Source organism: Pseudonaja textilis, chromosome 3, assembly GCF_049901715.1.
Source record: "Pseudonaja textilis isolate UNSWEBS1 chromosome 3, rPseTex1.2, whole genome shotgun sequence".
NCBI lineage: Eukaryota > Metazoa > Chordata > Lepidosauria > Squamata > Elapidae > Pseudonaja > Pseudonaja textilis.
The window spans coordinates 127,990,005-128,215,794 of record NC_141992.1 but is presented as its reverse complement, the minus strand read 5'-3'; the positions used below and the strand labels follow the sequence as shown (position 1 = coordinate 128,215,794).

The 225,790-nt window shown below is 38.8% G+C and overlaps 1 protein-coding gene across 1 annotated transcript; it reads right to left on the bottom strand.

The window, feature by feature from the left end:
• Nucleotides 1-22,588: 22,588 nt before the first annotated feature.
• On the bottom strand, nucleotides 22,589-200,399 carry LOC113436449 (cadherin-6). Its single transcript, XM_026700884.2, has 12 exons — nucleotides 199,847-200,399; nucleotides 103,676-104,041; nucleotides 57,784-58,078; nucleotides 55,313-55,432; nucleotides 54,112-54,279; nucleotides 51,423-51,610; nucleotides 44,953-45,206; nucleotides 35,210-35,346; nucleotides 30,900-31,021; nucleotides 28,524-28,641; nucleotides 27,838-28,089; nucleotides 22,589-24,549 (listed from the first exon to the last, which is right to left on the bottom strand). The coding sequence occupies exons 2-12, from the start codon at nucleotides 103,901-103,903 to the stop codon at nucleotides 24,059-24,061; spliced, it is 2,373 nt and encodes a 790-aa protein (XP_026556669.1). The 5' UTR covers nucleotides 103,904-104,041; nucleotides 199,847-200,399; the 3' UTR covers nucleotides 22,589-24,058.
• Nucleotides 200,400-225,790: the final 25,391 nt, after the last annotated feature.

Genomic DNA, 225,790 nt, shown 5'->3' with positions numbered 1-225,790 from the left:
GTGGCTGCTCAAATGGTCAGAAACAGACTCCATGAGGGTGGTATGAGGGCCTGATGTCCACAGGTGGGGGTTGTGCTTACAGCCCAACACCGTGCAGGACGTTTGGCATTTGCCAGAGAACACCAAGATTGGCAAATTTGCCTGGAGACGGCGTAGAGAACGTTCTGCTGCCTGCAACATCCTCCAGCATGACCAGTTTGGCAGTGGGTCACTAATAGTGTGGGGTGGCATTTCTTTAGGGGGCAGCACAGCCCTCCATGTGCTCGCCAGAGGTAGCCTGACTTCCATTAAGTACCGAGATGAGATCCTCAGACTCCTTCTGAGACCATATGCTGGGGCGGTTGGCCCTGGGTTCCTCCTAATGCACGACAATGCTAGACCTCATGTGGCTGGAGTGTGTCAGCAGTTCCTGCAAGACGAAGGCATTAAAGCTATGGACTGGCCCGCCCGTTCCCCAGACCTGAATCTAATTCAGCAAATCTGGGACATCATGTCTCGCTCCATCCACCAACGCCATGTTGCACCACAGACTGTCCAGGAGTTGGGGGATGCTTTAGTCCAGGTGTGGGAGAAGATCCCTCAGGAGACCATCCACCACCTCATCATGAGCATGCCCAGGCATTGTAGGGAAGTCAAACAGACACGTGGAGGCCACACACACTACTGAGCCTCATTTTGACTTGTTTTAAGGACATTACATCAAAGTTGGATCAGCCTGTAGTGTTTTTTCCACGTTAATTTTGAGTATAACTCCAAATCCAGACCTCCATGGGTTGATAAATTTGATTTCCATTGATAATTTTTGTGTGATTTTGTTGTCGGCACATTCAAGTATGTAATAAACAAAGTATTTAATAAGAATATTTCATTCATTCAGATCTGGGATGTCTTATTTTTGTGTTCCTTTTATTTTTTTGAGCAGTGTATTTTGGATGTTTCCTCCTTCCTCAGAATTACAGGTGCTTTAGTTGTTTATTGAAACCAAGATCACCCAAGCTTGATGAATCGTCTTGTCCTTACTACATTGATCCTCCCCCTCTGGTCTGGCAGGAAGGGCATAATGTAGACCCCTTTGACTAAAGTATTTTGATTGGTGGGATCTAGGAGGAGAGCCATCTCTGCCATTGACCTCATCCTGTGGAACATCCTATCTCTGGAAGTGAGGTTGGCCTCTACTCTTTTGACCTTCTGGAACAGTGTTAAGACTTGGTTCAGCCATCTAGTTGGGGATCCAAGAGGGATGAACAGCCAAAGGGCTGGCTGGTTCCTTCTGGAAGCTCTTTCAGACTTTCCATATTGTTTTTATGGTCTCTTTTATTATAAATCACCTAGAGTTACTGATACAGTGAGATGGGTGGTGTATAAACTTGGTCAATTAATAAAGTCAATGCTAAGGACAGGTAAATGTGTCCTGAAAAGTAATTTGTAGAATTAATAGTGTGCTTTATCCTATAATGAAAAAGGAAGGAAGGAAGGAAGGAAGGAAGGAAGGAAGGAAGGAAGGAAGGAAGGAAGGAAGGAAGGAAGGAAGGAAGGAAGGAAGGAAAGAAAGAAAGAAAGAAAGAAAGAAAGAAAGAAAGAAAGAAAGAAAGAAAGAAAGAAAGAAAGAAAGAAAGAAAGAAAGAAAGAAAGAAAGAAAGAAAGACAAACCCTGGTGCCTTGAGTCCCAGTTAGAAAAGTAAATATATTCTCCCAGGCAGCTTTCATTGATTATGTCAGCCATAATTGTAACTCAACTTGTCATAACAAAGTTTGTACGGGAATATAAACTAGCAAAAAAAAAAAAGCCACTTCGAATTCACTGGATATTAAACATGCTAATGTTATTCAATATCCAATTACAGAGTTTCTGGAAAGACAATTAAAATTCTGAAAGATAAGGAGTCTCAGTGACTTCATTGGACAGGTCAGCCAAAACTGCCGTATCAGCCATCTGTTCTTGGGGGTGATAAAGATTTTCAATTGCTTTCATAAACTTTTAAACTTTGTCATAATTAGTGCAGAAGAGGGGAGATGGAGTGGTTTACTTTAGTCCTTGAAGAGCTGGGCCAGACCTTTGCTAGAGAATGTTTCATTTGGTGGTATTCTTGGCCCGTTGAGATGCGTTTGGGTTAGGAAGAAAACCACTAAAATAAAACAATGTGCTTTTAAAGATCAAATGTGGGTATTAATTATAGCCTGAAGAAATGGATTAAAATGTTCCACTTCCAGGTTAGGAAATGACTTATGATAGTTTCATTGGGCAGCCACCTTAAATGACAGGGTGTGTGGAGTTTCAAAAGTGTGCTTTACTTCATCAGAGCTTTGTGATCTCCTGTGAAAGTGAAGCAGAGTATCTCTTCTAAGAGTCAAGAGGCAATCCAGCTTCAATCACCTGATTATGGGATGAGAGCAGAGAATAGAATAGAATAGAATAGAATAGAATAGAATAGAATAGAATAGAATAGAATAGAATAGAATAGAATTCTTTATCCAAGAATTCTTTATCCAAGTGTGGTTGGACACACAAGGAATTTGTCTTGATGCATATGCTCTCAGTATACATAAAAGAAAAGATACATTCGTCAAGAATCATAAGAAACAACACTTAGTGATAGTCATAAGCAATCAAATCATACTAAGAAACAGTCAATATAAATCGTAAGGATACAAGCAACAAAGTTACAGTCATCAAGTCTCTCCAACTTGAAACAAGTTGAGGGGAGATGCTGCATTGTGGTAAGTAACTACCTTGCACAAAGCAAAATAATCTAAATAAAACAGCCTGGTCCACAGCAGCCAAATAAAAAATTTCTCCATCCAATCTTCTCTCTGCTGTACTTTATGTGATAAGTGCTGGTCCCAAATAATTTTCTACCAGAGACCAATCCTCTGCACCATTGCACTTTCTAAGTACTACTTGACACGTTTACTTCTTGTATTTTTTTCAATGTAGTTGCCTTGTCTGTTGTTATGGTAAGTGATGTTTTAGAATTTAAGAAAATGTTATATATTGAATTGGTTTATATCCTGGGAGTTTTAAGCAACCTATCTGGGTTTTCTGCAAACTTTATCTCCCCTCCACCCCAGCCCAACTACAAAAATAGTTGAAATGAGAGAGAGACTCTTTGGTACTAAGTTACTTTAATGGAATACTTGCACCTGAAAGGTAATTCATGTTACACCAATTCTGGATTCAGTTCAACATTAAAGATGACTCCTGGACTTTCAGGCAGTTCCCCAAAGGAGACTGGTGGCTCACAAGGTTAGGACACTGGGCTGATGATTATCAGGCTTGCATTGTACCCTATGACTATCACTAAGTGTTGTACCTTATGATTCTTGATGAATGTATCTTTTATTTTATGTATACTGAGAGTATTTGCACCAAGTCAAACTCCTTGTGTGTCGAACCACACTTGGCCAATAAAGAATTCTATTCTATTCTATTCTATTCTATTCTATTCTATTCTATTCTATTAAACTGTCTCACTTAGCAGCATAAATTTTGGGCTCAATTGTTGCCATAAAGTCGAGGATTACCTGTAATGATTGCAGACAGAAACCAACATGAACATTTCTCATCATCATTATTGATCCTCTATCTTCTTATATCATTCCATGAGATCTTTGTTTTCTATAGAAGAGAGGGGATGCCCATACCCCCAAAACCTTTTTTTTTTAATAACCATCAAGGTACTCCAGGATCATCTCACTGAAATTTACTGGCTAATCACAAAAGCATGGCGATATGATATCTTCTTAGTATCCAGTGGAAAAGCAGTTAAAAGAGTATTCAGCCCTTGGGATAATTTAGCCCAAGAAAACAGTAGGGGGTGGATTTTCTTCCCTTTGTCTTGATGTATGATATTCCTATTCAGACAATGTGTACAGTTCAAGCTGACCAGAATTTATGTTGATGAGTAAATGCTGCTGTTCCCTTCCTCTATGCATTAGGAATACTGTATTAACAATGTCCTTTAAGTTTCCTTTTAAAATTATTCATCTGTTACCCAGTTGCAACTTTTAGTTGACGTTGTTTGGTCCAAAACATCAATATAACAAGAGAGTTTGGGAAGGCAAGCAAAGTTCCAGCCAGACATTTAAAAGAAAGTTTTGTCTCTTGGGTCAATCTTGTCCTTTTGTGATTGGTTGGATATTTTATTTAATGATACTGACCTTTGTAGTGAATGTTGGCTTCCGATAAAAGCTAAAATTGTTGACCTGCTGGGACTCGCTGCTTGGGAACTGTTTGACTGGTTTTTTGTTTTTTTTTACTTGTTCAGATGTGTAAATATATGTCGTTGTTGACCCAATTGCCTTTTATCTCACTTTCCAACCTGTCCTATATTTTGCGATTGATAAGGTGGGCTTGAACCAAACTAGCTTTACAATATATTTTTTAATATGTCTTATTAAATTTCTACAAAAAATAAAATATTAAAGAAAGGAAAAAAGTACGAGAAGGGGCAAAGGGGAAAAAAAACAGAAATAGAAGAAGGGTGATTTTCAACTTTCTTCAATACAGTTATAATGCATTTTATCTAAAATTAAATAATAGTATTTCTATAATCATAAACATTTCCAATAGTCAAATCCTGAATCCTAAAATTAATGGAACTTTTTTTTTGTTTCTAGCAAAAAGTCCAGAAGTACTGTCCATGTAGAAACAAACCAAGAGAAAGTCTTTGCTTTAATCAAGATAGTTGATTTCACCAAGTTAGCCACTACCATTAATTTCATTTTCAGTGGTAAATTTTTGTATGAACATTCTTAAAACCTAATGTCTTGCTTTTGTGTGCTGATAAGGGCAGGTAGCATTTTCTTCCCATTGACATGGAAGTTCATTGCAACTACTTTACTCCTACCCTTTGGACTTGAAAAAGCCAAGAAAAGTTGCTAAAATCTTATTTGCACCAGCTTTATATTGAGCTGATTGCCTTGACAAGCTGTAGTTTGTAGTTTCTATAGACTAATCTACTACTACTAATCTAATGAGAAAATGGGACTGTTGTGGAGGAATGACCTAATAGGACTGTGAAGGTGCATAGGCACATTAATTGGAAAAAAAAATAGCAGTTTCCTTTAAAAAAATCAGTTTAAATGTTTATTTATTAAAATTAGAACAATTAATCAGTGGAACAACTTGCCTCTGGAACTTGTGAATGCTCCAACCCTGGAAGTTTTTAAGAAGAGATTGGACATTTGTCTGAAATGGTATAGGATTTTGTGCTTGAGCAGGGGATTGGACTAGAAGACCCCCCCAAATCCCTTCTAACTCTGTTATTCTGTTATTTTAAATAAATAAATAAAATTTATTTATTTAAATTTTCTGCCCATCTTGCCACAAGGCAATTCAGGGACAGGGGGGAGGCTTACAATATTAAAAACAGTTAAACCATTCAAATAAATATTTCTAATGACAATAAATATATAAATGCAAAAAAAAGTCAACCAAATTATTTACGAAATGATTGTACCTCCAATGGACTGACTAAATGTTGTCTTACAGAATAACCTCTTAAATCTTGCCATCCTATAAGAGATTTCTATGGGCTGATGTTTCATGCCCCTACATTCTGTACCATATTTTGTCCATAAATATGTAAATGATGATGCAAATAATTGGTACTTATTTATAGAAGGAGCAATACCATTTCTCTTCTGCTCCAAGGGCAACCCTCCCCCCCACTGCTTTTAGACCATCTATAAAATCTATACATTGCTATCACCAATGGCATAGCATTAAGCCCAGCTAGAGGAATCTATCACTGATATTTGTATATGATGCTATGGTTTAGAGTGTCAGCAACCTGTGGCTCTGGAGCTGTGTGCAGCTCTTTGGGCCCTTTGCTGTTGCTCCCTGTTGGGTGATCCACCCCTGGCTGGCCCTGCCCATCACCCTCCCCTCCCAGTCACTCCTTGCCTGGCCTGAGAAGGTAAAACATAAAAACCAGAAACGAGAGGGAGGGAGAGAGAGAGGGAGAGAGACCCATTTCCCACAGAAAACACCAGGAGCTATAAAACCTGGGAAGGCATGGCAGGGGGGTCATGTGACAGGGTGGGAATGATGTTGAGTTGGCCACTCCCACCCAGGTTTTGTGGCTCCTGGTGTTTTCTGTGGTAAACTGGTCCAAATGGCTCTTTGAGTATTTAATGTTGCAGACCCCTTTAGACAGTTTCCCTTAATATCCAATAAGAAAGACTGTCAGGGTGGCACTGGAGAGATTCATTCTTTAATTATGGCACTTTAAAAAAATCTAAATAGGTCATAAATCCCAAGAAAATGGGAGTTTGTTTAGTAGGGCTCTGTGCCATTTAGTTTAAAGTCACCTTCCAGAACTACTGGAGTTAGCCAAGATTGGTAAAATTCTGGCTGAGATAGCTTAATAAACTATGGATGTATATGTCTGTCTTAGATAAATGCTGGGGAAATTTGTCTTAAATTCAGAATTCAGAAACTCTAAAGAATCATGAGGACTGTTGGAAAAAGTTGAATAAGTGTTTAAAGTGACATTCTCTCAGTAAGCCTAACATTCCATACTTTATCATCTTCCAATGTCCCTTACATGAAAAAGAAGTAGAAACAAACAAGAACACTTGAATTTTATGGGACTATTTATTCCATCATTCTTATTGGCATCTAACTAATGAGCCTGCATTGTTGATATTTATGTAGTGGTTTCTTTTGAATGTTCCAGTATTCTAATTATTCTTCTGTATTTAGAATACTGCATTCTGTTGTATTTAGCCTAGATTTTTCCTTCCCTACCTTCATAGCTTCTTTTTATGTCTTATTCACAAAAAGTTCAATTTTGTTAATTAAATTCTTTCTTTTCTCATGTTACCTTGAAACATTTTTTGAACTATGATCTCATCCCTTTTGGCTGTTTTCTTTTTCCTATTACAAAATTTGTGTGTGTGTGTGTGTGTGTGTGTGTGTGTGTGTGTGTGTGTGTGTAGTGATACATTATTTCTATCCATGCATATTATTTGCAGGAACATTCATCCTAGAACTATTATGGACACTTTCTACAATCATTTTGACACAGCTGTATAGCTATTTCAAACGAATAGCATTTATCCTATTCATCCTTATTCATTTTCCCTATGACACATAATAGGTACATACACATAATTTTGAATTCAGTAAGAACCTAGGAGTAGCTTTATTGAATATCAGTGATGAGAAGCAATAAATCTGTTGTTTGCTAGCTAGAGAGTTACTAGATGGACAATAGAAACTAGGAAGAATAAGACTAGATAATATAGTACATTGGTAAGAGTTGAGTATTTCTTCTATCTTATCAAGCATTAAGGAGAGTTCTTATTATATTTTAGAAGCAGATGCATAATAGTAAAAGTTTGGGGCATTATGTGGCAATTCATTTCACTTCTAAAGGATGAAATGAAAATAGGATAGTGGTTGTATTTAGAAAGCCCTGTATTAAAGAACGGCATTACCATGACATTTGGGTGAGGCATCAAAATTCCTTGGTAAGGAACCTGGCAAATTCCAAAAGGATGCATGTATGGGTTCTAAATGCTACCTCCTTGCTATTGTAACTGTATTGTTGTTGGTAGTTGCCAAGTCTGTCTGACCCATTGAGACCCCATAGACAATGTTCCTCCAGGCCTTCCTGTCCTCTACCATTCCCTGGAATCCATTTAAGCTCACACTGACTGCTTCAGTGATTCCATCCAACTCATTCTCTGTCATCCCCTTCTTATTTTGCCCACAATCGTTCCCAGCATTAGGCTCTTCTCCATTGAGTCCTTCCTTCTCATTAGGTGGCCAAAGTATTTGACTTTCATCTTCAGCATCTGGCCTTCTAAAGAGCAGTCGGGGTTGATCTCCTCTAGGACTGACCTGTTTGATCACTTTGCAATCCAAGCACCATGGTTCAAAGGCCTCAATTCTTTGGTGCTCAGCCTTCCTTATGGTCCAACTTTCATAGCCATACATTGCAACTGTGAAAACCATAGCCTTGATTATATGCACTTTTGTTGGCAGGGTGATGTCTCTGCTTTTTAGTATGCTGCCTAGATTTGTCATAGCTTTCCTCCCAGGAGCAAGCTTCTTTTAATTTCTTGGCTGTAGTCCCCATCTGCAGTGACCTTGGAGCCCAGGAAAATAAAATCTTTCACTACTTCCATTTCTTCCCTATCTATTTGCCAGGAATTGAGAGGGCCGGATGCCACGATCTTAGTTTTTTAAAATGTTGAATTTAAAGCCAACTTTTGCACTCTCCTACTTCACACGCATTAAGAGGTTCTTTAGTTCCTCTTCACAGCCCTGGATAAGATTTTTTTTCCAGTTTCCAACCTTTCCTTTTTAGGGAAAGCATTTAAGAACATAGCTTTAGTTGACCTTGAGGGAAACAAATCATCTGGACTATTGGGAGAAATATCCATTTGTTCAGTTCCAAGCCAGGAGAAAGACACTGGAAATATGGAGGCTGATTGGAAAGATAGTTTAATGATGAAGCAGAACCACATGGCTTTGAGGTCCTGGACAGCTGACCAAATAGAGTTGAGAGTGAGGGGTATTTATACATTCTCTTGGGCTTTGCACTTGAATTTCCTGTTCCTGTGCAAGAACGTGTGTTCTATTGGCTGTTGTAAGGGGTCATACCTGGCTCTGTAGATTGTCTGAGCTCTCAGGTTTGGTTGAAGTTTGGATTCTGATGCAATGTCCTTAGGAGATTGTGCAATGTAGTGAGGTCTACTGCTAGTGAGTTAATCCTATTATGTCCTGGAGGATCATGTCTTAATCCCATCATCCTGGAGCTGAGGGTCTTTTGTTTTATAGGTAGGATGGCCTTGTCTTTCTTAATGGGCAAAAAATATCTGCTGTTAAGAAAGGTGATGGGGTCTTTCTGTCTCCCAAGAGCATGTTTCTTTATTCCTCCTTTAGGGAAATATAATATTCTGCCTTTTGAATATTGCTCAAAATATTTCATTCATCTAGGAGAGGGGACTCTTCCCTCAGGACCTTTTCCATTTTTTGTTTGTTTAAAGGCAATGAGTTTTCAACTACATAAGATTCTTTTTAGTTTTTCCTCACCTATTAATTTACCTTCTCTAGGAATACATCCTTATTAGTTTTTATTTTTATTAACTCAGATAATCCCAAACAACAATGTGTTATTTTCTATCTTCTTCTCACTTGTCCTTCCAAGCAGAATCTCCCAGTTTTCATTTTGGCATGACAAGTGTACGTTGATATATTAGACAGTCACACCAGAGGAACAGTATTATCGGGAATCCCTAAAGATTATTGCTGAATTGGGATTGGCAACAGGGAGGGGATATAAGCAGTGAGTTGTCAGGATCAAAAGAGCATGTAAGATGCCTGGAGTGATGTGTCTACTGAATTTATGATAGACATAATGCTTCAAAATTGTGGTCTAGCTTTCAAATATTTTCCTTCCCACTGTAGGGAGGAGCAAAATAGTTACAAGCACTTTACTATCCTAGACAGAAAATACACATATCAGTTACAAAGAAACGGGTCTCTGTCCCCTCATAATACTCCATCTTTTCTGAAATCTTTGCCCTCATCTGACAAAAAGAACTACTCTATAAGTGTTGTGGCCTGCCAGCGGCCAGCAGAGCTCGTGGCAGACTCAGACAGTGAGGAGGTTGGAGAAGAACATAGGCCAGTCCTGGAGTCTGGGGAAGGCTCTGATGAGTGTTCTGCATTGGAGGCAGAGATAGGGCCAGGGCCGCCTGTAGTTATCAGCCACCTTTGGAGTTAGAGATCAGTGGGGCAGAAGAACAATTGGAGCCTGTTCCCATTGTGCGCATGCACAGAGCTGCCAGGAGAAGGGAATAGTTAAGGAACAAGTGTCAACTCGGACGTAAAGGCTCAGGTGGACGGTGAATGGCCCCTCCCATAGGGAATAAAGAGAAACGAAAGGGGAGTGGTGTTTGCAGGAGACAATTGGTTCAATTCATTAGGCTGAAGATCTGTTCCTGACTTCTTGCCAAGTAACTGCTGCTAGAGCGTGGCGTTTGGAAGGTATCAGTTTGGCAACTCTCCAAGCCTGATGAAAGTCTGTAGTTGTGAAATCTCATGAAAGACTGTTTGCCAGGACTTTGCTGGAGAGGAATTCCCTTTAACCTAAATAAAAGGTTTTATCAGGACAAGAAGTCTGCTTCATGATCTTGGGAAGCCTAGGTCAGAAAAATAGGTGCTTGAGAGGCATGGATGATTTCCCCCTGCTAGTTCCGGTTCTCTCAACCAACATGCCAGAATCAAGAATGAGTCAGAGTGAATTATGTGGCTAGTAGTTTTCCCATAAACTTAATGAATACGCAGAGATTGCAAAGACATTCCAACCTGAAACTTTTCCATCACATTAGAGGTTCATTTCTCCTCCCTCCTCCCCAGTTGCTACTGTTCAGTTTGTATCATTTGCCAAGTCACTTTCGGAACTTTGGCAACAATTCAAAAAATGATAAACCCATGAAACTACAGACATTTCTTTTTTTTTTTTTAAAAAAAAGTGATGTCTGTGATTATAAAAGAGTACAGTCATTGATTTGCTTCTGAGAGTTCTTTTGGCTATATAAATCTCATCATAAATCTGTAACGATCTAACTCTACAAGGCCATCGTTTTGATTACTTTTATTTCCATCTCCCTTTCTCAGAAAAAAAGTGCAGAAAAGTAGGATTTTAGCCGGAATGGTCCTCTTAGCAGCTTGAAAGTGCGGATTTATTTATTTATTTTTAAATATGCACAAGGTTGAAAAATGCAGGCAAACAGATATCGTTGCACTGGTTGATCTTCATTACACTGCACGTGTAATAATACAAAGAGCATGTAAAAATGATTTGAATGGAAGGAGTGATAAAGATTCTTGCTGGCGAAGGAGAAAAAGTATTTATCGTCTCTTGACAATTCGGGATAGGAAATTTGGGAGACAACGTAAATATGACTTCAGCAACCATACTTCCTTCTTCAATGGGAGGAATTGTTTTGTTTGTTTCTTTTAATAAAACAAGTCTGTTCTACTCATGCAGGGTGGGCCTACTTTGGGTGCCATCAGAGAACTCTGTCTGTCAGGATCCCGAACAACTTTCTCAAAGTGCTTGCCCTTTGAAACATCTTACCCTTTTAAGGCAATGGTCCCCAACCTCTCCAGTTCTGTGGACCAATGGTAGGGCAGCAGGGGAAGGGATGGTTTCACATGCACATGCCCCATTTGGGCAAATGCAGCTTTACACGTTTGCCTGTGAAGTCCAGTTCCCAACCATTGGGAACAAAACAACCACTTCATAAATGCATGGCACAACACAGGAGAACAAACCCATCAGGACAAGATTCAGCAGTCCATCTGCATTTAAAAGACACAGGCTACTCTTTTGAAGACAGCAAAGTCCAAATTGCTGGGTTTCCTCCTTCTCTTTCCTCTGGGGCTTGTTCCAACCAGTGTTAACAAGAAGGGAGATATTCAGCCGATGATTCCTACTTTATAGGGGAGGGGGGTGTCTCAGGGCTCTATATTCTTTTCTCTCCTATTTAATACCTACATGAGGCTGCTGAGTGAGGTGTGATGAAATTTCACCAATATGCAGATGATACCCGGTTTTATATCTCTACCCACAGCCCCTTGAGTCATTTAATAGATGTCCTATCCCAATGTCCAGAAGCTGTTGGGGTTTTAATGAGGTGAAATGGGCTGTGGTTCAACCCTAGCAAAACTGAGTGGTGCTGAGTATTTGTATTGTCTGAAGACATGTTTATTCCATCTTTGGTTCTGATGGGGTAGCACTGCCCCATACAACTTGGTGCACAATCTGACTCATGGCTCCTACTTGAAGAGCACGTAGCAGTCTTGGCAAGGAAAAGCTTATGTGTACTTTCAGGAGGTGTGTCAGTTGCACCCTTTCCTGGATTGGGAGGTTCTGCTCATTGTCACCCATGCTCTCTCATTTGGATTACTGTAAATGACTGCTACATGGGCTGCCCTTGAAGAGCTTTCAGAAGTTTCAACTGATGCAGAATACAATGGCACAAGTAGCAAATGGTATCATACACTTGGCACATGTAATACCTCTGTAACCCGAGCAACTTTGACTACTGGTGCATTTCTGGATGCAATTCAAGGTGCTGGTTGTCACTTTTAAAGCCTTTCATGGCTTGGAACTGGGTTACTTGAGGGATTGACTGTCTTGGTCCAACTGTATCCAATTTTGTCCAGCATGCTGCAAATCCCATCAGCTAGTGGGAAGCTGAAGTCAAAGAAAAGCAGAAGAAGAGAAGGACTTCTGTGCTTTGGTCCCTGCCTTGACTGCAGGGTAGGGGTACAATCTTCAAAGATTAGAATGGCTCTGTTGATCTTAAGTTTAAAAACTTGACTGTGTGCCCAAACCTGGACCTCCAAATATTTTAAGAGTGTAGTTTCATGGCTTTACTGTTAACTGTTTACTTAACTTGACTGTTCTATGTATATTTAGTTTTGGATTGTTTTATTGGTTTTAAATGTTTTATTGTTTTAGAACTATAAACTGCCCAGGGTCACTTGGTTGAGATGGATGGCCATAGATATTAAATAAATAAATATGTATAGTTCGAGGTCAGGCTGGAACATAGGCATAAATCTTCCTGCCCAAGATGCACTAAGTATCTTTTTTAGAAATATGAAACTATTGACCTAATATTTACTTTACCAATAGAGACACTGAGTCAAGCTTGGTCTGCTCTTCTGTCTCATTAGCATCACCACTCTAGACAAAGTTGAGTGCTGCACTTTTTTTTTAGTAGCTGAAAGATACACCATTAGAAATATTGCCTGGACTCTGAGCATTGGAGACATGACACTATTCAGTTGATATTAGGGAGGTTGGAATTTTTTCTGCACTTATTTTTGTATGTAAGGAGTTGAAAGGAACTTTTAAGAAGGAAATGGATAAGCCTAATGGAGTATTTGTTTTCTGTTTAAAGTAGAAAATTGCACCAATGATTTTTCTATGATTTGCTATATCATTTCAGCCATGCTATCTTGGAGAGGATCTGAGTTAATAGAGAGGAATGTATGTTGTCCTAAGATCACTCATTTTTGCTCTACTTTTTTTTAAAAAAATCTATATACCACTAAAACTCTCCTGTCTGCATCATTGGACAGCAAATTGCATCATAATTTTCAGAATTTGGGACCCATTATTCCACTCTAATTGAAATTTCAAGAAAATAAGACCTTCCAGCCTATTCCAAATTCATTGAGACAGTGGGAGAGGCAATCCAATTCATTTGGAGAATAGCAAGGTGTGAAAGTTAAGTAACATCAATTTCATTACATTACTTGTCTTTCTAGTGGCCTGTATTTAGAAACACATCAGCATATCTAGGATTATGTTTCATATTTTAATATTTGTGGATCATTTTATCTGTATTTCATATTTTTCAAGTTATCTTTTCTTAATATTTTTTGTAAAGACCAAAGTCTTTACAAAATATTAATAATATTCTTTTTTTTGTAAAGACCAAAGTCGTCCAGTGAACTTCTACATCTGAGGATGATCTCAGACATAGAATTTCAGAGCTCTGGTTGAGCATCTTAACTAGTACATCACACTGGGGGGAAGAGGAAAAAAAAATTCAGGACTCCATTTTGTTTATGAAATTTACTTCTGAAATGCAAGGCCATCTTTCAGAAAGGAATCTTCTGAGTTAGATAGTAACGATGACAGGAAAGAAAGTCTGTAGAATTGCAAGGGCATTGTAAGGGCATTTTTGTAATTTACAGGTTTCAAAATTGAGCTCTACCTAGTGTTGAAAAAAAATGTCACTGTGAATTCCATTACAAACTAAATCCTGCATCCACTGCTGAGAATTTTGTGCACTGTGAAAGTCATGTGGATTTTAGTAGCTGAGATCTGTCCGTCTTAAAGCAAAATATTTCTCTATGTTAAGTATGTTCCCATCCTGTCTTCTACCTCAGGTGATTTAAAACAACTGCATTGGAAGAATAGCCTTTCAATCTTGTCAAATGGTGCCTTCCCCCTCTTAATATATACTCAGGTCCATTCATTTAATTAAAAGAAATCAATATAAAAAGGGGGAATTTTAAGGATTTGAAAATCACTAATCACAGCAAACACTTTCCAAATTAATGTACCTCCCTGCTCCAAACATTATATGGTTAAAGTACGTGCAGCATTTATTGTAAGGCATGAAAACCAAGGTGATGTGTGTGGAGAGAGAGAAAGGTTTTTTCTTTCAGAATAAGTACAATGGAATTGGACCATAAGAGTTGATCATAAGGAAGGCTGAGCACTGAAGAATTGATGCTTTTGAATTGCTAGCGCTGGAGAAGACTCTTAGGAGTTTCTTGGACTGCAAGGTCAAATCAGTCAACCCTAAAAGGAATCAACCGTGACTATTCTTTGGAACCATAGATACTAAAGTTGAAACTCAAAAACTTTAGCCACCTAAAAAGGACTCATTAGAAGAGGCTCTGATGTTGGGAAAGAGGGAAGGCAAAGGGATGAGATAGTGATCAACACAATGAACATGAATTTGGGCAAACTCTGGGAGACAGTGGAGGACTGGGGGGGCGTTGTGCTCAGAGGTGGGCTTCAAAAGTTTTAGCAAAGAGTTATCTGCCTGTTGCTGTGTAACCATGGCCATGGTAGGCATGGTCTAGTCGGCCTCCTGCACCATGGTGGGGGTGGGTGTTTTTGCCCTCCCTGGGCTCTGGAGGCTTTCCTCAAGCTCCAGGAGGGTGAAAATGGCCTCCCCAGGCTCTCGAGGCTCTCTGGAAGCCGGAAACGGGCCCTTTTATAGCCTTCGTGGGAGGCCCATTTTCACCTTCCCCGAGCCTCCGCACGCTTCCCTGCACTTCCCTGCATCCCAAACTGGTCACGTGGGGACTCCGAGGGTGGGGTGGGGCAAGGTAGGAGGAGCCAGCCAGGAGTGGGATTTGGGGGTTCTCTGAATTGCACAGAATCTTAGCTAGGGGCAGGGGTGGGATTCTACTGGTTCTGCCCAGCTGTATAGAACTGGTAGCTCTGAAGAACAGCAGACACCGAACCAGTTCTGTGTTTGCTGCTGTTTGGCCCACCCACCTACCTGGGCTCTTACGTGTCCTTTATTTCCTGCTTTTTCAACCGCAGCTGCTCTGCGCGGCACAGCTGAGGTTGAAAAAGCAGGAAAATAGAGGCTTTTCCAACCACTGTGCACCCTCATGCAGCGCTGCTCAGCTGTCCTGTCTGGGCAGCTCAGCAGGTCATAAATTGCACTTGCGCACAAAGCAAAGCAACAGAACTGGTAGTTATACCAGTCGGATCCCATCCCTGGCTTGGGGCTCTCCTGAACCCGTGTAAACCCCCAGCAGTCCACCCCTGTTCTATGGTCCATGGGGTTGTGAAGAGTTGGACATGACCTAGAGACCAAAAACAACAACAAACCATGGAATATAATTTTTGAAGAGTTGTCTTCTGCACCAGTTGTCTGGTAAGAGTGAAAGTAGCAACAACATGGTCGTTTTTAAATTTTTTATTTTATTTAAAATGTCTTTACCTGAATGCCTAATACTATACAGTTTTAATAAACACTAAATTAATAGACTTTAGAAAACTAAAAGCTTATCGAAAGTGTTATCTGGATGTATTTACATAAACAGTGCAGTCTTGTAGAGAAAGGCCAAAAAAAACAAAAAAAGAAGGCAAACAAATGTTTTCAGACAAAACCTGGCGTTCTGCAGGTCCCTTTCCTCTCTTCTGGACTTGTACAAGGGTTCAGGTCACATTTCACATTTGAATCATTCTGAGTCCCCCCAAATTCTCTCTCCCAACCCCCACCCCTCTCTTTCTGATTATGGACATACACTATGCAAAAAGGAACCTAGGGAGAGAAAGATGGCATGGCTGCACAATATTGTTTGATCGGCAGTATTAGGACTTTTTTTTTCTCCTTTTGGAAACCCCCTTTGCCTATCTTTACCAAAACTATCACATCTAGAAGACAGGAAAGTAAAACCTTGATTTTACAAACTGGGAGGAAAGAGTGTTGGCAATGCAAGATTTACAAATACATAACATAAATGTAAATTTTCTGTGATGTATATACAATTATGTTCTTTATGTAAAATAAGCAAATTCCAGTTTTGTCCATAATATCAAAGTCTGTGCAATGAAGAGGTCTGCAAAATTGAGGTTTTTTTGTGCATCCTTTGCACCTGGTGTAAATGGCCCACATTTTCCATCCTCCTGTTCCAAATAAAACTCAAGACCACTTTTCTGCTTTGCTTCCCAAACTTAGAATTCAAAATGGCCTTACTTCTGGGCCTTTATGGTAGCTTGAGGTGGAGAAAATGGAAGTTGAAAGCCTTCACTGTCATGTGGGTAACTCTCTACATATCTGCAGCTGAATTGCTGTAAGGTTCAATCAGTTTTAAAAATGGACGACTTTATCCTGTATACAGTATACCTATTATTAAAAAGCAGGTCATTAGTACGTTTCCCTCAAAGTTGCTGCTCTATCACTCTTCCCCTCCCTGTGTTTGTCTGAATGTCAGAGGAACTCCCTGGGACTCAGTTTGCTTGCTTTAAAGGGACTTTCTCATATGCAAGAAATCTTGAGAACTCTAGTGCTGGAAAGGGTTGATGTGTTGAAGAGAGTCTCAACAGTAGCTATTTAAACTGCTAATACAGGAAATGTAAGAAATCAATGACATAAAAATAATAACTTGCTTCATTCACTTCTAATAATTATGCCAACCATAGCATTTTCTCTTTAGAAAGCCTTCAAGCTCTTAAAGACATCAAATAAAATATGGTTTCAGTCAGCACTCCTCAATTCATTTGCACACAAATCTCGTAATAGCTACTTGACTTTTTCTGTATCATTACTAGCTATATTACATTGATATGTGACTATTCACTTATAAATAGGGACATTCTGAGATTCTGGCCAGTTCTTCAGTTAAGAAAAGGTGGTAATCGATGTAAAAAATAATAATCAAAATACTTTAACAAACTCTGCCTTTATCCATCTCCTATGATGATGCAGAACCTCACAAGTATGCTATATAGGATCAGTATTAATGTTTATCCCATTAAATGGAAAACATATAGATGTTATATTCCTTTTTGAATGTTCCCTTGATTTTGGATACATGTGTATTTATAATCAATAGGCAATGTCTAGTCTCAAATAGACTAGAAAGACTAGGCAAATAGACTATGTTGGAAAGCAAATGGTCCATTCCTGAGTATGTTGATTTAGAAAAAAGATTCATTGATTGAACCTAATAATAATGGGCCCATATCTTTGTGCTATTAAAAGATAAGATTTTGCCCAGTTCATTTTGAGTAAGTTAGACAAGGAGGAAACCCAGGTATTAAAAGTAGATTATTCTGAAAGTACTAATGGGATTGTAATTCATTTGTTCATAACTGTTACCAGCTCAGATCCTGTTCATGGGTTCTTGGAAGGTATTCAGTGGGATACATTGGCAGGTATTTATGGAATGAAGCCATAGTCAGAAGATGTTAAAAGGAACAATTGAGCATCAAAGGACATGCAAAGGGTTGTCCTGTTAGTCCTGTTGTATTCAATAGGAATTGTGGCTACAGGAGCATTTATAGGTTTTCAGCCAGCCTTAATACTGTTACGTTTTCATACTGGATTATCTAGTCACATTTCTATTATTCCAACATCAGATAATATACTTTTTTTTTTACTTTTTTACTTTGTTGTTGCTCCATTCCGGCACTCAGAATTCATGGAATTTTGCTTTGAACTGCATTTTCTGTTGCCTGAAGAGAAAATCTAAAGGTCTTAGTCATATATCAAAAAAGTATGAACCAATGCCAAGACGGGGCCTATTATTGGAAAAATTCATGTTCGTAAATTGCACGAATAAGAAACTTCAGGTGATTAATGCATAATGCGTCAGCTTCCAGAGAAGACCATAATTCATTTTTTTATTCAGTTTGGCATCTTAATTTTGTTAAATAGTTTATATAATATTTATGCACAAGCTGTGGGTGGCTTACTGTCATTTTATTGACAAGGCGAAACATTTCATCAATAAAACGCAAACTTCTGGCTCAAATGACTGGTACTTAGTGTCAGTAATTCCGGGAGGTGGTGAAAGAGCCCTCTAGTTAAGCCATCAGATGTCACAGAATTAGTGTCAGTAATCCCAGCTAAATTAACCTGAGCCATCAAAAAGGAAATTTGCTGTATCAGGAGAAATGTGCAATCATCGTCTTCATAGCATAAACTCAGCATCCTAAACTGTTAAGACACATTTGGCAAAAGTGGGTTTAAGGAACACCCTTTTCTATGGCCAACATGTGGCGTTACAGTGAACGCTGTTCTTTACATACCTCTAATTTCTACCAATTTAACACTGCTTTTAGGTGGGTTGACAAATGGTTAGTCTCAAGCTTTACATTTCAGAAACTGCATATCATACAAAGAACCTTATCAAACGCAGGCTATTATTATATATTACTAATACTATCGTTATATTAAGCTGATCAAACCTAGCACTTTTTGTCACAACTGATCAACTGCATGCATTTGGCACACAAGTTTGGTGAGCAATTATTCTCTTGCATTGTTACTTTTCAGCAACCAGTATTAAAGTAGGATGCTATGATTCAGCAATAAAGAATATTAGTAGGCATTGATAGTCTGCTCTTTGATGAACCTGTTCAGTGTCCTTTGAAAACTCTCCAATTGCTTGCAACAAATTTCAGAGTTTAACAAGAGCCTATGACATCCACCTCTGTCTCTTGTCATCTCTCCCCTCCCCATGTTTGGTCCATTGTTTTGTATGAATGAGCAAAGGAGACATGAAGACAACACATTACATGACATAAAGCAAACTCTATCTCTTATGCTCTTGCATATAACATTGTATTGCTAATATGAAAGGGTAGAGTTTTCATTGTGACATTTTATAAACATATTTGACCCTTTTTAATGCCATTGTGATTAAGAGCAGACAATTACAGATGGCTAATGTTCTGCTGCATTTAGTTTCAATGAATTATCTTGAAGTTTAACCATAGGCAAGAGGGAAAACATTCTCCCTATACATTATGTATGCCATGCATTATTTTATATACCCATAACATCTGTCTTCCTACCCTCCTCAATTTCAAGCTAAACAGCTTGAAATTTGTGTAGTCTTTTTACACAAGGGAATTACTTCAGCCTCCTCATAATTTTAATTGACCTTTTTGTAACTTTGCTAGCTCTGTGTTAGCCTACTATAAAATGCAGAATTCCTCACATACTGGTTTGGCACTTACCTCCTTACTTCTGTTGTGACCAGGACTATATTCAATGCCCACATTTGTTCCTTCATAAATTTGTTTAAGTGAATTATTATATTGGTAGTTCTATGTTCAATTCTCTTCCTAATAATGCTAAGTACAAAAGAATTTACCACTTTTTTTGGCACATCTGTACAGCTGATATTTTCATTGAACTGTCCATCTTGACTCCAAGATGTAGTCAGGAATCTTCTTGAAGACTGAGCACATTCCTCACCATGAGTTATCACCATAAAGTGATTGCTTTAATTTTGATTTGTAGCACCAGCAATAGTTCCTCAGGTTATAAACCGTGGATTATAAACCATGATGCCTAGATTCATTCATTACACTAAATAAAAAAATAAACCACATTTTGCATTACCATGCAATGCAGACTCATTTTAGGTATAACTAAATAATATAGCTAAATAACTATGGCTTAGTTTTAAAAAATACCTCAAAATGTCTACATATACATTAAATTTCACTCTGTCTGATTGCTCTTTATTGCTCCTTCTTTATCAAACTAATCTGGATCAACTCCAAATGTATATCTTTTACTTCAGATCAGCTCACACACACTTAATATTAATAACCTAGTTCCATAAAACGAATCAATCCATTTGTAGCATAAGATAAATTATTTGAAAATTACTGTCAGGCGATTATGTCTAAAATGTCACTCTTTTGTTAAAATGTCACTAAACTTTCTATTTGGTTATTTGCAGCACAGTATTCTGTAGACTTGATCTCCTTAAAATAACATATGTCAAGAGATGTACAAAACCTGAAACATTTAACTGATTACTTTGGGACCTGATACACTCTTTGATTTAATTTTCTTACTTGCATCAGGATCAGAAACACATTGGTCTTATTTTGTTCTACTTTTTTTAAAAATGAAAACAGGTGAAGAATGATTTCATTACCTAATAGTGTATGGTAGCATTCCCCAACTTAACTCTTCATTGGGTTACCCACAACTCCCATCCTATCTCGGTAAGCATAGTTTAACAGTAACAGCACCACATATCTGGAAGACATCAGGTTGGGAAATATAATTGGGCATATACATGCCTCTATCCTACTGATTTCTTTTTTGCCAAAACAGACCTAGCAGGTTTTTTTTTAAAAAAAATAGTAAACCATAACGTCCAAAAACAAAGCAAATTTCTACATAGCTACTTTTACCACCTCAGAATCTTTTCCATGCTGCCCTATAAATACTATATTCTCATTGCTATGCCACTCTGTGTTTACCGGCTGCCCAAGTCCAGAACATGGCTGCCCATATAAGCAACAGAAGGGTAAGTATGTAGCTAGTGTCCCATATCTGCTTGTAGGGTTTTTTTTCTTTTTTCTTTTGCAACAACAAGAACAAAAATACACCCTAGTCACTGTTTAGTATAATGGCCAATTTTGCTTCTCAATTCAATGCACTCTCAAGAGGGAAAGAGCACAGTGCCATACAAACTTATTTTGGCAGGAAAGGACAGACTGGAAGATTTGGGAGATAGGTACCAATTTGAAACCTCCCATCTCAAATGTCTTGTGGGAGTTCTTAAGAATTGTTCTCTAGGTTTCTTCTGAGTCTCAGCTGAGCTGAAAATTATTGACTCAGCTGTAGAAGCTTGATTAAGTTGTGAGCCTACCCAAAAGGCAAGTGCTATGTGTTGGAGGGACCTGAAGATGCCAATCTATGTCAAAATGGAACAATCAGCTGTGTGTGTGTGTGTGTGTGTGTGTGTGTTTGTGTGTGTGTAGATACAGCAGACTTGCTCTGGAAATGCTGATAAATCCTACTTTTTCAGTCATATTTTATATTCAAATCTTATTAAAGAAAAGCAAAAATTACTAGATGGGGGGGAACTAAATTCAATATTTTTTTAAAGACCTTTAAAAAAGACACACCAATAAATTGGTTTCTTAAATATGTACCTAAAATTGGACATGTTTAAAAGAGAGATTCTGGCAATCAAATGACAAATAATTGGGTTCATAGCTTAAAACAGTGGTTCTCAACCTTTTCTTCACCACGGACACCCTCTAAATATCTTTTGTGACCATGGATCATGGCCACGGACCACCAAGACTCAACTGACATTTTAAATCATACCATTTCTTCAAGCTTTTGTGGATATCGTGTGATGACATTGTGCCCACCCACCCCGGGTTCACGGACCATGGTTGAGAACCACTAGCTTAAAGTTTTAGTAACAATTAGGCTACAAAGCAATACTGTTGGAATTCTCTAATGAATCCGTGGGGCTTAGGTATGAGTAGATATGCCTAGGATTACAATATTGGGTTCTTCTGATAGCAGCTTAGTATTTTTTTAACACAGCATAATAGATGGGTCTGATTCAGTGTCCCTTTGACCTTCTATGTAAACCCTTAGCAATTTTTAAAAAACTTTTCCAGCCCACTGGACCTTCTGTTAATTATAATACCGATAAGCTGCTTTATATATCAGACAAAGGAATTCAGGAACACCTAAATGTAATTTTGTACATGTGTATGTGCACACACATGCGCGCACACACGCAAACAATATAAATATTGCAATAGTAATTACAGAAGAGGAAATCCTACAATTAAAAGAAGCTACATCATTTTCATAGGCTTGGATCTACGATACGTAAAAATGAAAAAATAATAATAACAATACAAACATTCACTTTAAAATGCAGCCATTAAATAAATCAGAGAGCTCATAAGGAACTCCTATTAGACCTCTTTTTGGTGCTGATTGTGAGGCAGAGGAGTGGGTCAAGGAGCCATTCAAGCCAAGGTAGCTCAAAGCTGTCCCTGCTCTTTTCAACATGCTCATTGCAACTGAGTTTCAGAGAGTGGAGGTAGCACTTCAACCTTGCTTTGTGTCTTGTTCCTGTTTTGCATTTCATTGCCTTAAAACAAAACCTTGACTCTTTGTAACATCTGCCCATGTTTCATATTTTAATCCTATACGGGGCCATCTTTGATGCACCTCATGGCTAATGCAAATTCTTGTTAATTGGTGTGGCTGAAATCCTTCGCTCCAGAATGACTTAGCAGCATGAACCAGTGTTGAACTGAATTATTATTGCAAGGTGAGGTCATATCGAATGCAATTTGTTGCTGCTTGCTTAGCCAGGCACTACTGTAGTACTAGTTCCTTATTTCTGCCATGTCTTTTCCTTGCTGCACAATATAGCACCTGCTGCCAGCTTAATCCTAGGCACTAGTACCAGAGTATTTTGTTAAGAAGGAGGAGGTAGAAATAACAGCAATCCACCAGCTGAGCAAGTGGGGAGTGATAAAGAGAACATAACATCCTTTGTTTTGCTGGTATGAGTTGTTATTGAGCAATAATTAATATGAATTGACTCACAAAATACACATTAGGAACCCTCTTTATATATTATAGATTGGATCCAGACTCAGTCCTGCTTAAAATAGAGTGACTAAAATCAGTCGGAATTAATTTAGATCTTTCTAACTTGAAATTCATTGATTTCAATTATTCTATTATTATTATTAAATTGGTTTACTTGAAATCCATACATGTATTTTCAGAAATACTCTGCTTTCTTGATACACGTTCTTACAATCTCTATACATTACCTTACCTAATAGACTACTTTCCAGGAATAGAATATCTCTTGAAGTACGTTACTGTAGCCCACATACTGAATTGGCTAGGACCAATTACCAGGCACATATATACACAAAACATATTTATCTTTTCTTCTAACTTATGATTGTCCATTATTATTATGTTCTGATAGTTTGAGGAAAGTGACCAATTCAAAATGAACCCTAGCATTCAAAAGACCATTGAATTACTTTAAAAGTATCTTACAGGTAGCTGTCACTTAATGACGGTAACTGGAATCAACAAGCCCATCGTTAAGTGATATGGTTGTAAAGCCAATCACCACAATGACCAGGCCAACTTAACAGTGGCAGTTCCAGCACTTCCAGTTGCTGTTGTTGAATGAATCCCGCATGGTTGTTAAGCCAGATGTTATGTGATTGTGACTTGCAAATTACTGTATAGCTGGCTTACTTATTGATTTTGCTTGTGGGAAGCCAGAGTGAAGGTTGTAAATGATGATCACGTGATTATGGCATGCTGCAAGAGTTGTAAATGCAGGTGGGTTGCAATCAAGTGCCCAAATTACCATCAAGTGATCATGGGATTGCTGTCATGGCACAACTTCAAGGCTTGGCCATAAATGCCCTTGTTTGGTGCCATCATAACTTCAAATGCCACTGAAAAAGTGATTGTTAAGTGAGAACTGCCTGTAGCTCCCTTGTAACTTTTAAAAAACCTACACTCATTTCCTATAATCTATGATAAGCCATACCATTTCCTTAAAATAGGGTGTTCTATATATAATTTACATACAAATGTGTCTCAGGTAAATCATTAAAATATAGGTTATTTGGTGACCTATAACATTAAGGTAATCCCATTTACAAAATTAGCAGAAACATATTAAAACTAGTATTCCATTTCTGTTTGGGGAGGGGGGGTTTCTCCCTCAATTGCTTTGCCGTTTGGCCGTTGAACTGCCTAAATAAAAACGCGCTTGAAAAAAAAAATAACAAAGGTTTGGTGGCGTTTCTTCCTCTCTTGGAAGCTGAAATTACAGTGGGGAATGACATTAGATCCACAAAGACTGCAGTCAAGAATCAATTTGAACCAATAGGTTTAGAGAAACTTTTCCAAGAATGGTTGATATATAGAAAGAAGTAGCGACATCACACATTTCACTGCTGTTTCTTGAAAAAAGGAAAAGGCAACATTATTAGGAGTCTTTATCACTCTCTTCACCACCATACATATCAGCCAACTTCCTAAAACGAGGTCCCCAGTCACTGAGGTAATCATAGTCCTGGTCCCCATCTGTAGTCACCGACTCTAAAGAGCTAAGAGAGTCAGCCACTGAGCCACTGCCTTCATATGCATATGTAGCTAATGAGTCATAAGGGGGTGCAGTTGGATCTGTATCATTCTCCTTTAACCTTTGGCTAATAAAATCTCTGACATCAGTGTTGTCTCGTACCACTGGAGTCCGGCGTGGCATGAACAGCGTTTCTGGCACAATGTCTCGGCGCAATTTATTGTCCTCTATGGCTTCAGGATTCCGTAGCGTGCCAATATCAAAGGCTTGGGTGTCCTCCTCTCCACCACCTTCGTCATTGTAACTGACAATGTTATCTCGGATGTCCTCTTTAGAGATGATCAAAGGCTCTTTCTTCCTTTGCCGTCTCAGAGCCGCAAACAGCACTACGGTAACTGGTAAGAAAAGAAAGAAAGAAATTGAGCAAAGTCGGCTGAGTTGAGAGAGACATTAATTCTCCAGCTAATTAAAACAAAAAGCAAGCTGCCATGAAATTTGTATTCTTTGGAACAATTGTTTTGTTTTCTTTTGCAAGAAGATCTGCAAAACAGTACAATCCATAACCTCATTCTCCCTTTGGAGCGCATCATTTTAGGAGTCGCTAAGTACAGGAAAAAAATTGGTGAAAAGCTAAAACGTAAATGAATTTCAGTTTGTTTTCATGTTGCAACAATGCAATCCTTTTAAAGTCCCAGTGATTATTTTGAGGAGAGACAAAAGAAAAAGAAAATTCAGTTACACCAAACGTTGATGATGAACTGCTGAAATTATTTGAATTTTGTCCTCTAAGGATTTTTTTAAAAGTGAGATATACAGTATCAATATGATACAAGAAAAAAGGTATTGTAACACTTCAAAAATGTCCTTTAAAACATTTATTGAAGGTATATTATAATTCTTTATTTAATCTATGCTATTTAAAAATAGGCAATTCCGAGTAATTTTTTTCAGTTGCCTCTGGTGCTATATTTGCTTTTTGACACTTAAAAAATTTGGGAGCCCAGATTTGGCTCTTAAATGGCCAAATGCCAAAATCTAAGTATGAAAAATTAGGAACTGTTATTTATAACTGGTGGTTTCAAATAGTAGCCCCCAACCTTTTGGGCACCACGGACTGGCTCCATGGAGAAAAGTACCAGAGGGGGCATGATTTCACAGGCTGCCTGCATCCTACAGATGGGGCTCGGCTTGTTCGTATGGCCTAGTTTCTAGCATGCTGTGGCCCAGTGTTGGTCCATGGACTGGGAGTTGAGGACCCCTGGTTTAAAATGCGGACTTACCTCCAACCATTTCTGGAATTTTAATGTTTGGATGTGAGTGCTGGTATAAATAAATCTTCAAACACACAACTACCAACATTTTCAATGATATTCTTAATAAGGTCTTTCCCACCTTAGTTTAAACTTAGTTTCTTTTATTTTAAAGAATAACTAATCCAAATAATTTATTTTGGAATATTTATTAGATAATTCTCACTATACTCCAAATTCAAAGATGATTGGCATAACATTAAAATAGACACTTAGCTATATTCTCAAGCTTATTGCCCCATTCTTTTCTCAACTTCACTGAAATGCTTGACTGTGGAAATAAAAATACTAGTTTTCTTATTGATAGAAATAATGAAATTATAATGACTTTCCAGTCTTCTTACAAAAATATTCAAGTTGTTAATGGAGCTACTCCATGATTTTCAGACGACCCTCAAGGAAGACAACTCTACTGAGTCTCTTAGCTTAGAAGAGTCTTCAAATTATAAATTAAGAAAAATAGAGTCTTACACAAATGAGACTGCTTATCCATCCAATCTAGAACTATTTTTTTTGGCCAGCAGAACTTCTCAGGAATACTTTTCCCCCTCTTAAATGCAGATTACCTGGACAAACTCTATGGTGTTGAACACAAATAAGGTATCCCTAAAATAACTGTTCGGAAATCGGAAGGCATGGAAAGGATCGTGCAAAAATTGCATAGCCTCAACAACTATCACTGGAGTTTATCTCATCCTTTGATCAATATATTTATCTCTGTGCCATATAAATTCTGTCTCAGTCCAAATAGTCATTTGTGCAATATATCATCTAATGCTTTACCAACCGGTGTAAAAATACAGAGCTAATTTGCATTTCTAAATTTATTTTTAGTCTGGTACTCTAATATCTCTAGAAATGAGATTTCATTCAAAGAAATAAATATGCAAATTGAATTTGTGCAAATTACTAAGTAATTCAGCTCAAAATATAATTGTGTTCTCACTCTCAAGCTATTTTTTCCATTTTAATGTGAACTTGTAGAATAGGTCTTCTTAATGGTAAAAAAAACATGTTAAAAGTGAAGCTGAGTTGTTGTTTCTCTTCTGGCTCTTCAGCAATTCTTAGCATTAAACCTAGGTCTACTAAGATTGAAAATAAAATATATAACCAAAAGCAAATAAACGATTAAATCATCTGCTTTTGTTACTTTTACAAAATAGAATTTGTAGTTTAATTATTTTGCTGTTTTTGGTTAACTACCTGGCATTAATATTGTATTGCAGATCAAAGGAGATTGCAGATCAAAGGAGAAGAAAAAGATGATATCAGCTATTAATTGAATTCCACTGCAGGCTATAGAACTGCAATCCCAATAATTATTATTTTAAACCCCATCCTGACAGCATAATGTATTGATTCCTAGATTATAGAGTTATAGGGAGAAAATCAAGAAACCATCAAGGAGATATCCCCTTCCCCAAAATTGGCAAGACAAGCTTTTATATCCAAACAGGGGGAAAACCTCACACTCATCCTCACAAATGAAGTTATCTAGTTGGATAATGAAATGTCTACAAGCAGGCAACTAAGCTCAGAGACCATTTACAGTTCAACCCCGAGCTACAGATATTCTCATTTATTGGTGAATTTTTTTGCAAACACTTTAGAATTCCAGTTGATGAACCTTTCCCATCTGCCTCTACCAAACATGTCCTGACAACATTTTGTTGTTGTTGTTATGATCACCTGCTATAACTTTAAGCAGAGGTAAAGAAAGATCAGAAATAAGATACAGCAATAATTATCAGAGTATAGTTTTCTTGCTATGTTGGTTAGCATTTCAACCCAGCAATACCTCTATCAAGCTGGGGAATGATGGGAATAATAATGACCTGATTGGAAGTAGGAGGATATTTCTGGCAGCTGCATTTAAGAAATTAGTATGCCCACAGCTTCTTAGTGGGTGAACTTTAAATTGTATGTATTTGAATTGATCCACGTGAGTTCCTCCATAATTATAACCGCAGAACATGGTTAGGATTAATAATTCTGAACTGTTTATGGAGGATACATAGTTGAGTTTGTTGATTAGATAGCAAACCCACTGAAACTAACGAGTTAGCAAAAGAAATATGGGATATTTGATTGATGTGTAGAAAAAGGAAAGATGGCATGACAATGGAGATAATTGAAACTGAAATGGTGTTTTTCGCTTCACCACAATCAATGTATTGGGTATCACTATTGACGAATAGTCAGAAGACCCAGAAAGTAAAAATGTATCACGGGCTAATTCTATCTATACTAAAAGATGACTCTACTAAAAACACTTCATAGTTATATCCTTCCGTAATATGCTTCATTTGTTCCTTAGCACAATGTTCTCCATCCTACTCCCCATAACCCTTGAGTTCATGCAAAGTTCTTTACCTAACAATATAATTATACAAAGGAGAATTGCGATCAATGCGCCTGTGCTAAGGCCAGTTGGGTGGATCAGTGCTTCAGCATTACAGGACAGCATTTTGCCTCTTTTGTCACAGGCACACACTCGAATTGTCACCGTCTCTGTGCTACTCTGAACTGGATACTCATTGTCTGAGATTATCACTGGTAGGAGGTACATATTCATTTCATGACGGTTATATCTCATTTTCTTTGTGAAGATTCCAGCTGTGTTATCTGAAAAGAAAGGAAGAATGTAAAAAAGTGGCAAGGGCTGTGTTCTTTCTGACTGTCAAAAGCCAAATAAGAAAGAATAGAATAGAATAGAATAGAATAGAATAGAATAGAATAGAATAGAATAGAATAGAATAGAATAGAATAGAATTCTTTATTAGCCAAGTGTGGTTGGACACACAAGGAATTTGTCGGTGCAAATATTCTCATCATACATAAAAGAAAAGATACATTTGTCAAGAATCATAAGGTACAACACTTAGTGATAGTCAAAGGGTAAAATAAGCAATCAAATCATAGTAGTCAATATAAATTGTAAGGATACAAGCGACAAAGTTACAGTCATACAGTCACAAGTGGGAGGGGATGGGTGATAAGAAGTGATGAGAAGATTAACAGTAATAGTAATAGTGTGCAATAAAAAACCCAAAGGATACCTTTGTTGTCCTGAAGGGTGAAATTGGAGCTACTGGCTACTTCTGGGGCCAAAGTGAATGAGAATTTGTGCCCACCAAAAGCATCATCTTTGTCAACTGCACTTAGAGTCTGGATGAGCTAGAAAAGTGAAAATATTGTTATTTTATCTTTACCTATGGCACCCAGACCAATATCTACACCTTGTCCTTATTCATCAGTAATAATAAATAGGATGAAAGCAATCAATTAATAACAACAAACAAGATAACAAATAGTGATTGATAAGGATGGTTTTTTTTAAAATGTATATTAATCTTTCCTCCAAATAGAACACTTTCCCCCTGAAAACTGCTTTGAGAAGAAAAAAGGGCATTCACTTTGCTTTTATATTGGTAATGTAGTTAAAGAGGGATTTATTAATCTCCCAACATGCTTGCATGTTTCAGGCATCATGGAAGGTCAGAGATTAACGTATCCGTCTCTGTCAGATGATTTTGTTACCTACTCTGGTATGTCTCTTTTTCTTCCACTCAGTCATGGCCCGATGCTCAGAGACTACCTGGACTAGTTCCTTAATTTTCTTAGCAAGGTTTTTTTCAGAAGTGGTTTGCCATTGTCTGCGCCTTAGGGCTGAGAGAGAGGGACTGGCTCAAGATCACCTGCCTTGAGGTGGTCCTAAGGCCAGAATAAAATGGTTTCCAGTTTCTAGCTTTATGTCTTAAGCACTGTGCAAATCTGGCTCTTGTTATATGTCCATTTCTCTGAAAATATTATGCATGTGGACTTATGTATGTGTGTACACATACACACATATACAAACACCACATCTGTTGTGGTTAGCTGGCAGCAGGTGCAGACAGTTGAGGAGAGCGAGAACTCAGATGAGGGACCAGGACCATTAGGGAGTGGACTGCGCCTTCAGGGGGCTGGCAGCAGTGATGAGGAGGTTCCCGAGGAGCCTGTGCCAAGTGCTGCTCACAGGAAAGAGCAGCTGCAGCAGCACAGGCAACTCGGAAGTAAGGCTGCAAGGTAATGGCCCCTCCTTCAAGAAGATAAAAGCCAGCTGTGAATCGGACGTTCTTTGCAGAAAGCAAAGACGTTTTGAAACTCGAGCCTCATGGACATTGCAATATCTTAGTTGGTATTTGAAGACTCTTATATTGTAAAATATTTCTAGATAACCTTATCTGTTATTCTTGGCAGCCTCACACAGTTTTGGCGAGGCTCGTGCTTATCAAAGTTAATTAATTTGCAGCAGCCTTTTAACTGGGGATTCATAAGAATCATTAAAAGGTTTCTGTTCCCTTTGGTTCGTGTTTGTTTTATTGGAAAAGGGTTTGGGTCAGAACAAGATCATAAGAGTAGGATTGAGGAAAAACAATCCCTCCAATCTCGTTGCAAAAATGAAGGGACTTGCAGATTTTCCATAAACTGAACACTTATGGGGGAGTGGAAATCCATAGTTACATCAATCATGATTGGAGCCCTGAGGGCAATACCTAAAGGATTCCTTCGATATTTGGAAATATTGAATTCATCAGACCTGAACATCCTTATATTACATACAAAAATACCTTGCTAAGAACTGTCTATAGATAGTCCTCAACTTACAACGGTTCATTTAGTGACCATTCAAAGTTACAACAGCAATGAAAAAAGTGACTTATGACCGTTTTTCATACTTACGACTTTTGCAGCATCCTCATGATCATGTGATCAAAATTTCAGATGATTAGCAACTGGTTCATACTTATGACCATTGCTATGTCCCAAGGTCATGTGATCCCTTCCTTATCCCTTTCTGACAAGCAAAGTCAATGGGGAAGCCAGATTCACTTAACAACTGGGTTACTAACTTATCAACTGCAGTGATTCACTTAACAACTGGCAAGACCGGTCATAAGATAGGGGAAAACTCACTTAACAAATCTCTCACTTAACAACAGAAATTTTGGACTCAATTGTAGTCATAAGTTGAGCAGCACCTGTATATCCTTGGTTAGGACTTGAATTATTCTGTTTTTGCCAGTCTCTGTTAATGAATCAAATAGAAGATTACACACAAAATAATACTAACTGGTTGTTTGGATTGCTGAATAACCAGAGTTTGGATCCGGTGATATTTGCTTCATTAAGGTTGCAGATCCTGTGTATATTACTCACCACTGGTTTATCAAAAGGAACAGAATTTTCTGTCAAAAGGAACTGAAGAAGGGCAGAATGGCAGATAGTGAAACGAAGTGTAGAAAGATCCATCTAAACCATGCAAAAATGCCAGTTACAGTTTGGGCCAAGAAGCGATGAGCTGATTTCATTTACCATTGCCAACAGTTCCTTGCAACACAAAAGGCACAAATGTCAGATATTTATTTCCTTCAAAACACAAAAATGCTAACCTGCTCGGCTTTTGCATTTTCACAGACGAAGGTCTCATAAAACATGACAAACTCTGGGGCGTTGTCATTCACATCCAGGACTTTTATAAATACCGGGACTTGGCTGCTTTCTTTTGGGTTGTCTGTAAGAACACAAAGGGAAGGTATTTTAACAGGATGACTTGTTTGTGGGGTTTTTTGTTTGTTTGTTTGTTTGCTTGCTTTTTCAGGGAGCAAGCCATTCATGAGGTGAATTCAAGCAATGAGTGATAACATTCTTTTGCTGAGAGTAGCAGAAATACCGAGGCCTGACAATTTATTGTCTGAGGAATAACAGAAGCAGGATACTATCTTCCCCTCATCCAGTGGTGTGATTCAACTGGTGTAACAACCAGTTCGCATGTGCATGCGCACTTCATGTGTGAGAGTGCCAAATGCGCACTGCAGGCATGCGCTCCATGTTTTAACAAGCCTCTAATACTTACCTTCAACTGCAGCCTCTATGAATAAAACAGCTGAGGTGCGGCAGACTGCTCTGCCGCGCAAATCAGCTGTACTCTAAACAAAGGAAATAAAGCACAGGAAAGACCAGGGGTGAGCGGGCAGGCCCACATGCTCGTCACAGGTTCAGAGCCAGCTGATCATCGGAACAAGGGGTTCGCCCAAACTGGTACAAACCGGGAGAATCCCACCTCATCTGTATTATTTCTATTGCTACTACTACAAATGAAAACAGAAAAAGAAAGAAAAAAAATGCAATATGAAAGATGAGCCTTTCTTGTAATTCTTGAGATTCTACTATCTGCAGATATGTGGATGATTAATATAACCAGATTAGGTGGGGAATGTGAGTCAGTGATTACCAAGGGTTCAAGGAAAGGGAGCAAGTGGGGGAGGATTTACTATTAGAATTTTCATTTTGATTTGAGTAAAATTGAAAGAGAAACTTTACCTGCTTTTATGCTTCTTATCTGTGCTAACATAAACAGAGATCTGACATGCTGTTGCTTGCAACTCTTTTTCCAAGGATGAACTTCAAAGGAAGCATTGATATACTATTCACTTTGTAGTGGGAAGGTTAATCTTTTCTCTTCATCATAGGCAATCTGAAATGCTTTGGTCCACTTTACTATAATGAAATTTTAGCTTTTCATTTCCATATCAGTTTTCTTTATTTTTAGTCTCGGCCTTAGAACCTATCTATATCTTAACAGAAGTCCTGTTGGGAATGAGTCCTGGAAGTCACAGTGCTTTTTAAAGGCAAATTTCCTAACTTTAGCTCCATTTTTCCATTCACCTTACCAATAGCAATAGCACTGTGACTTATATACTGCTTCATAGTGCTTTACAGTCCTCTCTAAATGTTTACAGAGTCAGCATATTGCCCCCAAACATTTTACCAACCTCAGAAGGTTGGAAGGCTGAGCCAACCTTGAGTTGGTCAGGATCAAACTCCGTGGGGACAGTTAGCCAGCAATACTGCATTCTAACCACTGTACCACCACAGTTCTTGCCCCAATTCCCATTTTTAATAGATAAATTTGAATATGACACTCTGGCACTCTGTAGACATTTTCTATTACAATTCCTATTAATTTCACCTAAAATGTAGAAATACTTATTGTGTGGAGCTCAACTATCATATTGGTTTAATTTAAGTGCTTTATCATGAACTTATAAATAATAATGATCATATTTTACATTTTTCAGTCAGTAGTGCTCCTCAAAGAAAAACACATAAGGAAGAACAGGCAGTTGGGAAGGAAAAAGGGAATTTGTGGAGGAAAGAAATATGCTGGAATTTACTTCTTGCTGCCCCTATTAATTATTACAGTGGGTCTTATTACTATTGCTATGTATATTGTTGTTATCTGTAAGTGATGAGTATCTTTTATGTCTAGTTACCTTTAATAGGCATACCATATCCGAGCCATAATATCTGGGGAGAAGGGCAACAGTAGCAAATTAAGAGATAAAGACATCTCTGTTTACTGTCATCTCATCATCCTCTAGAATTTTGTAGCCCTGATATAGGAGCTTTATATTATATAGGAAAAAGAAGATGGTTGAATTTACTTCAGTGCCACATTTATCTTCAGTTTTTCTGATCTCATGAACCATGGAAATGTATAATTGTGCAGTGAAGAATATGTTACTTTTTAATGTACCACAAGACTCTGCTTTTCATCAAATGAAAATATCTTCATAAATGACTTAGACGAGGGAATAGAAGGGGAATTCATCAAATTTGCAGATAACACTAAGCTAGCAGGAATAGCCAACACCCCAGAAGACAGGTGCAGGATTCAAAAGGGCAGACTTGAAAAATGGACCCAATTCAACAACATAAAATTTAATGTGGAGAAAAGGAAGATTTTACATCTAGGCAGGAAAAACCAATGGTACACATATAAATTAGGCGAAACCTAGCTCAAGACAGTAACTGTGAGAGGGACCTTGGCATCCTAGTGGATGATATTTAAATATGAGCCAGCAGTGTGCAGCAGCAGCCAAAAAAGCTAATACAATGCTTGCTTGTATGAACAGAGGTATAGAATCAAAATCATGTAATATATTAGCACCACTTTATAAGTCCTTAGTAAATCCACACCAGTGATGGGATTCAAATTTTTGAATCAACCGGTTCTGTCGGCGTGGCTTGGTTAGTGGGCATGGCTTGGTGGTCATGTAACTGGATAGACATGGTTTTGGTGGTCATGTTATTGGCTGGGCGTGGCAAACTCAATATCACTGTGGGGATGCTGCAACAGTCGTAAGTGTGAAAAATGGTCATAAGTCACTTTTTTTCAATGCCATTGTAACTTTGAATGGTCATTCCACACAAGCAAAGTACCAGCAAAGGAGGGAAAAATAACTACAGAGACATTCCTGAGACAGGAAGTCTAGTCCTGCCAAGAATGTAATAAGGATTAACAGAGAGGCAGTTTCTGCAAGCAACACCAGAATATTTCCTTCCAGACTTCCTTACAGGATTAGGCCAATAATTTCCTCTAACAACCAGTTCTCCAAACTGCTTAGAATGTTAACAACTGGTTCTAGCGAATAGGTGCGAACTGGTAGAATCCCACCCCTGGTGCACACCTGGAATACTGCATCCAGGTTTGGTCACCACATTACAAAAAAGATGTTGAGACTTTGGAAAAAGTACAAAGAAGAGCAAAGAAGATAATTAAGAGCCCGAGACAAAAACATCTGAAGAATAGTTGCAGAAATTGGGTAAGGCCAGGCCAGAGAAAAGAAGGACTGGGGGGGACATGATAGCAGTATTCCAGTAATTGAGGGTCTACCACAAAGAAGAGGGGGTCATTTTCCAAAGCACCAGAAGGCAAGACAAGATACAATGGATGGAAACTAATCAAAGAGAGAAGCAACCTGGAATTAAGGAGAAACTTCCTAACAGTAAGGACAATTAGCCAGTGGAACAGCTTGCCTCCAGAAGTTGTGGGCGCTTCATCATAGGAGGTTTCTAAGAAAAGACTGGACCCATCTGAAATGGTACAGGGTCTCCTACTTGACCAAGGGGTTGGACTAGAACACCGTCCAAAGTCCCTTCCAGTTCTATTCAGATTGATTGATTGAATCTCCATTATCATGAAAGATCACTCCTTCCTCCATCACCTCCGCTTGGACAAAACTGGACATAGTGAAGGATGATACATGGGGCTGACATTTTCAAAGGCGACAAAACATGCCTTTTGCTTTCACTGCAATCTCATTGCCCTGAGGCTTGTTCTTGAAGCATATCTACTTGAAAATCAGTCTCATCAATAACAACTTTTGCACAAATGGATTTAAGAGTGATGAGCTGGTTTTTAGTTCTCCTAATTAATTCTGATCCTAATTAAATTAATAGGCTTTCTGCAGAAGTAAGTGGCTTTTAAACTTAATTCTTTCATTTTGGTCAATGCTATAGGACCGAAATTCCCAGGAATGAAAAACAGACTGGATTTTCATTCTCCTCCCTGACATTATATATCTGTATCTTTCTAATCTAGATAACTGTTGGTTTTTTTTTTTTTGCAAATCAGCAATTGCTGACGGATAGTCAATAACCAGAAGAATTTTTCTGGCTTGTTTGATATGAAAAGAGGGACCTCTTCATTTTCTTTCTGTTCAAGCATTCAGTTGCCTCTTCATAAACTATAGCCAAGGGAAAGATGAAGAAAAATACAGAAACTCTTTTAGGTTTATGTCTTTAAATAATGGCAAGTAACCAAAGCATATACAGTAGACCTTTCAGCCCTGCTTGGCTAGAACGCTGCACTTGTTGAGCAATGATGTGTGTGTGAGTGTGCTTACAGACAACTTACTGATTTCAGCAGCTATTACTGTAATATTATGCCACAATAACATTTCTCGGTCGAGAGGTTTGGAAGTAAATATCGATCCATTTCCAGAATCAATGTTGAATATTCTGTCCATATCAGTATGCCGATCCACAGAATATCTACAAATAGAAAGACAGATAAGAAATGAGAAGCATTTCTATTTCACAATTCTTTTCAATTCCAGTTGCTTTCTAAACCTTGGTAGGGAAAAACCAGTAAACCTGATCTATTTTTCAGCTTAATCCTGTATCCAAAATCTCATTCTAATTCCTGTTCTGTTGGCTTTTGGAAAATGTATTGGAACGTAACAATTTAGTCTGTTTATACACTGTTTGGTCTCTAGTGATCAATAAGCTAAAAAGTGCAGACTTATGTTACTAGAGCTGCATTCCATTGTAACAGACTTTTTTTTAAAAAAAGCACATACAATTGAAGCTCATGTCATTGAATACAAAGTTAATCTTCCCACACTTATCACGTGATCAAGTATAACACAGACATACCAAAAATGCCTTGGGCTGAAGCACCTGCATGACACTACAGTTTCAGAAATGGGGAGGGATCCTTTTTCATATGTATGTATGTATGTATGTATGTATGTATGTATGTATATGGTATTCAGCTTTGTTCGGGTATTTTCCCATGTCATTATAGTTGTGCTTTTAAAGTTGTAGCAACGTTTTGGATTCTGCCAAATATAATGATGTCGGAAAATACCCGAACAAAGCTGAATACCATACATATAAATACCTGTGAAAACTTAAGAAAACATATATATATACATATATATATTTGCCCATACATTTATGATTGGATTGAAATGTAACCTTTCCCCTCAAAAATTAGTTGCCTGACGTTACAAAAAAAAAAGCAGAAATGAAGGATAACTACTAATTCCTGGCTTGTAAAGTCTTTTCTCTACTCCTAGGTCCAAGGTAACTTGAAAGGCAAGTCCATGATGTTGTTCCTTTGAAAACTCTCTAATTGTTAGGAATTACAAGATCGTACAGTGATTTTACATAGCTATAGCAATAACAATTACAATAAATTAAAAGTAACAATCCAACCGTTTTGAATTTCATTAGGATGCTATTGCAGAAGGAGTGTGGGCGTAACAGGTGGTGAATTTGTAATACAAATGTGCCAGACACTGCAGTAATGGGAAAATGTGAGGCTGTGTCATGTTTCAGGAGCCCTTATTTCATATGTTATTCCAGAAATTCATAGTGATTAAGTGGCAGATGACGGTTATTCAGGAAGGACTTGCTGGCTTGCAGGCACTACAAATTTATAAGCTATCATTCAGCCCACTAACACATTCATTCATTCATTCATTCATTCATTCATTCATTCATTCATTCATTCATTCATATGACCAAAACATGTTCAAATAGAGCTCCTTTTAAATTAGAATTTTAAAGCATTTTCAACAATCACAACAGAGGCTGGTTCCATTCTTTAAGGGAAACAATGAAGCCTTTAGAAAGCTTAAAGTGATAAATATCATGAGATTTTTTTTAAGATTAAGGGAAAGGAGCATCAGGGTTCATTCATTCATTCATTCTTTCATTCATTCATTCATTCATTCATTCATTCATTGATGTATGCCATAGTGTACGAACTAAGCCTCAAGGACCGGAATAGCCAATGCCATTCTCAACCAACCTTCAAACCCACTACAAACCAGCCCTCAAACCTACCTTGCACCAGATTAAAAGCAGTACAGGTAGTCTTCAACTTACAACAGTTCATTCAGTGACAATTTGAAGTTACAATGGCACTGAAAAAAAATGACTTACAACCATTTTTCACACTTATGACCATTGCCACATCAGCATGATCACATGATCAAAATTTTTTTACTTGGCAACTAACTCATATTTATGATGGTTGCTGTGTCCCAGGGGTCATGTGATCTGCTTTTGCGACCTTATGACAAGCAAAATCAATGGGGAAGACAGATTAACCATCTTGTTACTAACTTAACATTTGCAGCAATTCACTTAACAACTGTGGCAAGGAACCAGGGGACAAATCTCGCTTAGCAAACATCTCATTTAACAACAGAAATTTTGGGCTCAATTGTGGCCATAAGTTGAGGGCCACCTGTATTTTATGACTGTCAGCATAAGTAGTGCTTGCTGTGCTTCATTTGCCTTTTCAGCTGCAATAGCAATAACACTTAGACTTATATACTGCTTTACGGTGCTTTATAGCCCTCTCTAACTGGTTTACAGAGTCCGCATATTGCCCCTAACAATCTGGGTCCTTATTTTACTGACCTTGGAAGGATGGGAGGCTTAGTCAACCTTGAACCTGGTGAGATTTGAACTGCCAAATTGCAGGCAGCTGACAGGCAGCAGAAGTAGGCCTGTAGTACTGCATTCTAACCACTGCGCCACCGTGGCTCATAGCCTGTCTCCTGAGATTCAGAGAGGTTTTACCCTGGTAGCTTTTGGGAAGGAAGTCCTAGCTTTTCTCTCGGGTTCTGGGGTCAGGATGTGCATTATGTATATATCAATTTTTTACGATTTGTTATGGGAAAATTTTGGCTGCAGCCCTGACTGCATTGCATTCTATTGTATTTTTTTCATTTCCCCTGTTTTTAATATTTTATGCATGCTCAGCGTCACTAGATTGATGTGGGTGGCTTTATAAAGCCATCTGCAGCTGAGTCACTACTAGTCTCACCTTCTTTCACACAGTTGAACTTATACTATGGCAGCCCTGTCAAAGAGCTGTTTCTCTGTTGAATAGAGATTTTAATAATCATTACTGTGACAAGACCGGCTCCAAAAGAAGAGAAGTGGGTGGGAATAGCTTAGCGGTGTAATATTTTAATCAACTTATTAAGAGTCATGTTGTAGGTACTTGAAAATTAAGTGCAGAAAAAGTTTGATAATATGTAGTCCTTGGTGCTCTCTGAGCTTGGTTGTCTGCTTGCAGATGTTTGATTAGTAGTAGCAATAGCACTTAGATTTATATACTGCTTCATAGTGCTTTACAGGCCTTTCTGAGTGGTTTACAGAGTCAGCCTATTTCCTCCAGCAATCTGGGTTCTCATTTTACCAAGCTTGGAAGGATGGAAGGCTGAGATAACCTTAAGTCCCACCAGGCTTGAACTCCAGGCTGTGGGCAGAATTAGTCTGCAATACTGCATCCTAACCACTATGCCACCAGAGCTCTTCATTATCCAACTAGGTGACAACATCAGTGCTATTGAGTATGGGTTTTGCTCCTGTTTATATGGCTTACCTTGCCCATGTTGGTATGCATGTTGTTTTCTCTTGGTAGTTCTTTAATTGGGGCATTGTTTTCTGCTTGATTGTTTGTTTAGCTTGTAATTGTCTCCAATTGGTATTTGTCTGTTTTGAATGGTGCATATATGTGAATTAACCCTATGTGTCTATTGATAGAAATAGCAATAGCGCTTAGACTTATATAGCACTTCACAGTGCTTTACAGCCCTCTCTAAGTGGTTTACAGAGTCAGCATATTGCTCCCAACCATCTGTCCTCATTTTACTGACCTTGGAAGACTGGAAGGCTGGTGAGATTCGAACTGCCAAATTGCAGTCAGTTGGCAATCATCAGAAGTAGCCCGCAGTACTGCATTCTAACCACTGCACCATAAAGTTAGGTTGATTGATTTGTCTGAATGCCAAGCTTCCACGAATCCCCTAGCATTTTGGAATTATCTTGGTCTAGGCTGCTCACATCACAGGATGCTCACAGGTACAAAACAATTGCTAAAAGTTGCAGAAAAAGTGCTCACATGTGGGGAAAATTAAGAAAAAAACCCACCAGAACATATTCTTTCCAGCACCTACATCCAGATACCGAAGGATTAAGAATCAAGCAGAAAATAATACCATAAACAAGAAATTATCAAGGGGAAAACCATGCCCTCATGTCACCAGTAGGACAAACAGGGAGCTCAACCATATACCATTTGTCTGAAATGGTATATGATCAAGCAGGAGATTGGTCCCTTCCAACTCTATTATTCTATGTTCTATTTTACTCACACTGATGTTTCAGATAATGAAACATCTGCAAGCAAACTCAAAGAGCATCAAGGATACCACAATTCAAACCTGAGTAAACTACTGTATGTTCTCTTTTATTGGAAATTTGATAAGTACTATAGGGCATCTTTTTTTTATCTAGCAATAAAGACTACATGGCAATGGAGGATTTTTCTATTAATGGGTGAAAGACTGATTCTTTAATAAGTTCATAGCTAAGGGAAACTTCTTTCTGCTATGATTCCACTGATGATCTTTCCCATGCCTTGTATTTAATTGAAAAAAAAATTGGGATGTAATTTCTAATTAAACAATTAACATAACAAATGGATAAGCCCTTAATGGTGACCCTAAAGAAGCAGTCAGAACATAGGATCTACCTCTCAGTAAAGTTAGGCAGGAAAAATAAAAGCAGAAAGCTTATCTCTCATCTTGTCTAGGAACTAATTAATAATAAGAAAGGTCCTACCTTAGTTTTCCCCTATACTTCCCTTTCTTTTATATTAATGATGATGACTAAAATAAACCATCACGAGGCACAGAATTTAAAGATTTAGAATTACTATAGAAAAACAGCCGTTTGAGAAAATATTGATTTTGGTTTTTGTTTTTTATATTAGGAGATGGAAAAAAGAAGAAAAGCAGATTTACAATAATTCTATATATATTCCAATTATATTGTATATTTTGATCTGGAGCAGCGGTCCCAAATCTTTTGGGCACCAGGGAACAGTTCCATGGAGAGAGATTTTTCCATGGACCGCAAGGGATGTGGCTTCATGTGCTGCTTGCATCCTGCAGATGGGATTTCATTCATTTGCATAACCTGGTTTCTGGCATGTTGTGGCCCAGTGCTGATTGATGGAATGGGGGTTGGGGACCCCTGATGTAGAGGATACATTTAATCCTTTATTCTGTCTTAATTTCATCCTGTTTAAAGAATCCTAGGTCTGTTTTGGTCAAAGACTGCTAATTTGTTGAGCTTCTGGTGACTATGACTGAAAAAATCATAGCCTATTAAGAATTAAGTTAACAACTTCAAACTTGTCCATGTCAGCTTTGGAAGCCATACTAAGATTTGATGCTTCCATGTTGCCACAAGCCTGAGAAAGTGGGAGGGGGGATTCAACTGAGTAGCTCTAAATAGACAAAATGAAATTCTTTTGTTAGTTCAAGGTCATTGAGTAAGGCGTAGGATGAAATTAGGATCTTACGTTTGGATGGATCATGATTGGGTGATGTGATGTGATGATGGCCATGAGGGGATGGATTTGTAGTTTGGGAAATTGTAGGAAGCCTGGAAACTTTCAGATTCAGGATTCCACAGATATGCCAGTTCTATCCTAATAAGGGTACTTTTGAGATACGTTTGTTTCGGAGTTCTGATTGGAATGGAGGGTTGCTGGAACGCTGACAGTCTGTACATTTTATAAATTACTATGTGGGTCTGTCAGACTGTAGAATTTTATTCTTTTTAAATCCTGGGAAATGGTTAAATTGGAAGCTATAATTTGCAATGGCTCAAAGCTTTGCTGTACTTGAAGTGCACAGACAAGACAAATGATCAGGGATTGTTGAGACAGCATCTGGTCAGTAAATTTCAGGAACAGCCATTAATTTATTTGATGATTATCATCTTCTTATCCTTGTTTCAGTGTTTCAATTACATTTTTTTCACAATGTTGGAGAGACATTTTTGATCACATCTGAAGGGCTAAATTTCACTTGAGCTGGTTCTTATCTTCACGTTTTTATTCTGCTTGAGATTTCCTTTCAGGCATTGATTCCATTGTAAAGGATTGTAACATCTCTTCTGTTCACAGCTCATTCGGAGCTCTGACTGGTTTAATGTTAGCTTTGATTTTGACCAAAAATATGTGGAACAATATTTTTCCTGTGATCTGTCTGACTCCCCCACTATTCATTTTTTATTTTATTTTTTTGGAAAACAGAGACTAGTAATGAAAGTGACTCTTCTGCTATGGTACAGAAGTTGTGGCTACTTTTTAATGTATCATGGTTTGGGTTCACTTATACTTTATGAGGTAAATGTTCTTAAAATGTTTTTTCCCTCCTTTTCAAGACTCCTTTTTGAGTCTTACTGAATCAAGCAGCATCTCAGCTGTAGCTAGCAAGCAGATAAAAAAGTAGACTGAAGTGGACTGAAGCCTGAATCATACCTTTGTTCCATCAATTGTTATTGTATTACGTGTATTGTACTAAGTCCATGCTTAGCAACCACAACTGAGACTGGCAACCAGGGGTGGGATTCAAAAATCCCAGCAACTGGTTTGCTGCACGGTTGCTGGGTGGGCGTGGCCATGGTGGGCGTGGCCTACCAGAACTTCCGGGAGGGCCATTTTTTTACCTTCCCCAGGGTCTGGAGGCTTCCCTTGAGCCTCTGGGAGGGTGAAAACTACCTCCCCCAGGGTCCAGAGGCCCCCTGGAAGCTGGAAACAGGCCCACTTCCGGACTTCCAGAACTTCCAGGAGAGCTGTTTTTTGCCTTCTCCAGGATCCGGAGGCTTTCCTCAGGTCTCTGGGAAGGCAAAAATGGCCTGCCCCAGGGTCAGAGGCATTCCGGAGGGGCAGGGTGGGATGGGAAGGGCCAGCTGGTCAGTTCAACTACTAGTTTGGCAAGCCAGATGTAGTTTTAACATCCAGGTCGCTCAAACCGGTCTGAACCTCTAACTGGTCTGATAGAATCCTACCCCTGCTGGCAACTGTGGTCTCTAAATGGAAAGTCACACAACGATAGACTTATGTCATCACCTTTCCTTCACTCCTTAAGGAAACATCAGGAAATTGTGACATAGAATTTTACAGGTAGTCCTTGTCATACAACAGTTCATTTTGTGACTGTTCAAAGTTACAACAACACTGAAAAAAGGGACTTAGGACCATTTTTCATACTTCTGTCCATCCCAATGGTCACGTGATTTACATTTGGACACTTGACAACTGATTCACATTTATGACCGTTGTAGTGTCCTGGGCTCACATGATCATCTCTTGCGACCTTATGACAAGCAAAATCAATGGGGAAGCCAGATTCACTTCACAACTGTGTTACTAATTTAACAATTGCCCCGATTCGCTTAAACAAATGTGGCTAGAAAAGTCATAAAATGGGGCAAAACTCACTTAACAACTGTCTCACTTAACAATATAAATTCTGGACTCCATTGTGGCTTTAAGTCAGGGACTTCCTGTACTTCCACGATCTCCCTTAATTCTGCTTGTTGCAAGCTGGTTATGATTGGGATGGCACAACGTTTGTAAAACTATATGTATTGGCCACACACATCTGTTTTTTTAACACTCTCATAACCCTGGACAGCCACTAAATGAGGCAGTTGGAAAGCAAGGCTTATCTGTATGTCCGTTTGTAATTGTATTGGCCTGTTTATTCAAGCTCAGACTGCTGCACCGTGACTGTGTTCTATGAGCCCCTTGATAAACGAAGTAAAATGTTGTTTTTCCTTCACGTCGATGCTCCTTGAGCCAAAGGACGAGAGCCTCACTGCAACTATGACTAGAAACTGTCACTTCTAATAGCACATCATTCTATTTATGCCTAAAAAAAAAAAAATCAGCAACCAAGTAGATGGGGGAGATGGCACTAAAATGCTATTCTATTGACAAACATACATGCCACTCAAATCTGTTCCTGCCAAAGGCAGGTTTTAACAAATCTGGTTCCTTGGAGATCTTCTCTTAATTGCTTTCTTAAATACAGCATCCTCGTGTTTAATGTGACTTGCAAGTTGAATAGATTTCTGGGTTGACAAGACATGTATTTGAGTGGCGTTTCCCCCCTTTTTTTTTTCTTCCTTCTCACTAAGCATTTTCATAATGCCATTATGAAACATTCTTTAATGGGAGATCAAAAGACTTTAAAACTGACAGTGCTCCCTGATTAGGTTTTTCTTTTTAAAGCTACAGTTAAGAAGGGGAAAAATTGAGGGTTTTCAATGTAACACCCAGTGTCTGAAGGTTTTATTCCTAATTGTCAAAGGAAAGTGACAAATAAGTGACAAGTACTTCATATAATGGTCTAATTGCGTCCTCCCTCAAGCTGAGAGGAAAAGTTAGAGCTAGCATTTACACTTGAAATAGGGTATGCACTGGTGGGGGGAGATGGAAGTACTGTTAGCGCAGAGCAGCTGTTATAGATCTTGGAAGGTACAAAAGAATATTGTACAAAAAGGTCCTTTTAGATCACATTTTATCACATGCATGAAACTTGCATGGAAGCACAACGCACTTCCTTCATCTCTCTTCTAGCATTTTTTTTCTTTGTTTGTCCCTAACTTCATTTATTTTGTCTATTTGTGTGTGTGTGTGTGTGTGTGTGTGTGTGTGTGTGTGTGTGTGTGTATATGAACACTATACAGAAGCCTGATGATGGCAGATGAGATTCTGCCGAAATGTTGCTACAACTTTAAAAGCACAACTACAATGACCTGGGAAAATACCCGAACAAAGCTGAATACCATATATATATATATATATCTCCCTCCATTTTCATCCTTCTCTTTTTAATAACCTACGTGGCACCTCGCTTTTCATTTTTTTTAAATTCCAATTGTTGCCCACAGCCGAGAGTTTCTTTCGTTATGCAATGTCTTAAAATCATTCACAGAATTTTATTGGGGAGAGGGAAATCCAAACATCACATTCCTTCATGATTTTCCCATGATTTTCCTCCACCCATCATTCCCCACTCCAGTTTTTTGAACAAAAGGATAACTACACTAGTCATCTCCAACTAAGTAGCCTCATAGACATTGGACTATAATTTCCATCTTTCTCAGCCACCATGGACAATGTTGTGTATGTGCATAGTGAAGGGAAATATACAGGTAGTTCTCAACTTACAACAATTCATTTTCTAACAGTTCAAAGTTCCAATGGCACTGAAAAAAGTGACAGGACCATTTTTCACACTTATGGCCATTGCAATATCCCCATGGTCACATGATCAAAATTCAGGCAACTGTCTCATATTTATGTTGCAGTGTCCCAGGCTCATATGATCCCCTTTTGTGACTTTCTTACAAGCTAAGTCAATCTGGGGAAGCCAGATTCACTTAACAACTATGTTACTAACTTAACATCTGCAGTGATTCACTTAACAACTGTGCCAAGAAAGGTCATAAAATGGGTTTTAACAAATGTCTCACTTTGCAACCAAAATTTTGGGCTCAATTGTGGTCGTAAATCAAGGACTACCTGTATTTAATTTCTTGTTTGCTTCCCAAGATGGTAAGTCACAGAAAAGAAGTTTGGAATGAAGGAAAGAAGGATGAGGAAAGAAGGATGAGGGAAGAAGGAAGGAAGGAAGGAAGGAAGGAAGGAAGGAAGGAAGGAAGGAAGGAAGGAAGGAAGGAAGGAAAGGAAGGAAGGAAGGAAAAAAGGAAGGGAGGGAAGGGTGGACGGAACTTCCACTTTTACAGCCCTTTACAATACTGTAGAGTGATTTTAGTGTTTTGTCTCGCTTGATATTCCTGCATATATTGAAAGGGGTAGGGGGAATCCAGTTCACTTTTTGTATGTCCATTAAGTCATTTTACCAGAGTACCTGTGTACATTGGCACATGCTTTCTGGTCCCCCTTTACTACAATTAAATGTTCTCATCATGGTTGTATACCGCTGCCTTCTCAATTAACCCTTGCCAGCTGGTCTGTATGCTTACTTGATGGGGTTCTTTGCACTGTCAGGATCCCGGGCAGTAACAGCTCCTATGACGGTATTTATTGAGACATCTTCCTTTACTTCTAATATATAAGCTGGTCTGCTGAAGATTGGAGGTTCATCTACATCCTCTACTTGAATTCTGACAGTAGTAATGTCCTTGAAAGGTCCCAGATAGAGGAATCTGGGATCCACATGAGGATTGCTAGCTTCCACTTTCAGAGTAAACTGTCTCCGCTTTTCAAAATCCAAAGCCTAAGAAGAGAAACATATATGTATATACAGAGAGATTAAGAAAAAAATTGAGAAAGCATCCAGAAATACCTGTCAATTAGAGAAACATTGAGTTGCAATGAATGAGCTTAGGCTGAATAATTTAAACTTAAGTCTAATTCAGTCTAATTCAGAAAGAACATCCCTTGAATTCAATGGAAAACATAAATGTTTGTTTTGACTATAGTCAAAGCAGACTTTAATGACCATTCCCTAATAACCATCTCTTTGTCATTATAAATGGATGTGCAGTCAAAAGGCTCGATTTGGAAATAAAGAGATGTCTAAAGCTAATCAGACTTTAAAATATCTTACTTTTGTAATCACTAGCAAGCTGTATAAAGGTGTAACTGAACACCTGATGGGCCATGCTACACGGCTGATTATTTCCATTCTATTCAGTATTTCATGAATCGTGCAAGAATATGCAAACATCTACAGTACATCTGTAATCCTACCCCCTCTCTGAAAACTCTGATTTAAGATAGAGATGTTCCTCATCTCTGACTTGTCCCACTCTAGATAAAGCAAAAGTATTTAATTATTAAAACATCTCCATTTGGAATAAAGAAACTATCTTTACCGTATTAAGATTTTGAAACAAAAAAAAATGGCAATTAACTCATGACAACTATAATCCAGGGGTGGGATTCTACCATTTCGCACCTATTCTGTAGAACTGGTTGTTAACATTCTAAGCAGTTCGGAGAACTGGTTGTTAGAAGAAATTACTGGCCTAATCCTGTAAGGAAGGCAGGAAGGAAACATTCTGGTGTTCCTTACAGAAACTGCCTCTCCATTAACCCTTATTACATTCTTGGCAGGACTAGACTTCCTGCCTCAGGAACTTCTCTGGAGTTTTTTTCCCTCCTTTGCTGGTACTTTGCTTGTGTGGAGAGACCATTCAAAGTTACAATGGCACTGAAAAAAGTGACTTATGGCCGTTTTTCACACTTACGACTGTTGCAGCATCCCCACAGTCATGAGAGGCCAGGTGAAGAGATGCATGCCTCGATGTGAGTGATATTGAGTTGGCCACACCCAGCCAATAACATGACCACCAAGCCACATTCACCCAGTTACATAACCACCAAGCCATGCCCACCAACTAAGCCACACCCACAGAACCAGTTGTTAAAAAATTTGAATCCCACTCCTGCTATAATCCTATCTGTGGCAAAGATTTTCAGCATCCAGAATCTGGTACTAAACATTGCTTGCATATAATGCAAAATGATGAGAGGTTCAGCCTCTTATTGGAAGCACAAACACCATTTCACTTTTAGCAAGGTTTAATGGCATCAGCCTTGTTTAAGTCAACAGAATGATGTTGACACACTTAATTTGACCTTAAGTAGGTCAAGAGTGTATGCTGGCAGGAGTTCAAATTCACACTTTCCCATCTTTTCTGAAAGGAACATTCCCAAATAGGTTTGCAAAACTCTTTATCAGCTTCCTTGTCATAACAGAATATTTCCCGCACAAATGAGAAAACATAGCATTCTTTTAGCATTCCCTTTTCTTTTCCTTAAAAACACATGCCCCCAAATAGTACACCGAGAATGCAACTGAGTGCAATATGTGCAGTCAAAAGCAATCAAGTGTAATATTCAGCAAATTGGTGCAGCAGAAATGCTATCAGCAAGCAAAATGATAACCATCATGTGATTGCTTACTAACAAGCACTGATGGTGAATTAATGTTTCTAGAAGGAGCTGAAGGAATTTGCCTTAATGGCTTTTGCTGTCCACAAGATTATTGTGCATCAGCCTTAATGGCATCTACTAGGTTTGTGGATGACCCGTATGCTTAGTAGTAGAAAATCGTTATAGTACCATCAATGAAAAGCACTATTTTGAGTTTTATACTTGGACTATAGAAGAGAATCAAAGTAGAAAACCAGGAACCAAAGAGGTTGCTATGTAAGTTTCAACATATTTGGTAAACTGATGTGTTATAGGCAAATTTTTTAATGATTCAAAGTCTTTATGTTTCTCATTAGTGAACTTTATCTACTCAGTGATACTGATAAAGGATAATACTTGAAGCTCAGAGTTGAAATGAGGGGTCATTGGTGCTCTTTGAGCTTGGTTGTTTTCTTGCAGACATTTCATTACTCAAACTAGGTAACGTCATCAGTACACTGATGATGTTACCTAATTTGGGTAATGAAACATCTGTGAGAAAACAACCAAGCTCAGAATGTGCAGTGAGGATGTAAATAAAGGATGCACAAATTATTTCGATGAACAAACAAACAATACACTTGCCTGTTCAATGTCCTATTGCTTCTGGAAGTGGAAATATTTGTGTGACTAGGTGTAATTACACAAACTCTTATTTTCAGAAGATAATATGTACACCTTATGTCTTCTCATGGGAATGGTATTTTGCCAGCTTGTTTAATTATGCTAAGCATTCAGATAAGGTACATAAACCTTTTATTTTTTTTACTCTTTTAGTAATCCTTATAGTAAGGATTAGTTATAGGAAGACACCATTATTTGTCCTAAACACTGCTTGTTCAGTTTGTTATCCTGGTCAACTTGCTTATTTGAAGGCTGAAAGGCTACTTTTAAATACGCTTGTGTGTTTGGGCTACAGTTTGGAAAAGGTTGGTAAAAAATAATGCTAACAAATCACCTTGTGACTCTGAATCTCTCCTTATCAGGCAACAACACTTGAGAGCCTTTTTCTATCAGCCAAAAACAGGAGCGTTTTTCAGTCTTTAGCCTTAGATCTCTGACGTGCCCATGCACATGGAAACTTTGGAAATATTTATTATTTATTTGTTAAATTTATTGGCCTCTCATCTCACCCTGGGGCTACTTAACAGTTTACAATAGTTAAAGTGGAAAAGAGAAATGCTTTTAAAAAATGTAAACATAACAAAAGCAAGGCAATGAAAGAATAAAAATCAACAATGAAAGTACAATAATATGACTTAAAAGGTAGGTGGAAGGAATGGGACGTACATAAGTATCCATTGCTCAGTTCTTACCTTCATATGTTCAGGTAAACATCAGCTATTTTTTTATCTTTGTTAAAGAAGGGTTAGGATTGGATTAAGGTTAGGAAAGAAAGATAAGGCTGCTGAAATAGTTATTTAATTAAAGCTACCTATCTCCATGGCAAGCAAATGTATTGAATTACGTATCCTCGGTGTGCTACTTTGTGCAATATGCAATATCAGCTGGCACCAATAACTTATGTTGCCATTGGCATTAGGACAGTCTACTGTAGTAACAAATTTAATAAATAAATAAATATATACCTTCTACATGGGGCTAGTTCTGATGTTTACTAGAAAACTGAAATTGGTGCAGAACACAGCTATCGTCAGGCATACAATGGATATAATGAAGTAGCTGCTTGATTGACTTTCACTGACTGACTACTACTCAGTTTCTGGGTTCTATTCAAAGTATTGGAATTATATACCTACAGTACATAGCTTCACTCATTGGTATGTAGAGCTTTCTCAGTCTCCGTATGATGATCCAGTTTGGAGATGTCCCTGGTATATGGATGGGAGTCCAAGACAGTGTTTCTTGGTGGGGACATTCAATTTGGGTGGAGAAGTCAGATTTCCAGCAACCTCTGTGAAAGACTTTGGTCTTAAAGCAATGAAGACAAGACTATTTCCCAGGCATTTAAGGACTGACATCCAGGTTTGAGGGGTATCTACGTGACTACATGGCTTTATTATATTGGTTTTATCAAAATAACATTTTTACTGTGTTTTGGTTTTGTATTTTATTAGTTTACTGTTGTTTCATTATTGTAAGCTGCTGTGAGCCCCGAGATTCAATGGCTTACAAATCTAATAAATAAATGGCACATGTGTCTTCTTGGCACATCTTGAATAACAGGGCCATCAACTTTGTACCGAATGAAGGCAAATATACATGTCCAGGGATAACATTGCAGGATCCAATCACAAGAAAAAAACTGACCCAGACTGGATCCTGCAACATTTTGTACCATTTAAAAACAATTGGATATACTTTTGGATTTGGCTCTACTTTCATTCCAGGGTAATTAAATGCTTCCCCCCTCCCATATGATTGAAATCATTAACCATAATTCACAGTCCTCACAGGGCCTCTGCCATACAAGCAACCATATTCCATATTTAGCTTTCACAAGAACAGTTATTACAGATGAAGCACAAATGGAAGTCTTATGATAGGTTTAGAAATCCAGGGCTGAAGATTTCAAGGCTAGAATGGATTCTGAAGAGTCTCCATTGGGTACATTTAACAGATGATAGGGCAGCCTGGAAATATATTAGCCAAATTAATTTTGTTGGATCTCCTGGGCCTTGTAGTCAGCTGACACAATAAAGGTGCTCTGAAAAATATGTCAGAGAAATTCTGTGGCCATACCTTTAGCAGGAAGGGATTACAGAATCCTTAAAAAAAACAGGTAGGAAGGCAGGCAGGACATGACTTATTATCTATTAACTTTTTTATTTGTTTATTTATGTTACAATTTTTATAGCTCACTCCAATCAAAAGACTTTAGACAAGTCACAACAGAGTAAAACATATATAAAAAGCTAAATCAATTAGAATAGACCAGCTCGCCCAGGACAGATGCCAGTAATATTCAATTAGGATTGAAAGCTTGCTGAAATTATAAATATAATACTAATGTGGTCTTTCTAGTCAACTCTAAGGACATAATATAATTTTATTCTGTATCATATTGTACAATGTCAAAGGGTTTGGTGATTGTTCAAAAGGACATAAAAGGTGTAATTAGCTTTAAATGATAATGAAATAAGAACAAGTCACCCATAAAAAATACTTGAGTATTCAGATGCAAATCATGGTTTTGTCATTAAGCCATCTCAAGGTTCCTTTTTTTTCTTTGGTGGCATTCTGCTCTTCAACTTTATAACTCAAGTTTTTAATTTACCTTTGGTATTCTCATATGGATTTCTAGATTTGGTGCATAACTGGAAGGGATCTAATTAGTTTATAGTGAAAATTTTAAGGTATACCACCCTTATGAGAAATGCCAGTATAAGACTGGAAGCAAATCTATGATCCGTTAAATGAAATGCTTGAAATGATAGTTCAGCTTTCATTTTTCTACTACTGCTTCCTTGTTATATTTATTTATTGCTTTCAGGGTTTAGTTTTTTCCTCTCTTTTTAAAATCAGTATGTGAATCTGGGATATGGGGAAAAATACTGTATTTCTTTCCTGAGGTTTTGAGTAACTACAGCCTAAAGAAGGTTTTGCTCTCTTTTATGTAGAGATTAATAGAGCTAAATTTACAAAATAAGAGAGCTGTAGCTGGCAAGTCTTGTTCTTCTTTATCCTTAAATAACTTTTAAATTATGGAACAGATAAAGCTCTGTATTAGCACACATCAACTGTTTAAATACAGGAGGGTATTTTATGTTCACTTATTTTTAATGTGCTGCACTCTGAATTGTTAATTGATTGATTCAACAAGATTCTGTTTAATGGATGACTTTATCCTTCTGGAATTAGAACTGTCACCAAAGATCTTTTATATATTAAGGATTTTACCCAGAAGACACATTAAAAATGAGGATATCTTTCTGGATAAGCCGTACAGTCCTCTTACTGCCATTGTCGCTAAATCCCTCTTATCTTTAATATACTTTATTTTGCCTCTTTAATTTTATTTGTGTGCAAATTGCAAATCTGTTTGTGTGTGTATTTATATTTGGCCTACGTGTATTTGGTTTTATCAAGTTTGAATTTTTTTCCACTTGTATCTATTCCCCAAGAACCTGTTTTTTTCTGCAACATTCCCATGAAGTTAGGATATATTGGAAATTAGTTAAGCATGACTTTGTGTTTGAAACAAATGCAAAATGGCAGAAATGATGAGGATGAATATAAAGAACAATGAGAATGAATATAAATGAATGTTAAGATATTCCTTGCACACCCCTGAGGTGTAGAATTTTGAAACTACCCACATCCCAGAGTCCATGCCAAGGTATTCAAAACATGCACAAGGACTGCACTATAAAACTTAAAAATCCTCCCCCCCCCATATCTTGCATGAGACTATACAACTGTAGGGATCCTATCTATATTATTTATTTGGTTTCTGAATCCAATAGATTTTTTTTTGTTTAATAACATCTTTAAAATTTAATTTTGCATGTCATAATAAAAGCTGGAATCAAGCATCTTAGAATACACACACCTTTTTTACAATAACAATGCCTTCTTGCGTTTCCTTGTCTGTTGTAATCCCAAACATTTCCGAGCCATCCCCTTCAAGAACACTATATTCCATCTCAGCATTTGGACCCACATCTGCATCATTAGCCTTTATCCGTCCAATTGGTGAATTAAGGGGTACAGATTCCACGATTTTGAATTGATAGGCACCTAAAGACAGTTAACATTATTTCAGCATTTTTCAACAATCCCTTTAAATGTTCTTGCTACACCTGTTTGCTGCCTGTATACACATTGATACACATTGATAGTTACAACTAGATTGCTGCTCCTTTAAAAATAGTGAAGCTTAGGTTACATAAAAATTTTTGTGGTGCCTCCTTTGGGCCTGGTGCCCTAAGCACGTGCTTAGTCTGCTTAATGGTTAATACACCACTGTATATACTGCTTCACAGTGCTTTACAGCCCACTCTAAGCAGTTTACAGTGTCAGCATATTGGCCCCAATAGTCTGGTTCTATACCTATTTAGGAGGGTTGGGGATCAAAACTGGGATCATCTGCATGCAAATCATGTGATCTAAGACAAAAGAGTCCTCTCCCTCACCAATATCTCTTTGCCAAGCAAGCTCCATGATTAGTTATGCAAACAGAAAGATGCACAAACATTAAAATGTAGGGTTTATATAAATAAAACTGGCTTAAGAATTCTTTAATTGCAGTAGCATGATGCATGACAATGATCAAACTGGTGACTATGATACACGGTACTTTACTCTGAGCAACTTAGTGACAGCTGCAGAGTAAAGAGACAGCTCTTGCTTTTGAATAGTGCTGCCACTCAACAGCACTACTTGTGGTAGGAAATGGTACTACATCTACTAATTTAGCATGAGTGACATAAAGAACAAATCCGAATCTGGCTCAATTTATTCTTTCAGTCTGAGGAGGTTATGTTCCTTACACTTAAAGGGAACTATTTTAAATTCTTTTATTTTTTTACAAGCTTGCCAGACAGGCAAGTATTCAGAAACCATTAGATGACCAAATGTTCTAGGATAGAGAAGTGTGCATAGTCCAACATAGGCGAGTGCTATATCTATAGCAGGGGTGTTAAATTCAATTTCATTGAGGAGGCCGAGGGTGGTGGTGGCCAAGGTGGACATGGCCAGCTCGACGGCACTCATATTGGGGGCACCTGTAGTGGCCTGGGCAGGGCTGGGAAGATCCTCCTGCAGCCCTGCCAGCAAAAATGGAGCTCATTTCGTTGCCAGAAAAAATGGAGCAAAAATGGAGTTTTGCCAATGAAAATGGAGCTCAGAGGCCTGTGTGCAGCCCTCCTGTGTTCCATTTTCACTGGCAGAGTTACCACAGGCTGGTCCTTTGTTGTTTCCATGGTGGCCCCATGGGCTAGATCTAAGCATCCCATGGGCTGGATCCGGCTCACGGGCCTTGAGTTTGACACTCCTGATCTATAGCTATTATCTTTTCTTTAAAGCTGATTTCATCCTGTGCCAAACTGTTGTGTTTTCTTTGCTTCATTCTTAGCACAACAGAAGAAGCCATTTTTACCCAAAGAAGAAACTAGAAACATTTATGATATCAAATAAAAACATGCAATACATTTCAGTAATCCAAAACTTAGCACCACCAAAGATTGCCTTCTGATGTGCAGCTCTGCAAATGTCCCACAGATACTTTGTTGGGGGCTGTTTTGTTATTGTGCTATCTGTATTGTTGTTTTACAGTATCTGCAAAGCTTGGGGCATCATCAGAGCATTTCACATTATAAAGAGCACATGTCAACAGGAATTGCCTGTTCTCTGTACCCACAGGCTGATATTTGCCCTATATTATGAATATTTCTTCAGCAGGAAAAGAAAAAAGAAAAATAATTCATTTCTCATACTTTTCTCTCCTTAATTCTTTTTCCTTGTAGAAAAAAGAACTTGACAATGCCTACTTGGGTAGTTGTGCTTTGCAATGCATGGAGAATTCCTTGCCTCTGGAAAGCAAATATGTCAGGCAAAAGGATTCTAATTCTAATTTTCACAATGTTTGGCAAAAATAAGAGCCCCAAAATGCATCATATGTAGGTGATTTAAGTAGTGAAAGGGGGAGAGAAAAATAAATGATCTAGACATAGATTAACAATTGGACTAATTTTCCCTATTATATTTGAATTGGTTCCTAAGTGATTTCTTTTCAACACCAGAATAGCTGAAAAGAAAACTCTTATAAGTAATTGCCAGTAGTTAAGATGTGAACTAATCTGTGCCTTGAATAACAAGAAAAATAGAAAGTTTTTTTTTTAAAAAAGAAAACAGAAATAAACCAAAAAATAGAGGAAAAAAGTAGGGAACAGCTTTCCCACAATGCAAAAAGGGAATAAAATTCTACATTAGGGTAGCTAGTTACTTAACATTTTAACAATATGTTGGCAATCCTAAGGCCTAAATTTCCTTTTTACTAAAATATGTGAATACAAAGAAGATAAATACATTATGAAATAAGAGTTTTGGCTGGTTTTTTGGGTGCTTGCAGAGATCTGTAAACTAATGTTGACAGTAAATTGTAAAAAGTCATTCCTTTTCCCTCAGCTAGGTCTATTGACTTTTCCATGTCTCTACTTGAACATAAAGTTCCTATCATTTTATTGCCAAAATGTTCTATGGATGTAACTAAATAAGAAAAAAAAATATTTTTCCCATACTCTGGGGGAAGTGGGGTGGATTGTCATTGACATCAGTCAGTGTGATGTTCACCGTGGTGGTTCCTGATAATCCACCCATCTGGCCTCCCATATCCTTGGCTTGGATGACTACTTGGTACTGCTCCCGGTTTTCTCGATCCATGTTCAGCAAAGCTGTTTTGATGATACCTAGGAATGAAAAAAAAAAGATTTTTTAAAAATATGTTATTCTAAGTAATACTTCAGTCGTCAGAATGCAGTGTCTCTAAGATGAGATAGATAAATAGTTAGATAGAGATACAGAGATAGAAATTAGAGATGGTTTGGAAGAGATGGAGATGGCGAAAAAGATAATGCAATACCTCTCCTTCATGCCTCTCAGTATGAGTCCAGTTGTGAATTGCTGGAGTAGTAGCTATGTTTAATCTTATGATGACAGAATGTACTGCATACCAAATATGTCCATAAATTATTTCAGTAATTTCTATATTTAATGCTTTGATGACCCTTCTCTTTAATGGGGTAACTCACATATTTCAAAATAAAAAAATATTCTAAAATGGATTTTAGTAGTGCGCCCTCTCTCTCTCTCTCCCTCCCTCCCTCCGTCTCTCTCTCTCTCTCTTCCATATGAGCTAATGTGCTGCAATATTGATCTAGAACCAGGCAAACCCAGTCCGATATCCTTCTGAAATGATGGAAAAGCATTAGGTGATTTTCAGTCACTGTCACAATCTAGCTGACAAGGTTGTGTTAGGGAAAAATTGGAAGAAGGAATGCCACATAGCGACTGAATGTGTGTTTGTTATCAAAGCTGAAGTAGGCTGCAAACTAAATAGGAGGAGAAATTCAGTAAGTCTAGTTCCATTTTTTAAAAGACTTTCGATTAGCAAGATCTTTTTCCTGCATATAATTCCTTTTCTTTTCTCCCACATTCAAAGTCAAATGACTGTGCTAAGCACAGCTTTAATAGGAGTATCTACATACCCAATATTTGCTAAATGGATTTGCATTCAGGCTAAGTTCTGCTTATTAGGTTAAGATATTCTGATTAAAAAATGTATCATGCTTATAGATGTATTGCTCTGTTGGAACTCTCAAAGCCTGCATCAAGTCAAATGGATTTCTTTGAAGAGTTTGCCTAATGACATCCTAGCTTGACTTAACAAGTCATTTTAAATTATGGAGGTTATCAGAGTATGACAGATTAAAGTCCTCTGACCTGACTCAGACTCAACAGAAAAATATGGCTGCCCTTGAAGAATACTGTAGACAACTCGAGCGCTGTTCCCATATGTAGGGTCATCGGCATCCGTTGCAGTGACTTGCATGACAAATGTACCTGTGACAATGAAATGCAGAGTTATAAAATGGTGTATTAAAGGATGCCATTTCAATGGCTGTCAAGAGTTAACAGAATTTGGGTTTGAGAATAGATTTTATGAGGACAAGTCAGATACCGCAAATTTTGAAGGTCTGCCCTTGGAGCACTGCCTCGACTAATTTTATGAAAATTATCTGTAAATATAAGCATGCCCATCCTGCTTTGAAAAATGGCATTGTTCCAATGTTTTGTGAATGGCTCAAAGGAATCAAACTGCACGTGATGGCATTGTGTCATTCGTTTTTCAGTTCATTGACATTTCTTTTACAAATAGCAGTTATCAAGTTGAAAAGGAGATTTAACCCGTATGAGGGAAGGGGCTTTCTGTGTTCTTTAATGGAATCAGTTCACGCTTGTGCCTGCTGTTTGAAATAAAAGGAAATCCTTATTGTCCTGTTGGAAACAATGAAAGAAGGGCAATTCCGACAAGCCACAGAAGGAGAAAGGAAATTTCTGCTTATTGTGGTTCTTTCTCTCGCTCCGTCTCCTCCCCATTTGGCTGTTCTTGAAAGATCAAACAATTTAAAGAAGAGGCAAGCAAATGGCTAAATTCAGACCGACAAAAATGTATTTTTTTCTGATATGAAAAAATTTCTTCTGGGGAAAGAGCAAAAAGAGAGCGTGCTAAAGAACATATAGTACAGACAAGCACAGAGAACCAGATCCCAAGTAACTGATAGTATTTTGGCTAAATTAAAAAGCAAAACAGATTGGTTGAGGGTCCCCAAGGAAATCCAGATCTGTAGGCAAAATTTGAAGATCAAAACACAATGCTAGAAAAGGTGGCAAAAAACTTTTTTGGCTCGATATTAAGAAAACTGCATGGTGGTATCTATACAAATCAGCACAAACCTGGCTTGATTTGAAACTGATTTTATAAATACTCCAAAATTATTTATTTATATGGTAAACACACACTAATTCTTTCTAAAGCGGACACTCTTTTCTGGCCTGGCTGGATTTTTTCTTCCTGTCTGGGAACTATAAAGTGCATACTGTGATGAATGCTTAAAAATGAATGAAAAAATGTATTAACTTATTCCATTTATATTCCATCTGTCACACTATCCAGAGTGATCCTGAATACTCTTGGAAGCGTAACACCTATCTCTATTTCATTAAAGCAAGCTAAGTTTTTTCAGACACCTTTATGAAGCAGTTCAAATTAATGCAACTTGTATCCAATCCAAACATACTGGATAAACATAAAAAGGACAATGGAAAAAATATTGAAGAGACAGATATTAATTAAATCTGAAGCTTTTTTTGGGTATGATGAACAAATCAATTGAAAAACAATTTGGGGTGTTATTCCTTCACATGGTGACAGCTACAAGGATTGTACTTGCCACACATTGGAAAGAAAAAGAGATGCCGACTATTGAAGAATGGATTTTGAAATTGACTGAATTACAATGTGACCAATTCTATGGACACATCCATATCGTTTTTCTGGTAGCAGTATGGAAGTGGTTTGCATGGCCTGCTACTGGATGTATTGTTTTAAATTTCCTAGTGTAGCTTACAGTCCTGCAATTTCCTTGTGGTCTTTCATCCAACTATTAAACCATGTTCACACCTGCTTAGTTTTCTAAGATCAACCCAAGTCAGCAAAGTGTTCTCTACCTGCTGGGCTGATAGAAGATAGATAGATCCTAATGCTGGTGCATGGGAATATTACAATAAAATAGCTGCATAAACTTAGATGACACATGAAAATCATTTCATGAACTTAATCAGATGCTAATACACAATACATTGCGTATTGCTAATACGCAATACAATCTCACTTCCAAATACCAAATCCTTGTCAATTTTCAGAAAGTGTACCGAGTTGACATCTATCAGAACCTAGAAACTACTGTAATATTCACAGAAGGGCATATGTGAAAACAGTTGCTGTATACATGGCAATAAATACATATTTATTACAATTTAGCCCAATCTGAAAGTTAACTATTAGAGGACCTGGTTATAAGGGTGCTTTTGAATTGTTCTCCTTCTTTCTTTTATGCCCATGCATAATCTAATCTTATGAAGACACCATCTTATCAAATGGATGCTACAATGATACCAGATGCTTATCTGCATCTACAAACCACTTTTCTCTGTCATCTTTCTTCCAACATAAATGACTTAATGCAGATCTTCTGTCTTTATCCCCCGCACCCTACTGCAGAACAGAAAAACACACAGCTGGACATATTAAGTACTCATTGCTTTTGATTTTAGTAATCCCAATTTTAGAACTGCCATTTGACTAGCTCGTGAAAACTAATCCCACCATGGTTGAGTGATCTGACACCTACCTACATCAGACATTTCTGGGACGCTGGCATTGTAAATGTCCTTTGTAAACAGGGGCTCATTGTCATTGATATCATGGATCTTAATGATAAATTCTGATTCTGGTTCCACGGGTCTCCCAGTCTTTTTGTTGATAGCCTGAGCACGAAGAATGTAAACAGGCTTCTCTTCTCTATCAAGTCTTCTCGTGGCCTGAATATCTCCAGTGTTTTCATTGATGATGAACAGGTCCCCTGCTCCATCTCCAGAAAGGATGTACTTGAGTGAACCATCTCCTTTATCCTGGTCAGAATGAAGCTGTGAGAGAAACAAGAATTTTAAACAAAAGCGTATCTGGAAAGATTCTTCCAAAGCTTCACCTCTGTCAACCAAGATTTATGGTCATACAAAATTTTGGCTAGAGTGAGTCAGGGAGATTATTTATTACATTGTACATTTCACTCCTCTCCAGAATATTTCTATAATGAGTGATTTCCATCCATTCTAGTCTTATCAACACAATTTTTTTTTCTAAAAAAGGAGAGGGATTATTGTAAGACAGTTTAGACACTGTGAAGAGTTTGGATGGTGATAGCTCTTGCTAAAGTTTAATTTTACTACATAGCATCCATTCCAATGGGCAATTCTGTACTGGGGTGCCAAGAAACTTAATTTCTTTCACTATCCAAGTATGTGGACCGCAAAATATGGCTTTTCATTTCATATATAGGCTTGTCAAAGTGCCAATAACATCAATAGGTAATGAAAACGATTATGACTATAACAATATATTTCTGGAGAAAATCAATCTATGTGGTCGCTAAGAGTCGACATCAACTTGATGGCTCATAATCAATCAATCATCATCATAATATATTCATGAATATAATAATGGCTGGGACTAAAGCAGCCATTAAAGAACAATTCGTGTGTGTCAGTACTTTTGAGTCAGTATTGAATCCTGGCAGCTGCCAGGACAGGTTTGTGCAGTTTTCTTGGCAAGATTGCAGAAGTACTTTGCTCTGGGCTGCTTAGCTATGGTTGAGAGAGAGGGCTTGACCCAAGGTCACCTGACTGGCTAAGTTCCTAAACTGGGACTAGAATTCATGATGTCCTGATTTCTAGCTTAATGCCTTAACCACTAGACCAAATCAACTCAAAGAGCAAATTAACCCAGAAATTTATTTGTTAGGATCGTAAGGAAAATCTTCTTTCAAAAATGGTATCGGCACTGACATAAAAGTGATGTTCCCTGTTATTGGCATTTTATTTAGAATCCCAAATTGGAATGATTTCTTTCTAGTATAAATACCAGCTTTAGATTAGATGTTTTCTCCAGACTTTCTTCAGGAAAAAAAAATAAAATTCAATTGTCTCTTTTTGCTTGCTGTGAGCCCAATAATTGTCCTCTCCTAAGATGCTGCTATTTGTATTAAGGGGAAAAATTCCCTTGAAATCAAGCATGCTAAATATAAAGATATGCTAAATGTGTAAATTTAAATCTGATTTTAAATTTTGTGTGCTTACCTCAGTGCATTTACTCCTAGAGCAAATACATAATCTTGAATGCTAGTAGTAAACAGATATTTTTAATCATTTTATATATGAATTTAAATAGCCTTATAAAGTAGTTATTTTATAGAAACAAATATAAGAAAATTATTCCATATCTCATCTAGAGCGGTAACAAGAAATTACAGAAGATACCTGTTTTTTTCTGATATACAATTTTAAGGATATCAGATTAAACCAAAGGTTTAGCTCTGATTTCCCCATACTTTACAAAATGAAAAACTGCTCAAGAAAATAGCAAAAAAACAAACAAACCCCATATTCTACATGTAAGAAGGAAAGGTGAACCCACGATTATTATAATAAGGCAAAGGTAAATGCCTGAGATACAACACAGATAGGTAGCCTACTTATGTTGGAATAAATAAAACAAAAGATTTTTTGAAAAGACATTTATGTTTAGAACTGATAAACTCCAGGCTGAGTTATTATATAAAATATGGGATATTGAGAGAGGCCATTTTGCAACTGTGAAGCCTGTCTCTGCTGAGACTGAGATGGAACAAGTAGTATTTTTTTTAGTCAACATAATTATGGAAAATAACAATAACAATAACAAAATTTGTGCACAAGGAAAATGTGTTTGTATTGGAAGTTTTGAGTTATATATATTTATCTGTTACTCATATATTCAAGAGCCCTGGTGGTGCAATGGTTAGAATGCAGTACTGCAGGCTACTTCTACTAATTGCTGTCTGCCTGCAATTTGGCAGTTCGAATCTCACCAGGCTCAAGCTTGACTCAACCTTCCATCCTTCTGAGGTGGGTAAAATGAGGGGCAAGATTGTTGGGGGCAATATGCTGACTCTGTAAACCACTTAGAGAGGGCTGTAAAGTACTATTAAAGTGGTATATAAGTGCCGTTGCTATTGCTATCTTCAAAGTATGATAGCTTATGTACTTGCATCAGACTTTGGGGATAAGGATGGAATTTGCATCATGACATCATCACACATATGTTGGCATTTTTTGGATCATTGTAGCTTTCTGAGGATGCTTCTGTCATAATTATTAAATTACTCTATTTATAGCATTATTATAAATATGTCCATAATATACTCTTTTACATGTAAAAATCCGTGGAGTCAATTAAAATCCACACACCATTCTGATGAATTATGTATTTTACATTGTGCAGAGCTCATTTGGCAGAGTTGTAAAGCCATCATATTCATTGCAATCATCCAGAATAATTGTTATACATTTTTTTGCAATTAAAATTGAAAGCATAAAAGAGAGATCTTTCACTTGAAGCAAGGAGAGAAAGTTAAAATTCTAGCCAGCTGTGAAATAAATCTGCTCCTAACGACTCTCTCTGCTTTTTGTAAAATAAAATGGAATATGCATGTCACCTTCATGTTCTGTAGAAAATAATCCACTTTAAATATAAAGAATATGTGATAAAACTAAACACAAAGATTTGGATTAATGTATCAAGCATAGCTTAAATTGCACATATCTTTTCCCACAATCACCCGTCCCCTGGAAAAAGAAGCTTGTGAGTCCAGAAAAAATAGTTTCTTTAAGGTGCTCTTGAGAGGTACTATGCTCATGAATCAGTTTAGAGTATTCAATCTGGTACCCTGCAAAACTCTAGTAAATATGATAACAATGTAGTATTTAAATCCCAGGTCAGCCTTCCCATACTCCTGCATTCTCAGCTTAGGATGATGCAAGTTGCTCTCCATTGTTGCTTGAGAGCATCAGGTGAAGGAAAAACTGAGATGCATTTTCAGTTTGAACCTAAAGTAAGCTTATTCATTTAATCAATTTATATATCAACTGATATACCATGTACGAATTATATTAATTTTGACTACCACTTGCAACTCTGGCTAATATACAGTAATGTAAAGAATACAAGTTATAATGACATCAGGGAAGAAGAATTAAGGAATAACTATGGGATGGAAACAATACTATTGCATAACCAACACATGCCCCAAGCAAATCCCAGGGCTTTTGAAAGAACTAGGACTTCAGAGTTTTCCTAATGGTCAGCAGTGTCTAGACTGGGTAAATTTTGGAGGATTTGATACCATTCTAGAGAGAAGGAATAGTCCCAGATAAGAGTGACACATGGTGGGAACAGGGGCATGCTGATTGCTCCCAGTTCTTTCCGAACAGGTGCAGACCAGAACGGCAATCCCAAAAGCATGAGAAACTCTAAAACCACGAAGTCCCAACAGTACTTTTTCAAAAGCCAACTGGACTTCATTTTCCTTGAAGATGTTTTGCTTCTCATCCAAGAAGCTTCTTCAGATCTGACTGAATGGTTGGGGAATGGAAGGATTTATATTCCTTGCAGTCATCTGGTCATTAGCACCCTTTCTGAGAGTCGCTGAGGGAAGTTTATGTGTGCCCTCAAGGTCACCTGAATAGTGCAAATGGGTGTGGAAGCTTCTTGGAACTGCTGAAAGGAAAAAGAAAGTCCAGTTGCCTTTTGAAAATGATCATCCTTCGGGATAATCATGACCTGGGTGACTGAGAGTCTCCACTAGAAATCCTTGATTTTTCAGTTTTACATTACCAGGTGAACAATATATGTAGAACAGAGTACCAGAAGAAAAATGTCATTCGCAAAGATATTGTAGTTGTTCCCTATCACTTGTCCTTGCTCTAATCCAGATGTGTCATCCCATGGGCTGGATATGTCACTTGTAGGCCACGCTCACCCCAGCTCCATAAAGGCAAAAAACATCGCAATACGTCATGATCTGGTCCGTGACGCAGTCAAATTTGATACCCGTGCAGTCTAGTCTTATGCTTCACACAGACTATTAGTTGTTACTGCTGTTCATGCAGAGACTTTAACTCTTTTCATTAATGGATGGGATGCTGCTTTAGTTATGTGACGCATTAGCATATTAGCATAAAGCATTTCTAGAAAACACACACACACACACACACACACACAACAAATAAAAGCAGTATTCTAAAACAAAATACTCAGCTCCTATTGCAAGATTTCTTGGGGTTTCACGAAATGGTATAGCCACTTTTCAAATTAAGCCAATATCAATTGAGAGTCATACTGGATGCTTAAAAAAATTTAAATAAATAAGTGTAGTCTGTTTGGTCATTTAAGACATTTGTAATGGCAACTTCTTCTAAGGTATTTCCAATTAAAGCTTTTATTGTACAATCACCTTGCCTCTTTTATTAATTTTTTTAGAAGGGGAATGTTGGTGTCCAGAATAATTATCTTCCACTTGTGACCTTCTGCATTTTCCCATTGCTTTTTCTATCTTTTTTTCTAAGTTCAGGAAATTCACTAAGGAGAAAACAAAACATTTGCATAAAAGCTTTGGATCGGTCATGTTAGGAATGTTTTATTTCAATAACCCATGGAAGAAAGGCAACAAGATCTAATATTGAGTTCTCATGTTGGGCACAGCTAGATGTTCAGGTTAAACTTCTTGGCTCTAGTTCATGAACAAACTGCCTTCCTTAATACATGCAGGAGCGTGGAGGTGAATATAGATGAACACTTAGAACAGGTGGCCTGGCCACCTGTCAAGGCGGCAGGTTGCAGAAGTGGAGTCAGACAGGCTATTTCTGAACCTGGGTGTCGTGTTCTTTTGAAAGAATGGAAAAATAACCATGATGATAGGTCATAGACATGGAGGAAAGTCTCAAGGTGAAATGGATGGGTAGGAATTGATAATGCGTGAACATCATCCTTGGCTAATAAGGGAAGGGAACTCTTGTAAGTGGCTGGATCTGGCAGTATCCAGATGTAGCTCATGGAATAGGAAAAATGGACTCCTACCCCTCACCCATTTGAAGCAATGGCAACAGGAAAAAGAATGGTCATATGAACTACCGTGTGGACAGAAGCAACAAAAACTTGTAACACAATCATTAGTGTCATCTGGCAGAAGCTGGATCTCCAAGTTTAAATTGTTTTTCAATGCAGTACAGGTTTACCTCTCTTATTCAAAATAGCAGTAAACCTGTACATAAGGGAGCATGCAGGAAACTGGACAAACACTTTAGAATGAGCAATGGCACCAGTGGAAGCCAGATGTTCAGTCTTTCTTGTAAGGCAAACAAAATGATCATGGAGGGCAATGCCCAGTGACTGGAGGAAAAAGGGCATGTCCAGCTCAAGTGGCCAATAGGAATGGGAATATCCCTCAACTCCTGACCATGTCTATCTACAACCACATCTTTGATGAAGCATGCCAGATGGTATGTCCATGGTGGTAATTATATTGGGGGAAAAGAGAAAATGTTCCTGAAACACCCCATTTTAACTTGCTTCGGGGGAAGAGATGACATCATCTGAAGGATAAAGGATCAAAAAATAGTTACTGGGTTATGTTCTTGCCATGATTAAGAGTAAATTTCTGTAAGAACAGAACGTGAGATTTCCACTTCTCATATTAATATAATCTGGCATTAGCATTCTATACAATAAGCTGCTCAAAATAAGATGTGGCCTTGCAAACAGGCTTCCTCTATCAATCTGTCTAGCTGCCTACCAATCAAATGACTCTCAATGGATTGCATAGAATATAAGACAAAATTAAACATCCACAGTTTGAATAAAACAACGAGAGGCTATTCAAAAGTCATAAACAAAGGCTACAAAAATTGGAGAAACAAATAAAAAAACCTAGTCACATGTAAGGGTAAGAGAAATTTAACAATTTCAAAAAAAAAAAAAAAAAGCAGGGAGGTGGGCTAGCCTGATCTCTTGCTATAGTACCTGAGGTGGTATTCAGCCAGTTCTGATAGGTTCTAGAGAACTGGTAGCCGAAATTTTGAGTAGTTTGGAGAACTGGCAAATACTACCTCTGACTGGCCCCGCCTCCATCTATTCTCTGCCTCCCGCTGATTGGCTGGGTCTTCTTTGGTTGCTCTGCACAGGAGTTGGAAAGCAAGTTAGTGGGGTGGGGAGGGAATGGGGATCTTGCAATAACCTTCCCCCAGGAGTGGGACAGAATGGGGACTTTACAGTATCCTTCCTCTGGAGTTGGGTGGGAATGGAGATTTTGGAGTATCCTTCCCCTGCCATGCCCACCAAGCCACACCCACAAAACTGATAGTAAAAGTTTTTGAATCCCACCACTGTATAGTACTTCTAATTAAAAAAAGTTTTCAGTTTATGTTTAAAACAGTTACAATAATGAATAAAAACCTACATTGAGAGATTTTATTAACTGTAGAACAAAAATGAAAAGGAAGTCATATATGTTGAACAGCCGCATTAACACATCATTAAAAGACTTTGTAAAATGAACGCATGTTTTTTCCTAATGCCAAAAATTAGTCTTTTCAAACTCCACCTTGCTAGGGAATCTCAGTGGGAGGCTATTATTGAAAAGGTGCTGTTGGGTAGTCACTTCTCACTTCTGAGCATAAGACGGCATAGAATTTTTTTAGAAACTGAAGATTCTGAACCATTATGAAAGTCAGTTCAGTGCCTTACAGTAATCTAAAGAGGAAGCTGTTAGCTTATGGGTTACCATAAAGAGAATATCTGAGAATATCAAGATCAAGTGAAGTGTTAATACCACTTTATAGTGCCTTGGTATGGCCACACTTGGAATACTGCATCCAGTTTTGGTCGCCATGATGTAAAAAAAGATGTTGAAACTCTGGAAAGAGTGCAGAGAAGAGCAACAAAGATGATTAGGGGACTGGAGGCTAAAACATATGAAGAACAGTTGCTGGAATTGGGTATGTCTAGTCTAATGAAAAGAAGGACACGGGGTGACATGATAGCAGCATTTCAATATCTTAGGGATTGCCAAAAAGAAGAGAAAGTCAAGCTATTCTCCAAAGCACCCAAAGGCAAGACAAGAAGCAATGGATGAAAATTAATCAAGGAGAGAAGCAATCTAGAACTAAAAAGAAATTTTCTGACAGTTAGAACAATTAATAAGTGGAACAACTTGCCTCCAGAAATTTTGAATGCTCCACACTGGAAGATTTTAAGAAGAGATTGGACAACCATTTGCATAAAATGGTATTCCTGCCTGAGCAGAGGGTTGGACTTGAAGACCTCTAAGGTCCCTTCCAACTATTCTATTCTATTCTATTCTATTCTATTCTATTCTATTCTATTCCTACTCCATTCCATTCCATTCTCGAGTCGTAACCCAACATATTGTGAGGTGGTGGAAGATGCTACGTTCTATAGAAGATCCTTTTGCCACTACAGACAAAAATGGACATCAAAGTTATCCAAACTTTAAATTTTGGAGGAAATTTAACACCATTCAGAACAAGCTGGATTTAAAATGGAGATACAACCCATCTATCATTAGCACTTCTATCTTCTCTGGAATGAGCTTCAGGGTTTTGATCCTCATCCAGCTCATTACAGCAGCCAAGTTGAACAATTCTGAGGCCTCTCTCTCTCTCTCTCTTTCTTTCTCTCTCTCTTTCTTTCTCTCTCTCTCTCTCTCTCTCTCTGCCCAAATGAACTAATTGTTTCCTACAAAACCCCCACTCCCCTTTCGTTCCTCTTTATTCCCTATGGGAGGGACCATTCACCATCCACCTGTGCCCTTACTCCCAAGTCGACCCTTATTCCTTAACTGTTCCCTTCTCCTGGCAGCTCTGTGCATGTGTACACTGGGAACAGGCTCCAGCTGTTCTTCTGTCCCGCTGATCTCCAACTCTGAAGGCAGCTGATAACTGTTAGATGGCCCTGGCCCCATCTCTGCGTCTGATGCAGAGAAGCTTCCCTAGACATCAGGACTGGCTCATGTTCCTCCCCAGCCTCCTCACTGTCTGAATCTGCTGCCAGCTCTGCTGGCTGCTGGCGGGCCACAACATTAACAACCAGGTTACTAATTTATCAACTGCAGTGATTCACTTAACAACTGTGGCAAGAAAGCTCATAAAATGGAGCAAAACTCGCTTAACAAATTCTCACTTAACAACAAAAAAGTTGGGCTCTATTGTGCTCATAATTCTAGGACTACCTGTATTACTCACCATGGCTTTTAAAGTTATACAAACTCAGAGAGTTATCGATGAGCCCTCTGTGAAGTAGATTATTCTGTTCACAGGTGATGTTTAAATTGATCTTGTTATTTCATTTCCCATGTCTGTTAACTAAATGAGAAGGCTATACTGACTAGAAGAGCAATTCAGCTGGCTGTGCTCACAAGGAGCAGATAAAGATCCAGTTCTATTGGCAGCTATTCCCAAACACACCATTGCAATCTATAATCCCTTTGTATCATCTTAGCACTTAAGTACTGCTAAAATAAAAGAAATGCATTACAAAAAAAGGCAAAAGAGGATACAAATTGCAGAGGTGTGTTTATATGCCTTTATGTAAATTTAGAAGTAATTGCCATAATTTAAACAGAATATAATTAATCTTACTGTAGGAGGTAGTGGCAGCTTGAAATACCTGCTCAGTGGTATATGCAATGCTGTGAACCATGTGCAGATCTGTACATTGGGGAAACAAAACAACCACTTCATAAATGCGTGACACAACATAGGAGAACAAAACCATCAGGACAAGATTCAGCAGTCCATCTGCATTTAAAAGCAAAGTCCACTTTTTGGACAGAGAGGACCGCCGGTTTGAAAGAGGGGTCAAAATTGAACAGCCCCCTCTCAACAGAAGGGTTGGCATATGACATCATCTATCTCCGGTCTACAACAGCAGTTCCAAGAAGGCTCCACACCCATTTGCACTACTCGGGACACACTGAGGACATAGATATACCTCCAAGTGGTCTCAATGACTTTCTAAAATAATGCAAATGACCAGCTGCCTACAAAAAGTATCCTTCCATTTCCTACCATCCAATCAGAGCAGAAGAAGCTTCTTGGATGAGAAGCGAGAAGTCTTCAAAGAAAAACAAGAAAATCTAGTTGCTTCTTGAAAAAAAAGCAACTTTGGAACATTTAAACAGAGGATACCCTCAAACACAAATTGAAACTAAAGAGGCTGGTGAGCATCAAAGGAATCTCCAAACCCTGATGAGGCAGAGGAAGCAATGTATTATTTGTAAGAACTATCAAATATGTTAACAATCTTGACTATCTGTTAAGGTGGCTTCTGTAAAAAATTGCAACCCCCCACCCTTCCACCAAAATACTGACTATATTGAATCAAAATCTTGACACATTTTATATTTTTTCAAATGTAAGTGGGATGGAGAGGGCAAATTTATGCTCATTGATGACTGATGGCTTGAAAATGATAAAACTCAGGAGTTTGCACAGCAGGAAAGCATTTTAGAATTGTCGCAAACCCATATGTGATCTGTCATGGTTTACAGCTTATTTATACTAAGGATGTTTTCCTGCTTCTGTGATGATCAGATTTATGATTTGCTGATACCAACAACATGCAGAACAAAGTATTTCAAACACTGAATAGGAGCTAGGTGATTTGCTGTCAAGCTAAAATATTGGTTTGCACATGGCAGATGCTGACTTCATTTACATTGTTACTTCACCAAAATGCTCATTTTAAATCTAAGATTTCTGTGGCACCAAACAATTTGTTGTGTACAAAGGAAAGAGTTCAACTAGGTATATCATATCAAGACTGAACAATATTGAATAAATGAAACTGTTGGCTTACACCTAGTTTTTCTTTCATGTTAAAATATCCTTTTTACTTTTAAAAATGTTTTTTCCCCTACAGATAAAACAAAAAACATTAGAGTTTTGTTTTCCTGCTGCTTATTTTATTAAAACATCTAGGAACACTGATCCCAGTGTGCTTGTAAAGATTGCAAAAATTGTTCCATCAACATATAGACTGTATTACATTTAAAATCTTGGCACATTCTAGTTTTCTTTCAAATGTTAATGGGATGGTGCCTACAGTGAAAAAACAAACAAACAAGCGTGATTGATTTGTCTGATACTGACAATTGGTATGTACTTAATTTCGGGAGTGGGATTCAATTTTTTTAACAAACAGTTCTGTGGGAGTGTCTTAGTTGGTGGGTGTGGCTTGGTGGTCATGTTATTGCCTGGGTGTGGCCAACTCAATATCACTCACATCGAGGCATCCATCTCCTTGCCTGGCCTCTCATGATTGTGGGGATGCTGCAACAGTCGTAAGTGTGAGAAACGGTCACAAGTCACTTTTTTCAATGCCATTGTAACTTTGAATGGTCTCTCCACACAAGCAAAGTACCAGCAAAGGAAGAGAAAAAAAAACTCCAGAGAAGTTCCTGAGACAGGAAGACTAGTCCTGCCAAGAATGTAATAAGGGTAAACAGAGAGGCAGTTTCTGTAAGCAACACCAGAATGTTTCCTTCCTGCCTTCCTTGCAGGATTAGGGCAGTAATTTCTTCTAACAACCAGTTCTCTGAACTGTTCAGAATGTTAACAACTGGTTCTAGCAAATAGGTGTGAACTGGTAGAATCCCACCCCTGCTTAATTTGATGGTAACTCAAAAATTACAGTTGAGTATCCACAACTTCATGTATAACTGAGTTCTCAGTTGGTTACTCTTTATTATTTCAGCATAAGATGACTGTTCAGCTTGCTTCAGATGTTTGTCCCAAACATTTCTTGTCAAATTAGGTTTGAGAAGATCCAACTTTGTGCACAAAGTAAATCCCAAGAATAACATTACTGCAGTTTGAGTTGTGTTGTGTGTACTACATTGCAATAATTGGATTCAGTATGATGTTTTCATTGTTCACAAAGCATTCTTAAAACATTTTATCCAATCTACTCATAGCTGGATGATTAGGTTCTGTTATTATATGCATGATTCTGTACTTTTTCAGAAAGTTCCAAAACTTTTCCCCTTCAGATTGCGATACCTTGCCACTCACAGGTAGTTGTGGAACATCTGTGCTTCCAAAGAGCTCTTTCAAACAATAATATGTGTGGCTATACCGGAAAACACCTCTTGTCATTTTGTATAGATTTCCACCACAACTAAACAGATTGTGCTCATAACAAGCCTGTTGACAATTCTGTGTAGCAAACCACTTTACCTCCAAAGATGCAAAACACATTTGCCAGCAAAACATCAGACAATTCATTCTTCAAACCACGGTCACTAAATCCCTGAGCCCAACATTTTCTGTCAGATACTGGCCATGAAAGGCTACATCAGAATATTAATCTTACAAAATCTGAAGTAGTGCAGGTTTTTTGGGGCATTTGGGGACCTGCTAGCAACCTGAGAAACTTTGCAAACTGCTCACTACCATCACTGTTCTGAGGTTCGTCTCCTTCAATACTTGAGCTTTCAGGTAGGAATAGTGAGATGTTTCTCAGCCTCCACTTGGTACAACTGTTGTTAACTCTCAGTTTATCATAGCTTTGATAAAACTCCATAAACTTTTTGCAGTCTATTCCAACTGTTCCAGGATTGTTACATAGATTTTAGACAGATCTCTCTGAAATTTCTTGGTTGTAATGGAAAACCCTCAATCTTTGCGAGAGAAACATGTCAAAAAAAAAAATCCATCTGATGTGGATTTTCCAGATCATTTACCCTGTACAGGTAAATAAGGCAATTTGTGTGATTGGATGTCATTTTAAATTCTAGTCTGTATGTGTGCCTCCCTATGGGCAAGTTATATTCAAACCATTGCTATAAACATAATCTCTTGTTCGGGGGACTGAGAATTATCAGCTGAGGCTGATGAACAGTGATGAGAGTAAACTCCCTTCTGTACAAGTAGTTAACATATTTGACTTTCCAAACCAAATTTCCCTGCCTACTTGTGCATTATTCTTGGTATCAGTTATTAAGCCTTATGTAAAAGCTATGTAGCATTTATTCCCATCTTCCATGACAGGTGGCATAACCACACTGACACCAAATGGCTGTCAGAAGCCCCCTCCCCCAGAAGAATGAAATATTTTGAGGAATATTTAAAAGGCAGGATATTATATTTTTCCCCAAAGGGAGAAATGGAGAAACATGCTCTTAAGGGAGACAGAAACCAGCCTCAGTCTCCAAGCAAAAACTGAGGAGGCCAGCTTTTAGAAATGCAGATTTGATAAGCTATTCAAAAAGACTGGCTCAACAAGGAACTTCAGATAAGCAAAACAATAAGCAACACAATTAAGCCAAAAGTTGGCAAAATGAGCTCAGACCTAGGATTTGCATTTCCTCTTTTGCCTATAGAGCCAGCTATGACCCCTACTTAACCTCTACATGAACCCCATAGGAATCCAGAAGGTATAAAGACCCACCCACTCTAAACTCCATTTTATCAGCTGCCTCAGAACCACAAACCCTGGTGGCTTGTTCACCAAAAAATGGACCTTCTTTCCAATCAGCCTCCAGTCTCCATTTTGTTTCCAGTATCTTTCTCCCAGACTGGAACTGAACCAGATGGATTTCCTTCCAACATGGCTTTATAAGCCTGCTTCTCTGGTAAATACAGGTTATATGAATAATGCTGCAGTGGTCGACATTAGGAAAGATAAAAGGAAACGACAGGGAGTGGGACAAGGATTTTCTGATTCACTAGGTGGGGAAGGGGAAAGGTAATTTATTAGTCTGTATTCTTTGCAATGTAAAAGAAGACCCCCCCCCCATAGTGGTTACATCTATCAAATGGATACCACGTTATGACCTGGATTGGTCCATTTTATCTAATGAGTAGACCTCCAAACATCCCTCATTTGAATAAGTCCATCATCTTGCCAGGGAAGACTAACAGAAATAATAGTGATTCTGTGGGACAGGGGTCCCCAACCCTGGTCTATGAACTGGCACCGATCCATGGCATGCCAGCAACTGGGCCACACAAACAAGGAAAACCCCATCCGTAAGATGCAGGCATCATGCAAAACCATGTTCACTCTGGTTCGCAGAAAAAACTTTCTCCACACAACCAGTCGCTGTGCCCAAAGGTTGGGGGCCGCTGCTGTGGGACACCCAAGGTGGAGGAGTACATACTAAGGGGTAAGGACAGGCACATATTTCAGGATCCCAGATGTTGCACAACAGTCCTGTTTTATGTTTAAAAACACCAAATTGTTCAGCTTTTAACTAAAAAAAATCATCCAGTATTTTTAGTTCTTAAACTGCCCATGTTGTTATCCTACAATATACATCACACACAGCGATTTAGCTCATTTTTTTGTGGTCTGAGATGAATTAAACTCATTATTTGGACAACACTAAGACTTGAATATTTATAGGCCTAATACCAGGGGTGGGATACGACAGGGTTAACTACCAGTTCGGGATTTACGAGCTTTCCTGCCCGCTGTGAGCCCCATGCCTGTTAATCGTCATTAGTACACTGTGTGCCTAGAAGCAGCCTTTGAAACAGCCCTCTTGCTTTTTTAACTGCAGTTGTGCCTTGTTCGGTAGCTGAAGTTGAAAAATCAGGAAATAAAGGTCAGGTAAGAGCCCAGGTGGGCGGATGGGCAAAAACATCAGCAGACATAGAACCGGTTCTATGTCTGCTGCTCTTCAGAGCTACTGGTTCTACAGAGGTGGACAGAACCAGTAGAAGCCCACCCCTGCCTAATACCAATCAGGAAGGAATATTTTTCTTCAAAGATACATGCAAATTTACATTAAAGGGACTTGACCCCAGTTGAGAAAAGACTTAAATCAATTTCCAACCATTTGAAAGGTATTAACCTTGAGGGACTAAACATATAGTTACAAGTTATTGATTCAGAAATGCACCAATTGCTTTCTGTCTCTCCTTAACCTTATCTAAATATGCTGCTCCTAGTGTGGAAGATTGCTACCATTGATCTCTTGAACAGAAGGAATCACAGTGGACACAAGAAGCTTGAGGATATCTAACATTGCTTTGCACTGCATTGCAGAAATTCATATCCAATACCTTATTACGTATTGCATAGGGTATTTCTAAATCTGATAAACAATTTTGTACTATTTTTTTAAATGGAGATAAACAAAACATAAAATCGTATTCCCAAACATAACTATTTACAGTAGCTAAGTGTTAACTAAAATTTCTTTTAAAAACAGAGTGAAAAACTGCAGCAATAATTAAAATGCTGCATTCAAACTCTCTCTGTGTTATGCACAATGTACTATGAATATTTGTATCATATTGTTTAGAGCAGGCATGTCTAACCATTTGGTTTGCCTGGGCTATACTGAATGAAGAGGAATTTGTCTTGGGCTTCATATAAAATACATAAAGTAGTTAATGTATATAAATAACAAATTTCCTTTATTTTTTAATATTTTTATTACAATCTTGTGGAGTCTTGTGTTACTAGCGGTGCAGGGCCCCATGGTTTGGACACGCCTGGTTTAGAGACTCTATTGAATACTCTGTATTATAGGACTAGTACATGAAATATTAGAACATGGGTTCAGTGGAGATATTAGATTAGCAGGCCATAGTTGCATAAGTTACTTGTTATTTAATTTGAGTTTAATTGCGGTTATGGGAGCTGGGATTGATAATAACTTGCATATAAAGGTTTTAACAGAAGAGTCAAAAGGAATGAACCAGATTGATAAAAATAGGAGGAGCTCTTGAATCCTTTATCAATATGGACTAAGCAGCATAGGTGTAACCATGAACTATCTATCTATCTATCTATCTATCTATCTATCTATCTATCTATCTATCTATCTATCTATCTATCTATATCTATATCTATATCTATATCTATATCTATATCTATATCTATATCTATATCTATATCTATCTATCTATCTATCTATCGTCTATCTCACATGGTGATTATCTGAATAAGCCCCTGCAGTTTTCTTGGCAAAATTTCAGAAGTGGTTTGCCATTGCCTCCTTCCTAGAGAGAAAGTTACTGGTCCAAGGTCACCCATCTGGCTTTGTGCCTAAGGTGGGGTTGGAATTTATGGTCTCACAGCCTCCCACTTTTTAGCCTGATGCTTTAACTGCTACAACAATCTGGGTCTTCTTTTTCTTATATATACTTATGCCATATTCCTAAAGCATATTTCTTAAAGAGATTAAGCTCCACTGAATTCAATGGGATAATTTATCTGTTAGTTGTATATCTTAATACTGCACCTTGTTTTAGAAAAAAAATAGAACATGATTTTGCATACAGATATTTTTTTAATAACAGATAGGTGGCTATTATGTAGTGTGAGAAATGTAGGAATGTAAATAGGATTATAGATAGAATTAAATTGAATCTTAAAAGCCTATGTGGTTTGGGCTGTGCTGCATTGATTTTTGTGATTCTGATAGGAGAAACAGGGCTGTTTCCGAAATGAACCAGAGACAACTGCAAAAGAGGAAGGCATTTTGCCTGCAAAAAGTAATAGAGAATTTTTTCCCCTTTGTAAAATACCAGAGGAAAGGAGAAATGAAGTAATATAAAAGAATAAAGTCAAATGACCGACTACATCACGGAATGAATATTTTCATTTTCACCTGAAAATGCTGACCAGGGGTTCTCTTATCACAATGATTGGGAAGGGAAGGATGTTTATCTGTAGCAAAGATTGAAATACTGAATTAAACTGCTCTCTGCTTGTAGCTACTGCATACCCATAGGAGAAAGTTTGCATACACAGGTATCTGTGGGGAGCCATTTGGTAAAATAAGTATTAAGGCACAAGTTCTGCTTGTTTTATACCTATATCGGATATTGCAAAGCAAGTGTGAAAAAATGGAGCTTCTGTTTGATGCAATTTTTGTCATTTTGGCATCATAATGGTTAACAATGCCGAAGTTAGAATAGCCAGTTTGGTTAAGAAAAATAAGCAGTGTGCTGTTTATTTTTGAAGATATCCAAGAATATCAACCTTGCCCAACCACCTTTCATTTTTCATAAATCTAAACATCTGAAATAAAAGTTCACATGATAATGATTTTCTTTTACGTTATAGCCTGAAACCAAGTTAATAAACCGAGAACATGTTCACTGTATGCCCTTACTTGACTTCTCATAATATAAATACAGATCCTTGCCATCTGAAGTTCACATACTAATTTTCAAAGTAATGCTTTAGCACCCAGCTTGAATTTGAAAACATGATACCAACAATAAGAAAAATATCTGAGAAATTTCTGTTTCCCACAAGTCTCTGAGGGTGTAATGAGAAAGGAGAAAATACTTCAGTAAATGCACTTCAGTAATCAATAAGGAATGTACAAATCTCAATACAACATTTAAAGATTCCTCAAGATATGATTGAGGTAGAGATTGTATAAGTAGGAGATATGATACTGATTAATAAAAGTATGCATATTGGAAAATGATCATGGAGATGTTTTTCCTTTCTTATGTACTACAAGAACCCCAAACCATTAAATGAAACTGAGATGGTAGCAGATTAAGGCCATGTTAAAAATATTATTTTCATGCTGCACAGTTCATCAAAATATGTGAAGAGAATGATTTCCAGGAAAGAAATGGTTTGGTTTTTTTGTTTGACAAAATAATGAATTTTGCTTTATTACTTGCGGTTATTAATTATTAAAGTACTAATTGAAAATAATAAAGGATTATGATCAATGTATTTTATATAGTCATTTTTACAACGTTGCTGATTTTGTATCTTATAAAATGGCATCCATTTAGCTCTGCTATATTTTAGAATGCATGTTTTTCACATAAATGTACACAGCAAAAGAAGCTGTGGTAAATGGATTTAGTAACGGATAAATAAGTAAGCAACTATAAGTAATATAAATCTGATAGGAAAATGTGTGTGTGTGTGTGTGTGTGTGTGTGTGTGTAGGTCTAGGTGTGTTCAGGTCTTTTCCTGTGTAAGATTAAGAGTATCTTGGCGACGTTTCAGCGAGGTCCCACTCACCATCCTCAGGCTGGTGCTTTCGGCTTCGTGCTAGTGCAAGCAGTGTGTGATCGGAGCTGCTGTCTCTCTATAAATACTGGTGGTGGGGGCTGGTGTGCTGGGCTGGTTGGCTGCGCTGCTGCCTCTTGACTGGTTGATGTTGGTATAATGGGCTGTGTGATGGCCTTGTGAGTGTTGTTGTGGAGGTATCCTGGATCTTGTGCTGTAATCTCCTGGGTTGTTTGTTTTGTATGATCTTTTTTCCATTAGCCTCTCGTGTTTTAATGGCTTGGGTAATGGGTTGTGTGATGGGCTTGCCAGTTCTTTTGTTGTGGTATGCTGGGTCCTGTGTTGTAATCTCCTGGGTCGTTTGTGTTTTGATCTCTTTTCCATTAGCCTGTGTGCGTTGCAACAACTTGGGTAATGGGTTGTGTGATGACCTTGTGAAATTTATTGCTGTGGTATCCTTGGTCTTGTGCTGTGATTTTCTGGGTCATTTGCTGTGCTGCAACTTCTTGAATTCTTGTGGTATAATTTCCTGAGTTTTCTGATGTGATATCCTGAGCGGGTGGCTGTGATGTAGCATTCTGGGTTTTAGTCTGGCTTTGAGTTTGGGGTCGCGAGAAGTTGCAACACAGCAAAATGTCAGAATTTTTGTGTGATTTTGTTGTCAGCACATTCAACTATGTAATGAACAAAACGTTGGAAACGTCACCAGGATACTCTTAATCTTACACGGGAAAAGACCTGAACACACCTAGACCTGACACACAGATGAATCCAATACACAACCCTGATGATGGCAGATGAGATTCTGCCGAAATGTTGCTACAACTTTAAAAGCACAACTATAATGACTATATATATATATACTGTATATACACTGCTCAAAAAAATAAAGGGAACACTTAAACAACACAATGTAACTCCAAGTCAATCACACTTCTATGAAATCAAACTGTCCACTTAGGTAGCAACACTGATTGACAATCAATTTCACATGCTGTTGTGCAAATGGAATAGACAACAGGTGGAAAGCATAAGCAGTTAACAAGACATGCCCAATAAAGGAGTGGTTCTGCAGGTGGTGACCACAGACCACTTCTCAGTTCCTATGCTTTCTGGCTGATGGTTTGGTCACTTTTGAATGCTGGCGGTGCTTTCACTCTAGTGGTAGCATGAGACAGAGTCTTCAACCCACACAAGTGGCTCAGGTAGTGCAGCTCATCCAGGATGGCACATCAATGCGAGCTGTGGCAAGAAGGTTTGCTGTGTCTGTCATCGTAGTGTCCAGAGCATGGAGGCACTACCAGGAGACAGGCCAGTACACCAGGAGACGTGGAGGAGGCCATAGGAGGGCAACAACCCAGCATCAGGACCACTACCTCCGCCTCTGTGCAAGGAGGGACAGGAGGAGCACTGCCAGAACAAAATGCAAAATGACTTCCAGCGGGCTGCAAATGTGCATGTGGCTGCTCAAACGGTCAGAAACAGACTCCATGAGGGTGGTATGAGGACCTGACGTCCACAGGTGGGGGTTGTGCTTAAAGCCCAACACTGTGCAGGACGTTTGGCATGTGCCAGAGAACACAAAGATTGGCAAATTTGCCACTGGCACCCTGTGCTCTTCACAGATGAAAGCAGGTTCACATGGAGCATATGTGACAGATGTGACAGGGTCTGGAGATGCCGTGGAGAACATTCTGCTGCCTGCAACATCCTCCAGCACGACCGGTTTGGCAATGGGTCAGTAATGGTGTGGGGTGGCATTTCTTTAGGGGGCAGCACAGCCCTCCATGTGCTCCATGTGCTAATGGCAGTCATTAGGTACTGAGATGAGATCCTCAGACCCCTTGTGAGAACATATGCTGGTGCGGTTGGCCCTGGGTTCCTCCTAATGCTAGACCTCATATGGCTGGAGTGTGTCAGCAGTTCCTGAAAGACGAAGGCATTGATGCTATGGACTGGCCTGCCCGTTCCCCAGACCTGAATCCAATTGAGCACATTTGGGACATCATGTCTCGCTCCATCCACCAATACCATGTTGCACCAGACTGCCCAGGAGTTGGGGGATGCTTTAGTCCAGGTGTGGGAGGAGATCCCTCAGGAGACCATCCACCACCTCATCAGGAGCATGCCCAGGCATTGTAGGGAGATCATACAGGCACGTGGAGGCCACACACACTACTGAGCCTCATTTTTGTTATATCTGGGAGGACGGTTCAAGAACGGAGGCAAGACTCAGATAGTAACTAAAGCTCTTTATTTGTGACTTCAGATCTGAGCAACTAATCCCAGCTGCAGCAGCCCCTTATATAGGGCTGGCTGCGGCTAGGCAGCCAATGAAGGCGATTTTAGTTTGCCGCTCTTGGCAGGGTCAATCGCGGCAGCCCATTTACTGGCCAATCGCATCAGTCTATGGCGACCAATCACGATCGGCTTTCAGCGGGCCAATCAGATTTGCAGGCTACAAGCCTGCTAGTCTGGAACACCCCTCCCCTCTCAGTTCCGTTTAAGGGGTGGAGTAATATAGTCTCACAGGTAAGCAGGTCTTCGCACCTGTCTGCCTGACTTATGCAGTTCCACTTGACCCTGTTCAAACCTGGGTTCAGATTAGCTGCTTGCTGGATCAAACAGGAACAGTGAACCGGTGTCATGGTTAGGGCTCTCCTCTGGTGCCCCCGGAGTGATGGAGTCCTCAGCCTCACTGTTACTGTCATGACTCCCGGGGCTCGCTGAACCTGCCTGGTTGCTGCTTCCTGGCGAAGCGTTCGACTGTCCAGTCTCAGTTGCAGCTGGTGAGTGTTGCCAACCATGGTGCAGTGATCTCGGTGTTAGCTCGGAATAAACAGGTGTTGGTTCTAATTCTGAGTTCACTGCTTCCCCTCCCCCCCAGTGTCAAAGTTAGGGTCAGGGTTGGAAGATGTGGTTAGTCTGGAGCGCAGTTGGTCAATATGGCATTTCCATGGTCTGCCATCAGTGGTGAGTAGACGGTAGGAGTGGGGGCCCATAACTTGAGTTACCTGGGCAGGAATCCAAAGGGGATCCCCAGAAAATTTTTTTGCGAAAACAAGGTCTCCTATCTTGAAAACACGGTGCTTGCTGCTGGAACCCAGGGGCTTTTCTGGGGTGTAGGCAGGGTGCAAACGATCTAGAGGCGATCTGAGTTTCCTGGCCATCAGGAGCTCAGCTGGGCTCTTGTTGGTCGTGCTGTTTGGTGTGATGTGTTGTAGGAGCAGCATTCTAGTGACTTTGTCGTGGATGTTGCCTTGATCCATTTTCTGTAGGGTTTTTTTCGTAAACTGAACCATTCGTTCAGCCCGGCCATTCGCTGCAGGATGAGCCAGCGATGTGAATGCGTGTCGGATGCCCCGTTCCGCTAAATACTGTTCAAAAGCTAAGGCAGTAAATTGGGGCCCATTGTCAGAGAGCAGGACATCTGGTAACCCGTGTGTGGCGAAGAGTCTGTTCAGTTTTTTAATGACCGCCTCAGTAGTGGTTGCTTTCATTTTATTGACCTCAAGCCAGTTTGAGTAGGCATCAACAGTTATTAAGAAGGTGTGGCCTCTCGTAGGTCCCGCAAAGTCAATATGAATGCGACACCAAGGACCCCTGGGTGTTTCTCATTCTGTTGGTGGGGCTTTAGGTGGAGCTGAGTGGTTTTCCTGGCATTTGTTACAAGAGGCGACCCAGGTTTCGATTTGTTTGTCTATACCTGGCCACCAGGCGTAACTTCTTGCCAGCTCTTTCATACGCACGATGCCCGGGTGTCCATCATGTAGCATTTGCAAGACCCTTTTTTGTAACTTAGTTGGTACAGCAACTCGGTCTCCCCACAAAATGCACCCTTTCCGTTTGTCTGTTTTTAAACAGCTTAAACATTTCCTTAGTGTCATAATCTGGCTATCCCCTCTCCACCCAGCCAGGAACTCGTGCCAAACAAGAGTCTCTTTTGGTTTCAAAAGCGATGTCTTGAGCCGTTAGTGGAGGCGATGGCATTGTCTCTATTTGCAGTACCAGGAGTGTGGGAGCTGGGTCTTCCTGTGGCTCAGGTAGCGGTGAGCGGCTCAAGGCATCTGCGTGGGGAATAGATTTCCCTGTGTGGTACTTTAATTGATAGTCGTAGACAGCAAGAAATTCTGACCATCGCGTCATTCTGGGGGAGAGAATGTGTGGAGTAGGTTTGTCGTCGGCCAGAATCCCAAGTAGTGGCTTATGATCCGTTATAATAAAAAATGGTCTCCCATAAACATATTTATGAAATCTTTTAATTGCAGAGACAATAGCAAGGGCTTCCTTATCTAAATGGCTATAGTTTCTTTCTGTTTTCGATAGAGTTCTTGAAAAAAATGCAATTGGTGCTTCTGAGCCGTTTGGTAGGATGTGGCTCAGAATGGCCCCTACCCCAAATGGTGAGGCATCACAAGTGGCAGTCAAGGGTAGTGTCTCATTATACTGAATTAGTACTGCATTTGAGGTGAGGAGGTCTTTTACTTGCTGGAAGGCGTGTTCCTCCCGACGTCCCCAAATCCAGGATGCCCTTTTATCGAATAGTCTATGAAGGGGCTCAGCAACAGTTGCCTTCTGGCGTTGGAAGATGTTATAAAAGTTAATAAATCCCAGGAAGGCTTGGAGGTCGGTTTTGTTTTTGGGTCTTGGGGCGTTTTTGATAGCTGCCAATTTTTTTTTTCTGTGGGGTGGATTCCTTGCTTGTCAAGGAGGTAGCCAAGAAACTCCACCCTTTCTGTGCAAAGCTGGCACTTTTCCTTCTTAACCTTGAGGCCAGCATTTTTGAACCTCTGTAGGACTGTTCTGAGACGTTTTTCTAATTGTTTTTTTGTGGGTGCTGCTATTAATACGTCATCAAAATAGGGCACGACCCCTTTTATCCCTTGTAATAGTCTCTCCATCAGGCTTTGAAAGATGCCTGGGGCTACGCTTACACCAAACTGGAGCCTGTTGCATTTGAATGCACCACGATGTGTGACTATAGTTTGGGCTTCTGCAGTCTCGGGATCAACTGGTAGCTGTTGATATGCTTGGGCCAGGTCTAATTTTGCGAATATTTTGCCACCCCCAAGTGAATGCAGGAGATGTTGCACAACTGGCACTGGGTAGGCGCTCTGCTGTAGCGCGTGATTGAGGGTGGCCTTGTAGTCACCGCAGAATCTTATGGACCCGTCAGGTTTTATGGGGGTGACAATTGGTGTCTCCCATCGGGCGTGGTCAATAGGTTCTAACACGCCTTGCGCAATTAATTTGTCTAGTTGCTCGTCAATTTTGGATTTAAGACCAAAGGGAACTCGGTGTGGCTTTAGGCGAATGGGTGCTATGTTGGGGCGAAGATTAAATGAAATAGGGGACCCCTTGTACTTGCCTAGGCTTTTGTTGAACACTTCTCGGAAGTCATGGACGAGAGCTGCCTCCCAGTCATTGTCTTCAGTATGATGGATGCCAGCCATTCCGATTCCTAATGGCGCGAACCACTGAAGACCCAATAGACTTGGCCGGTCTCGGTCTACGACGGTGAGTGGTAGAATTGCCTTATGTCCCTTGAACGAGACCTGCACATGGCGGGTACCTGCGACTGGAATCCGGTTGCCTTGATAGTCTTTCAGTATAAGTCTCTGACTGCTGATGTCTTGGCGTCAGATGTTGGGGATTAGCTGCTTGAGTGTTCTCCAGGATACCATGGATAGTGATGACCCAGAGTCGACTTCCATGTTGCACGGTTTGTTTTCAATTGTGACCTCTACTCGGATCTTTTTAGCGTCAAGTGATGAAGCGTGGCCGATGGTGATGGTTTGATGAGCCTCCTCTCGTCTGGGGGTGTCGTTAAACCTTCGGGGTCTGCTGTACTGATTCCACTGGTTGCTAGGGCGGTCCCTCTGCGTGGAGGCATTGCCATCGTTTCTCTTTGGGCTGCTCCCTCTCCGTCTGGGGCTGGAATTTCTCTTGTTTCTGCATACCTTCGCGATGTGTCCCCATTTCTGGCAAAAATGGCATATGGCATCTAAGAATCTGCATTCGGATCGGGGATGGTTTCCCCCACATCCGGCACATTGGTAGTTGGCTTTGCGACCCCACTGGTCCCGTTGCTCACGTTCTGACCGGAGCCTGTGGACTTCTTCTTCCTCACTGTCTGAGGATGACTCAACGTCTTCGTGATGGGTGGTTGATGTGTACTTGTCTGAAGGTTTCCCAGCATCGTTGGTGGGTTGGCGGTTGGTCCCGCTGGTTCGACGCATTCGTGCTGCTGATTTACGAGTGGCTTCGGCTGCTGTGGCGTCTGCTATGGCATCTGCAAGCGAGATGTCTCCCTTGGCCATGATCTTGCTCTGGACGGTGGGGTCTCTGAGGCCAAGGACGATGCGATCTCTCATGGCTTCTTCAAGGTTGGCGAAGCCACACAAACCACCCAGGTTCCTCAGGTCTGCCACAAAATCCCCAACGCTCTCACCTTCACGTTGGTCCCTCTGGTAGAACTCATGCCTGCGAATGAGAGTTGGCACGGCTGGGGCGTAATGGTTGCACAGGATGGGAGCAAGGGTGTCCCAATCCATGGTTTGAACTTCAGCTGGCTTGGCTAAGGCTTTAGCCATCTTAAAAATGGCTGGTCCACAATGGGTTAGAAAAGCCTGCTAGTCCGGAACAATTTTGACTTGTTTTAAGGACATTACATCAAAGTTGGATCAGCTTGTAGTGTTTTTTTTCACTTTAATTTTGAGTGTAACTCCAAATCCAGACATCCATGGGTTGCTAAATTTGATTTCCATTGATAATTGTTGTCAGCACATTCAACTATGTAATGAACAAAGTATTTAATAAGAATATTTCATTCATTCAGATAGAGGATATCTTATTTTTGTGTTCCCTTTATTTTTTGGAGCAGTGTGTATGTATGTATGTATGTATGTATGTATGTATGTATGTATATATATATATATATATATATATATATATATATATATATATATATATATGTGTGTGTGTGTGTGTGTGTGTGTGTGTGTGTGTGTGTGTACTGTATATGTATATATATACTGTATATGTATGTATGTATGTATGTATATATATATGTTATGACTCCCCTTCAAAATTCAAACGAACAAAACAGAAAGCAGCCGTTTCACAATTAAATCAAACGGAAAGAAGTCTTACAAGATAACGGCTGGCAGAAACCACAGCATAAATCTTTACTCTGTCCGGCAAACCAGTCCTGGCAATAAATCCTCAGCCTCAGAGCTCTTTGCTGTAACGTCCTCACTCAAATAGTTATTTTGTTCCTGGCGAAATGTACCAGCCCAGCTGTGTCCTTTTATACTCATTAAGGCAACATGCTAATTTACTGACTTGCTCTTCTCATTCGCTCCAGCTGATTTTGCCTTTTCAACCGTCTTCTATTTTTTACATTTAACCACAAATTTTCCAAGTTCTCATCTCCACTAGAAGACTCTCTCAAAACTTCCCTGTCAGCCATTCCCAGCTGTTGATCAGATAAGGAACCAGAGGAGGTCAAAGGTCCTGACAATTCTAATACATCAGGTCTGTCGTCCTTTGTCACGTCCATCTCCTCATCCTGGTTATCAGTCCAATCAGTAAGCCAGGCTGGCTCATATCGTTCTGCCATGACCTCTTCACCTGAACTCATATCAATCACAGGAGCTGAATCCAAGCCCGGAGCCACAACATACATACATACATACATACATACATACATACATACATACATATATATATATATATATGTATGTGTATGTATGTATATATATATATATATATGTTTTCTGAGGTTCATGGGTATTTATATGTAGATCTTTGGTTGTTCGGGTTTTCTCCGCGTAAGATTTGAAGTATCTAGGCAGCGTTTCGATGAAGTCTCATTCATCATCTTCAGGCTTCTGTCTCCAGCTCTGTGCTTCTCAGAGTAATGGAGATTGCAGCTGCTTCCTCCTTTTAACTGCCAGTGGGGTGGAACTTGATTGGGTGGGGCTTGGCTGTGTTCTGATTGGGTGGGGGTGTTCTCATTGGTAGGGGTTTGGCTGTGTTCTGATTGGTTGGGGGTTAGCCGTGTTCTGATTGGTTGGAGGCATGTTCTGATTGGTTGGAGGCGTGTTCTGTAATGAACACATCTGACTACCAAACCAAGCTAACCAACCTACTCCAAGACCCCACATACAAACCCCTAAAGACAGACCCACCACCTACCTAGAAAAAACTACCAAATCCAAAATAAAAGCCTCCCCATCAGTGAAAAAATCCAGCAAGGAATCATACCCAGAGAAAAATCATCCAGATGCCCCAAGCTTTATGGTCTCCCCAAAATACACAAAGAAGGAACCCCACTCAGACCAATAGTCAGCTCCATAGGCTCACCTCTACAAAACCTGGCCAAATTTCTTGCCAAACAACTACAACCCTATGCAGAATCCATCAACTCACACGTAAGAAACTCATTCCAGTTCATCGAGATCATAAAGAAACAAAACTTACAACCTAGCGACCTACTAGTAGCTTCGATGTCACATCCCTCTTCACCCAAGTGCCAATAAAAGAAGCCTTGACAGCCATCCAAAACAAATACAACCCCCAAGCACATCCTAGATCTAACCAACCACTGCCTATCCAATACTTACTTCACCTACAATGGACAAAAATACAAACAAATAGAAGGAGCACCTATGGGATCACCCCTCTCACCTGTCATCGCAAACCTCTACATGGAACACTTTGAAACACAAGCTCTGAAAAATACGACCACAAACCCAAACTCTGGCTCAGATACGTAGATGACACCTTCATAATCTGGCCACACGGGAAAGAAAAACTGAACAACTTCCTCACATACCTCAACAGTCTACACCCCAAAATACAATTCACCATGGAAACAGAAGCCAACAATCAACTTCCCTTCCTAGATGTCTTGGTATACAAAGATCCGATGGCTCCCTAGGACACACCATCTACCAGAAGAAAACACATACTAACCGCTATCTACATGCACTCTCACACCACCACCCAGCACAGATCAATTCCGTAGCCAAGACACTCATCTCCAGAACAAAATGCTTAGCCGATGAACAACACCAAAAAACCGAACTACACACTCTCACCAACGTACTCACAGCCAATGGATTCCAAAGAAAGAAGATTACCCACCTAATCCAAAAAGAAGCCCCAACCAAAATCCAAGACAGAGAACAAGAAAACGGAAAAGCCCTCCTCCCATATATAAAAGGCACTACAGACAAAATTAGCAAGATCCTCCAAAAACACAACATCAAAACAGCATTCTGCACAAAACAAAAAATATCCACCATCCTAAGAAACCCCAAAGACAAAATCGAATTAGAAAACCAAGGAGTATCGAAATCCCCTGCACAGCCTGCCCTAACACATACATTGGACAAACTAACAGAAGAATAAGCGCACGCATTGAAGAACATAAGAACTCAATCAAAAAAGAAGAAAGCGACCTCTTCCCTGGTCCAACACCTCAAAGCCACAGGACATGAAATTGATTTTAAAAATACCAGAACTATCGCCAAAACCGAACACTTCAACAGCAGAATAATCAGAGAAGCCATAGAGATAGAAAAACGCCCACACAGCATGAACAAGCGAGATGACACCTCCCGCCTTCAGCCATTTGGAAACCCGCCCTCATGAACAGGCGAGTACCTAACATGAAGAAGGACACTGGACCCACACCCATGAGAGCCACACAAGATGCCACCACCACACTTCCATGTAGAAAACAGACTCCCACCCATTCAGAAAATGAGAAGCGACCATGGACCAGAAGCTGCACTGCAGCTGCATCACTACTACCACTTCAAACCCCTCTGAGCCATACATGAAGCAAACCAACACCCACTATGAAGATGCAGCAGGACCACGAACTAGAAGCCAAACAGCAAGATCACAACTCTCCAGCTCAAATCCCCAGCAACTAAAACTAACCTGAGCACAACCAAGCCCCTCCTGAACAGAACACGCCTCCAACCAATCAGAACACAGCTAACCCCCAACCAATCAGAACACAGCCAAACCCCCTACCAATGAGAACACCCCCACCCAATCAGAACACAGCCAAGCCCCACCCAATCAAGTTCCACCCCACTGGCAGTTAAAGGAGGAAGCAGCTGCAATCTCCATTACTCTGAAAGCACAGAGCTGGAGACAGAAGCCTGAAGATGATGAATGAGACTTCATCAAGCGTTGCCTAGATACTTCAAATCTTACGCGGGAAAACCGAACAACCAAAGATCTACATATATATATATATATATATATATATATATATATATATATATATATATATATATATATATATATATATATATACACATACACATATACATATACACATATACATACATATATATACATATACATATACATATACACATACACATACACATACACATATACACATACACACATACACACACATATATATATATATATATACACACACACACACATATATATATATATACATATACATATATAGTCAAGTGTAATTTAAGTTATACAGATGTTGAAAAACATTTCAACACCAAATAGAATAAGACTTTCTCTAGAAACCTAGAAAGTATTACCAATTTTCTTTAAGATTGTCCAAGTTTTAACCAGATGTTATTTTTTAAATGCACAGATGGGAAAAGTCTACATACACTCAACTAGCTTTCACCTATGTTACTTTCTTCTGCAGGGAATGGGGAACAATTCTACTTCAAAAAAGCCAGCCCCCGATAGTGTTAAAGGAAAATTAGCTAATCTGTTCATCCAGCTATTGGGCATGGCAGTCAAAATCTGGGAAAAATCAAATGCAAGAATCAAAATCAGAAAGATTAGTTTACTAGTTTGATGGATGTTTAAATTAAGAGTGTGCAGCTTTCATCTTGTTTTTGTTTTGGAGGGGTTGAGTGGGATGGGCTTTGAGTTTTCTTGGCTGATACTGGTTGAAAGTAGGATAAAGGCAAAGGCCTAGCCAACAGCAACCACATTTGAGTCTAGTCATTTGGAGAACAAGATAGCTCTAGTAAAACTAGTTGCTCTATAGATTCTCTGTTATTTTATAGAATGACACCCAGATTGCGCAAATGAATAATGCTTACTTGAGATCTTGGGACTGAAGAGCAACTGGCTCTTGAACTGATATTGGTTGAGACTTAACTCCTCAGAATCCTTTTCCTTTTGGCTTCCTTCAAGCTCCCTAACCTGGATTTATGATGGTCAACCTTAACTACTTTAAGAAATATACGCTTCAACTCCAAGAATCCCCAAGCCAGCATTAGGGCACAAGTGGTGTTCATTCTGGTCTAGTCCTTAGAAAGTATTTTACTGAGGGAACAAGCTGGGCATTTCCTTTCTCCTGGTACATTAGTGGCAGAGGGGATTTCAGTGGAGCTTTCCCCATAAAACGTAAGGAAGGTTGTTATATCTGGGAGGACGGTTCAAGAATGGAGGCAAGACTCAGATAGTAACTAAAGCTCTTTATTTGTGACTTCAGATCTGAGCAACTAACCCCAGCCGCAGCAGCCCCTTATATAGGGCTGGCTGCGGCTAGGCAGCCAATGAAGGCGATTTGAGTTTGCTGCTCTTGGCAGGGCCAATCGCGGCAGCCCGTTTACTGGCCAATCGCATCAGTCTATGGCGACCAATCACAATCGGCTTTCAGCAGGCCAATCAGATTTGCAGGCTTACGAGCCTGCTAGTCCGGAACAAAGGTAATGCAGGATTGAAGAAGAAGAAGAAGGGTTTGGTGACTTATCATGGAAATCAGCAATAGCCTAAGCCAACCACACCTTGTCTTTGCCTGCATTCACTACAAGAATGAAACAGTGGTACAATGCTGTAGTATAATAATTATATAATAAGTAGACAGCCAGTGGAAATGTGTTCAAAACACAACTGAAGAAGAAAGAAAATATCTTCTATTCCTTAGAGGAACTCCACTTTTATTCACTCTAAGATTTTTCAGCTACGCTGAAAACAGATGGTACAAAAAGGTCCTCTGGAATAAAATTAGCAACTCTCTTTGAGCTTCTCAGTTAAGTGCTTTAAGTAAAGGGGAAACTCTATAAATCTACTATTCCCTGTATTTCCAAAAGGAAATGTTCCCACTTCTCTTGACTCAATAGCAAAATGTTATCATCCTCTGACTATTCATTTAAAAAATGGCTATCACACTCATGTGAACAATGGTATCCAGAAGAGTGGGCCATTAATAACAAAAGGAAAATACATCTTTGGTTTATGGCCAATATAAATTGAGATAAGTAGCAAAATTTTAAATCTGATGTTCTAAGGGTTATGATATAGAGGCTTGTGCAGGTAGAATACTGTAGAGATAATATTATCCTTGAAGGATAAAGAGTGAATAAAGAAGCAGGAACACTCTTTATAGGGGGAAAAAGGTATGCCGATTTCAATACATTGTCTACAGCCCTTATATTTTTCTTAACACAGATTTTAACTAATGAGGAAGAACATCCTAATGTAGAAAATTGGGAGTTAAACCAGGCATTGGTTGATTATCGTTTTTAAGAGAAAGATTTTAGAATCACAGCTTTCCTTTGGAGTCAATGAGGAGGAAGAGCGATGTGGCATATAGTGCTCTTGAAGTATATCCAGTTTCATTTTTGCCTTGAGAGTCAGTTTGGGTAAGTAGTACAGTACTTCATTCTTGTAGTTTGGAATAATATACATATAACCCAGTGATGGGATTCAATTTATTTTTACTACTGATTCTGTGGGAGTGGCTTGGTGGGCGTGGCAGGGGAAGGATACTGTAAAATCTCCAGTCAGAGGTGGTATTTGCCGATTCTCCAAATTACTCAAAATTTCCTCTACTAGGTTCTCTAGAACTGGTCAGAACCTGCTGAATACCACCTCTGATATAACCTCAAAGATATACACACCTGTATTTGGCGGTATGTATGGTAGGGAATATGCACTCTACGCGCAGAAACTACTTCTCCCTAAAGATCTTGTCAGTACAATGTGATTTGGAGGGGAGCGGGATTCTAACAGTGTGTGTGTGTGTGTGTGTGTGTGTGTGTGTGTGTGTATGAATTCATGTTTTACCGTGTCTATTGGCTGGAGTTCCTTTATGATTTCAGCAGTAGCCTTGGCTTTCCATTCTGTTTGTGCAGAAAGTCCTCAACTTTCAACCACAATTGAACCCAACATTTCTGTTGCTGAGATATTTTGCCCCATTTTACAATCTTTTTTGCCACAGTTGCTAAGTGAATCATTGCAGTTGTTAAAGTCAGTGACATGGTTATTTAGTGAATCTAGCTTCTTGTCAGAAGGTCACCAAAAGGGAATCACGCGACTCTGAGACACTGCAACCATCATAACTATGAAGCCAGTTGCCAAGCAACTGAATTTTGGTCACGTGACCATGAGGAGGCTGCAATAGTCACAAGTGTTAAAAATGGTCATAGGTCACTGTTTTCAGTGCCATTGTAACTTCAGGTGGTTACTAAATGAACTGTTGTAAGTTGAAACTACTTGTACTCAGGGGTGGGATTCTACCAGTTCTCACCTATTCGCTAGAACCGATTGTTAACATTCTAAGCAGTTTGGAGAACCAGTTGTTAGAAGAAACTACTGGCCTAATCCTGTAAGGAAGGCAGGAAGGAAACATTCTGGTGTTGCTTACAGAAACTGCCTCTCCGTTAACCCTTATTACATTCTTGGCAGGACTAGACTTCCTGTCTCAGGAACTTCTCTGGAGTTTTTTCCCCCTCCTTTGCTGGTACTTTGCTTGTGTGGAGTGACCATTCAAAGTTACAATGGCACTGAAAAAAAGTGACTTATGACCATTTTTCACACTTACGACTGTTGCAGCATCCCCACAGTCATGAGAGGTCAGGAGAGGAGATGCGTGCCTCAATAATATTGAGTTGGTCACACCCAGCTAAAAACATGACCACCAAGCCATGTCCACCCAATTACATGACCACCAAGCGACGCCCACCAACTAAGCCACGCCCACAGAACCGGTTGTTAAAATATTTGAATCTCACCCCTGCTTGTACTCCGTACTATGGATGAGATGTTTATAGGCATGGTATAAGGCCCAGGTGTACGGGAAGACTGGCATATCAAATTATTCATATATTTAGATATTTTACCATTTTTACACTCTTTATTTTGTTATGTAATGGAGGCAATGGATTATTTGCTACCCATATTGTATATAGAGCAGGTTGGTAGCTTCATAGTCAAATTATCCATGACGCAAAGGACAGGAACCAGGAAATATGTTTTTTCTACGTTTTCCCGGATTTATATTTTTCCTGTCATGTAAAGATGACTCCCTCCCTGATGGAAATAAGGAAGCCATAACCCTCTTTTACTAAGCATCTGAATCTTAAGGACTTTGTATTGTTGGATGGATCAATGTTTGGTTTTATGAGGATTTCACATGAATAAGCTTCTAGATTCTTATGACTGAGGAGTATATTTGTTTATTTAGTGTATGGCATATCATACGTGGACTAGCAATATATATGAACATTTCTCCTAGATTAATAAAATATAAATGTTAAAAAGTTCTATGTTCAAATACTAATGTCTAGGCCTAGGCCGTCTAACCATTGAAGCTCAGCATCGTTTATATCAGGGATAGGGAACTATGGCCCGTTTATGACTTGTGGACTTCAACTCCCAAAATTCTGGGAATCAAAGTCGACAACTCATAAAGGGGCCATAATTCCCAATCTTTGGTTTATATGAAAAAAATAGGATATTGCACGGGTATATACCCTCAGTTTACAGGGAGAAAGACATTTGTAAATTAAACACATATTGATTTGAAATGTGCAAATTAAATATACACATTTAATTTGCATTTAATATATATTTAAATGCCTATGTATGCATACACATATTAATGATGTACTTGTAGGACAATTGGTATCTTCATATAATGATACACTTGTAGATTGATACGTATAATGATACACTTGTAGTAATATTTATAAGGGCCTTCTCCATGGAGGCTCCGTCTCTCTGGAACATCATTCCCTCAGAGATTAGAATGGCCCCCCACTCTAGCTCTCTTCCGAAAGGCACTGAAGACCTGGTTTTGCCAGTGGGCCTGGGGAACCCGGAGAGAGATGGAGCCCATCAGGTGGCTAGTGTGATCTGCTGTCATCAGGGAGGGGGATGGGAGTTGGTTTTTAATGTTCTGGTGTTTTTTTGTTTTTTTTTGTTTTTCCCAAATTTTGTTCTATTGTACTTTACTAATTTATTTGATTCTTTTTGTTAGTTTTCATTGTTTTTATTTTTATTTTTTGTTTTAAATATGGTTTTACATTGTGTAAGCCACCTCGAGTCACCATGAGCGAATAGGTGGCAATATCAATAACTAACTAACTAACTAACTAACTAACTAACTAACTAACTAAATAAATAAATAAATAAAGATAGATAGATGATAGATAGATGATAGATAGATAGATAGATAGATAGATAGATAGATAGATAGATAGATAGATAGATAGATAGATAGACAGACAGATAGACAGACAGACAGACTTGTAGAAAAATTGGCATATTCATATAATCTCCATCAGATTATATACAAGAGTAGATAATCAAGTATATAGTAAAATGAATAAAACAAAGATTTTTCTTTCTAAGACTTTTGCATAAAACTCAGTCACTTTACTTTTTTCAACTCGATGAAAGTTCTTTTCATTAGCTGCCTATTTTACAGATTTAAATAGCTAGTTATCTGTTCCAATTTAATGTGTTTTCTTCAGAGAGACTCTGGGGAAGAAAAAGAATCCATTATTTTACTTGCTTAGAAAACAATCTTAGTCATATTGGGTCATGAAGAAAGTATTCAAAATCCATAGTTGAGCGATGTCTTTGTGAAGATCAATGAAAATGTCCCCCCAAAAAGCCAGCATAAGCCTTTACATTTTTAAAAACTCTGAACTGTACATTTAAAATAAAATTGGAAGGGTGGGAAAAGTTATAATAAGAGTTTCAGCCACAAGACCAGAAATAAGACCACACATGGAATACTGCATCCAGTTTTGCTTGCCACGATATAAAAAAGATGTTGAGATTCTAGAAAGAGGGGAGAGCAACAGAAATTATTAGGGAACTGGACGCTAAAACATGTGAAGAGTTGCAGAAATTGTCTAGTTTAATGAAAAGAAGGAGTAGGGGTGACATGATAGCTATGTCCCAATGTTTGACGGGCTGCCATAAAGAAGAGGGAGTCAAGCTATTCTCCAAAGCATCAGCAGGTAAGACAAGAAGCAATAGATGGAAACTAATCAAGGAGAGAAGGAACCTAGAACTAAGGAGAAACTTCCTAACAGTGAGAACAATTAACCAGTGGAACGACTTGCCTCCAGACGTTGTGGTGCTCAAACACTGAAGGTTTTTAAGAAGAAATTGGACAACCATTTGTCTGAAATAGTATAGGGGGTTAGACTAGAAGACCTCCAAAGTCCCTCTCAAACCCTGATATTCTGTATTCTATTCTGTAAGTTCAAATTCATTGGGAAGAAGTCTTTATGGAATGAATGCATAATTAGAATTAAGTATTGTCAATATCAGATTACACCTACGAACAGAAGAAAGAAAATGACCACTGTACTCCACAGCTTTGAAAAACCAAAGGCTGTAAAATATCCAAAGTATCATACTATTATATTACCTGGTGACCAATATCTGCTGTTGATTTTTATCTCTGTCAGAAATATTAATTTATTGGCACACCATATTTCATATATTTCCAATCTAGGACAAAAAAAAAATACCTGAAGTTTGGAGTAGGGCCACATAAGAAGAAAAAGATTTTCTTAGAAGTGGCACAAAGATATTATCTTGGATATTATGTCAAGAAGATTGTTGCTTGTAAGATGGACTTATGTTCTGCCTTCTATGTATTCCAAAACAAATCATTCCAAATTCAATAGCAATATGAACTTCCTTGTCCTATTTCTGTCCACCGATGACCATGCAAGTTTTAGCCGGTTCATTTTCAGACTGGATGGATGAGTATGAAGAAGGGATTGCTCTTCTACTTCATCATCAAGATTATTTATTGACATGAAGAAGATCATTCACTTGTATCTAATGAGAAGTTGGTCACCATAGAATGTTTCCCTACAGAGAGTGGGCCTAATGCTTTCTACGTTACACAAGCTGCTGTAGTGAACATTTGAATTCAGGAGGAGAAGGTAAAAATACTGTACGCTAAAAAAAAAAAATCCACAAATGTTTTACCAGAAGCAAATGAATAAAACATCTCTTTCTTTCAGCAGCAGGTTACAGCTTCTTACTAGATGATGGATGCACTTGAAAGAAAATCTCATCTTTTTCTTATTGACAAAGGTGACCCAGTGGAAGCTGAGCATTCAGTGCTGGCCACTCTGTAGACATATACATTACTCATATACTGAGAATAAGGGAGGAGGAGGTGTGCTGAAAACAAAAAAGAAGGACGCCAGAGCCTAAGCCCTAAGCAATACTCTTATTACCTTTCAGATCCAAAATGAGAAATTCGGTCTGCTCTGCAGATATGCATGCACAACACATAGATATGCTGTATTGCTAAGACTGCAACAGATAGACATTATCATAGGTTTTATGCAGTGAACTATCTGCCACAGGAAGCTGCAGACTGTTAATTTTTAAAGCGGGTGAGCTAATAAACATGCCGCGAAGGATGAAATGGTAAAATTGTGGAGTGAATATTGCATTTTGTTCTAATACTGCCCCACGAGAAATATCCTCTGCATGATGCTAATTTGATTATTAGAGACAAGGTTTAATGAAGTCTCCTCCCTGATGGCAGGGCAATGAAAAATCAAATAGAGTTCGAATCCTGAAATGATAAGTGTCTTGAAGCTCCACGACTCTGCTCACCCTTAATGTGGGGCTATCCGGAGGAGATGAAATTAAGCACATACCTTAGGTGTTCTCTGAGAAAATAACTAAAGTTTATTCTCAGTCTGAATTTCATTACGTAAGCATAGGGCTGCAGAGAGCCTCTTAAATCAGTAAATCACAATCGCCAAGGGTTCCAACATTTTAGAGTTACTGCTACCATTTGCCCAATGAGGCTTATAAGACACAAAGAGTGCACAGAGTATGACACTGCAGTGTAAACTTTGCAAGCCAAGTTGGTGAAACGTTCGTGCACTTGGGCTCAGAGGACAACTTTGGAGTTTATAATAATGTGCATTACACAGAGGAGAGCAAATGGTTTGCAGAGCAAGCTTTAGAAAGACCATCTAAAAAGCACTGTACAACAAATGGAGTGGTGCAGAATGTTCCTATCGTATGTGCTTTTTTCTAAAGTAGCGTATCCCAATCTCCACCTGTACAACCGACAATTCATTATTCTTTGGCTCATAGCATGCTCACTTCTCCTTTTCTTCCTTCATTTTTGCACTTCTAGAAATCTTGAGGTTCCTACAGTCAAAGATGTCCTTAAATGAGCTTGCATTGATGTACTTAAGTTTTCTTAGAGCTGTGCATGGTACAGTCTTTCAGGATTAAATTTGCTGTATTGAAATGGAGGGTTACAAATTCAAGGTCTGTGACATGGAGGGAATAGGGCAGGAACAATAAAGACCTTATGCTTCTCCCTACTCTTTCCTGGCATTGCTGAGATAAGTCGGTCACCACCAGTATCCATATGTTCAGCAACTGGAGCAGCCCAAGCAGGGAAATGACTGGTTTTCTGCATCATCCTCCATAACAGAATAACAGAGTTGGAAGGGACTCTTGCTCAAGCATTTCAGACAAATGGTTGTTTTGGAGGTTAAAAATCTCCAGTGTTGGAGCACTCACAACTTCTGGAGACAAGTTGTTCCACTGATTAATTGTTCTAACTGTCAGGAAATTTCTCTTTAGTCCTAGGTTGGTTCTCTCCTTGCTTAATTTCCATCCATTGCTTCAGGTGCTTTGGAGAATAGACTGACGGTATTCAAATTATTCAGGTTATTCAAGGTATCGTTCATTGCCGAGAATCTTCTAGAGCAGGGGTGTCCAACCTTTCACCTTCCCTGGGCCACATTAGAAGATGAAAATTTGGTTTGGGCCGCACATAAAATAAAATAACAGTAACGATACCTGATCATCCCAAAAAACCATAGAAAACATAGTTAACATATTAAATTTATTTGGAAATAAAGTTAGTAAGATGTTTTTATTATTTATTATTAATTATTTATTAAAAATTATTTATTTTTTATCACGGTTTTTTTAATCACAGTTTTTTTTAATCACAGTTTATTTTCCGGCCAAATTTTGCGGGGGGGGGGGAGAAAGCTCGCCTGCCTCACGCCTTCCTCTCCTCCTGCAAATAGCCTGGCTGGATGAGGCAGGACTGGAAGGCAGAAGCAGCAGCAGCAGCGGCGGGGCAGAAGCAGCGGCGGGGAAAGCTTCTGCCCCGCCGCCGCCGCCGCCGCTTCTGCCCCTGCCGCCGCTGCTGCTTCTGCCCCGCCGCCGCTTCTTCCCCGCCACCGCTGCTGCTTCTGCCCCGCCGCCGCTGCTTCTGCCACCGCCGCTTCTTCCCCCGCCACCGCTGCTGCTTCTGCTGCCGCCATTTCTGCCCCTGCCACCACCACCCCGCCACCGCCGCTTCTTCCCCGCCGCCGCTTCTGCCCCGCTGCGGGGGCAGCGGCGGCGGGGGCAGAAGCAGCGGCGGGGCAGAAGCAGCAGTGGTGGTGGAGAAGAAGCGGTGGCGGCGGGGGCAGAAGCAGTGGGGGTGGCGGCGGGAGAAGAAGCGGCGGCGGCGGGGGCAGCAGCAGCGGTGGGGCAGAAGCAGCAGCAGTGGCAGGGCAGAAGCGGTGGGGGTGGCGGCGGGGCAGAAGTGGCGGGGTGGTGGCGGGGGCAGAAGCGGCGGGGTGGCGGCGGGGACAGAAGCGGCGGCGGCGGGGGCAGCAGCGGCGGCGGGGGCAGAAGCAGCGGCAGGGGCAGAAGCAGCGGCGGTGGCAGGGGCAGAAGCGGCGGCGGTAACAGCAGGAGGTGGCGCTCTGACGGCGCCCGTCTTTTCTCTTGCTGCTTGGCTCACCTCGCCCCGCCTCGCGCCTGCCTCTCCTCCTCCTTCTCGCTGGCTGTGGCACGATGGTTGGGGTGGGCATTGGGCCGCATTACGAGGTGACCTGGGCCGCATGCGGCCCGTGGGCCGCGGGTTGGACAAGCCTGCTCTAGATCTCCCTCAGTCCTGCACAGCATACACAAAGCCACCAGCAATAAGTTTCCTCAACAATTTAACAGAATAACAGAGTTGGAAGGGAGCTTGGGGGTCTTCTAGTCCAATATGTTGCTTAGGCAGGAAACCCTGTGCCATTTCAGACAAATGGTTGTCCAATCTCTTCTTAAAAACTTCCAGTGTTGGAGCATCTACAACTTCTGGAGGCAAGTTGTTCTACTGGTTGGTTGTTCTGTCAAGAAATTTCTCAGTAGTTTTAAGTTGGTTCTCTCCTTGATTAATTTCCATCTAACCTCTTTCAGGTATCCATATCTAATATTCACCTTGTCTTGGCACCACAGGCCCTCTGTCTTTCTCCCTCTCTATGAGATCAAATAATATCTTCTTTAACATCTAATAGAATGCTCAATCGTGTTATATGTGTAGCATCCTTTAGAATACCTGAAACTCAAAACTCATCTGTGGAATGAATTTTAGAGAGAAGGGCTTAGAAGAAAATTTGTATTTTTTTTTCTGTGCTTCTGCAATTGAGTTGGGATTGACAAAACGTACATAGGTAGGAATCTATTAATTGATCGCTAGCTATCTTCGGCATCACAATAGAAAGTCAGACTAACTTTGCTTCATGGCTGGACATATACTAATGACTCACTTTCCAGTCACAGTTTCAGGTTAGAATTCTTGAGTTGTAGCAATTTAGATAGATTTAGATAGATGCTTGGGCAGGTCAACAATAGTGTTGGGGCTCAGGGAGTACACACTGGTAACTGGCTCTGCTTCCTACAGTACCATTTTGCCTTTGCCTTTGTGTTTATTTATTTAGTTCTGCAATTTATATGCAGCTCAGTTCCAGTAAGGCTCCAAAGAGCTAACAATAATACAGAAGTAAAAGAGAAAAAATTAAAAGGAGAAAAGCAAACAAAAAACAATCGAATCCATGGACACACCAAGGCCAACAATGCTAACAGCAACTGTTGCCTCCTGTTGAAAAGAGACTTCTAAAACTTCCCAAAGCATTCTTGAACATTTCCTGAAGAGCAACATAGTTGGCGCTGATCTGATCTTTCATTCAGCACCATTCCAAAGAAGAGAGACCACTAGAGAAAATAATATGTCCTTTTTTTTATGAAAAGAGTGGTCCATTAAAACTAGTATTCAAAAGGTGCTTTTCCTACTAGATCATATTGGACAGGCAGAAATGTCTGGGATAAGACACTCTAGAACAGGCTTGTCCAACCCACGGCCCACGGGCCGCATGCGGCCCAGGTCGCCTCGTAATGCGGCCCAATGCCCACCCCAACCATCGTGCCACAGCCAGCGAGAAGGAGGAGGAGAGGCAGGCGCGAGGTGGGGCGAGGTGAGCCAAGCAGCAAGAGAAAAGACGGGCGCCGTCAGAGCGCCACCTCCTGCTGTTACCGCCACCGCTTCTGCCCCTGCCACCGCTGCTGCTTCTGCCCCTGCCGCCGCTGCTGCCCCTGCTGCCACCCCTGCCGCTTCTGCCCCACTGCCACCCCCGCCGCTTCTGCCCCCGCCGCCCCCCACCGCTTCTGCCCTGCCACTGCTGCTGCTTCTGCCCCCACCGCTGCTGCTGCCCCGCCGCTTCTTCTCCGCCACCACTCCCGCTGCTTCTGCCCCGCCGCCACCGCTTCTTCTCCCACCACCGCTGCTGCTTCTGCCCCGCCGCTGCTTCTGCCCCCACCGCTGCTTCTGCCCCCCGCCGCCGCTGTCCCCGCAGCGGGGGCAGAAGCGGCGGCGGTGGCGGGGGAAGAAGCGGCGGTGGCGGCGGGGGTGGTGGCGGTGGCAGAAATGGCGGCAGCAGAAGCAGCAGCAGTGGCAGGGGAAGAAGCGGCGGCGGCAGAAGCCGCGGCGGCGGGGGTGGTGGTGGGGGCAGAAACGGCGGCGGCAGAAGCAGCAGTGGTGGCGGGGGAAGAAGCAGCGGCGGCAGAAGCAGCGGTGGCGGGGCAGAAGCAGCAGTGGTGGCGGGGAAGAAGCGGCGGCGGCAGAAGCAGCGGTGGCGGGGGCAGAAGCAGCAGCGGTGGCGGGGGAAGAAGCGGCGGCAGGGGCAGAAGCAGCAGCGGCGGCAGGGGCAGAAGCGGTGGCGGGGGCGGGGGCAGAAGCTTTCCCCCGCCGCTGCTTCTGCCCCCGCCGCTGCTGCTGCTGCTTCTGCCTTCCAGTCCTGCCTCATCCAGCTGGGCTATTTGCAGGAGAAGAGGAAGGCGTGAGGCAGGCGAGCTTTCTCCCCCCCTCCCCCCCGCAAAATTTGGCCGGAAAATAAACTGTGATAAAAAAAACTGTGATTAAAAAAACCGTGATAAAAAATAAATAATTTTTAATAAATAATTAATAATAAATAATAAAAACATCTCACTAACTATATTTCCAAATAAATTTAATATGTTAACTATGTTTTCTATGGTTTTTTGGGATGATCAGGTATCGTTATTGTTATTTTATTTTATGTGCGGCCCAAACCAAATTTTCATCTTCTAATGTGGCCCAGGGAAGGTGAAAGGTTGGACACCCCTGATCTAGAGGGTCTCCAAATATCCCTGAGATAAAAAAAAATTCCTGGTGGTGTAGGAGATGTTAAAACTGGACTTTCCTGAGTGACCAAGGAGGATATTGTGTTCATCAAATAGCATTCAAATAGAACTGGCCAGTGCAGCTGACCCTCAGGTCACATGGAGAGCTGACAAAGGAGAGTAAAGGTAGTAGTATTATAACATGGTAGTCCTGCAGCACAGATATTGAAGATAAAGTGGTGCAGCAGAGGCAAAAGGGCTGGTGGTGATCACTGACCAGATAATGCTGCTGGCAGTATGTTCTGTCAAGAAATTTCTCAGTAGTTTTAAGTTGGTTCTCTCCTTGATTAATTTCCATCTAACCTCTTCCAGGTGTCCATATCTAATATTCACCTTGTCTTGATTCTGTCATCTGAGAATAACTTGACTGATTCTGTCATCTGAGAATAAGAATGTTGTAAGAATGAACTTGTAAGATTTTGGAGGTTGAGCCCAAGGATTTATCTGCAGTTAGAATTAGAGATAAGCTTATTGCCATCCTCATTCCCGCCCCCTTACTCTTGAGGGACAACATCTGCTTTCCTTGCACTGATTTGTTCCTGGAGTGTTTTATTAACTTAACATAGATCAATAGTAAATATCATATCGCTTATATGCTTTCCTTCACTACTTCAAAAGAGCTTACCAAGGCTCAAAACGTGAACAAAGAATAAATAGCAGCTAATGTGGATTTGATTTTGTTAAATGTGATTTATTAGAAAATTGAATCTGGCCCTTTTTAGAATCACATATTTCACACATTTCATTACCTCTGCCAAATGCAAAGTTTCCTGGTGCAGCCTTTTGCATTTTTGTTGGTGTTTAATTTAAAACTTGGAATTCAACCAGCCTTGTCTATGCTGGCAGGAGGCTTCAGATGAATTCTTGACAGAAGAAAATGAAGAGAGATGGTGTAATGAGATGCTTGTTACTGAATGATGGTTGGTTTAATGAACTCTTCTAGGCTGCCTAAAGGGTTCCAAAGAAACAGATCAATATTAAGGAGTTATGTATATTTGAAGAAATGAGGTTTGATCCATTTTCCAACTTCTGTTTTTATGTTCCTCTTCTACGTCTGAGGCTCTGTGTTTGATTTTGTGAATACAAAATCAAATGTTTAGTTTCTTTATGAAATCTTTTCCCCTATCTTCATATCCACAAACATTGTAGCTACCTATGATTTTGTGACATTGTTATGGATTGATGGTACAGTGAATTTTTTATTCATGTCAGTAACCTGAGGATGGAAAAGCAGAGAAATCAAGTGGGTGTATCTATTTGGGGGAGAGCTGGGGAGAAGGCTAGGGGAAAAAAAGAGATGCACAGAATATCAAAATTTTAAAAATAAGGGTTCTATGATTTTTCTCTTTGCTAGCCATGAATGCCAAAAACAAAAAACCAGCCAGCCACCCAGCCTGACAAGCAAAATTTATGGCTGGCTATGAATTGGATAGCAAGTGAAGAGATTGGTATTTTCACCTGGGAGAGAGTTAGAAAGTACTTAGCTTTAATGAGTACTAAGCTTTAATGAGTGAAAAGACTTCACAGAAAAATGTGTCTGAGTGTTAAAGATTCAAGGGAGAAGACCAGGGGTGTGATTTAACCAGTGTAACAATCGGTTTGGTGAGTGTGTGCCAAACACACACTTCTCATGCGTGCAGAGGGTTTGCTACTGACCTTCTCCTGAAATCCTGCACTCTCCTTTTGTGTTAAACAGCAGATGTGCAGCAATCCGCTGTGTCATGCGAAGCAGCTGAACTTGAAAACCAGGAAATAAAGGTTAGAATAGAGTGGGGCAGGTAGGCCCAGCAACTGATCATTGGAGCTAACCAGTTTGCTCACAGATGATCCTTAGAGCTACCGGTTCAGGCCAACCGGGCCGAACCGGTAGAATATCACCCTTGGAGAAGACCCTTTCCCAAGTATATCAATCTGTTGTTTGGAATGAGGGGACTTGATAAAGCTGCAGGGAGACGCAAGGCTTATTGGAAGAAGTCAAGCCAGCACTTCTGTCTTTATGGTTATAGCCTGCATTTCCTTCTTTTAGAAAGATTCGTTCTGAACCAAGCGTTGGATTCAAATTGGCTTTCCCAACAGGAACAGAATGCAATGAAATTTTCAATTCTGACAGGGCTTTAAAAATCCTATTATCATACCTACAACAGCAAAGTAGCATTCCTGGAATCCTTGCAGCATCTGTTTCCTGACCTGGTCTCCTTCAAAGCGTTTTCAGCTGTGACTCACTCAACGAGTGTGAGACCCAATGGTGGTATTCAGCTGGTTTGCACCAGATCGGGCAAAGCAGTAGCAAGAATTTGGTGTGGGTCGTCGAACCAGTAGTAAGTTCTGGCTGGCCGCGCTCCCCACCCAGTCATCCTCCCGCCCGACGCTCGCTCACCCCGCCTGTCTGCCTGACATTTGCCGAAGGTATTTCTTTCTTTTTTTCTCTCCTGATAATCAGCTGTAGATAAGATCAGCTGTGCCGGGATTCCCCTTGCTGAGGCCCAGGAAGGCAAAAAATGGAGGGAGGAGCTCAATTTTTTGCCCTCCAGAGCCCCAGAAGAGCTTTAGGGGAGCAAAAACACCCCCCAGAGGCTCCTCTGTGGCTAAGAAGCTCCTAAAAATGGGTAGGGGCTGCAAAAAAGCCACACCCACCCAGTCACATGATCACACCCACCTAGCCACACCCACAGAACTGGTAGTAAAAGTTTTTGAATCCCACCACTGGTGAGACCCCCAGCAACAATGGATTGTAGGTTCAGAATTCCAAAGAGCTAAGGTGCCTCACACAAACAGCACTGGGAAGCAGTAAGACACCTCCCTCCTCTTATTTTCTTTCCTTCTGCAAATTCCTGGGAGGTCTGTCTGCCATCAAATATCTACCACCTCCCCCTGATCTACAATTTGTTTTTACATGTGGAAAAGTTTCTCATTTTCTTCTTCCTTTGAATTTTTGCCACTAAATACTAAGGAGGGTAAGCTTCTCTTCTTTCTACTTCAGAGGTATCAAGCTTGTGGCCCATGAGCCACATGCATCACGCACTGGCCATCTCCACCCCAGTTTAGTGCAGTGGGGGGAAAGTCATGGTACATCATGTGATGATAACATGATGCCACGAGTTTGACACTCCTGTTCTATTTCTTTCATATTTGGAATTTATTATTTTAAAACACTCTTTAGTTAGAAGATTTCAATTGCATATTCATTCCCACATAACACATCAGTCCAGCAGGGGCTACAGTAATCTCATCTGGGCATTAACTAAGAGATCTTACAAAGGCTGAGAACTGTTTCTAACTTAAAGGAAACTTTTCAGATAACCTCTTAGATTAAAAGTAGCTGTAATCATAAACAGTGTAAGCTCCTTGCACATTTAGCTATTCAGTAAAATACACATTTGTATGGACTTTACTCTAGAACACGGGGTGCTTACATTTAATCTTCATATTTCATGCATTTCCCATTCATGCCTCATGGCTAACTGTTCAATTACCAAGACATGTATTGCTCAGGCACCCAAAAACACATAAAAGGCCAACTGTGAAGGGCCGATGGCCATGGCATTAATAACACTTACATAACTTGTATCTGTTTCTAGCTTTACACTTATGCCATTTCCTTGCTTTGCTTCTCAACCCAGTCTTGGATTTTATTATCCATATTTTAATTAACAAGGTTTCCTTGTAATTTTATGAGTATAATTAAGCCTTTTGAATTGCAATCATCTTGGAAACAAAATGATGAAGTGTTTTAAGATCTTTGTCCAAAGGGACACATTAGATAAAAATGATCATTTTTAATTATTATTAAGGTTTTGATGGACATGTTAGCATTGCAGGACCACCTTCTGATTCTTTTTTGGGAGACAAAGGAGGATCCTATCTAGACCATAATGCCCATTTTAAAAAAACCTGTACATTTTGGTAAAGGAAGCAATGCTTCTCTTGAGGTTCTGTCACAAACTTGCTGAAGCAGTTAGCTCTTATTATATAATGAGCTCCCAAACAAGCAGGAAAATTATGATTTATCAAATTAACTAGCCCCAAATTGGAGAAGCCACATGATATGGGATTTTTCCCACCTGCCTTCTGTATTGCAATATTGTGATGCAAAACATGATCCCAACAATGAAAAGCCTTCTAACAATGTCTTGAGAAATATTCTGACTTTTGCCTCCAAGACATTTTCATTCATTCTCGCTAAAGGGACACATAAATCCAGAAACCTCTGCTTGCGATCTTTGTTATTTTTCACGTAATAAATGAAAAATATGGAGACAACAAGCTAATACAGTTGTCTTTCGATAGAAACATTTCTGATTATTCACCATAAAAAAAACCCATCGTGAACCCAGTTAACAAGAGTAATAATAGTCAGTGTCTGGGTTAATTATTTCAGAACAAAATAATTCATACAACATAATCAAAAACAGATACTTCCTACAGGTGGCTTGCTTGGAGTTAATGCATACTTCTACAAAGGGGTCTAGGACAACTTATCACAGCCAACTTCCTACAGCCAACTTACCATGGCCAAGACATCGTGGGACAACACACTGCAAGACAACTTGCAGGTGTACAACTCACCATGAGACAAGAGTTACACTAATGTTGAAGAAATGGTGGAATAGAATAATTAAAGAAAGGATGCAAAAGAAAGGACAAAATGACAAAAATGACACCTGAATGGCAAAAATTAAAATATTCTTTAAAATGATTTTAAATTATTAAATTGAATTCTTGAATTCTTTTGCAGCGAGTTGTCCCGTGGTGACTTGTCTATGGTGAGTGGGCTGCAGCAAGTTGTCCCATTCTGTCTATAAAGTACCAGGCAGAAGATACTGGAGAGATGCCCATTTTAAACTAGGAAAATTTGGTAAGTAACATCCATACCCAACTTTCCTAAGTTCCTCAAGATTTCATCAGAATTTGAAAATTAACAAACAGGATCAAAAAGCAACTCTGAAATTGAAGTCAAGAAAGTTCAACCAAAAATTAATGTTACCAGATATGATAGTCAGATCCCAAAACTTGCCAATATATACAAACTTCATATTTTCTAGGACTGTTTCCTCACCAGTGGCCTTTAGTATGTTCAGGGCATTACCCAGCCATCACTGAAGCAATATGAAATCATAGGCATGTAGAATCAGTTGTAATAACCCCAAAATGAAAAACAAAACAAAACCAATCATCATCACATCACCCTAAAGCAAACTATCTCTTTTTATGTTTGCATGCTGGTATTAGATACAAGCATGTAAACTATATGGTTTTCTTTGTGACATTTTGACACATATGGTCAAGTGAATGAAATTTGTTATTTTACTTTTCTTTTAACTCAATGATACTTGGATGTCTCTAGAAAATACATCAGTAATGGGGGAAAAATTAAGCTTCCAACAACTTTTCCCCAGATTTACAAGTAGTTAATTTAACAATCAATGGTGGCAACCTTACATGCATTTCTGATTCACCTATGTGTAAAAGAAAGAATATTTACATGTATCTTCATGAAGGAAGAAGTTCTACTAAGATAAATTTTAATAGGTCCTTAAATATTAAGTTAATATCCTTCTGTTGAAATTAAAAGGACCAGTTTTAATTTCCTATGCTGGAACTCAGCAATGTATAATTTCTGAAATGTTTTTTAACAATCAAATTGCAGATTTTATTCTAAACGTATGGTTGTTTATGTAAATATCACGATTTCTTCCATCTTTTTCAAGGTGTTAGCTAAGCTCTTGAATAATCCCCATAGTACTCTCAGAAGAAGTATCTCTACCCCAAGAGACATTGATTAAAGACAGCTGATGTGATGGCATAATATCCCATGCTACTTTCCCTGTTAGGAAAGAAATAAAGTATCCTACCTTGCCGACGTACTGATAATCAGAGCCTGTGTATTCCTCCAGAAGAAAGAACTGATTCCACATCCAGCTTCTTTTGGAACGACTAAGCTCCTTTCTGCTGTTTTGAGATAAATCCAAAACATTTGGGTTTTCTGGAAAACCAGTAGTTTTTTTGGACAATGGTATAGAATAACTTTGGTGAAGAGGACCAAACCAAAACAGGAAGCAGAAGCAATGATAAGTTCTCATGATGGCAGGGCAAAATGATGCTGAAGGGATGATTTTCTCCCAACCTCAAATGCAAGCTAGTTCTCTATGCTGAGGCCAATCACATTCCTTCTTTGTTCCTTAATGTGTTTTTTCGTTTCTTTAAGTCTCGGAGGAACTCTGAAAGAAAAAGAAATAACAATTTATCAAGCATTTAGAGAAGGCTATTTAGCACTCAGTGCAACAGCAGATATGATGAAAAGGTAGATGCCATTGCTACAAAGAGAAAATTATATGGCTCTTAGTTGAAGATTGCCATTTACAGAAAGTGAATGCAACATCTCTGTTGAGTAGGAGAATAATTGTGTAATTTATTTTGTTTGCTGTTCTACTTATTTGAAATATATTATTTTTGGCAATATGATTATGTCTTTTACATGGTTTGTGATAATCCTATTTATTTTAACAAAGAAAAAAGTTGGTTTTCAGTTGGTGCTAATTGAGAGCCATATGGCATAAGTGAAGACTTCCTCCAGATATGTAAACCATGCACTGTATCATTTGTACATTTCTTGATTATCCGTAGATAATGAGGTGGAGCATGGTCTAATCAGTGTACCCTAGGGAACTATGTGCCTATTTGTATTAATGAATAGTACTGGAAAAAATAATTTAGAACACTGGGTATTCTGGTGGTTCATTTTTAATTCTAGTATTTGTCCTGAAGATTTTTTTTAAAAAAAGATTGATTCATCTCCCCATCCTTTGAATGATTGAGCAGTCTGTTTTTAGGAAAGGAATTCCATTTTTTGGTGTTATATATTTGAAATTCCATTTTTTGGTGTTATATATTTGTTCTTATGTCTTGGTAAATCATGTTTTGTTTTATCTGTCACATTCAGTTCATACTAGCAGAAGGTAATAATAGGACATAGAATGTGAGGATCAAACTATCTCTTATATTGAAGGACACTGAATAAATGTACTGTAAAATAAGAGTGTAATAATACTACTTTCATTTAGAAAAGCCCTACTACATATTGCTATGTTTGAGGAGGAAAGAAATGGCATGGAGCAGTCCCAGGATAAATGAATCCAACCTTTCATATGATTTGTTGAAACAAGTGAAACTAGTAAACACAAGGACTTGAAAATGGGACATGTTAGTAAATTGTACTAGACAGAAGAAGACTGGAATAACAGCACTCTTTAGCAACCTTCCTCAGACAACTTAACATCAGTAAATCTCAGCTTTCCAGACACTTAAAACGTTATTCAGCAATTACTCTCAACGTTATTCAACTACATTAACATTGTTATGGATGGATTACAAAAACAAAGTGAGAGAAAGGACAGCGTATGAAATTTTAAAGAAGAAAGAAAAGAAAATTGAAAAGGAATAAAAGCACCTAGGTCATATATTCATGGATTCAAATGAATGGAAGCCATGTTTCATTGCCACAGACAAGAAGGAAGACTCAGAGACAACAGATGGTTTACCATTTGCGGAAGAAATAAGGCAAGCTTTTACATAAGGTCTGTGCTTCAAAGTCTTAAGAATAAGACTTTTCCTTCTGCCTTTCTAAGTTAACAGATGTTTGGTCCCTTTCTTTATGGTTGTGGGAAGTAGTTCAACTGTGTTGACATAATGCCTCTCCATTGCTGCCTTGCCAGATTCTGTTCTAGCACACCTCCTTTTCTATTTTCTCCTTTTCATCTCTGAACTGGCTGTTATTAAGTGCTTTTCACTCTCCCTGCTTCAGGAGATAAGTCGCTTCTCTTCCATTTCCATTTATTCTTGGTAATACCTTCATCTTTTTATGTCTGTCCACCTAACTGAAGATAGCAAGGGGGAGGGATTTCCATTTCTTCTTTGGTTCAAACTGGTAAAAATCTCCCCAGTTTCACCCCTGCTCTGTCATGACAACAGATAGTAGAAAGGAAACTATTTTCAATTCTTCTACTTTGTCACACCCAATTTAAAATTCTTCCTTTCATAATCTCTGGGTGGAATAATATTTACCTCTCATTAATCATACAACTATATTCCCCCTCAAATAACATTTACTGCCCTTCCATATCAGAACTGGTAGCAGATTATATGTCTCATTGCATAGTTGGTTAGTGGCAGCTTGGTCTTATGCAGGCATTACAAATTGAACTGCCAAAGAGATATGGTGTGTAAATGTTATCTTTTACCTTCCAAAACTATTCAGTAACAAGAAGTCTGTAGGAGAGGACCATGCTGAGTCTGAGGGAGGAGTCAAGAGTGTCATAAGTCATGGGTCCCTGTGTGCCCACAAGTGTTCTAAGCTCAGCCCAATTGAATGTCTTTTTATTCCCGCTCATTTCCCTTGATTGTTAATAGGTCAGATTTTTGTAGACAGCTTAAGCTTGCAATAAATCTTTATGCCAATTTGAACTGCTCGAATTTCCTGATTTCCCTGATGCTTAACAAAGCCCTTTCAATGAATCATATATTTTAGCTTGGCCCTGCCAGGCTAAGATCCAAAACTATGTCCGACTTCAGTTTCTTCCTCTTCTCTCCACCAGTGGGAACGATGATCTGCAGAAAGTACCTTATAATGCTATATTATTGACACGTAGAAAAGAGTAAAAAAAAGTTATTTAAAAGTGATATTGTACTGTTGTACAATACCATGAAAAATTATGCCAAAGAAAAACATGTTGGTTCATTTTCTCATCAGTTGTAACACTGCCTTTTCCAAAAAAGAATAACTTACATATCTCCAAAGAAACCACAATCTTTAATGTCTGAAATAATATCACTTTTCCATTTGTCAGAAAAATTCATCTGACAACCACCCATGTCTCATACAATAATCATTTCTTCAAAGACAGAGTTAAAAGTTTTGAAGAATAAGTTAGCATCACAAAAAAACCTTGAACATTTAAGGATTTCACCATGAACCACTTAAGTCTTAATACTAAAATTCTATTGCAAAAAAGATATTAATGGTTCCAAAGTCAATAAACTCACATTGTTTTTCCTTGCCCAACAAGGAAAACCTTTCAAATACATTATTTGGGAAGGAGAATTCTATTTTCTTGCAGCAATAAGTCAGATAGCCAGCAAAGGTATGAAACTGAGACAGAAGGAGATAATGCTACCTATTTCTCTTCTGCAGCTTTTGTGGTCCATTAGACAGCATTACAACTGATGCCTCTGAAGAATTCTGGAAGTTTTATTATCTGAAATTTTAATTTTTATCAGTACAGAATAAAGGACTGGCAATCGTGTTTCCCCCCCACTACTAAAATATTTCGGGGCACTGAATCCATTTCAAATATCATTTGGGTATCTATGGATAAATGTGTCACAGAGAACTGGTTTGAAGCCTATTGCTTCTCAGTGGCTAAGATACTGAGTTTGTCGATCAGAAAGATCAGCAGTTCAGTGGTTCGAATCCCTAGCACCGCATAATGGAGTGAGCTCCCGTTACTTGTCCTAGCTTCTGCCAACCTAGCAGTTTGAAAGCATGGAAAAATGCAAGTAGAAAAATAGGGATCACTTTGGTGGGAAGGTAACAGCATTCCGTGAACCTTCGGCATTTAGTGATGTTGGCCATATGACCATGGAGACGTCTTCAGATGGCTTTGTAATAGAGATGAGCCGGAAACGACTAGCATGTATGTGCGAAGGGAACCTTTACCTTTACCTTTACAGTCCTATTGGAAAAATAATTCACTTTCAAATAGAGATGAATAGTTACAGAAATTTTAATAATGAAAATGAAAGCAAATCCCTTATATTTGAGATATTATTTAGAGATGATTTTGATCCTTGAAGGCCTTAAAGATCTGGGACCCCAAATATGGGATGTGTTTCCTGGCTGTGGTGACATCTACTGTATGTTGGCTTTTTTTCCCACAGCTGCCATAGATATTTAATTCTGTAGTAATTGTAACTGTTTTTAATTGTTTTATGGTTGTTCACTGCCCAGAGTCACTTGTTAGCCCTTGAATAATGGATGGAAACTGAACAAGGAGAGATTTAACCTGGAAATAAGGAGAAACTTTCTGACAGTGAGAACAATCAAGCAATGGAACAGCTTGACCTCAGAAGTTGTGGGAGTACCATCACTTGAGACTTTCAAGAAGAGATTTGACTGCCATTTGTCAGAAATGGTGTAGGGTCTCCTGCTTGGGGGGGGGGGGAGTTGGACTAGATGACCTACAAGGTCTCTTCCAACTCTGATTATCTGTTATCTGACTTACAACACTTCATTTAGTCATCATCTAAAAAGTTACAACAGCACTGAAAAAACTGAGTTATAACTATTTTTCTCACACATGATTGTTGCAGCATCCGCATGGTCACATGATAAAAAGTCAGACTCGTGACAACTGACTCATATTTATGATGGTTGCAGTATCCTGGGGTCATGCGAGCATCTTGTGCGACTTTATGATAAGCAAAGTCACGGGGAAACCAGATTCCCTAACAATCGTGTTACTAAGTTAACAATAGCAGTTGATTCACTTAACAACTGTTATAAGAAAGGCCATAAAATGGAGCTAAAATCACTTAACAAATGTCTCACTTAGTAACAGAAAGGTTGGGCTCCATTATGGTCGTAAGTCAAGGACTACCTGTAAATAAATATTAATGGAATAGGAATAAACCAGAGGTAAAACTGAGATTAAAAAACTGCTAATGATCATGTAACTCTGAACCAGTTAATGGAACAATATTCAAAAGAACCTGGTCTTGGTCTTGGCCTTGGTCCTGTCCTTTTCTTTCTTTCTTTCTTTCTTTCTTTCTTTCTTTCTTTCTTTCTTTCTTTCTTTCTTTCTTTCTTTCTTTCTTTCTTTCTTTCTCCCTCTCTCCCTCCCTTCCCTGCCTCCCTTCTCCCTTCCTCAGAACAAATGAACAATTTTTAAATGAGTGTGTGCGCGCACGCACATGCATGAGTGTGGATTATTTTTCCAAATGTCAAACAAATAAGGCCCCAAATTTATCAAATATCCTTTGAACATTAACTCACTCTATCCCAGGAAAGTGCTATTTATCAATCAACTCACAGGAGTCAATGTGCATATGTGGCTGGGAAAACAAGTAAGCTTCTATTAAATTGGTAGAATTAAATGGCATAAGGGCAATGGGAGGAGGGCAGCACTGATGCCCGCAACAGCCTTCTGATTTATTTATTCACTTATTTTCAGAATGAACCTCCGCTTTCTTATGAGAGGGTTTTTGATAAGATTCTTTTCATACTTGCATGGTGGAGTTATTTAAACCCAAACAAGGCAACTTTATAGGACGTAGGGAACTCTTTTATGTTGTTTGAAGGCTTGATTGTAGGCTGGATGAACGCATGTTCCCCATCTGGGGCTGGGAAAGAGGAATTCCACAGGTGAATTAATTAGGGCAGCCATGGGTTGAAGTCCTGGCGAGCTGCCAGCAAACAGCAGGCTTGTCATCCCGCTTGCTCTGAGAACTGAGGGAAAATGACTGATGATGAGTTTTGTTTTCGCTCCAGGTGCCGGGGAAGGAAAAGTTTCTGTAGGCATGTATGGAGCTGAGCATCTGAACCCACTTATTATTCTGTCATTAGTTCAAGCTGGATGGCATGGGGAGAGGGGAGTGGAGCTCACCCTGTCTCAGGCATCTCCATCTTTTCTTTTCTTTCCATTACCCCAATAGATGAAGCCAGCAGTGAGCCATTATTCTTTCAGTCAAGCTGGAAAGAGCCAAGGAAGATGGAGAGGCAGGCCATTTAAAGAAACAGCCCTCCAAATGTCAATTGCCAAGGAGCAATGGCTCCTCTGAGGGGACTTTTCTGCACTTCAGATTGGTCGTTTTTCACTGCTTTGATATTGTGGAAGAGGTTTTTAGAGCAGTCCTGGATGAAATATGGTTTTCGAGGAAGATATCACAGCTGTTAAATGTGATGTTTTAATGTCTCCCTGGCTAGAATATGCCACGGATATCCATTGCAGCGAGTTAATCGTGAAAGATTTTACTTAACTTATTTTCGCACGAAATCTTTTTCTGACAAAAATCCAGGGCCTTCACATACCTGAGCATCCTTACAAATCAGGATTTACATATCAAATGAAACATAGTGTCTTTTCTCTTCCTTTATTCGGCATCATGTGGCTATATAATTCAGCTCAGGGAAATAATAAAAAGGAATGAATCTGCAATTCTGAGCCATTTGACCAGATTGGATCTCTAGCAAAAGAGAAAAATGGAGGAATTTGTACATGCGATGAACAAAATATTCTGCATGGAAAATAAGGAAAAAAGTAATAGGATACCAAATGTTTGGAAGGTTTCTGATAGATTTAGCTTGTTTTCATACCAGCAGAGTGTATTTCCAAAATTCTATTTTTTGAAGAGCAATTAGTGAAAGTAGTTACTGAGGTCTTCTCCTTGGCTATTGTTCTTTTTCTATAGTCTGTCAATAATTAATTAAATTTGTACAGCACTCGACTCCCAATGATTCTGGTTAGCTCACAAGTAAAGCTGTTTGTACAAAAACAATAAAACATGAATAAAGAATAAAAGATAGCGAAGGTGACAGAAACCAGACTGGAATGGACAAAAGTAACAGATACCCCCAAGCCATAGGGGGCTTCAATGAACCTCACCAAGACTTTAGGGCCCTTCAAAGTACCAGAAGGATGTGGGCCATCCAGATCTCAGGGGGCAACCTCATCCCAAAGGGCAGGCACTATAACAGAGAAAATGCATTTCTGGAGGCCCCAATAGATACTATTTTCAAATGAAGGCAATCTGGACTATGAGTGACAAGCAGTGTCCTAAGGGCCTAGTGAGACATAGCTCATTTAGTAATTTAAATTTACTTATCTGTCTGTCTGTTGGTTTATCATCTATCTATCTATCTATCTATCTATCTATCTATCTATCTATCTATCTATCTATCTATCTATCTATCTATCCATCCATCCATCCATCCATTATTTTATTCTAAATTATGCAGCTGTCAATTTATTTAATTATATTTATTCACATAAAATGATATCTTTAAATTGTGTGTGTGTGTGTGTGTGTGTGTGTGTGTGTGTGTTTTCTTACCTAACTTTTAATTTGCTATCTTCATAACATAAATCCTTTTCTGACAGGAATGTCAATAGTTTAGCTATAAGCACAAATTTAGTCAAATTGTTAGGGGGAAAATGGACTTCATATTTGAGACAGTTTTTTTCTCTTTCAAACTTGACATCAATTAAACTGTTTTCTAAATCTAATATCTATAAATAATTTCTCTCAAAAACCTTTAAATCCAGGAAGCAAAATAAAGCAAAATAAATTCATTCTGCTCTTTAAGTGATTTTGTTTTCATTATTTGCACTTTGGAATTACAGATACTTCTGAAATGTTTCGGTGGAAACTGACAGCATTCTTTAGTGAAATAAAACTAAATAATTGTCTTCATGGATAATATGGTGATATATGAATTCCATTAATGAAAAAGAATGGCAAGATCCCAAACTTTGTGCAGAATTAGATTAATGAATTTGGACTCCTACCATCAGCATTACATAAAGCAATGACGAACATTATGAGCTTCGAAGCTAAGATAAGTACATGCAAGAAAACCTAACCTGCATACAATAATTCAGCTCAAAACTTCCTATCTTATTTTTGGGAATTGAAGCTTGTCTTTACATCTCCAACGTGCCAAGCTATATTCCATTATACCAATCAATCTAGTAATTAATGATATCAGTATTCATTAATTCAGAAGTGCTTACTAAGCTTAATACTTATTTAAGCCCAGCTTTTTATTAAAAATAAGACAGTTTGAAGCACTCAAAAGAGTATTTAGGTAGTATGTGACATTTCAAATATTTTACAAAGGGAGTATACTTTTTTTCTGGTTTCCCATGGTCCATATTAACATATATTCTCACTTTCCTCAAGCAAAAGATAAGGCACAGAGCAGCAAGTTCGAAAAGAAAGAGAATATTGTATAGTACTGTATAGTAAAAGTATGGCTCTCTACTGCAAGTTGTAGTATATACTTACCAATGAGAAGAAATACCAGAACACTCCAACTCTAGAGAAGAGCCTTGTCCCACTTCAGATCCCAAATTAAGTGAGATAATATATACTTCTATAACTGGATCAACTAAATCTGAAAACTTTCTGTAAACCAAGATACCAAGTTTACATCAAATTTAATAGGGCATCACAGTCTCTGACTACTGTACCCAAATACTATTTCAGTTCTTGGAGTAATTAAAGAAATCAGTGATACTTTCAGAACTAACACAATAATCAACTGGACAAGAAGTATTCAAAAGCCCCAGTTAATCTCCCAAGAAGCTTTTATATAGTCTCAGAAGTCTTATTTCTTGTTAAAAGGCTGATGCTCAAGCCATTGTTTGCGTTGATCAAGTTGTATGAAAATCTTCAAATAAGTGATTGCTAAACTCAGCTCTCAGGTGTTCAGTAGGGTAGATTTATTGCTTCAATCAACAAGAAAAAAGAAGTATGCATGTTGAATTTTAAAAAGATAATCAAGTTTTTATCCAACCCTTTGAACTGTATATCCTCTGAGGTTTTCTTGGTAACTAGCTTCTCTTGCACCTAGTTGCCTCGGTTAAAAACAGGCACACCTGAAAGAAGGAATTCTAAAAAGATGTAAATACCTATGAGCTACAGAGTTGCTACAGAGAGATAGGTTTTTCATAAATTCATGTGTCAGCAGAGATATGCAAACTGGAGATGACCCCATAGAGATTTATAGTAGTGCCATGTGAGGTTGGGGGATTTACTTCACAGTTCTAAGTCCTTTTAAATTCCTTACAAGAAAGTCCTGGTCTAAAATCAATACAGATCAATACATTACAGTCATCCTGTCTCATTGTTATTTATTTATTTGTGTATATTTATTTGATAGGGCTCATATTCTACTCCAGTTCAAAGGACTTTGAGTGAGAAGGACACTGCGATGCATGAGGGGCTGATGATGCAACAGTGGTAGTTTCCACTTGTCCTGGCATCCAACATCAAAAATAAGACCTAACATCTGAATAGCTACAGAACTGTGTCTTCAATTGCCTGTAGAACACTGTGACAATCTCCATTGCTCTGAATTTATGGGTCCAAGATATAGGGAATTCATTTACTTCTAATTTCAAGCAATATACTTTTGCATCAATTTTACTTATTTTTAGTTATTTGTGCATTTGCTTTAGAAATAAAAATAGCTTAAGTTAAGAGTATATGGATGTGTGTGTGTGTGTGTGTGTGTGTGTGTGTGTGTGTGTGAACAGTGTGAAGGGCACATTTATTTGGGACAATATGATAGCCTGCAGTGGCTTATAAGCAGGCATCTCAATTCAGACAAGATTTTCTTCAACCAGCTTAAACTGGCATCAGCACAAGATAGGAGCAACTTAATGTTGCAATGCAGATATGCCCATAATTTAAATATATAAATACACAACTATATAATTCTCATATGTATTAATCTTTCTTTATAAGATCTATTCCTTACCTCCCTTCAAAGGTTCAAAGTTATTCAATGAGCCCAAATGGATACCACAGAGATCCTAACAAATTAATGGGGCCATTGTATGTTGGGGTCAGGTATTAACAAAAATGGAAGACCAGTCATAAAAGAAAAAAACCCATCCCTGCACATACACAAACACATTCAGATAGAGAAGGAAAAAACATCTATCACTATCACTATAACAGTTCCTAATTTGTCCCTGTTTGGTTGCTTCACTCAGCTTGCCAACACTGAATAACATTTGGGGTGAGTTATTGTGCAGGGTACACTCAATAAATATTGCAGTTGAATTGATTGAATTGCCTGGGAGCACTTAATATAGTTAAAATAGAAAATGAAGAACATAGCATGAGCTTGAAGGATATAAACCTGATACAGAGAAAGAATGAACAAGAAACTTCCAGTTCTGTTTACTTAAATATGAAGATACAGCGCTTTAAAGGATAGCTTGAATAATGCTTATGTTTCCATTCCTGATGATACATAGCACTGCAGAGCCATTCATAATGAACTTGATTTAAAACAGCAAATAAGCAGCTCTGAGGCAGCTTTCAAATTATGTTTCTTACAAGCATTACCCTGAAAACTTTCTTTCATTTTCTGCATTATAAATTAGATTCTAAACTACTTTTCCTCGTCATCCTCTTCTCCATGGATCACCCCTTTCTAAATTATAGCCATGTATAAAGAAAATGCTATTTCCAGAAAGGAAGAAAAAGAAAAGAAAAAGAAAAAAGGCCAATTGGATCTTCAATCATATTGAATATTTGGATCAAGAAATAACTTAATTATACATACATACTTACATATATGTATGTAAAGATGGATTATCAAATGGAATATATGTATGTATGCATGTATTTATTGCACAAATTTATATGGCTGCCCATCTCTCTCTCTCACACACACAAAATGATTCTGCATGGCATATAAAAAGCTATAAAACAACACATACAAAAGAATGATGGTTCAGGTAACCATTCAAAAGACTGCATACCATCTGTGGGCTCTCATAATGAATCACTCCCTCTTGATCCATCAACAGCCAGAAAACTGGAAGAAGCAATTTCAATAAATGAACTTTGGATAACCATTCAACTGTACTGTGTTTCTCATCTACATATTTGGGTGTTTATTTTTTTAAAAAAAGAAAAGTTGTTCTTGTATGGTCATAAATACACCAACTGACTGCTTCTAGAACTTGCTGGATATATATATATATATATATATTTCAAAACTAGAGCAGGTCACTTCTTGCCTCCAGCCTTGGAATTATTTGAGGGGAAGATTTTAGTGCACATTCTTTATGGTTCAGAGCTTTGAGAAAAATAGAAGATTTGGAAGCTTTTTAAAACAAATATTAAAACAAGAGTAAGCATCTGATGCCCTCTAGATGTTTTACACTTGAACACCCACCAGCTTCTGGTGGCATGATCTCTGCAAGCAAGGACTGTGGCAGCAAAATATCCAGAAAGTCTTGGTTTTAAAGATTAATTCTGGCACTTTCTTGTAGGACATAATTCTCTTTTACTTGAGATTTACCATTAATTTTTATTAGAGTAAATAAAGCCATTTTCTCTCATTTGAAAACTTAAATATACCTTGATCAAACTTAGATGCCATTGGATCAACATTTTTTGTTTTGTTTTAAATCTAGGTATAAGGGTAGTTAGGTCATTTGTTTTTCTGAAAAGAACCAGTCCATTTTTTTTAACCAAATTGTTAATTTTGGGGGTTTTGGTTTTTGTTTTGGTTTTTGCAAATTCTTTAACTGGACCTGAAGATCAGCATCAAACATTGATTATATTCACATGAAGTCTGTAAAGATTTGAAAATTATTTAACAAACAGGATTTAGTGAATGCAACTGTGTTTTTAAATATGAGGTTAATCTTCCATTATAACTTCAGTTATCATGAGTTAAACCCAGCATTTGTGAAATTACATATATAGACAATACTGTTGTATTAGGAAATATGTTACAGAAAATATTAGATACTTCAATCAATTTTCCAACTCAAGAATAAGCTCATCCGTTTCCATGCTCTGTCTTGCACCATGTGAATGATGAAAGATTGTAGAATTGTAATTCAAAATATCTAAAGAGCACCTGGATAGCTTCTTTGGATCTTAGACATTTCACATATCCAATAATACTAATGACTGAACAATTTTAAATTCTTAAGAAACATGTGTGTAGAGAACTACATTGCATACCTTAAATCCGTTTTAATTAGACAGTTACTGCAGAGAAACTAATTGGTTTAGGATTTTCAGACTGTGAGGAAAGGCTCTAGCTACAGGTACTCTATTTATTGTACATGTTGAAATAATTGCTAATTCATACTTTTCAGTCTTGCACCAAAAGCACTTACAAAATGTTACTTTATAAAAGATATGAATATGTGAACAGACCAGAATAACAGAGTTGGAAGGGAACTTGTAAGTTATCTAATTCAACCACTTGCCCAAGTAGGAGACCCTAAACTATTTCTGACAGATAGCAATCCAGTCTCTTCTTGAAAGCTTTCAGTGATGAACAACTTTCGAAGGCAAGCTATTCCATTGGTTGATTGTTCTCACTGTCAGAAAATTTCTCCTTATTTCTAGGTTGAATCTCTCTTTGATCAGTATCCATCCATTATTCCTTGCCTGGCCTTCAAGGCTGGACCCCCTCGTCTCTGTGACAGTCTCAAATACTGGAATACTGCTATTATGTCTCCCCTGGTCCTTCTCTTCACTAAACTAGCCATGCCCAGTTCCTGCAACCGTTCTTCATTTGTTTTAGCCTCCAGTCCCCTAATCATCTGTTGTTCTTCTCCGCACTCTTTCTTGAGTCTCAACATCTTTTTTATAATGTGATGACCAAAATTGGGTGCTGTATTCTAGGTGTAGTCTTTCTAAGGCTTTATACAGTAAAATTTAAATACAGAGAGAACTCTTCATTCCAAAGATAACAGATAATCAGAGTTGGAAGGGACCTTGTAGGTCACCTAGTCCAACCCCCCGCCCAAAAGGGAGACCCTACACCATTTCTGACAAATTGGAGTCCAATCTCTTCTTGACAGTCTCTAGTGATGGCACTTCCACAACTTCTAAGGACAAGGTGTTCCATTGGTTGATTGTTCTCAATGTCAGAAAGTTTCTCCTTATTTCCAGGTTAAATCTCTCCTTGTTCAGTTTCCATCATTATTCCTTGTCTGGCATATAGGCGCTTTAGAAAATAGCTTGACCCCTTCCTCTCTGTGGCAGCCCCTCAAATATTGGAAGACTGCTATAATGTCTCCCCTGGTCCTTTTCTTGTGGTATTAGTATCTCACGTGATCTTGACTGGATCCCACTGTTAGTACAATTTAGGATTGCATTGGCTTTTTAGCTGGCTGCTGCACATTGTTGGCTCATATTTACTTGGTTGTCCACTAAGAGCCAAGATCCCTTTCACAGTTACTGCTATTAAGCTTGGTTTCTCCCAATCTATATGTGTATTTTTGGTTTTTCTTGCCTAAATGTAAGACTTCACTTTTCTCTATGTTGAATTTCATTTTGTTAATTAGGGCCCAGTCTTCAAGTCTGTCAAGGTCCATTTGGATCTTGAGCCTATCAATTAGGGGGTTGGCTATTCCTGCCAGGTTAGTATCATCTGCAAATTCGATAAATTCCCCAGAGTCAAAAATTGGGCATGACTCACTTAACAACTGGCTTGCTTAATAACAGAAATTCTATTTCCAATTGTGGTCGTAAAACAAAGATTACTTGTAGCCCAAACAATACTCCATTTTTCTTCAGGGGGTTAACTATTAACAAGTCTCAGATTCATATAAAGGTAGCAAAGAACTATCTCAAACCTTAACTTTCTGGAATGATCGCCTGTCCTACAGGACAGCAGTCCCCAAGCTTTCTGGCTTTGTGGACCGGGGGTGGGATGGAAGGGATAGTTCTGTGCAATCAGTGGGCAGGCACGCTCATGTATACAACTCCATTTGCATAAGCAGGAGGACACACATCTGCTACTCGTACAAATGGAGCTTTGCATCTCAGATTCCCTTTCTTGGAAGGGCATTAATGGATTTTTATTTTCACCCCTCCCTATATTTATGTGTTTGGTTTTCTAGTTGTTAAGCTATTTCTTGTATTGCTTTAATAATTTCACCACCATACTTAGGAAATTTAAACAGCTGTGACTTTTAGGAGCTGCCATCTAATTTCTCTAGAAAGCACCAGCTCAGGAAAGGCTACTTTGTGTAATTGTTGGAAAAGCAAGATTTGAGAATTTTCTCTCTAGTAAAAAAGTTGAAGCCTATTACTTCCCCCATCTCCTTCTCTAGTTTTAGATATCAACGTCAGCAAGTACACTCAAGATGAGAAGGTAGAAATGTAAAACATCTTATGAATGATACAGGGGGCAAAAAATCTACAAAATGCATTTTTTAAAGATTTGTTTTCTTCACACACTTTCAATTCTACCCTGTAGTAACTGAAGAAAATGACTGCCACATATCCAAGGGTGCTGAACCCATATTCTCCAAAGTGTGAGTAAGATAATGTGGTGTGAACTCTGGATGAAGCTAAGAGGTCAAGTACCTCATACTAAGGCAGTGAAGAAGATTCCTATCCTTAATTTAGGTGTCAGTGAAATAAAGCAGTGTAAATGGCAGAATATAAGAGGTTATTGCTGGAGTGAATTCTTTGCATATGAATCACTTCCTTCCCATGATTCCTAGTCAAATTCAAATATTTCCAAAGCCCCATAAATATGTCATTTAAATGAACTATTTGAAAATACCGAAAATGAGCATGGCAGTCAGCAATCAGAGAATTCCAATTTATAAATCACATTTTCACTTATTGTGCTGGTAATGACTGTTTTATCCCTGAAAATGCAGCAATCATTCAAACGGAATATGGGTAGTTGCCGAAAGCAGGACTAGAAGAGAAGTATAATTAGGGGTATTTTATTCCTGTTTTGTACGGGATATTGACTTTTAAAATATGTGCCCCGCACTTTGATTCCTAGAGGGCTTGAAACAATGGGCCTATTTGCTTGTTCTGTTCAGGATGATGTAGACTCTTGATTATTATTGAACTTTCTCCTCTCGTAGTTTAGCACACATTGAAATCCACATTATGTTCTTAAACTCCCATACATTATACTTCTAAGAATGTTTGCTGTTGTTGTTCAGTCACTAATCATGTCTGATTGTTTTATGACCCCATCAGTGGTGGGATTCAAATTTTTTTTTACTACCGGTTCTGTGGGCGTGACTTGGTGGGTGTGGCTTGGTGGGCATGGTAGGGGAAGGATACTGTAAAATCTCCATTCCCTCCCCACCCCACTAACTTGCTTTCCAGCTCCATTTTCCTCTGCAGGGCAACAAAAGAAGATCCAGCCAATCAACTGGGACTTGGGAGGCAGAGAATAGATGGGGGCAGGGCCAGTCAGAGGTGGTATTTGCCGGTTTTCCAAACTACTCAACATTTCTGCTACCAGTTCTCCAGAACTGATCAGAACCTGCTGAATACCACCTCTGGACCCCATGGAGTATTGCATGCCAGGCACCTAATCCTCTAATATCTCCCAGAGTTGCCCAAATCCATGTTCATTGTGCTGATGATACTGTCTAACCATCTATCTCATTCTTTGCTGTCTTCTCCTTTTGCCCAGTCTTTCCCAAATTCAGTGTCTTTTCCAATGAGTCATCTCTTCTCATTTGGTGGGCCCAAGCAGTTGAGATTCAAACTTCAGTATGTGTCCTTTCAAAGAACAATCAGGTTCAATTTCCTTTAGAATTAAAGTTGTAAGAACTACAAAATTCACATTTTGTTCAATATTAGACATGAACTTCTTTTTTAACACCCCAATCAGGGTCAGCTCTACATGTTCTGGGGAGTCTTAAACTTTCCTGCCTGCTTACTTTGTTTCAGAAACCATCCACAACTAATCAACACTCAAAATAAAAAAAGCCCTCCATTACTAGAAAATACAATATTATTTCTTCTTTTTATGTTGTTTGCATGCACTGGCTACCAGGAGGAAGGAAACCTCTCCAATATGTGTGTCCTGTGCCATCTTTTATTTCACTAGTGTACTATCTGAAGAACATCATTTTCAAAATTTTACTCCCCACTAGATTTTCTCTCTCTCTCTCTCTCTCTCCCTCTTCTTCTCCCTCTCTCTCTCTCTCTCTCTCTCTCTCCCCTACTTCAACCATCTTGACTTTTTTGCTCCACTCTTCTACAGAGTTGCACTTTTATATTAAGAAAAATCTTGAAGCTTACTTAATACCACTTTTTACTAGTCTAACATTTCAGGGGCTTTAGGATTTACTGAATAAGCTAATATTCCCCAGGAATAACTCAAGAGCTACAGTAAGCTCAAAAGATTGAGTCTAATATCATGCTTAAGAACTTCAAATCCACTTAAATATAGAGATGTTATTATCAAATGTGTGGAGATTTGTGACTGCAGCTAGCATATAATTTACTAGTTTTGTTTGGAGTGTGGGATGACAATCAGATAGATAACTGACATATGCATTTTCCCCCTTTTAACAGTAGGATGCATAAGGAGGTGGAAGGCCTCAAAAAGGAGTTGTCAATGTTATTTATTGTTCCAGATCTCATCTTTATTCATTCTGCTTCTTTACAATGCTATTACTGGGGTTTCTTTTCTAAAAATGGCATGTGACATTTGAAGAGAATATCTCTTTTGTTCAATGGAAAACAGTACAAGTTACAGTCTACTATATGTAGCCCAGGTAATCTGGAAGGTACTACAAGATATGTGCAAACTATCTTTTATGCCCAGGACTCATGAAGTGAGATATATTGGAACAAACATGTACTGCTCATGTGCTATCTCATCCATTGGAGCCTTTGATTTCCAGGAACAAAAAATATAAAGCTTTTGGCCATTAAAAAGAAGTCCATCTCTGCTTTTGAGATTCAAATGTATTAATTAAGTATTATTCAGAAGAGGGAAGCTACTGGGATAGCAATTGTGACCACACATTGGGTGTCGAGGGATCCAGGGAACTTTGGAATTTTATGATAATGGAATGGTTTATGGAAATGGTCTTGGGACATGGGTGGAAGAACTGCAAGTTATAGAAAGGTCAGACAAGTGACAGCTGTGTCCCCAGAAGAAATGTGGACATGGCAAATGTTTCAGAATAGATTTTTTTATTGGCCAAGTGTGATTGGCCACACAAGGAATTTGTCTCCGGTGTATAAGCTCTCAGTGTACATACAAACAATGAAGTTATAGGTCATAGATCATAAAGCATAAGATGTGATCATAGCATAAGATACAAACAAACAAGTGATGAATCATACGATACCAATAGGAGAAGAAGGAAGGAAGATGAGAAGGATAATACTACATGGCTCTACTACATGGGTAAATATCTTTAGGCATAAGACTGTGTTGTGGGAGTTAGGAGTTTAGCAGAGTGATGGCATGCGGGAAAAATACTATCTTTATGTCTAATTGTTTTGGCATACAACTCCCTGTAGCAGCATCCTGAGGGGAGAATTTGAAACAGTTTGTGTCCAGGATGTGAGAGAATGTGAGAAGAGATCCTCCCTAGTTTTTTGGACTGAAAAGGTGAGGGAGGAAACATGTATTTCACTTGAAAGATTGGTGTCAGCCTCACATGGCAACCCAGACAAGAAGCACCCCAAGAAGTATTAACTCTGATTTTACTATAAGGTTACACTGACAGAATCATACAAGTCTAAAAGTGGATCTTTCCCCCTCTCACTTTTGCAGTCCAAGAAACGAGGATAGGTCCCTTCTGAGGTGTTTGCTAGGCCTCCATTCCCTCTGGGGACTCAGTTATCACTTGTCCACCTTTGTCTAATCTGTGGCTCTTACTCCTGTTCGCTCAAATTCATTCCTGCATCACAGGATATTAGGAGTCATACAAAATGGGTAAAAACAGTCCTTAGGTAATTCTGGGTTTCCAGCTATACAGGTAGTCCTCGGTTTACGACAGTAATCAAGCCCCACATTTCTCTTGATAAGTGAGATGTTTGCCAAGTGAATTTTGCCCAGTTTCACGGCCTTCCTTGCCACATTGGTTAAGTGAATCACTCTTCAGTTATTAATGTGGTAACAGGATTGTTAAGGGAATCACTCTTCCCCATTGACTTTGCCTGTCAGAAGGACACAAAAGGGGATCAATTGATCCCGGGATACCACAATTGTCATAAATATGAGTCAGTTGCTAAGCCTCTGAATTTTGATCACATGACCATGGAAATGCCTCAACGGTCATAAGTGTGATAAATGGTCATAAATCCCTTTTTTCCCCAACGCCGTTGTAATCTTGAACAGTCACTAAATGAACTGTTGTAAGCTGAGGACCAGCTGTAGCGTGGTAAGAGCTAAATTTCAAGTACCACATCTCTCCTTATTACCACGGCATTGTCAGCCACAATTTAATATTGCCACTACTTTCCTTGTGGTAAAACCTTTTGAACCTTTTTCCTCCTGCCTGTTTTGGCTCTATTTTTGGGGGGGAGGAGAAAGGGGGAGGGCATAAAGCTGACAGTGGAATGGAAAAGGCAACCCCCTCTACTCTACCAAAATAAATTGCAATAGACGATAACTCCTTCTCCTCCCTCCTTAAACTAGCTTTTAAGCCTTTAATTTATAGGATTGATCTTTTGTTTCTTCCACCAAACCTCATTAAAGTATAATGAGAAAATCTTTAGCAGAAAGGTTGGAGCAAATATGCTGCTGCCAGCATATTACTCTTTGCAATTGCTATTCCCCTCCTCCCCCTGCCATACTTTTGATGATAGTTGTTTTCTGGCATGGGATTGATTTTATATAAGTTTCCAGAGGGTTTCTTTTTTTGTATTTCTGTAATTAGATTCAAGCTATATATGCAAATTTTTCAAACCCAATGGCACATGAAACTCAATGCAGGAACTACAGTGTGGGAAGAAATATACCTTATATCATATAACAAGGTAGTCACAGTTGCAGAACTATTTGGTCGAAGGAAAAGTAACTGATCAAGTCATCTTTTGGAAGGCTCAACAGAGAATGATTTTGTTTGGAACTGTGACAGGAAAAATACTGACTTCTCTATTTCGGACCTAAGACTCGGCCTACAGCCTATTCTTACCACATTTTATAAAAAGGTTGGCCACATTTTTTTTTCCCACTCAGGAGCCACACTCTATTAGGTGAAGCCCTAGGTTCATGATGGCAAACCTATGGCATGCTTGCCACAGGTGGCACGCACAGCCATTTGTGCGGGCATGCGAGCCCTGGGCAAACTTACTCAGTGCACGTGCATGTGCCTCACAACTGATTTTCGGCCCCTTTGAGGCCTTTTTTGCAGGCCGAAAAAATTTCGTCACTTCCTTTATTTCCGGAAATACTGGAACGGGCCCATTTTTCAGCCTGCAAAGGCTGCAGAGGCTTCCCTCAAGCCTCTGGGAGGCTGAAAAAGGCCTCAAACGTGCCAAAAATCAACTGGGAGGCGCAGTGCAGGTAAGGTGGTAGAGGGAGAGCAGGGAATTGCACGCGCATGCTCAGGGGCGTGCAGGGGCAGTGAGCATTGCATTCTGGGTGCTTGTATGTGAGCGCACGCACGCAAGCACACACACACAGTTTTTCGCACAGGAGTCCAAAAAGCTTAGCCATCACTGCCCTAGGTGATGTGACAATATCATTCTGTTTCTTTGCCCAAGATTTTTAAAGGCAACATAACTGTATGTATATAGGTAATCTTCGACTTACAGAAGTTCATTTAGTGACTGTTCAAACTGACAACAGAACTGAGAAAACTTATGACTGTTTTTCAGTTATGACCTTTGCAGCATCCCCATGATCAAAATTCAGATGCTTGGCAACTGGTTCATGCTTACAACCGTTGCTGTGTCCCAAGGTCATGGGATCAGCTTTTGCAACCTTCTGACAAGCAAAGTGCATGGGGAAGCCAGATTCATTTTACAACCCGTGTTACTAGCTTACCACCTGCAGTGATTCATTTAACAACTGTAGCAAGGAAGGTCATAAAATGGGGGCAAAACTTACTTAATAAATGTCTCACTCAACAACAGAAATTTTGAGCTCAGTTGTGGACATAATTTGAGGACTACCTGTATAGTATCTTGCTTTTCTTCTACAAACTCAAAGTGATGATGTTCATGGAGTTCTTTTGTAGAACTATCAAATCAGGGCTGTGAAAATCCAAATGTGAATGTGGGACAAGAGGGGAAATGTAATATTTTTATAACTCTTTGCTGCCATTTAGTGCTCATCTATATTTTTATAGCTCAGATCTCATTTTATCCCTATGAAATAGCTTGAGCTAAGGACGAGACTGCCCCAAAGTCATCCAACAGTCCATGACCACTTAGGCTTTTCAATCTGAGGCACCCTGCTCTCTGACACCTTAACTGCAGTTTTTATTGCCTTAATGCTCTACATTGTTAAGTATGCTGAATTTATAACTTTTTCATTAAACAAAAGAAATTGCAATGATTTTTGGAGACTGAATCAGTTGTGTGCAGTAGTAAATCAGCTTATCAACTCAAGTTTCTCAAAGCACAGCAGTGATGAAGGGGCACCAGAAAGTCCCTTCAAGGGTGCATCAAGGATTGAACCCTATAGATAGCACAGCCTAAGTCAGAGGTCTCCAATTTGGCAACTTTAAGACTTGTGAACTTCAATTCCCAGAATTCTCCAGCCAGCATGGCTGGCTGAGAAACTCTGGAGTTGAAGTCCACAAGTCTTAAAGTTGCCAAGTTTGTGGACCCCTGGCCTAAGTGATTCTACCCCCAGAGAATAACAGACGATAGCACTGCCAAGAATTGTGATAATAATGATAAATATTAATGGCAGTATTTATTGGTTTGTTTTCTTGTTTATTTATCTGTCACCTATCTTGTATCCAATGACACTTATGCTGGATACAAGTAAGTAAGTAAATAAATAATGTTCTCGGCTAGATTAAGCAATCACACTGTGACAATTTGTAACTGGATAGGACTGAAATTCAACTAAGAAAGCAGATAGAAAGCTGGGCTGTGTGCAATCACGTTCAAGTTTCAGGAAGAAAACAGAGAAGATGACATCTCACTTGGTAGCCAATGTGAAGCACCAATAGTGTCAACATGGGTAATATTAAATTTGAGACTTCAAAGATCCAGAGCCAGAGGTTGCCAAAGTCCAATCCAGAGGCAGCCATAAGAAACAAGCAGAAAGTGTGAAAGGCAACTATACAATGGCATGGAAGGAAAGAAGCAAGGAAAAAAGGATGAGACAAGCTAACATGAGTTGTAAATCCTAGAATCTGAGACAGAGCAAGGATATATCAAAATAGGTACCAGGTGGGAGAATTGTTTCCAAAGGTCAGCAAAGTACCATGTTTCTCCTAAAATAAGACCGGCTCTTATATTAATTTTTGCTCCTAAAGACTCATTAGGGCTTATTTTCCAGTTAGGTCTTATTTTGGGGGACATGCAGTTCCAAATGTGTCCATCTGGCTGACAATCTTAACTGGGGTTTATTTGTAGGGTAGGGCTTATATTATGAGCATCCTGAAAAATCATATTAGGCCTTACTTTCCAATTGGGTCTTATTTTCAGAGAAACAGGGTAAGTAAATATGGGACTGACTTAATTCTGTGTGCTGTCATTCTTGCTTGCCATGTAGCTGAGAATGTTGCCTTTGTTTTGTCCTTCAAAGTTCCTGCTGCCTCCTGGGCTAGGCCAGTCCACCTACGATCTTTCATTATCTAAGTGTACTCCAGCTGCTTATTACTGCTTCTGGTGAGAAAGCACTTGCTGGCTATTGAGGCTGACCACTGGTTAGATCAGGCCCTTCTTCCTTTGACAAAGAAAGAGACCATTTCAGGTATTAGGAATGAGGTGGAACTAACTGCCATCAGATTATTTCTCTTTTCATTCTTGAAAATATGCTATGATTAACCAAACCTGTACATAATTCCAGATACTTTTATCATTGTTCTCCTAAACCAATAAATTTTAAAAATTCACATTCTGAAGGAAATGTCTTTAATATCCATTCCACTGAAACAATCTGTCTTATTTCTAAACATGAAATATTGTGGGTTCCAAAATCCAGATGACCAGTAGATGGCAGTAAAACATTAGCATCTTCAATAATATTCTGCTGCCATCTGCTGGTCATTTGGTGTTCACATATCTCGGGTTTAAAATTACTTATTTGCCTTTTAAATGTGTACATAAAGTACACATTTTTACAGAAATGAGCTTAATTCACCACTGGGACATATATTTGTGGGCTTGATTTCAAGGTTCAGACTTGACAATTGTATATAAACTTTCACATTGTACCTCTTCCCCAGATCCATAAAAAGACACAAAATCTAACAGGATCTGAAACAAAGGAGAGTAACAGACTATTTCACAATTTGTCAATATTGGTTCTTAGTAAACTTAACTTGCCTCCAATTTTAGAAGCATATCCTGAAAGATTTAGGTGAATTTTCTAGAAAATGGAATCTCATTTGCTTTCCCAGTTGGCTCTTCTGGTTGTAGCTGTCAGCATTTCAGAAGATAATTTGAAAGTGATTACCTATTCTCCGAAATGGCTTTCTGACATTATTCTATGTAGAGAGTTATTTAAATTATGTTTTAAAACTTAAAATTATCAATTTATTTTGTTTTAATTCTAAATGTCTCTATTATTAATTAATGTGAGCAGCTCTTAAGATCATGGATAGAAAAATCGAGTTAAACCTGCAGAAAAGAGAAAGGATGAAGAGATACTCACCCATATATCTGTTTTTGCACCATTAATACACACATTTCTTATCTCTTAAGAAGGAAAAAAAGTCAAAAAAATCAAACTAGATATTTTGGTTTGGTGTGAATGTGCTCACTTACTTTCTTATTATCAGTATGTTATATTCAGGGGTGGGCTGCTGGGAGTTTGCAAACGTTCGAGTGATCCTCTAGCTAAGAGTTTGCACAGTTCAGAAAATCCCCAAATCCCACTCCTGGCTGGTCCCACCCACACCACACTTTCCCTCCCAGGAGTTCCCACATGGCCTGTTTTGGATACAGGTAACTGCAGGCTGCATGCATAGGCTTGGGGAGGGAAAAAAAACAGACCTCCCAGAAGTTTAGGAAGAGTAGAAATGAACCCGTTTCTGGCTTCCAGAGAGCCTCCGGAGCCCAGGGAGGCCATTTTCTCGCTCCCGGAGGCTGGAGCAGAGTCCCTGGAGCACGGGGAGGGCAAAAAACCCCACCACGGTGCAGGAGGCCACTAGGCCACCCCCACCATGATCACGCCCACACAGCAACTGGGCAGAGAACCCATTTCTAAAATTTTTGAAGCCTGGTTACGTCTGACCATCTTCTTGCTGCACAAATGTATGGGGTAAAACAGAATAGTTCCCCCAACACTTAAGGTATTATAGCAAAACATAGGGTGATGATGCTAGAGGATGGTTGGATTAGAGACTCAAGGTCTATCTTGGTAAATAAGAGATGGGGGATACTTGACAAGATAATTCTATTCAGCATTTATGATTTAAACCTTTGAAGGGATAGAGCTGCCTTCTGCCCTTTCAATATACACGTGGAAGAGGAGGGCTACATGAGAGATGAAATGCATAATGTTTTTATGCTGTGAAATTCAATCTATATATGATAGATGTTAGCAATAGCTTGCTTTGAGCCCTTGGGGCCAAGGCAGGCTATAAATCTAAATAAACACCCGTTGCTTGCTTCATTTTATTGTACCCAAACACAGCACAACTGGATAAATCAGACTTTCTGAATGAAAAAAGAGGTCACCACTTAGCTAGAAACCAACACAAGCTGTCTGAAGAAAGTCCCAAACTAATTTTGGTAACTCCATTTAAAGGGATCCAAAAGTATTTAATTTGTCATTAAGAATTTCATCAGCCAGATACTTTGAAAAGCCATTGTGTTATATAGATAGACTAGCTGATAACCCAGCATTGCCTGGGTATTTATCCCAAACCTATATTAGACAGGATAATCCTGTATTCGGGACTCACACTGTTGTACTGTCTCTGAAGCTCTAGATGTAGTAGCTCTATCTCTCTTATCCCTTAGTTGGGCCTCACGCTATTGTACTGTCTCTTGCACAGCATCACAAGTCTTCTATTCCTCTCCTCAGGAGTTTCTTGTCTAGGCTGGTGTTTCATTTTTGTAGCGTTTGATTGCACTTGGCCAATCGTCTGATGTTTCCTTGAGTGCTGAGAGGGACCCTCCCTTGTGGAGTACTGTGAAGCCGTTACCATGGTAAGTCCACCGTGCTATACAGCAGAAGCCATTTTAAGGCACATCCCTCCCAAGGGGTGTTAGGGGTGTCTTACCCCCCACAGTATTTTTTTCCAGATAGTAAGTCATCTGTCTACCACGTTTGGTTGAAATTGCTCAAGGAATTCCACAGTTATGCTGGAACATACACACACACACACACAACAATGTATGTATGTATGTATGTATGTATGTATGTATGTATATGTTTGATTTCTGATGTAATTTCCTTTGTTATACACATTATTGTTTATTTATTTATATCTCACCTTTATTATTTTTATAAATAACTCAAGGTAGTGAATTTCTCCTTCTTCTTCCTACTTTCTCCACAACAACAACCCTTTGAGGTGGGTTGGGCTGAGAGAGAGAGAATGAGGACCACAAAGTCATCCAATCAGCTTTCATGCCTAAGGCAGGAGTAGAACTCGCAGTCTTCCAGTTTCTAGCCTAGTGCCTTAACCACTATACCAAACTGGGTTCTCAGATTAATAGTATACCCTCTCTATATTATTTCTGCAATTTTTACCACTTCAGCTAAAGGAATGCTAGGACATTTTGAAATGAAGGGAGGCATGTCAAAAGGTTAACTAAGAGTTTTTTACACGAAGCAGAACGGAGAACTGGACAACTTATTTTCATATATAAGATAGTCTAGCCTAGTGCAATTTCCCCATTGGCTGCCAACTCCCCCCCAGCCAGCCCTACCTCATTGAGAGCCATCCATGTTTCCCCCTTATCCTCTCCCTCCCTCCCTCCCTCCCTCCCTCCGGAAATCAATTAAACTATAACTTGCGTGAAGTTGGTTTGGGGAATGAAATATGTCTCACGGTTCAATTAATTTGAGCAGAACTATATCAGTATCTGAACTAAGATTTAGTCAGAAAACAAACAAGTTTATCTGAGGTCATATAATCAGCTGCAACAGGATGCATAAACTTATAATAATTAAAACAATAGAGGTGACATGGTATTTTGTAGTCACCAAAAACTTATTAATAGGGGGAATATTTCAAATGGAACAAAACTCCAAAATTAATTAGCATTAAAATTAGGTCTACCCACTGAAAGACAGATATGCTAGCTGGAAAGTGGTTCTTAAATTATTTGGTTTGCATAAACGACTCTTCCCAGCATGATTGTAAAATGTTTTGAAATATCTTTGAAATGTCTTCCCCAAGATATGAGCCAGAAGAAATCCAGCATCATCGCTTCCTTTTGCAGGAACAGGAAAGAAATAAAACAATGCTGGGAGCTGTGGTTGCCAAGCAAGACTCATTGTAAACATGACACAGGAGCAGGGACTGTGAGACAATAGAAACTAGTGTCACTGCTACACGTTTTAGGTGTGCAAGATGAATATCTGCAGAAACTCCTGGGGTAAGAAGTGATATGAGGAAAACAATTGCACTTCATAAAACAAAGGAATGTATTTTTAGAACTGGAAATCGCTGTGACCAAATTAGACTGCCAATATTGTAGACTCAAATATTGTACTATTTGGACATATACTCAAATAAACAAAGGTCATTATGATCTAATAACCTGAAATATTTGCATTCTACCAGCAATATAATTCTTACAAGTCTTATTTCCTAAAAGAAGAAACTAGCCCTCCATCCTTCTGAGCAGGATGAGTATCTGAGCAGCAAGACCAATCCTGAAAGAAAAATAATTCTGTTTATTTAGCCTTTCCTCTCCAAAATAAACAAAAATAGAATAGCCTCTTACAGGTCAAGAATATACTCATATATTACATGCCCAGATATTAGCAACATAATACACAAACTGAAAAGTAAAACCAGCCCACCACAAACCATTCATAAATCAAACCCTGCTGTGTAACCAAAAGATAATGGGAAGATCAGGCAATGTTTAAATTTATCACAGGGTAAAACCAAATTAAATTTTGTTCTGTAAATGGTAATGGTGAACCCCAGTTTCTTTAAGGTTTTAAGAAGGGATTAGACAGATTCACAGGTGATCCTGTCAGTGGCTACTGGACACGATGGTTATAGATATCATCAAGTGCCAAGTTGATTATGACTCTCTGTACTGCCGAGAAGCTACAAGGGGTTATTGCACCCGTATCTTCCCCAGAGATATTTGTTGGACACTTTAGAGAAGAGGATGTTTGATCTGCTGCAATCGAGTCCTTTTCATGTTCTTATCAAAGGATTTTGTAGATTATTTATTCAGTAACAAAGTTTCAAAAATGAAAGGTTACAGTTAAAAGGGTCTGGTTTTGAAGGGAATGTTGAGCGACACATGGCAGCCTTCCAGCTGAGAATATTGTCCTCGCTGTTGGAATGATTGTTAAGAGGTTTGGAAAATCTCAGACAGGAAAGGAATGCATCTCAAATGTGGAGGAAGATGGGACATCAAAGCCTGCTCAACATAGAACCAACTGTTTGCTGCCCCTGTTTTTTACATAAACAGAAATATAGCAGATATTTAAGGAGCTTCATGGTAAACAATTCTTTCCCGTATCTTGTACCAGTGAGCTGGCATGATCACACTTCAATTTAGAGACTACAGAGAAGATGAGTCATATATTCTCTTTCAATTAATAGTATTTCATGTTGTCCCTTAAGTCTTCACCCCACCTTAACATCGTCGTAGTTATTGCTATCCTCTGCATTAGATTCAATTAACAAAAGCAGTGGGAGGCAAATGCAAGTCAGAATGAACCAGGAAATAAAGAACAATTTCAGACACCAAGAGTTTCTGAATTCTAGAAGCCTAACATCACTCTTAGTTAGGCTTTAAAGATGCTTACAAAGACAGGCCGAGATGTTGCCGAGGTTCAAGTGTGCAGAAAGGCAGGGTTGGTTTTTCTTCAAGGTCACTGTAAATTTTGCACATTTCAAAAGATCACTAGCCTGTATTGGCATTCATTTCATGCTAAGAGTGATAGGGGAGCCTCTATTAACAAGGAGCTGAATGACTTCATTCCAAACCCATGCTTGATTGAAGCTCAATAGTGAGATATAATCAATAATTCAGAAAAGGAGGACTTAAATCCATTGATGCACCATTCCATATTTTTATGCTGTGGGACATTAGGGTAGGGGTGGGTGTGTCAAAATCAGCAAGATGGCAAATGGAGCAAGGTCACCCTTGTATCTGCATCACAAGTATGTTTAAATACTTGTGCTGCAAAAAAAGCCAACACAGTTCTAGGCTGCATAAACAGAGGGATAGAATCAAAATCATGTGAAATGTTAATACCACTTTATAATGCCTTGGTAACGCCACACTTGGAATACTACATTCAGTTTTGGTCACCACAATGTAAAAAAGATGTTGAGACTCTAGAAAAAGTGAAGAGAAGAGCAACAAAGATGATTAGGGGACTGAAGGCTCAAACCAGAGGTGGTATTCAGCAGGTTCTGACCAGTTCTGGAGAACCGGTAGTGGGAATTTTGAGTAGTTCGGAGAGATGGCAGATACCACCTCTGACTAGAGATTTTACAGTATCCTTCCCCACCACGCCCACCAAGCCACGCCCACAGAACTGGTAGTAAAAAAAAATGAATCCCACCACTGGCTAAAACATACAAAGAACAGTTGCAGGAACCAGGTATGTCTAGTCTAATGAAAAGAAGGAGTAGGGGAGACATGATAGCAGTGTTCCAATATCTCAGGGGCTGCTACAAAGAAGAGGAAGTCAAGTCCAAAGCACCTGAGGGTAGAACAAGAAGCAATGGGTGGAAACTAATCAAGGAGATAAGCAACTTAGAACTAAGGAGAAATGTCCTGACAATTAGACAATTAATCAGTGGAACAACTTGCCTCCAGAAGTTGTGAATGCTCCAACACTGGGAGTTTTTAAAAAGATGTTAGATAACCATTTGTCTGAAGTGGTGTAGGGTTTCCTGCCTAGGCAGGGGGTTGGACTAGAAGACCTCCAAGCTCCTTTTCAACTCTGTTATTCTATTCTATTCTAAATGGGGCAGGGCTTAAACATTGATGCTCTGACTGCCATTTTAACATATTTTTAACACCATCTCCCCCAATTCCCATGAATATACCTATGCCATAATGAGCTGCCATTCATTAATCAAATCCAATGAGAACAAATAAGGCATAAAAGTGGATCAAAGATCAGTGGAAAGAAAGAGTGATTGGAACAAAAGCTGTGAAAGACAATTGAAATGAAGAATAATTGAAATATAAAGTCAGAGGTTGTCTCCTCACCATGTTTGCCTCTAGGAACTGATAAATCATTCATTTAAAGAGAAAAGACAGCAGAAGTTGGTTGAAGTTAAGATGGCATAGCATGGGTATAATAAGACTTAAGTGATTAGGTAAAGGATGAAATTTTTAGAGTTAAACTTTTGGATCTCTTCTTCCAACTGGATTATGATATGAAAACTCCTGATGTTACAAAACTCAAAAATCTACCCACAGTGGATATTTGAAAAAGTTTATATCCAAATATCACACAGACACAAATGTGTGTAGGTTGATGATGCATCAATCAAGTTATTTGCAGTTGAGATATGTGATATATTAAAAATAATAGAAAGAACTCATGATGTTTGGGACACATCTTGATCTCTATCTGTATTCAGTGACATAAACTTTTGGTTTAATGCAAAGGTATCTGAAACTGAAAATTCCACTCAGGCTTCTAGATCACAAGAAACTGAAATGCACAAATGCTATTTTATATATAGCTCCATGTAATTTGAAATAATGTTACTGAGGGTGTAAACTCCTGGAGTGTGCCACGATATTGTATCTTCTTCAACAGTTGATAGCTTGCCTCTGAAAAAGTTCTGCCCAATAAAAAAAATACAAAATAGCTTCCCCAAAATAGCACTTATGTTTGCAATTCACAATGAATCTTTTACAAACAAAAGGAGAGATAAGACTAGGGTTTTTGGAAGGTCTATCCAATCCAGATTTTGCTGATGTTGTTATAGTTAGCTTTAGCTTTAGTTTATTGTATAAGCTCCCTAGATTTCAGCTCACATAACTTTCAACAGTATCATTAGCAAGAGGTCCAAGGGCTACAAATGGAAGAGTTCCACAAATACGGTTTGTGGAACATGCAATAATGGCTTGCTAAATAAGTCACATTTTAGAAATCTATATTCACAGATGAGGGTTAACCAAACAATTAAAATAAATCTTATTTTGGCTTTGCCTAATGTGTGGATCCAAGTCATGTGAGGTTTTAAAGCCTGACACTTCTAATGCAATTCTTTTCCTTTATCTCATAGACATTGAACTACATTTTTTAATAGACTTGTTCGCTGAGTGGTGTGATCATTCAAGAACATTTCACACCATTACAATTCTTAGCCAATCATGTGATCTTCACTAGGAGAGTCCATTATAGAATGCTAGAATAGAATAGAATAGAATAGAATAGAATAGAATAGAACAGAATAGAATTCTGTGATTGGACACACAGGGAATTTGTCTTGGTGTAAATACTCTCAGTGTACATAAAAGAAAAGATATATTCGTCAAGAGTCAAGAATCATAAGGTACAACACTTAATGATAGTCATAGTGTACAAAAGCTATTTACAGCCATTTTTAAATGCAAAATCGCAACACCTAATTTAATACATCAAAATAAACCATGGTTCCAGTAGTCCTTGACTTACCACAATTGGGACCAGAATTTCCCTGGCTAAGCAAGGAGGTTTTAAGTGAGCCACACCCAATTTTACAATTATTTTTGCCACAGTTGAGTGAATCACACTGTTATGAAATAAATCTAGGTTTCCCCATTGACTTTGCTTGTCAGAAGCTAGCAGGGAAAGTGGCAAATGGTGATTACATGATTTCAGGATGCTGCAACCATCGTAAATGCATGCCAGTTGCCAAGCAGCTGGATTTTGATCACATGACCATGGAGAACTGTGATGGTCATAAATGTAAGGATTAGCTGTAAGTCACTGTTTTCCATGCCATTGTTAACTTCAATGATTATAAGACTAAACGAATGGTTGTTGAGGACTGTATATTTTTAATAACTCTATTGACTCTCTTTTTATATGCAAAATACATCTTATTCACATGCAGCTAAAAACGTAAGTTTTGATATGTTTTTAAGAAAATAATTCTTGACAACTGATCTATCCACATCAACTATGGCTAAAAATTGCCTCTATTAATCTCAAAGCAGTGTATATCGTTTGCTAATGCTGCTGTGATATTTATTTTCTTGGTTCACTATTTGATTAATCTATTTTTAAAAGTCACTTAATTGACTAAACTACCTTTAATCTGTTGACAGTTAAGGCATAAATGAGATGCTCTTCTACATTCTGTCAGTGATAAACTGCCACTTCATCATGCACATTTATGTATGTGTGCTCTAATCCTATTCTTTTATGTGCTTTGCTTGCTTGCATAGAATTCTGAATTAATGCTTAGAATGCAAGTCTTTGGCTGTCATTTGCATATAATACAATCAAGGCAAATCTGATAGCTTATTTTTAAAAAACTGCCAAAAGAGGTACAGCAGTGGTGGTATTCAATTTTTTTTATTCCTGGTTCTGTAGGTGTGGCTTGGTGGGCTTGGTGTGGCTTAGTGGGTGTGGCATGGCTTAGTGGGTGTGGCATGGCTCAGTGGGCGTGGCTTGGTAGCAGTGGAAGGATACTGCAAAATCTCCATTTCCACCCCATTCCAAGGGGAAAGATACTGTAAAATCCCCATTCCCTCCCCACCCCACTAACTAGCTATGTTCTCCTGTGCAGGGCAACAAAAGAAGACCCAGCTGATCAGCTGGAACTCCAATCAACTGCGATTCGGGAGGCAGAGAATAGATGGGGGTGGGGCCAACCAGAGGTGGTATTTTACTGGTTCTCTAAACTACTCAAAATTTCCACTATCAGTTCTCCAGAACCTGTCAGAACTGGCTGAATACGACCTCTGGGATACAGCCTGCATGTAGGGGTAGTTCTTTTATCTGCTTGCCTCAAATGAAGGAGGGAAAGAAGGGCAGCGGTCATGGAAAGAAGTGGGAAAGTATGTATGCCTTGATATGTATTTCCACCATAAAGGGATTTATTTTGACAAAGTGGTGAAGGAAGTCACACGTACTGTAAGAATATGTGCCTTTCCAGGATTCCATATACCCTCTGTTGTGATCCAGTATTTTTGAATGTAGTGCAAAGCTGTCTTTTCTCAGGTGGGAATAAATATTGGATTGAGCAGAAAAATAAATTGGGCTGTTGTTTTTGTTGTTGTTGTTGTTGTTGTTGTTGTTGTTGTAATTGGGGAACAGGAATTCAACTGGAGAAAAGGAGGAAGGGACTTCAGGATTGAAGTGTTTGTAGTAGCTATGGCTGAAAATTACCATCCGTTTCTATTCCTAATTCAACCATTTCTAATCTAATGAGAAGAAAGGCGAGGGGTGACATGATAGCAGTGTTCCAATGTTTAATGGACTGCCATGAAGAAGAGTGGGTCAACCTTTTCCTCAAAGCACCCAAAGGCAGGACAAAAAGCAACAGTTGGAAATGAATCAAGGAGAGAACCAACCTAGAGCTAAGGAGAAATTTCCAGACATTAAGAACAACTAACCAGTGGAATGATTTGCCACCAGAAGTTGTACTTAAGAAGAGATTGGACAGCAATTTGTCAAAAATGGAATTGGTCTCTTGCTTCAGCGGGGTGTTAACTAGATGACCTCCAAGGTCCCTTCCAACTCTGTTATACTGTATTAGATGCCCCATGTTTACAAGTTAATAGGACTAGGTAAGGGAGCTTCCAAGATCCACCTTCACATCTAATTGAGCTCTTAACTTCTCTGGCTAAAAGGTCAGAGTTGAAGGCCAACAAATACAGGATGTGTAGGATGGAATAAATACAACGAAGAAAAAGTAGTGCCTGGGAAAAGGATAAAGGAATAAAAACAAAAAATGAGCTCAACATATTTGTGCCATTCTGAGGAACTTAGTTGGACTGCTCTCCACTGATCACAGAAGACAAAATCTATTGGAATTCCCTTCTCCAACTATCTTCTTCTTAGATTTGTTGATTAATTAGTAGAATTCAGGAACTTTCTGTTACAACTTTCTGTTAGCTCTTCTATCACAAGGGCTTCATTGTAATTAATTATCTGACTTTTCAATGCTGGCACCAAGAGTTTATTTATTTATTTATTTACTATGTGATTATGTATTGCCTCATGACTTTATAATATTTATGGTATTTCAACATAATTTAATTTTTTGAATTGATGGTTTGGATTTTTTGGGTTGACTATATTTGTGATATATAAATATATACAATTTTAAAAACTAGAAATATTTCAAAGCATTTAAATTCAAAAGCTACTTAAATCACAATTCAGCATCAGATGGCACTAGATTCTTCTTCTGGCATAGAGAGATATTTCAACCCTCTTCCCCATTATTTTGTATAATTTATTCTAAACTGAGAAAGAATTTGGGCACTTAAAAGCAAGAAAGCTTGCATTTCACTCTCAACTGACTATATAAACAGATGGGCAAAGAAGACTTCATTAGTTGCATAACTCACCCAATTTATGACTTAGCTGAAATTGCCTATTTAATTTTTTACTTTAAAAAAACATTTGTAGTTAACAATTTAGAAATACATGCTCCTTTTCCTGAAACACTGTTTGGGTTGTTTAATGATGACAATTTAAGCAGAATAATCAAGTTTATTAGTACAGCTTAAAAGCCTCTGTTGTGAATCTCTGGCAATAGCTCTAATGCTGGGAAAGGAAGAAGGAAAGAGAGAGAGAGAGAGAGAGAGAGAGGACGAACAGCAATCAGGAGCATGGACTCTGTGACATTGGTGATAGGTGGACTGTTAACCAGGGGTGGGCTTCAAAAATTTTAGCTACTGGTTCTCTGCCTGGTTGCTGGGTGGGCGTGGCCATGATGGTTGTGGCCATATTGGTCTCCTGCACCATGGTGGGGAGCAGTTTTTGCCCTCCCCAGCCTCCGGAAGCTGAACTTTGCAGGCAAGGCTGAGTAAACCCTCCAAAGCTTTAAATTATTTCTTTAAGCAGTTTCCACTGTCACCAAAAGCAAGCTTCTACACTATGTGATGGAAGATTACAGCTGAGAACTATTGGAACTCTTGTGGGCTGCTGTGGTTTACTCTTAGTGCCTGTTCCATGCAGACATTTCAATAATGGAGAAGGAAAAAACGTATAGAACAGAATACCATTGATTCATCCATCACCCATCTTGATGCATTGACATATAATCAAATCCACAATTCTTCAGGAGACTGTGGACTGTCACAAGATGCTGCGGAGATATGCCTGCAATTTACTTTCTCACTTTTTTTCTTTTTTACCCAGGTATTTTTGTTCCCTGTACACACCTGCTGTAAAAGCCTCTGTAAAATACACAAGGTGGTGTTACTCTCCAAATTTGTCACTCATCCAAATTTCTTTAAATGTGGGGATTATGATATGCAGTTGGAAAAAAAAGAAATCAGTTGACACTACTGTCACTTCATGAAAAACAATTGACAGAAACAGTCACTCTACTTTTTTAAAAAAAAGACTCTTTGGTTATATCTCCCTTACAGTTGTCAGGAGCTTTTTCCTTCTGCCAGAGAAGAAGCCTTGAGAACCTCAAAGCCTGGTAGTACATATTTCTCTTTCAAAAGGAAATGTGTCAGTTAAATAATTCATCCCATATTCCTTCCTCTTCTGAAATAGAAGCCTGAACCTAACAGGGTGGGATAGACTGACATCTTTTCACAAAATGCTTTTAAAATTCTTATTTCTTCAAACTAGTACAGTTCCCTTCCCTTCAAATCAAGTTGGGAATCACACTTTCCTAAACTGATTTGATCTGCTAGATTTACATTCAAAGTCAAATGATCTCTTAATTCTACTGGAGATACAACACTAAGACATCAGGACTGTCACGCCTTCCCCGAGAGCTCTTCAGAATTCACTTTGGCCTCACTTTCATGGAAAGAGAGTTAAACCAGGAAGAGTCAGGCAATTTTTATCATTTTAAAGTACAGAGCAAAAGGCAACTGTTGGATATGGATGGGTAAACTTTGAAATGGAAGAAACAAAATGTAAGTTGCCTTTTCAATCACAGCACCCTACCTGGTGAATTTAACTGGTGAATCTAAGCTTATTAATGTCTATTAATAAGATAGCCAGTTACAAGTAATCAAAAACAAATCAATGCACTGTTTCAAAAATGGTTTCTTTGGCTTTAATGCAGTGGTGGTATTCTACCGGTTTGGCCCAGTTCAGCCGAACCGGTAGCACTGAGGATCATCTGTGATTGAACCAGTTTGCTCCAATGATCAGCTGCTGGGCCTGACTGCCTGCCCCAGCTCTATTCTGACCTTTATTTCCTGGTTTTGAAACTCAGCTGCTTCATGTGGCATAGCAGATTGCTGTCCATCAACTGTTGAAGACACAGGGAGAGTGCAGGTCAATAGCAAACCCTCTCCACATGTGCAAAGCGCGCCCACCAAGCCACGCCCACAGAATCTGTGGTAAAAAAAAGTTGAATCCCACCACTGCTTTCCATCTGTAGTTAGATTCTCAAGATCTGTGAAAATACTCAAAGGGCTCTCTCTCCCTCCTCTCTTTCTCTTAAATCAATTTGTGAATGGGACCAAGAAAAACAGATCCATCCAATTAAGTAAAAACTAGTGTCCTGAGCTTTTAAATTCTGGATTTAATTTCCGAGATGCTTGTAATGTTGAATTAGAGTTACCATCTTTTATTCTTCTCTTTCCCATTTCCCCTTTTTTCCACATTGTTAAAAACTGAAGGGCTGACAAGTGTGGCTTGCTTCCCACTGGTAATACTTACTGAATCTGGCTGATGCAAATAAGTGAGAATTACTTTTACTTTTCTTTTTTTTTTATTTAGAAATGAGAATGCTTAATACATATGTACAATTTTCTTCATGGAAAAAAAACATTTTTACAATGTGAAAATTAGTGAAATTGGCATTTTTATCTTTGCATCTTAATCACTCTCTGTGTACAACAGTTTTCTAAACTTATTTATTATCTAGATATAAACTTAAAAGCAAACTCTTTAATAGAAATGCAACATATCTCATCATAGTTTGTTATGTCCCAGTGAAATTTCTTCCTGCAATGTGTCTGTTGCTGGACACAACAGTTAATGTTAGTTAGTTAATTGTTAGTGAAAAACTTCAAGACTTCTTTCTGCCTTTAAAAAAAAACTTTAAAAAACTGGATTGGAATAGGACATCCAATCCTATTTAAATATAGGGCATCTTCACATAGAGGATTAGAGTCTGGCAGCCTTTCAGTGAAAGCTGAAGGATTCTCCTCTGTAAAGTAGAATGCAGAGCCATCCAAATTTCAGTAATATATATGATTCACAAATCATATTATGTACAGACACTTCATATCAGCTGTCATTACTTCAAAGGCAATGGCTTTTCTGTATAAGCACTTTACACATTCACCTGGGAATTATTATGTGCTACGAGTGTCAGTTGCAGGTACAATGTAAGACTTAACACTAAGTTCATCCTGCCAACTGGTTATCTTTTGTGCAAAGTACAGGTGAATATTTTAAAGTAACTCTACATTAACAGGGCTAGCTCTAGACATTTTCATGCTAAGATGGACAAGGTGGCAACTATCCCCATAAAGATGGGAACCAACTGGATTATAGGTGAATCTTGTTGAATTTTATTTAATGTGGATGAATATCTTGGATCCTTTCTTCTGTGATCAAATGCTTAATTTTGGAACATAGGACAGCTGTTGTGGCATGAACCAGTCCTCATGTGACAGGCAATTCTGTTTTTTTCAGTGCAATATTAGCAATAGCAATAGCACTTAAAGTTATATACTGTTTCACAGTGCTTTACAGCCCTCTCTAAGTCTTTTACAGTCAGAATATTTTACTCAACAATCTGGGTCCTCATTTTATTGATCTTGGAAGGCTGACTCAACCATGAGCTGGTCAGGATTGAAGGAATTGAACTCCTGCCAGTACGTGCTGAATACCACATCTAATTTGGTCCCTGAAAAGATCTTTTACTTCTCAAGACAATACTCCACATGCCAAGATGTATATGTGCTCCATATATCTGTGCAAAGGACAGATCAGATGAGTAAAATTCCACTCTTTTGTTTTGTTTTTGCTTATTTGTGTAATCTTCAGCCCATGAAAAGCCAACAAAGCTATGACAGGAAAGAGACGAAGGGCAGTGCTATTTGTCAGACTGCCGTCCTGGTTTCTTTGAGGCAGGAGTTTGGTCAGGAGGCTTTAAAGCTAAGCCCTGCTGTGCCTTCTAAAAAAATGGTGGCTGCAAGTTGACTGGTTCTCTGGAAAGCAGTAATCTCTGAAAGACGTGAACAAGTGGAGCACTACTCCTGAAGTGCTCCAGGAGATTAAAAAACAGTGGGGGCACAAAGAGGAGGGAAGCTGCTGAGTACTTAATAGCACTGGAAGCAGTTGATTTCATACAGGGACAAACATAGCTACAGTTCATGACCTTGCCTGGCCCACACACCCCTGATGACACTGAAGAATCAAGCAAACAGAAGAAAATTGAGCTACTTCTCTTCACGATTTCTCATTGGTAAGTGGAAGTTTAAAATACTTCAGGAAAAAGGAAAATAATGTATACGTTTGTGTGAAGTTACAATAATGATGGATTTTATTATTATTATTATTATTAGTTCCAACTGAGGAAAACATGACTGATTGCGGCTAACGGCAACCTATAAAAAATGCTTAGGTTAATTGGAGCCAACGAGGCAGAGCTGCTTAAAAGGGTTATTTTGCAGCCGCCTGTGTGCTCACGTGTTCTCCCTCCTCATGTTTATGGCTAATTTTCCTACTTGTTCAAGTCTCAAAAATTACAAAAAAAGGAGAAGCAAATAAGGAAGGTTGCAATTATACAGTTTAGAAGCAGAGATGCACTTGAGTTGCAGCAGAATTGTGTTACTTAAGTACATGATTACGTTTTACCTTTTTAAAAAGTATCTCTGAGCCCAGAAAACCCACTAGGCAGCTTTTTTGAAAGTAGTGCTCCGTATTTTTTCTCCGTTGAAATCTATTTTAGAATACTATGTGTTGAATTGAGGACACCATAACTCCCGATTCAATGCTGGATTGACTTTCAAAACCTATCCAATTTACCTTGCAAGTTCTATGTGGGAATTGCTTGCAAGTGGCCATAGAAATCTAACAAATAAATATTGTTTATCATTAGCACATTACTGCAATCTTACTACTGGTGGTCTTCGACTTACAGCAGTTCATTTAGTACTATGGTTCGCTGGCAGCAGGTGCAGATGGCTGACATCTCGGAGAGCGAGGACTCAGATGAGGGGCCTGCATGGGATTCAGAGATTGGGCCAGGACTATCAGAGAATGGAGTGCTGCCTTTGGAGCTTGTGGAGGCTGGCAGAAGTGACGCAGAGGACCCTGAGGAGCCTGTGCACACAGGACTTCTTGAAGGAAAGAGCAGCTGCAGCAGCACAGACGATTCGGGAGTAAGGCTGCAAGGTGATGGCCTCTCCCTTAAGGGGTAAAAGCCAGCCCTCAGAGGTGAGATTCTTTGCAGGAAGCAAAGAAATTCTTGCACTTCAAGTTTTGTGGAAGTTCAGACTATCCTGGTTTGTGTTTGGAGACTTTTCGTTTTGCTTATTTCCTTGCAAGGCTGCCAAGAACACTAGATTAAATTATCTAGTGTTCTTGGCAGCCTTGCACAACCTTGGCAAGGCTTGTTCTTATCTGGGACAAAATAATTTTTTTATCGCATTTTCCTGTGAATGGACGGAATTCACAGAGAAGCATTAAAAAGGTTTTGCTTTTATCTATGTTTGGTGTTTGTTTGCTTTGAATGAGGCTTTGGTCAGAACATTTAGTGACTATTCGAAGTTACAGCAGCTCTTAAAACATGACTTGTGACCATTTTTCACACTTACGACCATTGCAGCATCCCCAGGGTTACGTGATCAAAATTTGGATGCTTGACAACTGGCTCATATTTATGACAGTTGCAGTGTCCCAGGGTCACTACCTGATTCATGTAACGAGCATGTTACCAATTTAATAGCTAGTGATTCACCTAACAACACTTAGCAACAACTGTATCAAGGAAGGCCATAAAAAGGAACAAAACTTAACAAATGTGTCAGTTAGCAAGATAAATTTTGGGCTAAATTATCACTTTAATTGCGGTCATAAGGTGAGGACTATCTGTACTCTAACTTTAAATTAGGAGGTTAGTCCATCTGGACTAGTTTTATTGATATTGACTAGTAGCAATTCTTGATTATTCCACAGATGCATTTTGATTTTCTTCATGTGGAGTTATGACTGAGCAAGGAAGTGACCAGGTTGGGAACAACAATTAAGCAAAGCAAAGTCATTCAAAATGGTATCTCTAAATTTAGGGACACAATCATGATATTGGTAAAATAAGGTTAAGTTTAGGCAAGTAAAAAAAGACATATCTTGGGCAAATTCAATCAAATATAATACTGAGTACCGTAATAAAATCTACGTGTTGCTGGTGAAACATTAGCAACACATAGTCCTTGTCTCATGTGGTATTCCTGGAAATGATTCACTAATAAATGAGAGTAATAGAGGTTGGAGGCACAGAAAGACCTGAAATGTTTGAATGCCGCGTAGAAAGTCAGCATCTAGCCCTCCTAGAAGAATGAAGTATTTTTGGAAATATTAAAAAGGTAGAATATTATATTTCTCCAAAGGGAGACATGGAGAAACATGTTTTTAGAGGCAGGAGGCAGTGTCACTCTTTCTTAATAGCCCCCAACCCAGCAAATATTTTGTATCCATTAAGAAAAACTAGGCCAGCCTATCTACAAACAAAAAAACTTCAGTTTCAAGGTGATGGATTAAGAACAAGATATAATAGGATTAATCCACTATCGTTTAGTAGAAGACACAGAGTTCACTACATTGCACAATCTCCTACAGGTGTTTCAGAGTAGTCAAAACTTCAACCAAACTTAGTTCAAACACCTGGGATTTGCATCTCCTCTTTTTGTCTATAGAGCCAGCTATGACCCCTACAGAACCCCTATATGACCCCATAGGAATCTGACAACAGCCAATAGAATGCATGTTCTTGCTCAGGAACATCAAGCTCAAGTGCAAAGCCCAAAGAAGGTATAACCCCAACCCCACTCTCAACTCCATTTTGTCAGCTGCCCAGAACACAAACCCAGCTGAGTTCTACTTCGTCAATAAGCCATCTTTCCAATCAGCCTCCATGTTTCCGGTGTCTTTTCCCAGCTTGGAACTGAACCAGGTGGATATTTCTTCCAACAACTGTGTGAACAAATGGGTGAAAGGGTATAAAGTGATTTTAGTGTGAAATCAAAGAAAAAACAAAAACAAAGAGGTTGTGAAATTTGGGTGCAAAGAGGGATGAAATGAAAGAGGGATGATGGATGAATAAAAATGCAATAGAGTAGGGAAATGCTTAATATCTGGAGAAAGAGAATAAAATGTTGTGGAAGGAAAAATAACTAAGGAAAGATGGGGTGGAAAGCTGAAGGTAAGGGATCACAAGGATTTATTGATGCAATAATTGTTAAGAGACACAAAGCTGAAAATGGCGAACAATAAAAAAAGCTAACAGAGAAAAATAATTCCAAAGATTAGAAGAATGACAGATCTTTTAAAAAGACACAAGTGAAAGAGAAACTTAACATAGAATGATTTAAAACACACATACACTGAAAATGGATAACAAAATGCTTTTCTGTAACTAATGTTAACTGAGCACTTTTCCTGGAGTTAATATAAATGGAAAAATGGTCCCGAAGAAGAATTTGATTGGTACAAGCTTGATTTATAGTCAACACATCTATTTCCACTATGGTAAAGCTGCTACTTGTTTGCTGTCACATTCCTGTCACTTTTATTCATTACATCCAAAAACAGAAAGAAAGAATTTTGCTAATCAACCAAGGGAGAATTTATTTGTATAAAAACATTTTCTTAGGCTATCAAGATAATATTTGGAAATGTGCAAAAATACATCTGTACCGGAGAGAAGAAAAAGGAAGTCAGAGAAAATGTTCCTGCCTTCATTAATGCTATTTATACTGTATATAAAAAGGCCCAGAAGTAATTCTTAATAGAAGACACACATCATTTTACATTTGAATAGTATAAGTAAATAACCAAGGACATAATAATTTTTCCAAAATCTTGGACTACTAGCTATATTTATTGAGGTTTATGTAGCTGGATATCTCTGGAGGGTACTAGTTTACATTACATTTCTGCATCAATTTATTCTGAAAACGAAGTGCAGAAACAGAACTGTTCTCCTATCCTCTGGCCCAAAGAGAGACAGAGAGACTGATTCACCAAGGTGCAAACATTCCAGAGATTACTATTTCATTTTATGAGAATATCACAGAGAAAGATTTCATATCTGTATTTTTGAAAGAAGCATGCTGCAAAAGCATAACCATCCCATTCTAGAGAAGATAGCAAGAAACTTCTATAAACTTTGCTAGCCATATCTCTTAGCGGCCCAAAACTCTGGAGAACTGTTCTCATATTACAGCTGCTATAAATCACAGTTCTTTTCTCATTTACCTGGAGAGCAATACCGCTGGAATGGAGCTTATCCTTGAGTATACCTGCAGTATATAGACCAGCACCATAAAAGATTATTAATGACATTGTGCCCAAAATATCATCTGAGCATCTTCAGATGGACACAGCTTTAGTATTACAAGCAACTGCTTAACAAGCACAAATGATTTTACCTTAGGCTAGTTTATTAGACTTAACAAATGGGGATTTAAAGGAGATTTAGGATGAGCTCGTAGACCCTTATATATGCAGAAAATCAGCAAGCCCTTAAAAAGTTCACTTAAATTTGTAAAGGTACATTTAAAGAGTATATTTCTGAGGCAGAGAATCGTATTTTTAGAGTTTTAGAGATAAAAGCTGGATATTGTAGAATGGATGTTTGCATTTTTTAAAATAATCCCTGTACCATTCTGGTATCTAGCTGTCAATAAACTCTATTGCTCCGTAGTTGCAATCCATTTATGAGAAGCAAACTAAAGCTATCATGTCTACTCTACAAAAATCTAGACAATCATTAGATGGCAGCAAAGACAGACAGAAAATCCTATTTGCTATCATCTGGTAGACAACTGGATTCTAGCAATTCAGACTTGGTACTTTTGGTAGCCTCAAAAGTATACTCCATGAATTCCATGCAATTCTTTTCTAAGTAAAAGGATTCAGTTGAACTGGAGTAGGGCAGAGAGGTCCTTATCACCGTAAATTGGACTAGTGCTCAAAAATACACTTCAAAGACAAAGCATTATCTTTAGGAAGATACTTTCTAAGTCAGAGGAATTTTTCTTTTTTAAGGTTGAGATAGAGTCTTGTCCTTATTGCCTTTAGTAGGTAATAGTAGCAGATCATTAAGCAAGGAATTCTTTTGAGAGATTATTGCTTCTAAATCTCCACCATAGCTTTCTACGATTCATGTGACAATCCAACTTAGAATACTATACACTGTCTAATGCTCTACAGCAAGGAAGTGTGGGGTATGTTTCAGTGGTGGGAATTCATTTTTTTTTACTGCCTGTGGGTGTGGCTTGGTGGGCGTGGCAGGGGAAGGATACTGTAAAGTCTCCAGTCAGAGTTGGTATTTGCTGGTTCTCCGAACTACTCAAAATTTCCATTACCAGTTCTCCAGAACTGGTCGGAACCTGCTGAATACCACCTCTGGTATGATCCTTTAGACCAGGGTGTCAAACTCAATTTCATCGAGGGCTGGATCAGTGTTGTGTTTGGGGTGGGCATAGCCAATGTAGGTGTGGCCAGCTTGATGTCATTCGTGTCAGGGGCGCTGATGTGACCACAATGCTCTCCCAGAGAAAACGGTTCCTCAACTCCATTTTCAACTGCAATGGCCTCCTGCAACCTCTTCCAGAGAAAACAGAGCCTCCCAAACTCTGTTTTTGCTGGCAGAGGTACCGTGCGCCAGTCCTTTGCTGTTTACAGGATGAACCCGTGGGCCAGAACTAAGCATCTTAAGGGCCTTGAGTCTGACACCTGTGCTTTAGACCTACAACACGCACTGACTATAAGGGAAATGAAAATATCCCATAGTTGGGAGTCCAAGATCAATCAAATGAATTTTATAGCTAAGCACTAAAAGTCTATTTTTCCTAGTCTTAAGTCAGATTTTGCCAGTCCACGAGACTCCAACTGTGTTTTAACTGCAACTCCTTCTGTTTCCTTTTAACAATAAAATTGCTGGGGAGGGGGAAGAAATTTGAGAACATTTATGTTTTTCTTTCAGTACAAAACTATCTAACAGACTGTTGGGTTTTTGAGGGGAGAGAAATCTTGCTATCTTTGATGTTTCATTCTTAAAAGAAAAGCTTGACAGTGATTGCGATGCCAAAAAGAAATTTATTTCAAGATTTATGATGCTTAAATGTTAGGTGTCATTTTTGGCATCTGATACCACAGAAGATATTTCCCCTCACTCTACTAATTCTTTTATGTGTGGGTGTTTTATATTTATTTTTTTTATTTTCTGCATTCTTCCTTAAAATGTAAAGTCGGTGTCATACTAGAAGATATACAACAGTCAATCCGAACCAGATCATCTTTGCATAACCATAATGCTAACACAGAGATAGCTTCTCACAGGATGCAAAATTGTAATTGTAATTGAATTGCAGTTGCAATTGTAATTGAAATGTAGGAATTGAAAAGATTTGCAGAAGGTATTTTATTCAGGAGTGGTTTTTACTCTGTTGAATAAAAGACTGCCTACATTTTTTCTGTATGCTTTTGAGTCATTTTTTGATTCTGGAAAATATATGGACTAATCTCTGCAGTTTTCTTGGCAGGGTTTCAGAAATAGTTTGCCACTGCATGCTTCTTAGGGCTGACACAGAATGACTGGCTCAAGGTCACCCATGAGCATAAAACGGGACTAGAATTCATGGTCTCCCACTTTCGAGCCTGATACCTTTAACCATTACACCAAACTGGCTCTCAAGCTGTGTACATTACTGATGCATTTTCTCACTCCTTCCTCAGTCTTTATTTAAGAAAACAATTAGCTTTAATCCATCTATTATTTTTCCCTGGCTGTTAAATGTGTATTATTTTGCTTAATGCATATTAAACATTTCCATTCCACATTTTATCAGATTGCAGGAAGCTGTAAGAGTGGCATAGATGGTAAATTATACACATAATACAGTCGAGTGACAAAATAAGTCTAAAAAGACAGGGTGAGGAAAAAACTCATTATAGAAGGAATCGCTATTTCCCAAAACCTGCTGGGATTATTCTAAACAAAGGGTTAGACAGAGGATGATGGGCAGAGATAAATCCAGCTGCTGCTTTGGTGGGATAGAAAGGAGTCACTTTTTGGTTAAATGATGGGAAAATGCCATGCCACTTCATGCCACTTCAGCAGTGAGGATGAAGGACTTAGGAGGAGCTGGTAGGTGCAATAAAATGAGAATTTGCAACAGTGAGATGCTTCCCACCCCAATGCTCTGCAAAAAAATGTTTTTTCTGTATCTAAAGCTGAACTGCAAGTTAATCAACGGAACAGGTCCTCCCAAACCACACAAACATAGCTGTATTTTCAATGATAGGACAGTACAACTCTTGCCTGAGGAGAATATATCGAGAAGACCAATAACATTTCTCTTAAGGGGTCATTCAGATGGGTTGGTAAAGTACTGATGCAGGAAAGGCTACGCTATAGGGGATATATGGAACTTTCACAAAGCTTTCAGCAGTTAAATCTGGTATGGAAAGACAAGATGGCATGCATTATAGACCAGTAATTAATTATGACTAGGAAGGATTAAAATAAACTGTTTTCACCAAGGATAAAAGAAAATGGAAGGGATTGAATAAAATGAATAATGGTAAGAATAGGCTGCTCCTTCCTCTCCCTCTCTCTCCCTCCCCCCTCTCTTTCCCTGTACATCTATGTATGTAAATAATGGGTGTGGGATGTATTCCACCTTGCTCCATTTATCTATAACCTAAGAGGTTAAATAGTTTAGGAAAACTACATTAATTTTGTTGAATGTTTAGAATCAATCTAATTTAAAGAACTATTGTCTATGGAGATTCTCAGTCATCCAGGTCATGGTTGTCCCAGAAGTGCTAGAGAAACTTTTTGGATGAAAAGTAAAATGTCTTCAAAGAAAAACCAGAAAGTCCAGTTGCCTTTTGAAAAACTATCTTTGGGATAAAGATCTATTTTACAGAACTCACCCATCCACAAAATATTATTAGAAACCTTCCCTTCCTTTCCATCAGCAAGAAAGAATTTCAGGTTACCAACTGGCTGAAGAATTGGTTTTGAACTCATTTACTGCTTCTGAACTCCAACCATCAGGATGATTGCTGTAGGAGACACAGTGTTGGACATGATGGTGGGCACTGGACTGATGCAAATCTATTCTTACAGGTGGTAAGAATAATTTCCTAATCTCTCTGATGCCTGTCTTTTTCTTCCCTTTCTCCCACTCTTTTTATCTAAAAAATATATGGAGAGCGTATTTCCATGAGGCCACAAATCCATGTGCACCGTACCATGGGATCCATTTTAAGGAAAGTGGTAAAATGAGGCAGGAGGAGGGGCAGGGTGAAAATTAGATTACATATTGTAGTTCTGCATTTCTTTTGTATATAAGTTTTTTTTCCAAGGAAATAAATGTCCATTTTCACTAGACAGAATAAGTATCCACTTGAGGGAGCTCCAAACTTGACTAGCTGTTTTGCATACTTAATATAAACCTCAGAGTGGCAATCTATTTGTTGCCTTTTCAAAATCCAGGAACTAGAAAATACACATTCATTTCACATAACAATTTCAGGATGGAAGAAAAACAAGTGTCAGTCTTCAACCAACAATCTCAGCTGATGGTTACTGTTTTGATTTTGTTTTAAAAGTGTGACATGTAATGCAGAGGCACAAACCAACCTTCACCCAACATAACTAGGACCACAAAACTGAGTGGGACTGAATTTTTTATCCCTTCCCTTCCTTTCCTGCCAGATAATACCAGGCCAATTAACCATTTCAGTTAAACAAGCTTACATCCAATGACGCACTTCTGAAAATGACTACTGACATATAATATCTACATTTTGACTTGACAAATATTCAGCTTTGGTGGAAAGAGTAATTTCAAGGGATAAAAAAACATGACTAACTTTACAAACAACATATGTTGTTCTAAACAGAGAATACATATAAATGTCCATTTATTTATAAATTAACTAACAGTATAATTATTTGCCAAATGTTCATCATTTTGGCAAAGCATAAACATTTTTGCTATTTTGAATCTTAATGGTGGATTATATTTGCTTTTTTAAAAAAAAAGGATATTGAGAGCATGATTTAAATTAAGCTTTGAGGTTGATAGATTGTCATAACAATCAGGTAACATAACAAATTAAAATTATTATGTTGGCAAATTAGTGTGATTAACATTACCATATTTGCAAGGCAACAAAATTACAAAACACAATCTCAATCTTTTTTATGAGCCTTTTTTTGTCTCTTTCTCAAACGCTAAACTGCAAATATTTAAAGCTGCTATTATTCCCTCTTTTACAGTCATTTTTGACTCTTCTCTTTCTGATATAGAAGCCCAGACCAGCACAATACCACTGAGAAAGAAAAACAAGAAATCCAAGAAGAAACCAGCATGGCTGCACAAAGATCTCTCTGGCAAATTGAAAGAAAAAAAGGACAAGTGCAAAAAAATGGAAAGAAGGACATACAACTAAAGCAGAATATCAGCAGATAGCCAGAATCTGCAAAGACGAAGTCAGGATAGCAAAGGCTCAGAATGAACAAAGACTTGCAACAAAAGTCAAAGGTAATAAAAAAAGTTTCTTCCAACATATAAATAACAAGAAAAAAATCAAGGAAATAGTCAGTCCACTAAAGAGAGAAGATGGCAAGGAAGTAACAGGCAACAGAGAGAAAGCAGAACTGCTTAACCCATTCTTTGCATCTGTCTTCACGCAAAAAGAAACTATAGCTCAACCCACCAAAAACATAACTGTAAAAGACAGACCAGAAATAAAAGTTAAAATAAGCAAAAAAATAGCAAGAGAACACCTGTCTGATCATGATGAAAACAAATCACTGGGGCCGGGTGGATTACATCCCAGAGTTTTAAAGGAGCTGGCAGAGGTCATCTCAGAACCACTGCACCATATCTTTCAAAAATCCTGGAGCACCGGGGAACTACCAGAAGACTGGAAAAGAGCTGATGTGGTTCCCATCTTCAAAAAAGGAAAAAAAAATCAGACCCAGGAAACTATAGACCAATCAACCTAACATCAATATACGGGAAGATACTGGAAAAGATAATAAAAAAACAGATCTGTCAACATCTAGAAACAAGTAAAGTAATAACTAGCAGTCAGCACGGGTTTGTTAAAAACAGATCATGCCAAACCAATCTTATTTCATTTTTCAACACAGTGACTAAATTAGTAGACCAGCAAAATACTATGGACATAATATATTTAGATTTCAGCAAGGCATTCAACAAAGTAGACCACAACCTACTTCTTAGTAAAGCTAGAAAAATGTGGAATAGATAGCACCACCACTAGATGGATTCGCAACTGGCTGGCAAACCATACTCAACGAGTAGTCCTTAATGGGTCTAGGTCTATATGGAGGGAAGTAAGCAGTGGGGTGCCACAAGGTTCCGTCTTAGGCCCAGTACTCTTCAATATCTTCATTAACGACTTAGATCAGGGAATAGAAGGATAACTTACCAAATTTGCAGATGATACTAAGCTGGCAGGAATAGCTAACACCCAAGAAGATAGGCTCAAGATCCAGATGGATCTTGACAGACTAGAACACTGGGCTAATAAAATGAAATTCAATATAGAGAAAAGTAAAGTCCTACACTTAGGCAAGAAAAACCCAAAGTGCACATATAGACTGGGTGAAACCAGGCTCAATAGCAGTAACTTCGAGAGGGATCTTGGAGTCTTAGTGAACAACCAGCTAAATATGAGCCAGCAGTGTGCAGCCACTGCCAAAAAAGCTAAGGCAATCCTAAATTGTATTAACAGAGGGATACAGTCAAGATCAAGGGAAGTAGTAATCCCACTGTATAAAGCCTTAGTAAGACCACACCTAGAGTACTGCATCCAGTTTTGGTCACCACATTATAAAAAAGTTGTTGAGACTCTAGAAAAAGTACAGAGAAGAGCAACTAGGATGATTAGGGGACTGGAGGCTAAAACATACAATGAACAGTTGCAGGAACTGGGCTTGGCTAGTCTAGTAAAGAGAAGGACCAGGGGAGACATGATAGCGGTCTTCCAATATTTGAGGGGCTGTCACAGAGAGGAAGGCATCAAGCTATTTTCTGAAGCACCTGTAGGCCAGACAAGGAATAATGGATGGAAACTGAACAAGGAGAGATTTAACCAGGAAATAAGGAGAAACTTTCTGACAGTGAGAACAATCAACCAGTGGAACAGCTTGCCCTTGGAAGTTGTGGGAGCGCCATCACTTGAGACTTTCAAAAGGAGATTGGACCGCCATTTGTCAGAAATGGTGTAGGGTCTCCCGCTTGGGTGGGTAGGTTGGACTAGGTCCCTTCCAACTCTGATTATCTGTATCTGATATACTCGTGTGGACACAAGTACGCATGGGAGATGTCTATAGATATTAAAGATATACACCAATATCCCCACTTTTCTGCCCAGGTTTCGTAACTCCTTCTACCACCATCTGCAACCCTCCTTGTTGTAAATAAGCAACAGATTAATGTTAATAAGGCTGTATTGACCAGGAGTGTTGGATTTTTGATTCTTTGACCCTGTTTATCTTCCCCTGTTTTCTTGCTGTTAGATTTGGTAGGAAAGAGAATGATCATATGTATTCCATTACCACTGCATTTAAACTTCCTTTTTTCTAGCTTAAATAAAAGTCTTATTAAAGAAAAATATTTAAATCTACTAAATAGACTTTCAGTGGAAAACTTTAGCATAAACTTTTGATTATAGTCTAAAAAGAATAAGGATAAAGGGCAGTTATGTTCAGCCTCTTCAGCTTGAATCTCTGTGCTTCCTCTTCGCATTGTTCATATGGAGCCTTGTATTATTTTGATCTTTGAGCTAACAGAATTATTATTGGATGTCTTAAACCTACCCTTCTAGATAAGATCTACAATCTAGCTGGCATTGTCCTGGTTGCTTTTCACAGAGAGCACGCCACATATATAGAGAGGCTTAAATCATAAATATCTAGACAACACTCTGTCTAATAGATGGTCTCTATGGCTTACAAGCAGTCCATCAGAGATTAAAATCCAGGAAAAGCTTCCTTAGGTCGATGGAAGAATTTGAAAATAGAGTGGACCTATGGAAAGCTATGAAGAACCAACACTGGATGGAACCAACGGAGGAGCAGGCACCTGGATTTGGCAAAAGCTGGGAAATAGGGAAATCATTGAATAGATTGCACAGGAGTATAGCAAGATCCAGAGACACTGAACAAATGAGGCTACCCAGTGACTTTTGGCCTTTGCTATTGTGGTGACATGCAGACAGCAGCACATGTGTATACCTGCCCTCAGTGTATACTTGAGGACTTCATGGCAGTGTGACAGTATACAATTAATGTTGCTAGTTTCTGGCCAAGGTCTGTTTAACTTTTTAAATGCTTAGCATATTTTAATCAGGTATTTTATCTTTTAAATTTGATGTCCTATATGCCTTATTTTAATTGTGATGCTTTTGACATGAATAAACAAACATTTTGATCTCTGGACACTAATGTTTCAGAGTTTAGAACTTGGATTTTACATGTCTGCAAAAGATGGCAGAAAAAGCTAGAATTGTCTGTATTTTTGTATCACCTGTGATATCCAGAACTCTGTATCCCAAATCTGGCATATCAGTAAAAATTCCATGTTTTAGCAGCATAATAAACTCAAGAACAATACAGGGTTTAACTCACTGTGTACTTTTGTAATGAAGTATCAGGCTATAAACACTTATCAGAGTGCATTATGTTTGCTAAAGATGTTAGTTTGTTAAATATGTAATAATTCCAGTTCCTTTGCTGTACAGTTTTCTTTTTTAGAAGTAATTCAAAAATCCATAGGGAATAATTATGGTTCAGTGATATATCCAGAGAACAATACAGTAGTAGTTCAATGATAAAGCACTGAAAAATCCAAACCTAAGTCTTATGGGTTAAAATAAATGTCTAGCTGAGCTAGATATCTCTGCTTGCAACCTTACCAACTGTTTCCAGGTAAGGTGAAGCAATAGTGAAATAGATGGACCAGTGGCTGCAAATGTTCATGTTATACTCTTGAAACCTTTTTTTAAACAACAGCCAATAGTTTTCTGTCACATTATCTGAATAGATGACAGGCATGACACATACATGCATAAATAGCAAGAGCATTTAGCAATTTATATATTGCTCATAGTGCTTTGCCACAATCTCTGGGCAGTTTGCAATGTGGAAGCATTTTTTTGCATATTGCCCCCAACAATTTGACTCCTCTTTTTACCAATCTCAGAAGATTGGAGTCAACATTGAGCCCAATTAGGATCAAACTCCAGGCTGTGGGCAGAGTTTGCCTGCAATATGCACTGTGCCATTAAGGCTCCTTGGCTCCTTAGCCTTGTATTAATTTTGTTTCATGAATGGCTGATATTAACAATCCATGGTCAACTCTGAATACATCTTTGTCTATTCTTCCCCATTTTAAAGTTGGTTTCATAGATCCTTGAACCATTTCTATGTAGATAGGGTCCCTTTTTGCTCTTTTTAGAAGGCTATCTTGTAATTCCAGTAATGTAAGTAAATTCCAGTGCATTAGCACAACTCTGCAGCTAGTACAATCTTATGAATATTTCAAAAATATGCATTTCAGTATCATGTGTATTTTCAAAGTGAGGTATCCTCTAAAGATTTGTTTTAGGGAACCTGATCAAAATAATAATCACCCTACCTTCTATTCAAATAACTCTCAAGTCAATTGGGAGAAGCAGAAAAGAATAGGTAGGATGTCATCAAACGCACACACACACACACACACACACACACACACACACACACACAGTGACCCGATTACAAAGCTCGACAATCAAACCCAAGACTTCAGACCCAAGTGCCCTCCCTCTCACAATGTTGACAGAACTTTTAAGTTTATCGGTTTGTTAGAAGACAGGTTTAAATATTTTGCCAGATTTGTTATCTGCCCCAATTATAACAGTCACACTGCTGAATGCATGTTCCCAGCATTGTGAAGAAGAGCATGCCAATCCAATCTGTTCTTTCCTTTACTTCTCACTTGTCAGTGTTTCCCTGCTTGTAATTATTTTGGTTCACATATCCTGTTAGCTTTTCAATGTGGATTTCCAACTCCCCCCTTCCACCTTCTCTTATGTTTGTTTTACTTGAAAAACGTTCAGATTAGCATGCAGATGGCTTTTTGATCACAGTTTTTTTCCTCTCCCATCTATCTTTCCCATGCTGAACAGCATATTTTGTTTTCTTTTCATCTCTGTTTTTTTTCTCTATTTTAGGTTCAGTGTATTGCCATTGTGTTGCATTATAGACATAAACACTGTTTGGGCTTATTTATTTTTTCCCCCTCTTACTTTTCCAGCAGAGAGAAAACACAAATGCATGGATGTTAGGAAAGTAAGGCTGTGTAAGGCAAGAAAAAGAAAACCGTTGTTGGTGACCCTCAAGGTAAAAACAAACAAACGACTATACTGATAGTCCTCAAGATAATCTGTTTGCTTATTGCTCTTAGAATAAAGCTGTATATAAGCCAAGTTATAGTTTTAGGGATTTATTTATTTATTGCAGTCCAAGATTGATAGCCCTAAATGATGTTTGTAGAAAATGTTGCCATGTGAAGACTTCATATTCAAAGTACTTAGTTCTATTATATCACCTAACTAGATTCTTCAAAAACAAAACAAAACTCAATCCTATATTCCAGTATTTCATCATGTACCATGGTCTCTGAGGGATCATGCTTTCTAGAGAAAGCCTGAAGACCAAAGCCAAGGAATACCCAAAGTTCATATCAAGTCCACCCAACCAAAAGAAATTGTCTCTTTGAGCATGGACTTTGTGGTTCCTGAGTTTAACCAGGAAATTGCTGCAGTATTTTAAGTCACAGGGTTGATGATATGGCTGGAAGAAGCAAAAGACTGTGGATTAGAAGCCCATTTTTTCAAGAATTGTTTTTCTTGAAAATTATATGTACACACATACACCGACGTCTGAAAAATTACATACAACCTGCTCATAATATAAAAACTGATTTTAACATTATCATGAACCTCATATTAATACTGAATGCAGTTATGTTCAGAGTAGGATGGAGAAATTTACCCCACAATAGTTGTGATTTATATAGCACCATCAATATCAGTTACATGATTCTTTGAAGAGCGGTGGATTGTTCAGTTCAGGGTTGTGTTAGAAGCCTTAAGTGTTGCATCCCTGGTTAATCTTCCCAAGCTATTCAAGCTTTGTTGTAAGTAGCTTATGTTGCTGGGTTGTAGAGAGGAGTGTGTAACTAGGTTGTGGTTAAATGAAATTGGGAGAATCATTCTGTAAAGCACATTTATGGAACTTGGAATTGCAGCAAGCCAAGATTTGGATTAATATACATCTGAGGTCCAAACAATGGAAGGAGGAAGTTATGCCTTTTATTACAATAACCCATCACCTTTTGTTCTTTCTTGTATTAACAGGTGATCTTATTGAAGTTGAAATTCTTTAAAAATGGGGCAAGTACTGAAAAGGCCCTGCTATAGTGCTGGTGTTAAAAGGCCTTATGTCTAACCAAAGATATAATCAAGATCTTTTCTTACCATAATTAAGAATTAGCAGACAGGAATGGATAAACTATTAATTCAATTTCTCCTTTTTTTTCAGTGTTCATTCCAACTCATTTCCAACCCCATAGATTTGTAAAATTATTTTGAAGTCTTGTATAATAACCTTGTTTGCATTTCCAAATGTCTTTCTCTTAATATATTTGGAAATACAATGGGGTAGGGGGAGAGAGAGAGAGAGAGAGAGAGAGAGAGAGAGAGAGAGAGAGAGAGAGAGAGAGATAATATTTGTATATATTATGTACACTTTTTGTGCACATTAATATTAGAAAGAGCAGAGTTTCTAATCCCAGGGCAGATCCACTGAAGGAATAAAATAATATGTAGTATCAAAGTATATCTATTATGTAGAAATGTTGCAATAAAATACACACTTCTGTAACTAGTGACAATATCCTACATCCCTGGTGGCAAACTTATGGCACACGTGCCAGAAGTGAGCCATTACTGCCAGCATGCAAGCCCTCACCTAGAAAAGGTCTACTGCCGCATGTGCACATGCCACCAGCCCAACAGCTGATTGTCGGGTATCTGGTACGCAGGCATGGCAGCGCAGCAGTGCCTGGGTCACACACGCATGCGCAAAAGCGTGCAGTGCAGGTTGTGCATGTATATGCAGGGGGCATGGGGGAGCCATGTGCATTGCCTTCTGGGTGATGGCACGTGAGCATGAGTACACAAGCATGCGCGCAATTATCTGCATGGGACTACAAAAAGGTTAGCCACCACTGTCCTACTTAGTATATTGATTCATAACTGAAAATGCTAATCAATGTGACATTTGCAGAACATTACATTTATTTATATATTTGAATTTATTAACTGCCCAACTCCAATGAATTCTGGGCAAAATGAAATTTGATCATCCAGAGTATCTTAATTAACCAAAGCTCTTGTCAGCAGATCAAGCTGAATAATTAAGAAGAAGCAAGAAGGACTAATCCGTGAATGTTTATTGAGTTAACTGGTCAGTAAATACATTCTCAAAGTGTTTCAAGGCATCGTTAATTAAGGAGAATTCCTTTGGGTAGGTCTTACTTTCTGAGACTTGACTGAATTGACATAAGTCCTTCTATTACCATCTTTGGATATCGGAGACAATAATATGATCACAATCTAAACGTATTTTTCCACTTGTATTACTCATTTCCCGACCTTTGAAACATGATAGGACCACACAAGTAATTCCCAGCAAGCATGGCCATAATTTGGGGAATATAGAAATTGAAATAAATGAACAAATAAATATGCTATAATTACAGATATAAGTAGAATTATAGGCAACAGAATGCTATGGTGCTTGAGTTAGATGCAAATCCTACTATGTTTGTTGATGATTTTTTTTTTTTGAGGAATTCAGCTTCAGAATGTGAAGGAGCAGATATAGCCCTCATGGATCCCAATCCACATCAACAAACAAGCCAATATAGCTCATGTTCAAGTCAAATTGAAAAACTGGGATATAGCTAAGCTAGTAACGATGAACTCTTAAGTCCCCAAAGATTTGTTTAGCAAAGTAGCACTAAATTGCCTTAAGCTATTTATTCTGAAAACAGCTTTAATGACATTTGTTCATATACTTCAAACCACAACCTTTCTCAATTTAGAAATAAGTGACAACCACCACAGGTAAGTGCTGTTACTTAATGAATTCAAATTCAAATAAAGGCCTACAAATAATTAGTTTTTTTTAAAAAAACAAAGTTCTCTAAATGTTTACCTACAACATTCCAAACTTATTCTCCTCTTCTATCTATCTATCTATCTATCTATCTATCTATCTATCTATCTATCTATCTATCTATTTATCTATCTCTATTTCTATCTCTATCTCTATATACATGTACATCTACATCAATATCTATATCTATCTATCTATCTATCTATCTATCTATCTATCTATCTATCTATCTATCTATCTATCTATCTATCTATCTATCTATAGCCAAATTTACAGAGGATATAAGAAAGAAACAAACAGCATGTTTAAATTTTCTCAGGCAATGTATTTAAGGATATGGGAACAGGAACAGGAAACACTTAATCAAAGTCAAATTCTTTTTACAAGGAAATAGATGGAGATCTATTTTTATTCACGTTCTTCAAAATAAAAACTTTTTGTTCAAATAGCATTTATAGGGTAAAAGGTAGAGTCCCCGTGGATTTTATTCCGCCACTTTGTTGCTGACTATATGGGACAGTGCTCATCTCTGTATCAAGGGCCATCGACCCAGCACTGTCTAAAGATGCTTCTGCAATCATGAGGCCAGCATGATGTCATGGAGTACTGCTCCATCCCTACTGAAGTGGTACCTGTTTATCTGCTTGCATTTGCGTGCTTTTGAACTGCTAGGTTGGCAGGAACATTTTTAGAGTTTTACAGAATTCACTGTTAAAATTGGCTTTCATGTTCTCAAGTCATTTTTAAACTCTCCAAATGTTTGATACATGAGTAAAAACTATTGTTTTATATGTTTTGACATATAATAACTAAATGCTCTTTTTTGAAGCAGTCCAAATATAATTATAAATTCTGCATCTAAGTGAATCTGATCTGATCTCTGAATTCAAATGTAATAAATGGATGTATATTCCTTGATTTCTGGTGTATTTTTAATAACACTAAGACCAGGCAATAATTCTGAAGAAACTGAAATATTCAATGCTCTTTTATTTTACTTTTCCTGATTTCTGATTACAGATCAATTATCATATAGCTATGATTTCAGATGAACCTTTGTTTTTCTTTCATATAAAAATAAATGATTGCTACCTTAATTGTTATCAATTGGAAAAAAAGATATTTGGAAGTTTTGATATTTGATTTTCAGTGGGTGTCATTTACTGTGATTCAGAACTAGTTCATTCATTTGCAGGCTACATTGTTTTACATGGTAAACCAACCAGGTTCTGCTACCTGTAACTTCAGGATTTTGCATCCAAATAGCACAAAAGATTTAGGCACTTTCTAAAATGGAAACGCTATTTAAGAATCAGATGTGCCACATTTCATATTTAAATGATCATAGTATCCTGAGATGTTTGGAGTGGGAGACATTGTTCGTTGGTGGTTCTTCTTCTTCCCCCAAGACCATTTCAAGTGTTGTTGGGGAGGTATCAGTTAGGTCTCTGTTTTGTGGGTTGCTGCAGGATTCAATTCTTTCCCTGTTCCTATTTAACATCTACCTGAACCTTCAGGCTGAGGTCATCTGTCAGCATGAAATTTAGCCAATGGTTGTATCTCTACCCCAGGCCATTCAACTGATGTTCTGGAGATGCTTTCTCAGTTCTTGGAGTATGGATGGAAAAAACTGGCTTTGGCTCAATTCTAATAACACTGAAAAGCTGTGAGTTTTATCTCCTCCTCCCTCTGAATTTACTGATGTGCCATTTTGGACTCTTGTATCTTGAGATACATTTCTTCAGTCAGACTTAGTGCACAATATTTGGCTCTCCTGGACTCACAACTCCTGCTTAAAAAACAAATGGCAGCCCTGGCCAGGAGAATAGTAGTTGGCCTTTTTCAAAAATTGGAGATGCTGTTCATGGTTGCACATGCCTAGTCACCTTTCAATTGGGCTTTTGTAACTTTTCTGTAAATGGGTCTGGCTTAGAAGAGCATACAGAAGCTTCAGTTGGTCCAGAATGCAGTCACAATGGCAATAATGGGCATATCACAGAGCCAAGGTACTTGTAGACCTATCACTCATTATTTCTGTCCCTCTCAGAACATGTTCTGGGTCCCTTCAGTGAAACATTGTGGGGCATCATGAGATGCTTTCTTCATGTCTTCAGCCTTATAGAAACTTCCCCCATGAGGAAGTAGTGAAAACTTAGCTTTTGTCCCAGGACGTTAATGAGACCAGAATGGTATGTTTGTTATGTGGATGTTAGTTTCACTGGGATCTCAAAATACGTCAATGGTGTTTGATAATTCTGCTGTGTTTTGATTACTGTCCTTTGTCCAAGGTTAATTTTGGTAAGGCAACAATATAACATTGTTAAACAAACTTCGTGTGTGCTTTTACAGTCAGTCTATCTTTCTTTTTGTGAGATTTGTGGTTATCTGTATGTGCTCTTCCAAACTGTTTCAAACTTTTTTATCCTAATAGAAACAAACATGGGATGGTGTTCCTGTACAGTGGATGGTGTTCCATTCCAAGTTTGAAATAATTTGTTCAAATTCCTATTAATCTTTATAATTAAAGTTTGTGACATAGAAGACACATTCATTGTACTTTGCATTCTTTTTAAAAAAAAATACAAACCCAATTTTTAAAAAGTGATGCATTCTTAACTGTAAATTGTCACATTTAATAATCAGATTAAAAAAGAAGTAATAGAGATATTAAGTATGTAATACCTAATTTGTATGCAGTTGGAAAATTAGGTAACAGCTGAATGTCTATAAGCCATATTTGATGCAAGAGAATTCTAAAGATAGGGAAAATAATTGCTACAGAATAAGAAATGTATTCAAGATTTCCTGTCTTTTGAAATGTTAAATTTAGTTCCTCCTCAAATTTTAGGACTTTGATTCCTCAAACTTTAATATTCTGGAGCCTGCGCTCAGAAAACTGGTTAAAGTTCCCTTAAATAAAAGGTAAAGGTAAAGGTTCCCCTCACACATACATGCTAGTCATTTCCAGCTCTAGGGGGTGGTGCTCATCTCTGTTACAAAGCCGGAGAGCCAGTGCTGTCTGAAGATGTCTCTGTGTTCATGTGGCCAGCATGACTAAATGCTGAAGGTGCACAAAACGCTGTTACCTTCCCACCAAAGTGGTCCCTATTTTTCTACTTGCATTTTTACATGCTTTCGAAATGCTAGGTTGGTAGAAGCTGGGACAAGTAATGGGAGCTCACTCCGTTACACGTGCTAGGGATTTGAACTGCTAAACTGCTGATCTTTCTGATCAACAAGCACAGCGCTTTAGCCACTGAGCCACCGTGTTCCTTAAATGATTTTTCCTGATACATTACCCAGATGTAAGCGAATGAAGTTGGAGTTTCTGTCGGCCCTTTGAAAATGGAGCTTCAGCCAAACAGAAACACTTCCTACCCCGACTTTCCTCATGCATTCATAGATTAATTCACAACTTTACTAGTTGGACTCATTCAAACTGGTGTTTCATCTGATTGTGATAATTGAGCCACACCCTGACATTTTCAAGGAAGTACCAATGTTCAACCACATCCCACCCAGGCCCTTAGCTTACAAGTACAAACATTAAGACAGAGGATGTGCTGCTATGTAGGTGTATAGAAGAAAAGAGATGCTATACAGGTGAGGAAGTAGGAGGCAATGTCTGGAGATTGACAGCTATTAGAGGCAGGTCAGACTATCACTGAAGTGTCAGGCCTACAAGTTACAGCAAGCAGCATATCCTGATTGTAGCCCTGTCTGGAGTTTGGCTCAGGAGCTCATTAGGAGTGCTCAGAAGCAACATTTCTTAAGAGCAGAGCCTGGAGTTTGGCCTGGAGCTCAATAGTAATTAGAAGAACAACCACACTGACACAGCACCTCATCCCAACTATTGCAAGAACTTTTGGAAAAAGGTGAAGGTTGTATACTACTGTACAGACTTCGAGACTTTTTGTCTTAACTGAATATTAAAAGGCCGAGGATAAAGGATTGAGTATTAAAGACATTTATGTGGCAACAGCAACTTGCCAAACCTAGAAGGGTGGAGTTAACCCAAAGTAATAGACTCTTGTTGGAGAAGTTGTGTGCAGCAATAAAGTAATTTTGTACATTTGGGGTATACTGTGATATGTCCAATCCTTGGAAACCAAAGAACCCTCATACCGGAGCATGGGAGAACTTGATCATCTTGCAGCATTCAAAAACTAATAGATTGATAAGTGTGGTAAGATCACATTTGGAATATTGCATCCAGTTTTAACTGCCACAATATAAACAAGATGTTGAGATTCTAGAAAGAATGCAGGGAAGAGGAAAAAAAAGAGGCTAAAGCATATAAGAACAGTTGCAGGAATTGGGTGTGTCTAGTTTAACGAAAAGAAGGATTAGGTAGCAGTCTTCCAGTACTTGAGGGGATGTCACAGAGAAGAGGGGATCAACTTATTCTTCAAACCCTAATCTGAAAGCAGAACAAGAAGTAGGATGAAAAATAATCAAGGAGAGACACAACCTAGAACTAAGAAGAAATTTCCTGAGAGTGAACACAATCAACCAGTGGAGCCAGTTTAGAAGTTGTGGGTGCTTCATCATTGGAGGCTTTTAAGAAGAGACTGGACAGCCACTTGTCTGAAATGGTATAGGGTTTCCCACTTGACAGGGGATTGGACTAGAAGACCTCCAAGGTCCCTTCCAACTGTGTTATTCTGCTAAATTTCAACAGACTTGGAGGCTATTCAAAGTATTTTGTTTTAATTTAATTGACAGACAGCCTGGTCTTTTCCTATACATGGTTTGGAACTGTCCAAGGTACTATTCTATCTGATTCCTCCTTATAGACTATTTGCTGGGCTCCAAACTCTCACTTGTGCTTGGAGTCCTCCTTGGATTACATCATAACCAGGTTGTGTGTATTTTCTGATATCTTGGTAGATGTATTTTTTTTTAAAAAAAAAAACAGTTAATGTAATGTGTAGAGTTTTGGCTTTAGAGTTGAAATAAGACTTACAGACATGAGTACTACACTGCAATGTTATCATACTGATGTTCCTCAGACAAAAAAAGAGATTTTAAAAAAGGTTGTTACTTGGTCGTGGTATTGAGAAGTAAATGTAACCCATGGAATACGTATTATCTACTTCTGCTTTTTTATAAGGCTTTTTATATGGCTAGGCCCAATGTCTGGGTTATGTGGTAGAACAGAGGTCTCCAAACTTGGCAACTTTAAGACTTGTGGACTTCAACTCCCAGAATGCCTCAGCCAGCATAACAAATAGGAGCTGAAGTCTTAAAGTTGCCAAGTTTGGGGACCCCTGTGGTAGAATAATTTCAGAAAGTCTTTTCAGAATCACATCATGAACTCTGGAATTTTCTTCTCATTTGTAACCCTTTGTCCCCTATTACAACCATATAATGCAATGCTGAAATTTGAAACAATTTCAACTTGACATAAATCCAATGGTCTGTATTTTTCTATAACAATTGTAGTAATGGTTATTGAAGTGGGGGTGGGGGGGTCAGTGGTAATGTCCACATTTGAGTGAAATGTCAACCAACTGAGCAGATGTTTTTATTTTTTACAGAAGGGAATAAAAATAGTGGGTGTAGGGAAGACAGCTCAGCTGGCACTGGAAAAGAGTAAGCTTTCTGAAGAGTTACTATTGGGTATGTATGAGGAACAATGGCTTTAAAAATGTTACTTTAAAAATGCTGCTATAATTTTAACCATATTGGTTATAGGACTGGGGTTTTTTTTCAAACAATAGTCTTCCTTTTTTTGTCCAACAGGCAACTGCCAATAGAAGCACTGTGGAGAATACACAAATAGTGTTATAAAGACCTTTTGAAAAAAACAAAAAAACTTACGGGCCATTAAAAAGTAATAGCCAACAATCTTTATGTAACCTTTTAAACAGCAGCTTGCCTCCAAGCTAGATTCGATCTATGATAAGCATATAAAAGAAAGTGAATTTTTAACTGACTACATTTACCTTAACTTTCATTTCTAGAGATGGGGCATGGTAGCTTTTTCAAATATAATTAGATGATATATCGAGATAGATGATAGATGGATAGATAGATGGAGATAGATAGATGATAGATAATAGATAGATGATAGATAGACAGATGGATATAGATAGATGATAGAAGATAGATAGATAGATAGATAGATAGATAGATAGATAGATAGATAGATAGATAGATAGATAGATAGATAGATAGATAGATAGATAGATAGATAGATAGATAGATAGATAAATAGATAGATAGATATTGTATTTGCAACTGCCATCCATCCCCCAAAAGGATGGGGGGTGATGATAGATGTTTTCCTATCCAGGTAAAGGACACTCAATTAGAAAATATTGGCACAAAGTTTAGGGTTTGACAGTCAAAATCTGGTCACCTGGTTAATTGTTAATGTTATGAATATCCTAAAACAAAACAACAACCAAGATATATGATGCCAGTTATTTTCAATGGGTAGTGGGATATAAAATATATTAAAAGTTAATTACATAGTTAAAACACACCAAAATGATAACTATAATAAACAAATACCTACAAGTCCTTCTCAGATAAAAATATCTTGTATCTCACATATAAGCCAGATTCCAAGTTCATGTGTATGGAGACAAGTTCAAGACTGGAACTATCATCAACAACCTCTTCTTCATGGATAATATCAAACTGTATGCTAAGAGTGGATGAGATACCAACTTGCTGATCCATATAACACAGTTTTACAGTGAGGACATTGGGGTGTCATTTAGATTTTACAAGTGTGGCTGGATGATAGTAAAGAGAGCAAAGGTAGTTTAAACTGATGTGAACTACCAGCACTTGGAAAAACTACAATGTCTGGCATTAATAATATCTGGAAAAGTAAAGACATCAGCCTCACAACCAAACGCAATAATTTTTCCAACTGCTACTTATGGCTGTGAAACATAGACTCTGAAAAAGAAACATAAGAGAATAGTGGATGCCTCTGAACTGTGATGCTAGAGGTGACTATTACACAACAATGGACTGAAAAACTAACAAAGAAGTTCAAGACTGAACCTCACCAAAGTATCACCGGGAACCAAGCTATGTGTCAGGATTCTGGCAGTTACCCCAATTAAATCATGAGTCTCGAGCCAAACTTCCAAAACTTCAAAAGGATTTATTGGAAGTTAACATGTCCGGCACTGCCTGGGTGTAGCCAACTCTGAGACACATAATTCATTGTCACCCTTTCTGTTGGCAACTCTAAAACAACCATAGAAAAACTTTATGCGTTGACATTATGCCAAACAGAGACTGTCATACTTTGGTCATGTCATGAGAGCTGACTCGTTTGAAAAATCAATCCTGAGGGAGTGATCAGTGTAAAAAGGAGAAGGGGCCACTCTAGTAACCACTGTCTGGATACTATAAAGAATGATACTGGGATAACAATGGTGGATCTGAAGGAAGCAGTGCGAGATGGGTCTATGACAATTTACCTCTGCCAACTCGCCATGGCCAACTCGCAACTGGACAATTCACTGTTGGACAAGAGTTACACTAATACCAAAGAAATGGTGGAATAAAATCATTAAGGAAAGGATGCAAAAGGAGGGACAGAATGAATTGTGATGGCAAAAAATAAAATAATTTTTATTCATTTTAAACGATTAAATAGAATTGTTAAATTGTCCCTCAGTGAGTTGTCCTGCAGCGAGATGACCATGAAAAGTTGTCCTTCAGCAAGTTGGCCTTGGTGAGTTGGCTACAGAAAGTTGGCTGTGGCAAGTTGTCCCATTCCTGTGACAGACAGAAGGTTATGGAGAGTGCTGATCCATAGAGTGGCCAAGGGTCAAACATGACTGAATGGCTGATGAAGATGATGATACAGTACAATGTCAATATATTTCCCCAAAGGTAATTTCTGCTGAGTTTCAATTTCCAGATAGGTTTTACATTTCTTAAAATTCAATTTATATAATATCTTTTTCTCAAAAATATGCTGAAGAAACGAAATAAAACAAATATATAAACATATTTATTTAATAGATGTATATGACCACCCATCTCACCATAGCATCCATGAGTGGCTAACAACAGATAAAAATACCAGAAAACTACCCCCCCCCAAATCAATCAACGTATAAAACCTATTATAAACTATACTATAGCAATAAAATTCAGATAAATGTGAACAATTCACTATCTCTTTCCACAGTAAGGAGCGGAAGGCATCAATAATTTCAGTAAAGGAATCAATGAATTTATTCACATTTACAACAAAGTTAATTACTTATGAAAAAAGGTATTACATATCACTGTGCTAATTAATTACTCGAGCAGTATCAGAGTCACTGCATCTTTGAGCTATTGATCAATGGACAATACAGTAGGATTACTAGTCCTACAACGGGATAAAATTTACAACCCAGTAAAGTAGTTTCATTTGTAGGATGGTATTTAGCTGAACAGGGACTGAAATCTAAATTTTCTACCTGCTAATCAGACTTCATCTCCATTTTCTCCTTGACGATGATATCATTTTCAGTCACTTCTAGATCACTGCTATGCACTTTAAAAAATATAAGTGTGACTGAGTTTTATATTTTTCTGAAGATTACAGAGGTTTTAGCCTCTGTAATCTCTATAGAGAGAAATGCACATGAATGTGTGTGTGTGTATTCCTATTGTAGAAAATTAGCACCCACTCCTCTCCTAGAAGAATGAAATATTTTAAGAAATATTAAAAAGGTAGAATACGATATTTCCCTGGAAATATGTTTCTTTTTACAGGCAGGAAGTAGACTCACTCTTAATAACCCCACCTTTCTTAATAGCCCTCAGTGGATGTCAGCATTTAAAAGATAAAGAGAGAGCTAGCTCTATTCATAAGCAAATCCCTGCAGCAAGGTCTGAACAAAGGTAGGATTTGCCCTCAACCATAATAGAAATTGCCCAACACCCTTTCAGAACACAAACTCCTTCATTGCATCATCTCAGTTGCACCACACCCTCCACACTTCAATCAAACTTGGGGCAACTTACAGAACCAGCTATGACCCCCTACAATAGCCAATAGAATACATGTTCTTGCACACAAACAGGAAGCTCAAATTCAAAACCCAAGAGAAGGAATAAAATCCCTCACTCTCAGCACCAGGTGGTCAGCTGCCCAGGACCTCAAACCCATGTGCTTCTGCTTCATCAATAAATGGACTTTCTTTCCAATCAGCCTCCAACTCCGTTTTGTCTCCAGTGCCTTCATCCTGACTTGGAACTGAACCAGAAGGATATTTCTTCCAACACTATTCTTATTATAAAAGAGTATATTCCTATCTGTATATAATATATATATGTGTGTATAATTATTGTTATTATCTAATGAGAATAAAATCAATAGAATTTTATCTCAGTTCTATTTGATTTGATAAAACGTCAGTCAGAAGTTGGTTTAATATGGTTTTGCTCGCTGCTCAGATTACTTTTGGAAGAGTTGCTGCCAGTCAATTAATTAAACAGGCACCAAACTTTCAATCCGTCTCTTCAACCTGGTTTCTCTTAGCTGCGTTGGATTTTTAAGTTTCCAAATCCTTATATAATTTGAAACTAGCATAACTTTCAGGGAGCAGATTGTGTCTGCCTTGAGAATGGAAATCTAATAGATATTGCTGAAATGATTAATTCATCTTCTTACAGTAAGCCTGAATAGCAATTAGTTTTGGATGGGGGAGGGGGAGTGAGGCTGAATCCACCCTTATTTGATAATTGGGGTGTTAAGGCCTGGGGCTATGGCCTTTATGACTAAACTGCCCATTAAGGCATAATTTAGTCAAATTAGACTCAAAACCAGGCTGGCAATGTCATGTGCTTTGTTTATTAAACCATGGCTAATAGTGAACATTTCAGAGGACTAATAGCTGATACAATCAAATTGCATGTTGCATAGATGAACTGACAGTTGTAGAATTTCTTCTCCTTTCTCAAATCCGTTCCTTGACTCTGCAGCAAAGAGGGAAGATGTGACAGAAGTGAACAGCCTCGATATACCCAAAGTTGCCAAAAAAAAAAAAAACCCAACCCAACCCCCTCCCCCCACCAAATTGTCTTTAGATTTGCTGCAGCAATCAGCAAAACTATAAAGCGAGAGGGGCAGAATTCCAAAGAGGCTAGAATTGTGCAGTGTGCTGTTCAGTTCAAAATGTGCTGCAGAAGACAATAAAAATGGAGCAGGGTTCCAAAAACTCTGAGGACTGGAAAAGGATGACCAAGTATACAAAGCTGATTTTACCCGTTCCACCCCACAACAGAAGGCAGGATTTTAAGTGGTCAGCTGAGGGCAGAACTTAGCCCAGAGACATTTCAAGTACAGCTCTTGACCTTCAAGACTGTTTTGTTTTTCTTTCTGTTGTGCTTCACTCTCCCTTCCTTTCCATTTATTTAGGCAGTTTCTCAAACTTGGGCTTCCACTTTTATCACCTGAAACCATTTAGGACAGGGGTCTCCAACCTTGGCCACTTTATGCCTGGCTGGGGAATTCTGGGAGTTGAAGTCCTCCAGGCATAAAGTGGCCAAGGTTGGAGACCCCTGATTTAGGAGATCTTTTCTGAGGTAGAAGCATGAAAAGATGACACACAAAATAATTCTTTTCTGGCACAAACCCTGAGACAAGCATCACTCCTCTGCAGAGCAGAGGTAGACAGGTAGCATCCAGGCATCTCTCTTAGCAGCTTTTTCCCTTTGAAGAACATTTTTTTCCAAAGATCCTTTTCATAGCAACAACACTGACAACTAGTGCAACAAATAGGAAGGCGGCACACTGGAAAGCAAACTGTCAGCATCTCGCATATTTATTTGCAAGCAATAAACATTTCACCTGAAGTAGCAGAGACAGCAGATTGGCAAAGTTGTCTACATCAAATAAACCAATATTTTTGAGGATGGCCTTACTCATCATGGGAGATGTCCTCTGGAAATCTGTTATGGCAGCCATTTTGAGTCCTTTGATGATATGCCCTCAATTCCCAAATATATCCCTATCCCAAATCAGGTTTCTGTAATGAATAGGGAGGAATCTCTTTCCCAAAGGTTCAGGCAGGAAACATTACAAAAATAAATAAATCTGATTTCTCCTCCAAGAAGGTTACAAAACATTACAAAAATAAATAAATCTGATCTCTTCTCCAAGAAAGACAATCAAGAACTGGGAAAATCAAATGCTACAGATCAGATTAGGAATCAAAAGTTCCTCTCTCGGGTGAGTTTTTAGAAAGGGAAAGGAGTAGGTCCATTTTGTCTTTATTCCTTTATGAAAGGGATGCAATATCTGTCCCCAGGCTGATTCCAAGCCCTGTAAGCAGCACCACAATCTTGGGGAATCTGGAATTGGACAACCAAGAAAAAAAAATGACAAAGCAATAGTGGATTTAAATGCACATTGGAACTGTTGTTAAGAGTGTGATTTTTTTTCCAGATTACATTTTTGCGGATTTTTTTTCATTACATATTTTTTTACGTCTTAGGAACTAAACAATTGCAATGATGTGGCAGAATGCTTGTTTTAAGTTGTCTACTTAGAAGAGTATTATTCAAACAGTCCTCCTGTTTGTCAATAAGTGTGTCACAGGGCAGTCCATTTTTTGTGTTTTTTCCCTCCTCCTCCTCCTCCTCCTCCTCCTCCAACTCCTCCTCCTCCTCCTCCTCATCTTGGTGAAGGTACTCCTTTAGCATTTATGTTGTTTTGTGCCATAGACTACAAAAATAGTACACTAAATGGAGAGGAATTGATCAGGATATTTGTTTCTTACTTTCATGTTCAGCACCAGCACTTTAACTGTTACACTACAAGTAGTCCTTGACTTACAACAGTTCATTTAGTAACTGTTATAAGTTACAGAGGCACTGAAAAAAAAGACATGAGAATTTTTCACACTTACAACCTTTGTAGCAGCCCCATGATAGTGTGGTCAAAATTCAGATGCTTGGCAAGTGACAATTGCTGTGCCCCAAAGTCATGCGATCACCTTTGACAATCTTTTGAAAAACAAAAATCAATAGGGAGGCTAGATTCACTCAACAACCATGTTCCTAATTTTTCAACTGCGGTGATTCACTTAGCAACTGTGGCAGGAAAGGTCATAAAATGGGGCAAAACAAATGTCTCACTTAACAACAGAAATTTTAGACTCAACTGTGGTCATAAATCAAAGATTACTTGTATTCAGTTCCATTTTCTGAATACATCATCCTCATCCATCAAAATGTTTCTTTAAAAGTGTAGAATAGAGGAAGGATCACCTGAGGTCTTCCGTCTGTGTTCTACTGCTATTATCTACATACAGTAGAAGGGTAAAGGTCGGGATACTCAAAGACTCAACTCTTTGTGACTTTCCATGCTAATTACCCAGAGTATTGTTTCTAGTTCTGGAAAGTTCTGTCACAGTTAGGATAGATGGATGTAGATGATGTAAACTCTTGTCTATTTTTCATGCTCTTTCCCTGCTTTTGCTTTTTTTAACCTCTGTTAGTTTTTTTTATTTTTGCTGATATTTAGTAAATCAAACTACTTTTTTTTTGTGGCAAATTTAACTTAGTGGAGCGTGTGCTTGTTCTGACCTGGATATAGGGATTAACTGAGAATGTGCTGGATGCAAACCAATGTGGAAATTATCCTCAGTAATATTTCAACATCACATTAGTTAATCTGCATAAAGCAAATTATCAAGGAACCTGTACCAACATAATTCAAATTACCCAATACAATGCCAATGTATAAAAGAATTGACCCCTTCTCTTCCTAGCTAACTGGATTCATCACCTTTGAGAATTTTTTTTCCTCCTCAGGCAGCAGTACTGCTGAATTCTGAAGTGTGGAGCTTGTCATTGTAACCCCCAAAGTCATCTCTCCAAGGAAAATCTACAAACGTGCCATGACATCGTGCTTTTGTTATTTATTCTGTAAGAAACTAACACTCTGGCTGAGAAGTCTATTACGGAACACCGAATTTGGTATTAAACCACAAATAAAACCTTACAAAAGGTTTACGGTGCATTTCTACAATCCTAGGCATCAACTTCTCTGAGATTTAATGGTGTTCAGTTTCAATATGAAAAGGAAACAATATTGCAAGACAACAATATTGAAGAAGGCTGCTGTCAGAATACCAGACTAGGAAACCAAAGTTACAATATGAATGTTAAAACTATAGTTATTGTAAGGTAATGGTAACAGAACTGTGCAAATCTGAATATATGCCCCTCTCCTGTCTGTCTGTCCATCTGTCCATCTGTCTGTCTGTCTGCCTGTCTCTCTCTCTCATACACACACACACTTTTTGTGATCAACATGAAGTTCTCACTTGAGGCAAAATAATGACCAGGTTCAGATTATCCTGCTTCAACCCATTATGCAAAGATTGAGTTCTCTGGAAAAGGATCTAATACTGGGAAAAGTCGAAAGAATGAGAGGACAAGAAGGACCAGCAGTAAGGTGGATAGATTCAGTTATAGTGGCAATGGGGTCCCAGGTAGAGAGATGTTGGAACAACAGGTTAGGGATAGATGGACATGGAGAAAAATCTATTTATGTGGTCAATGGGAGTCGAAATGACTAGATGGCACATAATCAATCAGTCAATCAATATCTTCAAAATCACTAGCGTGGGTGAAGTCTGAAACGATTTCTCAAATGACTTTTCTGATGCTTTCTCAAAGTGCCTCTTTCTCAGTCTTTCTCAAATGTCCTTATATTGCCTTGGTTATGTCTCTTTCTCCTGCTCTCAAGGTTATTCCTAACCTAATACTCATTATCGTAGGAATGGTAGAGAAGCCGCTGGGCCCCTTTGAATATTTATCCCAGTTTATCTTCTTTATGCTAATTTATTACAATCACAGAGAAACTTGAATGCCTTATTATTACTTCATTCTTTTACCAGACATGGAAGGCATGTTAATTGTCCAATGGAGACACCACTGCTGCAGTTTCACACCATGTCATTAAATGTGATCAGGACAGTTACATGGTTCTTTTTTTCCTTTTGGGCCATCAGTTGAACAAGATTCATAGCAATATTTACCTATTCATTTAAATACATGCTACTTTAACATCCCTTGCATTGGTGGTGGGATTCAATTCTTTTTACTACCAGTTTTGTAGGTGTGGCTTGGTGGTCATGGTAGGGGAAGGATACTGTAAAATCTCCAGCCAGAGGTGGTATTTGCCAGTTCTCCAAATGACTCAAAATTTCTGCTACCGGTTCTCCAGAACGAGTCAGAACCTGCTGAATACCACCTCTGCCTTGCATGTTTGTGAGTTTAAATAGATAGGATAAATTCAAAACATGAAAAAATAGCAAATCTGACATTTTAGGGAAAATACAAAGGAAAGATGTTTTCTGGTGCCAAACCTTAATGATTTCACTGAAACAAATGTTTGAATTATCGAATGACTCAGTACAAGCCAATTTTTTCTCACTTTTGTGTTTGCTAAACAAAAAAAAAAAAAGGTGAAAATTGGAACAAGTCATCCTGTACCAACCTCCCAATCACAGATGTGCAGGAATGTAGCTCCCATCATTCTAATCTGAGACTGGAAAGCCACAGTTCACTCAGCTGACATGTTAGTTATAGGAAAGAGTGATCTGTTCAATTCAGTCTAGAGTTTTATTTTTAACATTATCTATTCTGTTTGCTCTGGGAAGTTTCCAAGCAGACCATGGAAACACACACTCTCCCTTTCAACTCTCCTCAGCTTTGGTAAGACATATATTGTCTCTGAGCATAGAAGCTGTTTTTGCTGTATTATTGGACCAGGACTTCAAATATTCCAAATGAACAAGATTTCAGGACCGTGGCAAGAATTAAGGATAAATTTTGAAAGGTTCACATTAAAAAAAAATCCCATCACCCTCCTCAAAAAGCAAATGAAGGCTTAACTATCAATATAATAAGTGCCTGTTAATCTTTTTTGAAGAAACAAGTATTTTCTGTGCAGCGTGGTTTACAGTGGTACCAACTTCAACCATATTCTTGCCTAAGGCCAAAAATCAGCCATGATTTTGTTTCTTCACGGTTGACATCCTATTTTCCTGCTGGGTGCTGTCTGACTGGCTCAGTGATTTTGGTCTCTTTCAAATAATCTTATGTAGGAGATCTTCTGCGCATGGTGAAATCGCCTTATTAGAAATAGGCATTTGTATTTACATCATGAAAAAACTGGATGAGGAAAAATAAAGGGTAGAATGGAAGGAATGTTATTTATACAAAGTGACACGGCTGCATTGTTGATGTAAAAGTGGTAATCCATAATCCATAATTCACTTTCAGAAATGAACCCATCATATTACATCACGGCGTGACAAATTGCTACTGTCGTGCTATCCAGCAATAAATTACACAGAATTGTTCCTGTCAGAGCAGAAACTTCTTTGTGCCTTAAAAAAAAAAAAGCAGTGTCACTACAAGGTTATTCTTTTGTTCTTCCAAGGGACTTTCTTATCACCAGAACCATCTTTCAGCTCCATTTTGTAGTCTGAGAAGAATAAATTCACGGGCCTTTTCTATCAATGAAGGGGAAAAGAATTGTTCTACATGTGTGTGTATGTGGGGGAGACGGGATATGTCTGTTCTTTTTTATTCCTTAAGTTTATTTGTGTCAAACCCTGTGTATGTGTGTGTGCATGTGTGCATGGAACTTGTGTTTGCATATATAACAAGAGCACCCTCCTCAAGTCTGCCTTTCTAATGTTTCCCCAGGGCTGCTCCTTACCATTTCATTGTTTATTTTGCACGGGGGGAAAAGGCCTATTGATTGCTTTGAAATTTTTGATTATGATACTGTAGAGATAATAGCAGAAGATTCTTAATTATAAAGAAGTTCCTCCTCTCCCCCCCCCTCTACTTTTAGTAACAGGGACAGATATCTCAGGCCAACCAAGATAATCTGTTTGCCTGCAGATAAGCAAGGCAGGGCACACAAACAACAGACGCTTTAAATTTCATTGGACTATTTTTCAATTATTTAATAACAAATGGGGACTGTGGGTTGGGTTAAATTAGCCACAGAAGCTTCGCATCAGGGTGAAGTGAAGCTCCCTTTCAGCTGCTTAATTAATCAGTTTGGTTCCCCTCTCTAAATGAAACCATTTTTCTATCCCCCCCCCTCTATCTTTTCTAAAAATCTCACCACAGGCTCTGCATCAAGTTAATCTCGTTTATTTCAGAAAGAAGCTCAGCTTGATGCTATATCTCATTGCTGTCCTGGCAAAGGAATGGAGCCATCGCTCATTTATTCATTCCCACAGATGAGGGCAGTTTTGCACTTGGCAAATGCAATTGCTCCTCAGGTATTATGAAGTGTCCAGACAGCTGTTTAAATAATTGTAGCTCTCTTGTGCAGAATAGTTACTTCCCGAGATTAAAAGGGGAGAGAGAAAAAGAGAGGAAAATAAAAACAACTTGCAATTAATGAGTCGCTAGAAAAATGAGACCATAAAAGCAATGTTCTTGCTGGGACTGTGGAGTGTGGCTCTGCTCATTTTGGAAAATCTAGAGTACCCATTGACAAGGATCCTAATGCTCATGTTCTTTTCTGAGAAAATAAATAAATTCAATTACATTATTTTCTCTCTGGATAAGAAGGCAGAATTCCTGTCCTTTGGGGCTGGGTTGGGGAACAGCCACAAAACTCAAATGAATCTCTTCTTTAGGATCTCATTGCTATGATTCTAATTTTCTCTCTTAGTACAGTTTCTGTTCCATGTGCATCTGTCTATAGCTCAGACACAGATAAAGCAGACATAAATTAGCATTTATGTCAGCTGACTACAAGCTTAGCTTTGTTATTAGTGTCTGGAAACTGCATCGACTCCTTCAAATAGAAAGGCCTTCACTGGCAGGTCTAATGCCAAATTAAAGGTGTGGGTTATATCTTTTACAAACCGTTGGAGGACAAAACTAACTGCAGAAGACAAGGATATATACCTTTGATCAGGACGGGCATGAAGGCACATTAGTGAATGTTTACCGTTCTGAAGAAGAGCTTGGCCAGAGGAGACATGGAATGCTTTTATCATCTGCTTGCGGCCTTTGCATAACCTCTTGCTCAGTTTGTATTGGCAAGGTCTTTGAAGCACCTTGAATTGGGAGTTCCCAAGAAGAATGATCATTCCCATTTGTTAAATACAAGGAAATGCCTGATCTGATACTCCTCATATGTCAGAGAGGTACAGAATAAGAAAATAAGAGAATTGGGAGAGATGTTGGAGGTCTTTCTAATCCAACCTCCTGCACAAGTAGGAAACCCTTGCACCAGTTAGGAAATTCTTTAGTGTTATGGTGCTAGTATATTTCAAGAAGCTTCAACTGTCCTATTCAGCATTCTCCAAATACATCTGTGAAGAAAAGTTTGGGAAATGGTACCATGATCTAGATTAAAAAAAAACCCAAACCTATATTCTATAGATGTTTAGAGTGTTGCTGGCCAAATGGTACAATCACTCCTATCAATCACTCCCCTGCACATACCTATTGTACTCAAAAAAACTCCAATAGCTATTACAGGGCCTGACATTATATGTGTGCAATATGTGAGAAGGAAAGGACATAAGAAAATGAAAGACATGTGCATGGGTGTTGGACAGCGTGCAGTTTTCCCTGAATAATACAGTCCTTGGGATGAAGAATTATGCATTAAAAGGAAGAGCTGAAAGGAAAGCACGCCAATAATCTCTGGAATATTTCTGTCTATTGCAAAATGATCTCGTTTACATCTGATAAGGTTGCTTGGGCACAGCTGAAGCTACAATGCCAAGCAAGTCCTGGGCTGAAGGGAAGGCTGCCAACAGAATAGATGAAAAAAACAGTGTCAATGGTAATACATGTATCCTGAGTGAACAGCCTGCATCCATTTTTGCAGGCAGCTTGGGAGAAATACTGTATTCCATTCAGAGATGCCGAAGATCTCGAAGTCTTGTTAGGTCATCCATTCCAAATAGTCTGTTGAACCACAGCGGCCAGGCTCTAGGCAATGTTGTGTTTTCTCCTGCCCTTTTCTGAAGCAATGGCCCCTGACAGAGATGCACATTAAAGGCACCGCATCCATGCACTGAAACTCTGATGGGGGGGTTACAAAATAATCTGCCAATGCAGAAATCCCTTCCAGTGACCAGCAGCCTCTTAGCCGCTTTCGCTCTCTAGGTGGCATCACAGATTAAGTAACTCATGTATGTCTTGACCAGCCAGACACATCACATTTTCCAATACTCAGAAAGTGAGGGGGACATCAGAGGGAGCTGCAGCTTGAAACAAACCCACTAAGATGGCACAGCTGAAGTCTGCCTTGCAAATCTGGAGATTCCCAAGCTTGTCTTGCTAAATTTAAATCCACTTCAACCTACTTATCCAAATTGTCCACGATGAACACATTGTTGTTATAAATGAGGTCCACCGAGTGTACTTGGTGAAAAGTTCAGTGTAATAGATCACCGAGAAATGCAGGAGAAGGTTGTGCATTAACTCTGTGAGCTTCTGACAACAACAGCCAGCAAGCAACCAAACGGTGACTTGTGCTAATTGGACTGATGAAATGTCAACCAGTTGCTGGGAAGGAGGAGAAGTTCTGATCTCCTTGCAGACGATGATCTACAAGAGCATATTTAAGCAGCTAGGCTGAATCGGTTTTGTGGGACCTTGGGACACAATGTCCCCTCACCTCTCTCTTCTTTGCCTTTGTCACTGCTGCCAATTTAAAAGAAGGTTCTATTGAAGAACGCAAAGGGAGGAGAATCATCCTCCTGATCTCTATTCCCTCCCCGCCAACACAAAGACCCCATTTAAACTGGGTTTGGCTATGTTCATATTGGGATGGCAGACACCAAGAAATCCCAGGCAGCTTAAATATTAAGGATCAACCAAAGTTTTTGGGGGAGAATAATAACTTAACAAGAGTGGCTGCACCAATACAGGTAGTCCTCGGTTTTACAAAATTGTACACAATGTTGGACCACAAAATTTATGTTTCTACGAGACATTTGTTCAGTGAATTTTACCCCATTCTATAGGAGCAAGATGTGGCTCTGGATCATTTATAGCAAGGGCCCCCAAATTATGGACCACAGGCTACATCAGCCCTCTGGAACAGGTGTCTCCAACCTTGGCCACTTTAAGCCTGGTGGACTTCAACTCTCAGAATTCCCCAGCCAGCTGGCTGGAGAATTCTGGAAGTTGAAGTCCACCAGGCTTAAAGTGGCCAAGGTTGGAGATCTCTGTTCTGGAAGGTTCTTTTCAGCCTGCCAGCTCCTCCGATGTTCTGTGTTCCAATCCTTTCCAAACAGCATAGGGAAAGAAAGCAGGGTTATATATTCACCACTGTTTGGAAATGAAGGTAGGATTCCCTCAATTTTTCCAATGTGGGGGAGGAGTTTGTGAGCCAGCTGAAGGTTGTTGGACAAAGAAGGGAAAGCATCTTAAAATTTTAATCCTTGGATCATTCCCCCCTTCCAAAGAAACAGTGTCCGAATTGACTTAGGGCCAGCCAGATAAGAAAGAGAAATCCACTTAGTGGGTCTACCTGAAAGTGTGGGGAGGAGAGATCTGGACTGGCTGAGCCCTGGCCCCATCCAGCATAGTTTATCTCCATTTTTATGTTTGCTAATGTTTGACATTTCTCTTATATCATTTGTCCCTACAAACACAGCACTGTTACTTCGTAGTTGTCAAATTTCTTTTTTGCAGTTGTTATGAATCGTATCGCATTGAGCAAAATAAAACACATTCGTTCAATTAAATTGTTTCCACTCCCTTATAAAACTGATTCCTTTCCCCCCGAATGTTTTCCGTTAAATGTTTGCAAAATATCCAATGTGGCCCTTAAAAGTTTGGAGACCCCGATTTATAGAGTCAAACTAGTCTTTCTCTTCCCTACGCTAGAAATAGGAAACGTTGATCCTTCAAACAAGGAAGGGGAAGAACTGAACAGAAATCTGTAGAGCAAAGCAGGGGAAAAGGAAGGTTTTCTATCTCTCCAGCATCTTCTGTTACAATGTTTTAAAACGAAAGAGAAGACCTTTGCTTCAGAAATCCACTATTTCTATAGTCAACTTCCTGATCTCTATCTATCTCTATAGAAATAAGTAACATATTTGGCCACATATTTATACTAGGACTTTGTTTCTGTTTTAAGGGGCCACCAAGTCTTACTGGCTCCAATTCTGTTTCCCTGCTTTTAAAAAAACCTCAGCTTTTATCCATACTTTGAGCTGAAAGTTTGTTATAGTCAAAGGACTTTGATTGTTCATGAATCATGAACAAATCATTCAGAAAATAGTTTTGTCCTGCATTAATCATGGCAGCCAAAACATTTTATTCAGGTATCAAGAAGACTTTTGGGCAGCGGTGGCTAACCTTTTTGGGTTCCTGTGCCGAAAATTATGCGTGCTTTTGCACTCATGCGCTCGCGTGCCAGCACCCAGAAGGCAATGCATGCAATCCCCCGATGCCCCCTGTGCATGCACATGTGATTTCCCCCCCCCCGCCACCCCCTTACCTGCATTGTGCATGTGCATGCCTCTCAGCTGATTTTTGGCCCATTTGAGGCCTTTTTCAGCCTCCAAGAGGCTCGAGGAAAGCCTTTGCAGCCTTTGGAGGCCAAAAAATGGGCCCGTTTCATCACTTCCGATATTTTTGGAAATACCGAAAGTGACAAAATGGGCCTTTTTTTCGGCCTCCAAAGGCTTCAGAGGCTTCCCTTGAGCCTCTGGGAGGCCACAAAAGGCCTCCAAAGGGCCAGAAATCAGCTGGGAGGCATGCACATGCACAGTGCAGGTACGTTTGGCTGGGGCTAGCATGCCCGCACAATGGCTTTGTGTGCCACCTGTGGCACGCATGTCATAGGTTCGCCATCATGGCTTTAAGGTCTGTAGTAATAATTGGATACCCTTCCAGTCACTTATGGAGATATTGGACAGAGAGTTCTGAAAGTGTAGAAGATTATCGCCATTGTGTAGCCTGTCTGAAATTTTATATTTTCTACTGTCTGGAATTTATATTTCCTTCCTTCCTTCCTTTCTTTCTTTGTTGTTGAATATTTGTGCCTTGTTGTTTAAACTACTGCATTTTAAAACTATTTTTTTAACTATAAAAATGGATAAAATGTGAGAATGATTTATTTCCCAAAGGGGCAGAAAAGAATCCTCTAGTTATAGTCTAATCTGACATAGCCAGAAGCAAAGTCTACAACATTTATTTCAAATTTTGGCATATTGACTTTTTAACACAACTCTTTAGATCTCTCAGACACTGGGATTAGAGGTGGATTCCAGAGATAGTAATCCTGATAGATAAGTAGTGGCAACAGCATTGGCATAAAGACTCAGATGACTTCTAGGACAAGAGATGTGATATCTACACTACAGCCTTCAAGTTTTTGATCCAAGCATCCTACTATATAGCCTGATAACCAACACAGGGCCAAAGTTTGCCATGATTGCTTCAGACTGTCCCTTACTTTAAGAAGTGTGCAGTTCCATAATTATTGATCTTGGCTTACAGAAGGTCCCTATTATTTCAGTTACGGGGCATTTCTCTTTAACTCCTATCATTCTGTGCTGTTCAGCTATTCTACATTCTTCATTAAAAAATGTTTGCCAGCTGATTTAAAACAGAGTCTGAAAAGATGCATATTTTTTTTTAAACTCACTAAAATGATCCTTTATGTAAAAGAGGACAGTTTTCTAATGGGACAAAAAGTCTATTATGGAAATAATAGAAACAGGATTTCCAGGTGTTTAGAATACTGCTTCTTCACATATGAGACATTCTTTAAACTTGATCCTATAATTTTAGATGCCAAATCAGTGGTGGGTTTCAAATTTTTTTACTACCAGTTCTGTGGGCATGGCTTGGTGGGCATGGTAGGGGAAGGATACTGTAAAATCGCCAGTCAGAGGTGGCATTTGCTGGTTCTCGGAACTACTCAAAATGTCTGCTACCAGTTCTCCAGAACTGGTCAGAACCCGCTGAATACCACCTCTGTGCCAAATACTATGGAAAGATGGAATTGGCCTAGATGTGCTTCTTTAAATGAACTTAGGAGGTACATATATAGAATTTTTACAAGGGACATAGAAGACTGCCATGTGAATTGGGATAGAGTAGGCTTGTATCCTGAGCTAAAATTGTTAGGTAATGTTGAATCACAACATTTCAATCTCTCTCTCTTTCCCAGTTAAACTTTACAGAAAATAAAGTTTCTTGCAATGACAAGCATTAGAGATGAACAATGGCACCATTCCGAAACTATATTCCTTCAGCACGGAAAAGAGAAAAATACAAAATTAGAATGGCCCGAATAGAACAAATAAAAAATATATCTTCTAAGCGATCAGATATGATTGCTTACAGTCTGCTGCAGCTTTTCTTGTTTTTGGTTCTGGTCAGGTTTTTAAAAAGTATAATAAATATTCTACAGGCAGAATAAGGATTATAAATAATACTACATTTATCTAGTCAGTATACCTCATAACGTGAGGCCAAGGCCTCAGATTGTGGCATGTGGGCTCAAGCTGCATTTAAAAAAAAAGCTTTGTGGGAAAGAAAAGGAAACGGGGGGGGGGGCGGGGGGGGAGATTTCTTTAGACATACTTCAAAGCCTCTGCCCTTGGATACACCTTTTGGACAGCAAAAGTTAAGGCATAAGATGTGAATGGTGGCTGCATAAAACTTTAACTACCATAGTTCTAAGGCCTTATTGCTCAGATAGGCTATTCCTGCTTGGTGATATTGTGGCTTAGTAGTCTCTGCTTGGTGATATTGTGCTGCTTGGTGATATTGTGGCTTAGTAGCCTCTGGCAGAAGCTGGCTGATAATGTTTAAAAAGCAGAAACACAATCACAAGTCTAATTATCTCTTTCCTCATCAACAGTAATGGTGAAGTGTGCCTCCTCCTCAGATCATTGCCTTTATGAAGCTTTCAAGAGTACTCGCCTTCCGTAGCACATTTTGGTTATTCCATTTTTTTTAAGCATTTAAGATTATTCCAATAATACTAACTCTGCTTGGCATTTTGAAGTCCCATTTTGCACACATGTCAAGTTCTGCCTGAGGTGGTAGTTCCAATTCTTCCACACTCAGTCAACAATATGATCTATCGTCCAATCCTATGCGCAACCACTCAGAAAGAATTGTGTCCAATGGAGTTTGATGAGCCTTAGTCAAAGATAGGATTGTAGCTTCAAGCTATCTTTAATATATCCATTCCTTCTTCTTTCTGAAAGCCTTAAAGCCTGTTTCTAAACCGATGCCTCTAGTGTCACCAATAAAAAAAAGACACTATTGTGGAGCTCTTCCATACCTTTTCTACTTTAATACTTTTTTTGGTGTGGAAAGAAACAAGACGGAAGAATAAAAAAAGAAAACAGGAGAAAGGTTCAAAAAGTGGGATGTGGACAAGTGTGGACCTTCCCAACAGAATTCTGTGCTCAATATGCCATGATTAAAATCCTCATTTGAAAAAAAACATAAAGATAATTTCATAGAATTCGCACTCCCCACCACCACTTCCTTGAGTGCCCTATGCACCTATCTTTAAAGTAGCCTTTTTTTATATATTCATAGAAATCTTTATTGTGGCATGTATTATATGTGGAAAGCATACTATTTTCCTCAACAAAATCACAGTAATCATCATCATCATCATGCTCTGGCAGATTATATGAAAGACAGTGTTGAACCAGTTTTGATGGAGGTCAACAATAGGAAGCTGCTCAAAGTGCAGCAAACCGAGGATCAATATAGGAAAACAATAATGCAAACTCAGGCTGACAGCTGGTGTAACAAAGCACTGCATGGTCAATTCCTTGAAAAGATCCAAGGAAAAGTAGATAAGGAAAAGACCTGGTTATGGCTGACCAACGGAACACTGAAGAAAGAGACAGAAGGCCTGATTCTTGCAGCCCAGGAACAATCCATCAGAATGAATGTAATCAAAGCCAGACTAGAAAAATCTGCTGATGACTCCAAATGCAGACTCTGCAAAGAAGCGGATGAAACCATTGATCACATACTGAGCTGTTGTAAGACCATAGCTCAGACTGACTACAAACAACATCACAACACAGTCGCTCAGGTGGTCCACTGGAACTTGTATCACAATTATCATCTGTAGAAAAGAACAGGTGGGACCATAAGCCTGAAAAATGTGGTCGAAAATGAGCATGCAAAACTGTTGGATTTCCTAATGCAGACTGATAAAGTTTTAAAACACAAGCCCCTGGATATCATGATTGTGGAGAAGAAAAAGGTGTGGCTCGTCGACATTGCCATACCTGGTGACAGCTCAATCGACAAGAAACAACTTGAAAAAATCACCAGATATCAAGACTTGAAAATTGAACTGCAGAGACTCTGGCATAAATCAGTGCAGGTGGTTCCAGTGGTACTCCGCACACTAGGTGATGTGCCTAAAGACCTAGGCACCACTTAAAAACAATTGGCGCTGACAAAATCACCATTGGTCAGCTGCAGAAGGCCACCTTAACTGGGATCTGCTCACATAATCGGCCGATACATCACGCAGTCCTAAATGCTTGGGAAATGTTCAACTACTGAGTCTATCATCTGCACCTCTATAACTGTCCGGTTTGGTTCTGCAACCCAGAGGATAATTAGGACTGCAGAAAAAACAATTACTACCTACCTGCCTTCAATCGAGGACCTGTATACTGCACCACTCAAAAAGAGGGCTGTGAAAATATTTACAGACCCCTCACATCCCGTACATAAACTGTTTCAACTCCTTCCCTCAAAATGATCCTATAGAGCACTGCACACCAGAACAACTAGACACAAGAACAGTTTTTTCCCGAAAGCCATCACTCTGCTAAACAAATAATTCCCTCAACACTGTTCAACTATTACAAAGTCTGCATTACTATTATTGTTAATCTTCTCATCACTCCTTATTACCCATTCCCTCCCACTTGTGATTGTAGGACTGTAACTTTGTCGCTTGTATCCTTACGATTTATATTGACTGTTTCCTAGTATGATTTGATTGTAGATTGTACCCTATGACTATAAGTGTTGTAGGTTATGATTCTTGATTCTTAATGAATGTATCTTTTCTTTATGTATACTGAGAGTATTTACACCAAGGCAAATTCCTTGTGTGTCCAATCACAGAATTCTATTCTATTCTATTCTATTCTATTCTATTCTATTCTATTCTATTCTATTCTATTCTATTCTAGACATTTGTGATACGTAAGCCAGCATAGTTATCTTGTTTGCTGTGTTCACTGCTTTTTGGATGATGATGATGACGACGATGACAACAACAACAACAACAACAATAATAATACATGTAGTATCTTTCTCTGGTTGGGCCAGCCACCCCATCTCAATCCAAGCCACTTCATAGGGCAGTCATCTCACAGGGCAGCCACTAAATTAGTCATTTCTAATGTTCTTGCTTTTGTCCCCTCCTTGGTGATTTGCTTTAAGGCCTTAACTTTTCCCTGCGCATTTTAAAAACCCACTTGTAACAAGACCAATCTCTACCTCTATTATGGATAGTAGGAGCACTATGCAAATGTAGAATCTCATCTATTACAATAGCTTTCTTCAAACTGGCTGAGGTGAGTTGAATTTCAATAATAATTCCCAGCCAGTGTGAGCAGCGTTCATGCTGTTAAGAAAGAAAATGAGATGTAGACTCTCAAGTATCTCTGGCCTTCCTTTGAGAATGTAGTATTACTACCTTGTATAGGTAGTCCTCAACTTACAACAGATCACTAAATGACCGTTCGAAGTTACAATAGCTCTGAAAAAAAAAGTTACAAAGGCACTGAAAAAAATAATGATGATTTTTAACACTTATGACCGTTGCAATATCCCCATGGTCACGTGATCAAAATTCGGACACCTGGCAACTGACTCACATTTATGATGGTGGCAGTGTCCCTGAGTTACGTGATTCCCCCCCTTTGCAACCTTCTGACAAGTAAAGTCAATGGAGAAACCAGATTCATTAACACCCGTGTTATTAATTTAACAACTGCAGTGATTCACTTAACAAGCGCGGCAAGGAAAGTCGTAAAAGGGGACAAAACTCACTTCACACATTTCTCACTTAATGGCATAAATTTTGGGTTCAGTTGTGGTCATAAGTCAAGGACTACCTGTAGTTAATTCGGCTCAAATTAATCTGAATTATTATACTAGCAGATATGTCTGCAGTGAGATTTTTTTTCTTCTTCAGTGCTGTTGGCAGCCAGAACAAAATATGCCAGGCAAGAACGTTGTGCTGAGACATCACAGCAATTCTCTTTGGAAGTTAATTGCAATCAGCTATGATTTGCAAAAGCTCAGCTAGGATTAGAATTGATAAATGGCCAAAAATTACCTTCTCCATTCTCCAAGGCATTCAAGTAGGACAGCCTTGAATGTCAAAATCATTCACGCTCTGAGCTTTTATGTATGGCCAATGTTTTCCTCACTGAATCAGCTACATAAGTAACAAGAACTGGAGAATAAGGGATAAGTGGTTAAAAAAAAAACAACTATGCATGATTATTCTGAAACAATTATTATTCCCCATTGCCCTCAAATCCCCTGGGAAAGTGGGTACCAAGATTCGCGCCAATGCCAGCTACCTTCCTAAACTCTCAGACTAAGACTGTACCACCAAAATCTGACAACAAGCCACTAAATAAAGGTGCCATGTTTTTTCACCAGTTTTCATTTAGAAATTGAATAAAATAGCTATGTTATTATTAGAGCTTTATCCAAGGATGAATGGGGGGAGGGAGGGGGAGGGAGGGAGAGGGGGATGGACAGTCAGACTGATGATAGATTACTTTCAATTTAACTCAAAGTAGCAAACATACCTAACACATAATATTACTGCCTCCTATTTCCCCCCCCACAACCCTATGATGTTAATTGGGCTGATTGGCCCCAAATCACCTAGTCAACTCTTGTCTGTCTGTCTGTCTATCTATCTATCTATCTATCTATCTATCTATCTATCTATCTATCTATCTATCTGTAAAACCACCCAGCTTACATGAAATTGACTCTAGGCTTTCATGCTTAATTCTTGAACTCACTTATTTCTAGGCCAGCACCTTCATCACTACACCTCACTGGCCCTACTGGCTCTCCAGAAGTGTTAAACATCTGATATATTGAAGGCATCTATAAAATGAGAGAAGAAGTGAAAGTCGAACCTTCATTCTACCAGCAGTCATACTAAACATACATACATACATACATACATACATACATACATACATACATATATACATACATACAATTTCAATAAAGTAAAATATAAAAACTAATATATTAAAAATGCAGTCCACAGATACACTGCTGGAAAATCTGAAGGACCAGATTGAGAGCAGACTGTCACAGAGAAAATATATTTATGTGGCTCCTAACAATCATCACTGCATAGATGGCCAAAAATGTTGTTCACCTAAGATGTATAGAATTTCAAAGGCAGAGACAAATGTCACAGTGAGTTCTAGGCTCATTCTTTTATGACTGCATCTTACTGAACTGTGTGCAGATATATGCGTGAATTTATTAAACCTGTAAAAGGAAATAGATATCTTCAATACACACATGCCAATGATGCACAAATTATTTCAGTGGAAGTTGTCCTATGCTTATGGATAAAATACACCACTTCAAATTATAAAGTCAGATCTCATATGAAATCTTGAATTTTACCTCTGTTTAATCTACAACTCTCTTTCATGCTTTCTGTCAGGATTCCGGCACTTAGTTTTGATTTTCAAGCTGCTGCACTGCCCCCCCCCCCACTTCTGTTGGCTAAAAGACCATAGAAATATTTTATGAGTTGACACTTTCATGGGTTACAATATGCCACAAGTTAAATAGGAACATGTTCCTCTTCTACGTTGTTCATTTAATAGTAACAAGAGATGCCAACTGGTTTTAGGAAACTCCAAATTCTTCTTGATCAATTATTATCTTGAAATTGGCTTAGGAACAGACAGACCTTCAAACAAGGGAGTTTGAAATGTTTGAACTATTGAAATATTAATGCTGTTCCTGCTTCCTCAATCAAAGATCACTGCTTGAACATCCAATCCTGGATTGTTAATTATACATATTTGAAATAGCAATTATATGATAATTATATATGGTACATTATTTAATTTAACTATATGTCTCTATGCTGAAAAGAGAAGGGAGAGGAATTTGTTCAGTTCAGGTTTTCATGCACATTTAGCCAAACTGCATTTTGCCGATCCTCATATCATAGTGCAATTGCTCATTTTTCACAATTAAAGAAATTAGTTAATACACAAATTTGCATGTAAGAAAAGTGCATGCAAAGGGACATAAATTTTCATGCAGGCCTTTTAACCAAACTCCCCATATGAAGAAAAAAGACTGAATAAATTTATGATTAGAAATCAGAGAAATTGGTTAAAATTAGTCTTGGGCAGACTGATCCATTGCTTCTAAGAAGCAAACCCCATTTAAATCAATGGGATACTGACCTAAGCATCCCCACAATTCCTCCAACCTCCTCCTCCAGCTACAGGCCTCTTGATTTGTGCTGCCATAACATGGCTTCAAATACCAGCCAAACTGTTATGAAAACTCTAGTCCCGTGATGGCAAACACAAGTGGCATGCAGAGCCATTGGTGCTGGCACGCAAGCTGAAGACAAACTTACCTCACTGCGCATGCCCGCACCTCACAGCTGATGTTTTTTGGTTGGTTTGAGGCCTTTTTCAGCCTCCCAGAGTCTTGGAAAAAGCTTCTCAGGCCGAATTATAGGCCCATTTTGTCACTTCCAGTATTACAGGAAGTGACAAAACAGGCCTATAATTCGGCCTGAAAAGCCTCTGGGAGGCTGATAAAGGCCTCAAACCAGCCAAAAAATCAGCTGTGTGGCGCAGTGCAGGTAAGGGAGCAGGAGTAGGGATTGCACGCACATGCGAAGGGGTCGTGGTGAGGGGGGGCACACATTGCATTCTGGGTGCTGGCACGCAAGTATGGGCATGTTGGCATGCTCACAATTTTTGGCACGGGAGCCCAAAAAGGTTAGCCACCACTACTCTAGTCCTTTTGCTGCAATCTTTAGAAGATACAATTTTCAGCAGACCAGAGGTAGAACAGCTCTTGATAACTGTGCAATCCTGTACTTGCTTCAGAAGCAGAAAGAAAGCACCTGCTCTATTTTGAATGTTAAAAAGAGCTAACCATACATGCATCTGGTTACATCCTTAAGTTCTAGGAATGCAGAAACATGCAGGCTAGAATCAAGATAAAAGTTTGGGGATAAAATGAATGATCACTACATAAACTTTCATGGATCATAGGCCACTGTATCGGATACAACAGGGGTATCAAACCCAATTTCATTCAGGACCACATCAGGGTTGTGTTTGACCTTGGGGGGGCCAGGTGGGCATGGCCAGGATGGGCATGGCCAACTCGACATCACTTGTGTCAGGGGCATCTGTGGTGACCTGAGCGCTCTGCCAGCAAAAACTGACTCCTGGCCTCCGTTTTTGGCTGCAACAGCCTCCTGCAACCCTCTGCCAGAGAAAATGGGGCTCAGGAGGGCCGCAAACAGCTCTCTGGAGGTCTGTTTTCACTGGCAAAGGCACTGTGGCCCAGTCCTTCACTGTTTCCAGGGCAGCTCGTAGGCCAGATATAAGCACCCCGGGGACCAGCCCTGGCCCCGGGGCCTTGAGTTTGACATCCCTGCGATACAACATGCTCTTAATCAGTCCTAAAACCTTTCTCAATTTTTTCTAGTGACCCAGCCACTACAGTACTAAAATCTGGAGAACATCAATCCTTTCCAATAGGCAAATATAAAAAAAAAATGGCAAAGGAATGCTTTACTTGCGTTTGGTATGGAAAAGATGGACTGAGGATGTGCATTTATAGCTAGCATGGGTTGTAATCTATTTTTTTTTTCACAAGAGTTGGCCTTGGACTCATTGATTAACAGCTTTCAGCACAGTCTTATAATATCATGTGTTCCTTAGAGGTATTACTACTACTACTATTACTACTACTACTACTACTACTAAATTTAGGTGCTACCTGACTCCAAAATGTCTCTGAGTTTGTTCATGGTTACCCCCAGATAATATTTTTTTCATGAAGATTAAAGATGTCATTAAGCAACCACTTACAACATATTGCATTTTCAGTATCTGCCTGCATTAACAGAAGAACAAGAGAATCTTGCTAAACTTAAATCCTGTTTGCAGGCAATGAACACATAGGAGTTGACCCACCACTGCTCTTTCCTACTACAAGCACTAAAACTTTAATCCTATATGCATCTCCTGAAAAGCAGCAACTCCACTAAAGATTAATAGTGTTTACCTGGAAGTAAATAATATTAAATTTTACTTAGCACTGCAACCCTCCAAATATTTAACCTGAAGGATGGTTGACTGATCATAATTCTCAGTAACCGTACTTAGCATGGGACTAATTGTTGGCATTTTGCCTACAGCATAATCTCATGCACATCTAGGAGAAGCCCCAGTGAGCTTAAAGGGAGTTGCTCCTAACAAAATGTGCACCTTAGGTTGAAGCCTGAGTTTGTGGCCAGGAGATATAAACATTGGGGTTTGCCTTTGGCCATTCTCTTTTTTCAATTGTAACGAATATTTCCATAGTTTTAGCAAGCATATACAGATACGAAGGACAGCAAACATAAAAATACCTAACAACTACAGGTACATTTCTTTCTTTCTTTTAAGTTTCATTCATTTTGTTTTCATTTGTGATACTCCTGGTTTTGTTTTGCTTTTGTTTTTTTGGCTCAGGCTAACAGGTTTGAAAGCAGCAGTGAGACTACAACTTCCAGCTGCCTGAACTTTACCTACAGCTGAATCCCACCGAGTTCAATATATTTTATTTCCTAATAAGTATACTTAGAAATGCAAACTCAGTGGGGTTTACTTCCCAAGTAACCTGTTTTGGATGAAGCTGTCAGCTGCCTTTTTCCTCTGCTCAAAAAAAAAAAAAAAGCAGTGGAGAAATAGATGTCTGAGATCTTTTGAAGAGCCTACCAAGAACAGAATCTCTCACCACTTTGGAGGTTCAGTGCATGGGGATCATCTCAGAATGCCAGCTTCCATCATCTTATCAACTTACAACACAGAATTTACACCATTATTAACTTTACTTTTAAAAACCATTAGATTTCCGATATGTGATTGGAATTGCCAAGTGCAGGCCCCATGTCATTTGTGGGTGTGTTTATGTGTTTCCAGTCCAATGCTACCCTTTGTGACATACCATTTTCTGGTTTTATACTTCCCATCAAATTAGAATGCAGTTGAGTAAGGAGTACCTGATCCTTTGGAGACTATGAGTAGAAAATTAAGACAGTATAGTAGTAGTTGACAAGTTAAGCCTATGGAAATGGCTTTTTCATAAATGGGGGAAGTGGCTTTGCTCTGAGGCCAGGTTTAATGACCTGTTGATCTGCCACAGTCTTCCCTAGCATACCCCATTCTGTTCCTCAAGGTTCCTCAGTCCTCATTAGCAGATCTTAGGAGCCTGGAGATCTTTAGAGCGAGAAAATGAGGATTCTCCGAATGGTAGAAGTGGAATTGTTTGTTGCTAAGGCAAAGCCATAATGCATACAACCCATTCAAGTTATAACAGAAAAAGCCCACCTCTTGACTTATCATTCCTCTAGTAATCTACAGTTTCCCTCTATTGAACTGAGCCTTTCTCTAACCTATTCCTGATTTGACACCACAGTTAGTCAAAACAAATGGAAATGCAGAACAGATTCAATACCCATTTTCTTGCATGCCATTGTAAACTTGTAAGGAGATAAAGGAATCACTTTAGCAGGGAGCAATTCAAAGATGCTAAACAAGCACCAGTAGTGCATTCAGAACAGTTCTTGTCACCCATTCTCTCCTTGTGTCTTTGTGTGTGTGTGTGTGTGTGTGTGTGTGTGTGTGTGTGTGTGTGTATCCGTGCTTGCATATCATGTGCACATACAGTGTAAGACAGCATTTGGAAGATCTAGGATGCATATTTTACATTTAAAATAAAATCCAGTGTTACATTTTGACTATAATATTCATTCTGGCATGGCAGCCTAATTAATCCATAAATGCCTCCCCATATTGCCAAAGGCAAGGGCATCGTTAAATGGATTGGTTTGAAACATAACAAGGTTGGCAAGGATCTGAGCTTGAACAGATGGAAGATATATAGCCAATGAGCGTACGGTATTTGGGATAGGGAACTGTGTCTTGTCACGGTGATTTATTGTGATGATTGGTCACACAATCAGCCAGATGTTTAGACTGGATTTGATATTTTTTTATCTACCTATCAAGTCCTTCCCAAGGACCTGGGATAGGCAGATGTTGTTTGTTGATGTTGTAAGTATTGTCGCAGGATGTAAATTGTTCCAAGTGAAGCTGCCTTTCGCATTTGACTGATGGCGATTTTGTCCATGCCAATGCTTTGGTGCTCCAGATGTTTTGGGATCAAGTTGTGCTTTAGATGTTTTGGAATTGCAGCCATGACAACTATTACCATTGGTAGTATTTTTGCTTTCTTTTGCCACAGTCATTTGCAAGTCTTTGTATGTTGTGATTTTTTTCCAGTTCTTTCTTTTCTCTTCTGCTGCCTCCAGGTACTATTATGGATGTAAACTGTTCAGAGTAAAGCTACCTTTTGCAATTCATTGATGATGATTTTGTTATCATTATTACTTTATTTTAAATAACCTCCCAGGTAAAGATATTAACAGAGGGAGCAACAATAACTGTGTGTTTCATTTCCAATAAAGGTGCACAGAGAAGAGAAGTTTGCAAAATTGAATTAAGATTAGATTATGGCATTGGCTAAAAGATTACCTAGCTCTATGATGGATTTTTCTTACTGATGAGAATGATTTTTTTCTCATAAACTTGAGCATTTTCCTAGTGGTCTGGACTGAAATCAAGTAAAAGAAAGTGTGTAAGAACAGGAATGAAAAACATCTGGGCTCTCAAAACTCTCATTTATGTCCAGGGTTTCAAACATGCTTAGAAATGTCACTCTGTGTCACTGTGTGTAGGATGGATAGAAATTCAGAATGGGCTTTTAGGATGTGTGTGTGTGTGTGTGTGTGTGTTATTTTTCTCAGTTTGTAATTAGCGAGAAAATGAAAAGGGGAATAACCAGTAGGGCTAATAATACTCAGAACTGTTGCTGAGCCTCTATCAACAGAGCTGAAACTTTAAAGAATTTGACTTTTGGAGTTTGACGGTTTTCAGTTTTCATTGCAACTCTGCAAATCCACACCCGATCTATGGAACAAAAGGTATTATATGTTTACCCTGGATCCCTATGATTTTAATAGAAGATAATATATTTTCTAACTCAAGGTTGATCTGTGTAGTCACGAGTACCCTCTGAACTTTCTTGTTTGTAACATCATCAGTGCTAGCGAGTGTGAGGTTTGATCTCTGTTTAGACTCTTCTTTATGAGTCTATTGTGCCAATGGGGAACTCTGATAGGAAAAAAAACTGTTTCCAGCCAACTTGTCAATAGAAGAAATCAGAAGAAAAATTAGTGTAATGACACACTGAAAACTGAGAATCTTCCTTCATTTGTAATTTTCAGTGGCATCTGTAAAACCTTGAAGTTCAAAATTGAACTCCTGTTTATATGACCACTTTCCCCATCTCTTCTTCAGCATATTATTTAAAAGATATCATATGTGCTCCATAAGCACCTTCGAGCCACAGCATCTAAACTGTACTGTCATCTCTTACACACTTTGGGAGATGGGTTTATCTACAATTGCACCAAACCTAGCAGAACACAAAGAAACTCAGATCAGCATATCATCTTCCTTGCAAGAAAGGTATAGAAGGTATAGATATAGAAAAACTACATTGTGCTAAGTACAATAGGTCAGATTAACTTTGGGGGGCTTCTGGTTTAATTAAACACATGCACACAAAATCTTTACACTGATTCCATTCATATATGGGTGGGGGGAGAGGTGGACAGGCATCTTGGAAGCAAGACAAAGAATGGGTAAATGGTTAAGCTCTACAGACAGATTGAAGGATGCAAGGATAGCACTGACTTCAAGCAGTGATTAATTCTTTCTTGGTGAAAAGGATAATTCTGCCAGATCTTAGTGAGATTGTGGTTCACTCACTTCTCGAGGACCATCGCTTGACCCAACAAGTCTGTCCAGTTTCTGTCCAGTTTCCAATCTTCTCTTTTTAAGGAAGGTTATAGAGAAAGTGGTTGTTGGGCTATAGCTTCAAAGGACTCTAATGGAATAGATTAACTGGACTCATTTCAGTCAGGATTCAGGCCAAGATATGGAGTGGAAATGCCATTGGAGGACTCTGCTGGGAGCGGGGTTGGATTATTCTTCTTGACATCTCAGCAGCTTTCAATACCATCAATTATGGTAGTCTTCTGGACTGGCATTGGGAGTTATGGGTGAGTAGCACTGTGCTACTGGTTTGGCCTGGTTCAGCCGAACCAGTTCGCTCCGACGATCAGCTTCTGGACCCTCCCACATGCCCTGGCTCTATACTGACTTTATTTCCTGGTTTTGAAGCTCAACTGCTTTGCGCGGCACAGAGGATTGCCGTGCGTCAGCTGTTAAAGACACAAGGAGAGTGCAGGATTGCAGGAGAAGGTCAGTATCAAACTCTTCGCATACACACGCGAAGCGCACCCATCAAGCCAGGCCCACAGAACCGGTGGTTAAAAAAAAGTTGAAACCCACCACTGACTGTGTTGTGTTGATTCTCCTTTTCCTCTGGACTGGTTCCAGTCAATCTTGAAAGAGTAGGGAGCACCAGTCCACAGCTTGGTTCTTTCCTCTCTCATGTTCATATACATGAGGCCACTAGGTAAGCTCATCTGACAGTTTGGGTGTGGTGTTACCAGTATGCCAATGATATAGTCAACTTTATAGTTGAGTATCCACCCCAGCTCACCTGAATGATGCTGTGGCCATTCTGTTTCACTGTCTGGAGCAGTGTGTGCTTACATGGGGCACAACAGACTTCAGAAAAAAAAAAACAAGATTGAGTTGTTTCATGTGTTTGGACTTTATGGTGTTGGTAACCTTTCATCATTGGCCTTAAATAAGGTGGCACTGGTGCAAAATTTGGGAGTCCTCCTGAATTCAGAGGTGTCCTTCTCCAAAAGCAAGTGGCAGTTGTGGCTAGGCTGGCCCTTGCACACCTTCCTGCCCTTTAAGGGCATTCCCTCTGCCCTCAACCTACATCATGGCAAGAAAAAAAAAGGGCAGGGAAAAAGATGGAGGGACAAGCAGGAGACAGCAAGAGAGGAATTGGCAGAAAGTTTACACATGAACAACAGACGAAGGAAAGAAAGCACAGACTTTATGGAAGGAATATCAGAGGGGACTGAGACAGTGTTGGTTGGAAAGCCGGAAATTTCATCATGAGGAGAAACAGAGATCTAGCTAAGATTCTAGGACAGAGAGAAAGGGAGAATGAAGAATTGTCACCATAAATAATCAGCTAGAGGAGTGACTATGCAGTCACTGAATCCATTTTGGATGGTTGCAAAGCAGAATTACTTGATTGTCTTATGTTCATTCAACAACTTCGCATATTGCTGAGTTCCTAATACCAGTTTGGATCTCATACCATTTTCAATGACATTTGTAAAAGATGTGTGGTGCTTACAATGGGATGTTCTTCTCTTATTAAATGCCACCCTTAAAGCTCTCCCCCAGCCCACCCTAGGAACAGTATAGCAGCAGTGATAGTTGATGGGAACCCATTCTGGAGGACTGCTTGGCTGATCTCTGGGTGGAATCAGCTCTTACATATGCCACACTATACAGAGAGGAAAGAGTGCTACTATCGTGTTCATTCAAAAGAAAGCTCTGGGGAGACAGATGTGGGGTGGAGGCCAAACTGTCACACAGTGTACACAGCCTGTTTAATAGGAATTATCACCCCTCCAGGTGCACCCGAGATACAACAGAAAGAAAACGTAGGAAATGTAACATATACAAGGGGCCAAAGAACCCTTCAGTAAAATGTGTTAAATACGGTGTATTAAATATGATGCATTAAATGCATATGTCTATTCATTACACCCTGTTTTAAACTGCCAGCCAATATTACAGTGGGACAGGGCTTTGGAAATCCTGTTTCTTAAAGGTCAAGACACCAAAAGTAGTCAACTCTACAGAGCTTTTCCTTGTTCTTTGGTGAGTCAGATGTGGATTTTTGATTTTAGAATGGTGGGTTTTTGGCAATAAGTTGCCACAATGGGAATGGGAAAAGTCAAAATAGTACTGACATAAACAAATTCAAAACCTTCTGACATTTTGGCTCTGCTTTGTTCTCTTGCCAAGTCTGTGTCGTTTCTATAGACTATTCACATCTCAGATTGATGTGTGCTATGAAGCTGAGTCTGAATGTACCCAGTTGTTAAAATGAAATCATCAATTCTGTATCACTCTGCCTTTTTGGGCAAAAGTATAAGCACCATCCAATCAACATTAATTACTTTTAATGAGGTGATTTTATTCAGAGAGACTTAGTTCTGGTTCTTAAGCATCCCATTGAAATTCACTGGACAGAAAACAAACATCTTGGTGTTAGCTGTTTGAATCAGAATACATCTGAATAGGAATATTTCTTATGGCATCAAAGAACAATAATAACTAAATCTTCCATTTCCAAACAAAAATCTGCTGTATTTATGTATTTATTTACTTGAGAATTAGGATGATTCTTCTAATAAACATTGCACTTTATTGATGTTTAATATATTCCTTCAAATATTTGTGACAGCTACACAGCATTTTTCCTTCAAAGGAAACAAAAAACAGGACCAGGGAATTATAGATCAATCAGCCTGATATCAATACCTGGGAAGATCTTGGAAAAGAAAATCAAGCAACAAATCTGGGAACAAGCAAACAAAGTTATAACCAGCAGGCAACATGGATTAGTCAAAAACAGATCATGCAAAACAAATCTTATTTCATTCTTTGAAATAGTGACTAAATTAATAGATCAGTGAAATGCTGTGGACATCGTATGCATAGATTTCAGTAAAGCATTTGATAATCATCCACCGATAGATAAAACAAATCCTTTGCACATTGCCTGATACTGCCATAACATCATCCCATAACAGAGTTCTAAGTGCCTGAAATGCCCCAGAGCATCTATTGCTAGATCATATGCATGGAACTTAAATATTCATGCTTTCATGAATTAGGATTTTATGGTCTCTGGGACAAACATAGGACCAACTGATATGTTATTGGATCAATGCATAGAAAACAGAACACCTTGTGACAGGTGAAAAACAGACACTTAATTTGGAAATGTTCCTAGAAAATATAAATATATATTGTATACATACTATGTGTGTGTGTGTGTTTTTGTTTGTTGCATCTATCTATCTATCTATCTATCTATCTATCTATCTATCTATCTATATATTATATTATATATATATATATGTGTGTGTGTGTGTGTGTGTGTGTATGAGAAATATCTTTAACTGTTATGTTAAGGATCTGTTGGATGCTAAGAAATTGTAGGGTTTTGAATTGAGGTGGCTTCCGGGGTCTTATTTTAAGGACATCTAGCGGGTTTCTGGTCCAAAAACCCATATTTGACCCTTAAATAGTACATCAGAGTCCACCTTTCAAAACGCGGGTGGAGCTGAAATAAAAAGGATGTAGGTCAGGACAAACACATCAAAATATCAAATTAATTTTGCATAATATGATTCATTTCCATACATGAATATCTCTCATATTTCAATTCACATGTTATTTTCTGATATTGGCTTCCAAGTAGTATCGAAATATTAAGTCAATATCTTTTTTTTCCAGAAGCACAAAAAATAGCACCATGACAAAATGCAGATGAATTTTACCTTCCACCAACATTCAATTGCAAACATTCATAACTTTGACTTCCTTCTATACTCATTTAAATAAAGACATCTAAATGGGCCAATGTCAACAGTTACAATAAAATGGAACTTGCTGACCTATAAGCATAAACATGACATTCCAGAACTCAATGGCATGTCCATATACTGAAGCTTCTTATTGTTTGAAAGGTACATTATGATAAATAATTTAATCAAGGTCAGATAAGGAATCTTTGTCAAGAGCAAATGATCAAGACTGAGAACCTAGCTCAAAATTAGCAGTCCAGTATAACACCTTGATGAAAATGTTACCATTACATTTTTTTAAAAAAATATTTGCCATGGATAGATTTTTCTCCACACATCACATTTGATTTATGACTTGGATTCTTGCCTGTAAAATTCAGAATTCAGAGGAAAAAGTATTGATATGTTCTTGCACCATTTTTTTAGGCAAGGTAGATCTACAGGTGCCAAAATCAGAACTAATTTTGGAGGGAAAGAAAAACACACACTGTTGTCTACCTTCATGGGCCATCCCTACTCCAGTCAGAGAAAGGTTTCAAAACTGAAGCCAATAAGGACAGAAAATCTGATCCTATCAAATTCCAATAGTTAAAATCCTTTCCAATTTGAAAGCCATAAAGTGCAAGTTGATTTACACACCAAGTCAACAGGAGAACTGATTAACTAGCCCACAGGATTACTCATTCAGGTGTTTGTATGTAAAACTACAGATATGTTCTCCAAGGGAACATTAGCAGTAGATTCCTAGTCACATCAACAGTGCATCCTTCTCCAATGTTATTTAAAAAAAAAACTACACAGAAGACTACATTGATGGTATCCAACAGTAACCACAAAAGGCAATACAAAGGAACTCTCCTTTGCTTTTCCATTATTTTACAGGTCAAGGAAAACATTTGTTCAAAGTGCAAATCTAAATGAAATGACTTAAGTGAAGTCACAAATACATACATTTACGAAGTGCTCTAATGCATGCTTTGAGACCATAGTCAAGAAAGCTGAGCTACAAGCCATTAGGTATGTTCCCTGCCTTGAGTTTCTTATAAAGTAATAAAAATGGGATAACACTAAACACAGAAAATAAAGAAAATCCATGCCAATCAATGAATAAACATAAATGCACACCGATAAATAAATAAATATATTAGCAGAACCTGACTCTACTAATCTTTAGTGCCAATGTTGTTAATTCCTCACATCAGAATTATTGCAATGTGGCAGGTTAATGCTTATGCCGATGCATGATCATAAATCATGATTTAAAGCTTGGTTTTGCAGTCAGGTTAATGCCGTGACCAATGGATTAATTTCAGTTTTGCTAGCTGCTTCACATTCCGTAAACTTCTGTAACAAAGTTGCTATTTAAATAAGCTTTAATACTAGAACATGGCATTGAAATATACCTATGCTGGTTTATCTCTGCACCACCACCCCAACACCTCCCCCCCCTCTCTCTCTCTCTCTCCCTCTCTCTCTCTCTCACACACACACACACACACAAAAGAAACAATGAAATAAAATGTGCTCATAACTTGCAGCATCACAGTTAACTCGGGAGGGACCTCCCCTTAAATTTCCATCCCAAAATATGAACAGGCAGGTTGTGAGGAAGGAAAAATCTTCCAAGAAAGCAAATATTTTGAGGAAACTTTTGTTCAAACTTTAGTACATGTTTTGAATACTCGGTGACCAAGGTTCCATGCATGCGCACAGAGTGCTGGAATATATCTTCAGTCAGTTCCACATATTGGTTTTGGCGCCACAGCTTTTAATGCTCTGACCTTTCTCTCCAGAGGGTTAAAGCATATTCAAATGGCAGGCGGTTTGGCTCTCACTGCACACATCGAGAGAAACGTCATTTAAATGGTAAGGAGTGATTATTTTTTTATTAGTGTTGTTCTTTTTTTAATCAGCGTAATCCTTAATAGGCTAGCCTTGAGATACATGATTCACAAGTGTAAAAAACTCTTCGCAGGAACTGGGACTTGAATCCCTAAAAGGGCACACACTTCCAAGGCCCTCAAATGGCCGCAGAGGATAACTGCAAAGGAGCTAGCTCCAATCTGAAATAACACTGACTTGCTTTTAGGACCTCTCTCCTCTGCTTTTGGTATCCGAACAACCAGGGACTCACTTGGGTTGCAAAACTGAGAGAGCAGAACAGCCAGGATGCAATTCCAATGCTAGGAAACAGACAAAGGCTTGGGATACACAATCAATGGGAAGCGATGGGGAAGACCTGCCACTCTGTATTAGCGCATTCAATCTACTTCGGGGGATATTGAATTACTTCCTCTCACGTGGGGCGGGGGGGGCAACTGGGACAAAAGATCTGTGTTTGCACCTCAGCGCAGTGCAAGGTTCATCTGCAGATTTCCCCCCATCCTGCTTCCCAAGGAAAAAAGGAGGCAAGGCATGGGGGTGGGGTGGGAGGATGCTGACGTTGTCAATCATGCTCATCATGTCAAGAGGAGAGAGGGAGCTCTCAATCAATTTGCTAGAAGCGTTTAAAGTTCAAGGCAAAGATTTATTGCGGAACCGTTGCAACCACCAAAGAAAGCTTCTGCCCAGAGCAAGAATGGAAGGATTTTTAAAAAAATCTGGTAAGGTACTTCCACTGTAGTCACTCTCTTAAAAAAGCAAGGTGGGGAAATATTTGCATGTGCGTCTATCGAAGGCAAAGATCTTCCATGTAATCCCACATCTAGCATCATTTTTTTTTTAAAAAAAATGTAAATTTCCACACCTCTCTCCACACAACACTAAGCATATAATGTTACACAGAACTTTTAACAAGCAACCAGCAAGGTCCATGCTGGAATGTTTCATCTTACAGAGTCACTTGCTGGTTCCACCATCAATGCAGGATCCATCAAACTATTGTTCTTGAGTAACCGACTACCGATATTCGATGGAGAAGTGCATTGATCTTGTTTGCTCTTCAGACATGCAGATTGGTGCACGTCTCTTAGATTAAACCAGAGGCCTCCGACCTTGGCAACTTTAAGCCTGGAGGACTTCAACTCCGAGAATTTCCCAGCCAAGTTGCCAAGGTTGGAGACCCCTGTCTTTAGGGGTCTAAGGTCCGAAGCTGCTATCTCCCTCTCCCAAGTGAAGTCAGAAAAAACTTTTAAGTATTGGGGCCATAAAGAAACATCCCCTTGACCTCTCCGGTGAGGAGGAGGAACTAGCAGATACGCGCTTTGATCCCTTTCTGGTTAAAGGCAGGAGATGCCTTGCTGAGCCGAGCGTAATCTTAGCCATTACACTTCGCGATCCTTGAATGTCATCGGGAGTTACCGTGTCTACGGCTCTCCAACCGCAACTTACAAAGCGCTGCATTTAACTCGCCATAAAATATGGATTTTATTGCAGCGCTGTCAAGAACTCATTCAACAACCGCTGACCTCGGGGCCGTTTACCTATCCCGCAGTTCCTCCAGCCTTTGAATTAATACACACACACACACACACACACACACACACACACACACACACACACACACACACACACACACGCGCCTCCGCCGCGTTTCAATAGCTAGACTTTTGTCTCACCCTGAATTTTTTTGTAGAATCACTTAATGCCGATCTATATACATCTTGACACCATCTCATCTCCTCCCTTCTCACACACGCACCCTTCGTTTAACCGGTAAAGGGTTTCATAGTTTAGCAGCTTTCTCCAGCCATCCCTTCTTCTCTCGGCTCTTCCTAACAGAAAGCCCTCCTTCCCATCGCGCGTCCCTTCTAAATCAGCATCTTACCACCGGCTCTCCTTCTTCTTCTTCTTCTCTCTCTCTCTCTCTCTGCCTCAGAAGAAGAGCAAAATCAGATCTCCGGAGAAGTTTTCTTTTCGTGTGTGTGTGTGTGTGTGTGTGTGTGTGTGAATACAAACCAGCAAGAGAGGGCTTTGTGAGCTTCCCGGGATCTGGCAGGCTTCGCAAACAGCAGCCCCGTAACATATCCGATTCCCTCTACTTAACGCGGCGCAGGCACCTACTCTACTCCTCTTCACGAGCCCATTCATTTCGCGCATCCAATTGCCACCCTATCCGTGCGCCAAGCGGACACGCCGCCTTCCCTCCCCCCAAACCCCCCAGCCTTCCAGAGCGCTGCGCTGCGTTGCCCTGCCCATGTGCGAGCCCGGGCGCCTCGTCTGCCCCCCCACCCTCCCGACTAACGGACCTGCCAACTTTTGCAAACAACAAGGAAGGCTGAGCCTTGACTGCAGTCCAAACAAAAAAAAAAGAGAGAAGAGAATAAAAGAAAAGAAAAGAAAAGAGAAGGAGGGAGAAAAAGAGGGGGAGAGAGAGAGGGAGGGAGAGGGAGGGGAGGGAGAAAGGGAGGGAGAGACGGAAGGAGAGAAAGAGTGGGAGAGGGGAGGAGGGGGAGAGAGAGAGAGGGGAGGAGGGAGGGGAGAAGGAGAGAGAGGGAGAGAAAGGAGGAGGGAGGGAGAGAGGGGGAGGGAGAAAGGGAGGGAGAGAGAGAAAGAGTGAGAGAGGGGAGGAGAGGGAGAGAGAGAGAAAGAGAGGGAGGGAGGGAGGGAGAGAGAAGTAAAGCAAAAGAAGCCCAAAGGCCTTGCCAAAGGAAGAAGAGCTGCTTTGCCGGCAGGTTCCCGCGGACTGAGGATGGGGGGCTTTCCCGAGCTCAGCGCCTCAGCCTTACCGTGGGGAAGGGAAGGCGAAGGATGCTTTCGCCGCTCCGTTTTACAAAGCCGGGCAGGAAACGCGGCCGGCGTCGGTGGCAACGGCGCCGCTTCTCCACCTGCCTCTCGCCGCCTCCTCTGCCGGTGCGGCGGCTGCCGGTGAGACTTCTTCCTTGGACTGGAGTTGCTCTTCCGTCTCTTGCTCGCCCAGCATCCCTTTACAACTCTGCCTTTGGTGGGGGTGGGTGGTGGTGGAAGGGAAAGCCAAGGCAAGAGGGCTCTCGCGGGTCGATGCAATTCCCCTCACTCAGCCCTCGCCGGGATCGGAAAGGGAGAAGAGTACGAGGAAGAAGAAGAAAAGGAGGAGGAGGAGGAGGAAGAAGAGGTGGAAGGAAGAAGAAGAAAAGGGGCTCCTCGATCCCCCGCCCGCTCCTTCTGAGACGCCCAGCCACTGGACCGCTCCCGTTGCTGCTGCTCTCTCTGCCGCGCCGCTCAGCAAACTGCAGCCTCTGAGAGGAAGGTTAAAGGCTGGGGAAAAGAGAAAGCGCCTCTTCCAAGCACCCAGCGATTTGCAAGTGAATGAGATGGGAGGGACGAGGGGGAGGGCTTTGTGGAAGGCACCCCCCCCTCACCCGGCTTGTCTGAATGGGTGACAAAGACTGGCTTTCTTGTGGGGGGGGGGGAGAGAGAATCGCTCCAGCAAGACCTCATCCCGGCCAACAGCCATCAACTAAAGTGTCTTCAGGCATTTTGTGTGTTCCTTGCATATGCCTTGAAGAGGTAGATTTATCTCCTCCACCCTGGCTCTCTCTCTTGTTACTACATAGCCCTGGGTTAAATGTTGGTGTGGGGTGGGGGGTTTCCGGTTCAATGTGTGAAGGGTGAAGGATGTGTGTTTGTGTTTATTTTCATGGTCATGGTCATGATGTGCACTGAAGATGGTGTTTGATTTCGTTGTATGAGGTGCAATGAGAATAAAGTAAAGTAAAGTAAAGTAAAGTAAACTAAATAGACCTGTATACTGCGTGAGTCAAAAAGAAGGTTGTGAAAATATCTACAGACCCCTCACATCCTGGACATAAACTGTTTCAGCTCCTTCCATCCTATCCACGCTATAGAGCACTGCACACCAGAACAACTAGACACAAAAGAATCCCCCCCACCTCCTCCCCAAGCCATCACTCTGCTAAACAATTATTTCCCACAACACTTTCAAATTAACTACTAAGACTATTACTATTGTTCTTCTCATCCTTACTATACTTATCTCTTCCCACTTACGGCTATATCCATGTTGCCTGCATCTTTACAACTTATATTGTTTTTATTGTTTCCTAGTATGATTTGATTGCTTATTAGTATCCTAGGACTATCACTAAGTGCTGTATCTTACGGTTCTTGACGAATATATTTTATTTTTTCTTTATGTCATCACTGAGAGCATATGCACCAAAGACAAATTCCTTGTGTGTCCAATCCTACTTGGCCAATAAAGAATAAAAAATTCTATTAGAGTCACTGATCCCCAGATTTTTTTGGCACATTTGGAAAACAAATTTCCTGCCAGGAGCTTCGCCACCTTAGCATTGATGTAGAAATTGAACACGGGCAGGTGCTATAAAATAGACCTTTGGGTGAAGCCTTGTAGGAAGGCCTCACACTAGAAAGCTGACTTGAGTGGCCAAGACTGTGATTTGATTTACAACTCTTTTTTTTTTTAACAAAAGTAGGAAAGTGGGGTGGTTAGGACAGGGGGCTCAGTCTCCAACTCTGGGCAGGAATCCAAATTACAAGCCTTCAGGTTCTTTTTTTTTTTTCAGTTTGAACCTGATGCAATGGTTAAAGTGCTGGCAAATTAGGCAATTAGAAGACTTGTGAGTTTCATGCCTTGGGCATGAAAGCCAGCTGGGTGAGTTTAGGCCAGTCACTTTCTCTCAGCCCAACTCAACTCATAGGGTTGTTATGGGGAAAATAGGAAGAGGAAGGAACAGTGGGTAGATTCACCTCCTTGAGTTGTGCCTTGTACAAAATAATAATGGTGACATAAAAAAAATCTAATAAATAAAATAAACACTTCTAGTGATCCAAAGTCCACCACAGGTTCCCCTGCTGAATTGCACTATTTATGGTTCCCCCTCCCCCCATTGAGTATTGTCAAATGTTAAGAAAATATTCTTCTTTCTTAAATATATTCCATAGTCTGTCTTTTGTATGATATCCTTTAGATACCTGAGAAGGGTACATGGTCCCCCACTAGTCTTTTCTCTGAAGATGAAATATCTCAAGATCTGTCAAAAATCTCCATAGAATTTACTTTCCTGTCTTAGATCATCCTTGTTGTTTTCCTCTGAGCATATTCCAAACTCTCAGAGTCTTTACAATGTACTGCCTAAACAGAATTCATTTTCAAGGCAATCAGCCTAGTGTAAAATGGAATAATAAACACATGTGTTTAGGAATCCATACATCTGTAGATGCAGCCTAAAATTACACTCGCCATTTATGCAGCCCTGTCACACTGTTGACTTGAGCGGTGTGCTTGATTTTATGCTAATTTAAAATAATTACCAAGGTGAATTCAAGATGATGCTGATAAATATAAACTCCAAAAGTCTTTTGAGCCAGAATATTTAAAAACCCGCATTATCTCATATGTACTTTCTTTCAGTTAGCTCTACTTTCAGTTAGCTCAATTGGCTATCATGTCAAGTCAGCAAACTTTTCTACTGTGGCACCCAGGTTGTGAACCTTCCTTTCAAGCACATTTAGAGCTTTCTGGTTTGAAGTTCTCTGGACTTCTAAAACCATTTTCAGTGTTAAACATGATCACTTCTTTCCTCATCATGGGCTCCTCCTAAATTAATTCCCAACAAAGGTCATGCTGGGTACAAAATTCAGGGAATTGCAGTCTTCACATCTGGAAGAGACCTTGAAAGGAAGTGGATGTCTGTTTTTTATTTTTATTTTAATTTTATACACACACACAAATAATAAGGTGCAAGGAGGCCGCCAACCTTTTGGACCTCAGGAACTACCAAACTCATAATTTTAAATCCCGCGGACCAGAGACCCTGGGAAAATCCCAAAAACAGTCTGCAGGAAAATTTCCCATCCTGTGTTCCTACTGATCGATCAGGTTACCAGCTCCAGCTCCGTTCTCAGTGGGGGGAGACAGAGAGAGAGAGAGAGAGAGAGAGAGAGAGAGAGAGAGAGAGACTTTTGGCTTCATGCAAGGAAAGCAGCAGGAGCAGCAGAAGTCTTTCTTTCTCTCTCCCAAACTTCGCCAGAAATGAGTCTTTGTGAGACTTGTCATGCTGGAAAAGCCTTTTGGAGCAGGATGCTTTTAGGGTCCCAAAGACTAATTTCTGGTGGAGTTTGGGAGAAAGAAAGACTTTTGCTTCTTTCCTTGTGTGCAGCCAAAAGCAGAAGAAGAAAGAAGTGGAAAGAAGCAGCCTGGTGACCAGGCCAAGTGTGTGGAGCGTGTGGGGCAAATTCCCCCCCCACCCTTTCCCGCCTCCCCTCACTACCTTGTGTTGTTCACAATGCAAATGATGCAAGCCTTGTGTTCCCACAGGCCATGTGGGTGGCACAGCCTTGTGTTCCTGCATAGCCTGGATTAATTGCTTTGGGGGTGACATTTCTCTGCGGACCACCAACATTTTCTCGTGGACCACCAGTGGTCCCCGGCCCACTGGTTGGCGACTACTGATTTACATTAAATTACATTACATTATTATATTTTTCCAATTTGGTGTAATGGTTTTTAGGAATATAGACTGCCATCAGAAGCTCTTGAAGTTTAAAAATTAGGAACTGAAATCTTTTTATGAAGCAATTAAACTTTGGACTAGAGCTAACCATTAAACTTGGATTTAAACCCAGATCTTTCTCCAGTATGTCTAAGTACTCTTGTTCCTTCTTTAAATATTATAAAAACTCCTTTCTGTATTATTGAGTATGGCAACAAAGCAAAACTATTACCCATTTGTTAACTCAGAATTCAAGGCAATACTTTTATTTGTATTCTATGATGTTCAGAGTATTTTGCATACATTATTCATATAATTCTTGAATATAATCATTGTACTATTGCAGATGGGAACTGACAAAAGTTAGTTTGAGTTTTTAGTTGAGCTGAAATTTAAAATTGGATTGGAGCTTTATTGTTTTTCTTTTCTTGTTTCGTTTTTGTGCTATGTAATACATTTTTAAGAAGAAATAAATGCAACCTGCTCAGCCTGAGAGCTAAAGCTTGTCTGCCAAAAGTCCCATCAAGGAGGGGGTTTTTGGGTGGGAGGGTGGAGATGTGGAAAGTAAAAATGAGATTCCTAAGTGGGGTGAAAATGTTTTGCTGCTCAGAGTTAAAAATATGGTGACAGAGGGAGAAATACGTTATCAGAAATGTAGGTTTTGATTAATAGCTATCAAATCCATTGACTTCAGTGGATTTCATAAACAGTGCCCACTTCAAAAATAGTAACATACTCTGGTTTCTCTTTGGATCATATTTTAAATGTAAATGTTATTTTACAATAAATTCCTGCATGAACACTAACTACTAGGTTTAATTCTATGGGGATTCTCAATCATTCAGGTCATGATTGTCCCAATGGTGTTTTTCAAAAAAGCCAACTGGACTTTTTTGGTTTTTGTTGATGTTTCACTTCTCATCCAAGAAGCTTCTTCAATTCTGGCTGAATGGTGAGGAATGGAAGGATTTATATTCTTTAATCATCTGAGTGTTAGCCCTCTGATGGTCGGTTGTTAGCTCTCTGAGAATCCTTGACGTCACTTGGGGGGTTTGTCTGTACCCTCAGGGTCATCTGAATCAGAGTGCAAATGGGTGCCTTCTTGGCACTGCTAAAAGTCCTTCAGAATACTAACAACCAGATGACTTCTAAGGCATATACATCTTTTAGCCAGAACTGAAGAAGCTTCTTAGTTGAGAAGTGAAACTTCTTCAAGAAAAAAGTCAAGAAAGTCTAGTTGCCTTTTGAAAAAAAAATACTTTTGGGACTACTGGGTCTAATATATGAAGAAATATCTGAAGGCTGAATGTACCCTTTATATCCTTTTGAAACCTTGGTCACCCAAAAATAGGACCAATTAATTATGCTAATCACTGGGGATATAGTTGTGAGAACATTTATTCACAGGTCCTCAAAATTCCTTAAGAAAACTCCAGGCCATGAATATCATCTCTACTAAATGTCTATATGTGGCATACTAGACCAAAAAGTTTATTCAACTAAACCAGGGGTCTTCAAACTTGATAGCTTTAAGACTTGTGGATTTCTACTTGAAGAATTTCTCCTCCAGTCATGTTAGCTCAGGAATTCTGGGAATTGAAGCCCACAAGTCTTAAACTTGCCAAGTTTGAAGACCCTTGAACTAAATAGACCAGTGGTGGGCTTCAATTTTTTTTACTACAGGTTCTGTGGGTGTGGCTTGGTGGGCCTGGCAGGGGAAGAATACTGTAAAATCTCCAGTCAGAGGTGGTATTTGCTGGTTCTCCGAACTACTCAAAATTTCTGCTACCGGTTCTCCAGAACTGGTCAGACCCTGTTGAATACCATCTCTGAAATAGACATTAGAAGAGGCGTTTCCTATATGTGTGAGAAGCATTTCCTGTGCATGAGAATACTTCTTTTAAATGCCAGGTTGTTGTTGTTGTTTTAGAAAAAGACTGAATGTTAAACTTCTATACAATAATATTTCCTGCCAATTGAGACTGAAACTTTTCAGCTGAGTGAAAGTTTGGAGTCATTTTTTCAGTTAATGTTTCGAGACATCCATTACTTTTATAGTCCAAAATCTTTGCTTCTAGAGAATATGAGTGGCCTTTCTGCTCTATTTCTGTGTCAACTATTGTTCTATACATGTCCTCTTTGAGAAAAAGTATTTTAGTAGCATTCATGGCCCAGTAAACCTGGGTCATCCAATCATTCTCAATAACGCAAAAAAACAAAACAAAAAGAAAAAAACCCAACCCCAAACAGAGACATGGCAAAAGTTATTTGACTTCAGCAAAATCTGATTTGAAAAAATTCAGAGCCCCAAAATGTTTAGAGGAAACAATCCAGGTTTTATAGACCGAGTTTGGCAAATCACACTCTCACCTTATAAAGTTTTTAAAAGTATATAATAGTATACATATGAGTATGTTGCCTTGAGCTCTTCTGTAGAAAAAAAAAGTATTAATTAATATAGATTAAATTATTTTTCATGAAACATCAATAGATTTCTTGCATGCACTATGGAAGAAATTATTCTTCTGTAATACCAGCATTTAATGAAAGGATACTATAAATACTCTAGCACAAGAAAAAAGTAAACATTAATCATATTATGGCAACACCACTCTTGTCCTTAAGTAGGAAGTAAGTATCATTGAACTTTAGCAACCACTCAAAGATCTGAAAGACCTAGTTAGGGACAGATCATCATGGACAAAATCTATTTATCTGTTTGCTAATATGCTGATGGTATATAATCAGATAATCAGTTGTATAATATAAGTGTATTCTATATGTAATACATATACAGGATTGGACATTCCGTTGGTTCCACAGTTATTCTCCAATCCCAGTCTATGGTTGGGAATAATCATGGCCCAATGGTAGGACCTGTATGCAAGAAATTCCAATTTCTGGCATAATGAATTCAGAGACAGAAATGGAATTTATCTTCTAACCTCAGAAGCTTCTGTCAGTCAAAGTATATTGAGCTAGGCAGATTCCTTATAAGGCACCTTCATATGTTCACAGAATACTTAAAAGCAGCAATCCAGGCAGGCTGGATGAATGTGATTGAGCTTCAAAAATATCTTGTTCCACATCAGGAAATGGTTCTCCAGTCTATGTTCTGTTGGGATGTTTCCCCTCACTTTTTAAGCGCACATAACAATGATATATTGATCTGTCTGTTTTTCATTATTGAAAACACTTGTAAAACAAACTCCTCTTTCATTTTATTTTCTGCCATTTGAGATCAGTAGTGCCAGCATATTAATGTGGTATTGCAGAATAGGAAAAGCATGCCCATCAAGTGTAATTCGCATCTGTTAACATTAAATGCAATTTTTTTTCTAATAGTAAATCAGTAGTCCAAAGAATTATTATCTTCAAAACAGCAATTGATGAATCTCAGACCCAATCCTATCAAGACTGAATAGCTGTGGGTATCGGCGGCACCTGATTCTGGAGACATTCTGTCTTGTATGGGGTTATATTTTCTCATTCAAGGGTGAGGCATTGTCTGGGGGTCTTCATGGACTCATATCTCCTATTCAATGAGTAGGTAGCATCTTTGGCAGGAAGGCCATTGCACAGTTTCCTCTGTGCACTATTGGACCCTTTCCTAGAATGAGAAGTCCTTTAGTCATTCATGACTTGTCACTCCATACTTCAACCATTGTAAAGCATTACACAGTAGAAGGTTTTCCCTTAAAGACCATTTAGAATCTTCAAGTAGTCCAGAAACCAATGACATGGGCAAATTACGTGGATGTCTACATAAACCTAAGTGACATCTCTGCTCTGTAACCTGCATTGTTTGGCAATTGGACTGCTTTCCTTATTCTGAAAGTAGTTTATACATTCCGCCTATAATTGATTCCTACTCAGTTATGGCATCACAAATGACAATTGCTTGATAGTTATGGTTATTAAAGGATTGGACCATGGTTAATGGATATTTATCAATGGCTACAAATTATGGTGGTTCTTCATTATCAGTAACTGCAGAACAACAATGGAAGATAATTATTTCCTTGATGTTCTGTTTATGGGCTTCCAATTGATCATTATTTGAAGCTGGAGACAGAACTAGATTGTCCTTTAATCTGATAACCAGATTCTTCTTATGCTTACATTTCTGTTTTCTAATTTCTCTTACATTAGTTTTTATAGTGCAGGAAAACTGGCTCTTTATGGAATTCAGTATAAAGGTTCCCTTTGGATCTCTAGGCCAACTATGGTATACATTTTTTTTTGCTGGCCTATGACTGATTTCGTATTATATAATTCTGCTTTTATGATTGTTTTACACATGCACACATCCATATGTACATGAACATTATAATATACCTGAATCGTGGTGGCACAGTGGTTAGAAAGCAGTATTGCATGGAAACTCTGCTCACTGCCAGGAGTCGAGCCTGCTGTGGCTCAAGGCTTCCATCCTTCTGACATTGGTAAAATTAAGACCCAGATTGTTGGGGGCAGGGGTGGGTTTCTACCGGTTCTGTCCACCTCTGTAGAACTGGTAGCTCTGAAGAGCAGCAGACATAGAACCGGTTCTATGTCTGCTGATGTCCGCCCACCTGGGCTCTTACCTGACCTTTATTTCCTGATTTTTTCAACTTCAGCTGCCGTGCAAGGCACAGCTGCAGTTAAAAAAGCAGGAAAAAGGGGCTTTTTGAAAGACTGTTTCTCTGCACGCAGCATGCTGATGACCATTTACAGCCGCATGCCTGCAGCGTGCAGGGAAGCACATTGTAAATCACCGAACCTCGTAAACGACCAAACTGGTAGTTAACCCTGTCGGATCCCACCCCTGGTTGGGGGCAATATACTGATTTGGTAAACTGCTTAGAGAGGGTTGTACAGCACTGTGAAGCAGTATTTAAGTCTACGTGCTATTGCTATAATCTGATTTGAAAACAGTCTAATGCAGTAGCAACCTAAATTGAAAAAAAAGTGTATTTACATATACATTAATAATTTATTGAACATTTAAGAGTCCATTATTCTTGAAGAAAAGCATTATGAAGAAAAGCAATATATTCCAACCAACTTGATCCTACCTGCCCTTCTATATCCAAATGAAAAGAAATCATGGAAAGTCATATTCACATTCATCAGCCACCCCTAGTCACTTATGAGTCATCAGATGAAACACACCATTTGATTCTAAAACCAACATCTAAAAATCTACCCAGAAGTAAAAATCAATCATTTTGAAATTTTTGGAAGCAAGTTATTTGCTTGAGATATACGGTAGTTATAATTTATCTGCTTAAAATAGAGCAAAATCAATGCAGCTTGAAATTCAGAATAGACAATTTCTGTATCTTTTATCTACATGGTGTTTTTTTTTTCATAGTCACAAAGCCCAATCATTCCAAGAGTACATCCCTTTGCCTGGAATTCATATTTGTTTAATACTTGGGTTCCTCATTGGGATAAATGAAAATATTTTATTTCAGGAACAGGCTTAGCTTATATCCCAATCCAAATTGGAAAACAGGCCCATAATTTCAGTTATCTGAACATACAGCCATAGCATACAGAAGGTATTATTCTGTATGTCAAGCAATAAGTATGCACTTCTAATGATTCTTACAAAAAAGTTCTAAGAGGTAAACAAACACAATCCCCAATTGTTTATGTGTATGGAAGAATCTGTGAGTTTTTTCCATCTAGTTTCTAGGGTCCTGACAAGTTTACAACTCAGATTAATCTAGCCTACACTGATGCTTCTTACATGTAAACAGGCTAAAATGATATAACACACTATTCCAAACAATAATTTATTTACTTATTCAAGGGAAGCAGCAAATGTGAGGCCAGCTTGTGCAATGCCACACAGAACAGAGATATCTGGCCATCCTCTGTAAACCATCAGCCGACCGTATGAATTATGAAACAAGAATAATATTATCTTTGCCTGTATAACTACAGAGGCTATTGATGACCACAGTTCCCTCCAGACCTTTGAAAATCCAGATGCATTGTTTGACCCATTGACCTTCTGCAGTAATGAGTTCCACAGGTGGATAATACATAGCATAAATATTCCCCCTTTGTTTGTGTTTTGTGCTGTCTTGTATGCCTATGGCATGCCCCATTCTCAACTTATGGGGTCAGAGCCAACCCTGGCCCCTGCCTTTCTTTGAGATTGACTCGTAGCCTGGTTTGAGACTGGCTTACCTTCTTGGACTTCACATTCTTTTGAAATAAATTTCAGCCCAAAATGTTTTCTCCTAAATGCCACCCAGTAGTTCTTAATTATGTATGTTAACACTGGTATTCTCCGTGTGTTTGAGAAGGCATTTGAATTGCATTACATTGATATATTAATGGATTTCCTCGCACAGAAAGCCATAGAGAAGATTCACCAATCTTATTTTTGTTGTTTTTGCATGAACCATGAAATGATAGTTTTCAGGTCACCTTAAATCATCTCTATCTCCCTCCCTCCCTCCCTCCCTCTCAGAGAGAGGGAGAGAGAGAGTGTGCATTAAGTGATGAAACATGCAATAGGAGATAACTGACCCTATGATTTACCTATTTGGTTCTGATGCTAGATGCAAATACAAAGTATTTAATTTAATCATGATGTCGTATTTTTGGTCATTGTAGCTGAGAGCAGATACTGTGCTGGAGGCTATCTATTTAACTTTCAGCAAAAATGGACAAGATTGCTGTGACAGAAATTGGAAAGGAAACTAGATCCAGTTGTTAAAGCACAACCAAATTTGTGATCAGACTATTTCTATCAAGACAATTAGACAACAACTCCCAGTAAAAATCAACTATACAACTAAAGATTGGAGATAAAAATGCACCGATATTCAGAATATATCTGTATGTGCATATATGAAACCTCCTGATCCTTGTTTATTTGTCTATTTAATTTCTGTAGCCATCCATCTCAGCAAAAACACCTCTGGGCAGTACATAAGAGAGAGAAAAAAATACGTCTATAAAAACGTTCAGCTGCTTAAGAGAGAGAATAGCAAATTGTCTATTCTGTACATATAAACCAGGTATATTAATTTATCATCTTGCCTCTAATAAATATCTATCCAACTTATCTAAAAAGCCAGACCTATTATTTTTTCTTAGATAAACATCAACCAAACTTCTAAAGATAACCCATTCTCTTGCACCAATCATCAAATTTGTTTCGGTGAACGCTTCTTACCCAACCAACCCAATCATTTCCTATCTGTCCAATTTCATAATCAAATAAAAGCCAATAAACTCAAAATATTCTGATAGTGTTTCTGCTGTTTATTGTGTGGCTTGCTTCTAAATGTAGATGTTTGGACTTTTAGAACCTTTTAATTAAACCACGTATTACCACTGTAGGCCAACTGAAGAGTTGTTAAGATCGCAGGCTTTTAAAAACTCTGTTCTGGAAAAAAAATTCACAGTTGTGAAATATCATTGAAAAGTCTGCCAAGCACAAGTGCTTTTACAGGTCATCATTCTATAAGATAAAGAACAGGCTTATGCTGAAACAGAGCATAGTGGTATCTCTGGAATACATTCCTGCTTGAATTTAAGTGTTGCAGGAGAAATCTTTCCTACTCTTGCTACGTGAGATTATTTAACCAGAGACTGAACGTGGGATCAAATGTGCTCTACCGTTGAGCTATAGCATTTAATAAATTTGTAGGCTTCACCCAGCTTTGATCTATTTTGTCTGAATTTTTTAATTAAAGACTCTGCAATCTACCTTTTTATGTTATGTTTATAATATAAAATACATAGCGTTTTTAATTTTAATAGTATAGTGTAAAAATCCACCCCTACAGTGTAACATTATATAAAACAGTTTTTTTCCTTATGCCTAATGTAAATGAGTACATAGAAAATCAAGTGAGCCTCTAACTGCAAAAGCATGGGAATAGTAATAGTTATTATTTGATACAGGTTATTGCAATGGCTTTAATCAGAATCTCACAAAATTGTGAATATTTCCATCTGCCATAAAATGGCATCTTTTAAAAATATAACCTCAACTTTTCTTTCTACTTTTCAAGGTTATGTGCTCTTCTAGGCAGTAAATGTCTCCTATATTTTTGTAGCAAGCATTTTGTGCTAATTTAATTTTGCTGGGTGTTTTGAACTCTCTTTTGATCTGTCTTTCTTTCTCCTTTTTATTATTTTTGAAAATTGAACCTGCACATTGTAATTCAATTGTTTCTGCCTGGCACTTGGGAAAAGATAAAACAGCTTTGCCAGGCTACAGAAGTTCAGATTTCTCTGGAATTCAGGAGCTTGACAGCCAATTAAAGAAATGTCACTGATTAAGAAATAATTTTATACATATTTACATCTCATTTGAATGGGAGCATATTTCACTGCTGAGGTGTCCTTCAATCCCCTAAACCGAATGATTAGTAAGAGATCTCTTATTAAAGTAAATGCCCCTATGCTGCAAACTACAACAATCAAGAACCTTCTCTGAGGTAAACATTTTAGATCAACCTAACTACCTATCTACCTAACTAACTATATGTTACCTATAACAGTGTTTCTCAACCTCATCAACTAAGATTTGTGGACTACAATTCCCAGAATTCCTCCGCCAGCATGCTGGCTTGGGGAATTCTGGCCTAGGGAATTCTGGGAGTTGACACATCTTAAAGTTGCTGAAATTGAGAAACTCTGCTCTATAAAATAGATTCTAGTAGCCCATTCTTTATTTAAAAAAAAGTCACTTCCCTGCAGAGTCTTTCTAAGTATCATAGTGCATAGTAAAAAATCACTATTTTAAGTATGTTAGGAAAGATGCTTATTTTCCATTTCAGCTGTTTCTTACATTTTACAAAAATGAATATGTAAAATTGGGGAGATAATTACCAGTATCATAATGATATGTACCGTATTTCCCCATGTATAAGCCACCCCTTTTTTCCAAAATTTTCAAGCCCAAAAAGTAGGGGGGTGGCATATACAAAGCAGGTACACTTTTTATACGTGAAAAATGCATAAAATAATAAAGTAGGAATAAACTGGTTTTCCAGCAGTATGCTATACTTTTTTGTAAAAATTGTACGTGATGATACGATTACGAGTGCGAGTACGCGATAGAAATGCATATGCTAGGCATCGGCCTGAATGCTTCGTTCCTACTCTCGTTCCGATGCGTAGATTGCTAGCGTCGCCGCACCGCTTTCGGCGTCATGACCGAAGTTGTAGATCTAGACGTCGAATTTTGTTTCTTTGTAAATTTTCTTTCTTCATAACTTGTTTCTCTAATAAAATATTTTTTTCAAAACTTCACAGTCCAAAAATTGGGGGGGTGGCTTATACAAAGGGGGTGCTTATACATGGGGAAATACGGTATCTATGGTTTAATCAATGTATTTCTGCCTTTCACATGGGATCCACATGTGGCATATATTCATCCTCCAATTATTATCCATAAAAAAATCCCTGCAAAATACAGTGAGCTGAAAAGTATTGTAATCTAATGGATGTGAGTAGATTCTATGGCTGTGGGTGGATTAAGACCTGACTCTCCTCAAAGACATCTACATTGCTATCAATAGGCAACATGAATCCATTGTACTATTCCATTATCACCCTGTTTATTTTGGGTGTCTAGACTCCAGACAAGATATTGTAAAGATCCAGAAAATGGCAACGAAGCTTCGAGCTTTTTATGATTATGAGAAAGCGAGGAATGAGCATTGGCCGATGCATGAAGGAGCAAAACAGATGTGAAGGCTGCCTTCAAAGAAGCTCTTTGTTTAAAAACTATAGTTGAAGCTGGGTATTTACTCTTAGAGTTTTCAAGGTTCTTCATTTCCCCCTAACTAGCATTAAAAATGCCTTCCTGAAATTTGTGTTTTCCTTGCTTCCTCGGTTTTGCCAACTATGTAGATTTGAAAAATATAGCAGGAGAATGACAAGCATTTGACTGGACCTGGGTTAGACTTAGCCTGGTTCAGTGTACCTCTTCGTACAGTCTGTTCTTGATGTCATCTGAAGTGATGTCTAAAGTTCCCATAAGAAGAAGGATTCATGACCTGCTATTGGGTTGGCATGCTTTCTTCTGGTATAAGGGAACTAAAATACAGGGGTCTTTTAGAAGACATTATATTAGAGAGTCATTGTTTTTAAATTGGGAGAAGATAAAAAAAAAGCAATATTATTTAAAGATTCCATTATGGATATCTATCATTGAAGCTTTTTCTTATCCAATTATATATAAAAAGGAACAAACAGTTAGATATGGTGAGATATTGAATGAAAAGGGTGAACTTAAATCAGTGCAAGCATTGGAAGAAGAAGGTATAAAATGAATTGGTTGTCATATTTGCAAATACAATCTAGATTTGATAAAGATATTAAATTAGAAGGTATTTATGATAAGCTGACTGATTTAGATAAAATCTTGATAGGTACTGATGAAAATGTAATTAAAAACTTTATGGACATTTATTAGAATTTAAATTGGAGGAGGAACAAGTTAAAGAAATGATGATTGCTTGGGGAAAAAATTTGGATATGGGATTGATTTAGAGAAATGGCAAAAATTATGGTCTCAATATTATAAAATTACAATGTCAACTGCTTACAAAGAAAAATTGTATAAGATGTTTTACAGGTGGCACTTACCCCCAACGAGAATTGCAAGAATGTTTAAGGATAAATTGGATAAATGTTGGAAATGTCATCAGATACCTGGTTCGTGTTACCATATGTGGTGGACGTGTTTGGATGCAAAAAAATATTGGACTAAAATCCACACATGGTTGGAAAAAACGATAAAACAACATATAGACTTTAAGTCAGAAATATTTTTATTGGAAATTATACTGGAAATGTACAATAAAGAATTGAAATATTTGATTGTAAATGTTTTGACAGTGGCTAGGATTGTATTTGCTAAGAATTGGAAAAATGAAAAAATACCTATGCAAGAGGAAGTTATTAAGAAAATTATGAACTGTGCTGAAATGAGTAAATTGACATTTGAAATCAGACAACAAGAAGATAAATAATTTTACATGATATGGAATTTGTTTTATCAATGGTTGGATAAAAAGACGTGGTAATTTTGTAATAGAAGTTTAATAGATCAATATCAAATATAATACAAATATATATAACCATTGGATGAAAGTGTAATACAAACTTTATAATAAAATCTAGAATATCTCATATAAATGATGGAATAAATAGTTTAGTCATGAATGATTAATAACTGATAAATATATAAGCATATGTTAGATTGACAATGTGAGAATTTATATAAACTGTGAATGATGACTACGAAAAGACAGCACAAAAGATTTGTAACCAACTGACACACTGTATGTATATAAAATGGAAGATGGTTTTATGTTTTGTATGTTTTGTTTGTACATGTTTGTCTTAAAAAATGAAAAACCTTTTTTTTTAAAAAAGAGGAAGTCACTACTGAGTTTTTGTATATTTTCCACAACAGTTGCTTATAATAGGGACATCTGGAAATACCCCATCTTTAATTTAATATCTACTTATTAAATAGCTTCATGTAAATTCCAAGAATATGAACAGTAATGAAATGGTGGTGGTGGTGGTGATGATGATGATGATGCAATGCTTATTAAATTTGCCACCCAAAAGTGGCTTACAACAGCAAAACGCAATAAATGCTGAAATAAGTAGAGACCACTAGCTCTACAATTTAGATGGTACAATGCAAAACCACAGCACCAATTACAAGGAGAAATGAATTAACAACATCCAGTTCCATGTGCCACAAAATCATTCCCCAAAGGTCTTCTGGAAAAATTTGATTTTTAGTCCCTTCTAGATGATTATTGCTAAGGAGGTCAGCTTAGCTTCTAGAGCAGTGTTTCTCAAATTTCAGATGTGTGCACTTCAACTCCCAAAATTCCCCAGCTGGCTGGGAAATTCTGGGAGTTGAAGTCCATGCATCTTAAAGTTGCCAAGATTGAGAAACACTGATCTAAAATGTAGGTCCCATGATTGAAAAATTGTGTTTTCTGGCTTAATTCCATCAACTTGCAATGCTGAAGTTATACCTCTGTATACCTAAGTTTCTAAACTAAAACAACAACAACAACAACAAACAACAACAACGACTTATATTATTCTCTTATAGTCCTAAGAGAGAGGAAACCTTTCATGGTGATGACCATAAAGAACATGGTTAATGTTTCCAGTGAAAGGAAAACAAAAATAGAAACAAAATGCAGTAAGTATAAGAGAAGACTCTTGTTATCATATTAAAAAAATACAGCAGAGGAGGGGGGGAATTTGAATAACATCTTAGATTACTAGGAGCCTTTTATATTTGTTTTTGTGAATAATAGTAACCTATGTGATGACAACTCATTGGGGATTTAACACTCCTATTTTGCCATTTCACTGCCCTTCTTTCCTTCCTGTGCCTATTTTAAGAACTGTAAAAAGATGGATTAAATGTAGTTCAACAGAAGACAGTGCTAAGTCAAAGAGTGCAACTTGTAATTTGCTTGTTTTTCACATGAAACTGCAACTTTCAAAGTGGAACTTTAATTGGAGTGTTATTCCTATATCCAGTTTGAATGCCATAAAATTATGAAGTGTCATCACCTCTTTTGAGATGCAGGATCTCTTTTCTGGAATCCACTTCAAAGTCCCCAAAAGCCTTGAATTCCCATGTTTTCGAGAGAGAAGTAGATTTTTTTCTTTGCTTTTTTTTTAAAAAAATGGAAACTTTTGACTCTGCATTGTAATGTGAATGATAGGTTATTTTATTCTTATAACACTGTCATTTGCAGTTTCCTCAGATCAGTTCCTGCAAATAAATGTTCAGGTTGCAGGTAACACTTCAAGTTTTCCACTGCATCAGTCTCTTGCAATTCCCCAAGGCTGGTTTTAGCAACTCATCTGCAAAAATGCAGCTATCTTTCTTTTCCTTTAGCTACAAACCAGTTTCACTCACAGAGCTGAGATAGAATACAAATGCCATTGGATTGGAGCAGCTGTTGTAACTCAGAAGCTATTAAGCACTAACAAAGGAAACCACAACATCTCAGAGAAAATTACTCCATCACTTTGCATAACTGTACAGCAAGTCTCATTTCAATAAAACATGATCGCATAATGAGTGACATCACTTACGGTTTGGTAGCGTAAGTTAAACTCTTTTTTTTTTTTTAGTTTTACAAATCAAGCTAGATGTTTCTGATAAAAATAAAACTTTAGAAAAAGAAAAAAGATTCATGCATCCATGTATAAAATTGGCTCGGTGCTACCAGATATTCTAAACCATATATACTATGAGCATGGTGGCACAGTGGTTAGAATACAGTACTGCAGGCTACTTCTGTTGGTTGCTGCCTGCCAGCAATTTGGCAGTTGGAATCTCACCAGCTCAAGGTTGACTTGGCCTTCCATCCTTCCAAGGTCAGTAAAATGAGGACCCAGATAGTTGGGGGGCAATATGCTGACTCTGTAAACCACTTAGAGAGGGCTGTAAAGCACTCTGAAGCGGTATATAAGTCTAAGTGCTATTGCTATCCTCATTTCTACAGTAAAACATGTGAAAATCAACAAAGAGTCCATATATTGAATCCATTCTTTGTCCTTTGAAGGGAATCTTCAGCTATGTTGGATTAATCTCTTCACCAAATCCCAGGCTTGATATAGACAGAGTTCTTAATAAATCCTGCAGTGTAATTTTGGAGTCTAATTCAGCATCATATATATTCCTCTTATGGCTACATTTTAGTTTATTTTTATCATGTATGCATGCATGTACTTGATTGGGGTGTCAAACTGGTGGCCTGTGGGCCGGATGAGTCATATGCAAGCTCCGTGAAGGGGAAAAATCCTTTTTCATCACATTATGGCAATGTGACACGGCGAGTTTGACACCTGTGCTTTACACAGTCTGTATTACTGACCAGGACCAATGCAGGCTAAATAGCTGTAAGGCAGCCTTTGCAGCTTTCTTGCACTGGTGGGAATAGCAGTGTTCTGGAAGGAAAGGTACATGCTTTGGCTCTGCAAAATATAGTATAAACAAATCTTAACTCGTACATCATTGGAGCAATAGCTCACTTGTTAAAACTTCACAGAAAATTGGTACAAACAGCAGAAACGCATACTGAGGTTTTAAGCTGCCAGTTTTGTAAGCTGAGCATATTTCAAAAAAAAGAAAAGCGGGAGGGAGTAATGATGAATGGAAAAACTGCTTAAATAGCCCATGTTGACTTTTTTTTTTTTAAGAAGTGGAAAGTACTGCTTCAGCATAATTCTTTGCAAATATTAATTTGTCAGTAACTATAAAAAAGTCATCTGGAGGTTCAAGAGCTCATATCAAAATATGGTGTCTGACATCAGATTTTAGTTACTGAAATTGACAGTGATGAAAAGTACATCTCTGATAGCAGTGAAGTTTAGCATCTCACTTATTTGATACCAATAGCCTTCCTTGTATGGTCAATTCTTACAAAGCCAATAAGATCATCCTGAACTTTCACATAATACAAAAGATAGGTGAAGAACATGTAAGATGAAAACACTTCTTTAAACAAACAAACAAACAAATGTGAAATAAGGATTACAGGTGTACAAAACATAGTATAACAGTCATACAAAGAAGCCATTAGCCATAATTAATAATTAAATTAAATGTGTAAAAATGCAAAATCTGACCAGAAATGTTAATATGGCTTGGCTGACATGTTATTAAATAGGAAAGACTAAATAAGAGGCACTTGAAACAGAACTAATTCATTCTCTACTATGCATGTGGACCACTGCTAGTGATTGTTCAGAAACAGCATTTCTCATTTTGCCTGCAACTGCTATTCTAAGACTCCCAACAGTACTTTCAAATTTCAGCAATAGAAATATAGAACGCTCTCCATAACTTGTGGATCAATGGCAATATTTTCATATTACTTACTGAAGCACTTCATCCTATTCCATAAATTATAAGTGGATATTTATATATTTAAATAAATCTTCCCTGGCTGATCAAATTCTGGTTATCAACATTACTTGGCTCTGTAGTTTATTTGTTATGGGTAGATCATCTAGTCAGTTGAGGCATTTGGAAACAATGGACATAGTCAGGGGTGGGATGCTACTGATTCTGCCCAGCTCTATAGAACCGGTACTTCTGAAGAGCATCAGACACTGAACCGGTTCTGTTTTTGCTGCTGTTTGGCCAATCCACTTACCTGGGCTCTTACTTGTCCTTTATTTCCTGCTTTTTCAACCTCAGCTGCTTTGTGCGGCACAGCTGAGGTTGAAAAAGCAGGAAAGAAGAGGGTTTTCAAACGCTGTGCACCTGTGAGCAGCACTTTTCAGCTGTCCGGGTGGCACAGCTTAAGGTTTTTTTACATGCATGTGCAAAACATAGTCACTGAATCAGTAGTAACACCGGTTGAATCCCAACCCTGGACATAGTAGCTCATTAAGCTGATGGGTTCCAAGATTTTTCTTGGAGATTTCTTGTTTCAGGAATTGACAATCCTTCTAAAATTCTGATTTATTTCTTGAACGTGGAAATATATCTGCTCAGTTGAATGTCCTATTCTTGAAAACACAGCAAGATTAGTTCTTTGGTTCTCTGATGTGCTGACATCACAGAAAAAAAAGGGGCCTGGTGATAGAAAATTCAGGATGAACATTTTTAGCTTAGATGGGCCTACTCTGTGATAATATTGATGACAAATGCTTAGCAGGAGATCATGGATCATGTGAATTTAAAGAATAGGAGTATATTGGACTTAATGGGACATGATTTAAAATTTTAGTTTGGATGGTTAAATTTAGGATATGATAAACTTAAAGTGTATAAAGTAAAACTTTGTTAGACATGCCGTACTCAGAGTCTGGAATGGTTATAAAGCAAGATTGTCTCCTAAAATTCCCTTAGGTTGTTATCCAAGGCAGCTTTTTTTAGATTGTTTCCTAATATGATTTGATTGCTATTGTACCCTATGATTATCATTAAGTGTTGTACCTTAGGATTCTTGACGAATGTATCTTTTCTTTTATGTATACTGAGAGTATTTGCACCAAGACAAATTCCTTGTGTGTTCAGCCACACTTGGCCAATAAAGAATTCTATTCTATTCTTTCTTTAGAAGAGAAATGATGGCTAACTGGTTGACTTATACTGATTTATTGACATTTAATGACCAAAATTAAAAATAAGAGTTGAAAAAGGAAAGTATATTTGTCAGTTTGCTTATGCACCCTTAGTTCAAAGATTCAAATTGGCTAAAATAATAATTCGTTGGAGGTTAAAAAAAAAGAGGCTTTGAAAGGGACTTATATACTCAGAATGAACACTATTGGAAAAATATATAAATTGTTGTAGAAAATGAATCAGGAGGATGAATATGCTAAAGATTGCGTGATTAAATGGGAAAAAAATTTCTGAATATGTTATTTTTGGAAGAATGGAAAAATATTTGGATTAATGGATTGAAATTCACATTGAATTATAACTTGAAATATTTTTTTTTATAAAATGATGTACTCTTGGCATTTAACTTTTGAAAATGATTTGTAAGGGAATACCAAATAAATGCTGGAATAAAATCAATGTGAAGGTATCTTTTATGATCTTTGGTAGACATGTAAGTATGCCAAGTGGTATTGGAATCAGACATGTGGCTTGATTCAGAAAATAGTAAAAATAGATGTAAGTAGAAGCCAAGAGCTTTTGGTATCATAGAAGAGATTGTGTATCAGAACTTAATTCATGTGATATTTAATTCTCGAAGAATTGTTGGCTTGGTGAAAAAAAGATTATACTGCACTGATTTCATATCAGGCTCCTAAATCAGCTGGGTTTAGATACTCACACACTTATCCCATTGATATGGTTGGAGCTATATTCAACCTTGACTGGACCAACCTCTTACTCTTTCATTATTAGCTTAATAAAAAAGAAATGTTTTCAAACTTTTTTTTGTAGTTTCCAGAAGCATCTGGGATGCCAGCCTTCTTTTCTTTTCTCATAAATCTTTCCTGTTGATCAGCAGACAGAGATATTCTCATAAAGAGTATGTCAACAGAACATATAATTATTGCTCTCTGACAGATGGAATCTGGCAAATGCTCGAATCCTTCTCTTATAGCTGTGTATGGTCCCAGCAGGAATAGTATCAAAAGATTCTACCTGTCTTTTTTCTGTAAACATCTACTGCTTGTGATTCAGAGTTGGGGTAAAAAGAGTCGGAGTCCAAAGAGAGCTTTAAAATGTGAACTTGTTAAAGCTTTGGTATTCCATCAGCTTAGGATGACACACTAACATTATTGGTGCAGTAGCCTAAACAATTTTGAGGGAAAGAAGTTATTGCACTACATAAGGATAATATAAAGGAATATAAGCTATGTATTAGTAAATCCATGCTTTAATTACCCTATCTTTTAACTCCCAATTTTGTTTTAACAAATATGGGCTTTTCTCTGTCTTTTTAAAAAGGTGTGATCCTTCCTATCCATCTTTAGACTTTAAATTTGAAAAAGCAATAATAATATCCTGTGGGCTACTTGGATGAATTACCCGATGGCTATTCCTCATGGACATTCTTTAAAATATAGCTGTAGCATGAAATGAATGAAACACGTCTATTGTAAGTGGTAACCAGTTATTGCTGTTGGCCGGATTCTGATAATTTTTCTGTCTTCCTTGTATCATGTCTTCATATCTGACGAGACAAGCATGCACAATCGGCAATAATTCACAACGATGAAACTTTTGTTTTGTGTGGATATAGATAGAACTGAACTGAAGTGGTCTAATTTAAAAGGATTTCTGATGGGACTGTGTTCCATTTTTTGCAACAAATGCAACAGGGAGTTTTAAAGCATCTTAAAAATTAAGCTTTTGTGGATCACAGCTCATTAGATGCATGCAACAGAGATCTAAGCAGTGGTGGTATTCTACCGGTTCGGCCTGGTTCTGCCGAGCCGGTAGCGCCAATGAGCAGCAGAGACTGAACCAGTTCTCTCCACCACTCTGCTGTTGGGCCCACCCACCGGCCTGGGCTCCCATACGTATCTTTATCCCCTGCTTTTGAAGTGCAGCTGCTTTGCATGGCAGAGCAGAGTGCCATGCGACAGCTGCTGTAGTGACCGGGAGAGTGCGAGCTTGCAGGAGGTGAGTTGGAATGCCTCTGCATGTGCACAAATGCTTCTGCCCCTGTGCAAAGTGTGTATTTGGCACATGTGCACATGCAAAGTGTGTGCACGTGTGCAAAGTGCGCCCACCAAGCCACACCCACCAAACCAGTGGTAAATTTTTTTGAATCTCACCACTGGATCTAAGGAATGAGGATTATAAAGATGTGCAGCTTTCTCAGAACTAAGCATCATCAGACATCACATGAAGTACACTGTGATCCATAAAATCTCATGTGACAATAAATCTGTTAGCTAAGATGCTAAAATGTTTTGTTGTGTCTTCCCAATAGGTCCACACTCAACGGGAGTAGCTATGAATCAACTGAATGCATACTTAATGAAAGCTAACAAATTCCAGAAGCAACTATGAGTCTGAAAAGGCTATAATCAAACCTATTTTGTGTCCTCTACATGATTACTGAGGATAAGACTACTTGTGTGATTGTCTTCAATGTTTTATTATATACGCAGGTTCATCAGAATTATGCCAGTAATTTCAGCAGCAGCTCTTGCAATTTCCCAGTAATTAATTCTTTAGAAGAGGTGACCCCAAATAGTGTTTTAAACCTTCAAGATATTTAATGTATAAAGTTTTTTTTAAGTATCAAAGGGAGGGGAAGAATGGCATGGATCCACTTCCTCAAATAACATATTTCCCTTTCCCTGAATAGCTTATTGATGCTTGAATTGTTTGCCTTTTGAGCCACTCTGTATGATCAGATATTTGCCTAGGAAATGACATTGGAATCTTTGGGCAGATCCCCATTTTCTGTCTGACCCAGCACTAGTTATTTTTTTTTTTTTTGAGTGCAGAAACAGTAACTTACCCAGTTGCAAATTCACCCCCTCCCATTTGGATTTTCCAGCTTTGATTCAGAACTGCTACTTTCTACCTGAGCAAACTTAAGCCCTACAGAGTGGGTGGTCTCCAGCTCTTTGTTCCATTCCAGTAGAAGCCCCATCTCTCATTGTCTGCCAACCAGCAGACAACATAGCAGCCTGGTATGCTCGCTCCCTTGCAGCAGCTAGTTGCTACCCTGGCAACCATTTCATCTTGAGCTGCCAGGCTGCTATGTTGTCTGCTGGCTGGCAATTCCATTTTTGTCTTTTTTTAAAAAAATTGCAATTGATCCAACCATGGCCTATTAAGAACTGTCCTCAACTATAGAAGCATATTCTCCATTCGACTCTTACATCTCCCAGTGGGCACCTTTTCCATTTCTGTCTACAGTGGATGAAGCCTGCTGTCCTTATTTTGCCACCTCCTCTACACATTACTACACAGTTTTGTACCATTTATTTCTTTTAAGTGTATCTTTAAGTTGAAGTTGAGGATCATTACTTATTTTGTTTCTGTGAAGCTAAGCTAACCATTCTTCCTTGCCACAGAATTTCTATGGATTTAGAAGGGAGGAGGGAGTGAAAAAACAACCTGTTCCCAATTGCTTTGATTATTGTAGCATTCAAGCTAGAATGGTTCTTTAAGAGATGAGAAGAAAACATATGCAAACGTATGAGAAAGAATGTGTTGTAGGAGATTTATGACAAACGGGTTCGAAGGTAGTTTGGCAGTCCGAATCTCACTGGCTCAAGGTTGACTCAGCCTTCCATCTTTCAAAGGTTGGTAAAATGAGGACCCAGATTGTTGGGGGCAGTATGCTAATTCTGTAAACCGCCTAAGGAGGGCTGTAAAGCACTGTGAAGTGATATATAAATCTAAGTGCTATTGCTATTTTTATCTGAGAAAGCAAACAAAAAAATATGAAAACTAGTGAGGAAGGAATAGTCCCTAAAAGGAAAAAGCACGAAGTGGTAGACTACATAGATGTGTTACCTATGTGGTAGACCCACATAGGACCCAGCAGGGGAGGCTAGCCTTCCCAGCACAGATGGAAAGGGTGAAAAACAAGGAAATGGCAAATTAGATGATAATATTCTGGTCCCATTTTCAGCCCATTGCAGTTCTAGACTGGGATATTTGAAGTTGGGTGAAGGTCTATGGAGATTCTCAGTCATCCAGGTCATGGTTGTCCCAAAAGTGCTTTTTCAAGAGGCAACTTGAATATAATATAAATCCTTCCATTCTCCACCATCCAGTCGGAGCTGAAAAAGGTTCTTGGATGAGAAGGGAAACATCTTCAAAGGAAAAAACAAGAAAGTCTTAGCTGCCTCTTGAAAAAGCACCCTTGGGACATGCTGGCTGAAGAAACAAGCAATTTCAGCTACAGTACAATGCTGGGTAGAATCAAACCTCCATGCACATTCCTCTGGGTTTACTTTTTTTGGCACACACATCTACACATACGATGGTGATTGAAAACTAAAATTGTAACCTGAGTTAATCCTACTAAAGGCACTCCAAAAGATGTGATATGAGGAGTCACCCCAAAATGCTTGCTATTTTATTATTAGTACCTGTGATGGCACATTAACAAGTGGAATAAACCCCTGTTATGAGTGAATCAGACAAAAGGTCATGCTGTGTTAAGTGCTTTGTGAAAATAAAGTAATATGAAGCATGCTAATGAATTTGAGACGTTTCATTGCTACAAGCCAGAGATGCCAGATTCCTAGCAGCCACTCATCTAAATTGCATTTGTCGTCAAAATACATCTGGCTTTTCTTTTCATTTCTCCCCCCCACCCCTCCTTGCTGGAGGCAAAAGAGAAGGGCTGCTACTACAGTGTGCTCTGTTATGGATTCTTTCTCTCAGGCCTCCTGGTTGGGAATTGACAGTTTGCGAATCAGATGCTTGGAACTAAAGGATATTCATTGAAGGTAGGAACAAAAACTGCTGCTTATTCTGATCTCTGGCACTGTAGATTATCCTTTGAACTCAGGGACTGTTTGCCTCTTCTTTCCTTCCAGGCTTTGCTTATGAGAGGAACTAGGTCTAGCTTGATTTATTTATTGGTCACCATTGAGAGTAGGAGTGGAAAAAAAGGAAGTTTATACGGTGCGGCAAAATAATTAGCAATTGTTCAGTCAAAACAGAGGGAGAAAAAACAGTCACTGTACTGTACAGGTAAAGCATGCATTTTCAGGTACTGTCTTTATAATAGTCATAGACCATCATAAAAATAATCTAGGTTGGGAAATTCAGGTAGTCCTCAACACAGGACCACAATTGAGGGGAGGATTTCTGTTGTTTGGCAAGATGGTTGTTAAGAGAATTGTGCCCAATTTTACAATCATATTTGCCACGGTTGTTAACCAAATCAGTGAAGTTATTATGTGAATCATGTCAACATTAAGCAAATCTGGCTTCCCCTACTAACTTTGCTTGCCAGAAGTTGGCTGGAAAGGCGGCAAATGGTGATCCCATAGTCCTGAGACTCAACAAATCCTGTAAATAGATGCTGGTTGTAAAGCACCCAAATGTTGATCAGGTCATTATAGGGATGCTGCAATGGTGTGAGGACCAATTCTAAGTCACCTTTTTTCAGTGCTGTTGTAACTTTGAACAGTCACTACATGATTGATTGTAAGTTGAGGACTACTTGCTCGAAGGAATTGACCCGTGTGAATCTTTACCTTATATGATGGCTATAGATATTAGTCCATCATATGAGGAACCCAACATTGCTGGAGCAAAATTACTTGCTCCAAGTAGAAAATTCTATTCAGGATTCCAACCACCTCTTGCCTCTTAGCAGAATATTTGATTCTTTACTCCTAAATTTTGCTTTTCTACGTGTCATTATAAATAATTCATCTATTAGACATACTCAATCTTTACTGGGCTTGGGTAATGGTAATGATTTTTCAGGGTTTTGCAAATGTTGATGTTCTCCCAGGCAAAATGTTTTTTCTCTCCCTTCCTTTTTTTTTAGTTTGAAATCGCTCCAATCAAACCAATTTAATGGAAGGAGCTTGCGATTTTTGTCTCTGTCTGTCAACATGACAACTGTCCTAAAAAAACTAAGTAGAACAGGATCGTACTATTAGGTGCACATGTATACAGGAAGATAGCAAAAGAAAGACTGAGTTTGCAAATAGGTTAGATTCAATGGAAGGCTGAAGAGAAAACAGTTTCCCACGCATTACGAGGTGGATAGATTAAGTCACAGTGGT

Excerpts from the sequence above, each read along its gene's own strand:
- LOC113436449 (XM_026700884.2), bottom strand. The coding sequence starts at position 103,903 with ATGAGAACTTATCATTGCTTCTGCTTCCTGTTTTGGTTTGGTCCTCTT. Across the intron at positions 54,280-55,312 it reads TTCTGTTGAGTCTGAGTCAG|GTATCATCAAAACAGCTTTG; the intron begins GTCAGAGGACTT and ends TTTCATTCCTAG. Across the intron at positions 45,207-51,422 it reads GCATTGTTATTGTAAAAAAG|GCTTTGGATTTTGAAAAGCG; the intron begins GTGTGTGTATTC and ends TTCTCTTCTTAG.